Below are 288,358 nucleotides of genomic sequence, written 5' to 3'. Positions count from 1 at the left end.
CCTTCAGGCTGTTTTCAATGCTCCTCTTTACTCCTTTTCCCTGGAGGTTGAATCATGGGTTGCTTTGACACAAGAAAAGGAGGATGTGGAAGGGAATGCCTTTGCCAGAAGTGACCTCACAGCCCTTCTCCCCAGGGCCTGGAGGGGTGGCTGGAGCGTGCAGAGTACTCAGAGTGGAGACCTCGCCAGTGTGGCCGGGAGCACTGACCTTGACCCGGCATTGTTTCCGGGGCTCTGCTGCCCACAGGCTGGGAGGGGAGGGAGGGTCCCACAGCATCCCGCCCAAGGACAGCCCCTTGGGTGACTCCAGGTAGCACTTAGCGCTGATTACTGATAACAACAGCATGGTCCGAGGGCCCGTCACATGTCAGGTACAGGGCAAAGTGCGAAGATACTCATTTGTGTTTATTTCTGCTCCACGGAAGAATCGGGAAGATGCTATCTCCTTGGGTTTCTATTTTTCACATAGAGTTCTTTCCCAATCTGAGACCGAAGCTGGGCTTTGGGGAGCCCCTTCTTCAGAGATATTTGCAGGGACGAAAGAGGAGTGGATTTGAAACAATCTCCTTTTCAGGGTCTGAGAAAGCCTAAGCTTTCAGAGGAGATGGTGCCAGAAAAGAATACAAGCAGTCCCTGTGGGATGGGTAAGGGGGCAACAGATGGTGGAGATTCCCAGCTCTCGGGAAAGGAGTTGGAAGTCGATGGGTCTGTGGGTAGTGGGGTCCTGAGGTCCACTCCCTGAACTATGGGCCTAGGGAGATTCATGCATTTATTTATTAAATATTCACCAGCACCCACTGTGTGCACACACACATCTAGGTTCTAAGGATACCGTGGTAAATAAGACAGACTTTAAGAAAATAACAACACATTTCTCACACGCGTCTCTCCTCCAGCTGCTGGCTGTGGTTATTCTCTTGTCCCTGAATTCTCCCCTCTGGCCTCTGCTTACTCGTCCTGTCCCACAGCAGAGGGACACTCTCTTACTCAAAACCTTGATATTCAGTGCCTCCATTTTAGCAAAGGATAAAGTGCATGTTTCTTGTCAAGCTACAGGCCATTAGAATGGAATAAACAAGATCATGTGTGACTACCGCTGGCATACCCTCCTTGGCACCCATGTGTGCACAGCTGCCCTCACCCTCTGCATCCAGGCCAGCTCTCACCCCTCCAGCCTCATTCCCAGTGCATCCGTTTCATGCTCTGGCAACTCACAACCACTCCTTACAATTCACTTTCAGGTCTCTGCTCTCCCTTCCTTATACTCTTCCCTCTGCCACAAACGATTTTGGGATTTCCCATTCCTCAGCATATTGAAATGTTATTAACTGCCCAAGGTCCAGCTCACAGGCCACCTCCACTGGGAAGCCTTCTCTGATTACCATGGTCAGAATGAATGCTTGCTGCTCTCTGTTCCCAATGGCCTGACTCACACATACTCATTATAACCTCCCCACTCTCAGCCAACCCCTTCCGTTTCTTCGACAGAGCACGCTGCTTGGGCTACTCTCTGTTGGCCCGCACGCTCTGCCCCTACTATGCAGCGTGTGCTCACCAAGGAGTTGTTCTCAAACCTGTTTACCTGGCTTATTCTTGTTATTGCCCAGATGGCAGATCCACACAGGCTCAGCCATAACCAGATTGAAGCAAGAGGACAGGGGCCCAGACAGGGCTGGCCCCAGCAAAGGAGAACTGAGCTCACAGGGTGTATTGAATTTGATGGAGAAATGTCTATGGTTCTGACTGAAAGTTAGGGGCTGAATTAATCGTAGATTCATGAAAAGTAAACAATTGAAAAAAGAAAAGCAATTACTGACTCCTAAAAAAACCCCAAAAGCTCTTCAAAAGAAAGAAAAATGTAAACATAGTAGACTGTGTGCTATGTGTATTATTTACACACTTACAATCATGTCAATACTGAATAGAGATTAAGTAAAAATTGTGATACAACTATATTGAAGGGATGGGAGTTTGGGAAGCATGTGTATGCGTGCGTGCGTGTGTGTGTGTGTGTGTGTGCGCGTGTGTGTTAGGATTGGGACAGAGTGTTAGAGAGCTAAGTTGTCATTTGACAGTTAATGGCTAAATCTAAAGCTGAAAAATCAAGAATCAGAATTATAAGCTTATTATATAGAAGTATGCAGGTACATGCATTCCAAAAAGTACTGTAAGTGTTTGCCTCATTTTCAAAATCAGGACACTGCTGTTTTTGCTATAAATTTTACGGTACTATTTGATTTTTTAAAACTAAGAACGTATGTAGCTTTGGTTAGAATTTTAAAATGTTCAAGATAGGTAAGAGACCAGCTGACTCCTGTTACTGCCACACAGCAAAGCTCCTCCTGAGGAGACAGTGGTGCAGCGGGACTGGACAGAGCAGCCCTCGGCCCTCTGGGACCATTCGTTCCCTAGGGAAGGGTGTCGAGGAATCTGCTAGGGCACAGCTGCTGCATCTGGTCGTGTTTTACTTTCATGGCTCAGGAGCACACGGTGAAGTAGCTCCTCATTAAATGGTATGTCTCCTGTTAGGAGGGTGCACGGTGGAAGGCATTAGTTGGAAGGATGCTTGGGGAACAGGGGCAAGCCAGGATTAGGGTATTTGTTTTTCCTCTGAGACCCAGACACTTCTGGTAACTATTGTTCCCAAATGTGGTTTTTTGAAAACTTATTCTTTTCAAATTCCATGGGCAGCCCAGACTGATTCGTCCGTCTAGGAATTTGAGGGGCTGAGAGCACAAATAACATTTTATAAGAGAAGAGGGATCAAAGCCAGCAGGCTTTTTGCAGAATCCACTCAGGTCTCGCACTTTTGGGATCACACCTCATTAACAACCCCATCCCCAAGCCTCACCAGGTTGTGTTTTTTTGTTTTGTTTTGTTTTGTTTTGTTTTGTTTTGAACATCTTTATTGGAGTATAATTGCTTTACAATGGGTTGTTAGTTTCTGCTTTATAACAAAGTGAATCAGTTATACATATACATATATCCCCATATCTCTTCCCTCTTGCATCTCCCTCCCTCCCCGCCTCCCTATCCCACCCCTCTAGGTGGTCACAAAGCTGATCTCCCTGTGCTATGCAGCTGCTTCCCACTAGCTATCTATTTTACATTTGGTAGTGTATATATGTCCATGCCATTCTCTCACTTTGTCCCAGCTTACCCTTCCCCCTCCCCATATCCTCAAGTTCATTCTCTAGTAGGTCTGTGTCTTTATTCCCATCTTGCCCTTAGGTTCTTCATGACCTTTTTTTTAGATTCCATATATATGTGTTAGCATACGGTATTTGTTTTTCTCTTTCTGACTTACTTCACTCTGTATGACAGACTCTAGGTCCATCCACCTCACTACAAATAACTCAATTTCATTTCTTTTTATGGCTGAGTAATATTCCATTGTATATATGTGGTTTTTAACAAGCTGCCCTTCAACGTGCTCTGGTTTCTTGTCAATGTTTTCCAGGCAAACTGCTGTTTTCTCCTGGTGCTGGGACCAGTCCCCAGGGCCCAGACCCCAGCATACAAGGGGTCTTGTGCTTTGCTGACATACAGTGTCCCCTCAGTATCCAAGGGCATTGGGGGATTGATTCCAGGACCCCTGTGGTTACCAAAATCTGCAGGTACTCAAGTCCCTTATATAAAAGTTGGCATTGGCTGATGGGGCTATGGAGGGCCGACTGTATATAGGACTTCTTTCTCAGTGTTCTTTCCCCCAGCCTTAAAGCAATCGTTTTGATGTCTCTAATGCTTTACAGTTCATAAACCACCTCAGTTGATCTATGTAATATCAACATGAATGGGCAAGGATTACTGTTTCCATTTTACAGGTGGGTTAACAGGGTCAGAAAGGTTAAGGGACTCGCCTATGATCACACAGCTAGAAAGAGCAGAGTTGGGAATTGAACCCAAGTCTCCTGAGGCCTCGGTCAGAACTCTGCCCAGCATCAGTCACCTCTGAAGGTGCCAGCCCTCAGCCTCCATGCAGTAGCCCGTGTACCCTCACCCTGACATAGCACCTAGGCTAGCTTACCACCTGCCTTCCTCACACGGAGCCAGGTCTCCAGGCCTCTCAAGCTCCTGTCCTACTCCCTAACCTTGGCCTGTTTCCTAGAGCCTAGGTTTCAACTATGACCATCAGTTGGACAGTCTGAAGCTAATAAAGGGTGAAGGAATGCTACTCAGCCCCTCCCAGGTGAGAGTGGACAGAGCCCAGGATTTGATGTTAAGTACAAATCCCAGCTCTATAACTTGCCAATGAGGGCCTTGGGCAAAGCTTAAGACACTCTGGACCTTGGTATTTTCTTCTCTGAAATGAAGGCAGTAATTCCTATCTCAAAAGGGTTTTATAGATCAGACAATAAAAATGATTTATCAACTGTACAAAGGAAAGGAATGATCAATATCAGCAAATAATAACTGCCTGAGACCCTTTTCTCTGAAGGGTATTTCATTCTCCCCATTTCACAGACGGGAATACTAACACTCAGAGTCAGTATTTGACTTGTCCAAGTCACACAGTGAGTTGGTAGCAGGTTCAGGTCTAGATCTTAGCTCTGCTCATTCCAAGTTCAATGTTCTTCCACTTGCCAGAAGCCCAATAGTTACCTCCCCATGTAAATATCCATCTTGTGGCTGAGACAATCGCATCTCTCAGCTTTCTGAGAGTAGCTAGTGAATTCTTTCATTAAAAACTGTTATATGGGGGCTTCCCTGGTGGCGCAGTGGTTGAGAATCTGCCTGCCAATGCAGGGGACACAGGTTCGAGCCCTGGTCTGGGAAGATCCCACATGCCGCGGAGCAACTAGGCCCGTGAGCCACAACTACTGAGCCTGCGCGTCTAGAGCCTGTGCTCCGTAACGAGAGGCCGCGATAGTGAGAGGCCCGCGCACCGCGATGAAGAGTGGCCCCCGCTCGCCGCAACTAGAGAAAGCCCTCGCACAGAAACGAAGACCCAACACAGCCAAAAATAAAATAAATAAATAAATAAATAAAACAAAAACAAAAAAACCGTTATATGTTTTAGGATGCTTTTGGCTGTAAGTAAAAGTTCATAACTAAAACATGAGGAAAATGTATGACATCACACAACCAGCAGTCCAGTGACCCCAGAACTGGTGGATTCGGGGCTCATTGCCACTGCCAGTGAGTGGCTGGGTAGATGTGGCAGTTCTGGGGGATTAACACAGGCAGGATGGAGCTCAGGGAAGGAGCAGGCATTTCCTGCCAGTATCTCTAGTGAGGAAAATATTCTAGAAGCTACCCCCTCTCCCCTAGCAGAATTCCCCTTATGTCTCATTGGCCAGGGCTGCATCACAGGCCCAAACTAAACCCATCACTGGGCAGGGAATTACCAAGATTGGCTTAAGCTAATGAACACCGTCCCCCCCCCCCCGCCCCCGAGTGTGCCTGGGGCTCTGCATCACCTTCCAGAATATGTGGGAAGGTGAGCACCTAAGCACAGTCAGGGCTTTGGCAAGAACCTAGAGCAGTGCAGTCTAGTAGAACTTTCTGCAATGATGGAAGTATTCTATATCTGTTCTGTACAACACAGAGCAGCATGCCTACCATATTGGGCTTGGCAGGTCTACAGGGCTATGCAAGTGTGCATGTGTGCATGTCTGTCTGTCTATCTACTGGACAGGTAACCAACTGCCTCCCACAGTTAATGAGCTCTACTTTTCTGGGAATACTTATATTTTCTTTCCCCCAAAATGGAAAGAGAAGCTTTTTTTTTTTTTTTTTTTGGGCAGGTAATAAACTGGTGGGTAGAGGGAGAGATCAAAAGCCCCCAGCCCAGAACCTTGGAAGAGGAGCCCCCACTGAGAGGCACTGGCTGCCCCTGAGGGCCTACCACCAGGACACGCAGGACGGAGGGCAGGCCAGGTCCTGAAGACCTGCCCACCCCATGTTCTTTCTGCCTCCTCCTCTCCCTCCCCTGTTCCAGGTTCTCTTCTATCACTCTCACCCCTCTTTCCCTCCCCTCCCTCTCCCTCCTTTCTCCTTTCTGACCCCTGTCTCCTCGTTCTCATTCTTCTGTCTTTCCTTTCCTTCTCTCTCCTACTTCTCCATCCCTTCCTTCCTGCTCCCTTTTTACTTCCATTCCTCTCTTCTTTACTTTTCATCATCCTGCCAGATTTTAAATTCTGGTCAAAAACTTTCTCCAAACCCCTTTTCTTTCCTGAGTTTGCCAAATCCTCCCAAGTCCTGTCTCCTTTGCCTGGTTCCCTGCCCCTAATTCACTCCTCCCTTGCCTGGCCTGTGATGCCTACTTGGCAGGGGAGCCTTCTGGAGACACAGACCCTGAACCCCAAGTGATGATTCTGACCATGGAAATGCCTGATCATGGCAGGGGTTGAAGGAACAATTTGGGAAAGGAAAGAGGTTTCCTGGAGGCCCTCAATCACACAGTGCAGTAGGAAGTGGGGACAGCTTGGGGCATGCCCTGGTGAGGAGAGGGGTGCTAGAGATCACCCATCTCTCTGCATGGCCTGGGATCCTTGGGTAGCCCATGGAATGTGAGATGAGCTAAGGCCTTCAGTCTGGGCCTCAGGGTCAAAAGGACAGCCATGGTTCCCAGTAAGGAGAGTGGCAGCGGCTTGAAAATCTTCTCAATGCCCCACCCCTACTCCCAGCTTGCTGGCCTGAAGGGGCTTCAGAAGAGGTCACAGCATCACACAAGGGGAGCCCAGCTAGTCCCTCAGCCCCATCTCCTTCTGCAGGTGGAGCACCTGGAGAGGAGACAGGAGAGGGACGGGCCCCAGCACACCTGGGCAAGGGCCCAGGGGTCTTCTCCCCGCCTCCAGCAGGCTGGCCTGGTGCTAGGGCACCACGGGTCTCCCCTGTCCTGGAAGGCAGCTCTTCCTGACCAAAACCGCCATTCTCTGTGGGCTTCCCACATTTCTGAAATCTGGGAGTCCCACCAAGGCCTAAGTAGCTCTCTGGAAGGAAGAATGACTTCATCAGAATTCTTTCGTTTCTGGTCTTCACTGTATTTTTAAGAGCAAAATGCCATCACCCAGCCCCTTTCCAAAAGCCCAAATGGCTTTCAAATGGGACAGAAAGGGGCTTCTGCTCTCCAGGAAAATCCTCTATCCCAAGTCATAAACAGCCCGGGTAACCCTACCCTACAGCACCCGAGCTATAAATGCTGGCTTTGTTCAGGGACGGGGCCTGGAAGAGGAATCAAGTCTGAGCAGAGTGACTGCTTTCCCTCCTGGGGTCTGTGTGGGCGGGGGATGCCACTGATCCTGGGCAAAGCAGCACGGCCCACCCAGGTGGCCCAGGTGGCAGACGGGGTTGTGACCCCCATGGGTCCTAAACACAGAGACGAGGCGGCGGGGAGCATGGCCCGGGCTGCAGGACGTTATCATAAACACCTCTGTTCTGCTAGCAGGCAGACCTCCCCTCCGAGCCACACCTCCAAGTTCCCGCGGGACCCTGCTGGGCACTCTGGGCTCCTCCCCCATTTCCACCCCTCCCTCTATACCTCCCTCTTTCCTTGTCTTCCAGAACTGACCCTGCACTCCCATGCCAGGACTCCACACCCTCCTTACCTCCTTGCCTCTTTTTAAAATGTCTCCTCCTCATCTATCTACATGGTCTTGGGCTTCTATCAAGGTCCAAGTCAAAAGCTGCCTCTTCCTTGAAACTCTTCCAGATTTCCACCCAGAATTAAACAATTTCCTCTCTGTCTTTGAAAGGTATGTTAGAACAAATCACAGTCTGCTGTACTTTAGAGCTCACCGCACACATCTGTTTTTCCATCCATGTATCTCTGGGTCTATCCCTCCTTCCTGCACTCCCACCCAGTGCCAAGCGCCATGTCTCATTTGAACTGGTCCTCAGCCCCCTTCGTGAAGACTCACTCTCTTTCAGGATTTTGCATCAGCATAATACTAATAGCTAGCATTTACTGAGCACTTCCTTTGTTCCTGGCCAAAGTTGAAGTATTTTATGGGCACTAATGCTTGTACCCTCATAACAACCCTCTGAAGTAGGTATTAAAAGTCCACCCCCCCAACTGCCCCATTTTACAGATGAGAAGCTAAGGCACAGAGACATGGAGTAGCCTGCTCAGAGCCACTCAGCCAGTAAGTGGCAAAGCCTGGATTTATCTCCGGACAATGAGGGTCCAGAGTCTGTGCCCTTTAACTTCCTGCTCCCCCTCTCAAAGTGGTTGTGAACATGGCTTCTGACTGGTGGGTCTGAATCAGGGCTCCACCTTCCCTACCTGTGTGACCTTGATGAGGTCACTTATGAAACCTCACATGTGAAACAGGGGCAACAATTGTACTTGTATCCCAGTGTTGTTATGAGGGTTCAGTGAAAGAATGTGTGCAAAAAGGCTTTCCATAGCACTTGGCATATAGAGAATGTGCTCCAAAAAGTACACTATACTTATTATTCCTGCTGTGAGCACTTGCCTTACAGAATGATCCTGGCCACCAGCTTACAGGCCCAAGCATTGAAAGCCAGTCCCACGGAAGTGCCTGGCGAAGGACTCTTGTGGATGAGCCCAAGTGTAAGGGCCACCCCTGCCCAGGACCCTGACAAGGGCTGTCTGTGTGGCTTGTGGAGGGGGAGGTCAGGCTAGCACTGCCACTTGGTTCCTCCCCGTCTTACCCGTTCCAGCACCCCAGAAACAAGCCACTGTTGATCTCATGGAGCCACAAGGGCAAAATTCCAACATGAGAAAACAAACAAACCAAAAAAACACCCTGGAAACTATAAGCTTATGGTCAGAGGCCCACAGTGACAAGATTCCTTTATGTCTCGTATGAAAGGAAATTAGCCACACCATCCCCAGGCTAGCCATAGTCTCTAAAGATCTTCCCTGCAGACAGGAGAATTGTACTGTGGGCTATCACTGCCTAAAAGATGTATGTGTGGGGACAAGGCCTGGAGGAAATAAGCAAGAGTAAAAAGAGTTGTGTTTGGTGTGGCATAGAGGGGTGTGTGTGTGTGTTTCCAGAACATTCTTTAATGGTGTTGTTATATCCCCTCATCACCCATTAAAAAATACTGGAAGACAGTAATGTTGTTTCAGACACATTTGCTGTGTTTGTGCAGCACCTGCTCCCCTGTTTTCTGGGCAAATAAGACCCCTCTCCCCACTCTTAGGCCATGGGGTTCTGGGGTTCTGATTCCAGGCCTGGCTCTCAGGGCCTGTGACCCAACCTTGGCCTTTTAGAGCATCAAATGCCCTGGGCCACAGAAAGTGGCTCAGAGTTGAGCATATGACCCCAGGGAGCCCACTGAGACTAATTTCTGGTGCTGTTGTTTAAACAGTTGGGAGTGGGTGTAAGACTTAGGCTGCTGATGGCCACACGGAGAGCACAGAGACTAGATCAACACCAGGAACTTCCTGAGAACTGGTGAGGAGAGTGGGTTTGGTGAAATCATCTGAGCCTCTGGATGCAGGTAAACCTGAAGAGAGAGTTTTCCTCTCCATGGTGTTAACGACATGGGCTCTGGAGCCAGCCTGCCTACGCCAAATCTTGGCTCTATCACTTCCCAGCAGCGGGACCTGGGTCATTCTAACTCATATTCCTTATCTACAAAATGGGGATAAGAATATCCACCTTTATCCAATCCTCAGTGAGGATTCCCTGAGTTAATATACATAAAGGAAATGCAAGCACTAAGTAAGTATTGGTTATTATCAATATCGAGCTAGGTTTCTGCCACTTGCAGCTGAAAGAGTCCTCACTGCTTCATCAAGCCAGGGTTGGGGATGTTTTCTAAGGCTGGCACGGAGGAAAGCTGACACGTGGCCCTGCCACGACAGAACCATCCACAGGGCCACATACTACAGCTATCAATCCACCTCTGCTCAGCCACAGCCCCTCGGCCCCTTCACCCATAATGTGAGCCAGTTCTGATCAAGCAGCATGTCCTCTAGAATCCTCACACCCACTGGGCGAGGACTGCCACTAGCTGCCCTGGGTGTTCAGGGCCCCGATGAGCCTGGACGCAGATGTGTCTACTGACCAGGTCACAGCTTCTTTCTTCACTGACCCATTGGTCTCACTGGGAAGATGGGCCACTGCCTCACTGCCCTGGCTGGCCCTGCAGTGCCCTGTGCAACCAACACCTGCCCTGCTCAGCCCGTGGCAGCCTTGCCCCCAGCAATGAACTCTGTCCACGCACACTAAGCTTGCTCCAAACAGCTGGACCTTCTGGAACTTGCAAAAACCTAACACCTTCCTACCAAAGAAAATCCCCAGTAGGGTCCAAACTAAGAGCATGGCACAGTCAGTTACAGCAATAGCCGCTATTTATTGAACGTGGGACTTCCTTGACCACAGAAAGGCGATGCAAAGCTGTGCTCTGGCCAGGGACATGCTCCACCCACTCAGCCAGCACCCTCCATCTGCAGAGGCTGCTGCCATCACACAGAAACAAGCCCAGACCTGGGGCTCTTTTCTCCTGGCTGTGCCTCCAGTCCTGTGAGTAAATCTCCCCTCCCTGCTGCCCTGGTTGGCTGCTGGCAGGGGCTGCGCCTGAGGTCCCCTGCCTACCCAAGAGCCCTGGTTATTAGCTAGCCATTGCTGCATAACAAATTACCCCAAAGCTTAGCAGCTTAAAACAACAAACACTGATTGTCTCCCACAGTTTCCGACGGGCAGGAATCTGGGAGCAGCTTAGCTGGGTGGCTCTGCTCCGGCCTCTCATGAAGTTGCAGTCAAGCTGTCAGCCTGGGCTGCAGACATTGGAAGTCTTGTCTGGGGCTGGAGGACCAGCTTCTTATCTCACTCATGTTGCTGTTGGCAAGAGGCCTCAGCTCCGCAGAGCTGCTCATGACATGGCAGCTGGCTATCCCCAGAGTAAGTGATGGGAGAGAGAGAGACACCCCAAGCTGCAGTGTCTTTTAGAACCGAATCTTGTACGTGGCACACCTCACTTCTGCCATATTCCATTGTTCACACACCGTTGTTCACGAAACCCTGGCACCAAGTGGGAGGAGGCCACACAAGGTGTGAACAGCAGGAAGGTGGGTCCTCGGGGCCATGTTGGAGGGGGGCCACCACAGCACCCACTCCAAGAGGATTTGAAGTCAGAAAAGGGGGGCAGGGGAGGAGTGCGATTCAGAGTTAAAGAGAAGTTAGAACGGTGCATGGTGACAATAATACTTAAATGATCTAGACAATCACCCAAGAGACTTTGATTTTAGTAACCTGATTGGATCACAGAGCACTGGGCTAACATTTTGGCAGGAACAGGATGAAGAGCGTGATTCTGCTTGGAGCCGCTGGAGGGTGGCGGTGTTTGGGGACTAGCACAAACAACATCTGCAGCTTTGAGAACAAACGGAGCTCGTACCTGAGACTCCTCGGTGGGGCGGGGTCGGCCATCACTGGGCGGCACACGAAGCTGGGGGTTACTTGCTCACGCGGCGACCCACTCACAGTGGCTCCAGGGAGGGTCTGAGGAAAAGACAAGTCTCCTCGCCGAGGGGAAGCTTTTGAGCTCCGCCTTGAGGGAAGGGAAGGATTCTGTCAGAGACAGGACGTCAGCGCGGGAGGAACCGCGCAAGGAACCGCGGAAGGGAGGAACCGCGGAAGGGAGGAACCGCGGAAGGAAGGAACCGCGGGAGGAACCGCGGAAGGGAGGAACCGCGGAAGGGAGGAACCGCGGAAGGAAAGGATTGCAGAACCGGAAACAGCAGGGCGGCTTTCCGGAAGCCGTCCGCCGTCCTCGCGGCCGAACAGACCGCCTCTTGTCTTACCCCCTTAGTGCAATTTTCTCAATTTCACCCCCACCGGATTGCCAGCAGGGGATTTTATTTCTCTTTCCGGGTAGATGTTAATGTCTGCTCCGAGCCTCTGGAGCCGGTCCAGACGTCAGCGGTTCCGCCCGAACCCGCATCTAGCTCACTCTCCTGAACCCCGTCTCACCACCCGCTCCTCTTCATCTTCATTGACCCCACACCTGGCCTGCTTCTGCTGCAAACGCCATCCCCGAGGAAGCAGAGGGAGCCAGCCAGCAAATTCCTAAAGCTTTAACAGGTTGGTTTTCATCAACGACTGGAAAGTTCTGGACAGCCAGACACGTCTCATTGGGGTAATGATATTTGCAGGCCCCAAGGCCTGTGTTTCAGCTCCTGTGCACGGCAGCTCTCGGCCTTCCGACAGCCATTGCTTTGGGGTCCCAGAATCCCCCAGCATCCTCCTCTGCCTTCTGTGCTTGGGGCTCCCTGGGTACAATTCCTGCCCTCCTACCTCATAAGACGGCTGAGCAAATGAGTCCATAAGACTTTATAAGTGTAATGGTCAGACAGCACTGTCCCAACTGTTTGTAGGAGTTTGTGCTTCTTTGGTTCAAGGTTCCCCATAATCTGTTTTTTTCCTTTGTACAGAATTCATTTCAGGCCACCCCCTCAGCACCTCACACCAAGTAATTAAAAGGGGGTGGTGCTTTTAGACCTAGAGGAATAATCAGTTCCTGTCTGTGATTACTGTTCCTTTATTGACATTTGCGTGCCCTGGAGGAGTTCCAGATCCCCTTACGTAAACCCATGTAGCAAGTGAACATGGGGCCAGGTTAGCTTCTCCCTTGTTTTGAACTCCCACAGGTGACGTCAACAAGGGCAACTCATGGTTTCTAAATAACAGCCAGGGCAAAGGGTTTGCTTTTCACCACTTTTCCCTCCCACCTCATCCCGCGCACCCCACCTCTGACACTGGTGAGGAAGCTCTCAGATGAGGAGTCAGATGACTTTCAGGGTGCTGGGCGTGTGGCATTTCCCCTCCCCCCGAACAGTGAGTCTGTGCAGCTGGGATAATTGGAACCGGGCCTGCAGCATTGACTGCAGCCTCCAAGTGTGTTTGCAGGTGGGCCAATTTGGGGATAAGCGTACAGCACTCACCTTCACATCTGCTCCTGGATTATTGCCAGGCAGAACTGGTGTGAAGCCACAGGAGTGACTCTGACCACTGCTGTCCATTTCTTTCAAACTAAGACTCCCCTATGGTGCTAAACGGGAGTAATTGCCAGATACAGTCACATCCAGGCAGGCTACTAAGGCAAGAGGGAGCAAGCAGGTACAGTCGGAGCAGGGATCTACTTACTCATTACGGGGGCATTCGCTCATTCAAAAAATATTTTGTGTACTGTGTGCCAGGCCCTGGGGATGGAGTGGTGAGTATGACTGCTATGGTCTTGTTCTCACAGCACTTGCGGTCTGGTAGGGGAGTAGGGAGGTGGACCGGCAATCATCATACAGTGGACAAGTGCTGCTTGTGCAATGGGAGCCTGTGACATGGCACTGCTATGGGTTGAATTGTGTCCCCCACCAAAAGGTATGCTGAAGTCCTAACCCCCAGTACCTGTGAATGTGACCTTAGTTAGGAATAGAGTCTTTGTAGGTATAATCAAGTAAAGATGAAGTCATTAGGATGGGCCTTCATCCATTTTGACTGGTGTCCTTATAAGAAGAGAAGAGACACAGACACAGGGACACTCAGGGAGAAGGCCATGTGATGAGGAGGCAGAGATTGGAGTGATGCTTCTACAAATCAAGAATTGACAGCAACATCAGAAGTTGAGAGAAAGACATGGAACAGATTCTCCTCTAGAGCTTTCAGAGAGAGCATGGCCCTGGTGACACCTTGATCTTGAACTTCAAGCCTGCAGAGCTGTGAAAGAATAAATTTCTGTTCTTTAAAGCCACCCAGCTTGTGGTACTTTGTTACAACAGCCGTAAGAAACATATAGGCATCAAACCATCCCAAGCCTTCTAAGAGGGACATAGTACCAGTGACATACACTCTCTCAGCACTCCACACTTCTCCTTCAGAGTGCTTTTCTATAAAGCCTAAATTATAGAGACTTGAGAGAATTACTCTGATTCATGGAATTCCAACATCATCTGTCCATGCAAAGTCGCTGTAGTAGGCAAATTAGTGGTCCCTCAAAGATGCCCGAGTACTAGTCTCAGGGACCTTTGAATATGTTATCTTACATGGCAAAACAGACTTTGCAGATGTGATTAAGAAAAGGATCTTGAGCCGGAGGGACTGTCCTGGATTATCTGGGTGGGCTCCATGTTATCACAAGGGTCCACATAAAAGGGAAGCGGGAGGGTTAGCGTCAGAAAAAACAACGCGATGATGGAAGCAGAGAGAGTGAAGGAGATGAAAAGATGCTACACTGCTGGCTCCAAAGATAGAGGAAGGGGCCATGAGCCAAGGAGTGCAGGCAACCTCTAGAAGGAAAGGCAAAGGAAAGGACGTGGTGCTAGCCTGGAGCCTCCAGAAGGAACCAGCCCTCCTGACACCTTGACTTTAGCCCAGTGAGACTGATCCTGGACTTCTGACCTCCAGCACTGTAAGGTAACACATTTGTGTTGTTGTAAGCCACTGGGTTTGTAGAAATGTGTACCAGTAATAGAAACTAATACAACCCCTGTCTTGTTTTATTTTACTTTTTGCTTTCATCCCCCAACTGGTCTAGTTCCCTTCCTCACATTGGCCCCCACTCCAAAGTATGTAATGTATGTCTTTAGATGTGTGTGTATCTTGGGGAAATATGTAGTGCTCTTTATGTGTATTTGCTTTTAATTTACATAAGTGTTAATGTGGTTTAGCTGTCTACTTCCTTGCATTTTTTCTGTCAATACTACGTTTTTTAAGACCTACCCCTAATTGCTGTATGTACATGCGGTGTGGCTCCACCTGTGACACAGGTTCCACAGTGCATATCAGCAGCAGTGGACTTAGAATGCTAGGATTTCTGCTGATACTCTGCTGCCGCCAGCATTTCTGGGGTGTTATCCTTCCCTGTCTTCTCCATAGGCCTGTGGGAGAGTCTCTCTGGATTGTATACCTGTGGTGGGCTTGTACTGCACAAAATTCATTCACTAAGTATGACCAGGTCACTCTGCAGAATAGATGCTCCCACCTAAGTAAGTTCTGCTCCCCCACTTCTCCAACCTTCTAATTTTTGTCAGGATTATGGGTGATATTATACAGCTTTCTAATTTTTGTCAGGATTATGGGTATCAGGGGGCATGTCGTAGTTGTCTGAATTTGCATTTCTCTAAGGGCCATGAGCTTGTGTTTCCCTTCATATACTTCTTAGCCATTTGGCATTTTCCTTCTGCAAGTTGCTTTTTTATCTCCTTTGACAATTTATCGATTGGCATTGGGTTGTGTGTCTTAACTTGTTGATTTGCAAGAATTCCTTATGTATCTTTTACATCCATACTCCATTTTAGTCATTGAAAATATTTTCTCTCAGGTTATCACTTGTTTAACTTTGTACATTGTGTTTTTTATTGAACAAAAATTGTTAATGTTGATGTAGACATATCATCATTTTTCCCTTTTAAGGTTTGTACCATTGGGGCCACATAAGAAGCCCCAGACGAGGCTTTTCTTCTAGTATGTCTTCTATAAGTTGTTTAAATTTACCTTTTACATCCAGCTGGTGTTTACCTTTGTTATAAAGTTTTACAATTTGATTCACAAACATCTTATTTATTCACTTGGTTAATCCTCACATGATTTATAGATTTGTTGCTATGGTGAATAGAAGTTTATTTTCTAATTGTTGGTTGGTATTTTAGAGGAATGCTAATGAGTTTTGTAGGTTGATCTTATATCCAGCCATCTTGTGAAACTATGTATTTTAGTTCTATTAGTTTACCTGCTCGATGTTAGTTTTTGTTTGTAGATAATCATATTCTCTATCACTGATAGTTTCATCTCTTCCATTACAATAGTTATATTATAATCCTCATTTCTTTTTCTTATTATATTGCATTGACCAGGCCCTCCAGTACTATATTGAATAATGGTAGTCAGCACTGTCTTGTACCTTAACAAAAGAAGAATGTATGTAAACTTTTAAAAAAAATTATCGTAAAGTATATTTGCTGTAGGATTTTAGTAGAGAATCTTTTTAGAGTTAAAAAAATATCCTTCTATTTTTTAGGCTCTAAGACTTTTTATCGTAAAGAGACATGACCTTTTCAAACAATTTCTATGTGCCTGTTGAGACACATGTGATTTTTATCTCTTAGTTTATTAATGTGTGAGGTACATGGATAGATTTCCTGATACTGGACCATCCTTACATTCCTGGGATAAACCTTTCTCAGTCATGATGTGCTATTTTAAAAATAATATTACTTATGTTTTATGAAGAACTACAGCTATGGCAATGAGTGAAATAGTCTGTAATTTTCTTGTAATGTCCTTATAAAGTTTTGAAAGCAGGGTTACAGTGCCCTCATAAAAGAGTTAGGCAGGTTTCTCTCTTTCTGTTAGGATTTCTACTAGGGTGGGCTCAAGTGCTGCCCAGCATGGAGGAGGTAGCTGAGACCATCTCACCATGTGTCTTCCTCACATCAAGGTTCTTCCTCAGAGAATACGGGTTACATACGTGTTTGTAGAGATGACCATGCCCCCCGCTCCCCAACCTAATGGGGGGTCTAAGTGTTGTACAGTGAAGATTCACTTGCCCTCTTATTTGTATGTCCAGTGACACATGCTCTAGATTAGGCTATTGTAGGGTCAGGCTGGCCCAGGGTTAGGGGTTAGTAATCAGGGGTCAGTCTGTGATCAGTGAGTGGTTAGTTCATGGCAGTTAAGGGCGGCCCTTGAGGGCTGGGGTCAAGTATGGGTCATTCTCAGAGGCAGTCTGTAGTCGGTCTCTAGGTGGAGTAACACCATGGCTGGGTTCAAGGTCAGCCTGTGACTGAGGTTTGGAGCCAGTCTGTGCCTGGTTTAAGGGTCTGTGTGTGGCCAGGGTTGAGGTCAGTCCTGGCTAGGGTTAGACATCAGTGTGTGGCTGGACCATGGACCAGAGCACAGCTCATGTGGGGCGTGAGGCTGGCCTTGACCCCATGAGCAGCTCTCACTACCCTGTACACTGCAGAGAGGTCCAGGCTGGATGCCTTTGGCCAAACATCCTCTGTTCTGGGCATCTGTACAGCGTGTGCTCCAGCCAGATCCTCCTTAGCAACCTGGACCACGGCACATCTTGGCTCTGCCCCTTCACAGGGTCTCCACTCAGCCCTGGGGATGGTGTGTCACTCTGCTCCCAACATAGGTGGTGCCGCTGCAGGAGATGGCACTGCCCTGCTCCCCCAGGCCAGGTCTCCCCAGTCCACTGACCACAGAGAAGCTGGAGACTAACCTAGGTAGAGAGGAGTGGGCTGTGGAGGAAAACGTGGCTGCTTAAGGCAAGCCTGAAGGTGCCCCATCGTGCCACCCAGTAGCACTGCTATGTGGGGGAAAGGACCTGGGTTCAAGCCCTGCTCTCCCACCATGGAGTGAGCAATCCTGGGTAAGCCATCACTCTCTTTCTTGTTTGTACAATGGGAATCAGAATTTCTGTGAGGATGAAATGCGGTAGAATGTTAAAACTCATTGTGAAAACTGTAAAGTGCTATTACAAAGTAGGGGGTGCTGGTGGTGGTGATGATGGTGACAATGATGAGGAGTGATAGCTGCGATTCTCCTGGGGTCTCCTGATGGGGCACAGGGCGTTTACTCCTGCAAATACAGAGAGATGAGCACCAGCTCTGGAGTCACACTGTCTTCAGTTCCTGGCTCAACCTCTTACTAGACGTGTGTCCACGGGCAGGTCATGTTACTTCTCTGAGCCTCATCATCTGTAAAAGGGAACACTTGGAATAGCCAGCATTGTTAGAGTATTTATTATGTGCTAAGTGCTTTACGTGGAATAGCTCATTTAAACCCTCACAGCATTGTGCAGATGTGGTTGCTGAGGCACAGAAAGGTCAAGTAAGCTGTCCAAAGTCACACTGTAAATCCAGAGTCACACCCTGGCCAGAGGGCCCCTGTGTCCTCACTCAGAACTGCCACGCTCCGCTGACCCTCTAGGTGCACCCTATACCCTCCCTCCCAGGGCCATCCTGGGAGTGAGCGCTAACGCAGAGAAAGCTCCTCAGCCAGTGTCTGGCACAGAGTATAAGCTCACTAGATGGCAGCTTTTTGTGTATTAGTAGTATGTAAGCCTAAAGACCCCAGGGACCCAAGGGTTTCTAGTACCGTTTCTGTGCCCAAGCCCTCTGTCCTGAAACCGGCAGAGTAGCCGTCCACGTTTGGCTGAGCCCTGCCCCACGTGATTTCATTTGATCCTCATGCCCCCTGCCCCCCACCCCAGGAGGTGTGTTAACCAGGAGCTGGGATGTGCTGAGACACAAATAACCCCCTAATCTCAGTGACTCTTCACAGCAAAGGCTTTCTTCTCCCTCACAGCAGAATCCAGTGCAGGTTGGGTGGTTCGTTCTGTGTCATGACTCCTCCGTCCTGGAGCTACACCATCTCCGTCTCCTCTGAGGGAGAAAATCGGGCTGCAGGAACACATGGATGTTTTTAAGACTCAGGGCTGGGATACCTTGCGTCACTTCCACCTATATTCCATCAGGAAGAACTCAGTTCTAGGCCCTCAATCTAACAGCAAGGGAGCTGGGAAATATAGTTCTACTGTGAGCTCAGGAAGAAGACATGGTAGGGTGAACGTAGAGCATTGTCTCAGCCACAGAAGGTACTATTATCCCCATTATACAGATGAGGAGACTGAGACTTGAAGATGATGTAATTTATCCCAGGTCGCATGACTCAAGGATCTTTGACTCCTTGAGTTAGGACTTGTGCCTCAGTGTAGAAGGTGTGCCTCCCCCCTACCTTCTCCAGCATCATTCTCCTTTGTCTGCATCCCAGCATGATGACAAAGCTGATAGCAACAGTTGACCTAGTGCTTGCTATTCACCAGGCACGTGCTAAGTTTTCAGATACCTCCTTTCCTTTCATCATCATGACAACCTTTAAAAGTGTGTGTGTGGGGGGTCTATTCAGGCTAAATGCTCCCAGGAGATAATGTTCCCAGGAGAGAAGAGGAAGCTGAGGCTCCGAGTGTGGGAGTGACTTGCCGGTGAGTGGTTGGACTGAGCCTCACTCCCAGGCCTCCCTGGCTCCAAGCCTGCGCTCCTCACTGCTGTGCTGCACTGAAACTTGGCCAGCCTGGGGGTCATACATCTGACTCCTCACCTTATGTGGCCTGCCAGAAACACTTTTGCGTTACTTTGGACTCACCAAGCTTTCTCATTGGGAGAAAATGAAAACTCCCACCACGTCTACCTTTCTGGGGGGCAGTTGAGGATCAAATGAATGGAAGAATATATTTAAAAGGTCGAATTGTTCCGTAAGTGGAAGAGATCTTTAATATCCTCCAAACTCTGCTTTTCTCTACTTCTTCCTGATTTCCTCCGTCCTCCTCAGTAATAGAGTTGGGACAAAAGTGGTGATTATCTGAGGGACACAAGCAGGGTCTGTCTCTTGGCAAGGCCTTTCCTCCTAGGGCTTTTCCAGTTTTCAGGCTGTTCCCAACGACCCCGAGAAGACTGCCACCGTTTCCCTCGGCAGCAATGGAAATAATTCGCTCCTTTCTTCCTATTTGGACAGTCATGCTTCGTTGGGCTCTTAAATATGATCTTTGTTTGCAGTACATTTTCAACCCCTCACAGGTTCTATTTTTACTTCTCTTGCTAGAGGAACTCTGGGGAAGGGGATCCAGCACAAAGGGCCCTAATTAATTTCCCCCCCGCCTTTAAATAGTTTTTCAAAGTATGTGTTTGAAAAGGACATTAAAAAAAGAAAATTCCATGACTCTGGAGGCAGATTCCAACATATTTCTCACCGCTTTCCACTTGGAAAGCACCCTCCCCTGCCAGCGGTGGCCTGGCTCGCATGTTCTGTTTTGCAGCTGGTAGCGCTTCTCCTCCTCTCCGCAAAGGACGGACCGCCTTCTCCATCCATCTCTCAGACAGCTGAGGGCCAGTCTCTCAGGCCACAAGCCGCCTTCGGTTTCAGAGTCTGAGGGCCCAGGGAGGAGATGGGCCTGGCTAAGGGCCGGGCAGAGGTAAAGGGAGCCTCCAAGAGCCAGAATCACAGAACTGGGCCTTTGGAAAAACCATTAAGGCAGATTCCTTTGCCCTGAATCCCCATTCCCAGAAGGGCCATGCAGCCAAACCATACATGTTGGACAGTGATTTATTATCAATCTGGCTGTCCCGGCTTTGAAATGACATTCCTCATACTGCCTGGGTCTTCCCAAAGCCATGGGGAGCCTGAACACACAATCCCAGGGTGACAGAGAAGCTTCTGTGATCTAGAACACGGGCTTGGAGGGAGGCAGTTTTGTTCTTTAGAGTGATTCTGGTTTTCACTTTTCTCACTGAAATTTGTTTCCAAAGAGCAGATGCTTTTTGAAAACACAGGAAAAGTTTCTCCCATTTCCAGCTTTCAGTTGCCAGCGTTAGGCTGCAGTTTCCTGGGATGAATCCTAAACCTAGGCAGGGAAGCAAGGGGCCTCCGAGATCAAGGGCCATCTCCAGCATGTGAGACTCTTGTGCCTGAATCCCACCACTAGTGCTTCATGCTTTAGGATTTTAGGCTCTATCCTTGGTAAAATGCAGATCCTCTTAGCCATCACGTGAAAGGCGTGGATGGCAGTGACCTAGGGACACTCCTCTCTGCCCTCCTCCGTTTCCCCTCTGCCGCTTCTCTCCTCCCCTGGCCTTGTTCCCTCCCTTCTGTCTTGCCCATTCCCACCCACACTCCATTTGCTGCTCCCTCCCAATTTCCTTGTTGTTGTTGTTTTTCTCTTCTCCCTCATCTCTGGTCTCTCCTCCTGCCTTTGGCCTCTTCTCCCCTTGCTCCCAGGAAGCAGCGGCCAGGCCTTTATTTCTGTAGTGAGTTCAATCAGCAGCACCACAGTCTTGCTGCTAGAATTGGGACCATCTGGGCATGTGCTTCAGCTGCAGCTGGAGAAACACTTTGGGCTGCTCTCCACCCGAGGGCTTCCCAGGGCCTCCCTGGTAACCCTGTGATGACCTTTTCTGCTTCTTTCTGATGAAGTGGGGCGGGTGGGTGGCGATGCCCTGGCTGAAGGAAAGAAAGGGCTTCTCTTCATAGCTGTAAACACTGAGAGGTCAAGGGGCCTGTGTAGACACAGAGCAAGCCAGATGTGCGAGGTCCCTCATTCAGCGCCCTGGGATGACCTCCAGTCTAGCAGGAGCCTGGGCAGGGCCTCTGTTCTCTGGTCACTGATTTCAGATGGCACGCCCAGGCTGTCCAGCTCCAGCCCAATCCTGCATGTACAGGAGCAAAGGCAGAGAGAACACACAGGGCACCAGCGAGCCCCTCTCATTTGGGGAGCCCCTGACCGGGCCGTTCATCACGCATGTGCACAGGACCACTGCTGCAGGGCGACTTCTGCTGTGCCTGTCCCCTCCCCCACCTCACTCCAGGACAAAAGTATCCCGCAGAGGGCGCCCCAGGAGAACCCAGTCCCAGTAGCCTGCAGAGAATGTGTCCAGGACAGACAAGGGCCCAGGAGATCTGACTTCAGAAAGTGTGCAAATGCACAGAAGCACACATCCATAAACGTGTGTGGTTGGAGTCCCAGAAGGAGAAAAATGAGGAAATGGGGCAAAAGCCATATTTGAAAAGACAGTGGCCATGGATCTTCCAAAACCATCGGATGGGTTAATTCTACATTGTTAATTTAATTTAATTTAATTTAATTTAATTTTCTAGCTTCATTGAGATATATTTGACATATATTGTATAAGTTTAAGGTGTACAACTTGTTGATTTGATACATTTATATATTGCAAAATGATTACCAACATAGCTTAGCTAACACCTGCATCATACCACATAATTACCATTTCTTTTTTGTGGTGAAAACATTTGAGATCCACTCTCTTAGCAACTTTCAAGTATACAACACACTATTGTTAACTTTAGTCAGCATGCTGTACATTAGAGCCCCAGAACTTATTCCTCTTATAACGAGAAGTTTGTACATTTGATCACCATCTCCTATTTTCCCCTGCCACCTACCCCTAGTAACCATTCTAGTCTGTTTCTATGAGTTTGGCTTTTTCAGGTTCCACATGTAAGTGATGTCATACAGTATATATCATTCTCTGTGTCACTTATTTCACTTAGCATAATACCTTCAAGTTCCATCCACGTTGTTGCAAACGGTAAATAGGTTTCCAATGTTAGGTAGGTCCTTCTTCCTCATGGCTGAATAACATTCCATTGCGTGTATATATGTACCACATCTTTATTCATTCATCCATTTGATGGACACTTAGGTTGTTTCCATATCTTGGCTATTGTGAATAATATTAATTCTGTTTAAACCCCAAAGACCTAGGCAATCTGGTTTTACAGGCTGTACTCTTAATCACTCTGCAGTGTGGCCTATATTAATTCATTATGAATATTTACCCTTTCATTACTGATGTTGGTAATTTGTGCCCTCTCTCTTTGTTCCTTGATTAGTCTTTCTAGAGGTTTATCAATTTCATTAGTCTTTCCAACAACAAACTTTGTTGATTTTCTTTTATTGTTTATATTCTATTTCACTAATACCTGCTTTTATATCTATTATTTCCTTCTACTATTTCCTTTGGCTATAATTTGTTATTCATTTTCTAATTTCTTGAGATGGATACTTACATAAATGATTTTCAGCTCTTCTTCTAATATAGGCATTTAAGGTTATAAACTTTCCTCTAAGTACAGCTTTAGCTTTATAAGTTTTGATAGGTCATATTTATCATATTATTCAGTTCACACTGCTTTCTAATTTCTATTGTGATTTTTTTGGTCCATGTATTATATGAAGCATAATGATTAATTTTCAAACATCTGGGAGTTTTCCAGTTACCTTTTTTTAAATTTATTTTTTTATTTAGTCCACTACAGTCAAAGAATATACTTTGAATCATTTCTACCACCTGAAATTTGTTGAGATTTGCTTTATGGTCTAGCATGTGGTCAGTGTTGGTACATGTTTCAGGTACACTTGAAATTAATTTGTTTTCTGTTGGTGTTAGGTGCAGGTTCTGTGTATGCCAATTAGGTGAATTTAGTCAATTGCGTTGTTCAGATTTATATCCTTATAGATTTTTTGTTGTTGTTTGTTTCATCAGTTGCAAAGAGATATGTTAGAGCCTCTCCTTATAATTGTGATTTTGTCTATTTTTCCTGTGAGTTCTGTTAATTTTTGCTTTACATATTTTGAAGCTATGCCATTAGGTTCATAAGAATTTAGGATAATTGAGTCATCCTGATGGATTGGCACTTTAATCATTATAGAATATCTCTCTGATGCTAGAAATGCTTCTTATCTTAATCTCTACTTTCTCTTGGCCACTGTTTGCGTAGTATATTTTCTTCTGTCCCTTCAGCTTCACTGTGCCCTCGTTTTAGGTTGAACCATATGAAGCTGCCATTTTTGTAAGTCAAAAAATGGTTGAATATTGGCCTTTTCATATGTTTCAACTTAATATTTGAGATGAGTCTCTTGTAAGACACATATATTTTTAAAAAATCTAGTCCGAAAATCTATGTCTTTTAAATGGAGTATTTATTCCATGCCCCGTATGTCTCTGACTTCTTTTCAGTATTTTCCTTTTTTACATTTAATTGGAGTATTTCGTTGTTTGGCTGACACATTTGGTTGTATATTTTCCATCCTTACTATTTGTTTTCTATTTTTCCTACCTGTTTTATGTTCCTTTTTCTTTTGCAATAATAAAATACATTTCATTATTCCATTTACCCATTATCTTGTCAGTTTGACATTCTTTTACTATTACTTTAGAGATTGCCTTAGATTATTTAACTTATTAGAGTCTAACAGAAAGTAGTCCTTTTGTAAATTCTTAGGCAGTGCTAGATGCTTAGAACACAAACTCCTTTTACACAAACTCCATTTACTCCTTTTTGTGTTATTGTCATGCACTGCAAGTCTATATGTATGTGAAACTTCATATTACATTATCTTATGTCGATATTCATTTAGACTTACCCACACATTTACCCTTTCTGTTGTTCTTCATTCCTTCCTGCATGTCCTTTTTTCCCCATCTGGGATCATTTTACTTCTGCCTGAAGAACACACTTTAGTGGTTATTTTTAGTACTGGTCTACTGGTGCTGAATTCTCTTGGTTCTTGTCTGTGTAGAAGTAACTTTATTTTGCCTACACTTTTGGAAGATTTTTTCCACTGGGTATAGAATTCTAGGTTTTTTTAATTATTATTATTATTTTAGCAGTTTGAAGAAATCATTGTATTTTTTTCTGGCTTTCATCTTATTATTCTGCTTTTGAAGGTATGCATCTTTTTACTCCGAGCACTTTTAAGAATATTCTCTTTTTCTTTGGTGTTTAGAGATTCACTGTGATGTTCCTAGGTGAGATTTTCTTTGTATTTATCCTGCTTGGACTTTGTAGCACTTCCTGAATCTCTAGCTTGATGTCTTATCATTGTTGGAACATTCTTGGTCATTATTTCTTTAAATACCACTACTTCTCTATTCTTCTCTCTTCCCCCTTCCAGGGCTTCAATTATATGCATATTTGGATGTATATTTAAACATTCCACCATATCCCATATGTGTCTTATTTTCAGTATTTTTGTTTGTTTGTTTTGGACTTCAGACTGGATATTTTCTAATGACTTAAGTACAATTTAACTAATCCTCTTCAGCTGTTTCAATCTGCTATTGCATCATCTTTTGAACTCTTAATACCATGAATTACATAATTTTTCAGTTTTAGAATTTCTGTTTGATTTTTAAATATAGATTATGGTTCTCAACTAAAATTCTCCATCCTGTTCTTTCTTTTTCTGAACATTAATCAGAGTTATTTGAAAGTTAGGGTCTCATAACTCTAATATCTAGACTCTCTGTGGGTTTGTTTTTCCTGTCCGTTTTTCTTGTCTGTTTCTTCTCTTGGCCCTGTGACTTGGTACACCTAGTATTTTTGATTCAGTACTGGTAAGCTTATATTTAGATTTGTGGAGGCTTTGGATGATGTCACCTTCTTCTGTAGAGGATTCACCCTGTCCTCTGGCAAGCAGCTGGAGTAGGGGCCACTGGTCTACTTCAGTTCAATCGAAGGCTGAATGACCTGAGGCCTGGTTTCAGTCTTTGTAAGAGTCAGTCTTCCTCTGGTTAATCTTTCAGACAGTAGCCCTCCATGGGTCCCAGCTGAGAACCTGGGGTAATTCTTGGGTCCTTCATCCTTGGCAAACCCCTAAATTCAGATTTTTGTCTCCCAGGGACCATGGAACTTTTCAGCCACCTTTTGCTTGGCTTCTTAGCTCCTTACCCTACATAGCTAAGACTTGGCAAGTATCTCAAGGAGAAAAATGCCAACTGCCAGGCTCACTTCTCTGTGCCTCCGTTGTCTCTTAGATCTGACTCCTCAAATCCTGGCTGCCTTGGAAGCCCAGAACTGTGACTTTTATTTTTCTGCTCTGTGAGATAGCCTAAACTCTGCTGGCTTCTCTGCTTCTTTGTGGGTAACCTCTGCCAGGCCCCTCAGCTTCTCACCCTATACCAGACATCCCAAGGGGAAAAGTGATGAACAAATGGTCATATATTTCAAAGGACTTTCTTTTTTTCTCCAAAATCTTGGCTCCTTGAATAGTGACTGCCTTGGGAGTCCTACAACGGTTCAAAGAGACTTTTTAAAAAAATGTATCCAGCTTTTCCAGTTGATCTCAATGAAAACTGTAATCTGACACAAGCTATTCCATCATAGCCCAAAGTGGATCCCTACCTTTTCATCTTTTAAAATCTTGTTTTACTAATTTTCAAGTTAATTGAAACTATTGTTTACCCTGATCCCTTTTTGCTGTTCTGTGAGGGCATAAACAAATAAATCATACTTTCATACACTTTTTGCTGAGTTGTCTTAGGCTTATCTCCCCAATCACATTCTAATAAATGAACTTTACAATTTTATTGCATTTATATTTTATAAACTGACAACCAAAGCATTATTTTCTTTGAACCTCACCCCAATCCTATAAATAGAAAGAGTTTTTTTCCTATTTTGAAAATCATGATGTGGAATCCCATTAAAATTCATTTAGCAAAGAAGTTAAATGAATTCTTGAATGAATGTTGCTAATTAAACAGAGGAATCTTAAGTAAAATTTAGTTATCCTAGCTCGAAGCCTAGCAGCCATTCGTGCTTCTTTTTTGTTGTAGGCTCCCTGAAGCCAGAACTTCTTCTGAATATTCCATCAGGCTCACCAAAGGTCTGAGTGCACAGCAGATGCTCTGGGAATGCTTGCTGAATTGATTTATATTGTGTTGCAGCAGCTGATCAGAGGTGGAGGCTCCCAGCCTGACACTGGCCCTTAACTATTGCATCAGACTGTATTTTAAAAGGAACAGAGAATAATAAATTTTGGTGCCAAAAGAAACCCACAGGAATTTATGAGAAATACAGCATAAATTCACTGAAACTCTGACTCAGTATCTTGTTCTCCTCTGTCTTTTATTTAGGCACATCTGGGTGTAACTAAATCAGATAAATCTGCCGCTCTCAGGCAGCAAACCCAGCAAAAAATCCCCACTAAAACCAAAAAGTAAAGCAAACTGACATCATTTAACAGTTAATGGGGACTGTTATGGTCTAAAGTGATAGGCATATAAATTCAAGCCATTTCTGAAATAAGTCATTCAAAATTTAGGGAGTGGGGAAAATACAACCTTTATTTTCAAAGTCAATTCTGAAGCATTTGAAAAGAAAAGAGCAGTGAAACATTGCTGAAAAAGTCAGGAAGGACTACAGATGTTTTAAAACAGATTACTGGTGAGCTTGTCAAAATTTGGAAAAGGATAGCGTCCCCTCATTCTGAGTCACAGAAGGATTCAACAAAGCTTTGTGAGTTACCAAGCTGGGAGTAACTCAACTCTTCTTTTTTTAAAATTTATTTATTTATTTATTTATTTTTTGGCTGCGTTGAGTCTTCGTTGCTGCACACAGGCTTTCTCTAGTTGTGGCAAGCGGGGACTACTCTTCATCATGGTGTGCGGGCTTCTCATTGTGGTGGCTTCTCTTGTTGCAGAGCACGGGCTCTAGGCGTGTGGGCTTCAGTAGTTGTGGCATGAGGGCTCAGTAGTTGTGGCATGAGGGCTCGGTAGTTGTGGCTCACAGGCTCCAGAGCGCAGGCTCAGTAGTTGTGGCGCACGGGCTCAGTTGCTCCGCGGCATGTGGGATCTTCCCAGACCAGGGTTCGAACCCGTGTCCCCTACATTGGCAGGTGGACTCTTAACCACTGCGCCACCAGGGAAGTCCCAGTAACTCAACTCTTGGCAGAGTTTGGGGAAAATATTTTTCATTTGTTTAAAATTAGAAGTGTGATTTCTGTTACTTGTACACTCAATGAAAATCTCCAAACTCCTGTATCAAATTTAGCCTAATTTACATCTGTCCCTGGCACAGAAACTGCAATCTATGAAGACTGAAATTGTCAACATTGGTTATGTTGGACTGCTGGGTAGAGAGTCAAATTTGCTGGATTTTAAAAATTATTTTAATCAACTTTATTGAGGTATTTTTATATATACATGTATATATACATTTATATATACATGTGTATATGTGTGTATATAGTAAAATGAACCCATTTAAAGTGTACAGTGCAAAGAGTTTTAACAAATGTATACATCCATGTAAACAACATCAAAACAACACTTTGGCCTGACCTCCCTATCTGGCTCCCTCAGGCATGGTCCAGAGCAGCTCCCCAGTCATGCCCACAGCAGTGGGGCCCTGCACTGTACCCCAAGAAGAGCCTCCAGGCTCCAGTTTACCCAGTGACACTTCAGATGTGATCATGGACCTGCTGGTGCAGTCAGTGACCAAGAGCAGTCCTCGTGCCTTAGCTGTTCTGGAAGGCAAGCGTTCCCGTGGCAACCGCAAGTCTTTGAGACGGACGTTGAAGAGTGGGCTCGCAGAGGACCTGGTACAGGCACTAGGACTGAGCAAGGATCCTGGCCTGGAAGTGTGAAGGTGCTGCCTCCACGATACCTATCTGGACCCCAGCCTGCAGTGCAGGAGACTGTGGTGAGGAGGCACCAGAGCAGAATTCTGGGCCTCTTCCCAACTCGAGGGCCACTCTGTGCCCATGGCCAATGCCGTGAGCAGTATTAGCTGTGTGTGCCTGTGTGAGTGTGCGTGTGCATGTATGAGCTCCCTGGACACGTGGAGCATAATAAAGTTTTCCTAGTCAAAACAAAAAAGATACTTTCTTCACCCCCAAAAGTATGCTTGTGCCATCTTCCAATCAGAGTGATTGACAACCAGCCCCAGGCAACCACTGATCAGCTTTTTGTCACTATAGCATAGATTTGTTGTTTCTAGAATTTCTAGAGTTTCAAATGCGTGGAATCCTAAATATGTTTTCTTCTTTCACACAGCATAATTATTTTGAGATTCATCCATGTGGTTGCATGTATCAATAGCCATTCCCTTTTACTGTGAGTAATATTCCATTATATGTATGTCCCACAATTTATCCACTCACTAGTTTATGGACATTTTGGTTATATTTAGTTTTTGGCTTTTATTAAGCTGCTAACAAACATTTCTGTATGAGTCTTTCATGGACATATGTTTTCATATCTCTTGGGTAGATGCCTAGGAGCAGAATTGCTGGATCATATGACAAATGTCTGCTTAATAAAACTGTCAAAATTTTCTGAAAGGATTATATCATTTTACACTATCACCAACAATGCTCCACATCCTTCCAATTGTTAGAATTGTCAGTTTTTTAATGGGTAGGTGTGGGTATATAGTTATATCTCATTGTGGTTTTTAATTTTCATTTGCCTGGTGGCTAATGATGTTGGGCATCTTTTCATGTGCTTATTGGCCATTAATACATCATCTTTGGTGAAGTGTCTTTTCTAACCTACTGAACATTTTTAGTTGGTTTTTCTGTTATTGTAGAATTCTAAGGGTTCTTCACAGATTCAGGATATAAGTCCTTTGTCAGATGTATGTGAAGTGAATATTTTACCCCAGCCTGTGGCCTGTCTTTTCATTTATTTAAGAAATTTTCAAAGAGCAGAAGTTTTTAATTTTGATAAAGATCATTATGAACTGAATTGTGTTCCCCCTGAAATTCATATGCTGAAGCCCTAAGCCCCAAGTGGCTGTATTTGGAGATAGGACCTTTAAAGTGGTAATTAAGGTTAAATTATGTAATAAGGGTGGAGCCCTAATCCAATAGAACTGGTGTCCTTATAGGAAGAGGAAGAGACATAGAGATGCTCAGATATAGAGAGAAGGTCATGTGAGGACACAGTGAAAAGGCAGCCATCTGCAAGCCAAGGAGAGAGACCTCAGTAAAAACCAGCCTGCTGGCACCTTGATCTTAGACTCCTAGTCTTCAGAACTGTGAGAAAACCAATTCCTGATGTTTCAGCCACCCAGTCTGTGGTATTCTGCTGTGGAAAGCCTAGCAGACTAATACAAAGACCAAGTTATCAATTTTTTTTTTTTTTGGCTGTGTTGGGTCTTCATTGCTGTGCACAGGCTTTCTCTAGTTGTGGCGAGCGGGGGCTACTCTTCGTTGTGGTGTGCGGACTTCTCATTGCGGTGGCTTCTCTTGTTGTGGAGCATGGGCTCTAGGCGTGCGGTCTTCAGTAGTTGCAGTACGTGGGCTCAGTAGTTGAGGCATGCAGGCCCTAGAGCACGTAGGCTTCAATAGTTGCGGCGCATGGGCTCAGTAATTGTGGTGTGTGGGCTCTAGGGTGCGCAGGCTTCAGTAGTTGTGGCACACGGGCTCAGTAGTTATGGCTTGCGGGCTCTAGAGTGCAGGCTTAGTAGTTGTGGCACACGGGCTTAGTTGCTCTGTGACATGTGAAATCTTCCTGGACCAGGGATCGAACCCGTGTCCCCTGCATTGGCAGGCAGATTCTAACCACTGCACCACCAGGGAAGTCCCTATCAATTTTTTCTTTTGTGGTTTTTGCTTTTTCTTTCCTAGCTAAGAAATCCTTGCCTACCCCAAAGTCACAAAGATTTTCTCCCCTGTATTTTATGTAGGTTTTATAGTTTTATCTTTTACCATTAGGTATTTTACCTATTTTGAGTTAATTTTTATGTGTAATGTTCAGTAGGGATTGAGGATTTGTCTTCCCATATAGTCATCTAGATATTCCAGCACCATGTTTTAACAGACTGTCCTTTCCTTTTTTGAACTATGTCAAAAATAATTGACCATCTATCTGAGTTATTTTTGACTCTTTATTCTGTTCCATTGATCTATATGACTACCTTGATGCCATTATCACACTCTCTTGATAACTGTAGCTTTATAGTAAGTATTAAAATCAGGTAATATAGGTCCTCCAACTTTTTTTCCAGAATCGTTTCAGCCGTCCTAAGTCTTTTGCATTTTCATGTAAATTTTAGAATAAGCTTCTCAATCTCAAAAAAAGGCCTTCTGGGATTTCATTGGGATTGCCTTGAATCTGTCGGCCAAAGTGGAGTGGATTAACATCTTAACAGTATTCTAAACCATGAACATAATACAGCTCTCCATTTATTTTGGCCTTATTAAATTTCTTCCAGAGATGCTTCATAGGTTTTAAAGTATAGGTCTTGCATATATTTTTGTCAAATTTATCCTTAAGTATTTCCTAAATGTATCCCTAAGTATTACTAAAGTAATACTACTTTCCAAAAAAGTATTATTTGATACTGCTGTAAATGGTGTTTTGTTAAATTTTGATTTCTAGTTGTTGTTGCTAGTAGAGAAAAGCAGTTGATTTTTGTGTATTGGCCTCGTCACCTTGCAAAAGTCACTTAATTATTCTGGTAGTTTTTTAAAAAAAGATTGCTTAGAATTTTCTATGCACAGAATCATGTCATCTATGAGTGAGGACAGTTTTACTTCGTCCTTTCCAGTTCAGATGCCTTTTATTTCTTTTTCTCACCTTTTTGCCCTGAGTTGGATCTCTAGGACAATTTTGAGTAGAAGTGATAAAAGTAGACATTCATCTTGTTTCTCACATTAGAAGCAAAGCATAGTCTTCCATAATTAACTGATCCTCTCTATCAAGTCAAGGAAGTTCCTTTCTATTCCTAGTTTATTGAGAATTTTTATCATAAATCGAATTTTCTCAGATAGTTTCTCTGTGTCTATTAAGATGGTTATATGGTTTTCATCCTTCATTTTACTTACATTGTGAATTTCATTAATTAATTTTTGAATATTAAAGCAACCTTGCATTCCTGAGATAAGCCTTACTTTTACATTGTGTATATCCCTTAAAATATCACTAGTTCTATTTGCTTATATTTTTAAAGGATTTTTGAATATATGTTCATGAGTGATACTGGTCTGTAGTTTTTCTTTTTCTGTGATGTCTTTGTATAGTTTTAGTGTCAGTGTATGATGGTCTCGTAAAGAGTTGGGACATAAAGAGTTCTCTCCTCCTTTTTTATGAAAGAGTTTGTTTAGAATTGGTATGATTGCTTTCTTAAATGTTGGTTGGAATTCACCAGTGAAGTCATCTGGATCTGGAATGTTTTAATTTAGGGAAAAGCTTTTAAATTATTTATTCAATTTCTTTGATGAAATATGTGTTGTGCTTGAGTTTCTGATTTCAGTTTCAATTTCAATTTTACTACTCAGTTGTTAGCAAAACCTATATGCAGAAGCAGAACTAAGAAACCACACAAAGGACTTAATTAAACATTCATAAATTCAAGCAATTATTTCCTTTAAAATCTAAATGGCCAAAGCAAACTTAAAAGGTGGTACTGGGGTAGGAAACCTGAATTCCTGAATTAGTCAGCCTTTCTCTCTGCCTCAGTCACTATCAGATCCTCTGATCTGGCATTCCGGTGTTTTCTGGAGAGATGCAGTTAGCCCAGCACATGGGTTGCTCATTGGGAAGTGACAGATGATGATGGTGTGGTAGACTGGGGTTTTATTCCCTGACTCTCTGTGTGTGTCCTCATGGTGACTGATCAGGAGATACAGTATTTTTCCATATGCTTCCATATTTAATGTCTTGGTAAGCATAACTCTGTTCACTGCTTTTTGCTCTGTGTGTTTATCAATTTAGGAATACATAGCCAAAGCATTTTATTTTCTCACGTTCTTTCACATGTACAAGTCATATCAGTCAAAGTAGGTCACAATAGGTAACACAAACAATGCTAAGGATGAGGTATCATTCACAAGTTCAAGGAACATATTCTTCACATATATAAGATTATTTGGGTTTTTATTTCTTCTTGAGTAAGCTGTGTTTTTAAGCAATTGGCCATTTAATCCAAGTTGTTGATTTTATTAGCATAAAATTTTTCATTACATTCCCTTACTATGCTGTTATCCTCTCTAGAATCTGTAGTTATGCCTTCTCTTTCATTCATTATGTTAGTAATTTATATCCTTCCTCTCTCTCTCTCTCTCTCTCATGAATCTTGTCACAAGTTTCTCAATTTATTGATCTTTTCAAAAGTCAGCTCTTGGTTTTGTTGGATTTCTCAATTATTTTTCCGTTTCCTATTTCTCTTCCTTATTATCTTTTCACTTACTTTGGGTGTAATTTACTTGTTTTTTCCTAGTGTTTTTAAGAACGAAGCTTACAATATTGATAAAACACATTTCTAAAATAAACATTTAAAGCCAGAATTTTTTCATTAAGCAGTGTCCCAGAAATTTTATGTTGAGTTTTCATTTTCACTGAGTTAAAATATTTTTTAAAATATCCCTTGTGATTTACTCTCTGAATCAAGAGTTATTTCAAATGCCACGTATTTGGGATTTTAAGTACCTGTCTATTATTGATTGGTGGTTTAATTCCATTTTGATCAGAAAGCATACTTTGTTTTCAGTCCTTCAAAATACATTGAAACTTTTTTATGGTACAGAAAATGGTCTATCTGAATACATATTCTATGTGCACTTGAAAAAAAGAGTGCATTCTGTTGTCAAGTAGATGTTCAATAAATGTCAATTAGGTCAAATTGGCTGGAAGTTCTGTTCAAGTCTTTTCTATCCTTACTGATTTTCTGATTACTTCTTCTATTGAGAGAGGAGTATTGAAATCTCCAACAATAATTGTGGATCTGTCTATTTATCTTTGCAATTCTGCAAGTTTTACTTCACACATTTTAAAGCTGTATTAGTAGAAGTATGCATATTTGGGATTTTGTGTCCTCTTGATGAACTGTGTTTTATTATAATTACATATTCATTTTTTAACATCTTTATTGGAGCATAATTACTTTACAAGGGTGTGTTAGTTTCTGCTTTATAACAAGGTGAATCAGCTATACATATACATATATCCCCATATCTCCTCCCTCTTGCGTCTCCCTCCCACCTTCCCTATCCCACCCCTCTAGGTGGTCACAAAGCACCGAGCTGATCTCCCTATGCTATGCGGCTGCTTCCCACTAGCTATCTATTTTACATTTGGTAGTGTATATGTCCATGCCACTCTCTCACTTCGTTCCAGCTTACCCTTCCCCCTCCCCGTGTCCTCAAGTCCATTCTCTACATCTGTGTCTTTATTCCTGTCCTGCCCCTAGGTTCTTCAGAACCTTTTTTTTTTTTTTTTTAGATTCCATATATATGTGTTAGCATACGGTATTTGTTTTTCTCTTTCTGACTTACTTCACTCTGTATGACAGACTCTAGGTCCATCCATCTCACTACAAATAACTCAATTTCATTTCTTTTTATGGCTGAGTAATATTCCATTGTATTTATGTGCCACATCTTCTTTATCCATTCATCTGTCAGTGGACACTTAGGTTGCTTCCATGTCCTGGCTATTGTAAATAGTACTGCAATGAGCATTGTGGTACATGACTCTTTTGAATTATGGCCTTCTCAGGGTATATACCCAGTAGTGGGATTGCTGGATCGTATGGTGGTTCTATTTTTAGTTTTTTAAGGAACCTCCATACTCTTCTCCATAGTGGCTGTATCCATTTACATTCCCACCAACAGAGCAAGAGGGTTCCCTTTTCTCCACACCCTGTCCAGCATTTATTGTTTGTAGATATTTTGATAATGGCCATTCTGACTGGTGTGAGGTGATACCTCATTGTAGTTTTGATTTGCATTTCTCTAACAGTTAGTGATGTTGAGCATCCTTTCATGTGTTTGTTGGCAATCTGTATATCTTCTTGGGAGAAATGTCTATTTGGGTCTCCTGCCCATTTTTGGATTGGGTTGTTTGTTCTTTTGATATTGAGCTGCATGAGTTGCTTGTAAATTTTGGAGATTAATCCTTTGTCAGTTGCTTCATTTGCAAATATTTTCTCCCATTCTAAGGGTTGTGTTTTCGTCTTGTTGATGGTTTCCTTTGCTGTACAAAAGCTTTTAAGTTTCATTAGGTCCCATTTGTATATTTTTGTTTTTATTTCCATTTCTCTAGGAGGTGGGTTAAAAAGGATCTTGCTGTGATTTATGTCAAAGAGTGTTCTTCCTATGTTTTCTTCTAAGAGTTTGATACTGTCTGGCCTTACATTTAGGTCTTTAACCATTTTGAGTTTATTTTTGTCTATGGTGTTAGGGTGTGTTCTAATTTCATTCTTTTGCACGTAGCTATCCAGTTTTCCCAGCATCAATTATTGAAGAGGCTGTCTTTTCTCCGTTGTATATTCTTGCCTTCTTTATCAAAAATAAGGTGACCGTAGGTGCATGGGTTTATCTCTGGGCTTTCTATCCTGTTCCATTGATCTATATTTCTGTTTTTGTGCCAGTACCATACTGTCTTGATTACTGCAGCTTTGTTGTATAGTCTGAAGTCAGAGAGCCTGATTCCTCCAGCTCTGTTTTTCTTTCTCAAGATTGCTTTGGCTATTTGGGGTTTTTTGTGTTTCCATACAGTTGTGAAATTTTTTGTTCTAGTTCTGTGAAAAATGCCAGTGATAGTTTGATAGGGATTTCATTGAATCTGTAGATGGCTTTGGGTACTATAGTCATTTTCACATTGTTGATTCTTCCAATCCAGGAACATGGTATACCTCTCCATCTGTTTGTATCATCTTTAATTTCTTTCATCAGTGTCTTATAATTTTCCACATACAGGTCTTTTATCTCCTTAGATAGGTTAATTCCTAGGTATTTCATTCTTTTTGTTGCAATGGTAAATGGGAGTGTTTTCTTAATTTCTCTTTCAGATTTTTCATCATTAGTGTATTGGAATGTAAGAGATTTCTGTGCATTAATTTTGTATCCTGCTACTTTACCAAATTCATTGATTAACTCTAGTAGTTTTCTGGTAGCATCTTTAGGATTCTCTGTGTATAGTATCATGTCATCTGCAAACAGTGACAGCTTTACTTCTTCTTTTCCGATTTGGATTCCTTTTATTTCTTTTTCTTCTCTGATTGCTGTGGCTAAAACTTCCAAAACTATGTTGAATAATAGTGGTGAGAGGGGGCAACCTTGTCTTGTTCCTGATCTTAGTGGAAATGGTTTCAGTTTTAAACCATTGAGGACGATGTTGGCTGTGGGTTTGTCATACATGTCCTTTATTATGTTGAGGTAAGTTCCCTCTATGCCTACTTTCTGGAGGGTTTTTATCATAAATGGGTGTTGAATTTTGTCAAAAGCTTTTTCTGCATCTATTGAGATGATCATATGGTTTTTCTCCTTCAATTTGTTAATATGGTGTATCACATTGATTGATTTGCGTATATTGAAGAATCCTTGCATCCCTGGGATAAACCCCACTTGATCATGGTGTATGATCCTTTTAATGTGCTGTTGGATTCTGTTTGCTAGTATTTTGTTGAGGATTTTTGCATCTATGTTCATCACTGATATTGGCCTGTAGTTTTCTTTGTTTGTGACATCTTTGTCTGGTTTTGGTATCAGGGTGATGGTGGCCTCGTAGAATGAGTTTGGGAGTGTTCCTCCCTCTGCTATATTTTGGAAGAGTTTGAGAAGGATAGGTGTTAGCTCTTCTCTAAATGTTTGATAGAATTCGCCTGGGAAGCCATCTGTTCCTGGGCTTTTGCTTGTTGGAAGACTTTTAATCACAGTCACAATTTCAGTGCTTGTGATTGGTCTGTTTTTATTTTCTGTTTCTTCCTGGTTCAGTCTTGGAAGGTTGTGCCTTTCTAAGAATTTGTTCATTTCTTCCAGGTTGTCCATTTTATTGGCATAGAGTTGCTTGTAGTAATCTCTCATGATCCTTTGTATTTCTGCAGGGTCAGTTGTTACTTTTCTTTTTTCATTTCTAATTCTATTGATATGAGTCTTTTCCCTTTTTTTCTTGGTGAGTCTGGCTAATGGTTTATCAATTTTGTTTATCTTCTCAAAGAACCAGCTTTTAGTTTTATTGAAATTTGCTATTGTTTCCTTCATTTCATTTTCATTTATTTCAGATCTAATCTTTATGATTTCTTTCCTTCTGCTAACTTTGGGTTTTTTTTTTTTTTGTTCTTCTTTGTCTAATTGCTTTAGGTGTAAGGTTAGGTTGTTTATTTGAGATGTTTCTTGTTTCTTGAGAGAGGATTGTATTGCTATAAACTGCCCTCTTAGGACTGCTTTTGCTGCATCCCATAGGTTTTGGGTCATTGTGTTTTCATTGTCATGTGTTTCTAGGTATTTTTTGATTTCCTCTTTGATTTTTTCAGTGATCTCTTGGTTATTTAGGAGTGTATTGTTTAGCCTCCATGTGTTTGTAGTTTTTACAGATTTTTTCCTGTAATTGATATTTAGTCTCATAGCATTGTGGTCAGAAAAGATACTTGATACGATTTCAATTTTCTTAAATTTACCAAGGCTTGATATGTGACCCAGGATAAGATCTATCCTGGAGAATGTTCCATGAGCACTTGAGAAGAAAGTGTATTCTGTTGTTTTTTGGATGGAATGTCCTGTAAATATCAATTAAGTCTATTTTGTTTAATGTATCATTTAAAGCTTGTGTTTCCTTATTTATTTTCATTTTGGATGATCTGTCCTTTGGTGAAAATGGGGTGTTAAAGTCCCCTACTATGATTGTGTTACTGTCGATTTCCCCTTTTATGGCTGTTAGCATTTGCCTTATGTATTGAGGCGTTCCTATATTGGGTGCATAAATATTTACAGTTGTTATATCTTCTTCTTGGATTGATCCCTTGATCATCATGTAGTGTCCTTCTTTGTCTCTTGTAATAGTCTTTATTTTAAAGTCTATTTTGTCTGATATGAGAGTTGCTACTCCAGCTTTCTTTTGATTTCCATTTGCGTGGAATATCTTTTTTCATCCCCTCACTTTCAGTCTGTATGTGTCCCTAGGTCTGAAGTCAGTCTCTTGTAGACAGCATATATACAGGTCTTGTTTTTGTATCCATTCATCCAGTCTATGTCTTTTGGTTGGAGCATTTAGTCCATTTACATTTAAGGTAGTTATCGATATGTATGTTCCTATTACCATTTTCTTAATTGTTTTGGGTTTGTTATCGTAGGTCTTTTCCTTTCTTGTGTTTCCTGCCTAGAGAAGTTCCTTTAGCATTTGTTGTAAGGCTGCTTTGGTGGTGCTGAATTCTCTTCGCTTTTGCTTGTCTATAAAGGTTTTAATTTCTCTGTCGAATCTGAATGAGATCCTTGCTGGGTAGAGTAATCTCGGTTGTAGGTTTTTGCCTTTCATCACTTTAAATATGTCCTGCCACTCCCTTCTGGCTTGCAGAGTTTCTGCTGAAAGATCAGCTGTTACCCTTTTGGGGATTCCTTTATATGCTATTTGTTGCTTTTCCCTTGCTGGTTTTAATATTTTTTCTTGGTATTTAATTTTTGATAGTCTGTTCAATATGTGTCTTGGCCTGTTTCTCCTTGGATTTATCCTGTATGAGACTCTCTGTGCTTCCTGGTTTTGATGACTATTTCCTTTCCCATATTAGAGAAGTTTTCAACTATAATCTCTTCAAATATTTTCTGAGTCCCTTTTTCTCTTCTTCTTCTGGGACCCCTATAAATCGAACTTTGGTGCATTTAATGTCCCAGAGGTCTCAGACTGTCCTCAATTCTTCTAATTCCTTTTTCTTTATTCTGCTCTGCGGTAGTTATTTCCACTATTTTATCATCCAGGTCACTTATCCATTCTTCTGCCTCAGTTATTCTGCTATTGATTCCTTCTAGAGATTTTTTAATATCATTTATTGTGTTGTTCATCATTGTTTGTTTGCTCTTTAGTTCTTCTAGGTCCTTGTTAAACGTTTCTTGTATTTTCTCCATTCTAAGTTTTGGATCATCTTTACTATCATTACTCTGAATTCTTTTTCAGGTAGACTGCCTATTTCCTCTTCATTTGTTTGGTCTGATGGGTTTTTACTTTGCTCCTTCATCTGCTGTGTGTTTCCCTGTCTTCTCATTCTGCTTAACTTACTATGTTTGGGGTTTCCTTTTCGCAGGCTGCAGGTTCATAGTTCCTATTGTTTTGGTGTCTGCCCCCAGTGGCTAAGCTTGGTTCAGTGGGTGGTGTAGGCTTCCTGGTGGAGGGGACTGGTGCCTGTGTTCTGGTGGGTGAGGCTGGATCTTGTCTTTCTGGTAGGCAGGACTGCGTCCAGTGATGTGTTTTGGGGTGTCTGTGACCTTATTATGATTTTAGGCAGCCTCTCTGCTAATGGGTGGGGTTGTTTTCCTGCCTTGCTAGTTGTTTGGCATAGGGTGTCCAGCACTGCAGCTTGCTGGTCGTTGAGTGGAGCTGGGTCTTAGCGTTGAGATGGAGATCTCTGGGAGAGCTTTCGCCGTTTGATATTACATGGAGCTGGGAGATCTCTGGCGGACCAGTGTCCTGAACTCGGCTCTCCCACCTCAGAGGCATAGGCCTGACACCCGGCCAGAGCACAAAGACCCTGTCAGCCACACAGCTCAGAAGAAAAGGGAGAAAAAAAGAAAGAAAGAAAGAAAAAAATAAATAAAATAAAGTTATTAAAATAAAAAATTATTGAAAATAAAAATTAAAAAGTAATAAAAAAAGAAAAAAAAAAAAGAAAGGAAGAAGAGAACAACCAAACCAAAAACCAAATCCACCAATGATCACAAGCACTAAAAACTATAGTAAAAAAGAAAAAAGTGGACAGACAAAACCCTAGGACACTGGTAAAAGCAAAGCTATACAGACAAAATCACACAAAGAAGCATACACATACACACTCACAAAAAGAGAAAAAGGAAAAAAATGTATATATATCTATATATTAAAAAAAAAGGAAGAGAGCAACCAAATCAATAAACAAATCTACCAATGATAATAAACTCTAAATACTAAACCAAGATAAACATAAAACCAGAAACAAATTAGATGCAGAAAGCAAACCCCAAGTCTACAGTTGCTCCCAAAGTCCACCACCTGAATTTTGGGATGATTCATTGTCTATTCAGGTATTCTAGAGATGCAAGGTCCATCAAGTTGATTGTGGAGAATTAACCTGCTGCTCCTGAGGCTACTAGGAGAAATTTCCCTTTCTCTTCTTTGTTCACAGAGCTCCTGGGGTTCAGCTTTGAATTTGGCCCTGCCTCTGTGTATAGGTCCCCTGAGGGCATCTGTTCCTGCCCAGACAGCATGGGGTTAAAGTAGCAGCTGATTCGGGGGCTCTGGTTCACTCAGGCCGTGGGGAGGGAGGGGTACGGATGCAGGGCGAGCCTGCGGCGGCAGAGGCCAGTGTGACGTTGCAACAGCCTGAGGCACGCCGTGTGTTCTCTCGGGGAAGTTGTCCCTGGATCACGGGACCCTGGCAGTGGCGGGCTGCACAGACTCCCAGGAGGGGAAGTGTAGATAGTGACCTGTGCTTGTATACAGGCTCCTTGGTGGCTGCAGCAGCAGCCTTAGCATCTCATGCCCATCTCTGGTGTCCATGCTGGTAGTTGCGGCTTGCACCCGTCTCTGGAGCTTGTTTAGGTGGTGCTCTGAATCTCCTCTCCTCACGCACCCGGAAACAATGTTCTCTTGCCTCTTAGGCAGTTCCAGACTTTTTCCTGGTCTCCCTCCCAGCTAGCTGTGGCGCACTAGCCCCCTTCAGGCTGTGTTCTCGCAGCCAACCCCAGTCTTCTCCCTGGGGTCTGACCTCCGAAGAAGCCGGAGCCTCAGCTCCCAGCCCCCACCCGTCCCAGTGGGTGAGCAGACGAACCTCTCAGGCTGGTGAGTGCTGGTCGGCCCCGATCCTCTGTGCGGGAATATCTCTGCTTTGCCCTCTGCACCCCTATTGCTATTCTCGCCTCGGTGGCTCCGAAGCTTCCCCCCTGCCACCCCCGTCTCTGCCAGTGAAGGGGCTTCCTAGTGTGTGGAAACTTTTCCTCCTTCACAGATCCCTCCCAGAAGTGTAGGTCCCGTCCCTATTCTTTTGTCTCTGTTTTTTCTTTTTTCTTTTGCCCTACCCAGGTACGTGGGGAGTTTCTTGCCTTTTGGGAAGTCTGAGGTCTTCTGCCAGCATTCAGTAGTCGTTCTGTAGGAGTTGTTCCACATGTAGATGTATTTCTGATGTATTTGTGGGGAGGAGGGTGATCTCCATGTCTTACTCCTCCTCCATCTTGAAGGTCTCCATCCTACATATTCATTTTTATCTCTAGTAATATTCTTTTTTCTAAATACTACTTCTTCCAATACTAACACAATCACACAAGTTTTCTTATGCTTGTTGTTTTCATGGAATATCTGATTCCATCCTTTTACTTGCAAACTATCTGGACCTTTATCTTTATATTTAAAGACAGAATATAGCTGCATCTGCCTTTTTATTCTGGCAGTGATTTTTAAGTTGGGGTGTTTAGATCATTTACATTTAATATAACTTTTGGTATGAATCTACCATCTTGTTATTTGTTTCCTATTTGTCCCATCGGCTCTTTGCACCTTTTTTTTTTTCTTTCCTTGCCTTCCTTTGGATTAACTGAGTTTTGTTTTAATTTCATTCAGTCTTCACTATTGACTAATTAGGTATATATCCTTGTTTTATTTCTTGCTGGTTGTTCTACAGCTTGCAGTATATATCTTTTCCTACCAGTCTCCACACATGCTTGGGCATAGCCCCCGTCTTAGATCCTCATGTTCAGTAGCTTTGTATAGCCATTGATAGATCCAAACAAGGCTCAGTTTGGCCCTAATCTCCCTGCTCCCTAGGCTCCCCAACATGAGCGCTTTGTCCAACGCAGGCAGAGTTCCTCGTGGTTCTTCATGTACACATGTGGACTTTCCCCTGAGGAACCTGTGTGTCTGGTGGGGTCCTCTGTCTGGCAAGGCTTGCCACCACCTCTGCCAGTTCCACCCCCAGCAGACTTCTTCCTTCTTGTGTTTACAGAGCCAGCCCACCATCTCCATCTACATCTCCATCTCCATGAAGTCTTCTCCACTCACCTCTCTGTGCATGTATACGTGCACACACAAACACACACACACACGCGCGCGTGCATGTGGGCACCCCCGGAACTGTACTTAGGTTTGATCTTGGTTCACCTCTTCCTCCTGTTCAAGTGGAATTTCTTAAAGACAAAGATTTTGCCTTATACATTTTTATAGTATTTTGTCTCCAGACCCAGGAACATGATAGAAACTCAACAAATGACTGCTGAACGGTATACTCTCTTCTACCTTAGGAATTTATCTGGCCCAGAATACTCATGCCAGCCAGTGAAGGCATCCCCTTTTCCCCAATCACTGCTGATTAAAGACTGCTAAATTAACCTTTGAAAACATGCTGATGGTTACAGCCCCTTTGCCAATACATCTGATCTTTCCACATGTGCCAGAACAATGAGTCCTGGTACATGGTTCTTAGTTACGTGAGAGAACACTCCAGGCTTCATCTTGGTCACCTTATTTAGACTCTTGCCTCCCCATGTCTCCTTGGCTCCTCTCTTTCTATTCACTCCTAAGAAGGATCATTTCAGTAGATGGCTCCTTTTAATCATTTTGCTAATGAAAGATGGTAGTTTTGATCTCAAGGGTAAGACTATCTTTTCCTATGCTCTGCCCCCAAAGCTGGAGGCATCTCCCTGTGGCCCTGGAACCAAGAACAAGGCTTATAATTTTGAAACTACTACTTCATAGTTGCATGACCTTAGACAGGTTACCTAACTTTTCTGAGACTGAGTCTGATCATCTATGAAGTGAGGGTGTTGATGATAATTATCAATGATGTTAGTCATAATGATAATTCAATCACAGGGTTGCTGGGATGATTAAATGAGATAAAGTACATCATAAACTTAGTATGATGCACATAGTAGGCATTCAATAAATGTTGTTCTAATTATTATTACTATTAACCCTCAGTACACTAATGATGCTACCACTCTGGTCCTCCTGCCTCTCACACATACATAAACACTTCTGGAATCTGTTAGAGGTTATGCCACAGTTGGAGGCGCCTAGAAAGAGGAAGAGTGCCTGCCATCTGCATTGGAGGGGGTAATGTTTTGTGAATCCTAACTTGGGAGCAGACAGTCAACTTCAGACGGTGGCTCAGAGGGAGATTTAGGAACCAGAATCCAGGAATGTCATCTGTAAGAGTTATGTGGGATTCTAGAACTCAGGTAGTTTAAGGACACTGCATGATTCTGGAAACTTGGTCTATGAGAATTGTATAGGCTTATGGAACATTAGACTCTAGGAATGCTGTGTGTTTCTAGATCCAATGGTTTAAAAGAGTTTTGTGTGATTCTGGAACATTAGCCTGTGAAAATGTTATGTGATTTGCAATTTTGGCTAATAATGATGTTATGCCATTTCATAACTTTATGTGCTTCTGGAAACTTGACCTGTAATAAACTTGCATGATTCTAGAAACTTGATTTATTAAAACATTACATGATTCTGAAAACTTGGCTTGAAAGAAATATGCTTGATTCCAGGATCCTGCCTATCATAATATTGCTGTGTTAACACTGTGTTATTTCAGAAACTTGCTTACAAAAATATTATCTGATTCTAGAAGCCTAGTCCATAAGAAACTTGTGGTAATTCTGGAATCTTGATTTCTGTACCTTGGCCTATAGGAATCTTGCATGAGTCTGAAAGCTTGTTCTGTAGGAGTCTCATATAATTCTGGGTGCTCGATCAAAAGAATCTCATGCGATCTGGGAAGGTTGGTTTATTGGACTTTGTGATTCTGAATCTTGGCTTATGAGAATTTGATGTGAATCTGGAATTTTGGCCTGAAAGAATCTTGTCTAATTCTAGAACTTTGGCCAATGAGACTCTTATGTGATTCAGAATCCTGGCATATAATGGCACAACATTCAGAACTTTGGCCAGTAAGAATGTGGCGTGAGTATGTAACTGGCATGTAGCAACATGGTATGGTTTCAGAACCTTAGTCTTTATAAAGTGCCATCGTGAAACCTTGATATGTCAAAGATCACTGGTTGTCTTTTAATGTCTGTTCTTCCTTTCTTTCTTGGTTATAGACCCCCTGATTTTTAGCTGGGCACATGGCCACCTGAAATTAAAACTAAATTCTCATCCTTTGTTGCATCCAGGTTTGTCTTTGTGACTAAGCTCTGGCCAATGACATGTAAACAGAAGTGGCACACACACACACACATTCTAGAAAATGTCCATATATGGAGGTGCTATGCCCTTCTTCTCTCCAACCTCCTTTCTGTGGCTGGAATATGGACCTGGCTCCAGCAGCCAGCCCACTTGAATGATAAAGTGATTTTTGCAGGGAGACCATGAATGATGGAGCATTGAGACTGAAGGAGCCTGGGCTCCTGACACTGGGGTGTGCCATCCCAGCCCTATCTACATGATATGAGAGAGAATTCATTTAACTGCCTCATTTAAGCAAGCCAAATCCATTGTTTTAATCTAACGAATGATAGATGATTCTGAAGACTTGGTTTCTGTCATTCTGGCATCATGGTCTATAAATCTTCTTGATTTATAGATTATCTGTTGGCAACTAATCATCACTGGATTATCTGTTGCCAACTAATCATCACTGCCATGCTCTTGAAGAGGGAAAGCCAAGAACTACATTTCCCAGAATTCCCTTCAATGTGGTTCTGGATTAGTTTGCCTGTGAGGGGCACTCATGTGAGATTTGAAAGGCAGAAGAAGAGAGGCCATTAGTCTCCAGAGACAGTAATAGGCAACAGCATGGGCAGACTCTGGCTGCTATGCCTTAGAGCAGAGGTTAGCAAACTAGAACCCATGGGCCAAACTGGCCTACTGCTTGTTTTTGTAAATAAAGCTTTATTGGAACACAACCATGTTTACATATTTACATATGGCTGCTTTTACAGTACAACAGCAGAGTTGAGTAGTTGCTATAGGGAACATATGCAGCCTGCAAAATCTAAAATATTTACTATCTGGCCCTGTACAGAAAAACTTTGCCAACTCCTAGTATAGAGCACATGGTTGTAGTTCAGTAACTTCAATTTAATAAGTATATGTTGAATATCAGATGTCTGATGAGGGGTTGGGGAGAGTCTTGTTCATAGAGTGGGTATAATTTAAGGGGAACAATAAAGTATGCCCAGGTAGCAAGGTCTCATGCATACTTATGTCACCTTCAGATAATCAGATAAATTGATAATTTTATTTTTCTTCTCCAATAATTGATCTGATCTCCTTCAAGTCACTATTCATTGAGGAACAGAGGCAAAAAACACTACAATTTCATCTACCCCAATAATTTTTAGTTCATAAAATAATTTAGTCTTTTTAAAAACAATGCTTGGTTTCATTAGGTAAAAATGAACAGGTGTGGCATTTGGGGGAGAGATAGGTCTTCAGATTCATGCTGTATCCTCTGGAATTGCTGGTTTCAGCTGCAGAAAAGCTGGTCCTGAGTGCTCCCTTGACTGGTGACTGTGAGGAGGTCCTGGATGTGGCACCGGCATCGTTGCTGGGGTTTGTGGATGCTGTATCTCATGGACTGCACTCTCTTTTCCTTGGCATGGTCAGAGCCTGTATTGCCCCAGCTGATTTGGCCCCTCCTTGGTTCTTGCTGTCTGCTATTTTGATTAAAGCCTAGTCTTCAAGTTCATTCTAAGTGAATATATCTTTACCTAGAGAAAAGAATCTTACATGTTTATGAATATATAAACAAACAAACAAAAAAGCTGTGTTGTCTTCCAGCTCCCCTAGATCCAGTGGGAAAGAAGAGGAGGATTCCTGGAGGGGACTAGGTGTTGTCACAGATCTGGTTCGGCCTAGGGTCCTCATTTCTATGAGGTGAGCCAACTAAAGTCCTGAGGCATTAATGGTTTGAAAAACTATTAATCCTTTTAAAAAATTATATCACAGAATGGTAATCACACTCTTATGTTTCAGTTTTTGTGCCTATGTTGAAACATTTGCAATATATTTGAATTGTATTATACTACTTAACATCCATAAGTTTCTACAACATAGGAAACAGTTCAGTGACCAAAGAGAAAGTTTAGTCACAATATAACAGAGCTGGGTACTGCAGAAGCCCAGGCTTCAGAAGCCTACCAAGAAAGCACACTGGAACCAGAAAGGAAAACCCCTTCCTCCTGCAGTGTCTCTCTAGCACCCTCTACTGACAAAGCTTAACATTGTGCCAGCTGGCAAAGAAAAAATTGTTTGAAGGGCCTAGCTCCATTTTTGCAGAGCTAGCTGTGAAGGGCGAATTTAGAGCTGAGAGTCAAGTTGATAACTGGCACATATGGGCTATGTCTATCCACAATTACCATACTAAAAAAAAGGAGAAATTTTTGAAATATTTACTAATTAATTCTTTAAAATAACAATAAACCTGTTATATATTAACATAATGCATTTTAATGAAAATAACTGTATTTTCCAAGACAAATAAAATTAGTGGGAAAAGTAACATTGTTTTACATTTTTGGAAATATCTTTGATGTTTGATATGGTAGAAGACAGCTGGATTCTCCTATCTACTTCTGCAGTCAGTCTATGGTAATATGTTGTTTTGGTTGAAGTATATGAAGAAAGTCTGCATCTCACCACACATGCGTGTGCACGCACACACACACACACACACAGTGGTAGCTGTGTGAGGTGATGGATATGTTAATTAGGCTGATAGTGCTGATCTTTTCACAATGTATATCAAAAAATCAAGTTGTACTACTTAAATAATATCTTTATATGTCAATGATATTTCAATAAAGCTGTTTTTAAAAGTTAAAAAAAAAGAAAACTTTGCTTCACACAGATACGTAGTTGAAAAGGGGAGAGGAGTATTTTAATAGTTTTTAAAGGTGATTGTAAATATTCTTCTTTGACAGTGCACCAAAGATCAACAAGTGGTGGCTTCTTAAAGGTTAGTTGCAGTGAGGACTCTGAAACCATATCAGTGAACTCCCTATACTCTGTCACATTGAAATCCACTTGTCAACCTTGCACTTTAAATGGATATTTTGCCTGTGAATGATTTTGAAACATCTCGCATTGATCATTTGGAAAACATTAGTTCACTGAGTTATGTAGATCTTCCAAATGTTGATACATTTCATTATACAATATTAAAAAATAACATTCCTTAATACTGCAACCAAATGGGAAGCTGTCAACCTCACAGTGACAAATACACATTTTCCAAAATACTAATTTGCACTTGAAAGCTTGAATTTTGTAATTGACAGCAATTATTGTCAGTTATTTTTCTTGAAGTGGTAGGCTCACTTCATTCATTTTCAAGATTGTGTCTGCCAAATACCCAAGTCTGAATAGCTGTACCTTGTCTTTCAAATAAAAATGGTGTTCCATGAAAAAAGTACCTAGTTTATCTCACAACTCAACCAGTCACACAAGTCCTTGTCCTCTAGACAGCCCCCATACTTTTGCATACAGCAGAACTGCTTAATGCATCTTTCCCATTTTATCACACAGAGTCAGGATATTAAAAAGGCACGTAGTCAAGATTCAATGTTTAATAAAATGAATAATTTTTACTGCTTCATCAAGGCCATAAGTCAAACTGGCTTTTTTTTTTTTTCCTGCAAGTGCATGGTGGTGAAAAACACAATCAGAATCTACTAGTACACCCTGGGCCACTACCACAATTCATGCTAAAGCACCAGCAGTTATACTCACCTTTGCTTTTGCACCATCAGTGTAAATTTCAACAGAGTGAAAAGGGAAAATAATGTCTAAGTATTATTTTGAAAATAGTTTTGACTTTGTAGAACCTCTGAAAGGTCTCAGCAACCTCCAGGGTTCTGCAGCCCACACTTTGAAGATCAGGGATTTATTTAACATTTTATAAATAAGGATCATTATGTAATTTCAGGGCCCTAATTTTCATCTGAATTAAGAGTCCTATTGGCACCAAGTAGTACTGTTTTATTTTAAGGGGTAGTAAAACTAGAACAGAAGGAGGCACAGCACATAGATGATGAGCTCACACCAAGTGATGTCAAACCCGCTAAATGAACAAAGGTTTTATAGTAGTTTGGATAGAGGAAAAAGTGATGGGGGAGTTAGATCATCACACAGCACAAGATAATAATATGCTGAACCTAAAAGAATCTACATCATCGCAGTCAATACCATAATCATATTGCCATGGTGGTTTAGTTTCATCAAAATAACATCATGTAAAAAAAATGGTTTTTTGGCCATGCCACGTGGCATGTAGGATCTTAGTTCCCCAACCAGGGATCGAACCCGCACCCCCTGTAGTGCAAGTTCGGAGTCTTAACCACTGGACCACCAGGGAAGTCCCTAAATAACATCATTTAGAGCTAACTATCCCCCACCACTGAAGCAAGACCCTCTGAGTACTTTGCCCAATGCTCTGTGATTTGTGAGGTTGTTCAGTCTGACTGGATAACAAGTACTATTCCTGGCCCTATGTGAGCTTCTGCACCTCTAATCCTTTCCGGTGCTTCTTCCTCTGGCTCAGGTAGTCTCCTCGCATACAGTGTACTTCTCAGTACTCTGCTGAAGACTTGAGGGGGACTCTCTGCGGATCTTTGCAGTCCTTTCTCTGTGTGGCTCTCTCCTCTCCAGCACTGTGCCCTGCAAGTTCTAGCTGCCTTGGTCTCCCTAGATTCAGTTCTGTCTCCTCACCTCAGGGAGTCTGCCAGGATCTGCCTGTGTTCCTTCACCCTGCACTGTGGCTGGGAAACTCTCTCAAGGCAGCATGATGAGGCAGCCATCTTATTTGTTTGTTGTGTTTGGGGATCCCTGTCCTTTGTTGACTGAGGTCCAGTGTCTTGGAAACCATTGTTTCATATTTTTAGTTGTTTCAGGTAAGCCAGTAAATCCAGTCCTTTGCTTCCTCTTGGCTGGAAGTGGAAGACCCCAAATGTTCCAGATCCCATCCTACCATGTATTAGGCTGACCCATCCTTAACCACATAATATCTGAGCTTATCACTTTTTTGCAGTGCCTTGCCAAATGCAGCCAACGTTAAGCAAATTACGCTATTAGCTTTCTGTCTTCAAACTTCTTTCCCTAGACTACGTTCCAAGTAACCACAGGCAGTTGTTTTACCTGATGCTTCTCCACTGCATGGATCACCATCTTTCCAGCCTCCAACATCAGTTTTCTCACTGTCTGCCACGGAACTCTTAAGAGCATGCCACATCTTTTTGTTTTTTGTTTATTTCAACAGCACCCCACTTTCAAATACAAATTTCTGTCAGTCAGAATAGGATAGGCTAAACCATGCTAACAACAACCCCCAGACGAACAAGACTTTATTTCTGGCTCACACTTCATGTCCAGTAGGAAGGGGACCTCGCTCATGGTACTCACCCAGCAACCAGGCCACCCTAGGCTCCATCTCAACACTTGCTTTCACAGTTGCTGAGCAGGAAGAGGACATGGCCAAAATTGTACACTGGCTCTTCAAGAGTCCCAAGAGGGTCATACATTACTTCAGCTCACATTTTATAGGTCAGGGCAAGTCATATGGCTTCACTTAACTCCCACAGAGAGCAGAGACGTTCAGTCCTACCATGTGCCAAGAAGGAGGGAAATGGGAATATTTTCCGCCAACCCCAGTGCCCACTCACATATTGTGTAGCTCCTTCTTTGATAATCAGCAGTCAGTATAGATATGGGATTTGTTGAGTAATGCTCCACTACCCGGAATATTTAACAAGACATGCCTTGTTCCAGACTTCTGCTGGGTTGTCAGAGTTTATTGCAGAACAGAGGAAACTCTAAACTACCAGGGCAGTGCAGATCTGAAAAGCATCAGGCTGACCAGGTGGAGATAACTCAGGAAGGCTTGCAGTAGCGGAGGCGTTGTGAACCAGAAGCACCCACAATCACAGTAACCCTGGGCTTAGTTTCCATGGAGGCATTTTCCAGCCCTGGCTCTGCTGCTGCCATGTGACCTTGAACAAGTCATGTCCTTTCTGTAGCCCTCAGCTTTCTCGCCTCTAAAAGGGGAATGATGTGTGGAAATTTCCAGAAGAGTGGCTGGCTTGCTCCCTCCCCCCGGCAGGCAAACGTCTCTTGCTCCTGGACCCGAGCCTGGGGCTGATTTCACAGTCACTATCAGCATCATTCTCAGGCTGGGCCAGGTCAACAAGTTGTTTATCTTGGTGTCTGAGCCCATTCCTGACGTTGCAGAGACACAGACGCTAAAAGCATTCGGGAGGCTGGTGGGTCCCCACCCCCACCTTACCACCCTCTCCCCTCCCTTGTCTCTCACCCCAGGGGCTTGAGGGAATGACTAAAAATGCTACTAGAAGGCCAGCAAGGCCAGTTTCCCAGGGACAGAGTCAAACGGTTCCCATAGAAACCCTCCCGTTTGCTTCCAAGGATCCATCTCTTGTAATGGCTCTTGAATTTATGCCTCCTTTCCAGGCCCTGTGCCTGTCTCTGAGCTCAGGGCTTCCATTCCTCCCCGCGAGACAATTCTAGAAATCTCCCCTCTGTCCTCCTGCCCTGTTCCCTCCCCTCGTCCCCTCGTCCACCACTGCTTGTGATTGCCAGTCCTGTCTCCCCAGCTTCCCCTTTGCGGCCCCCTGCCCAGCAGCCTTCACTGGCTGCCCAGGTAAGGGGATGAAGCCCCCCTGCAACTCCAGATCCCCACCTCTCCTCTCCCCAGCCCTCGATTCAGAACAGTCTGCTGGACACGTGGCGTGTGTTCCTCCTGGAATATACCCCCATCCCTTTCTCTGGTTGTCTAAGGGGTATCTCAGACCCCACCCTGGTGTCCACACCAGCCCAACCCAAGCTCTCATGCCCCCTGCTGTAGACAGCTAGCTGTGTAGGGTGTTGGTTGAGAGCAGGGGCGCCGGCACCCCGACTGCAAATCCACACCCTGGCTCTCCTCCTCCTGAGAGAGTGGCTGTATCTCTGTGTGGCTCAGTTTGCCCATCTGTAAAAAAAAGGAGATCATGATGGTACTGATCTTGGGTGGCCTTGGCCTGCAACGGCTTGAAGCAAGATTTTGGTCTCTCAGCCAGAGACTGAAGTCAGGCCGTGGCAGTGAGAGCGTTGAACCTTGCCACTAGACCACCAGGGCCAGTGGCCAGTGACAAGGCCCTGGCCTGCTGGCCTGTTGGCATTCATTGAAATGAATTCCCACAAAGACGGAAAGTAGGGAAACAAGTGAAGTGTTTATTAGGAGGAAAGAGGGTACACATGGATAGACACACACGGGCGAGATCAGAGAGAGAGCCACATCCTCATGGTAGTTTGAATCACTTAAATGGGGCATTTTTTCCGTGTTTCCTCTGGCCAGTCATATTGCATTGCCTGGCTCTAGTCCGTGTTTGGTATATCTCGGGGTCCTCCCATGTATGCGCACGCATCTCTTAGCCAAGATGGATTCTAGCGAAGAGGCCTATGGGTAAGTTGACATCACATACTATGGGGTGGCCCCCCCTCCCTTTTTGACCCCCAAGGAGTCTTTCTGCACATGTGTAGTCAGGAAGGTCTCCCTGACCTCAAGAATGAGAAATATGTGGTCTCTTCATCTCCCATCTGGGCGGGGCTCAGCTCTTCTCTGCCCCTGCCACTGCTATTATCTTAAAGAGTCCACTGGAGGCAGAGTCCAGCTATTTACCCTGTTCCTGTTGTTTTTTTTTTTATTATTTATTTTTGGCTGTGTTGGGTCTTCGTTTCTGTGCAAGGGCTTTCTCTAGTTGTGGCAAGCGGGGGCCACTCTTCATTGCGCTGCGCGGGCCTCTCACTATCGCGGCCTCTCTTGTTGAGGAGCACAGGCTCCAGACGCACAGGCTCAGTAGTTGTGGCTCACGGGCCTAGCCGCTCCGTGGCATGTGGGATCTTCCCAGACCAGGGCTCGAACCCGCGTCCCCTGCATTAGCAGGCAGATTCTCAACCACTGCGCCACCAGGGAAACCCCCTGTTGTTATTTTTATCTGGAAGTGTAAACAGGAGGCTGGCTGTAAATGTCTAACCTGGAGCCCATCTATCTCCTGCCTCAGTACCTCCCTTAGAGGGTTACTGGGTGGAGCAATTGCAGGACAGCATGTAACAATATGCAGTGTGTGTGTGTGTGTGTGTGTGTGTGTGTGTCACCAGTGACCAATGGCACTAGGCATCATTTATTTCATCCATTGACCCACCTACCCAGCACCTGTGTGCTGAGCCCCTCATTTTTGCCAGGCTCTGAGCTAGTTGCTGGGGACGCAGAGAAGCCTAGGACTCAGTCCAGGCCCTGCAGTGGGAGCAGAGAACAAGGAATGACCCTCTGTCTGGGGGACAGCACCTGAGTGGAGCTCCCAAGGTGGCCCGGGGAAGGGCACCACACCCCAAGTTGACCCTAACTTCTTAATTAAGAGGATGGGGATGGCACAGTGACATCTCCGTGCTCCCTCTGGTGCCTGGCACCGGGCCCTGCCCCCTGCAGGAGTCGAGCAATGGAGTCAAGTCATTGACTAGTAGTGACCTTTCTGTGCCTCATTTTCTGCATCTATGAAATGGTGGAAATAATAGTTCCTCCTTCGTGGGACTCTAAGGTTTGAAGTAGTTATTATGATAAATAAAATCACGATGCCCAGCACATGCAGAGTATTCAGTCAATGAGGAAGGTACAAATAAATGAAGACCCTGAGCCTTCATGGATTTTCCCCTAACTTTTCAGTCTAGGGGCTTAGTTCATTTATTTTCACTTTTTCACTGCATTGATATATAAAGGCATTTGCTGCTATAAATGTTAGGTCTGGGGTTTATATGACTCCAAAGTCTGTGGCCTCCCTATTGCACCCAGCCCAGTCCCTGGCATCCATGAGGTAGTAAATTCAATCCTGTGAATTGAATTGCATTGCCTGTCTGGGTATGGTCACTCCCCACATTTTAAAGTTCGTGAGATACAGAATGGGGTTTCCCCACTGGCCTCTCCCACCAGCCCAGAAGCTCTCCGAGGCTGAGACCCAGTGCTCCCCACCCAGACTCTCTCCTTCCTCCCCTTGGAGCCCTGCCTGGAACAGGGTGGGAAGGGTGGTAATCCTGGGAAAGGGGACAGAGTAGCAGCCAGGGAAGCCCTTGAAGGAGCCAAAGAGGTTTCCCCTTCCTTTGGTCCTGGCAGAAACATTCCTTTTTCAGGAGAGAGAAATCCCATCGTCCAGGTCAGTAGGGTAAAGATCCAGCGTAAATGAGACCTGTCTGGGAGGCTGTGGGCCCCCCAGGGGGGTGGGCGGCAGGAGCCGAGGTCGCCTCCTGGGCTCAGGCCCAGACATCCCCAGCCCCCAGCCCAAGGTCGCGCTGGGGAAAGTGACGACAGCTGTGCCCGCACCCAGAAAGCCTGTCAGGACCAGCGGCCACTCAGAGACTTGGCGTTTCCTCCAGAAAGATCCCATTTCCTCAGCACAGGGTCTCCTAAACACCCAGACCTCACCCCACTCTGATGTCCCTCTCTTGCCAGCTTGTGTTACTCATTTTCCAGGGCAAAATTCCAACAGGAACTGTGTTGGCCACCCTCGGTTCTCCAGGTGAAAAATGGGCTCGAGGCCCTTTTCTGAATATAGAACCACTGTCCTGTTGATTGTCCATTATATTCCACTCCTCCCCCTTCACATTTCCTGCCTGGAGGTTGACCAGACAAAGAATTGTAGTGTTTGTCTTGCCAATGAAGAAACCCATCTAAAGGGCTTCCCTGTGGCGCAGTGGTTAAGAATCCGCCTGCCAATGCAGGGGACACGGGTTTGAGCCCTGGTCCGGGAAGATCCCACATGCCGCGAAGCAACTAAGCCCATGCGCCACAACTACTGAGCCTGTGCTCTAGAGCCCGTGAGCCACAACTACTGAGCCCGCGTGCCACAGCTACTCAAGCCCGCGTGCCTAGAGCCCGTGCTCTACAACAAGAGAAGCCACCGCAAGAAGCCCACACACCACAAGGAAGAGTAGCCCCCACTGGCCACAACTAGAGAAAGCCTGTGCACAGCAACGAAAACCCAACACAGCCAAAAATAAATAAAATTAAATCTTTAAGAAAAAGAAACACATCTAGAGATGAGTGATTTGCTCCTAGACTTCCCCGAACTCGGTGTAAGATTCTGTCATCTAATTGCAATGTGTGTGTGTGTGTGTGTAGAGTGACTTTCTGTAAATTGAATCCTGGCTCAGCTACCCCAAGGACCTCCAAGGTGTTCAGGGACCTGCATGGAGTCCTGTCGAAGTGGGAGCAGTCAGCCACCTCCAGCCCAGATCCTCTGCCACTCTGTGTTGGGTTTTGGTAATTCTAGAGCCTGGGGGTCTAGGTGGGCCACCAGCAGCTACTGCTAGCCTCCTACCTGGCCTGTCTTCACTGCCCAACACAGTGCATTTTTTTTCTTCTCTCGCAACCTGCCTGCCTCTGACCCAGTGCCTGGTGCTCAACAGTTACTTAGTGAATGAAAAAGAATGAATGAATGAATGAATGAACAAATGTTGCCTTGTTATGCTCTTGATCCTGCCTTGGTCCTGCCCCTTGCTGGTCTTATGCTGACCTTTTCCTCCGCTGACTTTAGCCTTGACCTTAGCTAGTATTTGCCCTCTGTCCACCCCATCCCTGGTCCTTTAGGCCAGGACAAAAAAAAAAAAAGCTACAAATACTAGCTAATATTTTAGGTAAGCAATCAGGATAGTTTCTCTCTCTCTCTCTGGTTGGATCACATCTTATATATCCGATGGATTTGAAAAATAAGAGAAATCACAACAAAGGGGAAGTAATGGTAAGAAAGAGAAGATAAAATAAGGAATGAGGTAAATGCAAACTGGGAGATCCAGTATAGTTGCTAGAGATAGGCCAAGTATCTGCTGCTGAGCTTCCTGGTAGCCAGTGCAAAGAGGACAACTTGATTAGTTACAGGATTGATAAAGACAATCAGCTAGAGGAGCCCAAGTACTCCTGGAATTATGCCTCCGCATAAAGCGAGTTCATGTGAATCAACTGCACTCAGTAACCACAAATAGAGCAAGAAAGTTCATAGCACTGCTCCCTTTATTTTAAAAATATAGAAAATAGAGACCATCACAAATATGTGCAACTCTACCATCTATAATGATAGTCATTAATATTTTGTCAGAATTATTTTAGTAAATAAAAGAAGTAAAACACCTCACATAAAGTCTCCTATCTCCTCCTTCTCACTTTCCTCTCCCCAAAGGCAACTACCACAATGAATCTGGTGTTTATTCTTCCAGTCAATTTAAAATACAGACATACGTTACATAAATAGTATTAATTATCATTTTTAATCTACATAGCATCCTACTAAATATTTCATTCAGTCACCTTTTTTTTAACAGTGTGATTTTTAGGTCAGTCCTTGTTGATATATAAATCTAATTCTTTTCTTTTAATGTCTGTACACTATTTTATAGAATAAGTATACCACATTTTATTCACCTCTTCTATTAATGGACATGTGGATTAGCCAATGTCTTTCTATTAAAATCAAAGCTGCAAAGAGCATATTTGCAGTGGTGTACTGGTAAATGTTTAACCATCAGCTTTCTGTAAAAAAGAGCCCTGGTCTGTAGTGTTCGTTAATTTCCAGGCTATAAATAATCTCACCATGACTGATTTCAAGCTACTGACCTGACGTCACTGAATGCAGAGTTGGGAAGAGTTGACACAATCCATCTCGTGAGCTAGTACAAGTCAGCTCCAGCACCACCACTGCATGTACATCTCCCTGCACATATATGTGAGCATTTCTCTAGGGATACATGTCAAAATGAAGCTGCTGTGGGTACTCTCAAATTTATCACTTATTGCCAAATTGCTCTCCAAGTTGGCCTAATTTACACTCCTTCTAGCAGCACACAAGAGTGTTCATGTGTCTGCCTCTTTACCAATACTCAATGCTTTTCAGACTTTGCCATTTTTGCCAGTATGATGAATGAGCAGTGGTACAACAAGTGAGGGTGAACACCTTTTCATGTGGTAATCAATGACTTGGATGTCCTCTTTTGCAAATTGCTTTTCATATTCTTAGCCCATTTTTATCTTGATTTATTTATCTTTTTCTTATGCTTGATAGGGGTTCTTCCTACATCATATCCTAATCCCTTGTCTGTTATATGAATGGCAAATATCTTTAGTCTAACTTACTAATCCTTATGCTTTTTATAGTTTAAGGAATTCTTCCTCCTCTTCCCCAAATCATAGATACCCTCCTTCTTTCTTTCTTTTTTTGCAGATAATTTTTTTTCTATTACAAGAGCAATACAGATTATTTGCAGAAAAATTAGAAAATACATATAAGCAAGGAGATGAAAAATCACTTATAGCCCTACTACCCAGAAATAACACTGTCAGTATGTTGGTATATTACCTTCTGTTGTGTATATATATGTCTACACTGTCCCTCGAGGTGGCCAGTGACATCAGTGACATCGCACCACTGAGGGCATCTTGCTGTGTAGTGTGCAGCTCTCTGAGAGTTTGGTTTAGCAGTTTTTAATCTGTCAATCTTCCTTCCTGGCATTTTAGAGCTGGACTTTACATGCTTGGTTTTTTTTTCCTTTTTACTGGCAGGTTGTTTAATGTGTCTGCTCTTGTGGCACCAAAACCTCCTGCTGTCTTGAGCAAAGACTTCCAGCTCCTTCCCTCCTGCTCCCACTTGGCTAGCCTCTGGCAGAACCAGCTCGAGCCTTCTGTGGGGCAGGGGGGAGGGGCCACAGGGAGGACGGAATGGGAAAGGCCCTGAGCTGGCAATTGGGTCACTCCACTGCAGCCCCAGCTCCTCCACGAAACTGCTGGTGACCACGGGCAAGTCACTTAGCTTCTCTCAGTCCTGCTAAGCTCCTTGCTTCCTGCTTCCTGGAGGGTGCAAACTACACTTGATAGGTTTTCCAGACCTGGAAGAAGGTAGAGCCGGCCAAGAGGTGGAGAGGAGAGATGCCAGGCCCCAGGTGTGCTTGAAGCTGAGCGTTCTCTATAGAGAAACCTCCTTGCCTGAGGCAGATTTGAAGCTACTTCATTTTGCCACATGAAAATGCACCGTTGCTCAGACGAGCCCCAGAAGCAAGCTTGGTGTAATGCTCCCTCTAGTTGATTTCGATTTTCTCCCAGCTTTGTCATTGACTTGCTGTGTGGCCTTGGCAAGTCACTCTGCCTGGGCTTCAGGATTCCTCTCAAACCCGCCCGTCATGGGGGCTACTTAGTGATGTGAGGGGCTATGGAGTCAGAATGGCAGCATTGAATTTCAGCCCCACCTCAGACCATCTTAGGCAAATTATTTCACCTCTCTGAAGTTCAGTTTCATAATCTATAAAATTGGAATACAATAGCACCTATCTAGTACAATTTCCTGTGAACTTTTAATGAAATGTTCCAGGTGCAAAGTAAGGCTCAACGGGTACATTTTTTTTTTTTTTCCAACGGGTACATTTTGACACCACTGAGTTCTGGGATTCTAGGGTCACCTGAGAAAGGATGGGCATCATTCCCAGAATGGCCAGCAGGTGGTGCTGTCTCAGAACAAATCTCCCAGTCGCTCCAGGGGAAGGTTTTCTCCAGCAGACAGGGGAGGACCCTCTGGAGCCAGAGGACATTTGAGATGGAAGGGGTTCTGGAGAGTCCAGCTTTTCCAGAGGGGGACCCTGAGACTAAAGAGGGCATGCTGCTTTCCTGCAGTCATGACAGAGCCAGGGATTGAACCCAGGCCACATGCATCCCAGAGGGAGACACTTTACTCTCCTTATACCTCCCATCTCTCTCCCACCTGCAGGCTGCCGCCTCCACCACAGGTGTGGGCTGTTCGGCGGGCAGAGCCTGCTCGAAGAGGTTGCGATGATCGGCTTCCCACAGCCGTGCTGGGTGTGTGTCTGGGTGGAGAGGAGGCTCCTGACTCTCCAGGGGAAGGGGGCCCAGGGTGTCCGCCCCTTCAGTGACCCTGAACGGGGTTCCCTACTCATCATCTGCCAAGGTGGGTGGGGAAGATACAGCTGGGAGAAGCTAAGGCATGACCCCAAAGAGAGGCAGCTCAAAGGGCGCAGGGCCAGGATGCTCTAGGGCCTCATTCAGTGTGAGCGCCCAACCCCCAGCCCAGTCCACCCCAGTCCTCACTCGCAGTGTGCTGGGCATCGGTAGACCCAGTGAATGACCCCTAGGCATCCTCGCTGCAGGCCCAAGGTGCAGCCTGGCACTAGGGGTGGCTTGTATCTTGGAGCTCCTTAGGCCCCAGATCCCCACGTGGACTGTGCGTAAGGTAGTATCGCTCCCAGCTTCGGGAGCAGAGGGAGCAGTGGGTGTCTGGGCAGCCCCTCCCCCAGCTCTGCCTTCTCCTCAACACTCAGCTCCCGTACTGACCCCCAAAGACCTGGCCCTTGACCAGCCACATCACTCCCTCTGAAGGTCCCACATCATCTCCAGGCCGCCCAGACCCCCAGATCCCCTGGAAGGGACACTGAGCAGCCAGCCCCCTGGAACTGGCGAGCTGGGACCCTTGCAGGTAGACGGACACCTGGGCTGTTTTCATTTCTTTAGACTGAGGTATATTTGAAAAATGAAAAATGGCAGCTAGAGTTACAAAGACTGCAGCTTATTTTAAATGCTTATGATTACTGGTGAATACTTTTCACTTATGAAACATGAGAGTGACTAGAACCTTCTTTGGTATGACATCTGAAGTCTGGATTTAGAGGCCTTCATCAATGTGATGCTCAGAGCCAAATGGTCCTCCTTCCCACTCTCCCCATAGACCAAGACCAGAGGCTGCAGGATTGGTGGGGTAGGGTGGGGCAGACCCCTGGCTGGAACCTGGGGTCTGGTGTCTTGTCCATCTCTGCCCCTGAGGTTCTGGAATCACAGAATGTCAGGCCCAGAAGGGGCCTTGGCGATCAGCTTGCCCAAACCCTCCCGTCACGGATGCAGAAACTGAGAAGCAGGGAAGAAATGTCATTTGCTCAAAACATTCAGCAAGCGAGAGGCAGATCCAGGCCACGGCACCAGTTCTCCTGACTCCCAGGCTGGTGCTCTTCCTGCTTCACTTTAGTAAAATGGAAAAGGAAAAACACCCAGGAAAGAGAGAGGCTGAAACACCTCCTTGTTCCCCTCCTCAGCTAGGCCACCTCGGTCCTCCTCTCTCCTGACGCTGAATCCACGGCCCTGACCCCAACCACCGCAAAACAGCCCTTTCATCTGTTACTCTTGGCATTTGGACACAGAGGGAATCTGGCCCCATCTAAACACTGGAGCAATCTAGAAAGGGCTCAAAGCTCCCAAGGGGCAGAAATGGCCACAGGAGGGATGGGGGAGGCAGGGTCTTGTTGCTGGGCAACCAGCTTCATCTGTTGCCTCGGTGACAGCCCCATCAGAGGGAGGCTGTGTGCAGAGTGTGTGTGCTCATGAGTCTCCAGTCTTTTTAGCACCAGCTGGCTGGAACCACCTCCTCCCCATGGAAGACTGCCTCCTGCACACATCTGAGGCACCCCAAACATGATAAGGACCCTTTCCGGCCTCATTTCTAGCCTCTTCCTCCATTCCTTATCGCAGAATCTCAGGCTTCAGCCACCCCAAATTGGCAGCCTCTCTGATTACAATATCCTTGATCTTACCTCCAGACTTTTGCTTAAGCAGTTCTCACAACTTGGTGGGCTGGCTGTGGTCGCTGCCCCTGAGCGGCAGAGAGCAGGGAAGAGGGACGCTTGCAGCCCAACTGTGATGCTGGGTGGTTACAGAGACTGCTCACGAGCTGGGCTTCCTGCCGCCAGCCTTTGGGTGACTGAAGAAGCAGAGAGGTTGCCATTCATTCACTTGACAAACATTCAGGGAGCACTGCTTACACGCCAGACACGGTGCCAGGCCCTGGAACATGGGGACACATAGGACAGCCCAGTCACTGCAGCTCAGCCTAGCAGGGCAGTCAGACAAGAAAAGGGAGAATTGCATAGAGAGAGACGTGCTCCAGTAAAGAGTAAATCTCAGCTGCGTAAGCACAGAAGAAATGCATCTCATCCATAACCGAGGGAGAGGGGGAGGTGTGGTAGGCTGAATAATGGCTCCTCCCGAAGATGTCTGTGTCCTAATCCCCAGAACCTGTGAACATTACCCTATGTTGCAAAAGAGACTTTACGGATGTGATTAAATTAAAGATCTTGAGATGGGAAGGTTATCCTGGATTATCTGGGTGGAACCAGTGTAATCACAAGGGTCCTTATAAGAGGGAGGCAGGAGGGTCAGAGAGAGAGAAGAGACAGATGATGGAAACAAGAGAGGCTGGAATGATGGGAGGAAGTGGCCACGAAGCAAGGGATGCAGGAGGCCTCAGAAGCTGAAAAAGGCAAAGATCAGATTCTCCCCTGAACCTTCCAGAAGGAGCGCACCCCTGCCAATACCTTGATTTGACCCCGTGAGACTCATTTTGGACTTCTGGTCCCCAGAACTGTAAGAGTAAATTTGAATCCTTTTAAGACACTCAGATTGTGATCATTTGCTACAGCAGCCACAAGAAACTAATAAGAGGATGAAGGCTTCTTGGAGGAGGTGATGTTTAGCAGAGTTTTGAAGTGTTAGTAGGAGTGAGTCCAGCAAAGGGGCAGAGGAAGCAGCCCGGGCAAAGGCCAAAAAGTGAGAGAGCTCCTGGCACTTTCATGCCCTATATGTTGTACAGTGAGGATTGCAGGTGAGGGGAGCTGTCAGAGATGAGGAGAGAGATCAGGGCAGGGCCCAGACCACTCAGGATCTTACAAGCCATGGAAAGAGGTTTGGATATTTCCTAAGAGGAACGGGGAGCCATTGAGGGTTATAAGCAGGGGATGGCTAGATCACATTGGAATCCTAGAAAGGTCCCTCTGATTTCCTAAGGGAGAAAGGATTACAGGGGACAAGAAGGATGTGGGGAGACCAAGTTGGTGGCTGTGCAGTTGTCCAGTGGGAAGGTGAGTGTGGCAGTGACAGGCTGGAGAGGCAGTGATGGTCAGAAGAAGCTCAGCAAGTGGACTGGTCAGGTCCTGGTACTACTGGGATATGGGGAGAAGAAGGGAGAAGAGGCAAGTAACACAGAGATTTTAGCTTTGCCAGTAGGTGGTGCCGTTGGTCCCATTTGGGGAACTGGGGTGAGCAGCTGGAGGTCAAGGGGACTGGACTCAGAGGCAACAGTTGGAAGGACCATCCAGGGATTCATGCGTCAGGACCAGGAGCAGGTGGGGGCAATCCTGAGCAGGAATCTCGGCTGGGTTCTGCTGAGGGCCCCAAGCAAAACCCTCGGGAGATGCCCACCTGGAAACCAGGGAGTTCCGCCCGGAGAATGTGGTTGCCAGGACTGAACAGATCTTTACCCTCCTCCCCGGCCCCTTCCTCTGCACAGTCCTAGCAGGAGAAGCGTTCCAGTTCTAAGACCCGTGACTGCCACTACTCAGGCTGGGACATTTGTCCAGGTTCCTGGAGAAACAACCCTGCCCTCTTATTCCAAACTCCCTGTTACAGCACACGCAGAGTCAGGCCTGGGCTTTGGGGGAGGCAAGGGCTGTAGAACTGTTGACTCACACTGGCAGATCCCCACAATGGAGGAAAGCTGGGGGTTAGAATGTCCCCTTCACACCCTGTGTGACCCTGGCCTCGGGTTAGAGGCTATGAAGTCTCCGTTAGCAAATGACAGGAAGCACATGGAGAAAGATGCTAACCTTCATGAGAAATCAGAGAAATAACTATTAAGCTGCAAAGCATCCTCATATTCAGCGATGCCCCGTGTGGGGTGGGACATTGGGGCGTGAATTGGTAAATCCGTCTGGAGAGCAACTTGAGAATCTGTAGCTTAGAAATGCTTGTTTCCTTTCACCCAGCAATTTCTCTTCTAGGAATGTGTCCTAAGGAAATAGGCACAGATGTGAAAGGAAAGACTTACGTTAAAAAATGTACCTCATGACAGTTCTTATAATTGGGAAAATGGAAACTGTTCCACGGCAGGGCAATAGTTATGACTCTAGGGCCCCTCAGAAGAAGGACTATTATGAGGCCTTAAAAAAAAGATGTTTGCAAAAAAAAATTTAATGATGTGAGAAAATACTCATAAATACTCATTATATAAATAAATATATATCATACAAAATTATCTTAATGATATAAACTCAAGTCTGCCAAGAAAATTGCAAAGAAAGAAGTTTAAAAGCAATATGCCTAAGCAAAAACTTGACTGACCGTATATTTGGTACTTCGGGTGTTTTGGTTTTGTTATTTTGTTTTTTCTTTTTCTTTCCTTCCTCCCTTCCTTCCTTCCTTCCTTCCTTCCTTCCTTCCTTTCTTTCTCTTCTCTATAGTTTTCTGAATTTTTTCCCCACATTTTCTACCGATATTCATAACAAAAAGAAAAAAGTTTAAAACGAAAAAGTCTATTTGGAAATCAGGAGCTGGTGTGTTTCATAAGCTCAGGGCTTTCCTCAAACAGATGAGGGTCTAGCCCTCCCCTTCCCACTCCCCAAAGTGGGCAAGTGAGTGACAGTGAGCTTCCAGGAGAAGGTGGCTCACAGACAAATCGATCACCTGGGTGCTCCCGGCCCTGATACAGTCACCAGTGCCCCAAGGGAGTGAGTTGACATCTCCGAGTCTCATTCTCCTTGTCTGCTGGATATCAAGTGAAAAAGGTGTTGCTCTCACTTTGTGGATGAGGAAGCTGAGGCTCAGAGAGGTTGAGTAAGGTGACAGGTAAGTTGCTCAAAGTACTAACAGCCAGGAAGGGGCCCCAGTGTTTGGAGCCAAGGTCAGACAAGGCCACCCTCCACAACTAGTAAATGGCAGAGCTGGGATTCGAACCCAGGCCTGTCTGACTCTGAAAGGTGTGATACCACACCCAGGGGTATCAACACCGAAAGTTGTAGATTGAAGGACGTGCTGCTTCTCAGTCCAGGTGCACAGAAAAGCCACCTGGGAAGCTTTTCAAAACTCCAGATGCTGAGGCCTTGTCCCCCCAAGCAAATTAAGCCAGACTTTCTGGGGTGGGGCACTGACATCTGCATTTTAAAGTCTCCATGTGGTTTCAATGTGCACCCAGGAATGAGAACCACTGAGCTAGATTCTCTCAGCAGTCCCTTCCCACCTGAACATTCCCGGGTGCTGTCTTGTCCAAGGTCACGCAGCTAATTAGAGGTGAAATAAGAAAGTGGGCCCAGACATCAGGCCTTCCCAGCAGGGCTCTGTCTGCTCCCTGCCCACCCTGGGGCTCAGGTTCGAGGAGCCAGAGCCCCTGTGCTGTTTCCTGTTTGGGTGTCTTCCAGCTCTTCCCAGCCAGGCCTCTGCTAGCCCCAGTCCTGCAGGGCTGTTGTTTCCATTCTGCTCCTCCACGGCCCCCTCCAGGGCCTGGCTCCCCCCGCACCTCACCGCCTACCCCTGCCCCACAGCAGGGGCTGAGGTGGGAGGCCCCCTCTCACACCGTCCAGCCTTGGGCAGGCCCAGCCGTCCCATCACAGGCACCAGCCCTCTCCCTGTCCTCATAGTCACTGAAGACGTCTCAGGAAGGGCCCCTGGCACTGCCTGTGGCTTCCCTGATGAGCTGGCAGGACAGATTGGCATTGTGGGCCCTGAGGGCTGGAGTGGGAAGAACCAGAGCCTCCGAGGGACAGCCTCAGTGAGCCCTGCCAGACAAACCACAAGCTGGGGGCCCTCGCAGCCTGGGCGGGGGGATCCCTGCAGTGGGACCACGCCTGAGGGGTGTCTCTGCTCTCTGCAGCCCCTGGCAGGGAGCAGCAGTGCCCAGTAGGGAGGCAGTGACCTTATGCAGCTGAAGTCATTTGTGAAGTGAGCAAACTAAGATGATTTCCGGTTCCTGTGTCAACCGAGAGACCAAGCAAAAATGACTTAAGTTACTTGCTCCAGGAATGTTAAGACTGTCTACAATGCTAAGACTGTCTGTTAAGACTGTCTGCTTGTGAACTGTCTACTCACAAGCAGATCATCAGGACTCACTTCAAGATCCTCACATCCCTGTGCTCTGCAATCCAAAACTCTGTAAATTTCCCCCAGTCCCAACCACTTCCCTGCCGGCTTTAAGCAAGCGCAGGCCTTAATGTCCTATCTGTGCTCTTCCGTGACTGCCCCATTTTGGACACAGCCTGTGAGGGTGGATTCTCCTTTACTGCCAGAGGCCTAGGAAACAGCTCTACTTAACAGTTCTCTTGTGTCTTTTGGGCAGTCCACGGTCAACTTCTTACTGACAACCTTGGCTGGTATGCCAGTGTTGTAAAAAAATATATATATGGTCTTTGTCCCCCATTTCTGGCACAGAGCTCCTAAAACCCTTGGAATTTCCTGAGTATTAGGAGTCTCTTGAGCACACCTGAGTGTAGGCTAATGAGATGACTTAGGGTGGGGCTCTAGACAGCCTCAGGATGGGGCTGGTCACCAGAAAAACCAAGTGATTAGAGGGTTGGAACCTTCAGACCCACCTACTGACCTCTGGGAAGTGGGGGAAGGGCTACCGATTAAGCTCTATAAAAACTCTTGAACAACCAGAGTGGATGGGCTTCTGGGTTGGTGAACACATGGAGATTTGGGGAGAGTGGCTTGCTGAGAGGGTATGGAAGCTCCGTGCCCTTCCCACATGCCTTGCCCTGTGCATCTCTTCCATCTGGCTGTTCCTAAATGACATCCTTTTATAATAAACTGGTGGATGTAAGTAAATTGTTTCTCTGAGTTCTGTGAGTTGCTCTAGCAAATTGATCAAACCTGCAGAGGGGCTGTAGATACCTCTGATCTATAGCCAGCCAGTCAGAAGCACAGGTGGTAACCTGGGACGTGTAATTGATGTCTGAAGTCAGGGGGAGGCAGTCTTGTAGGACTGAGCCCTTAACCTGTGGGATTTGATACCATCTCCAGGTAGATAGTGTCAGAATTGAGTTAAATTTGCTGGGCATCCCGTCAGTGTCCACTGAGAACTGGAGAATTACTTGGTGGTGTGGAAAAACAATACACGCTGGGGTACCTCGATAAAGGTCAATTAGGCTCAGGAAAATAAAGACCTTGTCCCCCTTCTTACGCTCTGAGAGCCTGGATTGAACCTCCCCTACTGAATAGTGGCCTGAATAGGTGGGCTAAATATGAGCCTCCAGAAGGAAGCAGCCCTGTGGACACCTTGATGTTAACCCAGCGAGACTGACTTTGGACTTCTGGCCTCCAGAGCTGTGTGAGAATAAACTTGTGCTGTTGTTAAGCCTCCGGGTTTGTGGCACTTTGTTACAGCAGCACTAAGAAATGACTGCACCTGCCGTGTCAGATAAAGGTCAGTGCGCAGGCTCAGGGAGAGGAGGGGAGAAGGATGTGAGCCAGCCTCTGAGACGGGCCATCGGGCGCAGGGGGCTCAGTATATGTGGAAGAAACAGCATCACTGGCTGGGGACACGGGGCTTTTGCAATTTCCGGGTGCTCGGTGACAACTGAGTGAGAGTGCGGAGTGAGGGAGGTGGGACCCAACTGCAGTGGACCTTGCAGGCGGGGTGCCATGGTGGGCTTTAGGCTGGAAAGGAATGGGGTTTGACTTGAGATCCAGGAAGGTCACCCTGGCTGCAGAGAGGTGGGTGGACCAAAAGCACCTATGGGGAGGCAGTCACAGGGGTCCTAGGAGTGGGGATGAAGGCCAGCGTGAGCAAGGATGCCCACCAAGGAAGGAAAAGAGGGCACAGCTGATGGTACCCACGCCAGCACCCACAAGAAGAGCTGAAGGGACAAGATGGGGGGCAGAGGAAACGACCTTGGTGGTGGCAGGATGTCCCCCACGGCCTTCTGTGTGTTTTATCCTTTACTCCTCTGGGCCTCAGTTTCCCTGTTGGTACAGTGATCCCTGAAGTTCTCACAGCAAACAGTCTCTGAGCCCGAGGCCTCAGCGAGACCACGCCATGCTCCCCACCGGCTGCAGTATGGAGGTGTAGTTCCACAGCGTGTCCAGCAGGGGGCGGGGCGGCCCACATCCTTCTTAACTCTAGGGCTCAAGAGGAGCTGTTCCCCCAAAAGTGTGGCGTGTGCGCGAGGGCCCACGAGTGTGGCTCTTGACATCTGTGTCAGTTTGGGCCCTCTGGTAAGCGGACATTGAGACGGAGTTAGGAGTGCAAGAGCTTGGCTGAGGCTTAAACTTGTGAAAGATGGGGAGGGAGGAAGCAGGATTGGCAGGAAGAGCCTCAGACAGAGATGCAGGTCTGACAACATCTCCACCAGCCCCTACTCACAGGGAGCTCTGGAGCCCAGACTGCCGTTCAAGGAGTCCTGCTGTGGGCTGAAACGGGCAGGCCCTTGAAACTTGCGGTGCTTAGTCATTGTCTGAGGGCTGCTTGGGAAGATAAGGCTTAATATTCTGTGGACCGAAGGTGCTGGAGGCTGTCAGCTAACTGCACTCTCTGCAGCCAATCTGCCCGTTCTTTCTTCAAGAGGGATCAGGGACCAAGCAGAACACACATCCTCCTGTCTCTCCAAGCACAGTCCTCCACGACCAACCCATGTTCTTCCTCTCTGCTCCTTGCTAGTGGGTCTCCTCTCTAGCTGCTCTCCCTAAACCCCTCGCTTTCAGGTCAGCTTTCCGGACCTCGAGGGCAGGGAGTCTGGCATAAGCAGGTCTTCGTATTAATGTGTCCAATATGAGGGAAGAGCCAGGACAACCCGAGGCGCCCGGAGGAACCAGAGCCCAGACCTCCTCACCCTGTTTGGGGTTTGCACAAATTAGCACCCACTCTTTATGGAATTCCTGTAGCAGAATCAGGGTAATCTTCCCTACCAGCCACCAAGGATAGGATCCAAAACAGAAATGTAGGAGGGGCCACACTCCCCCCAAAGGAATGGCACACAAAGAGCACAAGAGCCCTGGTGGTTTTAAGGGGTCTGTGCCTCTCCCACACCCCCAGCACAACTTCACCTCTCAGCATTCGTGGGGGCCCAGGAAAGGGAGCTTTGAAAGGGACTTTTCCGAACCAGATCTGAGGGTGCTCAAGGAGATCAGCGGTGGGTTGCGCTGGGGGAGTGGGGGGTTCTCCTGCATATGCCACACTGGGCTGCCCCTTCTTCCCAGTTCCTCTCAGGCACCGTGATGCCCATCTGCCACTTTGGAGGACTTGGGCAGGGCCTGCAGCTCCACTCTCCCAGGTCCAGATGGTCATCGCATCCCTTCCTCCCCCTACTCCCCCCACTGGCCTCACCCCCAGCCCCACTCAGAGCAAGGACCTGGGCAAAAGCCAACACTTCCTCCCAGCACCTTCTCTTCCAGAGAAGACGGTCTTTGGTTGTCATGGAGACCAGGCCCACCTGCCCATCATCCCTCAGCCTTCCTGCAGGGAGGGAGGCAGACGGCTGGGGTAGGAGAGTGGAAGATGGACAGTTATCCAGATAGAGATAGCAGGAAAAAAAGTCCCCCTCCCCCCTACACACACACACACACACACACACACACACACACACACACACATATCTAGAGCTTGAGAAAGGACGGGCAGAGAGTGCGAGGTTTGTTGTGACTGTGATCTATTATTGTGTACAGCACTGAGTGAGTGTCAACAGGGATGCACTCATGTGCAGGACCACGTGTCGGTGTGACTGGAACATGTTTCAGTGGGTCTGCATGTACGAGACCATGTTTATCCTGCTAGTGTGTTTGGCAGGCCTGTGTGTATGGTAGTGTGTGAAAATGTGTATATAGTAAAGGGTGTGCCTGTGAGCATGAGTGTGCTGTGGTGTGTGCGCACACACGTGAAAGTGGGTGATTTGGGGGTTGTGAGTGCCCTGTTATCCCACAGACCTTGTCCCTAATGTGGGCTAGCTGGGACTTCCCAGTTCTACAATGAAGTGAGTGGGGGGGAAACTTGGGAGACCCAGGAAGGAGCAGGCACCCTGAGGCAAAGGACTAGCCAACTCCCCTTACCTCATGGTAAGATTATGCAGCCTCTCCCCATCTCCATTCTCCTCCTTGAACTAGGAACCTTGCCAAGGTAGTTCCTAATTTTTCCCCTTAAATCAGAAGTTCTCAGAGGGTAGGGCCTATATCTTTAAATTCTTATTGAAATAGGATTCCCAAATAAAATACAGGATACCCAGTTAAATTTGAATTTCAGATTAAAAAATGAATAATATTTTTAGTATAAATGCACTCCAAATATTGCACAGAATATACTTATACTAAAAAATTACTGTATCTTAAAATTGAAACTTAACTGGGAATCCTATATTTTTATTTGCTATATCTAGCAACCCTATACTGGAAACCCCCCCAAAGACACAAATAGGCTGAAAATGAATGGATAGAAAAAGATATTCCATGCAAATAGTAACCAAAATAGAGCTGGGTGGCTATATATACTAACAGCAAACAAAATAGATTTTAGATAAAAAATTGTTACAAGACATTGGGATATATTCATAAAAGGGTCAATCCATCAAGAAGATATAATGATATAAACAAAAATGCTCCTAACAACAGAGTCCCAAAATATATGATGAAAACACTGACAGAACTGAAGGGAGAGATACACAGTTCTACAGTAATAGTTGGAGATTTCAATACCCCACTTTCAATAATGCATAGAACAACTAGAAAGAAGATCAATAAGGGAATAAAGGACCTGAACAGAGCTATAAACCAAATAGACCTGACAGGCACATACAGAACCCCCTACCCAACAGTAGCAGAATATACATTCTTCTCAATGCACATGGAACATTCTCCAGGATAGACCGCATGTTAGGTCACAAAACAAGTCTCAATAAATTTTTGAAATTTAAATCATCCAAAGGATCTTCTCTGACCACAATGGAATGAAACTAGAAACCAACAACAGAAGGAAAGCTGGAAAATTCACAAATATTTGGAAATTAAACAACACACTCTTAAACAACCAGTGGGTCAAAGAAGAAATCACAAGGGAGATGAGAAAGTTAGAAAACACTTTAACACAATGAGAATGAAAACACAACATACCAAAACTTCTGGGATTCAGCAATAGCAGTGCTTAGAGGGAAATTTTAGCTGTAAATGCCTACATTATAATAGAAGAAAGATCTCAAATCGATAACTTTATATCTTAAGAAACTAGAAGAAAAGAGCAAACTGAACCCAAAGCAAGCAGAAGGAAGAAAATAGTAAAGATTAGAGCAGAGATAAAGAAAATAGAGACTAGAAAAATAGAGAAAATCAATGAAACAAAAAGTTGGTTCTTTGAAAAGATCACAAAATTGACACACCATTAGCTAAGAAGAAAGAAATGACTCAAATTACTAAAATCAGATATGAAATTGGGGACATTACTACCAACTACACAGAAATGAAAAAAGATTATAAGAGAATATGAACAACTGTATGCCAAAAAACTGAATAACCTAGATGAAATAAACAAATTCCTAGAAAGAAACAAACTACCTAAATTGACTCAAGAAGAAATAGAAAATCTGAACAGATCTATACATGGTAAAGAGACTGAATCAATAATAAACAATTTCCCATCAAAGAGAAGCCCAGAGCCAGATGGCTTCACTGGTGAAGTCCATCAATCATTTAAAGAAGAATCAACACTAATCTTTCTCCAACTCTTCGAAAATAATAGAAGAGGAAGGAATACTTTTTAATTCATCCTATGAGGCCAGCATTACCCTCATACCAAATCCAGACAAAGATGTTACATGAAAAGAAAACTGCAAGCCAATAGCCCTGTGAACATTAGATGGTCTAAGTTCTAAATAATTTCTGTATTTATTGTTGAATGTGTGTGGGGAAGGGGTGCATTGTATGTTGGCACTTTTTATTATTTACCCTTTAAAAAACATTGTTTTCAACATGTAAATTCCCAATTATACAGTGGGCCTTGGCACACCTAAACCAAGCTTCTATATGGGATGGTTTGGAGATCAATTTAATTACAGTGAAATCCTTCAAACCATCTTCTGACATAGTTTGTATCTCAGTAGATTCAAAATTATAAATGATTACAGTCATTATAAAGATGAAGAAATAGAACTTGAGTTACTCAATTCTGTCATTCTTTTAAAGCCATGGGTCAAAAGTTCTCTGTCTTTCAGCCACTTTCCCTGATTTTTGGAGAAGGAAAACTTCAGAAATTTTTCCCAAATAGAGTGAAAAAAATTTCTGGTGAAGATGTTTTACTGGAAATTTTTGACTACAAAAAACATTTAAAAAACACTATTAAAAAAAACAACACTATAATCAATACCAAAGAAACAAAGATATAAACAGTATTACAATTTCTGGGATTTGTTGTGACACGGAATTTTTAGAATTTCTACCAAATCTATCCTTCTACTTTTCCTAACTGTTTATTTATCTATGGCTTCATGTAAAAGTAATTTTTTAAGTTAAAAATAATGGGATGCGCTGGTAGTAGAGGTAGAGGCTCTCCCGAGAGTCAGGTCCTCGACGCCCTCTAGACTAACCAAGGAGTTCCATGAGAGATCTAGAGATTTTAGACCTGTTAAATTCATCAAAGAATTTCCTAGGTTTTGGGATCATGGTGCAAGTCAGTAATACGGTTCCAAATTGCTTCTCTTTATATGGACCATTTAAGAGCTTCTAAATGAAGCTGATGTTGATGCGATAAGGATCTACTACATCTTGAATGAAGGCAGCAAGGCAACCAAGGACATCTTCTACTTCTCTGTTGAAGACAGTGCCGTGTGGGTGACAGGGTCTCAGTGCTCCGGCCAGGTGTCAGGCCTGAGCCTCTGAGGTGGGAGAGCCGAGTTCAGAACATTGGGCCACCAGAGACCTCCTGGCCCCCATGTAATATCAATCAGCGAGAGCTCTCCCAGAGATCTCTGTCTCAACGCTAAGACCCAGCTCCACTCAATGACCAGCAAGCTCCAGTGCTGGACACCCCATGCCAAACAACCAGCAAGACAGGAACAAAACCCTACCCATTAGCAGAGAGGCTGCCTAAAATCATAATAAGTTCACAGACACCCCAAAACACACCACCAGACGTGTTCCTGCCCACCAGAAAGACAAGATCCAGCCTCATCCACCAGAACACAGGCACCAGTCCCCTCCACCAGGAAGCCTACACAACCCATTGAACCAACCTTACCCAATGGGGGCAGACACCAAAAACAATGGGAACTACGAACCTGCAGCCTGCGAAAAGGAGACCCCGAACACAGTAAGTTAAGCAAAATGAGAAGACAGAGAAATACGCAGCACATGAAGGAGCAAAGTAAAAACCCACCAGACCAAACATATGAAGAGGAAATAGGCAGTCTACCTGAAAAAGAATTCAGAGTAATAATAGTAAAGATGATCCAAAATCATGGAAATAGAATGGAGAAAATACAAGAAACGTTTAACAAGGACCTAGAAGAACTAAAGAGCAAACAAACAATGATGAACAACACAATAAATGAAATTAAAAATTCTCTAGAAGGAATCAATAGCAGAATACCTGAGGCAGAAGAACGGATAAGTGACCTGGAAGATAAAATAGTGGAAATAACTACCACAGAGCAGAATAAAGTAAAAAGAATGAAAAGAATTGAGGACAGGCTCAGAGACCTCTGGAACAACATTAAATGCACCAACATTCGAATTATACGGGTCCCAGAAGAAGAAGAGAAAAAGAAAGGGACTGAGAAAATATTTGAAGAGATTATAGTTGAAAACTTCCCTAATATGGGAAAGGAAATAGTCAATCAAGTTCAGGAAGTGCAGAGAGTCCCATACAGGATATATCCAAGGAGAAACACTCCAAGACACGTATTAATCAAACTATCAAATATTAAATACAAAGAAAAAATATTAAAAGCAGCAAGGGAAAAGCAACAAATAACATACAAGGGAATCCCCATAGGTTAAAAGCTGATCTTTCAGCAGAAACTCTGCAAGCCAGAAGGTAGTGGCAGGACATATTTAAAGTGATGAAAGGGAAAAACCTACAACCAAGATTACTGTACCCAGCAAGGATCTCATTCAGATTCGACAGAGAAATTAAAACCTTTACAGACAAGCAAAAGCTAAGAGAATTCAGCACCACCAAACCAGCTTTACAACAAATGCTAAAGGAACTTCTCCAGGCAGGAAACACAAGAGAAGGAAAAGACCTAAAATAACAAACCCAAAACAATTAAGAAAATGGTAATAGGAACATACATATCGATAATTACCTTAAATGTAAGTGGACTAAATGCTCCAACTAAAAGACTGAATAAAATAAACAAATGGTATGAATGTTCCAACTAAAAGACTGAATAAAATAAACAAATGGTACGAAAAGACTGGCTGAATGGGTACGAAAACAAGACCTGTATATATGCTGTCTACAAGAGACTGACTTCAGACCTAGGGATACATACAGACTGAAAGTGAGGGGATGGAAAAAGATATTGCATGCAAATGGAAATCAAAAGAAAGCTGTAGTAGCAATTCTCATATCAGACAAAACAGACTTTAAAATAAAGACTATTACAAGAGACAAAGAAGGACACTACATGATGATCAAGGGATCAATCCAAGAAGAAGATATAACAATTATAAATATTTATGCACCCAACAGAGGAACACGTCAATACATAAGACAAATACTGACAGCCATAAAAGGGGAAATTGACAGTAACACAATCATAGTAGGGGACTTCAACACCCCACTTTCACCAATGGACAGATCATCCAAACTGAAAATAAATAAGGAAACACAAGCTTTAAATGACACATTAAACAAGATGGACTTAATTGATATTTACAGGACATTCCATTCAAGAACAACAAAATACACTTTCTTCTCACATGCTCATGGAACATTCTCCAGGATAGGTCATATCTTGGGTCACAAATCAAGCCTTGGTAAATTTAAGAAAATTGAAATCGTATCAAGGATAAATAAATAAATAAATTTATTTATTAAAAAAAATTTTTTTTATTGGCATGGATATATATGAAGTTCAAAAAAACATTTTCACCATCTGCATTTTTTTCCAGCCATTTTTATGATTTCTTTCGGTGCAAAATTATAACTCAGAGTGTTTGTTGTATGGAGGAAGGGATGATCCCCTCACTCTGGGTATCAGATGCACTAGGAGGGTGACTGACTGGGAGAGGCATTTATCTAAAGCCCCGAAGAACAGGCCCGCCCCAGGCTCCATGCCCACCTCACTTCCTTCTGGATCATTCCTGCATTCTAGGAATAATACCTGCCGGGGCTCCGCTGGCGCCCCCCAGCCTTAACCGATGGTTCCACAATATCCCCCCTCCTCCGGCCTGGCTGCTTCCTCTGCCACGTGGTTCCAGGCCCCCAGCCAGCAGGGAGGCAGACCAGGGTGAGAGCAGAAGGGAGCCTCACGGTGCTAACTGGTGTTAAAGAATTGCCGCAGCCCTATCTTTCCTCCACAGCCAACGGGAGGCAGCTGAGAACAATGCCAGCTTTGCACTTTGTAGCCTAAAGTCAAGCAGCCACCATCCCCATGGCCTAGGTGCCCTACTTGGATGGGGAGAAGGGGCAGGGAGAAGGAGGATGTTAATAATAAAAAGCCAGCCCTTTCTCTGTGCCAGGATCCTTCCTAAGCACTTTTTATGTGTGTTACACATTTAACCTTGATGACAAGGCAGGTACTATTAGGAATCCCATTTTATACCTGAAAGAGGCTAATATGTTCTAAGCCCCTGACCCAGGCCAGGTACAGACCAGACTTTGCCCTGTGAGGTGGCTTCTGTCCTTATCCCCATTAGATAGAGGAGGATACTGGGGCCCAGAGAGGCTAAGTAATTCTACCAAGGTCACACAGCCAGGGAGTAGCAGAGACAGGATTTGGACTCAGATCCGGGTGCTGCTAAAGCCTTTTGCTCCTGATCACCACACAGAACGTCTTCTCTGAGGGGTCCAGTTTAAGGGGTCCACTTAAAATCCAGTCTTGGATCCAGTGGATACCAAGAGGAGGTGCCCATAGGGATGCTGGCCCCTCCCCTCCCCTCCAGCCTCGGGCCACACCTGCTGGGAGTCAGGACGCTGAATGGACTTGCTGGCCCTGGATGCTTTGCTTCCCTGGGCTACTGGCTGCCCTGTCCTCCCACTGGGGCCCATTCCTGTTCCACAGGCCTCCTCTGTGATTAAGAGGCAAGTTAGGCTCCAAGCTCCTCACTTTCCTTCCCCGGCCTGGAATATGGGGACAAAAAATTGTTCTGGGTGGGGGAAGGGACCTGTACTGCCATGAGCTCCCGGGGTGAATGCAGCAGAGGGCAGGGCTCTGGAGGCCCAGGTGTGGCCTCTCTTGGCTATTGATTTGGTGGGTCCCAAATGGAAGTGTTGTAGCAACAACACAGCAAAGTGGGCATTATAGACACATACACACACACACACACACTCACACACACACACACACACTCATTCACTCACTCACACCTGACTCGACTGACCTTGCAGCAGCTGGAGGACCCAAGCTCACCTGGGGGAAGCAGAATGTCCAGTAAAGGACTCGGACCAATTGATCCCCATATTCCCTCTTGGGTCTGACATTTTCTGTTCTTTGAGTTGTCGGCTTCAGTTTGCTCATCTGTAAAATGGGCATAATGATAGTACCTACCTCGTGGAGTTACTCTAAGAACTAAGAGGAGCAGGGCATGTCACATGTTTAAGAATAGTCGTGGCTTATAGTAAGTCCTACAGAAATGTTGGACATGGCCATCATTTGTTATGAAGCCGGTCCCCAGTCATTAGGCAATGGGGCCACCACCTGGGGTGCCCTCCAGGGTCAGCCTGGGCGGCGTGGGGGCAAAGCTGACGGTTGAGTACAAGCACTGACTCTTCCAGAAACTACTTCGCCGCTGACCAGCTGTGTGACCCAGGGCAAGTTGCCTGTCCTCCACCCCCCAACCCTCTCCTCTTCCCCCAACCCCATGCTTCAGTTTCTCATCAGTAAAATCAGGACAATTGTAAGGATTAAATGAGATAATGTGTATAGAGGGCTTAACACAGTGCCTGGGCATAAATGGTGGCCACCACCACCACTCCCACCATCATCATCATTATCATCGTAACTTGCCACTTACAATCTGAGGGGTTGTCATGGGGATGGGAACGAAGAACAAGCATTATCGTCTTGGTTTGCAGCAAAGACCATTGGGATGCAAAAGTCAAAATGACTGACCTGAACTCCCACTGCAGAGCTCTGGCACAGCTGGGATTTAAACACATAACAGTATCAATCTCTTATATCAGCAAACCAATTTGCCGTCTGCAAACTGTTTCCACCGGCATTAGCTTCTTTATCCCAGCCTGAGACCTGGGTGGTTTTGCCCCACTTTTAAAAATAGATTTTTATTTTTTAGAGCAGTTTTAGGTTCACAGCGAAATTGAGCAGAAATTACAGAGCTTTCCCATATACCCCCTGCCCTCACACAGACCCAGCCCCCCACTATCAACATCGCCCCATTTGTTACAATCCACGAGCCTACCTTGATGCATGATGATCGCACAAAGTCCGTAGTTTGTATTATGGTTCACTCTTGGCGTTGTATGTTCTATGGGTTTTGACACATGTATAATGACATGTATCCACCATTACAGTATCATACAGGGTACTTTCACTGCCCTAAAAATCCTCTGTGCTCCACCTATTCATTCCTCCCTGCCCTTAACCCCAACTGCTGATTTTTTTACTGTCTCTATGGTTTTGCCTTTTCCAGAATGTCATATAGTTGAAATCATACAGTATATAACCTTTTCAGATTGGCTCCTTTCACTGTGTAATACGCATTTAAGGTTCCTCCATGTTTTTTTATGACTTGATAGCTTATTTCCTTAACGCTGAATAATATTCCATTGTCTGGATGCACCACAGTTTATTTATCCATCACCTGCTAAGAGATATCTTGGTGGCTTCCAAGTTTTGGCAGTTATGAATAAAGCTGCTTACTCCTATAGACATCCATGTGCAGGGTTTTGTGTGGATGTGTTTTCAACTCCTCTGCCTAAATACCAAAGAGTGCAGTTGTTGGGTTGTATGGTGAGGATGGGTTTAGTTTGATAAGAAACTGCCAAACTGTCTTCCAAAGTGACTGTACCATTTTGCATCCCACCAGCAATGAATGAGAGTCCCCATGGCCTCACATCCTCACCAGCATTCAGTGTTGTCAGTGTTTTGGAGTTTAGGCCCCATTTAGCAGATGAGGAGACTGAGGTACATAGAGGTTAAAGGCCTTGCCCAGGTAGTGACAGATTGCCTCCCACTCCACTGCATTCCTACACACATAACTCTCACAGAGTGCAGGCTGATGTGTGTTCTTTGGCTAAGGAGTCATCTTCCAGTGGGGCCTGTGCCCTTCATAGCAGGCTTGAGGAAGGGTCTCACCTGCAGGGAGAGGCTACTCTGGTGAGTCACCTGAGCAAGGAGTCTTGCAGAGGTGACACTGAAATGAAGGGACAAACCTGCAGGGTCAGCTGTTTCTATTTCCCTCTGTGGCTGGTTGGGTGGTGTGATAGAAGGAGCTGGAGTTGGAAACAAGTCTGAATCTTGGCTCAGCCACTCGAAGCTGTATGATTGCATGTAAGTCACTTAGCCTCCGCACCTTAGTTTTCCCACCTGAAAAATGGGTGCAACTTCATGGGGTTGTTGGAAGGATCAAAATGTCTGCATGAGTTGAGACACAGATGTAGAAAACAGACTTATGGACACCAAGGGGGGAAAACTGCAGTGGGGTGGGGATGGTGATGTGCTGAATTGGGCGATTGGGATTGACATGTATACACTGATGTGTATAAAATTGATGACTAATAAGAACCTGCAGTATAAAAAAAGAAACAAACAAAACAACTAATACTAAACTTTCATTGGGTTATTTGTACGGAAATATGTTAATATAAATGCTTCAGACATTAGATGAAATTTCTAAAAAAAAAAAAAAAGTCTGCATGTAACACAACAATTACTTAGAACTTAGACCATCTATATTCATAAGGGATATTGGTCTGTAGCTTCCTTTTCTTGTGATGTCTTTGTCTGGATTTGGTATCAGGGTAATTCTGGACCCATAGAATGTGTTAGGGGCTATTGTAGGTCTTGATCATGAAACTGTAAGACTTTAGGGGAAACTTCTGGGTGGTGATTCATAAACTGTTGTCCTCACTTTGAGACAAGGACAGGGGCTAAAATGTTGGGAATAAGCAAAGTGCCCACAAACTGGGCTGGTCAGAGGGACTGGGGAACCCCAAGTAGGAAGGTAGGGGTGCTTTCAAGCTCTCCTTTTGTTCTTCCCTGGGGTTCAGTGAAGTCTTGGAAGCTGAGGCTGCCCCAGCTTTGCTGAGGAGAACACAAGTACCTGGACCTGTTGGGGCCAACAGTGTCATCTAGGCGAGGTGCCTGAGAGCCTGGACTGGACCCTGCCTGGGGCCCCCATTTCTCTCCCTTGAGTATTCTCCGACCTTTCCCCCAGACATGGAGTTGGTGCAATAACCCTCCACCAGCACCCCCAGGATTCACACACAGCGGGGAGCTGTCCTAGAGCCCTTGGGGCCAAGCTCCAGGTCTAAGAGGGTGGTCTGGTGAGCTGGTTGTTCCCACAGCCTGGCTGGTGCCATATTGCTCTTGCAGGATTGAGATTCTGCGAGATTGGGCCACTGGAATGGTGCTGATGTGCTGATTTTGAGTGATCCTCACATCAGACTCAGGACAAGTTCCGGCTTCTGGGCTACCATTAGTCCACTGCTGACCCTTGGGCTTGAGCCCCGTGTGTGGGTCTGTGCGGTGGCTCTTGCCCATCTGTGCTTTGATCATGGTGTCACCTCCGGCCTATACAGCACCAAGAGTGGCAGGGGTGGCAGCAAGCATCCTTTACCCTGGTGCTAATTTCCAAGAGCGCCCAGGGCATCCCCCACCCCATTGCAGTCTTCTATGGCCTAAAGCGTTTGTTATTTACACCCGAACATTCTGAATGGTCAATTTATGACTAGAAAACAACTGATCCTTCTCATTCTCCGGCACACTGGGTAAGACTTGCATTTATGGTCATCACCAGTGAAGCTGACCCTTTGAGAGAGTCACTGGAAACCAGGATTCATGGCAATACAATGGATGATGCAGGGTCAGGAGTAAGGCTGCAACCAGCATTAAGTAAAGGGTAGCAGGAAACTGCAGAGGCAAAAACATCCACGTTGTTTCCATACAAACAGGTTCCTGTGAGCCATGGCATTGTGCATAATAACAGCATTCTCACTTCTTTTTTTTTCATGATGGAAGAAAGGAAATTAACCAGGAATGACATATTTGACAATAAAGAACATGAAGAGATGGTTCCTGGACCTGAACAGGAAAAGCCGGTTCTTGGATCCTACAAAGGATCTTCACGTGCACTGATTGGACAATAAACAAATATGTTAAGACCTTTTCTCTACCCATTTGTTGATAAATCACAATACCTCATAAGGGCCAAGAATTTTGTATTATATTTAAAAATCAAATTGTTGGTCTAGACAGGGGTGTTAAAGAGAAAAACCGCATGCCCCAAATGGCGTCGCTTGTGCTAAAGCCCATGATACCAAACCTAGATTGAATACCTAAGCTAATTGCAGCTTCAGTCTTCACCAGAAATGTAATCATAATAAACCAGTCTGGAATTTTCTGGTCACCAACAATGAGGTAATCTGTCACGTAGGCCCTCTCCAGGCCCCAGAGGAAAAAGAGGCAATCTGCATGATAAAACCCTTGCCAGTCCCTTCCCTACAAAAAGAGGATGTCCTGACCTAAAAATAATCCCCTCTTTTCTTTTGTGAATTGCCTCGCCTGTCTTTCTATAAAAACCTTCCATTTTGTACAACCCCTCGGAGCACCCTTCTAGTTGCAAGATAGGATGCTGCCGATTCATGAATCACCTAATAAAGCCAATTAGATCTTCAAGTTTACTCAGTTGAATTTTGTTTTTTAACAAGGGTCCCGCAGACACAAGGCCCTGCACATGCTAAGGGCAGATTTGACTGAGAGAGGTAAGAGTTGTTCTTGTGCACTAGAGTTCAGAACAGCTTGGAGCAGGCAGAGAAGGCCTTGGCGACCATCTGGTCCAAAGCCTGTTCTTTACAAAGAATGAGGGACTGAGATGCAGCAATGGCAGAGGCCTCGGGGTATTTAACATGGAAGAGCTGCTAAGTGCTGGGAGCGCAGTGGAGGGAGGGGACAGAGTATCCCTGCGGCTTTCTGCTGAGCCCTGAAGTGTAGCCAGATCTGGCCAGCCCGGAGGAGAATGGAGGAGAGCCGTCCTGGGGGCAGGCACAGAGGGCTAGGGGTGAGCAGGACCAGGGGGGCCCTGCTCGGGGCTGGTCTGGCTGAGGGGCATCTGGGGAGAGGCTGCTGGACTCTAAGTGGATCTCCAAGACCTTGCTTCCAGGCTCTGAGACCCCACCCTTGTTCTCCCATGAGCCTGTCAGGATACTTGCTATTTCCACTCCTGGGTGTAACTTCAGGTTCAACCTCAGAGAAGCAAGCGGGGCTAAACCAGGACAGTACCTGGAGCCACTAAGTTTGCACACAATTTCAAGCCAAAGCAGGAAACGTCAAAGCTACAGTCCCTTGCTGGAGCTGTTTCAGGCACCTGCTGTCACCTTTCTGCCCCCTGCCATACTTGTAATCTTGTCCTCAGAGGAAAGATTTTGAAAGCCGCTGGTTAAGATATTGAAGGCCAAGTTAAAATTCAACTATATTACCTGGGACATAGAATTTATCTGATGGGGTGCTCACCATACCTTATGATGTAAATCAGTGATTCTCAGAATCCCCTGGAGGGCCTATTTAAACATACTGCTGGACCCTGAGTCAGTAAACTTGGTGCAGGGCTCACAATTCTGCATTTATTTATTTATTTTTAATTTGTTTTATTTATTTATTTATTTTTGGCTGTGTTGGGTCTTCGTTTCTGTGCGAGGGCTTTTTTTCTCTAGTTGCGGCAAGCGGGGGCCACTCTTCATCGCGGTGGGCGGGCCTCTCACTATCGCGGCCTCTCTTGTTGCGGAGCACAGGCTCCAGACGTGCAGGCTCAGTAGTTGTGGCTCACGGGCCCAGTTGCTCCGCGGCATGTGGGATCCTCCCAGACCAGGGCTCGAACCCGTGTCCCCTGCATTGGCAGGCAGACTCTCAACCACTGCGCCACCAGGGAAGCCCCACAAATCTGCATTTATAACAAGCCCGCGTGTGAAACTGATGCTGGTTTGAGACCCACACTTTGAGAACCACTGATGTGGGTGTTATCAAAGTTTAGATCCAAAGGATCTAAAGGCTGGAAATTCCCAGGGCCCAAGTGGCTCTATACAAGGGACTGCTTTCGCCTTCTGTTGGTTATTGGTGGCATGGCAGGCTTTTTTTCCTTTTTTCTTTCCTTTTTTTTTTTTCCCCAAACATTTTTCATGTTAAATATAATGTTTGCCAATTTCTAGTTCTTAAGTAGATGGGTTTTTGTAATCCGATTCTATAAATGAGTGAACCATGGCTTGGCTGGGAGATGGGGCTTTGGTAAACCACATGCTTACAGGCAGCAACACTTGAGCAAGAACTCAGATTCCTGACTCCCACCTTGGAGGGACCCTAATACACAAGATGCTCAGGCAGATACTTGGGGTTGTGGAAAGTGCAGCAAAGATGGAGTCAGGCCTGGGCCCTGGGCGCACTCTGCTACACGTTAGCTGTGAGCCTGGGCAACCTGCATCGTCTCTCCCAGCCTCAGTTTCCTTTCCTGAGAAATGGGGAAGATAATAGTTGTTTAGTCCAACACATACACATATGTTATATTTATATTAGTATTAATAGTTCTTGGCACATAATAAGCACTGTATAGATTAACAGAATGATGATGATGATAGTGATGGTGATGGTGATGAAGACAGTGATGCTGATAATGATTGGCAAGATGTTCTTCCCTATAACGCATATTCTCACATTAAAAATTAATTACAAATTTTAAAAAATAGTTGTTTAGTCCACCCTGACTTAAAAATTATGAGGACTGAAGGATTGAACACCGTTCAAGGAACACTGTTGATTTCTCATAGTAATAACAGGATTTATGGACTGGATACACTGCCCCAAGTGCTTTCTCTCATTTACACCTCATAACAGCTCTGTGAGGCCAGAGTTATTCTTACCTTCATGATGAAGAAAAGGAGATGGAGTACAAGGAGGTCAAACAACTGTCCTGATGACACTGTGCAGGAGCTGGGGTTTGAACCCACATATTACGGCTCCGGAGCCAGGTACTTGGCCACTGCACTATGTGAGAGTGCACAGTGTTTCTGGAGCACAGCTGTCTCTGGGCTGCACGCACGTGCAGGCTCTGCCAGGGAGCCCTACCAGGGTGAGCCATCTGTCCTCCCTGTGAGTGAATGTGTCTGCTTGCCATCATGGCCCCAGGGAGAGCGGGGAGAGCAGAGCTCTGGGGAGGCTGACCCCGAGCTTCCCTCACTGAGCCCACTTACGAGGCTCCTCCCTCCATCATCCATTTCCATACCCCCCACCTATGCGCAGTACACATATGGATCCATCCAGTCCCACACACAGGCGCACAAGCTCCTACAGTGGATTGAGAGCAAAGAGCCTGCTGCCCAGGTGAAGGTAACCCCAGTGAGGGATGCAGCTCTCAGAGGCCCCAGACCTGCCTGCTTCCAGGTGGCTCACCGGTCATCCCCTGTCAGATATGGGGTGAGAGAGGACACCCCGAGAGCAGCCCAGCATTTCTCCCACACCAGAGTCAGCCTGTGTGTGTTGTACAGAGGCCACGGAGAAAGGGGGTGAGGGACAAAGAAAGAGAGCGAGGGGGACAGAGAAGAGAGACAGAGCCACAGGGACAGGGAGAGGGAAACACACAGAGATGAGAAGGGCTGTAGGACAAAAACAAGCAGATGTGGTGGGAGGATAGAGCTGGAGGAGAGACAGGAGGAAGAGAGAAACCATGAAAGTCAAGGGGAGGTGGAGAGGGGAGAACCCCACACCCAGACATGAAGAACAGCAGAGGGGGTGCCGGGAGGGGAGGGGGCAGAGTGGGAAAGGTAGGCACTAGAGGTTTAGTGAAGAGGTGTGGGGAGGTCACAGACATACAGACTTGAAGCATGGAAAAGTAGATGCACCAGTGGAGACAGGTAAGGGGGAGAGAGCATGGGGAGACAATAAAAAAGAAAGAAAGAAGGAAATGAAGACCAGAAGAATTATATGCAGGGAAAGGTATTGAATAAGGCACTTGCTGTGTGCTGGAATTACCAAGAGAAAGAGCCAATCCCTGTCCTCAAGCAGCTTGTTCTCCAGCAGGAAGTCAAACACACAACCAGGAAATGATAAAAACAAAAAACAAAAAACAAAAAAACAATTCAGAAGTACAGAAAAGAAGGAGGCTCAGGGAGTTATGGAAAGTAGCACAGAGGCTGGGCATCTAAACCATCCCAGTCACAGTGCAGGAGGGCTTCCTGGAGGAGGCAACATCTGAGGAAAGAATGAGGAAGAGTCTGGAAGGTGCTCAGGTGGAGAGAAAGACAAGAGTGTGATGAGAGTGACAACACAGAGATGCAGGGGTTGGGAAAGGTCTTGGAGGACCCGGTTTGGACCTCATCCCAGAGGCAGCTGGGAACCCCTGATGGGTTTCAACGAGGCAGATGTGTGTGCGTTTGGTCAGGGGTGCATGAGCTGCTGGGTGGAGAATGGATTGTTCGGCACAAGGCAGGAGGCAGAAGGACCAGTCAGGGTGGCCCAAGCAAAACACACTGCTGTGCTAGGGTAGTAACAGTAGAGACGGAGAGGAAGGAAAGGAATTGAGGGACAGTAAGATCTGCAGGGCGTGACACTGAGTGCCTGAGGGCAGGTGCTATATGGATGTGTGTCGGGGGGTGGCATGAACGAGGCAGCCAGTGAGGACTGGAGGAGAACCTCCCTCCGATGGGCTCCACAGCTTTGAGAACCTCCCTCCCTCTGGCCCCATGCTACAGTGCAGCTCCCACCCATGGTCTGGGATGTGTGCTCACAGCTGCGGGTCTTTCCTAGGAGACTACAAGCTTCTGGCAGGCAAGGACCAAGACCTCCTCACTCTGCCCAGTGGCACCCAATACGGGGCCTGGGAAAAGCTAGGCAAACAAACATACTGAATGGGTCAGAGCCTGATGTCGAGATGCCTCCCTATGGCATGCTGAGATTTGAGCCAAGGGGTTATTAAGGCTGAAGCTACAGGTGCCCATGGCAGCCCTATTGGATTGGTTGAGCAGTTAATCCAGCATCTCCTATGTGTCAACTGCTTTTTGTGATTAAAAAAAGAAAGAGACAGAACACATGGTCACAGCCCCATCAAAAGAGACAGTACAAATATATTTAATTATGATAATTATACTACAGTGTGAATCAGGCAACCGTGGAGGTAGTATCAGGACAGCTACCTAGAGGTAGTGCCTTCTGAGCTGGGATTTGAAAGATGAATAGGAGTTTGCCATGCAGAGAAAGAGGTGTAAAGGCATTCAAGGCTGAGGATAGAGCATGGTTTACAGCACTGAGGCATGAAAGAGTCTAAAGGAGACCAGAGCTTCCACTGCAAACTCTCATTTATTCCACAATTTTTAACACATCCCCTCGGCCTCCCTCCGGTTTCACCTGCAGCTCAGTGCATTGTCCAAGAGAGCTCAGACTTGAACTAACAGCATCCCACCTCAAGTAAGAGCTGGTGGGGAGGGGGTGTCTTTCTACTTTCTGCCCCAGGGCATTCTCCAAGCTAAAGTAATGCCATAAGGGGCAGCCCTCAAACAGTGGGGAAGAGGAGCCCATGGATGAATGTCCACTGAATGACTCTTGGCAGGCAATCTGGACACATCCCAGATGCCTCCAGGGAAGTGGGCCCCCTTGGCTCCAGCAGTGACCTTGAGAACACACAATATAAAGCCAATTTTTACGTTGGCTTTTCCTCCTTCCCAGTCTCACTAATTACCCCATTCACTCTTGCTTCCTGGGATCGCCTTCCAATTAAGCCACCTGCATCCAATTCCTTTCTCAGGCTCTGCTTTGGGGAGAATTCAAACTAAGATGGGCCAGGTCGCAGGGGACCAGGAGGCGGGAGGTATTGTGGTATAGACAGTCACACCACAGAAAATGCACACATTTCTGCGTATCTCCTAGGGGCCAAGCCCTTGACTTGCAGAGGGAATGCCAAGTTCTTTGAGAGGGGCCTAGCTCTTCCAGACCTCTGTTCTGATTGGGGAGAGTGACAGAAGGGGCGAGCCAGCAGCACGTGAGGAATCAGAAACATTTTCTTTCTGCTTTGGGAGTGTGTCATGTGGGTTGTGGGCAGCAGATTGATGTTCCTAATTACATTTGGCTTAAGCTGATATTAAGTATTTGTCTCGTTCCCAGAGCCCACAGTGCTGGTGGATGGTGGGGAAGGTGCCAAGAGGCATGCTGGGTAGCCGAGGATGACAATCTGGGATTTTAAATATCCATGAGAGAGAAAAATGGATGAGTCACAGTCATGGGGGCAGGGTGACTAGTGTTCCTGAGTTGCCCTTTAACGGTTTCCAGGGGCTGGAGGGGCCTTGGAAAGGTTTTGAGGTCCATCCTCCTGTCTTGAGGCTGACCTGCCCAAGACAGCCCAGACAGGGAATGTGACCACTTCTGATGCTGGAGAGCTCTCTAAGGGCAAATGCTTTCATGTATCCTATTTAAATTTCTTCTGCTGCAGGTCGAAGGTCTATTTTGCTTAATTTGTTCTTGGTGGCATTAAATAGTCACTGAGCACCTACTGGCATTAAATATTCACTGAGGGGTACACGGTAAGAGAAGGCATGCCTTGGTGCTCAGAACGCCTGTGGGCTCACAGTCTATATTGACCAGAAGCTCATGAAAACAAGACCAGACACTTGGACCCAAATGCAACACGGGCAACCAGGGGGTTGTAGTTGTCAGGGGTTTGGCAAGGAGGTGGGGCCATGAGAGGCAGGGAGGGTTTGGATCAGTGCAGAATAATGAGGAGGGCATTCCTGGCAGGCGAGCAATGTGGTCAAAAGCATGAGGTCCAACATGGGAACACAACTAGGAAGGGTCTGCACAAAGGAGATGCCTGAGGCTTGCGACAACATCTGCTACCCAAGAGATCGAGTAAGTCATTCAAGCTCCTCATGGGTGAAAACAGGACTACTAGCTGTCCATCCACCTCCCAAGACAAGTGTGAAGCTCAAATAAAGCAGCAGGTATGAGTGGCCCTGGAATTCACAGATCCAAAGCACAGTGCTGTGCTTGACTGAAAAAGACTCTGTTCAAGTCTTGGGTCTGTCACTGTATCATCTGGGGGAGGTCCTCGCCCCTCTCTTTTGTCTGTTCACTCATCAGCAAACTGAGAATGGTAATTCCTTCCTCATACTGTTGCACTAATTTAGGATTACAGGAGAAAATGTAAATATAAGTAGTGTGATGATCCACAAAGAGCTCTACAGCTGCTGATTACTTTATTATTGTTGCTCTAAACAGTGGGCTCCTTGAAGGCAGCCATCCGATCTCCTCTCTGTTCTTCCGGCACCTTCCACAGAGCAGGTGTGCGCACCACAGCGACAACGTCGTCTAGTTAATTGAATTGCATGATCATCAGGAGCAGGAATCCAGCACTTCAGGGCGTGGAGGGAGACTGTGATGCGTAGCCTATCCCTCCGCCTCCACCTCCGCTAACCCCGCCCCTCCGCAGTCTCAGCGGTTCAGGATCTGCCGAAACCGGTTCTGCTGAGGTACTCGGGAGGAGGACTGATTTCAGAAGACTTGCGGGGACACTTTCAGGTGATTGTCCCTCAAGTCCCTGAAGCATCTCCAGGATATGGTGTGACCCAGGTCAGGATTAGTTCGCCACAGAGGACGCACCTGTGTTCCCCCAAAGCCGCGCCGCACCCAGGGGTCGTACAGACACACCTGGGGCAGGGCCTGTCCTTTCTCTAGAACGCAGCTTTTATCACAGGGGGTTCGGTACAGAGATTGCGGCGACGAGGAAAGAGCGGGCTCCTGGAGAAACGCCCGCCCGGCTGCGTGCCGTTGTCTAAGTCACTTCCCACCCTGCCCCTCAGTTTCCTCCTCTGTAAAACTGGCTACGAGCCCCTCTGGGCCACCGCCTCGCTGCGGGAATGAGACTCAGACCAGTGCTGGCGCCGCCCCATCCCACGCCCTTCGGGTCGAGGTCTGCGCGAGGCAGGGGTGCGGGCCGAGCTCGGGGCGGGCGGCTGCCACGCCCCTCGCCGCCAGCAGCGCGGCACTCCTGGCCGACTTTGCGAACCTCCAGGGGGCGAGCCCGGCGGTCTTCTCAGCCCAAGCGGCGCCTCGGCCGTCTAGGGTGTGACTTCACCAGCGTCCCGGGGCCAACAGGGCACCGAGAGCCCGGGTCGCTGCCCACCCCCCACCCAGCAGGTGCCAGGACCCAGCCTTGCCCAGCCGCGTGGCGGCCGTGGGCCTGAAGGGGTTAAGGCCGCGGGCCTGGGCGCCGGCCCCCGGCTTCGCGAGCAGCGGTGCCCGGCGGCCGGCGACCGAGCCCGGAGGCGCGGGGCACGGCGGCGGGCGGGCGTGCGCTTCCTCCTCCTCCTCCTTCCGCCTCCTCCTTTGTAGCGAGTTCCCGGCCCCTCTTCCTCCCCCCGCCCCCCAGCCCGGGCCCTCTCCCTCGCTCCCTTTCTTCCTGCCTCGCCTTCCTGCGGCGAAGGAGGCTCATCTATTATAAATGCACATTCGGGGCTGACATCAGCGACGAGCGGCGGGCGAGCGCCGACGAGCGGTCCCTGCGCGCTGCCCGCCCGAAGTGCTGCCCCCAGGCTCGGCTGAGCCTCCCGCGGGGCGCGGGGAGCGCTCGAGCCGCGCCGGACCCCCTTCCCGCCGCCTCCCGGGGCCCGCCGCCGACCCCGGCCGCCGCCCCCGCACGCCGCGCCCGCGCCCCCGCACCGCCCCGGAGTTTCTGCATGACTGTCACAAAGGTAAGCGCCCCTCGCCCGCCGCGCCCGGGACCCGCAGGCGCTTGCAGCCCCCGGCCTGGGCTGCGGGGGGCGCGGGGGTGTGGGCGTGGGGAGGGGGCACTGGTGTCGGGAAGGTGCTGCGTGCGCTTCTCTTGCTCCCCTAGTCGCCCGAGTCGCTCCGGCCCCCGAGGACCGCGGAGGGAAGGGGGAGGATGCCGCTTTGGCAGCTGCTGTGCTTTGGACAGGATCCCTCGCACCGGCTCAACCTCAGGACTGCATTTTTAACCCTTGTTTAGGATGCTGCATTTTTAACCCCTGGAGAGCAGTGTGGGGCAGCTCCGTGGGGTCCCCGTTGGTGCGGGCGGCGGGGAGCGTCGCTGGCAGGGACTGGAGCTGGGCAGTGGGTGTGGGAATGGGCTTGCCGCCCTGAGGCCAGCCGAGGTGAAAGCCCACCCCACCTGCCGGCTTCTGCCGCCCATCCCAGGAACTCTGGCCCCACTCCAAAGGCAGCCTGTGGAGAAGGTGCTCCCCAGTCCCGGGAGTTGCTACCCGGGATGGGAAAGGTTCTGCGGTGGCCGGCTTGAAGATATGGGGAGGGACCGTGGCGAGGAAGGGAGCAGCGCACAGTGGCAGCTCCCATGTTGGAGGAGAGTTCTTGGACCTTGTCATAGGTGCCCAGGTTTACTGGAGAGACTTTGGGAGCTTCCCGGCTGTGGGGAAGAAAGAGTTAAGTGGGAAGCAGCCCTGGAGAGTGGAAAGTGTCCAGGGTTTAGGAGACCCGAGTTCACTCTCCAGCACTATCCCAAATCCCCTGGGTGACCTTGGCTGGGCCCTTCTGCTTTGGCCCTCAGTTTCCTCCTGTGGAATGTGAGGATTAGGATGATAATATGGACCCTGGGGGTGGTGACGGGCAGTTGAAGAACCAATAAAATCAAGGGTGTGAACCCACACTTTTCAGAGAGCTCTGTCAGGGTAAGGAGATCACAGCCTGGGCTTGGTCTTGGGTTTGTCGAGCCATGTATCCAAGGCCAGACTCCACCAGCTGCCCCGCTGGCTCTCGGAATTGGAGAGGTGGAGGCCAAAGTGGGAAGGGCAGCTTGTTTGTGGTCAGAGCAGTGGGCCAGATGGTGGGTCAGCCATGGAAGTGATGGGAGAGGTGATTCTGGCTCCGTCTGATAAGCCAGGGGCTACCCATGCCCCCCTGAGATCTGCCATAAGACAGCGTGTTCATTCAGGGTCTTTGGGCTCAATTCCGAAATCAGGACTTGGAAACATTGTGGGAAGATGACCTTGGGGGCTGAGGGTCTACGTTAGCTCTGGCTACTACTGGCAGGGCTGCTGTGACCCACAGGGGGCAGGATGCTTAGTGGTTTGAAATGATACAAATGCTGTTTGGCTGGGAAGGATTATTGTCATTAAGGTTATTAATGTCAAAGACGTAAGCAGGTTGGAGTAGAAGAGTAATGGATGGGCCTGGATGAGGGAGAAAGGATGTGAGATTTGTAATAATAGCACCGAGATTTGACTCAATGCCTCCCCTGTGTCTCTTTATGTATGTGAGCTCAGGCAGCCTTCCTTCCCAGGAGGCCTGCAAGGAAGGTGTGTTCAGGCCCCTTTAACAGAGGAAGAAGCTGAGGCTCAGAGAGGTAAAGTAACTTGCCTGAGGTCACACAGTGAGTAAGTGGCAGAGCTGGGGTTTGCCCTCAGGCCTATCTTGATTTATGGCCTGTGATCTTTCCATTGCCCTGCACCTTGGAGACTGGGTGATTCAAGTGGTAGAGGGGCACTGCTTGGAGGCCTGGGCCCTGGGCTGGGGAGTCTATGAAGGTGAGTACCTATCTGTTAAACCCATTGGCAGGCCTGGCCTCTTGGTATCCAGTGATTATTCACTAAGGCACCCCCTTCCGCCCCATCCCCCACCAAATCCCTCTGTCTCTCTCTTCCTGTTCTAAACAATGTGGCATCAGTTTAAGCCAGCTCAGAGGATTAAATAAAACCCCCACCTTAACCCTGTCTTCTCTTCCTTTGCCAGCCCTTCACAGACTAGTGGAGAGGGCTGGAGGAGCAAGAGGGCTGCAGGGGAGGGGCCTGGGGGCAGGCCTAAAAGCCTGCTGGTAGAGGCTCCTCTCTGAGTTTGAGAAGAAACCATAGTTCTCTGGGAGTCTGAAGGCCTGGCCTCTAGTCCTAAATCAGCCACTAACAGGCCGTGTGACCTTGGACCAGTCACTTCCATCTCTAGGCCTCTGTTTTCCCATCTGTGAAATGCAGGAATTGGTTCCACCTTCTGCGGGGCTTTGGGACAGCTTCAACTTTGGCAAGGAAGTCAGCTCTGATGGAGACCAGGAAGCTCTTTTTTCTCTGGAGTTGGTCTGCTTACAAGAAGAACCCTAATGGGAGTCTGGGAGGTGGGATCACTGCTTAGGGGGGTGGTAGGCTGGGGAGGGAATGGATTAGAGGGTGAGGCCCCGGCTCTTGCTGCCTCTAGGCAGAGTCACCCCTTTTGGGCAAGCCCCAGCTTCCTGCCCCTTGGACCCTTGCTTTGAGCCTTTGTGTCAGACCCCCCGCAGGGCAGATCCTCAGGGCCAGGGTTAGGTGTGGATTGGATTGTAGGAGACAATCTTGTTAGCTCAGAGAGCCTGGAAAGTGGAGAAGAGGAAACCAGATGGTCAGTTGCTAGATCCTCAGTAGCACTTCCTTGGGGCGGAGGGGCTCTGTTTTCCGTTTGCCACCCTCCCTCTGATACATACCCCTAGCCCCCTTCATTGCGGGGTACAGCTGGTGAGGCTGCATATAAAACCTGGGGGTTTTCTGGGGGGGCTCCTGCCCTAACACACTGGAGACTTGGAGCCATGCAGATTTTGAACTGTGACCTTCTAGCCTGATGGCATTTTTCCTGGTTATGATGTTTTAAACTCTATTTTATTGTGTGTATTAGTAAGCTGCCTTAGTTTCTTTATGTAATGAGGAGGAGAAGAAAGGAAGAAAAACGAGAGAGGAGAGGGAAGGACCAGATGCAGCTTCCCAGCCTGCAGATATCCACAGGAGGTCAAGGCCCAGCCTCCTCCCAGTTTTGGTCCAGTGTCCTTCCGTAGGGCAAGTCAAGGGTGAGGGAGTGAAGGCGGCCCTCCCAGTAACAAGATGATTTTATTCCAGATGATTTTATTCTTCGAATCCTTGTGCCTGATTTTTATAATTTTTCTGTCTCTATTCCATTTCAGTCATATACCTGACTTAGCACTTAGCAGTGCTTCTCTGTGTCTAAATAGCTGTTTCTAAATTGCCCTCACCTGGAAAAACAGAACAAAATATATTAGAAATGTGTGTAGGGTACTAGTCAATAGGCTATAAGAAAAGCCTGTGAGCTGTAACGTAGGCCTTACCACCTCCTTTTCGCTGCTCAGGGGTCCTTTGGAGTGATTTCTTGGCTTTTGTCTGTGATGTGACCAGAGATGCGGCTTCTAGGTAAGGAAGGTGATGGCTTCTAGTGACTGGGTAGCCTTGTTCCCAGGTGTGCCTTGTTAAGTTAGGTGCTACTGAGCTCAGTGCTTTCCAAGTTCCCCAGGCTAGCTCAGGGGGCCAGGGGTCCAAGAACAAAGTACCCTGGGCAGCAGGAATGCCTGCTGCACCTAGGAAGGACTTAGGAGAAGGAATGTGGGCAAAGAGAGGACACCGGATGCCAGCATCCCCCTCTAAGCAGTCGATTCCAGGTCCACAAGCAGTATCGTCAGCCGCGCCCTGGCCCTTCTTTCTGCAGGTCAGCCTTCCTCTCCTGCCCCTGTTCCAGCAGAGCTCAGCTCGCTGGTGGGAGCCCCTGGCTCCTGCTGAATGTGATAGGACGGTGTTGTCCTGCCCAGGTAGCTAATAACAGTTAATTGTTTGGCAAAGATCACATGTCTCTAGGGCCCCCGTGGAGCAGCTTATAGGAGAACAGAATGTTCAAGCAGTTAAATCATCCAATTCTCTCCCCTGACAAATGAGGGAACTGAGGCTCAGGGAGCAGAACCGTGATTTGCCTAAAGCCACTCAGCAAGTTTGAGGCTGGAGGGGCTGGAACCTGGGTCCTCCTGACTCCTGGTCAGTGCTCTTTCCTCCCGGCTGCCCGGTGAGGGGGTACTTCAGGCAGCCCGAGCAGGGGCAGGTGTTTTTGCCCCCCTGCATCGCCCCAGCCTGGACTGCTAGTGTCTGGGTTTCCCTCTGCTGGGCAGCCTCTCCCTTTTTTGGGTCCAGGTGTGAGGGAGCCCAGGGTCAGGATAGGGAAGAGGGGGTTACAAGCCCTTCTGCTTCAACTCATGGACCCAGATCCAGTCTACCTAGGATGCCTGGACCCCCAGATATCCCACTTCCCAGCACGTTTTTCCTGTCTGGCTCTTACTGCGAGAAGAGATGAGAGAGCCTCAGTTAAAAGGCCGAGAGGTACCAGCACAGACCCAGCTCCCAGACACGTAGGGGTAGTGTGGGGATTCTGCCTTCTGTACACTCCATGCACTCACTATACCTCCTCCTTCCTCGCAGTGCTTTTTCCAGATCGCTAGCATCCTCGTGCAGAAGGTATCTAGCTAACATACACTCATTCGTTCAGCCGGCACCCTCTGAGCTCCTGCTCTGGACCAGGCCCTGTGTTAGGCATTAGGGTCACAGAATGCATAGCCACAGCCCCTGCTGTCCAGGACCTTTGAGGAGGTGGATGTGGAAGGAGGTATCTCAGCATCCTGGGTTAGGAGTGTCAAGGTCCAGTGGACACAAGCTGGGAGACGCCAGTCTTGGCTGCATGCTATAAGTGCTTAGTAAATACAGGCTCTTTCCTTCCTTGCTGTCTCTCCCTCACTCTCCAGAAAAGCTCTGGTGAGTTACTCCCTTCCTCAGTGTGCCCGGAGGCCCTGTGTTCTCTTGGCTGGGGGTGTTGCCACCTTGGCATCTATGGCAGCGCCTAGAGGCATCTGGGAAAGGTTGTGAGGCTCCCCAGGGCACCAGAATCACCCCACAGCCAGCCAAGCCTGTGGAGTCAGCACAGACATGGGCTCGGCCAGTTTGAGCCTACGGACGCTGGCTGGACCAATGGCCTGGCAGCATCAGACCCTGGCAGCTCAGCGATGGAGTGAGTTTTTCCACTTCTCTCCCGGGTTGGCCAGCCTGGAGCAGACATGGCCTCAGCTGCCGCCGGCTCCTGGCACCGGGGCAGCCCAGATTCTGATTTGGATACGCCGGCCACAGAATTTGTCTGGTGTCCAGGAGATGAGGGAATGTGCAAATTCCCTCTGTGCCCAGCCCCCTCTCCTTCCCTCTTCTGATCAGCTCGTTCTGTTCCCTTCCTCTCCCTGCCCGTGTACCCCGCAGGCTCAGGCCCCAGCCCCGAGCTGCCTGCAGCCTGGGAAGCTCGGAGCAGCTGGCTGGGAGCGGGCCCTGCCAGGGAAGGACAGATGCAAATCCGGTGGCTTCCACATGAAAAGAAGCTGTTGAGAATGAGCCTCTCCTTTGTGGGCCTGGAGTGTGGGACCAGCTGCGAAGGAGGCACAAGTAGGGTGGGAGGTGAGGGGGGGATTAGGGGTGGAGCTGCCACTCACCCTTCCTCTCTCCCTCCCCCCTGCCCCCCGCAGAGGCCCCTGGAGGGACTTGGTAATTGGTTTCTGGCTGGTACCCTCCTTCCAATTAATTAACACAGCGATGGGAGGGGCCCAGGTTTGCTCACGACTGTCCTGTTTACAGAACACAAACATGGGTTACTGCAGTGAATCCCTTCGCCCGGTCCCATGGTGGGGAGGGTTCCCCCTATTTACAGATGAATAAACAGAGTCTCTGAGTAGAGAGATGACCACACCCTAGTCACAGAGCTAATGTGGGTCAGAGCCGGGATGCACACCCAGATCTTCTGACTTTGAGCCAGAACCTTCTCAATCTGATCACATAATGGTCCACATCCTGTGAAGATGAGAATAGCAGTTATTAAGCAGGCATTGGGCGGGCATGATTGCATTTACTCTGTTCACCATGAGATTGATTCTATTATTGGATGATCCCATTTTCCAGAGGAGGAAACTGAGGCTCAGTAAGAGTAGGTGAATTGCTCAAGGTTGCAGGTTTAGTGGGTGGGGGAGCAGGGATCTATACCTGGGCTGTCTGACTCCAGAGCACACATTCCTCTGACTTCCAGGCCTCTCCTGATTGGGCTCTGTCATATTCTGCAGCCCCTACCCCCAAAGTGTAGGGCTCCTGTCTGTGTGTCTGTGGCCCTGCCATGGAGGTGTGCTCACCTTGAGGGTGACACTTGTGGGTGTATCATGCTCAGACTTTCCTGTGGCCTTTGCTGGAGCTGGGAGCAATGTGAGTGACTGGGGGAATGGTGCTGGGAAGGAAGACATCCTGCACGTGGTATCTGGCATTAGATAAGGCTGCTTATAGGTAGGGTGGCCAGCACAGCAGCAGAACAAGGTGGGGCAGAGGCAGGGCCTTCTTCATTTCCGTGAAGCTAGCTTTGTGTAGGGAACGCAGGTCTGTGGTCCAGGCCTGCAGCCCTTACCAGAAGCAGCCTTCTCTTGAGATGGCCCTTGATTCCCAAGGGGTGCTTAAGAATGCCAGCTTTCGAGTCAGACAGATGGCACTGTATCATTTACTTGCAGTGTGTTCTTGGGCAGGTTGCCTAACCTCTCTGAACATCTGTTTCCCCATCCTTTAATTGGGATTGATAATAGTAGTACTTAAAAGGATTATTATAAAGATTAAATGAGCTGATCTGTGTGAAGCACTTACCACATGCCTGGCAGTTAGTGTTAGCTATTAACATCGGGAAGACAGAAAATTAAACAAATGCTGACAGTGAGTGTCCTGGGGGTTATGAAATGAGCAGTACAGGGAACTCTGGGAATAATAGCAGGGGGCCTGACCTAATCAGGGGGCTCAGAAGTGACTGTTAGCTGAATCATGAAGGATGAGTAGGAGGTAGCAGGTGAAATGGGGGGAGCTGAGGAGAGGATAACAGGCAGAGGGAACAGGGCAGCATGAGCAGACATCTGGAGTCAAAAACAACTCTCCAGGATCTCTTCCTGCATGCCAGGCATTGGTGAGGGCTCAGCCCAGGTATTGGCTCATTTAATCATCAGAGAGACTTCATGGCGCAGATTACTGTTGTTATTTCCACTTTACAGATGAGGAATCAGGCACAGAGAGGCCAAGTAAGCTGCAAAAGCTCGCCCAGTGAGGCAGAACAGAGATGGGTCCAGACCTGGGCCTCCTGACTCTGGCACTCTTTCCTTCCTCCTCCCTGCAGCTTGAAAATGGCTTGTCACTGGGCCACTTCTTAAACTGACCTGAGGGGTGTGGAAGTGCCACATGCCATTGCCCAGCCTTCTGCTGCCCTCCCAGGGCCTCCCCGGGCTGTGTAAGGGAGGGCAGGGGCCCTCCTGGCTCGCAGGCAGCTCTGGGGAGGGGTCATTTTTTTTTTTTTTTCCAAAAGGAAACTTTGCTCTGGCAGGAAAATTTCCACCTTCCATTTTTACTGGGCCCAATTATGACCGATTTTGTTTTTTAAACCTTTCTGATTATCTGGATTAGGCCTTGGTCTTTACAGTAAAACCATAGGGACAGATGCAGAATTTTTAATGTTAGAAGTCTGTTGGGTATCTGCATTTTGGTTTCTGCCCTGCCTGAGCACAGAGAAGGTAACATTTTTCACAGGCTTAAACTTACTGGCCCCTGAGTGAGACAGATGGTGACACTGTGGGAGGCTCTGGCTGCCCGCAGATGGGAATGTGGGGAGGCTCATTCTGGGTGGTGATCACGCTAATCCCTGGGAAGAAGCCCCCATACTCAGGGTTTAACTCTAGAGCCGTCTGAGGTCGTCTGGTCCAGCCCTCTGCCTTGGGAACTCCACACTTTCTAGGAATATGAGACTGACTCCTAATCGTAATAAATACTAATTTCTTAGTAGGCTGTTTGGAGCCTTTCACCAGGTGTTAAGTCCCTGCTTTCAAGGAGGTGACAGTGAAATAAACAACAACAACAAATGTAGCTAACCCTTCGAGGGTGCTTAGTTTATGCCAGGCACATACAAATTGTTTCATATGTATTTACTCATTTAATCTTCCTGATTACCTCTGAGGTCTGTGCTATTATTGTTCCTATTTCCACAGTAGCAGAAACAGGCCCAGAGAGGGCAGTGAGGTAACTTACTAGGGTCACAAAGCTGGGGAGGACCTGAGCCTACCTCCCAGGCCTTCTGGCTTGCCATTCCATCAGGCTGGAATGACCCCAAAACATGGGACCAGAGCAGGGGGCCTGGAGGCAGAAGATCCAAGCCTTGCTCTTGCCTCTTTTTCTTACCTTGTGACCTTGGGCTAGTCCCTCAACATCTCTGAGCCTCTGTTTTCTCATCTTTGAAAATGGAATTAGGACTCAACCTTACTAGGGTGCTGTAATGTGTAAGTTAAGGCGCTCATAGATGTCATGGAAGGGGATGGTTATTGTCATGTCTAGTTCGCGCTCCCTCCCGCCCCCTCCCATCACCAGCGTTTCATGGCCTTCAGAGTTTGGCAGTTCCATCCAATAGCTAACCCACTTCTCCTGCGCTGTAGTCCTGACTTCAGAATTGATTCATACTCTGTTGGTATGAAGAAGAGGAGTTCATCTCTTCCAAACAGCCTCTATCTGTTTTTACTCCGTCAGGCTAGTTGGGTGCAGATAAAAAGTTGTTTTTCTCTCTTCCTATTCTATTTTGGATGTTTTAATACGCTTGGGATAAATAATCTGGCAGTAAAAATTGGGCATCCTGCTTTCATTTGAAAAGTGAGCCAAATAAAGCATCCGAACCTTGATCTGTATCATCCTGGCTACCTGCAAGCCCCAGCTCCCTGTGGAAGGCTGGGGAGGATGGGTCCCAGAGCACAGTCCTGCCTGGGTCTCTGGGCAGAGAGATCCCATCCTGTCCCCAGTGGCAAGTGACCTTGACCTTTGCTCCAGACGCGTCCTTATGCCTTTGGGGCTCAGACTTGCTTTTCCTTTAGGTTTATGGAAAGGAATATGCTCTAGTAGCTTGAAGCATTGCCAGCGAACCGTTTAAACACCTTAAGTGTGATTTCAGAACTAACAGCTTTATGATCTGGGATCTGGCGGAATTTCTAAGACATGGAACAGCTGATGAAAAGAAAGGTGTTGGTGGATGGGGACAAAATGATTTAATTCTTGAGGTTTTTTGTTGAACTTCATAAAGATAATGCTGTTTCTGCCTGCCCTGCCAACCTCCAGGTGAAAGATCAGTTTGCAGGAATGCATGGGGAAATTTGGGATTCCGAGAAATTTGGAATTCTGGGAAAGGGGATTTCTGTGTACCTGAGGAGCCATCTGTTAACTTTTTATTATCACACATCTGTCCTCTAAAGCCCAGGGGTCTACCTTCCTGCCTTAATCATTATTATATCTGAGGACAAACTCAAGTTGTTATGCACTGAGGCTATTTCAGGGCCTGAGTTGTCCTGTTAAACTGGCCTTTTCAGGGTCTGCATCCGTGTTAATTTCTCTGTCCCAAGAGCTCCTGTAGCACCCAGTCTCCACTACACCAGATACAAATAAAAGCCCAAGGTGTTATGTTGTTTGCTGATTGCTTTATGAGCATGAACCTTGACTCCTTAATTATGAGCTTGCTGAGGCCAGGGATTACATCTGATTCTTTTTAGTACCTTTCACAGTGTTCATCAAAGGGCTATGCACGGTAGAAAAGGTGTGATATAGACCATGGGGTACCTGGTGTAAAGGTGCGAGATTGGGCAGAATTTGAAACAAGCCTAGACTATTCCCTGGATGTTGCTGCTTGGGCTAAGTCGTTACTCCTATAGATCCACGGACTGCTAGAGCTGGAAGGGACTCTAAAGAGATGTAATGGGCTCCCCCATTTTGCAGAGGAGAAAACTGAGGCCCCAGAAGGTTTACCCAAAGGGGCACCAGTGGCTGAGCAGGAACTGGGGCTCCCTCCTGCCTAGTGACAGGTTTGGGTTGGATGAACTTCAGTTTAGTGGGTTTTTCTAGTCTTCTACTAGAAATCAGGCCAACGACTGATTCAGAAGTGGGGGTGGGAGAAAGTTCCAGAAAGTAGACTTTCAGAACTCAGTCTAGCTGACAGTGGGCACCCAAATGAAGAGGACTGGCTCCCCAAGTGACCAGCCAGGAGCAGCCTGCCCCAGGGCCTGGTGAGGCCGTGGCAAAGGCAGAAGGAACGACTTCTGAGGCTCTTTCTGCTCAGCCGTGGGGCTATGATTACCCAGATCTGGTGGCCCATGTGTCCTACATGCCAGCCCGCCACCTTGGCCTCCACAGTGGCCCGTGAACCTCACTCTCCCTCCTGGAAGCCGGCCCACCTGGCACGCAGAGCTGCAGGCAATCTTTCCCTCCTTTGTTTCTCTGAAACCATTAGAAGGGCCTCTGGGTTGGGAGTCTGGGTTGCTAAGAGCTTTTCTCTGGCCAGGCCTTATCACTGGCTTGAGAAGTCTCCAGACAAAGTTTTCCCTGGAACTCTGGCTTGGAAGAATGGAGGGAGGGAGGAAGGGAGAGTGGGCGGAGGGGAGGAGAGGGGGGCTCAGGAGCCACAAACAAAGCCGTGCCTCTGCAGGCCCCGGGAGAGGACCAGAGTGCTGGGGCTGGCCGTGGGAGCTGCAAGCTCTGTGGGCCTTTGCTTTAGAAAAGCAGCAGGAATGACACTGCTCTGCTGAGCCTGCCCCCGACACCGGCCAGTGCACATCCATTATCCCACGGTCCCCCGGTCCCCCGTGCTCTGCTGTCATTCCCGCCTTACAGGTGGGGGGACTGAGCCTCCGAGAGGGCAGCACTCACCCTGGCGCACACAGTGGGGAAGGATGAGCTGGGACCTGAGCTTGGTACGTCTGATTACATAGCCCCATGGACGTGCAGAAACTTAGTGGCGTGCTGGCCTGGCAGTGGACGGCTGATCTTGCTGTGTGGTTGCTTTTTAAAGAATACCCTCCCAGTCACCAGGCCCAGAAGCCACTATAGAATTCAGTTCCTTTGGGCCTTCTAGATGTTATTAAAATATAAATTCCCCTGGGAGGGATGATGCCTTAGCTTGCTGATAGCAAGACCCAAAGCAGTGAGACTCAGGAGAGGCTCCTGAGGGGGAAGGTGAGACAGGGGGGGAGAGCTGTTTACCACCAGCCAGTTTTGCCCAGGGAACGGAAGTGGAGAGGATGACCAGCCTTATTCTGTGCACCTCTCCACCCTGGCCGCCCTGCTCCCTGACCACCGACCACCCTCCCCACCCCTCACCCTTATGAAAATAAAATGAGGCCTTAGATTCATTCAGAAGACATTTGCTGAGCACTTGTGTGCCAGGCCCAAAGCACGTGGCACTGAGCACGCAGGGATGAACCCAGGCTGTCCCCTCCTTGGGGGAGCGCAGTCTCGTGGAGGAGATGGTGGCTCAGAAGGACACACGGCCGCAGGGATGTGGGGAAGGGAGGCCGGTGAGCGGGGGAGTGGAGATGTGAGCACAGAACTCTGAAGCCATGGGGACGGGGTGGCGGGCCAAGGACGCTTTCTGGAGGAAGAGATCTCATCTCAGCTGTCACGGATGAGTAGGCAGAGGTGGATGAAGGGAGGGGAAGGCATTCCAGGTAGGGGGCTGGCATAAACAAAGGCATGGAGGGGGACGCAGGTTTGGCTTATTCCAGGAGAGAGGCGAGTTGGATGCTGCTGGGTGGAAAGGGTAGGACGGCAAGTGACGAACAGGCTGGGAGGCAGGCAGGAGCTGGGGAGCCAGGGCTGCCCAACCAAGGAACGTGAACTTCACCCCTGGTGGTGCCGGGAGCCCCCAAGGGGTTTTAAGCAGAAGAGTGATGTGGTCCGACTTGCACTTTATTTTTTATTTTTTTAATAAATTTATTTATTTATTTTTGGCTGCGTCGGGTCTTTGTTGCTGCACGCAGGCTTTCTCTATTTGTGGCGAGCAGGGGTACTCTTTGTTGTGGTGCGGTGGCTTCTCTTGTTGAGGAGCACGGGCTCTAGGCGCATGAGCTTCAGTAGTTGTGGCTCATGGGCTCTAGAGCACAGGCTCAGTAGTTGTGGCACACGGGCTTAGTTGCTCCGCGGCATGTGGGATCTTCCCGGACCAGGGCTCGAACCCGGGTCCCCTGCGTTAGCAGGCGGATTCTTAACACTGCGCCACCAGGGAAGCCCTGACTTGCACTTTAGATGGTCCACCCCAACCCATGTTGCCCTGGAGGCAGAGCGGTGAGTGGACATTGACAAAGCCCGTGTATCATGAGGTAGGAGTGCAGGTTCTGGGCCCCCAGCCCAGATTTCCTGCTGGCATCTTCCCGTGCCTGGGTGAGCGCAGCACGTGCCCCTCTCTCCCCCAAGGAGATACCCCTGGCTGGGACCACTGCATGGCACTGGCCTTTCTCATCTGCCTCAGGCTGCCAGAAAGGTTGAATCTGGGCTTGAGAAGACAGGGTGCAGGGGGGAGGGGGCAGAGAGGCCCTAAGTCTCCTTCTAGGAAGACTTGCTTATGGCCTGGTGAGACTTGCTTATGGCCTGGTGAGAATTCCTCCTGGAATGGGATTTTGGAGCCCCCTGCTTAAACTCCAGCTCTGACACTGTGTGGCTGTGTGATCTTGAGTTGATCCCCTCTGGTTGGGACTCAGTTTTCCCAACTAGCTTAGGATAGTATCACCTGGTTCGAGGCTGGGTGCAGGAGTGAGCTTATGGATGTGCTTATGCCCTGTTGCTGCCCAGCTACCCTTCCCCAGCTCTTCCAGACCGTACAGCCAGAGTCTCCTTCTGAGCTGTGTCCTCCAGCACACACACACACACACACACACACACACACACGCATGCACACACACACACGCACGCACACACACACACATGTTCACTCCAGACTGCCAAGGGTTTATGGAACTTGGAGGTTGAGGACCAGAGTTCGAGTCCCAGCTCTGCCCCTGGCTTGCCCTGTGCCTTGGAGCAAGTTGCTCAGTCTATCTGAACCTTTGTGCCTACCCCCTCCCATTTGGTGTAAACATCAGCCCTCCACACACAAGAAGGGAATTTTATGAGTCAGCCTCTTCCACATCTCTTCAATACACCCTCCCCTGTGCTGATTCTGCCCCCTTCAGCCAGAGTCCTTCTTTGATGAAAATTCTTTCCAGTTTTCAGTGGTGACCTGGTTGGGGGTTGGGGGTGTAGTATTCACTGGGATAGGGCACGAGAGAACCTTCTGGAATGATGGTGGTTAGGTGCATGTGTACATGTGTAAAAAGTTTGCAAGCTGAACACTTAAGACTTGTGCGCTATAGGCATGTTGGATCTATTTTAATATGGGAATATTAAAACATTAATGTTTGGTTTTATATAAAGGAATAATTATTCTATTTATTTATTAATAATAAATATTAATAATTTAATACATTTTTAATGGAAAAAAGATTCTTCTCAGCTTTCTGGTTCCAGCTCCATATCTCTCCATTCATTCACATATTCATTCATTCTACAAATATTTGCTTGTGCCCCAGGCAGCCCAGGCTTGCAGAGGTGAAGGAGACGCAGATGCGTGCACTGTCTTGGGAGCTCAGAGGTGCAGAATCTTCAGTGGCTCCTCGTTGCCATTAGCGGTGATTCTAATGCTGGCTGCAGACCACCTGGGGAGGTTTATATGCTTGTGCTCAGGGTCAGTGTCACAGGTGTGTGACCTGTGCGATGCTTGGTTTAGTATTCTGCTGACACTGTCTTGAAATTCTTCATAATTTTTGATCAAGCGGCCCTGCAGATTATGTAGTTGGTCCTCCCTGCACCCACCCCCCGTGGAACAACAGAATCAGAATCTCTGGGAGGTAGGGCCTGGGCATCAAAATTTCTTCAGAGCTGAGTTTCCTTCTGGAGCAGCCCTGTCCAGACGCAGCCCTCATCCTCAGACACTCGGCTGAAATAAGAGCTAGAGCCTGGCTCTCTAGACGCTTGTAACTGAGTTGGAACGATAAGCCCTCACACATGAGAGTGTCACAGGAGCAGTCCCCGGGGAAGCAGTGGTGGCAGTGAACCACGAAGGAGCTCAGGGGAGAGGCAGGATCACTGTGGGGTGGGATGGTCAAGGAAGGCTTCATGGAGGAGGTGGCACATGCACCATCCTGAGAAGGGCAAGAGAAAAGAAAGAGAGGAGAAAAGGCAAAGATAGAACAGCATTTAGGAGAGGGAAAGACTCGTGGGGGAAAGGGAGGAACCAGGCTAACTGGAGTGCGGAGCATGACTTGGGCAGGGAGAGATGTGGTTGGGAGGCTGGGGTGGGGCAAGGTTGGGAGGCACAGGAGGTGACAGTCTGAGAAGTCAGAGTCCTGTCTGCAGTGGGGAGCCGCTGAATGTTCTGGGTCCAAGAATAATGTGCTCCATGAGCGTTTGAATGGATAAATAAGAGGATTGTTTGAGGAGGCTTGGGGGAACTGGCCCGATAAGTTGCCGAGGTCTCCAGCCAGACTGTGGTCCACCTGTTCTGGGAGGCTCTGCACCCCCTTCCCCGTAGGCAGTGCCTGCCTGTGCGGAACCCCCGTCCCCTACCGTGTGCTCTTGGGCAGCAGCGACTGAAGCGTCCCCAAGAACAACAGACTCTTGGCAGACCATGTTCTCCATTCCTAGGAATGGCAAATGGTGAGGGGAGGGGCACTTCTGGTAAAACTGGGCTCTGCTCTCCGGCTCCCACCAGGTTCCCCAACTCAGGTGAGGAGCCGCTGTAGGAAAGCGGCTCTCCCTGCTGTCTTGTATTTCCCACGGCCTGGTGGACACTGCAGTGCCTGGGGAGGGGGCGGGGGTCCTGCCTGGGATAGAGGAGCCCTCCTTTCTGAGTGGCCAGCAGATCAAACACAGATCTGTTTGTTTCTTAGTCTCCTGAAATATTTATGCAGGAAGATGAGAAAGGAGCTCTGTTTATTGAATGCATCTTCCAGGAAAGAAGCCACAGGGAATGGGCTGCTTCCTGAGTCTGAGAGCCAGTGAGCAGAGATTTCTTTGGGTTTGAAGCCAGACAGAGCCTGTGTACTTGCAGAATAAAGGGGAGTAGGATTTCTGGAGGCGACAAAGCCCTCTCAACCTCCTGCCTCCAGCCCCAGGAAAGCCTTTCAGCGCATGCTTTCCTGGTGACTCCAAATGACAACTGAAATCTCAGTCTAGTTTCTATTCTGGGCTTTGTTTCTAACATGCTCTGTGACCTTGGGCAAGTTGCTTAACCTCTCTGGGGTATCAATCCAGTTCTGTTTGCCCCTTGATAGTGTTTGGAGAGTCAGATGAGCTGTGGAGTGGGCTTGCTCTGAAGCAGTGAATGGGTGTAGGGAGCATTGTACCATGCAAAAGTCCCAGCCGTGCAGTGTTCAAGGCCAGAGAACTGACCAGGAGAAGGACTGAGCGGCCAGTGCCGCTGGCGGCCTCAGCTGTGGCGTGTGGGGTCAGGCCAGAGGGGGTGCTCTGGGACCCAGGCCCACCCTGTGGCCTCTTCCCTCCTTCCTCCTTCAGCTGAGCCCTGCTGTCCCATGTCCCTGAGAATCCTGGCCGGATTTCCTCCCAGGAAGGGGACGGGGGTGTCGGTTTCCATCCCCTGGGAGTTGCAGGCAGCACTTCTCCCTGACAGTGGGATCAGCCTTGTGTTCAGATGTGGAAGTCTGGCTCCATGCCCAAGCCTCATGGCCGGCCTCAGATCATCTGCTGTCCACACTCAGGGAACCTGGATCCCTGCCCTCAGTTTGGCCCCTGGGGCTGGGCTTCTGTTCTCAGCTCCAGGGCTGGCTTGCTGTTCCGTCTCCTGTGGTGGACCTTGTAAGAGGTAACAGTTAATAACAGGTCTTAGCATTAGAACAATCTGAATCTTAATACAAACTACCATCCACTAAGCACCTGCTCCATGCCAGGCACTGTGCAGCCTCGGGGGACACACAGAAGGGACCAGTCTCCCTGACCTTTAAGGAAGTTGAATTCTGCCTGGGAGGCAGACACAGATACTGATGGAGTATTTGAAGTAGCGCTGAACACAGGTCCTGAAGGCCACAGAGCTCTGGGAGACTGGACAAGGCTTCCGAGGGGAGGTGGTGTTTGAGTCTGACTTTGAAGGGTGAGTAGGATTTGGGAAAGAGTGGAGGAAGGAAGGCACAGATGAATAAAGACAAGGGCAGGGTCACTCCTGAAATGTTCTGCAGCTTCCAGGTTGTCCGGGGAGGTCTGAGCATAGAGGGTCAGGAGCTGGGAAGGTGGGGAGTGCGCTTGGGGAGTAGCCAGAGGGGAGGTAAAGGTGGAGGCCAGGGTGAGTTATGCATGAGTTGTACGTGGGAAATGGATGTGATCCAGTCATTAGATTCCACGACAGTACACATCATTAAGCACGTACTGTGCCAGCCACCGTTCTAGATGATGGGACACATCCACACAGGTGAACAAAACAGAAAAAGTCCCTGCCCTCAGGGGACTGGCCCTGGAGGGTGGGGAGACAGGACAGAACACAAATACATAAATATTAGATGTCAGGTGGTGGTAAATGCTATGAAGAAAAATGCAGTGGGGTCAGAGGGCAGAGCGATGGGAGGGGCTGCTTTAGACAGAGCAGCTCTGAAAAGGGGATGTCGGGGCCCAGGGTGGAACGAGGGGAGGGAGGAGCCACGTGGAATCTGGGAAGATCTTTCTGGCTGAGAGAGCAGAGAGCTCCCAGGCTCCGAGGAGGGGGCTGCCTCCCGCTCAGGGCACAGCTGTGAGGCTTTTGTCTGGGGGAGCACGAGGGGAGAGGTCAGAAAGGAGGGGGAAGCTGGGCCTGGGTCCCTCGGAGTCCTCCTGCCTCCCCCAGGCTTTCACGGGCTTCCTGCTCGCTCATGTTTGCCAACTGACTGAGCGAGAGTGACCCCTCAGGGGAGGACGGGCAGGAGAGGGAAAGGCTGGAGGCTGGGAGCTGGTGAGTGTCTGAACCAGGGCCGAGACAGTGGGCCCGGGAAGGGGAATCTCCAGGCCTTGGTGACTGAATAGGAGGAGAGGAAGATGACAGCCCGGGTGGTCCCGGAGCTCCCCGGAGAAGAGCTGGATCATGAATCTGTGGGCATCCCCGCAGTGGGCTTCCCACACCCCATTCTGTGGGTTACCTGAGCCAGCCTGGCCCTGATCTGGGGCCTGTGGAGCGCAGCCAGAGCCTCCCATCCCTCCTGCCCTCTGGAGGATGGGCCGCACCCTTCTGCATGGCCGGCGGAAGTCCTCAGGGGCTGCCCTCCCCTGCCAGCCTCCCTCGTCTCCAGCCTCATTAGTATTGTGAGCAGAAGCATATTTATTTTTTCCTGTGGGGAACTGGTGTCCTGCTCATTTCAAATTGAGTAAAGCCAAAGAGCAATTAAGAGGCCCAGCCTTCCTGGGTCAAGGAGAAACGACAGAGGGAAATGGTGTTGCCGCTTTGCTGGCTGCTGAGCACATCTGTTCTGGGCTGGTCTGGGTTTGAGCGGCAAGGAGGGCGGCGCTGTAGGACTGGAACTCACCAGTAACAAAACACTAATGATAAATGTTTACTTAGTGCTGACCATGTTCCAGGGACTGTGCTAACTGTTTTACATGCATCTTATATCATCCTTTCAGCAGCCTGTGAGCCACAGGGATGGGGGAGGGAAGGTGCTGCTGTTATGTCCATTTTGTGGATGGGGATACTGAGGCTCAAAGGAGTTAAGTAACATGCCCACGGTCACACAACTGGTAAACTGAGATGGAGCCAAGTTTCTGTCCCATCCTTGAGGCACCCCAGGGCCCATGCCCTTAACTGCCTGGCTCATTAGTGCCTCAAAAGCATTTCATTTAACCAATGGCTTCTCCCTAAATTGTTTCCCTCCCATAAAAAAAAAACAACAAAAAAAAACAACCAAACAAAAAGCCCTTCCGTTGCTATGGAACGCAGAGGCTTCTCCAGAGTTACTGGGGTGAACCAGGGCAGAGAGTGGGCACGGGCCAACACTCCGTCTGGGCTCTTGCTCTGTCCCTGTTCCTCTCCTGGGGGACCGCACAGTTAGACCCATTGCGCTTGGTGGGCTGAAGGGCAGCAGACCCGTTGGGGGCCATTGTGATGGTCCAAGCACAGCCTGAGCTGGCCGAAAGAAACAGTGAGGGCTGGAGAGGAAACAGGACTCGGGGTGATGTTTTGGAGGTTGATGAACCTGTGGAGGTGCCTGAGAGGTAGAAGTCAGCGGGGGTACAGGGGCTCCTGGGAAACCCAGGAGGAGTCTTCTCTGGTCAGCAGTTCTGTGTCCCAGATCCAGCCCCCCTCAAACCAGACCATCTCCCTTGTTCCACAGACTTGGCTCTGAGAGCATTTTTGGATTTAGAAAATCAGATCCCACAGAGGCTGAAGGTCAGTGCCTCAGGCTCTGTCGGCAACCCCAGGAGAAGAGGGGCAGCAGCCGGCTGGAATTGGGGTATCCTGGTTTCCGGGGAACTGAGCTGGGTTCCTGGCCAGAGAGAGACTGGGGGTGGGGATGGGAGGAGGAGAAAGTGAGAGAGAACAAACAAGAAGTTTTGCCATCTCTGCTTCTTTATCATGCAGGGTCAGTGATTTTTGCTAATAGCAAACTTCTGGGAGAAAAAATTGATCCAAAGATGGTAATCCAGTTTTCTCAAGAGAGTAGGCCTGCCTTCTAAAAAAGCACGGACCTTCAAGAAGCCAGGAGGAGCTTAGTGCCCTAGAGAGGCAAGTCCCTGCTAAGCGTTCCTCCCCAGAGCCCGCCAGGCCCAAGTTGCCCCTCTTTGCTGCTGTCTTCTCTCCCCAACTCCTTCCTCCCTACTTTTAATCCTACAGCAAACCTTAACTCTCCCCTCTCCCTGACCCTCTCTCTGCTGGGCACCAAGGGGCTGGCCTGTGTTTAGAACACTGAGGGCTTTGTGCAGGAGCCTGTCAGAGGAGAGTTTCGATTCTGACCGGAGCTCCTGGAGGCTTGGAAGGGTGACACTGATTGAGAGAAGCTGGTGGGGATGGGAGCTGGGGCTGCCGCACTGGGAGCCTGTCCTGGGTTCAGGCCCAAACTGGGCTTGGGACTGCCCTGGATTAGGGGAGCGTGAGGTTGGGGTCTTATCAGCCTGGACTCCACTGCCCACCTGGGTGGCAGTATTCTTTGGCTTCCCCCTGCCCGGGCCACTTAGCTGAGCATTCAATGCCTTCCCTCTAGAGCCACCATTTACCTCCTTGGCCCCTGCTCAGACTCTGCCCTCCAGCCACACTGGTCTGCTGGCTCCCCCCAAACTCAACTTGTGCTTTTCTGCTCCCTCTCTGCTCAAAAGGTCTCTTGATCCCTGCTTTCAAGGCCCAGCCAAAATGCCACCTCCTCCAGGGAGCCTTCTCTGATCTCTCCTCACTCCTAACTCCATCCTTCTCATGTCACTGCCATGTTGAGATGGTTCTAGTTGAACATGCCCTGTCTCCCCTGCCAGAGGGCAAGCCCCATGCCCTGAGTGGGAAGGAGCGTGTGATGCTGCAAATCCCATGGCGTGTTTCTTGTGTCTGGCCCTGTGTATGTTCAAGTAGAGATTTTTGAATGGCATATTTGTGTTTTTGCATGGATAGGAGGATCTGTTCTGTGCGTGAAGCATAGCTTCAGCCATGTGAGATGCATTTGTTGGCAAATTTATCAGAGGATGCAGAATAAAGTCTCCCAACCCTCTCCCTAGAAGGGCCTGGGACAGATATGGAGAGCTTATTTTTCCTTTCTCCCATCCCCCAGCGCTGCTCAGACAGAGGCTGTGCTGCTGAAGAATTCTAAAGGAGGGGAAGTGCTCCCCAGTGCCTCCCAGACCTCCCGCCCAAGAGAGGCGGTGGCCTGGTGACCTTGTGGCAGCAGTGTGCTCTCCCGGGGCTCTGCTGTCCCCTTGGTAGGCTGCCATATGCTTTCCGGACGTCCGGGTCTCATTATGCTCCAACTCGAAAATTCATCTTGTCTAATTGTGCTCGAGGCCTGAGTGAATTTAGGAACTATTAGCCAGGCTCTGTGGGCCGGGAATCTCCATGGCAACAGAGGATGCGTCCTAATGAACTGCGTCCTTGGAGACTGGCTCAGGGGTCCCCCACCCACCCCTCTGTATGGATTGCTACTACCCCTGTTGCTTGGCAGGGACGGTAGAGGACCTGGACTGGGGAGAGGTGACGGAAACAGCCTCTGCAGCAGCCACCCAGGCCCCTGTGGTGTAGTCCACTCTTCCTCCCAGCGCTGCAGGGATAGAAGATACTCACAGATGATCCCACAGCCTCATTGCTGGCCAGGGGGTTTCCCTTCCTCCACAGAGAAAGAAACACACACCCCTTCATCTAAAATACACACACAGACGCACACACACAATTCCAGTGGTTTGAGTGCTGTTTGTTTTCCAAATCTTTCTAAAATGTGGAAGTTGCAGTCCCCTCCAGGAGGCCTTCCTGGAATGTTTGCGTCTCTCCCAGCCCTGTTTTGCCACTCTGCTTGGTTTGTGCATCTGGGATGTTTTTCATCACAGTCTGCCCAGAATTGGACTTAGGCAAGTACATACCAGGTTTGCTTCCCGCCAGGTGACAAGCTCCTCCAACACAGTCAACCCCCACCTTCCTCTTCGGAGGAAGCTCAGCCTGAAGGAGAAAGGGGTCTTTGCTAGCAGCCTCTCTCTACCCTCAGTCCCACCCCAGGGACCAGGCCCGGGAGCTTCTCTTTTTTTTTTTTTTTTTTAAAGACTTAACCCATCCCGATTCTTTTTTTTTTTTTTTTTTAAACAGGAAAGCACTTTATTTATTTATTTATTATTTTTTTGGCTGTGCCGGGTCTTCGGTTCGTGCGAGGGCTTTCTCTAGTTGCGGCAAGTGGGGGCCACTCTTCGTCGCGGTGCGGGGACCGCTCTTCATCGCGGTGCGCGGGCCTCCCACCATCGCGGCCCCTCCCGCCGCGGGGCACAGGCTCCAGACGCGCAGGCTCAGCAGTTGTGGCTCACGGGCCCAGCCGCTCCGCGGCATGTGGGATCCCCCCAGACCAGGGCTCGAACCCGTGTCCCCTGCACTAGCAGGCAGACTCCCAACCACTGCGCCACCAGGGAAGCCCCGGGAGCTTCTCTTTTGACGTGGCTCCCAGGACCTTCAGAGACCTTCCTGCCTCTGTGACTGTGGGTGATGGCCCTGCGCCAGGCGCTTTGCCTTCTCCACCTGAGGAGGAAGGGGATCCCCTAAAACTGGGCCTTTGGTGAAGGAGTGGAAAAGAAAAGGAGACTTGAGGAAGTAAAAACAGTAAGCCAGGAACAGCCCTGGCCCCAGCCCCCAGCCTCCTGGTTGCGAGACCTCCAGGCCCCTGGCCCTACTGCCCCTGGGCCTGGTCACCTACAGGAAGACTGTGTAATGTGGGAGGAGGGTTGGAAGGCAGAGGTGCAAACCCAGCGATTTCTTCACATCCACAACTCCTTCTCAGCTGTCCTGCTGATTCTCAGTCTTCAGAAATGACCTGGAGAGAGAGGAATGAGTAGGGAGGAGGCCACCTGTCTGAGTTTTAATTAAAAGGGACAGGGCACCTCCCAGTGGCACTCATGACGCGTGTGGGTCTCCATTGAGGAGGGTGGGGTGGTATGCAGGTGTGGGTGTGTGAACAGTTGACAGAGTAGAGATCTGAAGATCTATCCAGAAAGCTGAGTTTTCTCCCCTCTCCTCTATATCCACTCCCCTTAGCGCAGCAAACATTTCTTGAGCATTTGCTGTGTGCCAACCCCTGTGCCGGGCCCTGGAGATGTAGGAATGGATAAGATACAGCTCCTGGCCTCCATGAGTGGGCAGAGAGTGGGCACTGAGATGTTGAGGGGCCCGCCTCTCACTGGACCCCTTCGTTCAGCCAACATCCCCTGAGCTCTGCCTGTGTGCTGCCTTTTAGATGGTCCTGAGGATGAAGTGGTGAATGCGGCGGTGGGGAGCACAGGGCCTGACCAGGCAACTGTTACAGGATTATGCGGGTTGGGGGGTCAGGCACCCAGAGGAGGAGCAGCTAATGCAGCCTAGGGCACTAGGAAGGCACTAAAGCAGAGAACAGAAGGAGGAGGAGGATTTGGCCAGGTGGACAGTTGAGAAGAGTGACCAAGGTAGAGGAAACAGTGGCATGTGCCAAGGCCCGGAAGAGAGAGACAAAGGTTTTGAGGAACAGAAAGAAATTGAACACAGTGAGGGCATAAATGTGCCATGGTGAGGCTAAAGCCAAGAGAGCCATCAAAATCCAAGATGTAAGGACCGTGGACTTGATTAGGAGGGCAGAGGAGGGAGCTGTGCGCTGTGCAGGGGAATGGCACCAGATTTAGATTTTTAAAAGGCCACTCTGGCGAGTATTTTTTTGTGATTAAAAAATTAAAGTATGGGCTTCCCTGGTGGCGCAGTGGTTGAGAATCTGCCTGCCGATGCAGGGGACACGGGTTCGAGCCCTGGTCTGGGAAGATCCCACATGCCGCGGAGCAACTAAGCCCGTGCGCCACAGCTACTGAGCCTGCGCGTCTGGAGCCTGTGCTCCGCAACAAGAGAGGCCGCGATAGTGAGAGGCCCACGCACCACGATAAAGAGTGGCCCCCGCTTGCTGCAACTAGAGAAAGCCCTTGCACAGAAACGAAGACCCAACACAGCCAAAAATAAATAAATAAATAAAGTAAAAAAAAAATTAAAAAAAAAAAAATTAAAGTATTCTTAGTTTTTCCTTTAAGGCCACTCGGTGCTGTGGAAGGGAACAAGGGAGGGGAAGGGGAGAGTGTTGGAGTGATTGGGATATTTGGCCCAAATGAGGGTCTGACCCCAGGCATACACACGTACATTGTACGTAGGTCGTTTCCTTTTTAATTGGAGTACAGTTGATTTACAGTGTTTCAGGTGTACAGCAAAGTGACTCACTTATACGTATATATATGTATATGTATCTATTTCAGATTCTTTTCCATTATAGGTTATTAACAGATACTGAATATAGTTCCCTATGCTCTACAGTAGGTCCTTGTTGTTTACCTATTTTATACATTGTACCTAGATGTTTTAATTCAGTTTGATATGGGAATTTCAGGCCACTAAGAGAAAGAAGAGCAAAAAGGGCTCCCACTGCCCTTTGTAATATGTGTCTTTAACCCCTGCCCATCCCTCTCATGTACCAAGTTAAATAGGATCCAGCTGTCATCGCCATGGTTTTGCCTACTGAGGTTTCTCCTCATTTTGTCGCCCCTCCTGGGGTAAGGATGGTCGCTGTGAGTTTCATGGTTCTCTACTTCAGTGAAGTTCAGTGAGATAAGCAACGCCCACCTTCTCCCTATCTGAGAACACCAAGAGGCAATTCCTTTCTGTTTTCTAATAGAAATATTTCATGGAAACAAACCTGTTTCCTGGGCAAGAGGGACTGCTTGTACAAGTCTTGCAAGCACACATTTATTTCCCTGGTTGGGACATGTATAATTTTATTTACAGGGAGGGGACAGACAGCTTTGCAGTCCCTTGCTTAGAAATGGCTGCCCCTTTGGATTAATACCATCTGTTTCCTCTGAGTGGGAAGGTGTTAAAGAGCCCCCTGCCCAATCTGGGTTTGGGACAGGAGGTGAGAGCTGTCAGGTGGCCTGGGGTTAGGGAGTACAGAAGAGAGAAGTGGGCAGGTTGACTGCGTTAGGATGCAGAGTTATCGCTGTATCCTGTGCACCATTGAAGTCCCAGGGCTAACACAGGGCCTGGCTCCTAGTAGGTGATTCCTAAACTAGTTTGTGGACAGCAGAGTGAATGAATGAGTTGGATGAATGAATGGGGTGGTATGCACAGATGAGTGAAAATTGGCCTGTAACCTCCAAATAATCATAATCTAGTAAGAAAAAGCTAATACTAGGCATGATGACAGCAGAGCCTTCATGGAGGATGAGCTATGGGGACAGTGCAGGGTCATCTGGCAGATGTCAGGAGTCTGTGTTTCTCAGGTCAGTAAGGTGTTATGAACTGATTGTGCCCCGCCATTCATATGTTAAAGCCATAACCCCTAGTGTGTCTGAATTTGGAGATAGTGCCTTGAAGGAGGTAATTAAGGTTAAACCAGGTAGTAAGGATGGGATCCTAATCTTACAGGACTGATGTCCTTATAAGAAGAGGAGGAGACACCAGGAGTGTGTGGCACACAGAGGGAAGGTGGCCGTCTGCAAGCCAGGAAGAGAGCTCTCGCCAGAAACCAACCCTGCTGGCACCTTGATCTTGGACTTCCAACCTCCAGAACTGGGAGGCTGTTTAAGCCATCCGGTCTGTGGCCTTCTGTTATGGCAGCCCTAGCACACTAATACACATGGGGACGCTGTGTCTGAGTTGGGTGGTCGAGGTGAACAGAACAGGGGGAGGAGTGCTGCCTCACAGAATTCAGAAGGGCAGCTGGTCTCCTTTGGAGGCTCATCCTGGAACACGTGCACCAGGAGATTCAGAGTAAGAGCCCGGGCTGCGGAGCCAGACTGCTGGGGTCCTGAACAAGTTCTAATCCCTCAGTGTCTTGTCTGTAAATGGGTATAATAATAGCAGTTAATAGTTGTAACTCCTTGTTGTACAAGTAGCATCGTGAGCATTACATTTATTTTACGTGTATAAAGCGCTTAACCCTCAGCCCAGCACACAGTAAATCCTCAACAGATCTGTCCCTCTTCCTCTTTACTGTTTGCTTATCAGTGTTGTCACTCCGGGTGCTCCCTTCTCTTAACATGTGTTCCAGGGGCTCCAGCCATTGTTAAGAACGTTCTGGGACCACCTTGAGAGCAGCTTTCAGTACCAGCTCCTAAGGTCGGAAATCAGTTTGTCACTTCATGGCCAGCCTCCTCCCCCACCCCCAAGCCATCTTCCCCACCTGGAAAGGACCAAGCTTGTGTCTGAATGACTGTGGCTGTGACTAAGGAGATGAACCCTATCACTGAAGGGCAACGATATGCCCTGAGGATATCCCTAGCCAGTCCTAAGTGGGATTTCACACCAGGAGTTTAAAAAGTGATTTTTTTGTTTGTTTGTGCAAGAATATGTATATGTCCTTCCCAGGGGACTAGTCCAGAAAGGCCAGGGTCTCTCTGTGTAAAGCCGTGATTAAAACAACCACCTCGGGACTTCCCTGGCCATCCAGTGGTCCCGTGCTCCCAATGCAGAGGGCCCGGGTTCAATCCCTGGTCAGGGAACTAGATCCCGCATGCCGCCACTAAAGATCCCGCATGCCGCCACTAAAGATCCCGCATGCCGCCACTAAAGATCCCGCATGCCGCAACTAAAGATCCCGCATGCTGCAACCAAAAGATCCTGTATGCGGCAACGAAGATCCCATGTGCCGCAAGTAAGACCCGGTGCACCCAAATAAATAAATTAAAAACAAAACAAACAAACAAAAACAACACCTCCCTTCTGTGTAAATTCAGTCTGAGTTCCTCATTTTAGCATTCCGATAATGAGTCATGTCTTCTGAGAACCTATGGGAAGGTGGGATTATAGGTGCTTTTGTTTATTTGGTTGTACATTTCTGGGTTTGCCTTTCTGTATTGTGTATTTATCACTTTGATAATTAGGAGAGAATTAAGCAAATTTTTAAGAAGTTTTTAAAATAAAAGAAGAAAAACTCCAGACTCTCAGCTGCCAGGACTGTCCTAGGTCTGTGGTGGCATATTCCAACCTGTATATGCCATCAAAAAGACACATAAAAGTAAAGTAGTTTCACCCTTTTGGAGAGCAATTTGGCAACGTGCCTCGCAAGCCATAAAAATGTCCACAATCCTGTGACCTAGTAATCCCACTTCGGGGACTCTGTCCAAAGGAAATAATCCAAGGGTGGGGAAAGGCTCTCTGCATCAAGACGCTCATCACAGCATTATTTATAACTAAAAATTGGAAGCAAAGTAAAGGCTTTACAATATGAGGCTGGCTAAGTAAATTAAGCAGCATTTGTTCGATGGAGCATTCTGCAGCCATTAAAAAGTATAATACCAAATGCTGTGCGTGTGGGAAACTTCCTGCGAAGTGAAAAGGGCTGGATGCAAAGTTTTATGCATACCGGGATTATAAGTGTGTAAAAAGTTCTTTGGAAAATGCAGATGCTCTGGGATTGAAAAGTGAAGGGAGAATTGACAGGACCTCCACGTGGGCTGAGGGAGAGAAAAAGGGGGAATTCATAGATGACTCTCAGGTTTGTGGAATGGAAGTCCCATTTACTGGGAGTCATGGTGGCCGAGGAGGAGCAGCCTGGGGTGGGGAGATCAGTAGTTGGTTCCCGATGTGTTTGGTTAGTGTCTGCGAGAATCTAAAGGGATAGGTCTGAAGCTCAGGAAAGAGGTCCAGGTGTCAGGTGGAAATTTCAGAGCCATCAGCTTGTAGAGGGTGTTTAAATCTCTGAGTGTGGGTGATCTCAGGCAGGGAAGAGTAGAGGCAGTGGGTCTCATCCATGGATGCCTTCAGAGTCCCTTGCAGGTCCCTCCAGGTCAGTGAATCAGAATCTCTGGGGTGGTGGCCCATCAGCATTTATTCAGAGCTGCCCAGGTAATTCCCATGGAGGCTAGGGGCTAGTTAAAATGAAAGAGAAGTGGCAGGTGTGAGCCCCAAACTCTCTGTGGCTGAGACTGAGGAGGGGAAAATGCTTCAGAGGTGACTGAGAAGGTGTGGCCAAGGGAAAGTCAAGGAGGAGGGAGAGGTCACCTGCACCAGCTGCCGTCTGGAGGGCAAGCGTGAGGGGCTTCGGGCTCTGCCTTGGTCAGTGTGGATGAGGCCCATTCAGCTCTGGGATTCCTGAGTCTAGAACTGCATAGATGGGCCCTGCAGTGCCCAGCACAGGATCTCACAGGCTGTCAGCGTCTGTTCTGTTGAACTGAACAAAGCATTTTTTGGTCAGTTGCTTTCCTTAAAGTAAACGTTTTCCATACTGCAAATTCTGGCCCATGGTCTGCAAGATTTTTGAGCTGCTTCTGGGTGGAAGAGGTCATGTAGAAAATGCAGCTTTGGATATAGAAACGTTGAAATGACGCAAATGTTTTGATAGCTCATGGATACAGTGGGTCAGAATATTTGAAACTGGGACAGAGAAAAATCCAGAGCATAGCTGAACACTGACTTACACTTCCCCCGATATCTTTGGTCAGCCTCTGATGGCTCCAGATAGAGGACAAGTTACTTGAGCCCAGGGGGTGGGCATGGAAGATGCTTTCAGCATCTCCTGGAGCTGCGGGCATGGGGCAGGCGCTTTGCAGGTACTCGGTACATCCTCCATTCACTTGATTGATTCGGAGCTGTGGAAAGGGCATCCTGCAACGGAGGGTGCTACAAAAAGGAGCCTTCCCCAAGTGTCCCGAGTCTCCCTGGCTCACCGGGGTGGAGACAGACATTGGGCTTTTGGAGTGGGTGGAGGGGTTAGCAAGGGGCTGCATGGGTTCTGTCGGTCAGACATCCAGACGGGGCACAGAGGGGACAGCAGCGCGTCCATGTTCCACAACGTCTGGGGGTCTCAGCTAGGAAAACACAAATGACTAGGTGTGACTTGAACACCGTGGGGGGAGGGCTGGAATCATCTGAAAGTTTCTTCACTCTCATGTCTGGTGCCTGGACTGGGGTGACTTAAAGGCTGGGCCCAGCTGTAACTGTGGACGGGAGCATCTACACAGGACATCTCCATGTGGCTTGGGCTTCCTCGTGGCATGGCAGCCTCAGAGGAGTCAGATTTCTTACATAATCACTCAGGGCTCCAAGAACAAGTGTTCAAGCAAACAAGGCAGAAGATCATGACCTCTTAGGACCTAGCCTCAGAAGTCACATAGTGTCACTTCCATACCAGATTCAAGGGGAGGGGACATGGAACCCACCTCAGAGTCCTTTTCAAAAAGTGATTTTTTGGCTAGTCACTTCCAGCCCCTGTCTAAGGGGGGTCAGACTAGGTCTCCAGGAACACATGCCGTCCCATGTTCATGTCCCTGACCTTCCCGAGACCCCAGGGTGTGTATCATCTTTCAGTCAAAATCAGATGCCCTCAGGCATAGAACCCCATGAAGTAGGGTCTTTGGACTGAGGACTCCTGTGTGCCTGGCTGCCGGCCTCCGGCTCAGCTGCCGCTACTAGACTAACTTCAAAAAGAGGTTTATAGACTGTGAGATGCCGCCCTTGGGAGGGGGCTTTACCACACTTTTCCTGCAGCGTGCCTCTGGGCAAGTGTTTCCTTTCCCGTGGACCTAGGCAACTGAAACCAGACCCAGGGGCCTCAGCAGGGCCATTGCAGTCTGAGGGCTGGAAGTCAGAGGCTGTGCAGTGCCCAGGGTTCGGTGATCAAGATCTGGCTTCCTATGGCTGGCTACCCATGGCCAGACCCGCAGGTGGTGGTTAGAGGGTCCAGGCCTTCTGGGAAAAGGGCCAGCAAGGCAGGTGCTCCCTCCCCCACGCTCTGGTTCCCTGGAAGACTGTGGCCTTGGGGACAACTCCCTTGCCAGGCCAATCTGTGCAGCCGGGAGCCCATCTCCCTCTACCTTTGTGTGTGTGTGTGTGTTGGAGGGCGTACATTTCTGTTTTTCAAGAATTTGGCTCTTTGTGCACCTCAGGGATTTGTTGCAGGCAGATGTGAGAACCAAGGGTCAGGGAACGCACTCTCCTCTTCTTCCCGGCTCCTCCTCTCCTAAGGAGGGACTGCCCCCAGGAACCCGGACTCTTGAATCCTGAGTGGTTGGAGCCTCAAGGCTTTGTTCTCTGCCCCTCCCCAGCCAGGCTCCTAAACGCCTTTTCTCAGGCTTCCCACCAAGGGAGTGATGGGGCTCCAGGAGGGGACTTGGAATTCTTTATCATCGTCGTCATCATCATCGTCATCTGCCTCCTGCTGTGTCCACTATTCCAGCCCTCCATCCATCCTTTCAACAGATATTGCAACAAGTATTTACTAAAATCCACCATGTATTTACTACAACTCGATGCCAGGCACAGAGGGAGAACTCAGACTCAGACCCTGTCCTCCAGGGGCAGCAGAGAGGAAGCTGACTTGGGATGGCAGCCAGTGCAGTGGGAAGTCCCGAGGGCCCTGGGTGAGAGCACAGTGGGCCGGGGAAGCAGGGCAGGGCTCGAGGAGAAGCAGCATTTGAACTGGGCCTTGGGGATGGCTGGGATTTGGCCTGGCGGACGGGACAAGGGAACTATTGGTAACAAGAACAGCATGAGTGTGGGGCCTTGTCGGGACCAGGGGTGGAGCTGCCCTGCAGGGGCATATTTGCTACGTCAAGAGAATCTGTGCTCGTCCTCTGGTGCGCCGTCTTCAACCCTTTCTGGCAGAAGGGAAAGAAGTTCTGGTGGAGTGGGTCACACCCGCCCATTAGGAACAGTCTTCCTTCTTTCTCCCAGCAGGGTCCATATTTAAGAAGAGGGCCCTGGCTATGTGGGTCAATTTGTGGTCCACACCAAGCACCTAGGCACGAGGTAACGAGAGACTGAACCAGAGGAGGGTCAACGGAGAGGAAAAGGAAGGGGGATCTCTGAACCCTGGGGCTGAGCCTTACCTCCCACTAGTGGCTGGTGACACAGGAAGTGCTGTGTTGTCTTTGATGGAAGGTTTTCCTGAGCTGGGGAGTAGATGTGTATTTGGGAGGTCACTGGGGTCTCTGTCTTCTCTTTGCCACTGACCTCCCAGCTCCTTCCATTGCCAGGCCTGTTCTCCTGGTCCTTGGCCCCCTCACTGTTGTTCTTTCCCAGAGCCTCCTGTGTGACTTAACCAAAGGCACACAAGCTACTGATGGCAGGCTGCTGCGCTGGCTGCCCAGGGGTGAGCTGGGGTCAGCTGGTGAGGACGTGGGATCTGAGAGCCGATTTTCACCGCACGCCTGTGGCTGGGCCTTTTGGGACTCGTCACTGGCAGTGATGGCAGACAGGCTGGAATGGGGCGGGGGAGTGCAAAGAGGTCCCGTTCAGTACACTGGCTGGACCTGGAATCCGCGTGAGTCATCCAGATTGGCCAGCTAGCGCATCCCTAGGGGGCCTGTAATTGTGTAACCAACCTCTCCCCTCCACCCTCTTAGTTCTCTTGGTGGAAACCTGGCCAGAGACTCAGACACAGAGAGAAAAAGGATGTGGTGATAATTCTACTTGTTATTCAGAATTAACTGGGTGAGTATTTCTGGAGCACCTCTCACAGGGTAGGCATTGAAGATCTCTCAGAAATGGGCCCTGTCCTCAGGGAGTTTGCAGTCCTGTGGCCCGGCACCAGCGGCCCTCAGTAAATGTGGATGGATGCGGCCTAGAAGAGGAGCCCCGGCTCCGCAGGGTGAATGGGGTCTCTGGTGCTTCCACTGGTTTAGGAAGCAAGTGGTGAGCCACTCCCTGCCCTGAGGTTCTGCGTTTTCCTCCTGACCTTGTGGAGGAAGGGCTGGGGGCTGGCTTAGGTCCAGGGGTGCACCCCTTCACTACGGACCCTTAACTTGACATCCAAGACCCCTGCTGCCTGGCCCCACCTGTCTTCCGAGGCTTGTCTCCAGACTCCTTTGTTCTAGCAGCAGCAGACTCCTTGCCCTTTCCCGATGGCCCATGAACTTCACCCTCTCTGCATTCACGCCTTGTGCCGTATCCTCTACCCGAAATGCCAGTGCCATTCCTCCCCTCCCTTACCCCTGGTTCCGCACTGCAAATCTGGAATCTGAGTCAAGCTTCAGGCAGACTCCATGCCAGCTTTTCCTCTACTCCTTCATCTCTCTGTTGGGTCAGTCAGGCATTGTTCTGCCTCCCGCTTAGTATTGCTGTTCTGTTGGTTGGCTAACTCAGACACTCACCGGACTGTGAGTTCTTTGATGGCAAAAGTGGAGCTCTTTTTCTTAGCAGGAAGATGAGGCATAGTGGGTTAACTTAGGTTAGGCTCTCAACTCAACCGCTTACCACTCTGTGACCTTGGGCAGATAACCTAACAGGTCTGAGCCTCAGTTTTACTGTCTGTAGAATGGAAAAAATAATACCTGCCCCTTAGGATTGTCACTGATACAGGGTAGCTTGGTGCCTGACAAGTATTAAATGTTCCATGAGTGTGGCCTCCCGTTCTGCTTTGCATTTTCTCCTGTGGTCCTAACGCTGTGCCTTGCACAGATGATATATGTTTAGTAATTGTTTGATGAACAAAATGAGTGACTTGAGCTCAGAAATAAACCCGAGCATATACAGTCAACTAATTTTCTACAAGGGTGCCAAGAAAACACAATGGGGAAAGGATTAGTCTCTTCAATAAATGGTGTTGGGAAAACTGGCTATCCACACGCAAAGGAAAGAAATTGGATCCTTATCTTAACAGCATACACAAAAATCAACTTAAAATGGATTAAAGACTTAAATGTAAGGCATGAAACCATAAATCTCCTAGAAGAAAACATAGGGGAAAATCTCCTTGACATTAACCTTGGCAATGATTTTTTGGATATGACACCAAAAGCTCAGGCAACAAAAACAAAGATAAACAAGTGGGACTATATCAAACTAAAATGTTCTGCACAGCGAAGGAAACCATTAACAAAAAGAAAAGGCAGCCTATGGATTGAGAGAACATATTTTCAAACCATATATCCACTAAGGAACTAATATCCAAAATATAAAAGGAACTCATACAACTCAATAGCAAAAAACAAAAACCAAATCAACAACAACAACAAAAAACAACCCAGTTAGAACAGCGGGCAAAGGATCTGACCAGACATTTTTCCAAAGAAGGCATACAAATGGCCAACAGGTATATGAAAAGGTGCTCAACATCACAAATCACTGGGGAAATGCAAATCAAAACCACAGTGAGATATTTCCTCATTCCTGTTGGGATGGATATTATTAAAAAATAAATGAAAGATAATAAGGGTTGGTGAGGATGTGGAGAAAAGGAAACCCTGGTACACCGTTGGTGGGAATGTAAATTGGTACAGCCATTATGGAAAACAGTATGGAGGTTCCTCAAAAAATTAAAAATAGAACTACCATATGATCCAGCAATTCCTCTTCTGGGTATATATCCAGAGGAAATGAATTCAGTATCTCAGAGAGCTGTCTGCACCCCCCCATGTTCATTGTAGCATTATTCACAATAGCCAAGATATGGAAGTAACCTAAGTGTCCATCGACAGATGAACGGATAAAGAAGATGTGATGTAGATATACAGTGGAATATTATTCAACCTTAGAAAAGGATTTCCTGCCATTTGCAACAACATGGATGAAACTGGAGGACATTATGCTCAGTGAAATAAGTCAGGCACAGAAAGAAAAAAAAAAAACTGCATGATCTCACTTAGATGTGGAATTTAAAAAGCCAAATAAATACGTATAAGCAGAGAGCAGAATGGTGGTTACCAGGGGCAGGAAGGTGGGGAAATGAGGAGGTCATGGTAAAAGGGTACAGAGTTGCAGTTAATAGGATGAACAAGTCTAGAGATCTAATGCACAGTATGATGACTATAGTTAATAATACTATATTGAATACTGGATGTTTACTAAGAGAGTAGATTTCAGGCGCTCTCACCACACATATACAAAATGGCAACTATTCAAGGAGATGAATGTATTAATTAGCTTGACCATAGTAATCGTTTCACTGTGTATAGATATATACCAAATCATCATGTTGTACACCTTAAGTATATACTATTATTATTAAAAAATAAAATAAAAAATTTTTTAAATGAGTGAGTTCCCTGAGTTGCACCTGTTTTGGAACCATAGATGTCCAAATCAGAAAGGACCTTAAAGATCACTTGATTTATGCCCTCCATTTTTACATTTCCTGACACTGAGTACTGGAGGGCACGTGATGTACTGAAGGTCACTTGAAAGAGTCACAATTCAAACCTTCGTCTCCAGGTCCCAGTTCAATGTTCTGACCATTCCTGACGTGTTGGCTGGTCCCTTGGGGCTGCTGGGCATGGGCACAGCCGGGGGACATCCTGATGGGGATATGGATCCTGTGTGAGATTCCTGCATCTTCACACCCCTCTGCTTACCTCCACCCCCTCCCTTTTTTCCTACTGATCCAGGTACCTCTTGGGAGTTTGGCATGGCATCCAAAGATGGTAGAGATCTGGCGTTTCCCTGGCCCTGCAGGGAGGCGGGCATGGACTCTGGCTTGCTGCTTTCCTTGGAGAAGTTTGTCTCCCAGGCACCAGGTCTCCTTTTTCGTGCCCTTTCCTTTGGTGTCGTCTCCCTTCTGCATTTTCCCTCACGTCCCCTCCTCTCATTCATCCCTCCCCTCACTCTCCCATCCCTCCCTCGTCCTCCCCAAGGCCCTTGTGCCTTTAAGTTCTGTTTGTGGAAACCTGGCCTCAGACTAGATCCTACATCCATCTTCAGTACCTGAGGGTACATCTCTCCCAGGGTCCCATCTCTCGAGGAATGGATGTTTTCATTTCACTTACTGAAATGACTTATCACCTTGCAGAGTATGATACTCTGCTCCCCAGTTGAAGAATTTCAACCTCTGTGAGGTGGGTTAGGGAGGCCAGTACGGCCTCAGGCCAGTCCAGAATGTTCACATATAGAGACATAGGATCTGAGTGAAAATGGACCTCACACACCAGCCTGTCCCTTAACTCCAGCTCACAGCGCTGCCAGCTGACACCTTCCACGCCACACCCTGCAGGTGGCCAGGCAGATAACCCAAGAGGGAAAATGAAAGAAGCACTTTAAAGCTTCTGTTAGCAAAACATTGGGAACCATCCCATGTACTGAGCAACAACTAACCTAAGCCATCTGCAGTTCTTCAGCATGAGGGAGTGCGATGGTGGGAACTAGCTCTCTGGACGTGCACGTGCTTGCCATGATTTTACCCATTCCAGTGGATTTATTTTTATGATTATTTTAAAAAATGATATCTTTTTCAGATTATAAAGACGATGTGTGTTCATTCTGGACCATCCTTTGCGTTTTTCTGCTTTTCCTTTCACTTTTTTTTTTTCCCCTATGAGTGTATTGAAGTATATCCTACATTTTGCATTTATTATTATAACATTGTATCAGGAGCATTTTCTCATGGTATTATTTATACTATATTTCATTGATTGCAATATTGCACATTTTGTGATTTCTGAAATTGGGATATATTTTCAATAGACAGCATGTCCTAGTTTATCACTACATGTTTTTCTTTCTCGGAAGAACGTGAAATAATGGTCAGTCCTACAATCAGTTGTGTTAGATTTGATGAAATATGGTATATGCTTCAAAAACACACTTTTCATGCTTGTATTATAATAGTCTGTCATATGAACATAAATATACTTGAGTTTATCAGCCTGTTACTATTGAACAGTTAGGTGGGTCCAACTTTCTACTTTTCAGAAACATCCTGATATGTAAAATGTGTCCACATTGCTCATTTTTTATTAGGGTGGACTCCAGAAATAGATAAAATTAATGAAGGTCTTAAAGGCTCTTGTTGTAGACACATGTGCGTGTTGACAAGAACCAAAAGTGAATAAAGAGGGACCAGTCTCTTCCTGAAGGGTTGAGAACAGATTTGGAATTGCAAGCCCTTCCTTGGAGTCTTAACAGCCAATGAAGCATAATTCCATAAATTTTTATTTTACACCGACTTAGAGAATGAACTTACGGTTACTGGGGGTGGGGAGGAAGGGTGGGGGGGATAGTTAGGGAGTTTGGGATTGACATGTACACACTGCTATATTTAAAATGGATAACCAACAAGGACCTACTGTATAGCCCAGGGAACTCTGCTCAATATTATGTAACAACCTACATGGGAAAATAATTTGAAAAAGAATAGATACATGTATATGTATAACTGAATCACTTTGCTGTACACCTGAAACTAACACAACATTGTAAATCAACTATACTCCAATATAAAATAAAAAGTTAAAAAAGAAAAACAAGGATTATCAAAGCATATTTGGTATTTGGAAACCCAAATTAGTACATCTCTAGAGTTTATTGGGGCCTTAAAATTTACAAAGATGACTGGTGCCTTGCAGTCTTTGGCAAAGCTCCTACTGTGTACCAGAAATCCAGAAGTTCTCAGTAAGCATTCTTTGCCCTCGCTGTCATCTTGAGTTGGCTCCAATGTCCAGTTGCTGCTCTTTCTGCTTTTTAACTGAAAATTGCTGTGAGTTTAACTCTATCATTATTGATTTAGTTTGTTGTGGATTGTTTAGTGAACCACCAGTGTGTAGTACTTATTTGCGTATTTGAAACCTATAATTTTTCATTAACCCATACATCTTAAAGCATCATCTGTGCCCACCTGCATTGGAATCTCTTAGGTGCTTATTCAAATGCAGATTCCTGGACTCTCATCCAGACCTTCTGAATCAGAATTTCTGGGAGCGGACCTCAGAGTAAGGGTCTCTGTGCTAGCGAGACCCTCTGAACACATCTTCAGTGTGTTTGCATGGTGGTTCAAAAAGGAATCTTCCAGATCCTTATTGCTAAAGCAGCTGTACCTGTAATTCCCCAATTCTGCTTATATAGAGATGACTGCACGTGGATTTATTCTACTTAAATACCCTGCAAGACAAAGGGTGCTGTTTTATGACATAAAATTGTGCATGGCCTCTTCTAGGAAGTACGTAGTAGGTGATGATTCATTATGTCTCTCTCTTATCCTCTGTTGTCTCCATGTTGTTTTCCCACTGATGTGTGGGTGTGGGTAGGTGAGGGGCCTCTGGGGTAGCCAAGATCAGGGAGCCCAAGACCCCAAGGAGCAAAATAGACCCTGACGGTGGCAGTGCCTGCTAGAGAAACTCATTTAAGGAAGGAACATGGCGACCAAGACAAGGAGGGGTCCTGGATGACTGTCCACGGGCCGCGGGGAGAAACAGCCAAGCCCAGGAGTCGAGGATGTGGCTGGAGGCCGCCCTGGAAAGTGGCTGGGAGGATTTCGGGACAACCCCGGGGCCCTCTGAGGACAGCCTTCTTCTCCACCCCTGCACCGTGCGCTGGGGGAGGGGCTGGTTCCAGGGCCCCAGTGAGCCCTTTATCCACTGCCCTCAGCTCTGACTGGAGCACATTGTGTCCTGGCTGCGCCCCTCACAGCCTCTTAGTGACGGGCCTGTTGTCCAAGATGGGCCCGCGTCTGGTCCAGGCCTGTGCCCATGTATTATGCATCAGCAGCTCAGACAAAGCTTCTGTGTGTGGGGGCCGGGTGGGATGGGGGCTTCCCCCCTGCAGAGTCCTGTTTACCAGGCACTGCATGCCCAGAGGATGGGATGGTGGGCGTGCTGCGTGCAGGAGATGGGCTCTGCAGCGGGGCCTCTGAGCGGAGAGGGAGGTGAGGCGTCGTGGACACCACGGCCGGCCTTCCTGGCTGAAGCAGGATCGGTGGCTCACTGAAAGTTCAGGGCAGTCAGGGAAACGGTCCCCCCCTCCCTCCACCTCCCAGGGCTCCCAGACCTGCTCAGAACGCACTGTTTGATCATTAACAGAGGCTCTCTGGCTAACCCTGGCTCCAGTCAGCCAGTAATTCCCTGGGGCACCTGTGGTGTGGCCTGAGCGCCTCAGGCACCCAAGAGACGGGACTAATGGGGACCTTCCTAATCAGGGTGGACAGAAAGTCAGTCATCCCCCCACATGGGGAGCCTCTTGAGGGGTGCAGGCGGGTCTTGCTCCGCTGGAGCCCCTAACTGGGGCACCTGGTATGGGGCAACCATACACTAGATGTTTGTGGAATGAGAAAGGGTCACAAAGTAGATGTTTGTGGAATGAGAAAGGGTTTTCGAGCCTTTGTAATGGACCCATTCCTGAGCCAGAGGCTGTGGTCAGGCTCAGAGGAGCAGGAGAAGGAAGATGGATAGCCTCCCCTCCTAGATGCTTCCTGCCTGATGGAAGACAGACTTCCCCCAGAGGAGGAGGGCGGAGGAGGCTGCCATTTATAGAGCCCCTTCTGCAGGCCAGACCTGCCGGTGGTTGACACGCAGGCTCGCTCCCTCCACCCAGCAGCCCTGGCCAGCAAACCCTTTTCTCCCTTCTGTGCTGGAAGAACCCTTTTTCCACAGCCCTGCACTCTGCCTGGAGTGCATTGTGTCCTGCCTTGGGTTGGTTGAGCATCGTGCCCTGGTGTAGATTGCCCAAGGACTGACTCTACAGCTTGTGCTTCGGTACCCAACAGTATAATTGTGAGCCTAACTGAGTTGCTGTTGGGGACGTGACTAATCAGAATTATCTCAGGGACCTTTCAAAATAATATTCATGCCTCTTCTCTACCATCCCAGATTCTGATATACATTTATTAGGAGGAGGAGAGTTAAGAATCTTGGGCAGGATGCATGTAGCTTGAAAAAGCTCTCGGTTGTCCTAGTTCCTTCTCAGACAGGCATGTAGCCTTATTTTCAGTGTTATTCATAGGTTTCAGAATTTTACTGTGACTCCTACAGAAGGGAAGTCTTTGTTCAAGGTCACCCAGCTCCCACCAGGGTCTCTTGCTGCCTAGCCTGCTGGCCTTTCTGCCATGCCACACTCCCTTGAAAGCCAGTGGCTGCCCTGGATCCAGATTCAAATGCCTGCTGGGTGCTGTGAGCAATTGTGCAAATCTTCCAGGCCACAGCCCGAGTGATTCTGACAGGCTGGGAGTGCAGCTGTTGGCACGTGGGCCCCAACATGCACAGGGAGTCCCGCACCGCAGTCTTCAGTGAGAGCCCTGGGTGCCTGGACCCAGTGTCACCCAGCGGCCCAAGATTGGGGTCTTACCTCCTGGGCGCTTGTGGTCTCGGGGGAAAGACAGGCTGGCACGCAAGGAGTGATGACACGGCGTGCTGAAGTGCGCTCAGTTCTGGAACTAAACTCACACAGGCAGACTAATTCCAACCGCGTGGATCTGAGAAGACTTTGGAATTGGGGTTTTGAAAGGAGGAGGTGGGGAAGGCAAGTCTGAGGGGAGAGCGCTGTGTGCGTGTGTGCGTGTGTGCACACACACACATGTATACATGAAAGTGTGTGCTTACGTGTGTGTGTGTGTGTTCATTCTCAGCAAACCCTGTGATCCCAGGTGACAGGGGATGGACAAAACGGATGGCTCCGTTGATGGACAAAAGGTTAAACCTAGGTAAAGAAAAAAAACAGAATCCAATCCATGAAGGATTTTGAGTGTTTTGCGGGGCTTGGACTTTCTTCTCTTGGTGTAGGACATTGAATGTGTTAGAGCAGGAGAAGATATGGTCAGAGGTGTTTTGTTTTTGTTTGGAAGAAATCTCTGAGGATGGAATAAAGGGTTTCGAGGAAGAGGGAAGAAGGGCAGGAACTAAAGTTTATACACACTTACCAGGTTCTTAACTTACCTCGTCTCCTTTCATTCTCCCAAGAATCATGGAAGTGGAGCAGTAATTGTGGTTACCAGATGAGAATCCACAGCCCTGAGGGGTTAATAAAATGGCCCAGGAATTGTTGGGATTGAGTAACAGCCGGGTCTATTTGCCTCCAAGTCCATGCTTTCCAAAGACATCGGCTCCCTCTGGCTCTACAGAGCAGGACAGGGTGCTGTCCTGGCACAGGTGGCCCGAGGGGACTGGCAGCTGGGGATGGGCTGGAACACAGGGGCAGCGCGGGAGGAGAGGGACATGTCGGCCACCGCAGCCTCTTGCCTCTGCAGATCGTGCAGTTGGGCCTGACATCGCCTCTCACTCTTGAAAGGGACCTTCTGTGTTTTTCCAAACATCTTTCTGTTGAATACATCATTTGTCCTCTCTTCGTTCTTGGTCTGGGAACCAAGGGACTTGTCTAGTCCCAGCTCTGCCCCTGGTCTGCTGTGTGACTTTGAGAAAGTCACTTGCCCTCACTGAGCCTCCATGCTCTCACCTGTGAAATGTATGTGTATGTGCATGTCTGTAACTATGTGTGTGTGTGCGTGTGAGTGTGAGTATGTGCATGCATGTGTATGTGGATAAGCATGTGCTTGTGTGTGTTCTTTCTCAGCAAACTTGATGTGAAGAGCAGGACCAGATCAACCCTAGGCCTTTCCTCACTGCGTTCTCTCCCTGGGGGATGGGTGCTGCTGGCATCATCACTGCCATCTTATAGAAGATGAAAATGGAGTCTTGTGAGGGGGTCCTGGGTAAGCAGGGACTAAGCCACACTGTTCTTTTCCCAGCATCCTCGATTTTGAAATCCCCACTGGGTAACTGCAATCCTGCTGGAGGGACCCTGTGCCTGAACGGGGCCCCCAGAAATTGTGGCTGAACATGGGGGTTTACAGTTGAATCTCGGGCACCTGGAATGCCCCAGTAAACGCACTGTTCTGGATTACTAGATTTTCAGTTCACTTCAGTTGGTGTTTACTGAGTACCTACTATGTGCCAGGCTCTGTGCTAACTGCTGGGGACACAGAGGTGAACCTGACTTGGTCTCTGCCCTCCACGAACCCACAGATAGTGCTGCGGCTTCCAGACATTTTTTGGCTGTGACTTCTAGTAAGAAAATCAATTTGTGTTGTGACCAAGCACATATACACACATGTATGTTATATATACAAAACTAAATACAAAGTCATGCCATGCATGCTGATATTTTCTAGTCTTCTCTTCTCTTTTTTTTTTTTGTGACAGTAGCAATCTACCACTTGGATTCTATAACCTACTAGTAGGAGGTAACCCTCCAGGGTGAGAAACGCAGCTGAGTGTTGCACATAATGCATGTATTGTATTGCATATAAATTATGTGCTGTGGGAAAAGAGAGCAAGGAATGGGTTCTTTTGATTGGGAAAATCAGGGGAAGCCCCTGGTTCAAGTGGCACTTGAGCTGCATCTGGATGAATGATAGGATTTCAGTCAACAAAGAAAGGGGAAAGGCAGCCAGAGTGAAGCCACAGCAAGAGCACAGGCCAGGAGATACGAGAGGGCCCAACGGCATGTGAGCAGTGCCTTTCCAGGGTCATCACATTCAGTTCTCAGAATTACCCCATGAGACAGAGCTCTTTATGTCTTCATGTTAAGGATGAGGAAATTGAGGCTGAGGGAATTTATGTATCTTGCCTGGGGTTACATGGCTTCTAAGTGGTAGAGCCAAGATTTGACTCAGGCAGTTTCACTGAGATCCAAATATGAGGTTCCCAGAGATTTGACCCTAAAAGTACTTTGGGACTAGTTCATGGGGATGCATGAATACAAGCCTGAAATTTTAAAATTTCATTCTGGAGGTAAGAGGAAAACATACATTTTTGAGAAAGGGAAGTGATCTGATCAAAGTTGTATTTGGGGGAAGAGCACAGTGGCATCAGTACAGGAGATGGGCTCAAAGAGAGGCAAGGACACCTGTCAGGAGAAGGGAGCAGCATCTTTCTGCCTAGGTCAGCAGCCTCAGAGACCAGCACATCATATTTATCTCAGGGATGCAGATGAGGACATTGCTTATATATACCATGCTGATGAGAATGAAAGGAGAATGAATCATGTTTCCATTTTTACTTTGGCTTCTAGGAAGCTCAGAGCTCCAATCTGTGGTACTCTTCCAGGGAGCATCCAAGAATTCCAGTAAGCCTTTTATGTATTCATTTTGCCTTGCCTTAGTTCTCCTACCCTGACTTTCCTATAATCTGAATTTTGTCACCTACTTAATTTTTCATCCCACTATAATATATACATTTAGGTGTAATGCCTTAGAGCATACTTTAAACAAAATACAAGTAAAGCACACAGAAGCAACTGGAAAACAGTTTTTCACAAACAAGATTGGAATCTTCTGGAAAGTAGGGATTATCTTACCATCTCCTAGGGCTTCTGTTCCAGGGCTGGGTGCCAGGTGGGTGCATCACACAGATGTAAACCTTGGGCTGTTGGAGCTGGAAAGAGCCTGAAGGATCCTCTCTCTGTGTTTCTTAAAGAATGGACATGGACCACTAGTGGTGCACAAAATGGTTTCAGTGGGACCTGGATGAACATGGTTTGTTTTAATTGTCACATATTTATGTAATGTGTATTAGAAACAAATGTAGTTAACACATCAAACCAGTTTTGTCATGTATAAAGTTGCTTAGAATGAGGCTCAAGCAGATGCTCAAATTTTAGAAAGAGTCAATTTAAACAAAATTTTAAAATAAATATGGTTCAGGTGATTTGTAGAGATGGTGAAAACGTGTTGCCAGGGGTACACAAATTATGAAGTTTGGAAAACACTGATTCAGCTGAACCCCCCATCTGACAAGTGATGAAGCCGAGGCCCAGAGAGGACCTTGCCTGTGGATCTTATAGGAGATTTGAAGCCACAGGAGTGAAGAGAGCCTTCCCCTTCCAACCTCATCTGGCCCCGCATCTTGGTTTTGAATCATTTTTATATTTCCAAAGTGCCTTCCGTCTTTTGCTCACTCATCCCCTTTTACCCCAGCCCTATAGGGCAGATGTACCAGGGGTGGTTTCTCCCGTTTTGCAGATGAGCAAACTGAGGCCCAGAGATGGGGTGGGCCTGCCATCACCCAGCCAGCTGTGGCAGGACCAGGGTTAGAGGATTTCCAGGTCATCCTGCCGTGTGTGTCAGGCAAGGTCGGGTGGGGAGCCAGTTTCTGTGATGAAATCCCCCAGCAAATGGTAGAAAGTCAGCTGGGTGAAAGCAAGGCAGCCTACTGGCCGGGCTCCACTTAGGAGCAGTGTGAACGGTACATCCCGATGCCACGCCGTCCACTTCTGGGAAGTTACTGCTTTCTGAACGAGCCGCAGATGTTCTTCTCGCCTGCTTACTAATGGGCTTGTTACTCAGCTCCATGTGGATGGATTATATCAGCAGTGAAAAGTCTCCACTATATGACCACTGCTAACCCTGCCGGTGCCCTGTGTGGGGACCTTCCTGGCCGTTAGTAATGAAACCACAGTGTTGACTGAGCATCTTTGCAGTGCCAGGCCCTGCGCTCACAGATGGACTTGCGCATTGAATCAGCCACTGCCCCGGCCCCAAGGGACTCACAGTCTGGCAAGGGAGGCAGACACGTAAACAACGAGGCAGAGAACACTGCAGTAAGTACTGGAATGGAGGACTGGAGCAAGTGTTATAGAGGGAGCACAGAGGAGGGATGATCAGAGAGGGATCAAAGAGGCTTTGCCGAGCAGGAGAATAAGGTTTGCCAGGAGAAGAGAAGGCATTCCTGATAAGGCAGAGGCCCAGAGGTGACCAGGAAGGGTCCAGTTTGTGATGTATGGTTGAGGAAGGCAGTAATAGAGATGAATTACAAAGGTGGGTTGGAACCATTTGCAGGCTGGGGTCCATGTGCTGCTCATGCCCCAGCAGGAGTCCACTGCTGGCTGGGGTTCCACACTTGCATGAACCTGGAGACCAGTGCACGTGCACTTGAGGTGAAAATGTGCCTTTGGCTTCATGACCTACCTTCCCAATGGGCAGGTTGCTCAGTTGGCCCTGCCATCAAGGTCGGGATGTCAGCTGCGCTGGAATCAGCCTTGTGAGAACCAGTTGAATTTGCTTTGGTTTGGTTGTTGGTTTGTGTTAGGAAGGCAGTGTGGCTCAAGAGGACAGGCTTTGGAGCGAGACAGAGCTGAGCTTTGCACCCAGCTCCCGCCAACCATGTGACCTTGGGCAAGTCATTTTACTTTCTGATTCTTGGTTTTTCATCTTTAAAATGGGGATAATGAGTCCTTCCTCTTAGGAGTGAGAATTGAATGAGACCAGGTCGGCGGCAGACTTGGCCAAAGCCTGGTTTTCAGTGAGTGCTTAGTACTTCAGCTGCTGCCGTTGTTAGTGATGATGGTGACAACTGCTCGGTGAGTGGCTGTGTGTGCCAAGTGGAGTAAGTGTGTGTGGACGTGAGTGTGGTTTGAGGCCATGCATCTGGGTGGAGTCTGTGACCACAGCATGAGGATGCCAGGGCTGGTTTTACATTCACTTGAATGTGAATTGGCTAGAGAAGGTAGTTGGTGGCTGAAGGATTTGGGATGGAATGCATGAGCATAAGTTGGAAGGACTCTCGAGGTGTCATCCAGTTCAACCTGAACCTGATGTGTGAGTCCCATCTCTGACACCTGTGCCAAGTGACCTTCCAGTTTAATTGCCTCCAGTGATGGGGAACTCAGCACTTCCCAACATGACCCATTCTGTCATTGGACATCACCGACTACTCATTAGAAACAAAAGCAGCTCGTCCCTATGGAGTACCTTCAGAGTCACAGGATACACCCCCATACTTCATTCATTCATTCATTCATTCATTCATATTTGCTAAGCACCTAATATTTCCAGGCACTATTCTAAATCCTGGGGATGCATCAGGGGAACAAAGCAGACTCAGGCTCTGTCCTCATGGAATTTTCAGTTTTACCTCACCTCATAATACCCCTGTGAGGTTGGCAGGGCAGGGTTTAGAATTATTCCCATTTCACAGACTGAGAAACTGAGGATGGTGGTGGTAATGGTGACAGTTAAAATTTATAGAGGCCTAGAACGTGTCAGATGCTTTTTATATTTTATGGAATCTAATCTTCACATCAACTCTACGAGGTAAACACTATTAATGACATCCCCATTTTATAGATGAGGAAACTGAGGCTCAGAGAAGTGATGTTACTTGCTTAGGGTCATGCAGCAAGGATATGGCTCAATTCTTTTCACCTTCACCCTGTGCCTCTGGAATTGAAGCCCCAAGACTTTCCAGAGTGGCAGAGCTGGGGTGAGAACTGAAGCAGCTAGACAGAGACTATGGGCCCTTTGCAGCACTGTTGGAAGGTCACGTGGGAATGCTGGCAGTATCCAACATGTGCAAGCTGCCAGGAATGACCTCCAGCCTTTCCCACTCATTGCCCTGTTTATCCCGCCTCCTCAGTTCCACCCCGTCCCCTCCTAAAGAAACAGAAGTGGGTGAGGCCATCTTGGACAATGTCCAGGAGTCATCTTGGGCATCCTGGTGGGAGAGGCCAAGGGCAGCCTTCAGCTTCCTTTGCTCTGGAGATCCTGCAGGGCTTCTCCATGCCAGCACCCAGGCTCCTGATGCTCCCGGGAGCGGCAGATACAGGCAGCTAGGGCCGGGTGCGATCACTGCTTGCTGGATCACAGCTCCTGGGTAACTCCGGTTTGTGCCACTTGCTAGGAATGAGATTGGAGACGGGCACCTTGAGCGGTCCACCCCCTCAGCATGATTTCAGCAGCCGCTCTGAGCCTGGGCACAGGGAACACAGACAGGTTTATTGACAGCTGGATTGAGAGGAAACCCTTTCTGATTCCTCCCTCTCTGCTCAGCTCTCCTCAGTTCATCCTCCAGTGGGAAGGAGGATTTCGAGCCAGAGGGACAGAGGGATGGAAAGAGAGGAGAGCTGGACTCAAAGCACCAGGGTTACAGGTCCTGCCCCTGCCCCATCTTGGCAGGCAACCTAACCTCTCTGTTTCCTCATCTAATAAATGGGGATAAATCAAGCCAGCCAGCTGCCTGGATTAGATGAGGTCATCCATGTCAGGGCGTTCTGTAAGCTTGAAGCATCCTGCCGAGGTTGGATATTAGCATCAGCAGTGAACACAATTACTAACACAAATAATAATAATGATGCGCAGAGCATCAGTGTCTTTGAAAGGTACCATTCATTGTTTTCCCCAGCCTGGAACTCATACTGGGAACTACTGTCTGTAGGGCCTAAAACCAATATACGATGTATCTCAAATATTATATGCTGAACTCACATGAGGGACTTTGTAAACATCAGAGTGGCAGGTTCCTGGGGTCTAACTTCAGAGATTCTAATTCAGTGGCTCTTAGTTTGGACCAAGAGTCTCTTGTTTTTAGCTCCAGTGCCAGTGGCGGAAAGCTACACCTGTCCAAAGTGGGGACATTACAGGACAAGTGGGGACAAGCGGCAGCATTCCCAGGGACCCTTTCTCCATGCTACACTACAAGGCTCCTTGCAGCGGGTATGCAGAGAGCGTCACCACAGGGGCAAAGGGACCTAGGTCTGCTCGGTCAACCAAACAGGGCTTAGGAATCTCTCACTGGAAACTTTCTTTTATGCAAGTTTCTGTATTGAGACAGAACAAAAATTCTAGGACAAAAATTCCTTTCGGTAATTTTTTTAAAGGCCAGGTTTATTGAGGTATAATTTACAGCAGTAATAGTCATCCTTTTTAGTGTACAGTTCTGTGCGTTTCAACAGCTGCATACAGCGTGTAACCACCATCAAAATCATGATATAGCATGTTGCCGTCACCCCCCTACAAAATTCCCTTCTGCCCTTTTGTAGTCGTCTCCTCCTAGGACCCAGCGCCTGGCCATGCCACCAATCTGTTTTCTGTCTTTATAGTTTTGTCTTTTCCAGAATATCATATACGTGCATACCTTGGAGATATTGCTGTTCTAGACCACTGCAATAAAGCAAATATCACAGTAAAGCGAGCCACACAAAGTTTTGGGTTTCTCAGTGCATACAAAAGTTATGTCTACACTATAATGTAGTCTATACACACTTAATAGTGTGTAATATAGCATTATGTCTAAAAAACATTGTACGTATCTTAATTGAAAAATACAAAACAAAAAAAATTACAATAGTAACATCAAAGATCACTGATCACAGGGACTTCCCTTGTGGTCCAGTGGTTAAGACTCTGCACTTCCAATGCAGGGAGCAAGGGTTCGATCTCTGGTCGGGGAACTAGGGTCCCACATGCTGCACAGCCCAGCCAAAAAATAAAAAATTTTAAAAAAGGGTCACTGATCACAGACCACCAAATACAATAATAATGAAAGAGTTTGAAATACTGCGAGAATTACCAAAATGGGACACAGAGACACAAAGTGGGCAAAGGCTGTTGGAAAACTGGTGCCGATAGACCTGCTTGATGCAGGGTTGCCACAGCCCTTCAATTTGGAAAAAATGCAACATCTGCAAAGCGCAGTAAAACGAGGTCTGCCTGCAAGTGGAATCACTCAGGCAGCCTTGTGTCTGGCTTGTTTCATACAACATAATGTATTTGAGATTCATCCATGGCTTTGGGGGTGTCAGTAGTTTGCTCCTTTTTATTGCTGAGTAGTAGTCCATTGTGTGGAGGTGCCACAGTGTATCCTCTTGGGGTAATTTAATTGTCCCCAGCTGTCGTCCAGAAATGCTGTCTAACAAGAAATGCAGTTTGTTTGATTCACGCATAGATCTTTCTGAACTGGCTGCTTCGAAAGTCAAAGTAGACTCATTCTTCAGCAGTTTTCTTTTAACTTTATTTATTTATTTTTTGACTGCACCGGCTAGCATGCGGGATCCCAGTTCCCCGACCAGGGATCGAACCCATGTCCCCCACAGTGGAAGCATGGAGTCCTAACCTCTGGACCGCCAGGGAATTCCCAGCAATATTTTTTTAATTACCTACAGCATGCCTCTACCAGGGCTCAGCGTTCAAGTGTCTACAAGACGCAGACAAGAACCATGATGGAGGAGGTGGCTTGGGCAGGACTGGGACAACCCACTTAGCCCCTGAAGGAGCAACAGTGGACATGTGGGCCCAGAGGGGCCAGATCTTCTGATTTCTGGTGTTTCAAGAAAAGCAAGAAATCCAGATTTTTTATGGGACATATCCTGATTTTTTTAATGTTGGCAACCAATTCAGAACATTTTGAATCACTGCGCTGGCCCTTGAGCCATACATCTGTGGGCCAGCTTGAGTCTGTGGATCTTGTGGCTTGTGCTGGCTAAGTGCTGGGGTTGCAGAGAGGAAGGATTCTTGCCCCAAGGTCATATACTAGTGGGAGAAACCAGACTTGTAGACCTACAAATGTGGAAACTACACACTGGGCTAAGGGCTCCATGAGCCGTGTGAAAAGATGTTTTGAGAATACAGTACTGTACCTAGTCTCTAGGACTATGAGGAAAGGCTCCCCAGATGAGATGACCTTGAATGAGTAAGAGTTTGCCCACCAGGAGGGCCAGACCATTCGGAAGGCTGAGCATGGGCAGGGGGTGTGGCATGGAAGAGGCTGGACCCTGCAGAGAATGGCTGGTCAGCGGGTCTGGGCAGGCACTTTGGGCACAGGGGTTGATTCATGATCCATTCCTTTCAAGGACTTGACCCTGAGATGCTGTATTTTCAAACCAGGAAGTTGGCACTGCCCCTGGATTGTTTTGCTCTTGGAACATACTCTACCAAAGGCCTAACTGGCCATTGTCCTGGAAGTCTGGCTGCACCCTTTGGAGGACAAGCTGTGGCCTCATTTCTGGCAGCTCACCCCTTTCCCTGGGAGGTCCAGGGCTCTAGGGCCCTCCGCCCTTCCCCACCAGATATGCTCGGCAGATCAAAGGTACACAAGGGCCCTGCAAGTAATACCATCAAAGCCCGTTCCTAGGAAGGGTGAAGACCAAATTGTACAAACATGTAAATAATGGGAAAAATAGCACCAATCCCCAGGGGGTTGGAATTATGTCATTACGCCTTAAGGATGGAAACACTGAGGGGGGAAGGTTCAGTGCCCCAGAGAAAGTCGAAAAACCTCTCGAGACTACTCCAGACTCATTCATATCCCAGCGCCTTCTCTGGCTGCAGGTAGGGGGCCTGGTGCCATGACTGGGTTGAGTTTTGCTCTTTTGCTTCCCCTGGGCCCTTTGCCGGGGAGTGATGTGGACAAAAAGAAGACAGCAACCTGGATGATACAGATGCAGGACTGCCGGCCTTTGAGTGAGAGGACGAGGTAGCGAGATCTAGCCAGGGCCCCCGTGAGAATCACCGCCTTTAGAGCAGCGGCTCTTAGTTCTCACTGAGGGGGCCTCTTAAAAATACAGATGCCCAGATCCCATCATCAACATTCCATCTCCTTGGCTGGGGTGGCACAGGCATCAATACTTATGAAAACAAGACCTCCCCAGGTGAATTTAAGGTGCTGCAAGGGCTGAGAACCACTGCTTCAGAGAGTGGCCCAGAGGTCTGATCAGAGGCTGGGGCCGTAACCCTAGCTTCCCAGCTGCCAGTCTCACTGTGGAAATTACAGATTTGAAGAGCAGGTAAGAGGTGCGTATCATCGAGCCCCTCAGCAATTACTCATGAGAGTGGTGGGGGCTCTGAGCACCGGCCCTGGAGCCAGACTCCTGGGTCTAACCTCCAGTCCCACCACTGCTGACTGTGGGACCTTAGCAAGCTACTTGCCTTCTCTCTGCCTCCATTCCTGCATCTGCAAAATGGGTACAATAACGTCAGCCTAAGAAGGATAATACTAAGTTAATTCACGTAAATTTCTTCTAACAGTGCCTGGCACATAATAAGCACTCAATAAATGTTATTTGTTAAGTTACTTATTAATTTTTATTTTTGCTTGCTTATTTGTTTTGCTTTCATTTTGTATATTCATTATTATTTTTGCCCTGTGTGGGTTTCATATGGGAGATCTGGAGTTGACTAAGGCACCATCCTAACCCTCAGGGAATTTAGAGGCAAGATCTGAACACAGGAAAAGCAGTGCACCAGGGTGGAACACCTTACTCTAAGTGCCTGCAAGCGCTCTGAAGGGACCCGCAGTGTGGACGGACACTAAGAAGAAAGAGCATGTTGGTGGGAAGGGCACAGGAACTGTGTGGGAGAGATGGGTGGGACTCCAGGACACAGAGAGAAGAGGCCAGGAGTCCCCTTGGGCCTTTTTGGGGTTGGGAGGGGGAGGTAACCACGTGCCTGGGACGCGATGAGTCTGGCTGTAGCAGTTAGTGGGAGGGGAGACCCAGAGTGATGGTTTGGTGAGAGGCACCGGGGCAGGTCTGGTCATTGTTTTCAGGGCCGGATGGGATGACGTGAGCAGGAAGTGTGCAGGAGGTAGAGGGGCCTGGACAGACCCCCAGCCCGAGGGGATGACTGGGTGCTGGCTGAAGCCAGGGCGGGGAAAGAAAGGCGGCCCAGGGTGACACTGCCCTCCTCCTGGTGAGGCCGAGCCCTTGTTGTTGGGAACAGAGGCCGTCATCCCCCATGTCCCCCCCACATTCCCCCAGGCCCTCATGTTTTTCACCTCTCAGGCCAACTCGGGGTCTCACCAACCACACAGTCAGTTGCTCTGCAATGATGAGGCCACAGGAGAGAAAGGCCCCAAGCGGGCAGGAGCTGTGTCTTATTCATTCACTATTCAATTAACAAGCATTCATTAAGCCTCTACTGTACAAAAGGCCCTGCGGGGGATACAGATATTACAGACCTGGTCCCTGCTCCCCAGAAGCCTATAGTCAAAGAGACATTTGGCCTCTTTGTGCTGTGAATCTAAAACAGTAGGCAAAATATGGGTGGGGCTGGGCTAGAAATATAAAGTGTTATAGGAGCAGAGGGGAAAGGGGTTGATCCGACTGGGAGATCTAGAAAGGCTTCCTGGAGGAAGGGGCATTTGCACTGGGCCTCAGAGATGGTCTTAGGCATCTTAGTTATCATTTGCTGAGTTGGATCTTGCAGGGGCAGCTTGGTCTCCCTCCATCTGCTTCCCTATCCCACAGGCCCCTGGGCGCCCCCTGCTTACCCACACCGCCCAGCCTCCCCCTGTTGGAGCCAACTTGATTTGCTGTGTGTCTGAGGTACCACCAGTTGGATGAGGCTTGGTGCCGAGGGAGTTTATTCATCCTCTCCTTTGTACCCCAAATCTTCTCTCCCTGCCCCCATACTGGAAACCCAGCAGGAAGCCTTCTCCAAAGAGTGCCAAGAATCCCACCCACCACCAAAACACAGCAACATCAGTGCTGGAGGGAGGGAGAAGAAGAAAGGGCAGCTTGATTTCGGTGGGCACTTTGCATATATTAGTAATAATGATGATGAACATTCAACAATAATGCTACATTAGCATAATGACCGTATATTGAGTGCCTTCTGTGTGCCAAGCACTCTGCATGTGTTTTCTCATTTAGTTCCCACAATAGGCGTCGATGCCCCACAGCCTACTTGTTAAGCACACTCCCAGTGGAGCTGGAAGACCTGGGTTTGAATCCCTGCTGTACCTCTTCCCGAGGTGACCTTGGGCAAGTTACTGAACCCCTGTACCTCAGTTTCCTCTCCTGCAATCAGGGGAAGATAATAGTACCTACCTCACTGGGGTGCTGTGAGGATGAATTAATATTGTGATATGCTTAGAACTACAGTACCTGGCACACAGCAAGTCCTACACATTGTCAAAAACATTAAAACCTGCGACATATCGCTTTACCCATGTTATAGACAAAGAAACAGGAACTGCTGAGTCAAAGGATTTTACAGTAGCTGCATGTATTGATCACATAGTATGTGTCAGGTGATGATGTAAGCATTTTACATGCATTTGCTCAGTTAATCCTCACATCAAACCCATGAGGAAGCACCACTATTATCTCCACTTGACCTGCAGACAAGGCCCTGAGAAGTAAAGCAACTTATCCGTGACAGTAGCTTGTTAATGGTAGAGAAGGGCCTCTAACCATGGTGGGATGCTAACACAAGGACCCCTGTGTCTCCAGCGACAGCTGTGTGATTCACCTCCAGGCAGGACAGGGAGGAATGAATTGGAACTGGGTGGCAGAGGTGCTATGACTTTAACTTGTGTTAGCAGAGGGGAGCCCTGCAGGGAGTGCTGAGTGAGCCATGGGATTGTGCTGGGGAGTACTGCACAATCTTGGTCTTGGTGTTCTGCAAAGTTGTTGCCCCCGGAACTGGGACGCTCCATAACGAAAAGTTCTAGAATGGTCAGTGTCCGAGAATAGCACTTAGGTCAGAAACACAGGAGGATGATTGGAGAGGCTCCATGCATGGCCGCCACAGACAGTTGTGTGTGTTGTGCCCTGCACAAGGGCACCCGGCAAAGGAGCACCTGGGGCTGCAGTCCAGCCCGTGTTCCACTTATCAAGCTGTGGGCTCTAGCCTGGAGCTGTGTCTGCCCAGAAGAAGAGGCACCTTTGTCTATTCTCACCAAAGCGCCATACAGACTGGGGTGGTCCTGACTCCGTGGATTTTGTCAGTAGAGAAACTGTATCTGCAGAGGTGAGACTGCAGAGGCCAGATGCTGCCAGTGGGTTGGCACTCAGGGAACCGGAGTGACCTGGGAGGCCTGAAGCAAAGAACCCATCCTGGGCCAGGACTGGGATGCAGTGATGTGTGTGAAAAGGTTGAGCACCCAGCAACTTCAAGGGCTTTGTGATGTGCTCATGAAGTGGACGGGGGACCAGCAGAAGGGTCAGTGACGGGAGCAGCCTCGGTGGGGATCGGATCAGGCACGTTGGGATGGGGCTGAAGAAGATGCTAATTGAGAACCCTGACCCTGTGACCGTGACCCCAACTCACAGTGGAATCAAGGAGCTTGGGCTCTTGAACCAGCTGTGTGTGTGTGTGTGTGTGTTTGTGTGTGTGTGTAACATGAGAGAAAGGAGAAGATACTTCAGAAACCAAGAACCCCATAAGGACAATGGGAGGGTCCCCTGCCGAAGGCACCCCCGCCCTTTAGGAGCTGCTTGGCGTCTTTGTTTTGTCACCGCATTGCCATCATGTTGGAAGGGAAAGGCAGGGTGCTGGTGTTTGCTCATTACCCCCCAGGCACTGTGCCAGATGTTTAACATACATAACCTCATTTTCATCTTCACCCCTCTTCCTCATGGTTTCTGTAGTAATGACAGCATTCAGTGGAATAAAGAAAAAGAGGGGGGATGGGGGAAACCTCTTTTCAAGCCTTAACAGTGTTGCTGGGGAGGTGCCGTGTGGGGTGGTTGTGTAGCAACGGGCAGTGTGAATCTGATTATCGCTTTTTTCCCCCAACGGTCGTCATTATTAACCCCTGAGCTGTGCAACTTTTCCCACAAGTGCACAGAAGACAGAGGGGGCTGCATCAGCCCACCCAGAGGAACTCCACTGGGAGAGGAGAGAAAACCTGGAAAGGGAATGGAGGGACCTTGGTTTCCTTTGCCTTCTGGCAGGGGTGGGCGTGCCAGGCATGAGTGGGGCTGTGTGGTATCCAGGTCTCCTCATAATCTCTAGGTTCTTGGCTGTGGGAGCAGAGCCTCTGAGACATGGAGACCTCATGGAGGCCGGTCACTGGCAATGGCCAAAGACCGAGACATCTGCTACCCCTGCCCTTTCTGCTTCATCTGTATCAGTTGGGATGCTTTTGGCTGTAAGTAACAAAAGTCAATCAAGAATGACTCAAGCTGTAGGCATATTTACGATTTATTGAACAAGAGGCCTGGAGGGAGGAGGTCTAGGGTTGGTTTTGTGGCTCAGCAGTGTCATTAAGAACTCAGGCTTTTTCTGTTCTTCTGGTCTGCCTCTTCATCATGTTAGCTTTTGATCATGGGCTTGTCACCTCATGGGTCCAAGATGGCTGCCACAGCTCCAGGCTTTACATTCTCAAATGCAAACAAAGGCTGGAAGCTGTGTATCAGCCAGTTTGTCAAGAAAGAGTTTTTCTTATGTCTCTCTTCTTTTATTAATGAGAAAAAAACTTTCCCAGAAGTCCCCCACAAAACTGGGTCATAGGGTCTCTCCTAAGTGTGAGGGATGCTGGGACAGTGAGTATCCCTCCTGTAGTGGAGGTGGGTGGAAAGGGGTGGGGATGGCTGGTATGTAGCCAGTCAGGAGCATCTGCCACACCTCCCTTTTCCAAGCACTTGTCTCATTGCTCCCAGGGAACACCCAGATGGCAGAGTCACGGAACGGTTAAAGTTGTGCTTGGCTCCCTCCCTCCAACCCCTCAAAAGCCAGTCACTTACCCGACAATTGGCTATTGACTGTATGTGCAGGACTCTCTGAAAGAGACCAAGAGGCTGGAAACTGCCCAGAGAAGTAGGTATTGTTTTTCTCCATTTTTACAGTTGAGAATGCAAGTTCTGAAAAGCTAATGAACTTGTCCAAAGTATGGTACGTCCCTAGTAAGCGGTGGTACTAGGATTTAAACCCAGGTCTGTCTGATTTTAGAGTTCCTCCTCTTTCCAGCCTTCAAAGCTGGCATGGGGGCCCAGCTTACAGCCTTCTTTTTGCATGTAAAGAGAACAGATCAGACCATGAAGTGTACACCGAGTGCCCACTGGGAGCTGCAGCTAGGAAATGCTGCAGGTGCTGAGGAAGGGTGAGTCCCCGGGAGACAGGGTGGTCAGAGACCCACTGGAGTCAATTCATTAGCCTCTTGACACCACCAACCACACCAGAGAAAGTCCTGACGCACCCTTGCAAGGGGAGTCGCTTCTCTTGAGCTGCCAGGGACGAGACGCTTCCACTTGCCAGTGTAGACACTTGTCAGTGTAAACTGGTGTCTGGAATGGCTGATGGCAGCTGCCCTAGGAGGGCCCCATGTTGTCCCTCTGCATTGCTGGAGTGAGATCTCTGTTGGTTGCTAGAAACAGACTCTCTCTGTTGACCGTTACTAATGGAAGACAAGAGAGTGACCAGCAGGCAGGCTCCCCAGCTCCCAGGGCAGCCACAAGACCTGGCATCAGAAGCCTGGGATGACGTTTCAGAGCTGCAAGTGCACGGGATCCCCCTGGTTATCTTGTTGTCTGCTCAAGCCTGGCCTCTGTGGTTGTGACGGGAGCGCTCTCACTCTGCCTCCTGCTTCTGAGGCCACTTCTTCATTGTGAAGGGACTCGCAGGCAACCCCGCCGCTGCACTGCATAACTCCAGGGGGCGCCATCCACTTGGTCAAGCTGCGCAGTGCACAGCCTTCATGGCTTTACGTGGCGGCCCTGACAACTTGGGTGTGCAAAGGAGATACAGAGTCTTTTTTTTTTTAAATTGAGGCATGGTTGATTTACAGTGTGTTAGTTTCAGGTGTACAGCAAAGTGATTCAGTTACACACATGCACACACATATATTCTTTTTCAGATTCTTTTCCATTATAGGTTATTATAAGATACTGAATATAGTTCCCTGTGCTATATAGTAGGTCCTCGTTGTTTATTTTATATATAGTAGTGTGTAAGAAGATACAGCTTCTTTATTTTCTCTAAAGCTGATCTGATCTCATTTAGGAGCCCTACCTCGAAGGGTCACAGTGATAAAACACATTCATTCCTGTCCAGTGGAGTTGATCTGATTCAGTGATTTACACAGTCTTGTGATGTAAAGACTCAGCCTCTTTGGGCTAATTTGGCTTCTGCTTGAGTGACTCCAAAGGCTCATCTTTCAGAGCTCCTCCTCTTCCAGCTCTTTTGTAAAATGGCATCTGGGGATGTAGACAGCCGGGGTGTCAGGGGGAGGGAGACCTCTGGCTCTGCGCCGCTCCTCAGACATGTCCTAGCTGATGTCCACTGAGGTGTGGCTGGTCTGTCCCATCCCAGGGCGTTCTTTGGGTGTCTGCCACCGAAGTCTGCTGTGGACAAACTCATGGTCCATTTTCCCTTGGCCCTGTTGGCAGGGTCCATCCCCCACTGGGCCTTTGTCTCACTATCCATCTTGCCCCAGACCTGTCTTCCCCACAGCCTCTGCTGCAGTGCGCTTGCCTCTCACCGTGGCAAACTCCTGGTGGCCTGCGGCTCTTAGATCTTCCAGGTCCTCCTCTGGGATGTGTCGGGCATGACTGCTGGGTTCTCTCCACCAGCCAAGGGCTGAAGAAGGCTCAAGAGTGCGTGCCCGGTCCTCTCTGTCTGACCATTCCCCTTGGCCATCTTAATTCTGAGAGGCCACCTCTTATTTGGCCCAGGGCCATCCTGAGTAGTGGTCTCTCTCCTTCTAGAATCCCAGTCAAGAAGTTGGAGAGAAATGCCTCTACGTTCTGCCCTCGGCACCACCCTCATCCTACTGAACACCACCCCGCTGAGATTCTGGCCCAGAGTACGGAAAATCAGGGCACACGTCTGAACCTGCACTTCCCTCTCTGTCTCCTTCCCATTCTCAGTCTTTCCGTCTGCAAGGAGTGGGCTTTCCCCTCCCTCTGGTGTGTGACCAGGACTTCTCTGCTATCTGGTCAGCCAGGTGACATCCTTCATTTGCTATCAGGGGGAGATGGGAGTCAAGAAAAGCCTCTCAAGTCTGACTCTTAAGACTGTTGTGTAGCTGCAAATCCCATACTGGATGTCAGAAAACCTGAATTGTTCAGATTCCTGCTTGAACAGTCCTAACCCTTTCTGGGTGAACAGGTGCCGTTAAGAGGAAGAGAGGGAAGGTCCATGGTTAGAAAGTGCTAAAGAGTAAAAAGCACAGCGACACATCTAGAAAGTAAAAATGATCCTCTTCACACTTCTATCTGCCCTCCTCTCCATGCCCTTCTCTCTGTTACCAACCACTGCCTCACATAGCTCACATTTAAACCCCAAGCCAGTCACCACTGAGTGTGGGTCCCTTCTACTGGGCAGAGCTCTGGAGCTGAGCTGGAGGTCCCCTGGGGACACAACACAGCCACCTAGAAGGAGGCTGTGTCCCTTGTGAGTTTGGGGAACAGAGGCTGTGCTTAGGGGAATTGGCCAAAGATCCAGGAAGAGTCCCCTTTCCTTGCCGGGTCCTAAATTAACTAGTAGATTCTTTTCATAATGCAGTTGGTGAAAGGTAGAACATCATGAGACAGTCATCGGTCAGAGGGTTTTTCAAACAAAAGCCACACACACACACACACACACACACACACACACACACACACACACACACACACACATATCCCCTGGGGACAGTGCAGAGTAATCAATGCAGAGTTGGTCCCTGAATAAGCTCTGTGCATGTGGCCTGGTGTCTGCTCACTGCCCCCTCTTGTACCCAAGATGACTGACAGTAATGTAAAGGTTTTCAACCTTTCCTTTCTCATTTGAGCACTGAGAGATGGGCTGGCTGCCTCTGTTCTCTACAGAGATACTGCAGCCCTCCCCTGTTACAATTTAGATAAGTTATCTCTTGGGAAGGAGAAGGCCCAAGCCACATTACACATTCCCCCAGGGACTGTTTAGCAGCCCATCTTTCCTGCATTTCCAGGCAACAGGGAGCCAAGGTCCTGGTCCATGAGGTGGATGGTCTGAGGTTCCCCTGCGTACAGGGACCAACAAGTAGAAGGGCTCCTCTGCAGTGCCCTGGGGAGGCCCGTGGGATTCCACCTGTGAGCAGCTCCGATCGCCCCCTTTCCCGGGGAGCACGCTTGGCACATCATTTTAGGAGATTTCGTTGCCAGGGAGCCGCATCAGCCCATGCTAGGCCTGACCTTAAACGTACGAGCCCTGCAGTGCCCCAGCTCGGGGACGCCCAGGTGATCAGATCCCGTCGTGGGAAGGACCCCTGAATGGAGGGTGCACCCACCATGTGCCAGGGGCTGGGCCGGGCGCTCTCAGTATGGGATCCCAACTCATCCTGAGAGTCAGGCAGGGCGTTTCACGGGGGAGGAGCCTGAGGGGTGGCAGCTGGGGCTGGTGTGTCCCCAGCTCGCCCTTTAGCTGCAACTATCAAACAACCTTTTTTAAAAAAAAGTTGCTTAGCTTCGCCTACCAAGGGACCAGAGGGCCTTGAAGGAGGATGTGAGAAGTAGAGACTGCAGTGGAAAGGGAGAGGGCCTGGGAATCAGCTATCTTGGGCTGAATTCCGCCAGCCCTTATTGAGCAGTTACTCCATGCCTGGTCTTGTGCCGGACAGTCCAGGAACGCAGAATAAAGCCCTCGAGGAATGCATAGCTCTTTGACTGACTTGCTGTATGGCAGGGCGGCTGTCAAGGGCCAATGACAGGGCCTATACCACCTTGTAAGGTACAAATTGATTTATATAATAATTTTTATAATAACAATAGTAGTTCACAAAGCACTTTCACACACGTTATTATTTCATTGGCGCCTCACAACTGCCCTAGGAAAAAGGTGTGAATTATATCCATTTTACAGATGGACAAACTGAAACTCGGAGAGGTAAAGGGACTTCTGAAAGGTGAGAGCACTAGGGCTTCAGAGGGTACAGTGCCCCTGGTAGTACAGCTCGGGGACTTAGTTAGCTTCACCTCACCTGGCGACTTGTTAGAAATGCATGTTCCCAGGCCCGCGGACTTCCTGAATCAGAAACTCTGGAGGTGAGGGCTAGCGATCTGTGTTTTAACAAGCCCAAGGGGTGATTCTGATGCACGCAGATTCTGCAGGTTCTGCTTCAGTCCTGGGTGGGGCCTGGGATTCTGCATTTCTAACCAGCTCCCAGATGATGCCAGTGCTACGGTCCACAGACAGTACACTGAATAACAGGGATCACCTGAGGAGCTCGGTTCAAATGCAGAGTCCCCAGCCCACTCCCAGAGAGTGTGATCCTGCAGGGCTGAAGTGGGGCCCAGGAACCTGAATTTCCACAAACACCCGAGATGATGCCTGGGGGTCACACTCTGAGGATCCCTGCTCTGGAGTTCAAGCCTGCAGGCATCCACCCCAGCCTCATTTTCAAAGGTTTTCCTCCTCCACTCCCCACCTCCACTGGCCCTGAACCACCCATCTGATCTCCTGCCAAACTGTGGGTTAAGGGGTGCGAGTGGGAGGCCATCCCTGAGCCAGTGGGGCCCTCAGTTCCTCAAAATAGGTCAGGAGTCTGGCACAGACCAGGCGCTGTGGCTGCAAATAGAAACCATCTGTTGGGCCTGTGCTTTGGGCTCCACCGCCCCCTCCCTCCCTGGGCCGAGGCATACAGAACTCAGAATCCCAGTAGAAGGCGGGTGCTTCCCTGGGTGGGGCCTGCCCACCCCAGACAGTCCCCCCAGGTCTACCTGCAGAGGAGAGGTGGCAGCACCATGTCCTATCCCCTCACCCCCCATCCCTTTTTCCCCCACCCTCCCATAAGGAGGCTTGCAGGGTGGATTGGTCATCAGGTGACCTTGCTGTGTGACCTTGGACAAATCACTTCCTCTTTCTGGGCCTAAGTCTGTGAAATGAAAGGCTAGATTTTAGTGGACCCAAGGGTCCTCTTCTGCGCTGGCAGGCTATGGTTCTATGAAAGCCTTTTTGTGTTAGGACCACATGTAAGAAAAGTTGGGCCCATAGGGAGGCAGATACTTCCTTCTCCTTGCTTTCTGCCCAGGTGGGATCTTACAAGTTGGGATCTGGTCCCGCAGATCCCTATAAGGGGATGGGCAAGGTTTATGATGTGGGAGGACTAAGGGAGTTTTTAGAGGCTTTAAGGGGAAGTGACAGGGTCACTCTTCCTTCTTGCTGTCCTCTGATTCCTTTACTCATTCACATATTTAGTAAACATTCATCAATACTATATTAAGCCTAATGGTAAGGCCTGGAAAAATGGAGAAGAATGAGACATAGCTGCTGCCCTCACTAACATCCAGTGTGATTGGGGAGCAAACATGTAAAGTAAGAGACCCTGGTGTCAGGTCGGAGTTCAGATCCCAGTTACTCCACTTAAGTGACTTTGAACAAGCCCAGTTGCATCTGTAAATGGGGATAATAGTTGTATCTTTACCTTGGGGTTATTATAAGGATTACAAGATGTAATGAATGTAAAATATTTGGGTCACAGTAAGTGCTTAATAAATGTAGGCTATTGTTATTAGTGTGATGAGCCAGAAAAAGGGAACACAGGACAGAATCTGGGGACTTCAGAATCTGGCAACTGCCCAGCTCAGGAGCCATCTCGGGGGAGATGGGAAGCTCTCCTGAAGAGCTTGGAGCAGAGGAGGCTGGCAGCCTTCTCCTCACGTGTCCAGTCCTGCCCAGCAGCACAGGAAAGGCTGCAGGGATTCAGGGCAGAAGCCTGCTCCAGGAATAGACTCCATACCTGGCTGGACTTGCGTCGGGTGATGGGCAGAGTGTGGCATCCATGGGTGCCAGATCTGAATCCTCCATCTGCAGTCTGTTGAGAAGGTGCCATCCCAACCGTGTTCATCCGCACTTGACTTTGATCTACACCCTGATGGTGTAAGGGAGGCAAGATGGAACATGACAAAGGGGAGGAGTCCCCGTTTCATGGTTGAGAAGACTGAGGGGCTTGCCCAAGAGGCTCTGTGAGTTGGCATGGAACCTAAGAATTCCACATCTGCTAAGGATGGAGAGAAAGTCAGTGGGGTGACTCCAGATCCTGACCTTCTGTGGTCCCTGTGCATCCCAGCCAGGAGCTCCCAGGTGTGGACGTTCAGTTGGATTCTTTTCCTCTAGGATGTGACTTTGGGGGGCTAATTGATATTCTACCAGCGCCATGCAACAGAACTGTTTGCAGTGATGGAAATGATTTGTAATCTGTGCTGTTCAATATGGTAGTGGGTCAGTGGGCCAGCTTCCTCCATCCTGCATCCCTGCTGAGATCAGCTGTGCCACGGGGTATGGGGACTTCAGAGGCAGACCCTCGAGGGACTCCTGGATCCCTGGAGGCCCAAACCCAGCAGATACTGCAGTCAGAGAGCACTTAAGCAAGAACACTTGCGGTCCAGCTTCTTCATACTGGGTATTTCTTGAATGGCTACAAGATCTTCTCAGAAGTCCTGGTAGCCAGTGAGAAAGAACCCAGTAAGACCAATTACATGGCAGAGCTAGAGGGTGGGCCATCTGGCCCAAATACCTCCTGTGAGAGAAGAAGGAGGGATCTGCCTGAGGGTCCCTAGTGAGTTAGTGGCTGAGCCAGCTGGAACATGGGTTTCTGGCCCCTTTCCTCACACCAGAGGTTCTCAGATTGGGTTCCACGGTTCAGTCCCAGGACCATTGCTTGAAGGTACTCCCAGTTTCCTGCTAGATTTGAATGCAAACGTCTCCAACTTTGCCCATTTTACATTTTGGAGTTCTGAGTAATATTTTATTTAGAGAAAGTGTTCTGCTAAAAAGATCCTAGCCTTTCATTTCACAGAGGAGGAAACTGAAGTGAAGAGTCCGTCAGTAATTACTGCCTGACCTGACACGCTTCTCAAGACCCCGGGCTGATCCACTTCTGCTCCCTTCAGTTTGGGAACATGCGCTGTATCCCTCCCATGTGTCCAACCCTGGGCTCTGGAAAGCAGGGCTGACTCAGAGTTGGAGGAGGACTAGTTGACCAGTGATCGCTCGTGAACCCAGAATGTTGTGGGAGAATTCAGAGGAGATATTGATGATAGTATCTGTTGTTCGGCACACCTTTTGCAAAGCCCCGTCCCCAGTGTTCTCATGTCCCATCCTGATAGCGATTCCAAGGCGTAGGTGTGGCTCATACCCGCATTTTACCAAAAAGGACACCAAGCCTGGAGAAAGAAGATGCCTTATCCCAGGTCACACAGGTAGTGACCCAAACAAGACTAAAAATGTCAGCCTTTCTCTGATAGCCCGTGGACAGGGAGTGGCTCTCCCACAGATCCTGACGGGCTGCCCCATGACAACAAGTGTCCAGTATCCACCAGGGCAGATCCTGAGGCCTCCTGGGCTCCCCAGCTGACAGCTCTCCCCAAGGATGTAACCATGAGCTCCACCCCCGTCACCTGAGTCAGAGACGGAAACAAAAACTGCCCTCGTACATTTTTTTGTGTTCCGGTTACAGGACTGAGTTTTAGCCATCGTCATCTAGAAAGTGCACCCGCTGGCCACAATAAATCATTTTTAGGATTGGCGGACAGGATACAATTTGTCTCCACCTGGAGTGTACACAGAGATTGTCTCAGAGGAGAAAAAAGCCTGATTCCATTTCTTAAGAGGCTATAAGGGCCGTTCAGCTGCAAAACGAACACTTCCTCCTTCCGGGCCCTCCCCCTCTCAGAGGGAGACCAGGATGGCCCTGGGCCCAGGGAGCAGGCCCAGCAGCCACGCACATCTGGAGGCCAGAGCCTTTCCCTCCCTCTTCCTGACCCTCGGCCCAGCTCAGCCCCCTCCTTCTCCTGCCAGAGCTTGGCCCTCCCCACGTAAACACTTAACTGAGGTCAGAGTCTCTCCCTTACAGGAGAAGAGGGGAGGGTAGAACTAGTGTGTGATGAGCACACCCTCCCCACCCCACCTCCGTGCCAGACACCTTGCCAGGCATTTAGCATTTGGTCACTTCATTGCATCCAGTGAGCTGGATAACGTTATTCGAATTTTACGGATAAAGAAACTGATGCTCAGAGAAGTTGAGTAACTCGTCTAAAGTCACACAGCTAGCAAATAACAGCCAAGATCGAAACCTTTGGATTCTTTCTGACTCCTCCAAACCCTGCTTCCTATACAGTTTCTTTACACTTTTGTGTAGTGCCCTGTACTGTATGGAACAAGTAGGGAGGAGTAAGAGCTTGGGTGGAGAGGCTGAAAGAGGAGAGATGTGTTTTTATGTTGGAAAGAACAGTAAACTAAGAGTCAGAATTTCCTTTTTTTTTTTTTTCTTTTAGACTTCTACCCAAATATCTCATTTAATTCTTATTACAACTTATTGGGCAGGTAACATAATTGTTTCCATCTTATAGCTACAGAAGCAGAGATTTAGATCAGTTTAGAAACTTGACCAGAGGGACTTTGCCATTAAGTGGTAGAACAAGGACCTGAGGCCACCCAAGTCTTTTTTTGTTTGGTTTGGTTTTTCAACATTATTTTATTTATTTATTATTTACTTTTTACTTTTTTATTTTTTAATTTTCATTTATTTATTTATTTAATAGAGCAGGTTCTTGTTAGTTATCTATTTTATAAATATTAGTATATGTATGTCAATCCCAATCTCCCAATTCATCCCCCCCTTCGCCCCCCGCCACTTTCCCCACTTGGTGTCCATACGTTTGTTCTCTACATCTGTGTCTCTATTTCTGCCTTGCAAACCAGTTCATCTGTACCATTTTTCTAGATTCCACATATGTGAGTTAATATACGATATTTATTTTTCTCTTTCTGACTTACTTCACTCTGTGTGACAGTCTCTAGGTCTTTCCACGTCTCTACAAGTGACCCAATTTTGTTCTTTTTTATGGCTGAGTAATATTCCATTGTATATATGTACCGTATCTTCTTATCCATTCATCTGTCGATGGACATTTAGGTTGCTTCCATGACCTGGTTATTGTAAATAGTGCTACAGTGAACATGGGGCTGCATGTGTCTTTTTGAATTATGGTTTTCTCTGGATATATGCACAGTAGTGGGATTGCTGGGTCATATGGTAATTCTATTTTTAGTTTTTTAAGGAACCTCCATACTGTTCTCCATAGTGGCTGTGTCAGTTTACATTCCCACCAGCAGTACAAGAGGGTTCCCTTTTCTCCACACCCTCTCCAGCATTTGTTGTTTGTAGATTTTCTGATGATGCCCATTCTAACTGGTGTGAAGTGATACCTCATTGTAGTTTTGATTTGCATTTCTCTAATAATTAGTAATATTGAGCAGATGTTCATGTGCTTCTTGGCCATCTGTATGTCTTCTTTAGAGAAATGTCTATTTAGGTCTTCTGCCCATTTTTGGATTGGGTTGTTTGTTTTTTTGATATTGAGCTGCATGAGCTGTTTGTATATTTTGGAGATTAATCCTTTGTTAGTTCCTTCATTTGCAGATATTTTCTCCCATTCTGAGGGTTGTCTTTTCATCTTTATAGTTTCCTTTGCTGTGCAAAAGCTTTTAAGTTTCATTAGGTCCCATTTGTTTATTTTTGTTTTTATTTCCATTTCTCTAGGAGGTGGGTCAAAAAAGATCTTGCTGTGATTTATGTCAAAGAGTGTTCTTCCTATGTTTTCCTCTGTGAGTTTTATAGTGTCTGGTCTTACATTTAGGTCTTTAATTTTGAGTTTGTTTTTGTGTATGGTGTTAGGGAGTGTTCTAATTTCATTCTTTTACATGTAGCTGTCCAGTTTTCCCAGCACCACTTATTGAAGAGACTGTCTTTTCTCCATTCTGTACCCTTGCCTCCTTTGTCATAGATTAGTTGACCATATGTGCATGGGTTTATCTCTGGGCTTTCTATCCTGTTCCATTGATCTATATTTGTTTTTGTGCCGGTACCATATTGTCTTGATTACTGTAGCTTTGTAGTATAGTCTGAAGTCAGGGAGCCTGATTCCTCCAGCTCCATTTTTTTTCCCTCAAGGTTGCTTTGGCTATTCGGGGTCTTTTGTGTCTCCATACAAATTTTAAGATTTTTTTGTTCTAGTTCTGTAAAAAATGCCAGTGGTAATTTGATAGGGATTGCATTGAATCTGTAGATTGCTTTCACCCAAGTCTTTTTAAGAGTCAGAACGTCTTGACTGAAGTCTTGTCTCTGCCACTTTCACAGCTTGTGACTTTGAGCCAGTCTCTCAACCTCTCTGAGCCTCAAATTAGTCACATATGTACCAGGTATTTTCAATGGTATTGTAGTATCTGTCCAGCTCTGCCCATTGGACAGCTGCGGCTGGGGGAGAATGAGGTGATGTTGAGGTGGCAGCTGGGGAGCGTCATGGAATTGGTCGCCTTGCTGATACTGTGTTGTCAGTGGTAAGGGACTCATTAAGCCCCAGCCTGAAGGGTGTACTGAGTTCAAGAGGCCAGAGGAGATGAGGCTACATGACTGGAAGTACAAACACTACAAGGAAGGGCTTGGGCCCAGAAGCCCTAATGGGGTGAGAGTAAGGACCAGGCCCTCATCCTGTGGCCAGGGGTGGGGTATCAGCTCAAAACTCAAAACTTCAGTAAACTGAAGTCACAGCCCTGGGGTGAGGTACCCTGTCACCTCCAAGGAACTGGGCAGTTGTGCCTGAACTTGGCCCTTGCCCTCCCACCATGCCAAGAGATTATTCAACCAGGGTCACTGGGAGGCTCCTATAGACAGGAATCCAGCACCAGGCCTGGGGTGGAGGGCGGCTGTGCAGGGGCCAGAAGGAGTTGGATGATCGCCTAACTTACAATCTAGTAACGGGAGAGAGAATACATACGTACCTTGAAATAAGTGACTGTGCAGTAATCAGCAATGTGGGAAGGCCTACGGGGAGATGGCAATTGCCATGGGAGCCGTTGTCCTTCCTTGTCACAGCAACCCAGCTGGGGAGGCATTACAATCCCTGTTTTGCAGAGAAGAAATGCCGCTGGCCAGGGTGTCCAGTTTGTTGCTCTCTGACCCTAGCACTCCTCTCATTGCAACACAATGTTTTTAATAAAGTAGAGGAACTCTATTATTTGGGGGCTGGAAGGCCATCTAGTCTCATCTGTTGTTCCACGCTGCCCTTAACCCAGAGATCATCCACCTCAATCTTGAACCCTTCCAGGGATGGAAAGCTCATTACCTATCATGATAACTTCCTTTTCCATCTCAGGCAGCTCTAACCATTAAGAAAGTCCTTCCTTTTAGGGAGCTCAAATGTGTCTCAATCGTGTGCTGATTGCTCCTGTAAGGTTCATAGAGAGTGTCCTACCCTCACTAGAACTAGCAGGGAGGAATCCACCAGGATCTGGGCTGAGCTTGAGGGCAAGGGGCAAAGGGCCAGATTTTCAGGTGACCTCTTGGCTGCCACACTGATTTCCCTGTGAGGTCTGGGTGGCTCTTTCAGTCCCAGCCTCAACGTGGCCTCCTCCCTCTGCAGAATAGGGAGGAGGCTTTTCTGTTCCCTGCCTGCACACCCGTGCATCTGACCTCAGAATGAAGTCAGCCCCTTGGTAAGCACAGGAGGAAAGGTCAGAACTCTGTGGCCTCCAGATGCTCCACTTTGGCCCACAGTGTGTGCCGGTTCCTGATCTGGTCTCCCAGGTCCTCCAGCTGTCTGTCCACCACCCTCCAGAGCAAATATGCGGCACTGGCCAGCTGTCCCCCTCACTGCCGCCAGCCAGGCCAGGTACATGTTCCCAAGTTCCCTCTGTCCCCTCCTCCCTATCCTCACCCCGCCCAAGCCAGGGATTACTAACAGGGGCATCTTTAATGTGAATAGAATCAAAGCTTTACATCTGACTCCTAAAGTTTATAGGGAATCCAGGAATGACTTTGAAGAGACCACAAAGCAACATGAGACAAATCGCTAGAACATTTTCTTTTTTTATTTTATTTTTGGCTGCGTTGGGTCTTCGTTGCTGCACGCGGGCTTTCTCTAGTTGCAGCAAGCTGGGGCTACTCTTCGTTGCGGTGCGCAGGCTTCTCATTGCAGTGGCTTCTCTTGTTGCGGAGCACGGGCTCTAGGCGCGCGGTCTTCAGTAGTTGTGGCGCGTGGGCTCAGTAGTTGTGGCTCACGGGCTCTAGAGCGCAGGCTCAGTAGTTGTGGCACACGGGCTTAGCTGCTCCACGGCATGTGGGATCTTCCCGGACCAGGGCTCGAACCCGTGTCCCCTGCATTGGCAGGCAGATTCTTAACCACTGTGCCACCAGGGAAGCCCCTAGAACATTTTCTAAGACAACTGATTTGATGTCTTTAAGAAGTCAGTGTCACTAAAAAAAAAAAGTGATGGGAGTGCTCTAGATTTAAAGGAGTCCAAAGAGAGATCCCAACCAAATGAAATACATGGGAGCAGCACAGCTCCCAGGCCTGGTTCAAAATATGGAACAGCTATAAAAGGCATTTTGAAGAATTTTGAATATTGGCTGGGTATTAGACGGTACTGAAGAATTGTTGTTAATTTTCTTAGAGGGGGTAAGAGTGATGTGCTCACGTAGGAAATCGTCCTCCTTTGTAGGAAATGTGTGCCGACATAATAAATGGGCAGGAGTCATCACGTTGGCAGCTTCCTTTCAAACGATTCCACAAAACTAAAAAATCCGAAAGAGGTAGGTACATAAAGGAATGTGGCAACATGTTAATGATGATGAACCCAGGTGGTGGGTGATTATTGTACCATGCTCTCAACTATTTTTGCATTTTGAAGTATTTTATAATAAGAAGTTGGAGAAAGCATAATATGGTCTGCAGAGTCAGAACAGGTTCCAGTGAATCCTGTGCTTACTCACTGTCTGAACTTGGGCTGGGTCTGTTTCCCACCCTGTGCAACAAGGACAGTCATAGTTCCCACCTCGCAGGGGATCGTGCACAGTGCCCGGCGCTCTCTCAGTGTCCCGTGCTGGCAGATGGCCCCTCCTCCGTGAAGCCCACCCTGACGCCCCCTCTTCCCTGACCTCTCACTACCGTAAACTTGTCAAGCATCCATTTCATCTCCTCCGTTGGCTTGTAAGATATTTGAAAGTGGAGTCCGTGTCTGATGCTTTCCAGACACCTCTCAGTAGACTGGGCCCACAGGAGCAGCAGTGATATCTTATCTTGAATGAGACCTTGTACCTGCATATTTCATTTTGACTCTTTTTTTTTAAAATTAATTAATTAATTAATTTATGGCTGTGTTGGGTCTTCGTTTCTGTGCAAGGGCCTTCTCTAGTTGTGGCAAGCGGGGGCCACTCTTCATCACGGTATGCTGGCCTCTCACTATCGCGGCCTCTCCTGTTGCGGAGCACAGGCTCCAGACGCGCAGGCTCAGTAATTGTGGCTCACGGGCCCAGCCGCTCCACGGCATGTGGGATCTTCCCAGACCAGGGCTCAAACCCATGCCCCCTGCACTGGCAGGCAGACTCTCAACCACTGCGCCACCAGGGAAGCCCCTCATTTTGACTCTTAAAGTAACCAGATAAAGTCAGGAATTATGGGTCCATTTTAGAACATCTCAGGGAGGCAAAGTGTCTTTCCAAGGCTGGTAGGAGTTAGAATGGGGAGTGAAAACCCAGGACTGCAGACTCCCGGTCCAGCACTCTGCCAGGCATGCTCACTGTGGCTTCATGAGGGGTGAAGGTGCAAGCCCAGTGATAAGGGCCCCATGGCCTCCTTCCCCCAGCCCTTCCAAAGGTCCAGCGGAGAGGTCAGCCCCAGCCTACCAGCCAATGGGGAGAGGCCAGCGGGCTTGCTGAGAGATGCTCTCTGTTTTTCCTAGGATGCAGGCTGGGGCTGATCCCCACAGAGTTCTCTCTGCTGGATTTTTGGGAGGGCAGTCAGATTCAAGTCAGGCCCTGAAGGCTAAGGTTGGGCTGGACAGAGAAGAGAGCGAAGGCATTCCAGGCCAGAACTGCACCAACAAGGAACGAGAGGTTGGAAAGAGCAGGCTCACCACCTCCTTTCTCTTCAGGGGCAACTGTGGCATCTAGAATGTTCTACCTGAAAGAGACAGAGTGATTTCCAGTACTCCCATATCAGACAGAATTTCTGCCGGTGCCATGTACCACCCAGACTATATTTTTCATGCTGTATTTTTCTTTGAATTAATTCATTATTTTTAAACTTAGCTTTCTTAGCACTGATACCTGTGAAATCATGGACTTGGCATGCAAGTTATATTTTTTCTAATGCAAATTAAAAATAAATATGTAACTACTAAAATTTAAAACTTCATCTCTGTACCGTGTAAAGGAACCATGAGTGACCACCTGGGACTACACTCGGGGCATCACTGATGTAATCCTGATGAGGAATCGGTCAGAAGAGGACTGTCTGAGGTCACACAGCCAGAAATGACCAGCCAGGCTCCCGTCCAGTGCACTTGCCTCTCCAGCTGGACTTTGTTCTGAACAGTCTTGGGCAGAACTTGCCAGAGAGGGGAGAAGGCAGGAGGGAAAGGGGTACCGTGTGGGCAGAGGCTGGGAGGTGGGGAGGAGTGGAGAGTAGGGCGGCTGGCCCTGCGGCGTGGAGAGTGGCCTGGGGGAGTGGAGAAGGCGGGTGGAGGCCCAGAGAGCTGGCCAGAAGAGGGCTTGCCTGAAGAATCCCTGGGATTCTCCTCATTGGATCTGAACTTCTTCCTTCAATAAAGAGGCCTTTGTGGCTGAGCTCCTGGCTGTATTTAAATCAGATGCAAAGTTTTGTTTTCAGTCAAATTCCCAGGGTTGGTTTCCTGATTCTGTGGTGGTATTTCCTTTTGTTTTCCTCCCCTTGGAAATTTCATCTGAAGAAATTTCTGTCCTGAGATGGGGTGGGAGACTCAAGGCATATCAGGAGATTTGGCAGGAAGGGGAGAGGATGGATAATGGCAAAGTCGGGCCAGAAGGATGTTCATTTAATAAAGCGCTTATTGAGCTCCTGCTGAATGCCAGGCCCCGGCTGGGAACTTGCCATTGCTCATTGAGCTTGGATGCATGTCTGCCAGGAGAGCACCTACTTGGGCTCCATCTACCATGGCGCCCATTCGTAGGGCTTCCCCATAGGAGGCGCCATCCTACAGCAAAGCTGAACTCCACGGTGGGCTGCCCATCCTGTCCTCCACACACCCACACATGCACTTCTGTGTATCTGTGTTCTCCACTGTGCACAGCACGGGACACTCATGCAGTAGGGGCCAGTTGGTCAGTCGGTTGGACCCTGTGTCATGGTTGGTGGGTGGTGAGGGGTAGGGAGGGGTACCATTCCATTCTCTAGAACAGGGGCTCTCAAACTTTGGTGTATTTCTGTCTCACTGGGGCAGGGAAGCTGGATTAAAATGCCTCTTTCTGGGCCCCATACCCAAAATATTGGATTTAGTAGGTCTGGATTGGGACCCAGGAATTAACATTTCTAACAAATGATGTGGGAGGCTGAGAAACCTCCCCCATCCCGGATGATTTTGATACAGGTGATCTGTGGGCCACACACTGAGAAACCTTGCTCCAAAGGGTAATCTGGCATAAGAAAGAGTCTCAGATTTCCAATCAGGAGACTTGTGTTCATGACCCTACTCATTAGCTGTGTGGCCTTGGACAAGTCACTTTACCTCTCTGGGCCTGGTGGTGATGATGATGATGATGATGATGCTTATAATGATGATGGTGATGATGTATAGGACTAAGAGATTTCTGAGGGTGCACTTATGGGTTAGAAGCCCTAGAGAGAATCAGAGGAGCGTATGATAATGGGTGGTCATTTGCCTTGCTGCACGTAAAGGGGCTGTCTTCCTCCCCCGCCCCTCATCATTAGAAGTGTTCTCTCTCTTTGTGAACACCCAGCCTCCTCTGTCTGCACGTCCCATACTAAATTAAGCACAGTTTCTGACACGCAAGAGGCAGCCCAGACATGTTATTGGATGGATGGTCTGCTCTATCACGTGGCACGTCCCTTGAGAGTGAAAGGATCCTCCATCCTTTCAGCAAGGTGGTGTGGATGTGTATACCGAAAGCAGGAAGTGTGTGGATGCCCTCATGCCAGTCTTTGCTCTTGCGGGACTTTATTGAAAGAGTAAGTCCTCCAGCAGAGGGCCGGGCACCCGATTCTTGGAGGTTCCTTCCCCTCTCCCCGCATCCTGAGGGCAGATACTGGGCCTTCCTCACCTCCTGCATCCCTGAGACCTCCCGCACGTGCCCTTTGGGAAGCAGTCCCCGGCTTGACCCTTGTCTCTTCTGGCCCCTCACAGATGTCCTGGCGTCCGCAATACCGCAGCTCCAAGTTCCGGAACGTCTATGGGAAGGTGGCCAACCGGGAGCACTGCTTCGACGGGATCCCCATCACCAAGAATGTGCATGATAACCATTTTTGCGCCGTCAATGCCCGCTTCCTGGCCATCGTCACTGAGAGCGCGGGAGGTGGCTCCTTCCTCGTCATCCCCCTGGAACAGGTAGGCACCCGTACCTCCGTAGGCCTGATTGCAGCCCCAGGGTGGAGAGAAGCCCTGCTTGGTCACTGTTGGGCCTGTTGCCCCTGTTTCTCTCTGGCCCCCACCTTTTACTTTCTCATTGTGTGTCCAGTGGCTGTGCCTTCCCCAAGGCTTTCCCCAAGAGTCACCAGAGCAAGTGTAGGTGGGGGACCTGAGGAATATCCAAGGAGAGAACAAGTACATCCAGGAGACCTGAGATCTGTTCCCAGAACTTCCGCAACTTGGACAAGTCACTTGCTTTGGGGTACATGGGGTTCCCATTAACCCCAAGGGATTGGATCATCTGATCTCCAAGGCCAGACCCAGCTCTACAATTCTGCGTCCTGGGTGTCCCTTTGGTTTGGAGCTGGAGGGGATAAAGACCCAGCATAGTCACATTGGGTGTCTGCAAAAATGACACACTCATTAAAAACAACATTTCAAACTCTTCATTGAGGGACTAGAAATAATTTACCTTCTCCCTCATCCCCCACCTCCTCTCTAAAAGCTTCTTCCCTTCTGTGGCTGCCTTCGAGAATATAGCAAATTAAATGTGCAGAGCCTAGATCATGAAAATTTGAAGCTTTGCCATTCAGGCAGAGTCCCCGGAGGCCCGTGGGAGGTCACGTGCCTCAAGGAAAGTGCTCGCTGTCAGTCCCGCTTGTTTATGGCTGAGCTCTCCCTCCCCGGCCTGACTCATCACTCCCACCCTCCACCAAACACTCGGGGAGAGGAGGAGGTACATGCCCAAGGAAGCCTCGAAACCCTCTGTCAGCTGCTGGTGGAGGATGGATTTTTCCAGTCTCACCTGCCCACAGTGGGGGAGCACAGTTTTGGGAAAGCCTTAGGCCAGATCCTCCCTTCCACTAAAGGGGGCAGCTGCGGTGACAGGGACTCAGAGCCTGATGCACAGAGAGGTCGGAGGAGCTGTGGACTTGGGAGCAGGAAGTCTAGGTTCTATTTGGGCTCTGCCACTCACCGGGAGCGTGACCTCGGGCATGTCACTTAACCCCTCTGCACCTTATTTTCTGTAATGGTAAAATGGGCATCTTAAATCCCCTTCCACCTACATAGCGATGTTGGCATCAAGGAGGGTAATGGACAGAAAGCTCTCTGAGAACCAAACTACATGGTAAAGATGTTTTGGTGCTTTCTTGGAGTGTCATCAGCTCTGCTTGTCAACTTTGCAGATGCCCACAACAGCTCTATCTCATTGGGAAGGATTCTGAAATGTAGCTTGCCTCCCCTCCTGAACCAGGTGGGCTCAGATATCTGTCCACTTGGGAACCAGCTTAGCTCCAGCTGCAGCAGGCAGGCCTACAGGTCCCCAGCAATGCATGGGCTGGTTCTTACTGGGGCTCAAGCCCATTGCCGGCACCCTGCCATACTCCACTACATGGATTACAAAGGTCAACAGTCAATGCCTCACACCATAACAAAAATTAATTCCAGATGGATTGAAGATCTAAATATTAAGAAATAAAAAGAAAAGCTGCAAGTGTATTAGAGGGAAATGGAGAGTATTTTTAAAATCATGCAACAAGGAAAGGCTTCCTAAGCCAGATGAGAATCCATAAAACCATAAAGGAAATGATTAATAGATTAGAATAAATTTAGAATAAAAGTTTTAAAGGCAGTTTTTGTACTCTAGTGAGACATGTAAGCAAAATTAAAAGGCAAGCCATATAATTGAGGCAAGCCAATATTTGCAATACATGACAGACAAAAGAAGCTTGTCCAGAATATATAAAGATTTAAGAAAAATCAATAAGAAAAAGGACCCAATAGAAAATGGGCAAGGGATATGAATAAGCAATTCATAGAAGACAAAATATAACTTTTAGCCTACTAAGTAGAAAAAGATTTAAAAGAATCATAATCTTTGGTTTTGCCAAAGATGTCAGAGGGCAGGCACTCACATACACTCTCAGGACATTTGGTGTATTTACATCTTACTCTTGGTGAGGTGTAAATGGAGGTAACCTGTCAATATCTATTAACATTTAAAGATGCATGTCCATTGACCCAGCAATTCCACTTCTAGGAATCCATTCCAGAAATACTCTCAAGTATATATTTTTTAAAGTCTGCAGCATTTTTGTGCTCAACATTTTTAACAAACAATTTTTTATTGTTTCCTACCTACAGAAATAAAATTTCTCTCTCAAATTGCTTAAAGTTTCTAAACTCCTCTCAGTTTCTGTAATGGTACCAAAGAGTTTCATACCATCTGTAGCACTGCTCTAGAATATGATCAGCTTTTGTAACCACTTCATAGACAGCAGGAAAAAAAGGACTCTTTACAGAGCATAAGTCTTGCTCTCTATGGAAACATAAGTATCTGTACACATACATATATATTCAACATGCACATAGCCTTTCAACTTTACTTGTTCACATCCTGTGATACATTTTGTTTAATTTGATTAATAATGGACTAATAGTGATGGCTCACCCTTCCAGTTGGTTTCTGTTGTTTTCTCTCATTCCAGGAAGTTTTCACTTTACGTAGGTACTCGATGATTTGTGTGGCACTTTTATAGTAGTGAAAATTGGAAGCAACCCATTTCAATAAGGAAATGGATGAACAAATTAGGGGCCATCCACAGAAAGGGGTGCTATGCAGTCACCAGAGGTGATGATGTAGAGTAGTTGTTCTCAGGTGTTCAGCCTCAGAATCACTTTACGCTCTCAAACATTTTTGAGAACCCCAAAGAGCTTTTGCTTATATGGCTGTATCTATTAATATTTAGCATATTCAAAATAAAAATGAAGGAATTTCAGGGAATTCCCTGGCAGTCCAGTGGTTAGGATTCTGCACTTTCACTGCCAAGGGTCCGTATTCAATCCCTGGTTGGGGAAATAAGATCCCACAAGCCGCAAAAAAAAAAAAAAAGGAATTTCAAAAATATGCATTTGTTAATTCACCTAACAATAAACCCATTTTACGTACTCCCGAAAAACATATTTTTATGAAAAATAATTATATTTTCTAAAAAAAATTAATGAGAAGAATGACATTTGCAAATCTCTTTAAATTAGTCTGGCTTAATAAAAGATGGCTGGATTTGCATATCTGCTTCTACATTCAGCCTGTTGCAATATCACACATCATACAGCCTCTGGAAAACTCCACTGTACAGTCCTGAGAGAGTGAGTGAAAAGGCCAATAACGTCTTGTATTATTATGAAAATAGTTTTAACCCAACGGACTCCCTGAAAAAGTCTTGGGGATCTCCAAGGGTTCCCAGACAATACTTTTAGAACCACTGATGCAGGGGAATATTTAATGAGAGAAAAATTTATCACCCACTGTTAACGGAGGGAAAAAAAAGGTAAAATCTGATTAATCCCGTTGAAAAATATCTATCTAGCCATCCACCTATTTGGAAAAGACACCTAATGTTGTTTTTTTTTTTTGGCTGTGTTGGGTCTTGGTTGCTGCACGCAGGCTTTCTCTAGTTGTGGCGAGCGGGGGCTACACTTTGTTGCGGTGTGCGAGCTTCTCATTGCAGTTGCTTGTCTTGTTGCAGAGCATGGGCTCTAGGTGCACGGGCTTCAGTAGTTGCAGCACACGGGCTCAGTAGTTGTGGCACACGGGCCCAGTTGCTCCGCAGCATGTGCGATCTTCCCAGACCAGGTATCGAACCCGTGACCACTGCATTGGCAGGCGGATTCTTTTTTTTTTAATGCTTATTTTATTTATTTATTTATTTTTAAAAACATCTTTATTGGAGTATAATTGCTTTACAATGGTGTGTTAGTTTCTGCTTTATAACAAAGTGAATCAGTTATACATATACATATGACCCCATATCTCTTCCCTCTTGCATCTCCCTCCCTATCCCACCACTCTAGGTGGTCACAAAGCACCGAGCTGATCTCCCTGTGCTATGCGGCTACTTCCCACTAGCTATCTATTTTACGTTTGATAGTGTATATATGTCCATGCCACTCTCTCACTTTGTCCCAGCTTACCTTTCCTCCTCCCCGTATCCTCAAGTCCATTCTCTAGTAGGTCTGTGTCTTTATTCTCGTCTTACCCCTAGGTTCTTCATAATCATTTCTTTTTCTAGATTCCATATATATGTGTTAGCATACAGTGTTTGTTTTTGTCTTTGTGACTTACTTCACTCTGTATGACAGACTCTAGATCCATCCACCTCACTACAAATAACTCAATTTCATTTCTTTTTATGGCTGAGTAATATTCCATTGTATATATGTGCCACATCTTCTTTATCCATTCATCTGTCGATGGACACTTTGATTGCTTCCGTGTCCTGGCTATTGTAAATAGAGCTGCAATGAACATTTTGGTACATGACTCTCTTTGAATTATGGTTTTCTCAGGGTATGTGCCCAGTAGTGGGATTGCTGGGTCATATGGTAGTTCTATTTTTAGTTTTTTAAGGAACCTCCATACTGTTCTCCATAGTGGCTGTATCAATTTACATTCCCACCAACAGTGCAAGAGGGTTCCCTTTTCTCCACACCCTCTCCAGCATTTATTGTTTGTAGATTTTTTGATGACGGCCATTCTGACTGGTGTGAGATGATATCTCATTGTAGTTTTGATTTGCATTTCTCTAATGATTAATGATGTTGAGCATTCTTTCATGTGTTTGTTGGCAATCTGTATATCTTCTTTGGAGAAATGTCTATTTAGGTCTTCTGCCCATTTTTGGATTGGGTTGTTTGTTTTTTTGATATTGAGCTGCATGAGCTGCTTGTAAATTTTGGAGATTAATCCTTTGTCAGTTGCTTCATTTGCAAATATTTTCTCCCATTCTGAGGGTTGTGTTTTCGTCTTGTTTATGGTTTCCTTTGCTGTGCAAAAGCTTTTAAGTTTCATTAGGTCTCATTTGTTTATTTTTGTTTTTATTTCCATTTCCCTAGGAGGTGGGTCAAAAAGGATCTTGCTGTGATTTATGTCATAGAGTGTTCTGCCTATGTTTTCCTCTAAGAGTTTGATAGTGTCTGGCCTTACATTTAGGTCTTTAATCCATTTTGAGTTTATTTTTGTGTATGGTGTTAAGGAGTGTTCTAATTTCATTCTTTTACATGTAGCTGTCCAGTTTTCCTAACACCACTTATTGAAGAGGCTGTCTTTTCTCCACTGTATATTCTTGCCTCCTTTATCAAAGATAAGGTGACCATATGTGTGTGGGATTATCTCTGGGCTTTCTATCCTGTTCCATGGATCTATATTTCTGTTTTTGTGCCAGTACCATACTATCTTGATTACTGTAGCTTTATAGTATAGTCTGAAGTCAGGGAGCCTGATTCCTCCAGCTCTGTTTTTCTTTCTTAAGATTGCTTTGGCTATTCGGGGTCTTTTGTGTTTCTATACAAATTGTGAAATTGTTTTGTTCTAGTTCTGTGAAAAATGCCAGTGATAGTTTGATAGGGATTGCACTGAATATGTAGATTGCTTTGGGTAGTATAGTCATTTTCACAATGTTGATTCTTCCAATCCAGGAACATGGTATATCTCTCCATCTATTTGTATCATCTTTAATTTCTTTCATCAGTGTCGTATAATTTTCTGCATACAGGTCTTTTGTCTCCTTAGGTAGGTTTATTCCTAGATATTTTATTCTTTTTGTTGCAGTGGTAAATGGGAGTATTTTCTTAATTTCACTTTCAGATTTTTCATCATTAGTGTATAGGAATGCAAGAGATTTCTGTGCATTAATTTTGTATCCTGCTACTTTACCAAATTCATTGATTAGTTCTAGTAGTTTTCTGGTAGCATCTTTAGGATTCTCTATGTATAGTATCATGTCATCTGCAGACAGTGACAGCTTTACTTCTTCTTTTCTGGTTTGGATTCCTTTTATTTCTTTTTCTTCTCTGATTGCTGTGGCTAAAACTTCCAAAACTATGTTGAATAATAGTGGTGAGAGTGGGCAACCTTGTCTTGTTCCTGATCTTAGTGGAAATGGTTTCAGTTTTTCACCATTGAGGATGATGTTGGCTGTGGGTTTGTCATATATGGCCTTTATTATGTTGAGGTAAGTTCCCCCTATGCCTACTTTCTGGAGGATTTTTATCATAAATGGGTGTTGAATTTTGTCAAAAGCTTTTTCTGCATCTATTGAGATGATCATATGGTTTTTCTCCTTCAATTTGTTAATATGGTGTATCACATTGATTGATTTGCGTATATTGAAGAATCCTTGCCTTCCTGGGATAAACCCCACTTGATCATGGTGTATGATCCTTTTAATGTGCTGTTGGATTCTGTTTGCTAGTATTTTGTTGAGGATTTTTGCATCTATGTTCATCAGTGATACTGGCCTGTAGTTTTCTTTGTTTGTGACATCTTTGTCTGGTTTTGGTATCAGGGTGATGGTGGCCTTGTAGAATGAGTTTGGGAGTGTTCCTCCCTCTGCTATATTTTGGAAGAGTTTGAGAAGGATAGGTGTTAGCTCTTCTCTAAATGTTTGATAGAATTCGGCAGGTGGATTCTTAACCACTGCGCCACCAGGGAAGTCCCACACTTAACGTTAAAAGTGGTCATCTCTGAGTATTGGGATCATGAGTGCTCTTTCATTTTCTTCTTTTTCCTTAACTATATTATCTAAATTTTTTTTAGATGAACACTTAATGTTTTATACTTTAGGAAAAAAAAAGAAAGAAAAGCAATTTGTTGACATGAAGAGGGAACCTGTGAGGTTTCAGAGAACAAATAACCCAGAGTAGGAGCTCAGCACTCATTTGATGTATGTGACAAATGTTTTCTTCCAGAGGAACACGTGCTTCTGAGCTGGCTGGAGAAAATGCTAGCAAGATACAAGTACCCAGAGTGAGGGTGAAGGGCTGGAGGGTAGGGGCAAGGCAGCTCCTGGATCTGAACAGTTCCTTTAGTCTGAGGCAGGACCCTGATGTCTGAGACTCTGCGGAACAGGGTACTGCCCCCAGAGAGGGGCTGCTTAGGAATCAGGCCGACTCTTGCCTTCCCCTGCTGCCTGGGCCAAGGCTGTCAGTCTCCTGCCCCCTGTGGTCAGGGCTGAGCACAGTGCTGTGGGCCGGCCAGTCTTGGGGATAGAGGGGGGGCAGCAACAAACAGCAATAACAATAATGCCAAGTTCAGGACCCTCATTGTCTGTCAGCAGGAGACATGAGCTGTTCCACTGTTGGTCGGTTTTCTAGGAAGAAGGTTATATTATTTTAGCTCCAGTTTTTTTCTCCCTCCGTTTAGATAGAAATCTCTCTAAAAACAGTTTCCTGTATTATTCAACACAAACACAGGAAAGATTTTGGCCGTATCTTGGTGAGTCCTAATCATTGCTTAGAGCGTTACTCGTGAGCCGTGAACTCACGGTGGCACACTTTTGTCCCTGCACTGCTTGGGTCCAGACACTTTTCCTGAGCAACCAGAAGGCCACAGGACACTGTCTGCTTTTGTAGTTCTTTTCTGAATTTTTGGCCGTCTACTGTCAAATGTCCTTCCCATTCCTTTCTTGCTTCTCTGAGAGGTTTGGGGCAGAGGAGAATAGCAAGCCTGGCACCCCCAAATTCCTGCCCTGAGGCCGAGCCCGAGGCTGACTCTTCCAAGAGCTTTTCTTCCTTTGTTCAGTTTCCCTTAAAGCCAGCTTGCCTGAGACTTCAATATTTGTGATTAAAAACTTTTCCCCAGGGTAGGAATCATGCCCACAACACCTACAAGCAATGATGATGCCTTGCCTTTGTACAGCACTCCAGTCCAAGAAACTCCGTCTTCATCAATCCTCTTGGGGGGTTTGGTAGAGCCATCCCTATGTTACAACTGGGGAAACAGGCTGCAGAGCCGGACCAGAAACCAGCTCACTTGTTTCTGAACCCGCGACTCTTTCCACTGCCCGTGACGCTGGAGGATGGATAAGTTCGGGCCGGGCCGGCAGATCTCGAAGGAGTGGATTTGTCTTTCCTGGGGCTCTTGTTCAGGCTGCTGTTGTGAAGGCCAGAGCCGATTTTTTCCCTGGTTAATGTTCAGCCACCAGCTCTCTCCTCTCTGGAGTGGAATGTTAAGCTGCAGATGGGGGAGCAGTCAGCACCCTGATTGCCTGGCACAGCTGGAGGGGCCTTATGAATATTCCAGAGACCAGGCACGGTGCCCAGAGGCCTGATTAACCACTTGGGCCTCCCCAGGTACACGGCCCCTTTCCTGCTGCACTCCGTCAGGGCCACCTGCCTGCCCCGTCCACATCCAGGCCGCAAGAAGGCCAAAGCTGGAAGCCGAGCCTGGCATGCCTGAGCTTTAGCCAGCTACCTACTACCTCCCTGGCACCTGGGAGAAAGGAAAGAAACCTGGCGTGGACATCAGGGGTCTGGGTTTTCCCCGTAACCCAGCAGTCCTCAGCCCTGGTTGTCCACTAGAATCACCTGGGGAGCTTTTGAGGGTCTAACATACCAGCTCTTTTTGAATCTTACCTCAAGTCCCATGATGAAAGTACAGTTATTCTTCCCATTTTATAGATGACAAAACAGAGCCTTGGAGAAGTCAAGTGACTCCTTGGAGACTGTACAGCACACAAGTGGCAGAATTTAAGGCCAGGGCTCCCCCAGCCACATGCCAGCCCGCTTTACAGAGGGTTAGGGAGAGGCGTGTCTCCAGATGTACCTTGTATTATTATTACTGTCATTTGAATGTCTCCACATGTCCAAGGATTTCCTTGAACATTAATTCAGCCAGTACTTTATGAGCTCCTGTGATGTGCTGATGCCTCATGTGTCCATCTTTTCTGGAAGCCATGAGAGCAGATATTTCCTAGACGGTGGGGAAGCTTCCTCTCTGAAGGAGAAGCAACAATTTTAGTCAGCAAGGAGAGGTGAGGGAAGGCGTCCTGGAACAGCGGACCACACAAGAGAGCGTTACTCCTTCAGTCATGGGGCGTGCACTGGGCACCCAGCCCCGTGCCAGGCACTGGGGACCCAAGTAGCATCAGACCTTGTCTCTGAAATGTGCAGGGGGCATCCCATTGGTGGGCCAGGCAGGTGGGAGTTCCCTATAGGGTCCTGCCCATGTCTTGTTCAAGGAACCAACTCCATGGTGCGTGGAGGGAGCTATGGAACAGGTCCATCTTAACTGCTTCCTGCCAGCAGTTCAAAATGATGGGCATTATTACATTCTCCAGAAACTGGAGTCCCTGGTTAATTTACGTTCAGATTTAGCTTCATATAATGCAAATAACCCAATTCTGGGATTGGGATGCTGGACTTGGTCTCCAGAGAGGGGTCACTCCTCCTCCCTGTGTAAGCCTTATGGCCTCCACTTTCCCCCTTCATGTCTGCTTAGTCTCAACAACCTGGTGGTGGAACATCTACCCCTGGGTCTTGGGGCTGGGATGCTGTATTGTCCTCTCCCAACCCAATCAGTGTGGCCTCCTCTTGCTTCTTCCCCTGTCTGTGGTATTCAAGGGTAGAGGCCTAACCAGGGCTGAGCAGTTGCTCCTGGTCTCCCCACCCCTGCAGGGGTGGGTGGTGGAGCCGAGCTGCAGCAGAAATGGTAGCAAAACTCCACCAGGCTTCTCAGTGAGGGGAGCAGAGCCCTGGAGCAGGAGAGCAGCACAGGACGGGGCTAAGAGCAAACAGACCTCGCTGGAATCTCTCTGCCTTGCCACTTAGTTACTGTGTGACCTTAGGTGAGTCACTTAGCCTTCCCGTGCCCTAGTTTTCCTATCTGCAAAATGACGGGGTTGGACCACATGATCTCTAGAGTTCAATTTAGCTCTCACAATTCTGTTCCCTTCTGACATCATCTTATGCAAACAGGTCCTCGTTCGTGTGCTGGTAGGCACTGTGAAGAATATAAGAATGGCTCCTTCTCATCCCTCAAGGCCCAACTCAGATGAGGCCAGCTCCATGAAGCTTTCCCCATCCCAGTACCCATCGGAGGCATTTTGTGTCTATCGCTTAGAGTGCTGTCTACATGCTTACTTCTTTTCTAGATGGTTAGTCCATCCATCTGTCCATCCACCCACCCACTCATCCATCCATCTATCCAGCTATCCATCCACTCACCTATCCATCCATCTACCCACCCACCCATCCATCCGCCCACCAACCCACTCACTCACGCATCCATCTTATAAATGTTTATTGAGTACCTGCTCTTTCAATCGCAGTTCTAGAATTGGGGATGCTACAGTAAATAAGACCAATCTCCATCTGCATGGAACTTGCAGTCCAGTTAGCTGCCTTGATTAGACTGAGAGCCCCTGAGAGTGGGGACATGTCTGATTTGTACAGGGCCTGCACACAGTAGGTGCTTAGCAACTGGGCACTGGGCTGACCTGAGGCCAGGTCCCAGAGGCACCGTGCCACATCTCCCCAGCCAGGGTTTTCTCTTTGCTGGTCCTGGGAGCCCCTCCCCTCCAGGCTCCAGGGACAATGTGGTGCCCTACAGGGGCTTCCCGGACTGAAGGGGGGCTGCATCCTCCCCTTAAAGCCCTTAGAACAGTATTGCCCTACCTAGCTGCTGCTCTGGAACGAACCCGGATGTTGGCAGACCTGTTAGCTCCGTGACTCACAGTACGTTTGAGGCCTAATGTTAAAAGGACGAGGGGAAAAGTGCCTAGCTCAGTGCTGAAGACTGTAATCAAACCAGACTTCTTTGCTCACCCAGAGCCTTGGCTTCCATTCTGGATTTCTGTAACACTCCCTCCCCATCACTCCCCACAGTCAGCACTGGGCCTCTCAATCCTCTCTCCCATAAAAAAGTCCCAAATCGTCATCCCTGCTCCCCTCTGCAGAGAGGTCGCCCCTCTCCCGAGGAATTCAGAGAGCCTTTTCCAAATCCATCTTTCAGATCTTCCCTCAATCGTTCTTTGTTCTTCAAGCTGCCTTCTGCTTGCTGCAATTTGCATCTCAAAGCCTGTGACAGCATGCGTGTGTGTATATATATACAGTAAGTGACTTTGGGAAAGGGGGAGAAGGCACTGGAAAGAGAGAGAGGTCTCAACTGCATTGCATTTGTCTGAGGCCTGAGATTGACAGCCTTGCTTGATGTTTTTCCCTTTTTTGGAAGAACAATTTCTTATTTTTGAGAAAACGAAGGCAAGCTTTTCAGCAGAAGGGGAAGTGTCGCTCCCTTGTTTTATTCCTCGGTTATGGGATGAGGTGCTGTCTCTGGATTGGAGGTACATGGGCCAGGGATACAGCCTGGCTGGTGGGAATCCTGGGGAGTCAAAGAGTCCATCCCTCTGCCTCAGGGCCCGGGCCTCTGCTAGCTTCATTCTTCTCTTTCCTAGCAGAGCCAGTGAAGCTGGAAGTGATAGGGCCTGGTCCCCTAGAACTGTGAACTCCGGCCATGCGCCCTCACTCTGACCGCAGGTACCATCCTGGATTCCAAACCAGCTTGACAGTTAGCTTGCTCTGCTCTCCATTTTCCTTCTAATGGAGACCCCGGTACCTTTAGAAATCATAGCTCCATCCCTTAGCTGGAAACCCCTGCGCATGTAACCTCTCTGTCCCTCACTTTCTCTGTTTGTGAAATAATAATGGTACTTGTTTCCCAGTTGCTGCGATGATTAAATAAGGTGCTGTATCAAGCACTTAGCACATAACCTGGCATGGAGTGTGTGCTCAGTAACTAGAAACTATCGTGATGCCGAGGGCTTCGCCCATCCCCTCCCCTTCCTCAGTCCACTCAGGCCCAGAAATAGCCCTTGGGTACCTGCGCCCACAGTCAGCAAGAGGGGAGGCTTGTCTTTGGCCTTCCTACCAGACAACCCCCTGAGCATTCCTAGCAGTGAGCCCTCACCCTGCTCTAGGAAGGCACCCAGAGCCCTCCAGAGGGGCACACGGATGTAATGTACCAGGCTGAGTGCCCGGAGGAAGGGAATTAGGGGAGGGGACTCGCCCGCTTTGGGGCCCAATCATGTACCTCTAAGTCAGCCTGCCTGCTTGTCTGGAGTCCTCCTCTCCGCCAGGGTTAAAAGAGATAAGGCATGCATATCGTGTCTGGTATACAGCCAGTGCTCAATAAACCTGCGCTGTACTGCTTCTATTATTACAACTACTATAATAAGCTCCAGGTTGGTGGTGGGGAAGGGAACTGGGAACAGGGGCTCTCTGGAATCCAGCTGGCTCGGATGCGAGGCACAGGCCTGTTGGGTGGGCATGGGTGTGAGATTCTGTGTCCTGAGCCTGAGGCCACACGATCCTCACAGCCCACGCCCACCTCTCCAATGCCCCAATTCCAGTCTTACATGGTCACTATTCCCAGCACCTTGTTGTACCCAGGAGAAATCCTGGCCCCAAGGAGAAGGGTCTTATCCAACTCTCTACAGCATGCGTGAACGCCCTCAGTGCCCTTACCCAGGAATCCTTGCACTCAGCTGCTCCTGAGTCCAAAATCAGACCTACTAAGGTGTTGGTGATGACAGTGGCTTCCTTTACCAGGGGATTTTTCACTTGGTTAAGGTTACGATGAGTTTTAAGGAGACCAAACGCTTGAGACCCAAAGGAATGTGTTGCTAACAGTGGAATTTCATAGACAGCAGGGGGAGCTGTCCACACAGGGCAGCCATCCCCGTGCCCTGTCCCGTCAGGCCTGAGGCCATGGTTTCAGAAGCTCCCTCCTCGTAGGTCCATGGACTCCCACACTTCAGGGAGCAGAAGTGGTATAGGGTTCAGGAGGGGCACAGGAAGTGGAACTAAGGTGGACTGGCTTGAAGCAGAGCATCCACCTGGGGCCAGTGGGGCCCTGAGGCCTTGGCCAAGACCACTACTATTTGGTCACCTTTTGGCAGCTTCCAGAACAATGAGTATGTGTTAGCCTCAGAAACTCCAGGTCTGATTTAGTCCTTAGGCAGTTTCCTTTTCAGGATGGCCTTCCTAAAGTCCCTCCCCAACCTCCATCCCCATCCCAAGGCTCTTAAAGGGCCAGGCCACCTTGATTGGGGGGTAGGATGGGGTGGGATAGGTCACAGCACTCAGCCTCTTAAGACAAGAGACTGCTGTGTGGCATCAGCTAGCATGATGCTAGCCTGTCCTCCCCACTTTCCATTCTATTCAGCCAAGACCTTGATTTTAGTTACTAAGCAACCGATGCCTAAGTTTCCAAGTGGGTCATCCCTCAAGTGAACACCAGAGGGGGAAGGTATGGGTGGCAGTGCTTAGAACTCTGTATTTTATAGATGGAGACACTGAGGCCCAGAGAGGTCAATGGACTTGGTCAAGGTTGCACAGCTAGTTACAGCCCCATGCGTCAGATGATCAGTTCAGGCAGCAGACCCTCAGGATCCCATTCCCCCACCCCCACCACCACCAAGAGAAGCACCCAGGCAGCAGCAGCAACACCTTAGGGACTTTTCATGAGAGGCTCCCATCTACCCAGACAGGGAAGCCATATGCCCAATGAGGAGGCACGAAGGCTCTGGCCTTGGTCTATCTGGACTCAAGTCCCAGCTGTACCATTTACTAGCCATGTACTTTGGGCAAGTGACCTAACTCTTCTGTGCCTCTGTTTCCTCATCTGCAAAATGGGAGAAATACTAGTCTCAACCCCAAGGGTGTTCTGAGGATTCAGTGAGGTGTTACATAAAGCCTGGGAGGATGCCTGGCACAGAGCAAGCCTCTCTCTGCGTGTGGGCTTACCCACTTGGGACGCCAGCCAGCCCTGCCCCCCCCCCCAGGCTTACTCCTTTATCTCAAGGGAGTTCAGCCTCAATTTTATCAGTCTTATGAGGTTATAGATCTAGTACAAAAGTTTTCAAACTTTAATTTTCAACCCTGGAACATTTTGTTCAACTAAAACAGGTTCTTAACTTCTGAGGGCAGTAGGCGTAGTTTAGAAAAGCCTATGGACGCATTCACATAACAAAGTTTTTAAGTACATGAAATAAAATATACAGGATTACAAAGGAAACCAATTACACTGAAATTTAGTTATCAAAATATATACCAGAATTGTGATATAGTAGCCAGTGTGCTTTTATATTAATGCATTAAATAACATGATCAAGTAGACAGCATAATCAGTACTGTAATTTCAAAGGAGTGATGAGTATAAACAATATTTGAGGTAGCAGTAACAGGGTAAGGAGATCTGAAAATATCTATGATGTCTACTGATGAAAACGTTACAGGTTCAGCTAATGCTTCTGGGGTCTGCTACTTCATTTATAAACAAAGGACATACTAAATTTCATTTACAAGCTAGTGAAAATATAGATGTGATTTTCCTCCTAGCCAAGCTGATAGACCTCTTAAAGGGTCTATGGACCCAGGTTGAAGACCCCTGAAATAAAATTGCAGGCAGATTATAATTGTCTGAAATCAAGACAAGCAGAAGTGCTCTGGTGGAGGCTTGGTGGGGAGGGGGCAATGCAACCTGCCTGAGCACCCCTGTGAGGCACCCCAGATCCTAAGCTCTGCTGGCAGTGGGGATGCCTGACTTCTCTGCCTGGTTCTTTGTAACCTTGGGCAAGTCCCATTGCCTTTCTGGGCCTCAGTTTCCCCATCTGTGAAATGAGATGTCGAACCCATTGTCGTTTGAGGTCTTTCTTGTCCAGCTCTCACGTTCTGGTAGTCTGTGCTTCTCCTTCCCTGGAGACAAAGGCCTCAGAAGCATGTGTCTGCGGGAGCCCTGGACCAGGGAGAGGGAACAGCTGGGGCCAGGCTGGCCAGCTCCCAATTGTTCAAGAGAGGAGGAGGAGGAGATGCATGGTTCTCTCCAAAGTGACAGCTGGGTGAGCCTGGCTGGGGGCTTCATCCTCGCCTGCCATCTGTGCCTCCTTCCTGCAGTCGGTGGAGGGGTGGGGGTGGTGGGGGGGCGGCAGTTGGGAGTTGTGGATGGGGCCCCAGGCCAAATAGCAACCTGGGTGGGAGGGGGAGGGGCTGCCTGAGAAGGAGCCAGGGAAGAGCCCGGTTGCTTGCTCTTGGGTGCTTAACTCTTTCCATCCTCCCTTTTCCCACCGTCTCTTCCAGAGTTCTGGAGAGGGGAAGATACACAGCCGTGGGTCCAGTTAGGCTACTTCATGGCTGTGTGACCTTGGACAAGTTACTTAACCTTTCTGAGCTTTAGTTTCCTCCTCTGTCCAATAGACATAATTCCTAAGACTCCTCATTGGGATGGGAACAAGGTTTAAATAACACAGGGTAGATCAAGTACCCCAACACAGTCCTGACAGTGGTAGGCACTTCCCTGTGGGCTCAGTGCTACCAGCCATCCCAGAGGGCTTGCACCTGAGACGGTGAAAACCCCTGCTGATTGGAATGCAACACTGAGGCTGTGGTGAGGCTGGACATAAAGGTCTATAAGTGCTGTCACCTCCCCAGGCATGGGGGACTTGACTTTCTCTCCTCCACACCTTTGCTCTAGCTCTTCCCCACTCTGGGCGGCCCTTTCTCACCAATGTCCACATATAGAAAATCTTACCTACTTAGAATAACGTCTATTTACAAGTATTTCTTTTCAGATAGGTAAAAATCTTCATGTAGTTTAAACTTCAAAAGCAAAGGACATACAGTGAAAAGTGTGCCTCTCATACTTAGCTTCCACTTACTCAGTTTGTCTACCAGGAGGCAACCAGTGTTCAGTTTCTCAAATGTCTTTCCTGAAATAAGTATATATATTCACACACACACATATTCCTTTTTACACAATGATAGCATGGTACTTATGTTGTTCTCTGTGTATCTTGCTTTCTTGTGTGTAATTATATATATTGGAGATCTTTCCACATCAAATACAGAAAGTTTCCTCATCCATTTTTACAGCTACACAGTGTTCCCTTGTTTGGACGCACCATCATTTGTTAAGCCACATATTGCCTGCTGATGAGTATCTAGATTGTTTCCAAACTTCACTATCACAAACAGTGCTGCAGAGAAGAATTGTGGACATGCCTTGTTTCATATATCTGTAGAATAAATTCCTAGAAGTTGAACTCATAGTTCTAGAGGTATGTACTTTCTCCCAGGAAACACACACACACACACACACACACACACACACACACAGAATTTCTTCCTGACATTGTAGTGGGCAAAGATTGTTCAATAGGACACAAAAAACAATAATTATAAAAACAACTGATAAATTGGACCTTATCAAAATTAAAAAACGTTTGCTCATCAAAAGATACCATGAAGAAAGTGAAAAGGCAAACCACAGACATAGGGGCAACATTTGCAAGGCATATACCTGAGGAATTTAAAAATGGTAAAAAAAAAAGGGGCGGGTGCAAGACTTAAATGGGCATTGCATGAAAGTGGACCTCCAAATGGCCAATAAGCCTATGAAAAGGTGCTACTTTCTCAGAGTAGTTTTAATTAGCATATTTTTATCAAGACTGAGGCTGAAACTCTCTTTATTTGTTTAACACCTATCTGCACTTCATTTTTGTGTAAATTGTTTATCTCCATGCAGTGCCCATTGTTACTCACTAGGAAAATGCAAATCAAAACCATGAGTTATATTACTATACACCCACCAGAACGGCCAAAATTTGAAAGACTGACAATGTTAAGTGTTGATGAGGAGCAACTGGAACTCTCATACTTTGCTGGTGGGAGCGTAAAATGTTACAGCCGCTTCGGAAAACTGTTCTGCATTGTCTGATAAAGTTAAACAAATGTCCATCCTATGACCAAGCAATCCCATTCATAGGCTTATACCCAAGAAAAATGAGTACACATATCCACAAAAAAAAAAGACTTGTAGAAGGATGTCCGTAGCAGCTTTTTTCATAATAGCCCTAAACTAGAAACAACCCAAACTTCCCTCAGCCGCATAAACAAATTGTGAAAGATTTATAAAATAGAACAACACACAGCAGTAAAAAAGAATAACTCCTAATACCCACAGCAGCAATGATGGATCTTTAAAACATGTTGAGCAGAAGAAACCAGACACAAAACAATACACACTGTATGATTTCATTTATGCGAAGTTCAGAAATAGGCAAAATTGATCTGTGGTGTTGGAAGTCAGGATAGTGGTTGCATTTTGAGTTGGCATGAGGAAACTTTTAGGGTGATAGAAATCTTGATTTCAGTAGTAGTTACGTGAGTATGTACTTCTGTACAAATTTAAGAAGTTATATAGCTGAGATCTCAGTATTTTATTGGATATAAATATACCATAGTTAAAATTTTCAAGTTAGGGGGGAAAAGGTATGTGCTTTTGAAATTTTGATGGACATTGACAAAATTATCTTTCACTGAGGTTGTAACAATTTATATTCTCACCAGCAAAGTATACATTTCCCTACCCCCTTGAAAATGGAATATTACCATACTTTAAAAAATTTTGCCAAGATGGTGAGTGGGAAACTTTCTCAGAGTAGCTTCAATGAATATCTTATCAAAAACGAGGTTGATATATCTTTATATGTTTAAAATCTATTTGCATTTCCTCTTTGTGTGAATTGTCTATCCATATCCTTTACCCATTTTTTCTATAGGATGACTGATTCCTTTCTTACTGATTTTAAAAGTTCTTTATATATTAGGGAAATTAGCCTCCTTTTTTAGGATATGAGTTGCAAATATACCTTACACATGGTGCTTTTTGCACTGGAGATTTCCTCTTTGAAATTTCAAGAAGTCTCATTTACCAGTCTTTTGTCTTTTCTGGATCTTGGACCATGGTTAGAAAGTCCTTTCCTTCTCTGAGGTTATAAAGTAGTCTTCCTACCAGGCCTTCCAATACTTTGATAATTTCATTTTTATGTTTAAATCTTTGCTTCATTTGAAGTTTATCTTTGTGTAAAGTATGAGGTATAGATTCAACTTAATTTTTTTCCAGGTGGTTATCCAGTTGTCTTAGTAACGCTTAATGAAAAATCCGTCTTTCCTCTGCTGATTTGAAATGCAGTTTTTACTACACTCTACGTTTCTGCATGTATTTGGGTTTATTTATGGACTGTCCATTCTTTTCTACAGATCTGTCTCTCTATTCATGTACCAGTACCACAATGCTGTGTTACTAAGGCTTTATAATGTGTTTTAATATCAGTAAGGCTAGTCATCATTCATCATGATCTTTTCTCAAATGTTAGCTGACCCTTCTTGCCTGTTTATTTTAGCATTTAATTTTGGCATCTGCTTATATAGATACAAAAAACCCTCTTATTTTTACCAGGACTATGTTCAATTCACAGAATAAATTAAAGAGAGTGGACAGCCTTATAATGTTGAGTTTATCTATGAACGTAGTTTACTTGTTCTAGTCTCTTGTGGCCTTTTGTAGTGTGTTAAAATTTTTCCTAGATCTTATACATTAGGTCTTATACATAGATCTTATACATTTCTTGTTACACATATTTAGCTTTTCTCCTTGCTATGGTAAATTTTTTATCCCACCATGTTCCTAAATTCGCTGATTGTTTACAGTAGTTTCTCAGTGGGTCTCTTGGGTTGTCTAAGGGTGCTATCTTATCATTTGTGAGTAGTGATAATTTTACCTATTTATTTATAATTTTTATAACTCTAGTATCTTTTTCTTTTCTAATTACTTTGGCTAGTACCTCCAGGAAAGTGTTAAATAATAGTAGTATCTTATTCCTAACTTTGATGGCAAAATGTCAAATGTTTATCCATTAAATACTTCGGGTTGGGAAAGATAGCTTTTTTTCTGCCAACATTTTATTATGCAACTTTTCAAACATACATCAAAGTTTAAATAGTTCTGCAGTGAACACCACCTAGGTTCTACCATTAGCAGCTTACTCTACTTGCCAAAACTGGGTGCCCCATTTGTTTGTGGTAGGGAAGGGGCTTCAGACAGAGAATTCCTTGGGGATATTCTGTGCCGCTGGCACAAGACTTGGCATATGCCAAGTCATCAGACGATGCTCAGACGTACTGAAAGTGAAGTAGAAGGGAGCTGAGATTTTAGGACATGAGTTGGGTGGGGTGATGCTCATGTGAAAGGCAAAGGATGACAGCCTCCCCTATCCCCCAGTGTTCGAACTTACAGGACCCAGGGAGGGGGTGATAGCATTTCCAAGAGACAGTCTCTTTCCTGACAGCTGGTGGGAATTTCCTTTCTTCCTTTCTTTCTCCAACTCCTGCTCCTGCCCAGCTAACCCCTCCTGTCTGAGCCGCAGACAAAGAAAGGGAAATGGCCTGAGAAGGTGCCTCCCTTCTCCCTGAGTGAGCTCTTCCTGGACAGCTGGAGTGGTCAGCAAGGCAGGGGTGGGCGGGGGGGGTGGCGCTGAGGATTGGGGGATGGGTAAGGAAGGGGCCAAAGGAGCTTTGTGTCTCTCTTAGTTCCATGGTGGAGCTCTGCATTGTCATTTTAAATTTATACTATTGCAGTCACCTCCTTGAGATAAATATATATATTTATAAAAGTAGTACACAGCTTTATGGTCAAAAGATTCGGCTCCAAATCTTGGCACTGCCAGAAACTAGCTGTGTGACCTTGGGCGAGTTACAACTCTCAGCTTCTCCTCAGGGTCATGAGAGGCTCCACAGTCACAATGAAGTGCCAGTCTGCACGGCAAACAGGCACCGCAGTCCCCCTCTCCAGCCTCGCCCCTCCTGGATCTCCCCTCACTCTCTCGGGGCCACCCCAACTCTGAAAGTTCCCAAGCCTTCCTCTCCCTTTCCGGATTAAGTTCACACCTACCTGGCTCCACCGAATGTCCCACCCCTCCTTCGGGATTCACCCAATCCTCCATACCAACCCTGAGGCGTCCTGGTCTTTCCCACCTCCATGCCCTTCCCCCTCCTCTTCACGTGGACGACCCCTGCCTATCCTTTCCGCACAGCTCCAGGGCACCGCCTTGGGGAAAGCTCTCAGAGCTGCCTTGCTTCTCCCTCTGATTTACCAGCTGGTTTTGCTCACACCCGTCCCTGCCACTCGGAGGGTCTCCGTCTGTTTTCACACCTGTTCCCTGCTACTACCTGCTGGGCTCCTTGAGGCTGGGGACGATTTCCACTCAACCTTCTATTCCCAACAGCCAGGGTTCCACCAGGATACTAGACCGAGATCTTTTTGGATGAGGAAACCTCTTGAGGCTCAGAGTGGTGACAAGTCTTAGCCAAAGCCCCAAGTCTGCCTGACTACAGATCTTTGAAATTAAACCCCTGGACAAGGGATGTGATGGGTCAGGCCCTATGGACAAGACAGAGGCTTCCGGCAGATCCCAGCCCAGCTGCCCACAGCCATCCCCCCATGTGGAGAATCAGACAGCTTGGGTGTCTGGAAGCAGTATCCGGTGAACCAGCTTTGCTCTGGGCTTCTCTGCTCACCCATGTACTCCTTCTCAGCCTCAGTTTGCCTCATCTGTGAGATGGGAGAGTACACTGAAGCCTGGGGTAATGTGGCATTGACTCCCGCTGCAAGAATGCAGAAAGAGCTAGTTCTATATTTGTGGGGGGGCAGTTGCTAAAAAGGGAGAGACTTCAGACCGGTTAGGTCTGTCTCTATAAAAAGAATTAGAATATGTGGCCATGAAGTTATAGGCTTTGGGGCTAGAGTCCTGGCTCAGCTACTTCCCAGCTGAGCTATAGACCCTAAAACCTTGGTCTTCTTATTTATAAACTAGAAGTAATAAATCCTACCTGAGGGAGGGTGGGAGGGAGACACAAGAAGGAGGGGATATGGGGATGTACGTATATGTATAGATGATTCACTTTGTTATACAGCAGAAACTAACACAACAATGTAAAACAATTATACTCCAATAAAGATGTTAAAATAAATAAATAAATAAATCCTACCTGGCAGGGTTGTTATGAGAACAATAATCACTCACACCTATTGAGCACGTGCAGTGGGCCAGGGACTGTTCCTTGTCTTACTGAATGCTCACAGCAACCCTGTGAAACAAAGGCTGCCCCATTTTACAGATGAGGAAACTGAGGCACAGGAAAGTTACGTAACATATCTAAAGTCACTCAGCTGGAAAATGATAGAACCAGAAGAGAACAAGATGATGTAGGCCAGGAGGTTGGCAGGTTAGCAGTACCTGGCACATAGGAAGCCTCAGTCAGCGAGATGGCCTGGGTCGTCTGCCCCCCCAACCCCCAAATGCCCAGACTTGGCAATCTGCAGGCATGGCTGGGGGTGGGAGGAGAGAGCAACAAGGGGAGCTACAGGAGATCAGAGAACCTTCTGGATCATGCATACAGTGCAGACAGGGTGCACAGACAAGGTCCCTGTTCTCAGGAGCTGTGTGGGCCAGTCACAGACAATACAAGGACACAAACTATAAACAAGAAAACATTCCAGTCTGTAAGATTATTTCAGATAGGGATAAGTGCTGTGAAAACAACAGCAACTCAGTAATGCAGTAGAGACTTAGGAGGAATATGTAAGATAAGATGGTTAAGAAAGATCTCTCTGAAAACTTGGATGGGAAGGAGCCAGTCATGTAAAGACCACAGGGAAAAGTGTCTTAGCCAGAGGGAACAGCATGTGCTAAGGCCCAAGATAGAAAAGAAGGCTGATGTAGGGGGAGCATCGTACATGAGCAGGAGAGCAGTGGGAGATGCAGGTGGAGAGATAGGCAGGGCTAGATTACCCAGAACTCTAGAGACCTTACGAAGGAGTTAGAATTTTCACCTAAGTGCGGAGGGAAGCCTTTGGAGGATTTCAAGCTCAAGGTTGCCTCTTACTTGAGCTGGCAAAGAAATACACATAATAATAGATCCCTTAGGAAGCCTGAGACAGGACTCTGACCTTGAGAAGCGAGACACCTTGTTTACACTTGGACAATAGCTTATTTGCATCTGAATGTTTGAAATCTATACAGGTACCTTTGCCAACCTACAGATGGGTGGACTCCCTAATGGGAATCTTGACAGGGCCTCTCTCTGGCCAGGACAAAGTGGGTTTAGGGGTGAGGAATGTGTTAGATTATTCTGGCCTAGTGGGTGGAACATATTCTCTGAAAGCAATTGCAGTGCTTTGCATAAACACAGGAGTGGGCCGGGACCAGGAGAGCTAACAAGAGGAACCCATTCCCGTGACTGCCCCTGACTTCTGGTGTATCACTGGGTGGCCCCACTTTGAGAGCTATGAGCAAAGCTATCTCTGAGCTAACTATGATTCTGTGCCCCTGGGCCAGGAATAAATCCGAACTTACTGGAAAGATCATCCCAAGGGTGGTTCTTTGGGTTCAACAAAGAAATCCCTAACAGTTTCCTGCTAATAAAAAGATTATTTATAGGTAACCAACTAGATTTGGAACTGGATAGGGACCAAAAGACAAAGTAAAAATATTTAGAATCATTCGTTTTTGTAGATGGATCAACAGTGAAAAGGGACACTAAATGTAAAGAAGGATTAATACAAAGAGCTCTTATTAAGAAAAAGATAAACGTCCCATGAGAAAAAATTTGCATACCTCATATAATGAGGTAATTCACAAGCAAAGAAATGCAGATGTCCAATAAGCAAATGGAGACATAATCAACCCTGCTAGACATCAAAGATTTGCAAATAAAAACAATGAGATCTTATTTTCTTCATCTAAAAATAAGCAAATTAAAGATATTACAACATCCTGTGCTATCAGAGGTTCGAGGAATGGTCTTGAGTTGTTGATGGGAATATAAATTAGTACAGCTTTTTTGAAGGGCATTTAAAAATCCATAAGAAAAGCGTTTTTTTTTAGTGTAGTCTCATTAACCCAGCATTTTCACATACAGGAATTTATCCTTATAAAAATATTACAAATGTGTGCAAAGATTCCACTGCGTGGACCATAACCTTTTTAAAGTGTTGGAAATTATGAACCTCTTGTTGATCCAAAAGTAGGGGATTGCTTTATGTACTGTGGTACAGCCATACTACGAAATAAAATACAGCCAATAAAAATGGTGATGTCAAAGAATATTTAATGGCACAGGAAAAAACAAAACTCTCCAGCTGGGTATAAAATGGAGCTGATATTCACCAGGTCATAATAGTAGTTATCCCTCATCTGTATTCCCCAACTTTCCTTTTTCTTTTTTTTTTTTTTTAACTACTTTTTTTTTTTAAGTGAGGAGGGGGCCTCTGAAAAGTCAGGGATTGGAGTTCATACTGGGTACCCAAGAAAGGTCACACATCACGTTCACTCCTCATTGGCTGTGGACCCACATGTAGGTGAACGTCTCACCCACATGGCTTAGCTCTTCTGTGCCTCAGTTTCTCATGTCAAAATCTGAGATGATAATGCCTGTTCTGCCTGTCTCATGACAAGTGGAACCTATGTCTGTATTAGTTTCTACTATTGCATAGCAAATTACCCCCAAACTTGGCTGGGAAGTTCTGGCTCAGGATCTCTCATGAGGTATGCAGTTAAGCTGTCGGCTGGGGCCACAGTCATCTGAAGGCTCAGTTGGGGGAACTTGTTTCCAAGCTCAGTCACGTGGCTGATGGTAGGAGGCCTTACTGCCTCGCCACCCAGGCCTCTCCACAGGCTAAGTGTCCTCACTCATGGCAGCTGGCCTCCCCTGACTGGTGATCCAAGAGAGGAGCCCAAGGCAGAAACCACAAGCTTTTGTAGCTCTCACTGCATTCTTTAGCATCACACACAATGACGCTGGTGCAGCGTGGGAGGGTACAGTGTGTACACCAGGAGGTGGAGATTGCAGGGGGCCATCCTGGAGGCTGCCTCTCACCACATCCCAGGGTTAAAGTGCTTCACAGGAAGACGCAGTGTTCCAAGGCTGTGGGGGGCTGTGCATCAACTCACAAAATTCTGATTATGCCCGACTTTTGGGGGAGCCCTGGAGAGCCTGAGGGGGCGCCCACAGGGATAGTGAACAGGAACGAAAGGCCCCGATTCCACTTGTTCACTGAGTGCAGCTTGGGGAAGACTCACACCAAAAATCATAGTGATTATCCCTGAGGATAGTAGAATAACTGGGTGATTTGGAGTTGGGGTATGCGTGTGGATGTGTGTGCTTTTGGGGTGTTTTCAAGTTGTCTTCTTTGAGTATGGATAACTTTTGAAATTAAAACAAAAACGTCTTAAGGACAGTGAGTCCATCTGACTCTCAAAAGAAACCACAAATCATGCAGTGGCTGAGCTTTGGAAGTGAGAAGAAAAGGCACCGTGAGGAAGAATCCTGGTCCAGGATGAGAGGCCTGGGGAGAGGTGGAAAGGGAACGAGAAAAATGGAGGCACTTCCGGATTATGAGGTGGGGACCTGCCACCCTTGAACCTGTCCTCTCCCCTCCCCACCAAATGTCCAGGCGTTACAGGTGGACTGGTGAGAGCCAGGGGTATGAGCTCAGTGACTCGCAAGCAGCCCCCTGCATGGCAGTTGGGTCAGTGCACTTAGTGGAAGGTGTCAGGTGTGGCCGGGGCTGAAGATGAGCTCAGGTGGAAGTGGGTGAGTTTGCAGCAGCCAAGACAACCCAAATCCTAAGGAAAAGGTCTAAGAATAGGTTGTAGCTTGGAGGGTGGTAAAGCAGTGCCATGAGTACTGGAAACCCCCCCAGGAGTGGGGTGCACACTTCTGCCCTTCAGCGGTCACTGTGAAAGGGATGTCGTTTGGAATGTCAGAATTGGAAGGAGTCTTAGATTGGTCAGAATCCACCCCATTAAGCAACCTAAGTGTCCATCGACAGATGAATGGATAAAGAAGATGTGGCACATATATACAATGGAATATTACTCAGCCATAAAAAGGAACGAAATTGAGTTCTTTGTAGTGAGGTGGATGGACCTAGAGTCTGGCATACAGAGTGAAGTAAGTCAGAAAGAGAAAAACAAATACTATATGCTAACACATATATATGGAATCTAAAAAAAAAGAAAGTTCTGAAGAACCTAGGGGCAGGACAGGAATAAAGATGCAGACGTAGAGAATGGACTTGAGGACACGGGGAGGGGGAAGGGTAAGCTGGGACGAAGTGAGAGTGTGGCATGGACATATATACACTACCAAATGTAAAATCGATAGCTAGTGGGAAGCAGCCGCATAGCACAGGGAGACCAGCTCCGTGCTTTGTGACCACCTAGAGGGGTGGGTTAGGGAGGGTGGGAGGGAGACCCAAGAGGGAGGAGATATGGGGATGTATGTATATGTATAGCTGATTCACTTTGTTATAAGGCAGAAACTAACACCATTGTAAAGCAATTATACTCCAATAAAGATGTTAAAAGAAAGAAAGAAAGAATCCGCCCCATTGTCTCATAGGTAAGAAGTAAAAACCCAGAGAAGGAAAGTGTCTTGCCAAAAGTCACACAGCACTGCAGGTGGCCAGCTAGGAACAGGACTCCAACTCCCAAGAACTGGCAGATTAAAAAAGTGCTTGACTTTTTCTGTGTGGCCTGGAAGCAAAGCTAGGTGCTCATAGTGAGAGTTACAAGAAGGCAGATTTTCATCGCAATATAAAGAAGAATGTTCTAGTGAGTATATCACAGTAGTAAGCTACAGTTGCCTGGAAGCATTCAAGCCAAGGCAGGAGTGTGTCTCAGGAACCAGAGCCTTAGGAAGAGAGAGCTGGCGTGCTAAATTTCCTCTCACAGTCTAGAATTCTGGATGCAGCTGAGAGCAGCGCAGCCACCGCCCTCTGCTGGTGGAATGGCAGTAGCACAGCTTCCCCTGATTGTCCACTATGCCATTCCTCTGGTGCAGGGAGGCTTTCCAGATAGGAAGCAACCATTTGGGGTCTGAGAGCTCCCTGCTGAGGAGACTTCAGGAAGACAGTAGAGGTATAGCCCCTGCACATATGTACCAGAAAGGCGGGTAAGGTCAGCAGAATGCCCCACCAGTCTCTGTGACGTGGAGGGAAGCCAGTAAACCGCACTCAAGTAACTGATGTGTGCCCTGTGTCTTCTCGGGGTGACCTTACTGCCCCCTTCTGGAGCAGGGCCTCCAAAACTGACAGGGCCAGGACTGGGGACTGACCTGGGTGTCTGGAAACCTGGGTGTGGCCCTGGGCATAGCATCACCTACTGTTCCCTGGGTGACCTTGAGTAAGTGGCCTCGCCTCTCTGGGCCTCACACTGATGGTGGGTGGAGAGGCAGAGGCTCTGACTGCCAGAGAGAAGCTCATGGATAGGGGCGCCTCTGTGAGACACAGCATGAACAACACCAAACTCAGTGGTGCCCAATGACCTCATCAGACAAGGTCTGAGGTTAAGAGTTCATAATAATAATAATATGATAATTGAACCAGCCACCTTATTCTTTCTCTTTTTCTCCCCCTCTCCACCCTTTCCACTAGTGCCCTCATGCTCTTTCCCCTGAGTTCTGCCTCTAGGAAAGTTCCCAAAGCTCATTCAGAATGTGTTGGCAGTGACCAACAACATCTCCCACCCCTGTGCCCTGCTCAGTTGTGTCTAAATGTTAAGAGCAGCAAGGTGTAGACCCAAAGGAATGAATCCCTAATGGTGGAATTTCAGATCTGAGTCAACTGGAGAATCAGAGTTCTTTTTATAAGGCAGCAAGATCTTACAGTCAAGAAAAAAGAAGGAAATCTTTCCCCCTCCCTTTTGTGCTGGTCAGACCACAAGCTGGAAGAACAGTATTGTTCTCAGCTCCATGAGCCGTACTTTAATTGGGAAATAGAGCAGAAGGTAATCTGAAGAAGGCAGCCATCATGGCGAAAATACTTCTGATCCAGAATGAATTGGAGTGTTTGTATCCCCCTTCAGTCTGCTCTGGCGTTCCCTTTCCAGCGTCTGCTTTTTTGCGTTGCTGTCAGTCCTTTGTGAGGATTTCACAGTAACTGAAGGGAAACAAGCTTGTGTTAATTCCTCTTCCTCAGTGAGTTCAACCTCTGCTTGGGCCTGCAGATCTGTCCCTTCCTCTAGCTTATCTTCCCAGGGAAAGCATAAGCTTCTGAGGGCAGGAACAGCATCTTCTAGACACAGGCAGGGGTGCCTTGGTGTCTGGAAAGAGCTGGGGACTTGGGGGAAGGGTGTGTAATCCTAGGTTGTAGTTTCAGCTCTGGCACTTTTTTGCTGACTCACCTTGAGCAAGTCAGTTAACCTTTCTGAGCCTCAGTTCTCTCATCTCTAAAATTAGGGGAGTGGTGAGACTCAAGTAAGATGTTAATAAACATGTTTGTAAACCATAAAACCAAGGTCAGCGATAGAATAATACACACACACATATACCCAGCACCTGTTGGCATCTGTAAAATGTCATCTGTAAAATGAAGGTTATAACAAGTTAATATATATTTAAAGTGTGTAGAAAACAGGAATAAATAGCAGGTGTTCAGTAAATGTTAGCCATTATTACATCACCTGGAAAGAATTCACTCACTCATCCAAGTTTGACTGAGCTCCTACTATGTGCCAGGCACTGTTGGAAGCAGTGGGGACCCAGCAGAGAACAAAACAGACAAAATTCTGACCTTTGTGGAACCTACATTGTAGTGGAGGAGACAGACAATTAAGTACATCATAGAGTGTAATAGAAGGTAACTAATGCTAGGGAGAAAAATTAATTAGGGAAGCTGACAGAGGTATGGGAGGATGGAGGGTAGTTACAACTTTAAATAGGGTGGTCAGGGAATTTGACTGGCTCGACACTCGAATTAGATGTTCATCCTGGTCCAATCAGCTGAACGTATGTGTGTATTGGGAAGGTGGGGGCGGCGGGCAGATCAGGGAATCTGATTGGCTCAGCTTGAATTAGACGTTCATTCTGATCCAGTCAGCTGTGTGTGTGTGTGTGTTGGGGATGGTTAACACGACTTTGAGCCTCAGCATCTGTGAAGGCCGTAGTGAGGGAGTTGTTATGAGCTGTGTAGATACTCCAAGAGAGGACGCTGAATTCAAGTGGAACCTCTTCTTCCTCCTCCTGGCCCACCTTGGCCTTCAGCTAGCTGAAGATCATTGTCTTCAGTTGTCAGGACTGAGATGACAGAGGGTGACCACCTCTCCCCTCTCCTCCTCCTGAGCCTTCCTCCTGCTTCTGTGGCTGGGTGGCTAGGTCTCCTCTACTGTCATGTCAAGAACAGATCCTGATCCTCTGGCTCAGCTGGCCACAGGGTCTCTGCAACTGTATAAAGACGTGAGGCTGGATGGCGCCAGGGCCTCCTCCCCTTCCCAAGTAGAGTTCAGGCTCCATGAAAAGCCCTTGCCTCCTGGGGCCCAGCGAGGCCCAGATCCTTGGCCAAGGAGGCTGATCGTGGCCTTCTGTAACGGACAAGGGCCCCCCTTTGCACCCCAAGTGCCACTGTCCCTTCCTGACTAAGGCTTAACATGCACTCGACATCCCCAGGAGAGTCGCTCAGCACCCATGCCGCTGCCGCTAGCTCATTCTGCAACACGGGTGGGTTAGCCCCTCGCCACCCAATCTGGGGAGACCACCAAGCCAGTCATGGCCTAGGGCTCCACAGTGCGGAGTGTGGACTCTGGAGGACCAGGAAGCCCCAATTTCTATGCCGATGGGAGCCCTCTCTGCCCCTTCCCCACACAGAGCCCCCAGGAGGTGGCCATGGGGCCACCGGGCAAGCTGAGTGTGCCAGGGATCGGCAGGTGGGGCAGCCAGGGCCAGGCTCAGAGGAGCGGCCCACACCGTCTCCCGTAGGGAGCCTCCAGACACACAGGCACTATGCACCCCACCCCCGGCCTTCATGGCTGTGTCCCCTAGTGCCCAACGCAGGCCAAGCCTCACGTCCCATTTATGTTTTGAGACTTAGAGTAGCCCCAGGTCACTGGAAACATAATGGATCTGGCTAGAGGCCAGGTGGCAGGCGTACCAGGGGATGTGTTCCCCTCCCTGCCCCCCTGACAGCCCATCTCTGCTTGACAGTAGGAGCTAATCCGTGCCCTGGCCCTCCAGGTGAGTGAGGGAGGGTGTGGGCCTTCCTGGAAATGTCACCTGCTTCTCACTCATGCATTCATTCAATAAATATTTATCAGTAGAGTCTACTATGTGCCTGGCACTGTGCTAGGTGTTGGGGATACAGCAGTAAGAAAAACACATATTGTCATGGAGCCGGCATTCAGAGGAGGGATTTCATCTGTAGGTGGCCAGTGCCAAACCCAGGAAGGGTCCTTGTCTGTGTTTGATGAGCATATGGGTGGAGGTTCAACTTATAACCATAGACCATCAGAGCCGGAAGGGCCCTGATATTTCAGTTCTGTTCACCAGCCACTTCTGGGCATGTGTGCAGGGGCTGTGCTAGGTCTGGGGTGTGAAGATGGCTTACACACACGCCCACCCTTGGAGAGCTCACCGTCTGGTGGGGGGACAGAGCCGTGAGACACTGAGCACAGGGCAGGGGAGGGTGTGGTCCTGGGGGAGGTTGCTGTGCAGAACACAGGGGTGGAGGGGGCACTCAGACCCTCATTTTGCAGATGATAACGATAGCTAATATTGATTGAATGCTTATTTGGTGCCAGGCGCTGTACCAAGTGAGCTTACGTTTATTGGGTCATGAGGAAACTGAAGCCCAGGAGGAAGGAACTTGCTCAGTCACTCATCAGTGAGAGCAGAGCTGAAACTGGACCCTGGAGCTTCAGAGCCTGAAGTGCTGCAGTAGGTTCCTTCTCCCACCAGCCCCAGCCCCAGCCCCTGAGGATCACCAGCCTCTGCAGATTCAGCAGGGAGAGGGCTTGGGAGAGGAAGGGGCATTTAAGGATTAGGCTGCTCACTTGCTATTTAAAGGGCATTTTCAAGGCCATTGAGGTCCCAGGGCCATTGCCTTGGAGGTGGTACAGCTCTTTCTCTGGCCTCTTAGATGTCCCTGATGGAGCAAGGCTGAGGGTCTGAGCCAGAGGGCCCCTGCTCTGCCCATGCATTTCACAGCTTCCATGGGGCAGTGGCAGCCCAGGGCTGAGTCTTCGTGGGGTCTAAGCAAGGAAGACGGTGGGTGTTGGGCCTTGACAGAGTCAGCATGCTCTTGATGGATGGTGGGTTCGCTCAATCGATAATCCCAAAGATGTAAGGCAGAGGAGTGGCCCAGCTCAGGAGAATGTGGATGATACCCTGTGACCACTCCCACTGCTGACAAAAGTAGCATCTGTGCAACTGGCAGCATGTGATTGAGGAATCATTTGATCTTGAATATAAACTTGACATTGTATTTGTGGTCAGAGGGCGTAAGAAGCATGTCTTATACTTCTTAGGTTTCACTTGTATCCCACACTCTGCTGAGAACCCTCCGTGATTATCTCATTTAAGATGAAGTTACTGATAATCTCTTGGGAAAGACAAACCACAACCATGAAACAAAGCAAACTACACAAGGCAGTGCTAAATGAAGAAGCAGGGCAGCATCATGGCTAAGCCCAGAGCACCACAGAAGGCTGCACACTGTGTGAATGGGACCCCCTTGAATTGTGCAGTGTACAACCCATGCAACTGTACAGGGGACCTGATTAGGTCCACAGTTTATGGCATCATTAATTCATTCAAGAAAAATTTACTGAGAGCCTGCCATCATTCAGGCATGATTCCAGATGCTGGGGTTACAGCAGAGAACTAGACCAAGCACCACACCTCATGTAGCTTACATTCTAATTCAAAAGTCACACAGACTGAAGCTTGAATCCTGGCCTTGCACTGTGTTAATTAATTTCACTGAGCTTCAGTTTCTTCATCTGTAAAATAGACACAATGATATGTACTTCATACAGTTATCATGGTAAATAATTGAAGTAACGCTTGGTTTCAGGCCTGACATGTAGAAGACCCTCAGTGAATGATTGTCAGTATTATCACAAATGGTGGGTTATGGGGAGAAAGGCTTGTGAAAGCAAAGGAAAAGGGAAATCACAAAATGTGGAGAAGTCAGATGAGACATCTTAGCAGGAGCAGGAGTCAGGGTGCCTCTGGAAAGATGATTAATGTTTGCAGAGGCCCAGGTCCTTCCAAGGATGGGTGTCGTGAGGAAGGTGGTGAGGCTCTCATGGGACAGTTTGGGGACCATGTTTTCCCAATCCAAGGGTTAGGACACACATGATCTGGCAAAGAAGTTCTGTGTTTCTTCTAGATGTGAGAAGCAGTCTGAGAAAAAAAAACATGGTCATCAAAATATTGGGATTTAGGGAGATTTCAGTATTTTATAAGGACCTGAGACACAGCATTTAAAATTGAGAAGTATGACCCAAATAGAGTTGAGCAAACTGGCTGCTAAGGTTGGGGGAGGGTGGGGAACAGGGCGTGTGGGTCCCTCAAAGGCCAAGCAGACGAGCTGGATCTGATGAGGTAGGGATAAGGGCGCCGACCCAGGCAAGATCTCTGACTAGCCACAGAATTCGCCCCTGGACTTTCTGAGCAGAAGGGGATTTGGGGCCTTCACAGATTCAAGGAGCTGGGGGCAGTGGAGAATTGGACTTGGAACACAGGTGAGCACCAAGTCAGCTCCTGAGGGCCCAGAGGAAGTTAAATCAGTCCTTGGCCATCCCGGGTGGAAGGTCTGATTGGCCAAGCCAGGCTACGTGTCCCTCCTTGGCCAGCAGAGGACCCCGGGTAGGAGGAGCCCCATTTCAGCTCTCACGATGGGAGGTAAGGCACTGCATCCCATCAGTACAGCACACAGTGGGAGAGTTCCCCCAAATCAGGAAGGGGGCTTGGATACCCAACTGCCAAAATTCCTACAAATGGTTCCAACCCTGGAAGGTTCTGGAGGAGTTGCATAATGCAAGTGATCATTATAGAGCGCTGAAGTCACACTGGGGTTTGGGAAGAGGCCAGCGTGAAGGAGAGCAGTTGGGAGAGTGCTGGAGTGCCCCCGGGGGGCGTGAGCATGGTGGGCCTGGAGAAGAAGGGACAAATGTGTAGGCATTTGTGAGGATTAATTTATCAGAGACCTCTGGGAATCTACTCTGAATGCAGAGAGGTACCGCGATCTCAGAGGCTTAGCAAACAGCTGTCAGAGCTCTAGGGGGTCATGTGGCCCTAGGCAGACATTCAGACTTCATCTCATTTCCCACTCTGATCACCAAGGATGGCGGGGCTCAGGAGGGATGCAGTGGCAGTGAGCTATTAGCAATGCCTGCTGTAGAGCCTGAAGCCTGAGGGGTGGCAAGTGTACCCCGTGTTTGTTCTCGCTAGCCCTCCAGAATGTCTCCACTTTTCAGAGGGAGAAACTGAGACACAGAGACTTGTCCCAGGCCACCCAGGAAGTGAGCAGCAGAGCTGAGATGAGCCCAGGTCCCCTGACTCCTGGGCTGCTGACCTGTCCGCTGGGAGCAGAGCTTTAGTGATGCTCCCCGAACCCCAGGTTGGCTGGCCGAAAATAATGGACCCAAATGAGTTTCCTTTCATCCTGCAGGAGAAGTAAGTATGTGAGGAGGTTGCAGGAAGGGCTTCAGGCGGGAGGGTCCACCTTTCTCTCCTTTTCCCTGGGCCAGATGGCAAATGGAAAGAGGGATTTTTATCCTCTTGACTCTGTGGCAGGGGAGAAGGGCAGGGCTGGTGTTGACAGCCTGGAGATGGTGCGAGCCCTCTTTTGCTTTTGCTTCTCTGCCACAGCCAGAAATTTGCTTTTCTACCCATTGTAAAACAAAAAAAAACGTTGGCTTCCCTCACAATTTGCATAGATGCTGTTATGTATTTTTTGCCAATTCTTTCACATTTCCAACAGCTATGGATTTTGGCTCACTCCCCTCCTTCCCCACTGTGGGACACTGGGACATGATGGGGTGACTTGGTTGTGAGGGACTCTCCTTCTCTCTGTGGTCACCAGCCCCATTATACTTAGGCCCATGGGGTAGAGTCCAGACTCCTTCATGAGACCAGCAAGTTCCTGAACCCTCTGATCTGGGCCTTTCTCTGTGGCCTTTCTCTCTACTTATTTGGCTTTCCCAAATATTCCTCAGCCTTTGCAGGGGCTGGCCCTTCTGGGTCCTAAGCATCCCCCACGCCGTCCCTGGCTGTGTGCTATCAATCCTTTGGGCCTTCCACACCTCCTCTGGGAAGGCTTTCTGGATTTCAGACCCTCAAGTACTTGCCCCTCTCCTGTGCTCTGGCATTTCCCCCACCAAAGCACAGCCCACCCTGCACTTTGTCCAGCTCTTTGTCTGTCTCCCCAGGAGACTGTAAGCAGCCAGGGCTAGAAATCCACACCCCCAGGACACCCCATCAAAAACCACCCCCCATGCAGATTCATCAGGCACACTGAGTTTGGAATTTTCTTATTTTCTTCATGTGTTTTAGCACAGAGTTTTTTGTTTTTTGTTTTTTTTTTAATTATTTTATTTATTTATTTATTTTTGGCTGTGTTGGGTTTTCGTTTCTGTGCGAGGGCTTTCTCTAGTTGTGGCAAGCGGGGGCCACTCTTCATCGCGGTGCGCGGGCCTCTCACTGTCGCGGCCTCTCTTGTTGCAGAGCACAGGCTCCAGACGCGCAGGCTCAGTAGTTGTAGCACAGAGTTTTATAAGAAGGGGCCAGTAATCAGGAAACCACAGGGGCCAGCATGAGCTCTGAGGTCCCAGGAAGGCCTCTCCCCAACACACACACACACACACACACACACACTCACACACACTCACTCACTCACTCACTCACTCATGCATCCACTGTTACTCAACTTCTTCCTATCCCAGCCTCAAGGAGTCTCTTATCTCTTCTGCTGGGGTCTGCAATAGGACACTGCCCAGGACCAAGGACAAAGGTGGCCCCATCACCTCTTCTTCCTGGAGCCTGGGAAAACAGAGTTCATCTCCAAGTGCTCAGATACCAGGAGAAACAGAATTCCTTCCATCTCTTCCCCAAACAAACTCCCCCACCCCCGGGGACCCGCTCCCACACTCTCCCCCAGTACATACGCACGCACACACGCACATACACACTAGGGATTTCGACTGGAAAAACCAGCAAACCCTTTCCAGCTTGAAAAACACAAAGATAAAAGACTGGGGGGAAAAATCAAAACAGGAAGTCATGAAGTTGGGAGGCTTCCTGAGGTCTCGCCGTGAACTTCTGTCTGACGGGGTGACTGACTTTAGAGCATCACAACCTTTGTTGCACATGCTGCCGCTTGACTGTGAACCTACCCCGAAGCTCAGCCCCAGATCTAGAATTTCTCAAGGTCAGAAGAGCAGGATCCAGAATTGTCTCCCGGCATGAGGAAGGTGGAGAGATGTGTCTGGTCCCTGGGTGATATTTTCTGGGTGACGAGAATGGACGTGCACAAGAAGGGAAGGGAGTGTGGTCTCAGGGAACAGCGTGAGTAAAGACCCAGAGGTAGGAAACAGGGTGACAGTCATTCACCCAGCTTGAGTTCTTGCTATGAGCTGGCACTGAAGGATGTTCTGAAGATGCCTGGGCCAAGGTCCCTGTCTTCGTGGTGCTCACAGCCTGGTGGCAGGGATGAACCAGGAACCAAAGGTCATCTAGGCGGCGGGAGCGTTGGAGGTTAGGGTGTGTGTATAGTCATGTGTGTGTCGTGCAGTGGGGTGGGCTGTTATGTCAAAGCGGGGTCAGGCTGGGAGCACAGTAGCTCTGATGTCTCATAAGGAGTTTGGCTTTTAAAGGCAAGATAGTAGGGAGCCATTGAAAATTTCAGAGTGGAATAGTTATTGCAGCAGAGCTGTACTCTAGAAGAATTAGGCAACAGTAAGTAAGATGGATTGGAGAGAACTGCAGAGGGCAGACACTAGAGGCAAGGGGACAAATCGGTGGACCCACTTCAGAAATCCTGCAAGACAGTCCTGGGAGCTCAAGCATGAATAAAGCCCTCTACCCAAAATAGATCTCCTAGAGGACTGCCCAGGAGTCTGAAAACCCAGGAGAGTCCACTTCTGGGCCAAATGGCTTTCTCTAAAGGCTCCTGTGAACATGCACATAGATGACCCACAAGGAGAAATGAACTGACCCATTACCCCCCCCCCCAGTGTCCTCCTTAGAAGGCTCCCGTTTATTATATACATTATTTCAGATTAATGGGCTGAAGACAGCAGGGTGCTAAAGTGTGGGACATGAGCCCAGTAAGTTCTGATTGGGACGGAGGGAGGGAAGGAGTGCAGTCAGAGGCCTGGGCAGAAGTGGCGTGGAGAGAAGCTTGTATGGAGGGGGGCGGTGTATAAATGTGTGAGCGTGCGTGCCTGTGTGTGCAGCTGTGTTGGGGACCGTCGCTGGCAGATTGGGCACACCCTGGGGTGACAGCAACCCACACCTTGGATGAAGGGCACCCAGTGTTTAGGAACATGAATCACCCCTCTCACCCCTGCTGAGAAGGCCACAGTGGCACTCAGAGTTCTGAAGCTGCACAAACTCGTTCTAGTGTCACTGCGACGTGGGGTGACCGGAAACTCAAGTTTCCTCGAGTCACCCCTTCCCTGGGCAGTAATAATTAGATAATGCATGTGTAAGTGCTTTGTGAAGTGTCAAGGGCTGTGAGCTGGAGGGTGAAACCTCCTTCACACGCCGGAGGCTTGGACACAGGGGGCCTGACTTTGCCCAGAGCTTTGGAGAGAAGGACTGCAATGCCCATTTTATAATACCGCTCTCATTTAATGTCAACTTCCATCCAGTGGAGAGGAGACGGCAGGCAGCCTACCTGGATGGTCTGGGATGCGTGGGGCAGCACGTGGAGGAGGGAGTGTGATGACGGAGGCAGACGGGTGGGGATCCCCAAACATCTGTCACGCGGAAGCTTGGGGTTCCACCGTTAGCTCACGCATCTCCTGTGTCAGGGTTGTCCATTGCCCTGGGGCTTCCTTTAAATTGTACAGCACCTGACGTGACCGTTTATCTTCCTGTTCGCTTTATCTGGGCCTGCATTAAACACACAATACTGTTTTTTGATTTCTCACCCCACCCCCTGCACCTACATCGAGTAACACTGACAGTATCCGCCCCTGTCCTAGAATGAATGAGTGCAGGTGCTTCCCTGAGGCCCCCGCAGAATATGGAGCCTTTAGGGTAGTGGTTCCCAAACTTCACTGCCCAATGGAATCACTTGAAAATCTTTAAAAAAAAATACTGATGCCCGGCTGCCCACTCCCAGACACTGTGATTAAATTGATATGGGGTACCCATCCGGGCACTGGGGTTTTTAAAACTTCCCAGGTGATCCTAAAACAAAAGCAAAGTTTGAGAACCACTAGGGGGAGGGGGGAGACGGAGTGGGGAAAGTGAGGGTCTTCAGGAGCAAGTGTAAGGGTCTTCACAACTGAGTTGCCTGCCAGCCCCTTCTGAGGACCTTATGAGAAATTCTGAGGCCCTACTTCTGATGTATGACTTTTCCCCCTAATTTATCAAGTCTCTCACCTACATTCTGAAATAGGAGGGCAGCATAGCCAGACAAGAGCCGGTGCAAACTGCAACTCCTCCCGGCCCAGCTGCATCACCTTTAGCAAATCATGGCCCAGAGCTTGGTTTTCTCATCCATATAAAATGGATTGTTACAGGAGGGTTGTAAGGATTTACTAAAGCTTTTTTTAAATTTCTATTTTATATTGGAGCGTAGTTGATTAACACTGTTGTGTTAGTTTCAGGTGAGAGCAAAGTGATTCAGTTATACATATCCACGTATCTATTCTTTTTCAAATTCTTTTCCCATTTAGGTTATTACAGAATATTGAGCAGAGTTCCCTGTGCTATACAGTAGGTCCTTGTTGGATTTAATAAAACTTTGTTTCAGACTTAAATACAATGATGTATACAAATTGCTGAGCACAGGGCACTTTTGAAGCACTTGTCAAACGGTCCTTTATCACCCTCGTCTTTTTTGTTATCATTAGTATTTCCATCCCGTGACTTGATGTGCATCCCTAACTTCTGTCCTGGTATGCCAGAAGCAAGGCCCTCCAGTTGCAGGTGTGCCTGGCTTCATACAGTAAAAAGGGCAGCCACGAAGAAGCAGAGAGGGCATTAGCCCAGGGTCGAGGAATCTGGGAAGCCCAGAGAGGCCAAAGGCCATGTTCATGGTCATTCAGCTGGTGAGGTGAATTGGGACTGGGCCTAGAAACCCTACCTCTTGCTCAGTCTGTTCTTTCTGCCTCACTAAGCTGATTCCCCAGGTAAGAAAACATTTTGCTTCTGTTTACAGAATTCATCTTTGCAGCCATGGGAAGTTCTAGGAAGCTGAAGCTGCAGTGCAGGTTGTTTTGAAAATATCTCGTCCTCAGTCAGTTCACTGGGTTCAGATAAAGCCTGGACTGAGGCCCAGGGCACACGCCGTTCCCCTGGCAGCCTGCTGGGTGAGCCATGCCTACCAACCCGCCAAGGCAGGGCCTGGCCTGCCCTGCCCACACGCACGCCACACACACGCACTCTGAAACCTATTTTCAGTTAGTTATATAATTTTATTCAGTTGCAAGGATCTTATTTTCCCCTAAACTATCTGCATCGTAATAAGGGAGTAAAGAAGCCTATACAAGCAGATACATCTGTGTTCCACAGAAGCTTCTGGAACATAAATCTGGTCGACCCCAGTCTGCACCTCATTTCTTTAAAACCTGTTTGACCAAAACCGGAGAGGAATAGTTTTCAATCAAAACTATGGTGATCACCTCCCACGTGGGGTACCAAAAACAAAAACAAAACAAAAAACTATGGTGAGTGTGTATGTGTGTGTTTTAAATAACATCTATATCTTTAATAGAAATTGTAAATGTTCATTGGGGAAGAATTAGAAACCACGTATATCCAACTAGCCAGAGATTGCCACTCTTAACTTTTTTTTTTAATTAATTTTTTTTTTTAATTTGGTTTGACCAGGTCTTAGTTGTGGCAGGCGGGCTCCCCAGTTGTGGCATGCGAACTCCCAGTTGCAACATGCATGCAGGACCCAGTTCCCCCACCAGGAATCAAATCTGGGCCCCCTGCATTGGGAGCACAGAGTCTCAACCACTGCGCCACCAGGGAAGTCCTGCCACTATTAACTTTTTTTTTTTTTTTTTTTTTAAATAATTATTTATTTATTTTTGGCTGTGTTGGGTCTTCGTTTCTGTGCGAGGGCTTCCTCCAGTTGCGGCGAGCGGGGGCCACTCTTCATCGCGGTGCGCGGGCCTCTCACTATTGCGGCCTCTCTTGTTGCGGAGCACAGGCTCCAGACGCGCAGGCTCAGCTGTTGTGGCTCACGGGCCTAGTTGCTCCGCGGCATGCGGGATCTTCCCAGACCAGGGATCGAACCCGTGTCCCCTGCATTAGCAGGCAGACTCTCAACCACTGCGCCACCAGGGAAGCCCCCACTATTAACTTTTGATATATTTTTCTTTTAATAGCTAAGGATCATTTTGCATATATAACTTGATTCTGACTATTTCACTTACCATTAGAGCTTGAGCAATTCCCATGTCATTAAATATTTTTTGAAAATATGATTTAAATTACCTCATAGTATTCCATTATGTTGGTGTCCTATAATTCGTTTTGGCAATGCCCCATTGTTGAGCATTTATTATTGATCCCTATTATAAATAACACGGCACTGAGTGTCTTAGTATGCTTCCCTGTTGATTTCTCCGAGATAAATTCCCAAAGTGGAGTTATTGGTCAAAGGCTATGAACCTTTTAAAAGTCTTTGAGACCCTGTCAAATGGATCTGTGGGAAAGTTGCCATGCTTCGCACTCCCCTGCACCCTGTTGAGAGGCCATGTCCCAGCACCCCTCAACTCTGTCTTTGGCAGCTCAGCTGTGTTTGACATGCACCCTGATCCCCAGCACTGGGCTCCTCCTTGAGAAGACTCGGGGTACATAACAGCTGCCATCCAACATTTGACATTGAAAGTCTGTCCCAGCGAAGGGGGATTGGATTTGTCCTGTGAGGCCTCCAGGATAAGGCCCATCCTAACAGCATGAAGATCTCCCTAATGATTATAGATGCTGTGTAACGGGCATCCCGACCCCACCCCATGCAGCAAGGTCTCTGCCCCAGCTCTGTTGAGACTCAAGGTCTCTTTGAGGTTCAAGCACCAGATGGCAGGTTAGACCCCAGGACCCCTGAGAAGCCTCCCACTGGGACAATTCTGTGAGCTCACCATCTCAACAGTGATTCTAAAGTTATAAAACAGTGCAAAAGGGCTTCCCTGGTGGCGCAGTGGTTGAGAATCTGCCTGCCAATGCAGGCAGATAATTTAATTTTTTTTTAATTTAATTTTTTAATTTAAAAAATTAAAAAATGCAGGGGACACAGGTTCGAGCCCTGGTCTGAGAAGATCCCACATGCTGCGGAGCAACTGGGCCCGTGAGCCACAACTACTGAGCCTGCGCGTCTGGAGCCTGTGCTCCGCAACAAGAGAGGCCGCGATAGTGAGAGGCCCGTGCACCGCGATGAAGAGTGGCCCCCGCTCGCCGCAACTAGAGAAAGCCCTCGCACAGAAACGAAGACCCAACACAGCCAAAAATAAATAAATAAATAAATATATTTGTTTATTTAAAAAAAAAAACAGTGCAAAACCTTGACTTCGCTCCTGAGAAGCTCTTTACACATCTGTTTTCTCAGATGTAAGGTGGGGTTGTTATGAGGATTAAATTTGATGATATCTGTAAATCAATATAAATTTGATTGTATTAATATATTAATAATAGCTATTAGTGTTGGCGTGAGCCCAAGTATGAGAAGGCAGTATTGGGTAGCAGTTAAGAACCAGATTCAGATTTGGTCTCTAGTCACACCCCTATCCAGAAAGTAGAACAGAAAACAGAGGCACTTGGAGGGTCTGGGGAGAGGATTTTTCACATTTATTTAAATTCAGAAAAAAAAATTTCAGAACAAGCTTCCTTTAGAACACCTATACATGCACTTTATTGGTTTGTTCTTTAATTTTTATGTCTATCAGAGTAATAACTGTGCAGAGTTCATGAAGTCTAATAGTACTGCAAGGCCTATAGCACTACAAGGGAGGTGCTGAGGTTGGCTTATACCAGCTCATGAGAGCTTACTGTTAACTTTTTAGGAGTTTTGCAAGCCAGTTTTTAAACATGACCTTTATTAAAAATTAAATTATGCAACTTTCAATTAAATGAATGATGTTAAAAACAGAGGTACTAATGTTAAAAACTTATTCCTTACTATTTTACTACTATCTGGTGTGCTACTGTGAGTCTCTTTTAACTCTACTTTTGGTGATAACACCTTGGTAGCTTGAAGTCAGGCATAGTGGGCATTTGCCACTGAAATTGGCAAATGTTCCAAACCATGGTCCTTTTTTTCCTGGAAGACCAGCTGTTAAACATTTACCAGCACACCAGGGCCTGTACCCTCGATCCCTATCCTACTTTGCTACACCCCTCGTTTCCCACTCCCTAAAGGTAGCTGCTTCCAATGTTTTGAGCTGTTTCTTTTTGTACTTCTCCTCGTATTTCTTAATTACATGCTCTCACGGCTATGTCTGGTTTTTTAAATCTTAGACATTGTCTATTGACTTCCTATTATGGAAGATGGGATCTGGCTCTCTACCAGCTCTGTCTCCCCTCTTTTTTTTTTTTTTTTAAACTTTGGGTTTATTTATTTATTTATTTATTTATTTATTTATTTATTTATGGCTGTGTTGGGTCTTCGTTTCTGTGTGAGGGCTTTCTCTAGTTGCGGCAAGTGGGGGCCACTCCTCATTGCGGTGCGCGGGCCTCTCATCATTGCGGCCCCTCTTGTTGCGGAGCACAGGCTCCAGACGCGCAGGCTCAGTAGTTGTGGCTCACGGGCCTCGTTGCTCCGCGGCATGTGGGATCCTCCCAGACCAGGGCTCGAACCCGTGTCCCCTGCATTGGCAGGCAGACTCTCAACCACTGCGCCACCAGGGAAGCCCCTCTGTCTCCCCTCTTAACTGTACACACACACATTTTTCCTCCCTCTGCCTTCCCAGTATATTATAGCACAACTCGTGTTTAAATAAATATTCAGGATTTACATTATTACCGTGATGTAAGCATTGTACACAAGTCATTATCACTATGATTGTATTAGCTTTCTGATACAGCTCTTTTCCTGGAGTTAATAATTGCATTTTAAAAGTTGCACGATTTCTCTATAAAACTATGGCTTTCATACTTTTCTTCTTAGCAATGAAACTTGTCTTTCAAACAAAATTTTGGGAACTTCTTGGCAGTCCAGTTGTTAGGACTCAGTGCTTTCACTGCCATGGGCCCAGGTTCAATCCCTGGTCAGGAAACTAAGATCCCGCAAAGCTGCACGGCACGGCGAAAAGAAAAATTTTTTTTATGTGAACTCTACTATATAAAATGGGAAAATCAAAGCTGCCAGGTTGAAAGGAGGTCCCTCCCCTTGAGGGCGCTGCATATAGCAGAGCAGGTTGTGCACTGCACAACTCTGGGGGTCACCATGCACATGAGCAGCAGTATGATTCAGTCATGAAAATCATCATTACCCACCCCTTTGGGGAAGGCATTCACAGAGGTCCGCCTGGAAGGATACATTACGTCGGGATCGTCCGCTACTAATTCCCTTCCTGATGCAGGGCCCTGACCTCTCCCCATTCTGAATACATTCCAGTGATGTGGCTTCACCTGTCCCCCCAGGACATCACCTGCAGGCTGCTGACAGAAGCTGCTGACAGCTGATGGCCACCTATTGACTGATTCAGATCTGCCTGGTTGCCAAAAGCTTAATGCAGACAGCTTGACTCAGGGACCACTCAGGGCAGCCTTTGGGACCAGATAGAAGGAGAGGAGGCTCTGTCAGAGAGCTAGTGAGCTGTGGAAGCAGACAATGCAGGGCCTGTCTGCCTGTGGACGTCAGAGCTGGAGGGAGGGGAGCTGGCTAGCAATAAGCAGTGGGATTCAGCTCAGCTTTGAGGGTCATACCTGTGTGGGAATCCTAGCTTTGCTTTCAGCTGGGTAACCTTGGGCAAGTGGCTTAACCTTTCTGGGCCTTAATTTCCTCATGCCTAATTCCCAGGGTTTTGTGAGAGTTAAAGAAGCTACTGTGTAACCCTAATAAATCCCAGGGCCACATGTGGCTCGGTCTCTGCTCAGAGTCTCAATTAAAGAAACATAGTCCAACAGCCTAAAAGTCATTGAAAAAGATATTCCAATTCGAATTGCATCCCTCACGGAATGTCAAAGGGGATCCCATTCTTAACTGAGAGCAATACACCCCCAATCCTTTTCCTCCATTCTCTGATTTCTGCCAGTGTACAGTGTCAGTGAAGTTCTTCTGAGTACAATCTCCAAGGCCTTTTCCCTCTCTCTTTCTCTGCCTCATTCCTCACCCTCCATACCACTGCCATTTTCTCTAGGTTTTTTTCTTTCTCTACGCACCTTGCCATTGCGGTGTCACAAAAAATCAAATGATCTGGAGATGAGCTGATAGACATGCAGGCAAGAAGTGGCTGGGGAAGAGGTTACGGCAGAATGCACACTCTCAAAGAACTCTTGCCCATCACACTGGTGAAGTAGTGATATAAGGCACGTGTAGCAGGGGCTTGGCAAAAACTGGTTGTCTTCCTCCTTATTCAGTTGAGGAACCTAAAGGACGGTGAGGTTTGACCTGCCTAAGGTGCCTCTGGCCACCTAACCACTGTTAGCAGATGGGCAGTGACTGGAAAAACCCTCCCTATTTCCTCCACACCCCAAAAAGCTAATATTAAAAAGACCTGGGGGCTTCCCTGGTGGCGCAGTGGTTGAGAATCTGCCTGCTAATGCAGGGGACACGGGTTCAAGCCCTGGTCTGGGAAGATCCCACATACCGCGGAGCAACTAGGCCTGTGAGCCGCAACTACTGAGCCTGCGCGTCTGGAGCTTGTGCTCTGCAACAAGAGAGGCTGCGACAATGAGAGGCCCGCGCACCGCGATGAAGAGTGGCCCCCGCTTGCCGCAACTAGAGAAAGCTCTCGCACAGAAACGAAGACCCAACACAGCCAAAATTAAATAGATAAATTAACTAAAAAAAAAAAAAGACCTGGGAATGGAGACACAGCCTCTGCCTGCAATTTCCCCTCCCTTCCCTGCTGCCTTTATAGACAACTAAGCATGGAACTACCCCTCACCCCCACACCCTTTGTTCCATCTTTTGTGGACTTCATCCCCCCTGCAGGATGTCTTTCAAGTCATGTACTGAGCACCCACTGTGTGCCAGGCTTGTAAGGAGCTGGAGATTCAGAGACAAGGAAGCCTGTCCTCAGTTGCTCATAGACAGATAGAAACAGACTGCAATTCTGTGTGATGGTGCCTATAATACAGGGAAGCACAGAATGCCCTGAGCTCGCAGAGGAGTTCTTAATCCACTGAGGGATCAGGGGAGACTTCCTGGAGGAAGTGCCGTCTAACCTGTATGATAATAACTAGTATCGTATATTGAGCATTCACTATGATGACAACCTCCACACTAAGTACTTTGCTAAGCACATTAGCTCATTTAATCTTTACAATACTAATGAGGAACCTCTCTCATGACAGCTGCACTCTCAAGCTTTCCAGCTGATTTTATATCCATGTGTCTGAAAATAAAGTTGCTGAAGCCTTAAAAAAAAAAAGAAAGAAAGAAAGAAAAAGAAATGAGGAAACCGAGGCTTATTGACTTTCCAAAGGCCACCGAGCTAAAAAGTGGCAGAGCTGTGATTCAAACACAGGCCTGTGTGGCTCCAAAGACTATGCTTTCAGCCACAGGGCACTATGTACAGGTGTTTTAAGATGCACACTGAACAAGCATGCCGCATCTGGGAATGTCACCGCTTATATCCCAGGCAGGGTAACATATGAGAGTGTATGGGTGGACCCCGAGATTCAGGCCTCTCCGCTCATTCCTGGAGCAGCAGGAAAGAGCCTCCTCTTGATCCAAACCTGGCTGTGTCACCCCCCTGAGAGGCAGCGGGGAGTACAGGCACATGGCCCAGTAACTGCCAGGGCTGCTGCCCACCAGGCTTTGGTCGTTCAGGTGGATAGTTACCCCTTAACTTTAAACATTTTTACTTGAGGAAGGGGCACTTTTCTCTAAGTTACACACAGGTGTCGTGTGGGCACGCACAGCCCCACCCACCACCCTGCTGTGGGACCCTCCCCACCACCATTCGGTGTTGGGAGATTGCAGCCACAGAGCAATAGGGCTCAGCCGGATGCAGGGACCCAAAGACATTCGGGGGCCCTCAAGGACCTTATGGTCCAGTATAGAAGCCCAGGATAAAGGCTCTTCTTTCAAGTTACCCCAGGGCCATCAAACTAATGCCCTTTTCTCCCTCTCTCTCTCTCTCTCTCTCTCCTCTGCAGACGGGCAGGATTGAACCCAACTACCCCAAGGTCTGTGGTCACCAGGGCAACGTGCTGGACATCAAGTGGAACCCCTTCATCGACAACATCATTGCCTCGTGCTCGGAGGACACGTCGGTGAGCAGGAGGGGTGCTCCCTGGGGAGGGTGGGTGCACGGGGGCACCTCCCTGCTTCTTCCTGGAGGCCTTCCTCCCTAAAATCCCTCCTTCTCCCTTCTTTGCCCTTCTTCTGTTCTCTTGGTCATCCCTCCAGCTAGCCCCAGGATGGGGAGTTAGGAAGAGGACAGAGGGAGCGAATCCATGGACTATTTGTTCCTTTAGCATGATTTCATTTGGAGGTGTTGACTTTGTAGGTGAGAATCAGAAGAAAAAGATTAAGGGTGTGATTTGGCACTCATCTGTAGTCTCAAAAGGAGAAGGATAGAAAGAGGAATATGGACAAGGAGGAAGGGGGAAAAGGGAAGAAAGGGATGAGCCATGAGGAAAAGAGGCCCTGTTCTTGCAGGCTGGGCAAGTGTACCATCTAGTTTTGTCCTCTGTGAGCCACGGTTTTAGGGAAGGACACTGGGCTGAGAATTGTCATGACTTATCCAAGGACCCAAAATGGTGGCCCAGGATTGGAACACCATGTGTTCCACCACTTAATGGGGAGAGAGAAGAAATAGGAGAAGGGAAATGAAGAGGAGGGAACAGAGAGGAGATGGAGGGAAAGGGAAGAGGGAACAGGTGGGAAGGATGAGATAGAGGGAAGAAAGGCGGCAGAGAGTTTGGAGAGGGGAGTTGAAGAATTCAGGGAGAGTAAAATGTGAAGCCGCTGTCTGGCCACCCTTTCCCCAGGCTCTGCTGACTTTCATACGTGGAGGTAGAGTCAGGTGTTGGCAGCAGGCTCCGTGTTTCTGGAGAGGGGCCCCATGCCTTTCCTCAGTTGCCCTTAAGCAATGTCAACACCCCAGCCTGGAAGCAAGAGGGGATTTCAGAGCCTCAGCTGAGCTGGTGAGGAGGGGCTGCTCCAGCCCCTGCTGTTCCTGGGTGAAGGAAGATCAGACCACAAGCATCTCTGTAGTGCCCACTGGCATAGCCTGGGTGCAGGTCATAGACTCCCAGGATATTGGAACTAGAAGGAACTTTGGAGCTCATGTCTCCTGTCTTTCCAGACCAGCCTGAGAGCTCCTGAGAGTAGAGGCCATGGCCTTTTTGGTTCTGAATCCCAAGCATCCAGCACAGAGCCTAGTACATGGTAAATACATAGTAGGTATTCGATGGAATGGATACCTGGATGGATGGATGGATGGATGGATGGATGGATGGATGGATGGATGGCTGGATGGATGGATGGACAGACGGATGGACAGATGGCTAGTTGAGTGACTAGATGAATGGATTTTTGGATGGATGACTACATGGATGGATAGAAGACTGAATGGATGGATAATGGATAGATAGTTGAATGGAAGGGGGAAGGATGATTGGATGAATGGATGACTGGATGAAGGTGAATGGATAGATAGATAGAATGGAAAGATAAATGAATGCATGAGAGAATGAATATAGCCCAACTAATGAATGAGATTCACAGTAAATAGTCTCCATTGGTTAATAAATTAGGGGGTATGGAGGAGGTCAGCTGGCACAGTACCTAATAAAAGGGAGCGGTGGGGAGGGGCTAAGAGAATGGGCTTGACCAACTCCTGAAGGTCAAAGCCCTGAGTCAACCCAAGAGGATTCCTGAGAGCAGCAGCATCAAGGGCAGGGCCCATGTGTGCAGGGGGGGCAAGAACTTGTGATGGGCACGATCCATCAGGTTTGGCTACTTCCTTCAACGAGACGGAGACAGTGACCAGGGGTCAGAGAACCGACAGGCCAGAGGATGAGCACAAGGTGATGGAGCCCAGGACAGATGAGGAAACCCAGAGGGCAACGAGGACACTGGTTGCTTCCTGGGCTGAGAAGGAGGCAGCTGGAGTTGGTGGGGGCTGGAGAGCTCAGTGGTCAGTGTAGGTTAGGACTGGGCTCAGTGGGAGAGAGGGCACTTGGAGGTGCTGTCCATTGTTCACTTCTGGGTGCAGGGAGTCCAAGGAGTGTCAGCAACCGCAGCCCACTCCGTCCCTGCCTGTGCTGAAGTGTTGAGCCACTGTCACTAGTCATTGAAGAGCAAACACCCCTGAAACTCAGGGCTGCCTTACACTGACTTTTCCAGCCACTCTGGGCTGGACACTCTATACGCCATTAGCCCTCATTGCCACCCTGTGCGACAGGCATTGCCACCCCAAGCCGAGGGCTGGGGTCAGGTCACAGAACTAGAGAGTAGAGGAGGACTGCTGGACCCAGAGCCCATGCTCTTCCTGATCTATGAAGTCTTGTGATGACACGAATCCACAGAGTCCGTGTTGGAAGCCTCAGGCCCCTCGCGGTGTCTCGTATTGAACCGGGGAGCCAGCTGGGAAGGAGAAGGGCAGTGTCCATCTGGGTGTTGGGGGACAGGTTAGGCTGAGCTCTCAGAGTTGCTGGCTGTCCTGGCTCCATCTCAGGTCTGAACTTCCTGAATCAGGGCGAGGGTGGGAGGGGTCACTGGCCCTGATGGCCCTGCCGGGTTCTAGCTCAGCACCTTATTTCACCTGAGTCAGGCGCCACGTGCTCCAGGACCCCAGCTAATAAACCAGACGCCCATGCTCTGTGCTCAAGAAAAGCATAGGGCCCAGCCCTGACTGCACGAGCTAAGCGTCTCTCTTCAGCTTCACACACACTGGACCACAGTGTGCCTGCCTAGGATGCTGGGCTTCAATGACAGCTTGACTGTGGACTCTGCTGGACCTGGGATTGAATCTCAGCTTCACCATTTACTAGCTGGGTGACCAAGGGCATGTTATGTACCCTCTCTGAGCCTCAGTGTTGCTCCTGTTTTTAATAGCAATAATACTGGTACGTCCCTTAGGCAGTTGCTATGAGGATGCGAGGAGGTCTGTGCCTAGCACTATGCCTGCTGGTCTCGGGATGCAGAGTGAAGTCGTTGCATCCACGGAAGGTCAAACAGGGCTATGTGCACGGGGAGGACAGAGGAATTACTTTTGGCCGAGGTACAGGCAGGGTAGAGGGGTTAGAGGGCTGAATAGACCCTGGAGAAGCAGGAATTTGACAGCAGAGAAAATGTTCTAGAAGGCCCAGGAAAAGGACATAGGCAAAGGCCTGGAGGGAGTATGTGTTAGTCCACTTGGGCTGCTATAGCAAAGTACCACAGACTGAGTGGCTTTTAAACAACAGAAATGTATTGCTCGTGGTTCTGGAGGCTGGAAGTCTGAGATCAGTGTACACCATGGTCAGGTAAGGGCTCTCTTCTCATTGTGTCCTCATATAGTGGAAGGGGTGGAGCTCTGTGGGGTCTCTTTTATAAGGTCACTAATCCCATTCATGAGGGCCCCACCCTCATGACCTATCGCCCACCCCCAAAGGCCCCACCTCCTAATACCATCAGCTTTGGGGGTTTGGATTTCAACATACGAATTTGGGGGCAAGACAAACATTCAGACCATAGCAGAGTTCATATGGTGTGCTTGGAAGACAGGGTCATCTAGTGTGGCTGGGGTCCTGGGGTGGTGACCAGGGAGGGGAGTGGGCAGGAGGGGCGGCTGCAAAGGGAGGTTGGGAGCAGAGAGAGAAGGCTTGGGACACCAGGGTGAGCAGCTGAACTTTGAAATTTATTTATTTTTATTTATTTTTGAGTGTGTTGGGTCTTCGTTTCTGTGCGAGGGCTTTCTCTAGTTGCGGCGAGTGGGGGCCACTCTTCATTGCGGTGCGCGGGCCTCTCACTGTCGCGGCCTCTCTTGTTGCGGAGCACAGGCTCCAGACGCGCAGGCTCAGTAGTTGTGGCTCACGGGCCTAGTTGCTCCGTGGCATGTGGGATCTTCCCAGACCAGGGCATGAACCCGTGTCCCCTGCATTGGCAGGCAGATTCTCAACCACTGCGCCACTAGGGAAGCCCTGAACTTTGAAGTGAAACTTGTGCTTCTCAAGCCATCCGAACATGAGCCAGGACACCACGTATGCAGTGTGGAGACACTGCACGCTCTGGGGGTCAGGGAAGGGGCTGGGGGGTGGTCACAGGGGCTTTGTGGAGGAAGTGGAGCCCAGGCAAGCTGGGCAAATGCTGGAATATGGCTCAGCAGAGAGAAGGGGAGCGCCCAAGAGAAGGGTATGGCTTGGGTACATGCCAGGGTGTAAAGAGAAAGGACACCGGGCTTAGGGGCACAGGGAGAGAGAGGCTGGCCCGGAGCCACTGATCCAGAGAGAAGGGGATAACGTCACAGATCAGCGAGGAGCTAAGCTCTTGCTCTGGCTGCCAGTCCAGCTGCCCAGAAGCAGCCGCTCACAGCCCTCGCTTTGCCCCTCAGGTCTCCGTCCCTCCCCAGCCTCAGGGCCAAGGATCTTGGCATTGGAGTCAGCACCCCCTGACACCCCGAGGCTGGAACCATGCCCCTCCTGGAGAAGGGCACACTGGGCCCAGGGGAAGCCCCTGCCCAGGGTCACACAGGGAGTCACATCCCAGACAGGGCTGGAACCCAGGTCTCCTAACTCCCAGCCAGCACCCTGAGCACCTACCCACAGACCTAGTTTTAAGTGAGGAAACTGAGGCTCAGAGTCTGGAAGGGCTGACAGTTCAGATCCGTCCAACGCTCAGTGTTTCGATCTCAGCGTGCTCTCTGTGCAAAGCCCTTGTGGGGCACCAAGAGCACATGGAACCAGGCATCCTCACCCAGGTCCTGGGAGGGGGGCTGTAAAGGCAGAGGACCAGCAGCCCCCAAGGTGGGGGGAGGAGGCCAGTCAGCGCTGCCAGGACCACTCTGACTGACCTTCCCGCCTCTGCCAAAGCCCCCTCCACGGGCAGGCCTCCCTCGAGCCTCTCCAGACCACATGGTCAACTTACTGTGCATCAGACATGACACCCAGAACCGAGGTTAAGAGGTCAGTCAGCACACCTACTATGTGCCAGGCACTGTGATACACACCAGGGCTAGGGAGGGAATCAGACCGAAGGGGCCCAGAGAGATGCCGTTCGCAGCACGCCAGGCCCACGTCCCGGCAGGCCCTGCACACCCACTGCCACCCCTCCCCCGCCCTCTACTTGTGTCACAACATTCAGAGGACACTGAAGGGATCTAGCCAGACTCCACCCCCTCCCAGCTCCTTTCCCATATCCCCATTCCTTGAAAAGTCTCCAGTGATGTCCATCCCCCATGTCCCTCAGGATGAGCCTCCCCTCCCCCCAGCCTCCCCTCCCCGACAGCGTGAGGAGGTCCTCAGGAGTCCAACCCCATCCTTCCAGGGAGCCAACGGGACGTACCCAAGCCCTTTCCCAAGGGGCTCCCATCCTGAGGGAGAGATGGGGGCTGTAACTCTCCCTGGCATCTGGCAGAATCCAGTTCTTTCCGCCGCTGGGTGATGTCACCTATTGTTGAAGGGCTGTGCTTTTTATAGCTTCTGCCGCAGCTAGGGAGGGCGGCTGGCAGGCGGCAGGGAAGGGCGCTATGGGTTTCCAAGCCTCGTGCTCCCAGCCCTTCTCAGGCAGCCACAGAGAGAGGTTTCTGACATCTCAAGGAGAGGAGAGAGTGATCCCAGAGGGAGGAGGAGGAGGGAGGCAGGCCCCTCTCCCAGGCTCAGCATCTTTCCTTTCCCTTGTATTCCTCTGCTTCTCCATCCAGCAGCTGCCCTCACCCCCCAGGAGAGGCAATGCTCCTCCCCGAAGAACCTGGGGGTGGGCTGGGGCAGGATGTGAACCCTGCTGGAAGCAACCGGAAGCCACCCACCACCCTGCTCCTACACACACACACACGCACACACGCACACGCACTCACGAGCTTGAGAACCAGTACCTCTCTGAGGTGAAAGGGAGCGACACACTCCTTTTGGAGATGGAAGGACTGCAGCCCCACGAGGCCTTACCAATGCACTTGGCAGCTGCAGAGACACTACCAGTGTGCAAGTGTGGCTCAGTCGTTAGGCAGCCAGGCTCAGGAGGCCATAGGCCTAGGTTCAAATCCTGGCCCTGCCACTTCCCATGTCTGTGATCTTGAAACAGTCCTGCTATAAAATGGGGACCCTGTTGGGCTTATCATGAGAACAAAATGAATATAGTGTTTCTTGGCTACTAAGAACTCCATAACCATTAATGTGGGGACCAAAGAGTTCAGATAACCTGCCCCGGTGAGGGCTGGCCAGGGGGTTGGAAGAGGGAGACACAGTGCTCTTTCCACTGTATCTCACTGTTTGCTTCTTGAGGCCCCAAATAGGCCTTCCATCACTGGTTTCCAAAAAAAACTAAGCTGAATGCTAAGCCTTAAAATCTAGGAAAGAAATCCCCACCAGGTCTGCCTTCCCATTCAGAACTGAAGGGGTGATCTACCATCTATCTAGCTCGCCACCAGCCAGAGCAAGGGCTAGCCTGCTTCCTTACACGTGACTCATTGCTGAATCTGCTAATGGTCGGAAGGTTTCTGGGCTTCTCAGCTTCTTCCGTTGGTTCGTTCATTTAGCAAGTATGTCTTAGGTGCCTGTTATATTCCAGGCACTGTTCCTCACCCTAGAGACAGGGCAGTGAATTTAAAGACCCCACCCCTGTATGGAGGAGTTGACCATCAGTGGGAGGCCTTGAAGGTTGTCTGTGCCCCAAATGGGGTAATTTTTAGATTCTTGAGGCCAGGGAGTGGCACCTCTTTTTTGGAATAGATGAGCAGAAAGACAGATCATGCCCTCTCCATGTTGTCAGAGTCTATCCAGGGAAGAAGGAAGGGATAGGGCAGGGGCAGGGGTTCAGAAGAGAGAAACAGGGCAGTTTGCCTGATTCAAATCCTGAGTTTGAATCCCAGCTCCCCACTTCCTGGCTGTGCAACCTGGGCAGGTTTCCTAACCTCTCTGTGCCTCATTTCCTTACCTGTGTAAGAATAGTCATTAATAATAATAATAATAGTAATAATAATAGGTAGCACATATCCTTTCATGTGTCCAGCCTCACATTTACCATTTCATTTAATCTGCTGGCGGCTACCTCACAAGACTCTCGGCAGTAGATGCTCAATCGTGCTTCCTTCTGGGCCCTCAGGTGGCCTCTCTCACCTCCCTCTCTTAGGAGTGATTTGTTTGCCATGTTGGGAAACAGTTAAGTGGTCAGAAGATATCAACATTAAGGTAGACTTTGAGGTTCTACCTCTTGTTTAGCTGAGTGACGATAAACTCAGTTTCTAGTAGTAAACAGAATAGTTGGCAAGAAATGAGGAGGTGGGAGTTCCAAGACCCTCTGGGCAAGACCCTCACGGTTTCTTTCTTCTCGCTGCAGAAGAGACATGAGAGTTGCTCTGATATCAGCCCCAGGCAGTGTTTCTGTGGATTTGTTGGATGGAAATCCTAGGGCCAATGGCTGTGTAATGTAGTACAGCTAAATTGGATGCCATCAGAGGGCAGTAACCATATCTTATACTTGCGTGTTCCTCCCTGCACTACTCTAAACAGGGTTGTTTTTGAAGTAAATACTAAGGAGTTGGAATCCATATCTTCTCCAAGCTACTTAGGACCACTGTGAATGCCAACTCCTTCTCTTAGCTCCTATACCCCAGATACAGACAATAAGTACTGTTTGTTTGCTGTAGCTGTGTAACAAGCAATTCCCCTAACCATAGCATCCTTTCCCTTAGAACAGTGTTGTCAAAGGGGCTGAATAGGCCCTCACTAGGCCCTGGCCCTAAGTCACTAGCAGCCACAATCCTCAATGTATCAGAAAGCAGAGAGACCCAGCCAGACACCTGCCTAATCACAATAATTTTAAAGAGGAAACGTATTTGCATTCCATAAAATGGAGACAGACTTCATACCACATTCATTGACTACACAGGGGGCCACAAAACACAGATGAAAAATAGAAATCACATCTAAAATCTGACCTATCTAAAACTTGTATATAATCCTTAATATTAAGCAAGCATTGTTAAGTATTACTAAGAGTGCTTAGTAATCTGCTTCGTAGGGTATATATTTAGTCTTCATAACAACTATAATGTAGGTGTAATTATTCTTACAGTTGGGAAGACTGACGTTCAGAGAGGCTAATAAGTTGGCTGAAGTCTCACAGCCGATAAGGTCAGAGCCTGGATTCGAATGGAGCTTGTGAGGCCACAAAACTCTCACTTTCTTGGCCCAGCTGCTCCCTCACCCATGCACAGGGACACTTGGTTTTGCAGCATTATAAACTGTCCCTTTCAGCCGCCTTGGCTTAGCCTTGTCTGCACGTGTCTGCTGTCAACCCCACAAGACTGTGAGCTACTTGAGACCAAGGACTGGCCCCCGGTGGCCAACACTGTGACCCAGGGAGGGGGTAGGCATATTTCGTTGGATTGATTGGAACTGAATTTAACTAAACAGGGCTCTGACCCAGGGACCTTTGAAAGGGACAGTCCCAGGCACAGCTGGCTTGCTGGAGAAAGCGCTTTTGCCACTTCTCCCCTCCCCTTCCTTCCAGAAATCCCGTTTGGCAGACTCTATTTGGTTTCCTGTTGAATTGAAGTAACCTCTCTGAGAGCAACCTCTGAACAGATCTATAGCGCTCCTCCCACACCCATCCACTCTTTGTTCCCAGCAAATCCCTTGAATATTTAGGGACTGGAATTCCTTTTCCAGCTACTTAGACCCACTGTGAACTCCAGCTCCTCCTCTGAGCTCCTGTCGTTCGTGCTGCCAACTGTTAGCTGTAGTGGTGGATCAAACGGAGCTAGTCTCTTCCCCCCGGTGATAACATTCAGTGATGTCAAAAGCAGAGAAGTTTGGAAGATTAATCACTGTCTCAGTGTGCAGAAGAGAAAACTGGGGCCCAGGGAGAGAAGTGGCTGGAATCAAATGGAGTTATGAGGCAAGACGCCTCTCTCCTTCTCTGTGGGACATTTTCCATTTGAGACCCAACTCTAGCAGTTATTGGTGAAAACAGCTCTTGGCCTTCCCCCCTGCAGCCCTTCATTCCTCTGGACTTGGCGCCAGTCCGGGGGCTGAGCCTGGTCACAGACAGTGCCTGCCCTCTTCATCCGCTTGGCTTAGCCCCTCGGTTCCTAGGCAGAGCTGTCACGCCAACAAATCAGCTCCTACGACTAGAAAGCCTCAGACTCACAAGGACCCCTGAAGCTCAGTTTAGTTCAACCCACACACCTCTAAAAGGTACGTACCTCTCAATTCATCATCTGGTTGAGGAGCCTGAACCTCAGAGAGGTTAACTGGCTTGTCCGAGGTCATTCAGCTGGTCAGTGGGTTTAGAGCCTGAGTGGACCCGCCCTTCACAGCTTCCCCCGTGTCTCTACCTTACCCTGCACATGATGCCATCCAGGGATGCCTCCGTTAGCTGGCTCCTCGGGAATTAGGCTGTTCTGGAAAAAGGCTTCCTTCTGAGACTCAGCCCGAGCAGGATTCCTTCGGACGTCGATAACCAGGGACGACACACACGGCCTCTGGCCTCCTCTGCCACCCGCCAGCCTGCCCCACCCCAGCCGGGCTGACCCTCCTGCGGTTTCTCCGCCCACTGTGCCTGAACCCACACACGGGGTCATTTTTCTGTCTCCTCATCCTTCCCCACATTCCCAGCCTGTCTTTTCAAATGTGGGTCACATCCCCTCTTCTCATAACCCTGTGCCTCCCGACCCTCCCACCCCGTCACCCCCAAGACTGGATTCAGGGCCCCCAGCTCTGTGCTCCTGTAGGTCCTCTGCCATGTGCGCTCAAGAGCAGGCATGGGGCAAGCTCAGTGCCCCTCCCATTGGCTCATTATCCCACGGCCTGGCTCATAAGAGGTGTGAGTGGAATGAATGAGACTCAACTTACGGTTTCAAAGATTTTCTCAAAGGCCAGATTTTCTCCCCTTCCTAATCAACACTTATACACTGAATGACATGGGTTCGCGTGTGTATGTACTTGTCTGGCCATAGACAAGATCCTTTGCCCCCAAATGCCTCCACGCTGGCCTGCCTTTCTGCTCCTTAAAGTTTCGTCCCCTTGACTCTGAAAACATCTCAAGCTTCCTGCTCAAGTGTAAACAAGGGTAGCCTATCAACACGGAAAAAGATGCCTGGTATTTCTAAGAATCAAAGACATGCAAATCCAAGCAACAGGGAGATGGCATTTTTTTTTTTTTTAATAAGGTTTTAATTTATTTATTTATGGCTGTGTTGGGTCTTCGTTTCTGTGCGAGGGCTTTTTCTAGTTGTGGCAAGTGGGGGCCACTCTTCATCACGGTGCGCGGGCCTCTCACTATCGCAGCCTCTCTTGTTGCGAAGCACAGGCTCCAGAAGCGCAGGCTCAGTAATTGTGGCTCACGAGCCCAGTTGCTCCGCGGCATGTGGGATCTTCCCAGACCAGGGCTCGAACCCGTGTCCCCTGCATTGGCAGGCAGACTCTCAACCACTGCGCCACCAGGGAAGCCCGGAGATGGCATTTTTGATCTGATGTGCAAAAACCTGTTTTCGAAGGTATAGTTTTAGAGACATGGATAAAGAAACAGTCTCAGACTCTGCTGGTAAAAACTGGGACAGTTTTTTTTTTTTTTAAGTTTTTTTTTAAATTAAATTAAATTTTTTATTTTTGGCTGCGTTGGGTCTTTGTTGCTGCGCGCAGGCTTTCTCTAGTTGCGGTGAGCAGGGGCTACTCTTCTTTGCAGTGCGCGGGCTTCTCATTGCAGTGGCTTCTCTTGTTGCAGAGCATGGGCTCTAGGCGCTCTAGCCGCATGGGCTCCGTAGTTGTGCGCATGGGCTTAGTTGCTCCGCGGCATGTGGGATCTTTCCGGACCAGGGCTCGAACCCGTGTCCCCTGCATTGGCAAGGGGATTCTTAACCACTGCGCCACCAGAGAAGTCCCTGGGACAGCTTTTGAGGACAATTTTACAGTAACCAAAAAAGTGAAACACTTCTAGGCATGTGTCCTACAGGAATACTCACAGCCATGCACAAACTTGTATGACAGTCCTGATCATCATAGAATGAATTGTAACAGTGAAAAAAGTGGGCAGAGCCCAGGTGTCCGTTAACAGAAGTTGATTAAATCCATCACGGCATGACCACATAACAGGCGTCCCTCTGGCCTCAAAAAGATAAGGTAGAGCCATGTGTAGTGGTGTGGAAAAATGCCCACTAGCTCTTGTTACATGAGAAAAGCAAGTTGCAGAAATACATGTGTCATTAGCATACCTTTGGGTAGAAAAGAAAGACATGCGGAGGATGGGGGAGGTATTGTATGTATGATGTGTATGTGTGTGTGTGTGTGTGTAACACAAGCATTAGTCTCCGCTCTTCAAGGGTCACCTTCCTCTGGAACATTTGGGGACAAGAAGAATGTGTGTCTTATTGGTGACTACTGAGTCATCTACCTTGGTCCCCACTCCACCCTCCCTGCCATTTCCAGACGACACCTCATCTCAGAAGGCCCTTGCACAGGGCTGTCGGGGAAAGACCATAGGGCATGCTGGGCCCCCTTTCCATCACCTCCCTCCCCCAGGCTCCTGCCACCATGCAGGCTTATGTAAGTGTTGGGCTTTCCTGGAGAGCTGGAGCAACCACAGGAGACGATTCAATGAGGACAGGAAAACCTCAAACTGTCCCCTAATTATAAACTTTTTCTCAAGTATGTTTTTGAAACTGAGAATGGTGCTCCTAAGGGTGACCCCTAATCCTTGACTGGACCTGGAGCCTCCCGTGGTCTACATGTGCCGAGCTGGGTCTTTGGGGGAACATACATGTGGGACATACTCATTTCTACAGTCTGAGGGTAAAGCACCAAGAAGGGAAACCCACAAGGGAATTCCCTTAGAGGTACCCCTGGTTCCCAGCCTTGCTCCCCTGTCTTCGGGACTGCCTTTGGCTTTCTTTAACATTCATAGCCTTCAGAATTATCATCAAATGGCTAATATTCCATATTGCTATGACATATTAAATTGTTTCCCTAATGTTGGTCACTTGGAGTATTTCTGAATTTTCTGTATTGCAATGAACATCTTCATGCATGGAGATTTGGGCTTATTTTGAATTTTAAGAGTGAAGTTACTAGATCAAGGAATATAATACAAATGTCTCTGTTGTTCCTACTAAAGATTGCCGAATTGCTTCCAAAACAGAGTTACTCTGATTTGTAATACTACCAACACCAACTGAATCTATAAGTTCCAGTATAATCTTGTCAACACTGTTTTTTTTTTTCTTTCAGTTGGCTATGTTAGAAGATTATAAATGGTATCTCAAAGCTGTCTTCCCTGTTTTTCTCCTTACTAGCAAGGGTGGAGTTCAGATTTTCAAAACGTTTGTGTTAAACATGTCCTAAGCTATAGTCACATGTGCTTTTTCTTCTCCACCCAGTTAGATCATAATAAATAGCATTAATGATGATGATAACAATTATAACAAGAACTATAATTCCATAGGTCTTTAGAGCACTTTATAGTTTACAGACTTTTACAACCAGTATCTTATTTTATTCTGCCAGTAGGCAAGGCAAGGCAAAGACTCCCCCCGCCCCCTCCATTTATAGATGAAACAGTTGAAACTTGCAGGGTATGCTTGGCTTGAGAAATAGAAGCCTACCAGCGTTAACTTAAATCATCAGGGGGTTATTCAAAGATCGCAGAGAAATTGCTCAGTTTCTCTCTCTCCGGGACCACATGATTGCTTCTCTCTGCTTCTCTCCATGAGTTGCACCCTCCTCTCTCTTCTTTGCTTCTTTATCAGCATCCATAAGACTGATAATAGCTGCATCCAGGCTCTGCATCCTTTCGGCTCAGGCTCCAGCATCTCATCGGTCTCTGCCCCTCGGTTCATCATCTTTCAGGAGAGACTCTGGGCCTCCCAGTCTCCCAGATGGGTTTCCCTCTGCTCAGGTGTCCATCCCGGGTGGGGAACAGAGTGAGGGACAGGCCATGTGGTACAGACAGAGGCGCTGGGGCTGAAGGCACTATTAGAAGGGTGTGGAAGGGAAGCAGAGATAGGCTTTGAATACAGCACTTGCTAAAAGCTGCTCCATGTGTGATCCTCTGGGCCTGGCTAGACAATAACAATAACGATATGCCAGTAAGAACAGTCGCCAAGGTCTGCAGAGACTTCTTGGAGAAAACCCTCCCAAAGGCACAGAGGAGATGGTCTCTTTTCTCTCTAGCCACACCCTGCAACCTCCCCCCAGGCCTCAGTCGGGCTCTGCCCACCACCCTGGCCAGGAGATACCTTACTAGGCAGATCTCTGAAAGCCTGGTGTCTGAGGAAGAGGGCAGCAGGGGCTTCTCCTGGCCCTGCCCAGCCAGCCGAGGCCCTCCTTCCCCTCTGCAGGTGCGGATCTGGGAGATCCCCGAGGGCGGGCTGAAGCGGAACATGACGGAGGCTCTTCTGGAACTGCATGGGCACAGCCGGCGCGTGGGGCTGGTCGAGTGGCACCCTACCACCAACAACATCCTGTTCAGTGCTGGCTATGACTACAAGGTGGGCAGCCGGTGGGCACTGTGGCCAGAGCCGACTCAGCGGGGAAGTGGAGGGAGAGAGAAGGGCACTCTGGGGGGCCTGTAGGGAGCACTGTTACTTTCCCGAGCCTGTTAACCAGTACTGTCACATCCATTCATTCGCTCATTCAGCAACACAGCTGAGCATCTTCTGTGCGCCCGTCATTCCTGGGGTTCACAGAGGCTGGAGGCATCTTTACTGCCTTCTCCGGCACTGATACATTGGAGAAGAATGCCCACTCCGTGCCCGCACTCTCTACCTGGCCACTTCTTAACCAAGAAGTGGCTGCTGCCCTCCTAGTAGGAAAAAGAAGCATCCAAAGCTGCTGGTGGGGAGAATGGAGCCCCAGCCCCTACCCCCAGGCATGCCCTCAAAAGAGGTGTGCCAGCCAGTGGAACCTGGCCAGGAACACTCACCCTTCTTGCTAGAAGCAGAAACTGAGCCCAGGCTGGGGCTGGGCTCTGCCCAAGGATAGTTGTGGATTTGTGTGACAGGGACACATCAGCCTTTGATATAGAACCCACCGACACCATCCCGCATCCCAGCACATCCAACCCTGCATGGGGCGTCTCTCCCAGGGCCATCGGGGAGATGGGGACAGACTGGGGACAGCCACCCCGTGCCAGCAGCAGCAGGGCTGAGCCCGCCTCCTGTGTATCCGCCCTCCCAGGTCCTCATCTGGAACCTGGACGTGGGCGAACCGGTGAAGATGATAGACTGCCACTCGGACGTGATCCTCTGCATGTCCTTCAACACTGACGGCAGCCTGCTTACCACCACGTGCAAGGACAAGAAACTGCGTGTGATCGAGCCCCGCTCCGGCCGCGTTCTGCAGGTGAAGCCCCGCATCTTTCTTGAGGGGAAGGAAAGGTATTGGGACCCGGGGCTCTGCCTTCAGCCAGCCCTGGAGAGAAAGGCTGTGCCAGCTCCCCTCTCCCGAGCACCTGGCCTGCACCTCTGGGGACCACCCCATCTGTTCTGGGCCCTTCTCCGCTCATAGGAGCCCTGCCTTGTTCTGGAAGCGGAGGGACCTCAGTAGCCTTCCCACAGACTCCACCCCTCTCCCCAGATGGGATTCTTCTGCCTGCTCTGGGGGCCAAACTGGTAACCCCCTTCAGCGCATGAATCCCTGGGTGTTGGCCATCGTAGGCACAGGAGGAGGGGACTTTGGACTCACTGCCCAGCCACCTGCATGGGACGAGCCTGGAGAAAGGGGCTCGGGGTGCCAGTCCCAGGAACAGCTCCAAGAGGAGAGGTGGATGGTGAACTTCGCTCCAGTTTTGGTCTTTGACTCTGGGTCTTAACTCTGAGGAAGGGATTAGATGTCATTTGGGAGTAAGAAATTTACATTTCTTGAGCACCTACTGCGTGCCAGTCATGGAGCTAGATGGGATGGAAAATTTGGATGAAATCTGAGGTTTACCTCCTAACACAAGAAAGATTGGTGCGTGACCTGGTTGCGTTTATCTTGGAAAAAGCCAATATTGCAGGACCAGAATGTCATCTACTACTACTACTACAAACAATAATCACCATAGTTATTAGTGTCATTAGTATTAGCCACCATTTACTCAGAGCTCATTGTGTGGCATGCAGCGTGCCAGGGGCTCCCCATCGTCCCTTCACTTAATCCTCTGAGGTGGGTACTGTTACTCTTCCCATTTCCCACATGGAAACGCTGCCCCTTGGAGAGGGGCTGACCTGAATCTCACAGTTACAGGAGGAGCTAGAATGCAAACCCTGACAGTTGGACCCCAGAGCCCATGGCAAGCAGAAAAGATGTAAGAGAGCAGAGACCCCCAACCTCCTTCTCACAGCTGTGGACACATGCCCAGAGAGGGTGAGGGACTCCTCCAGGGTTACACTTTTTCGGCAGAACTTGGAACTAAAATCCAGAGCAAGTGACGCCAGCCTGGGTCTCTGCACTGCTCCACCAGCCTCTGGCTCCTGCCTCACGCTGACTCATCCTGGCAAAGGGCCGCCATGTGTTAGGAGGAAAAGGAGGTGTCGTGAGTCCAGAGGCAGGAGAGAAGGCAGAGGACGGCCCAGTTAGAAGGAGCCCCCGGTGAAGTGAGTCACCCCGCAGTGAACCGGCCTGAGTCCCCGGCCTCCTGAGCCTCGAGCGCCCCATCCTCAGAGAGTCCTTGCAGTAGAACTGTCCTTGTGACAGTTCAGAGATGCCTTGGAGAGAGCACCTGGCACCCAGCCCAGCTCAGGCCCTGCCTGGGACTTGGTCCAGTTAGTTCCCTCCTTCCCCATCCCCCACCCGCTCTGGGACCCAGCAGTGAGGCCTGGTTTCTTGGTCCCCGGCCTCCATTTCTCCACAGCACCTGTAGTCGTTTCCTGCGGCTGCTGTGACAAACTACCACAAGCGGGGTGCCTTACAACAACGGAAATTGATCCTCTCACAGTTCTGGAGGCCGGAAGTCTGGCTCCCTCCGGCGGCTCTAGGGGAGAAGCCTTCCTGGTCTCTTCCGGCTTCTGGTGGCTTCCTTGGCTTGTGGCCTCACCTCTCCAATCTCTGCCTCCGTGGTCACACTGCCTTCTCCTTTCTGCGTCTGTGGAATCTCCCTTTGCCTCTCTCTTCTAAATAAGGACCCTTGCGATGGCATTTAGGGCCCCCGTGGATGACCCAGAGGTTCCGGGGATTAGGACATGGACGTATGTTTGGGGGCCACCAGGCAGCCCAGTCCAGTACCCTAGTGTCTGGGGCCTGACTCACCAGCTCTCTGTCCCTGCCAGGAGGCGAACTGCAAAAACCACAGAGTGAACCGGGTGGTCTTCCTGGGAAACATGAAGCGGCTTCTCACGACGGGGGTCTCCAGGTGGAACACGAGACAGATCGCCCTCTGGGACCAGGTCAGCCGCAGGGAGGCCAGAGCGGGTGGGGCAACATCAAAGCGTTGTTACTCCGGGGGCTTTGCTGGGATTGGGGAAGGTGAGGTGCCATCCTGCCTGGATACGGGCTGATACTGGCCCCCGGCCCGCAGGAGGACCTGTCCATGCCCCTGATCGAGGAGGAAATTGATGGGCTCTCCGGCCTCCTGTTCCCCTTCTACGACGCTGACACACACATGCTCTACCTGGCTGGAAAGGTAGGAGAAGGTGGGGGAGGGACAGGGACAGCCTGGGGGAGACCCCTGCCCCCACTGGGCCCCCGCTCCTGCCCTACCTCCCAAGAAGAGCCTGACCTCTCTGCCCTTCCCCTGACCCAACATGGGTCTTACCCTCCTCCATCAAAACCCACCCTCAAGTCGGACACTCATTCTGCTGAGGTGTCAGTGACTGAGAATTCCTTCAGGGGTGGATTGGAGTGGGGTTTTACTTGGGAATAAAGATCAGAGCCTGACGTGAATCATCCCTAATGATGGGATTGGAGGCACCTGCCAGGAGATCTTGTTAGAAAGTCTGTCTATAGGCCCGTGACCGTGCACACACACACACAGCACCCGACCTCCACCTCACCACCCCCAGCAAGTCTCCTACGGCAGCCCCACTGGGGGCCTAGAGGCCAGGCCTCCCTGGTCTTTTGACCACCTCGGAGTCATGGCAGAGGCTCTTTTCAGCAGCCCGCTGGACCAGGACCTGCTGAGCCCGCCCCTTCCTCTCTTCCTTCCTCACCTCCCTCCCCACACCCGGCCCCTAGGGAGATGGAAACATCAGGTACTACGAGATCAGCACCGAGAAGCCCTACCTGAGTTACCTCATGGAGTTCCGCTCCCCAGCCCCGCAGAAAGGCCTCGGTAAGGGGGTCCGGGGGCTCTCGCGGTTGTTAGGCTGTAGAAGGAGAGACTGGAATTTGGCTCTTGGGTCACCCTGCCCTCAAAATGAAAAGTCAGACTCAGAAGGCCACGGTTCATGGGCAGGTCAGAATAGAACCTCTGGTGCTGCCCTGTGAAGGTCAGCCTGCCCATCTTCAGCCAGCCTGAAGACCGGCTCCGTCAGCCCGTGGTGCTTGGTGTTTCCCGCCATCTCTAGCCATCAGCAGCCTGCAGGGGTGTGCGCAGCGGTACCTTCATTCCCATTTGCAGATGGGGAGGCCGAAGCCCGTCGTTGTTCTGACATGGTGGGAGGAGGTTCAGTAACTAAAGGTCAGAATGGGGTCCAGGAGCAGGTCCCTTCCTGAAGCCTCTGGGAAGTCAGGACCCTCAGTCCCCCAGAGCAGCTCTGTCCCTGCCTGAGAAGACAGGAGGAATTCCAGGGTGTCCCCCTCACTGCATCCCCAGGTTCTCAGGCAAATCCCATAGAGGGCTCCAGGATTGACGAGTGTAGTGAGTCCGTCCTTCACGCCCCACACTCTCCCACCGCTACAGCCTTACAATGAAATCTTCATGCCTAGTGACTCACACTGGCCATGCGTCCGATTCAGCAGTCCCCCATTTGGGGTCCAAATCACCCAGGGGAAGAAATCTCTTCAGGGGCTCTGTTCCCTCCTCTCCTTAGAATTTGAGTCTGGCTTTGTCCCTCTGAGGATCTGGGATTATGGACACGGCCTGAGGGCCAGCTTCAGAGACATCAGGGCTGGAGGGGCCCAAGGACCCTTCTCAGGGACCAACAGCAAAATGGAGGCCCAGAGATATGCCTGAGGTCCAAATGACCATTCCACTGACTTCACCCTTCCCCAGGGCTCTGTCATCCCCACCTCCCTCACTGTCACCCCATCATCAAATAGTATAACAAGCAGCCTGGACTTTGGAGTCCAAGCTAGGTTTATATTCTGATTCAACTGTGTCCTTAACCCCTCTGAGTCTCAGTTTCCTTGTCTGTAAAATGGGGATAATTAAACCTACCTTGAAGGGCTGTTGTAAAGCTTAGAGATCATGTATACAAAACACCTGGCAGAGTACCTGGCTCCTCCTGCTCCTACTATAGATTTGGGGCCTTTGAGAACTGGAAGGGGCTGCAGAACTATTTGAATCTAATCCATTCTTTTTACAGATGAGACTATTGAGGGTCAGAGGGGAAGGGGCTTTTGCCCGAGGTCACACAGTGTTGTCACTGTTATCAGCCACAGAGACCATCACCATGGTCATTCATGGTGACGTAGTTGAATGTCATTTGTTGAATGACTACATGTATTCATGTAGTCATTCAACAAACATGTACTGGGTGCCAGCTGTGTGCCAGACCCTGGATGAGTCCAGGGGTAAAGTGATAAATAAAACAGAACACAGCTTCACTCACATCCCACTGAGGGACAGACAGACAGTAAACAAATAAGTAAGAAAAATATTGGATGGTAGTAGGTTCAAAGCAGAGAATCAAATGGGGTAATAGAACAGAGAGTGACGGGGGCTGTTTTAGACCAGGTGGTCAGGGGAAGCCTTGCTGTGGAGGTGACATTTTAAACTGAGATCCGAAAGGCAGGAAAGGGGAAGAGTAGTGCCAGCAGAAAGAACAGTTAGTGCAAAGGCCCTGAGGCCAGAAAGAGCCTGGCATGTTCTAGGAGCAGAAGGGAGGTCAGTGTGGCTAAGCACAAACATGCAGAAGATGGGTAAGTGTTAGGGGATTAAGCTGGAGAGGTGTGCTGGGGCCAGATCCCATGGGATGCATTAGACAGGGTATATTAGAGTTCTCCAGAGAAACAACCAAGTATATTTATAAAAGGGGAATTGCAAGGATTTGGTTCACGTGATTATGGAGGCTGAGAAGTCTCACGATCTTCCCTCTGCAAGTTGGAGGCCCAGGAAAGCCGGTGGTGTAATCCAGCTCAAGTCTGAAGGCCTGAGACCCGAGGGAGCCGATGGTGTGAATCCCAGTCCAAGGGCAGGGGATGAGACGAGATGTCCCAGCTCAAGCAGCGAGGCAGGGAAAAAAGGGCAAATTCCTCCTTCCTCTGGCCTTTGTTCTATTCAGTCCTGCGATGGATTGGAAGATGCCCACCCACATTGGGGAGGGCCCTGTACTTTACTGAGCCCACTGACATTAACCATCACCCAGGGGAAGGAGTTGGGGTTTCACCGGGAACTCGTAGAATTTTCTTTTTCTTGGGTGGATGGGTAGGTGGGAGTGGGACAGTGTGATGTGATCTGAAAGGTTGGTTTAAGATTGCTCTGGCTTCTGTAGGGAGAATGGATCTTGAAAGGGCAGGAGGGAGGCAGAGAGACCAGTTAGGAGGCCACTGTGGACTTCTAGGCAAGAGAGGATGGTAACTAGGGGGATGGCATGGGGGTGAGGAGATGAGGATGGATCCAGGAGATGTTTAGAAAGTTGGGTCAGCAGGACGTGGGGAGGAGAGGAGGGAGGGGGGACTGAGGATAGCTATTTCTCCTTGTCCTCCTCACCTGTGGCCACTGTTGAGCATTTGCCACGAACCAGGCACTTTTCGTAGGTTCCAAGCGGCTTTGTCACTCACCCCGGGCAGGTCACATAGCTCCTAGGTGGCAGAGCCAGGATTCAAACCCAAGTCTGCTGGCTTCACTTGGTACCATGATGCCACTTCCCTCCAGCTCCTGGAATTCCCTTCTCTGGAAGAGTGGCCTTCTGTTCCAGCCGAGGAGAGGTAGAACCTTAACTCACATTCACATCATGGAGAAAGAAACTAATGTCATCTGTGCTCATCACTGCCAGGCAGTTAACAAGCATCTTCGCACTCAGTCCCCCGACCATCTCATGAGGGGCCACTACTGGACTCCTCTAGGCAACCAGGGAAGCTGGAGCTCAGAGAGCAGTGATTTGCCCAAGGACTCCCGGCCAGAAAGAGGGGAGAGTCGGGATTCAGACCCAGGATTCTGTCCCACCCCAAAGCTTGTGTTCCTAACCCCACACTGCACTGCTGCCCCAGCCGGTGTTCAGCTGATGCAGCTGTTAGGGATGTTGTATCTGGTGCCCACGCAGACATACATGCACACACGCATCCCTGTCGATCCTATAAGACACATGACGGAACGGCAGTCTTGGGCTGCGTTTAAACCTCCGGGGTGCATGGGGAAAGCTTTCTCCCTCCTTCTTTCTCTCTGAAGACTGGGGGCACAGAGACTTCGGGAAACCAGTTCATTTCAGAAGGTGATAGTCTCTGTGGCTTATACAGTGACAACACTGTGTGACCTCGGGCAGAAGCCCCTTCCCCTCTGACCCTCAAGAGTCTCATCTGTAAAAAGAATGGATTAGATTCAAATAGTTCTGCAGCCCCTTCCAGTTCTCAAAGGCCCCAAATCTATAGCGTGCCCCTTGGTGAGGCAGGTCCGGCCCACGGGGCTTATTTGAGAAGTTACCACCCAGAGACAGAGCCTGACTCAGGAAGCCCCCAGCCCCCTCCTGTCTACTGTATGGGTCATTGCCTCCAAACCTAGTGCCCTCCACCTGTGCCTTTCCCCTGGCCAAGGTCATCAGGAAGGAGGGGCGCTGAGGGGGGATTCCCGGGACCCCATGTAGCCGTATGTATGCCTGTCCACAGGGGTTATGCCCAAGCACGGGCTGGATGTGTCTGCCTGCGAGGTGTTCCGATTCTACAAGCTGGTGACTCTCAAGGGCCTGATTGAGCCTATCTCCATGATCGTGCCCCGGAGGGTGAGTGGGGCTGGGCTGGCTCCAAAGGGCCCCTGGCATTGAAGCCTAGCTTTCTCGCCACTGACTGTAAGCCTGGCGGAGCCCGGAAGAAGGAGCCCTTTTCCTGTGGATTGGGGTGGGGGATGGAGGCCGCTCCAAGGTGAGGACAGTTTGGCTGGCTACGGAAGGCAAGGTGGGAATTCCAAATGGGAGACACTGTGAGTACAAAGGCCGGGGGCAGGGCAGCAGGTATGCGGTTGGGTGTCAGCAAAGAAGAGAATCTGACTGGAGAGCAGGGGCTTTCTCAGCAGCCCCCCATCTGTCCACTCTTCTGCTTCCCCCGCTGCAGTCGGATTCCTACCAGGAAGACATTTACCCCATGACGCCGGGCACAGAGCCAGCTCTGACCCCCGATGAGTGGCTGGGAGGCATCAACCGAGGTACCGCAAGGGGTGGGCTTCCCAGAAGAGGCTAGGAGACTGCAACCTCGGCATTCGGTCTAGCCCACCCCCTTCCCCTTGCATATCCTCCTCATTGAACTTGCCCTCACACTCAGCCGACTGTCGGGCGTGGTGTTAAGTGAGAGCCACCATCGCTTGACAGTCCATGGAATTGTCAGTGAGAACACGTCCCTTGCCTTTCTTAGATCCTGTGCTGATGTCTTTGAAAGAAGGCTATAAGAAGTCCCCCAAAATGGTATTCAAGGCTCCCATCAAAGAAAAGAAGAGCGTTGTGGTCAACGGAATAGATTTATTAGAAAATGTCCCACCCAGGACAGAGAATGAGGTAAGGAATATAAGTTATTGCTGCCACACATCCTGGCAGAGCGAGACCTTTGCATTTCAATTATGGGCTTCAGGCCTTTAAGCTAGCTCCGTTCTGAGGCATTTTTCTTTCTCTGACAAATACCATAAGTAGACTGCTGTTGGCTTCCATTGCCTCTGACCCCAATAACTAGAGGCTGGGCTATGGTAGGGATATTGATGCCCCTCAAACCCACAAACCCAGAGTTACGTGTCCCCTCGTGAATCCATTTCAGAATGTCGCTGTCATCTGGAGTTATAAATTCCTGGCTCATGGGGAAAGCCAGCCTCATGCATTACAGCACTGCTTTCCTCCCTGGCATGGCAGCAGCAGCGGGGTCTGATGATTTCCTGTTTTTGTGGAAGAGGCTGTGTGTTGATGAAAGTACTCTTTGTACCATTTGGAAAGGGAGCAGCTCATCAGGGATAACCGGAGCTGGGCCTTGTCCACGCCCCCCAGAGGCCTCTCCTTCCAGCCACACCCTCGGTCCCTGGCACCAGCGTAGTTCAGCTCAGCCAGGATACACGGAATGCCCACCATGTGCCAGGCACTGGGCTTGATGCAGCTGCAGTGGAGATGGCTGCAGGGACCCACCTGCATTTGGATCCTGGCTCTCTCATTTCCTGGCTGTGCCTGAACATGTTTCCTGACTTTCCTAAGTCCATTTCCTCACAGTAAAATGGGGATATGAAATGCTGTGAGCATTAAAGAGACCATTGCTAAGTATCTAGCACTCTTCCTGCTCACATTAAATGCATAAAGAGGCTAACTGTATTTGCTCTCGATTACCATGTAACAAATTACCCCAAGACTTAGGGACTTAAACCCCAAACATTTATTATCTCATAGTATCTGTGGGTGCCCGCGGCTTGAGGTCTCTCATGAGGGTGTGAACCATCAGCCAGGGCTGCAGTCACATCTGAAGACTCACCTGTGGAAGGATCTGCTTCCAGGTTCACTCACTTGGTTGCTGGCAAGACTTATTTCCTCACAGGTCATTGGACTAAGGGTCTCAGTCCCTCAAGGGCTGTCGGCCAGATGCCTCCCTCAGGTCCTTGCCATGTGGACCTCTCCACAGGGCTGCTCACAGCATGGCAGTGAGGAAGAGAGGGTGTCCAAGATGGAAGCCACAGTCTTTTTGTCAACTCCCCTTGCAAATGACATACCATCATGTCTGCCATATTCTATTCATTTGAAGCAAGTTACTAGGTCCCGTCTACCCATGAAAGGAGAGGATAACATGGGTCCATCTTACAGGCTCTCTTGTCACACCAACTTATAATTATCGCTGTTATTCATAAAAGTAAGACCATTCCTAACCTCTGGGACCTCACAGTCTTAAAGGTGAAATTGGCAGGTAAATTGATAATTGCTATAAAATATGTTTATGTGCCATTACAGAGGGATGTTCAAATTTCTAAGGCTGGATGAGACCGTGTGATCAATGGGATTTGCTTCAAAATAATCACGAGGAGGGTGGTACAGGGGAAGTAGGTAAGAGTAAAGCCGAAGCAAGAGTGGTCACATGGGGACTTCCCTGGTGGTCCAGCGGTTAAGACTCCGTGCTTCCAGTGCAGGGGGTGCAGGTTCGATTCCTGGTCAGGGAACTAAGATCCCTCATGCGATGTGAAACGGCCAAAAAGTAAAAAAAAAGAAGAGTGGTCACATGTTATTTGCTGAAGTTGGATGATGGGTACTTGTTTTTGTTTTCCATTTAAAAAAAAATTTTTTTTTTCTTTAAGTACCTTGAAAAGGTAGACATAGTTGAATTGCTGCGATAGCCCAGGGCCATAACAAGAACCTGAAGTTGGTTCTAGTACTGGATGTGGAGAAGGCAGGGTGAATAGCAGTTACAGTGAGTAACCTTTAGCTATGGACTTGTCTATATCAATCAGAATGGAGGACCTGGAGAAATATTTTAAAGGGTCTCTGAGCAGACAACACAGATGCCACAATCTCTCTACACTACAGCCTGGATACTTTGCTTGTTGGGAAAAAAAATTTGCTCAGAGCCTGTTACTCTGGTTTTGCCCACAATTTTAATCATCACAGAAGACTGGAAGCAACCAATGAGATAATGGGGCTGTGAACAGTAGACACATTGGTCTAAGTGTGAAGAGACAACAGGTAGCTTGACACAGGGGAGAAGACATCATTGTACGGCTCTGTAATTTTACTAAAACTCACTGAATTGACTTAAAATAAGTGAAATTTATGGTACATGAATTACACTTCAGTAAATCTGTTTTTTAAACAAAAGCGGATCCAAAAAATTATACAGAGAAACTTCGAGAACTTGGAAGGCACAGGAGTGTGTAGAATCACTTAGTGCAGGGCAAACACCATAGCATCCCTCTGAACAGATGTAACCAGGACTGGTTTGTTGGTTAATAAAAAGAAAAAGTCAGTTAAAGGAGAGAATCACAAAAATGATATATATATATTCTTTAAACAATTTATTTTCATTTAAAATATAAAACATATACATTCATTCCACACGTTTTGATGTAGGACCAAGACCTTTTCTTTGAGGACGTCCCAGTTGGGATCTGCCATGTCTTTGTCAAATAAATCACACTTTAACTCCAGTTTCCAGTTTCAGTTTCTTTTAGGTGGAACTTAAAATCAATCGGAAAACAAAGCCCTTGTTTTTTCAAAGTTTTCCCCAGTTTTTGTTTTTGTTTTTTAATATTTATTTATTTATTTGGCTGCTCCGGGTCTTGGTTATGGCATGTGGGATCTTCGTTGCAGCATGCGAACTCTTAGTTGCGGCATGCATGTGGGATCTAGCTCCCTGACCAGGGATTGAACCCAGGCCCCCTGCATTGGGAGCATGGAGTCTTAGCCACTGGACCACCAGGGAAGTCCCCCGGGTTTTTTTTTTAAGACAGGTTTATTGAGGTGTAATTGACCTACGGTAAAATTCATCCTTTGTAGTATACAGTTCCATGAGTTTTGACATATGCCTACAGCTGTGTAACCACTACCATACAATCAAGATATAGAATATTCCCCAATCTTTTATGTGTTTATCATCCACACCTAATTCAGTAACAACTTTCTTAGCACCCCCTTCTTCAGGATTCTCGAATGCATTCAACTTAGTTTTTATAGAAACAGCAACTCTCTTTTTGTATTCCTATTGCATCAGTTTATGTCATATTTAATTAAACTATGCAATCATTATACAAGAACAGATGCAACTCACACTAGGCAGTTTGAGGACCAGCACGACTGCTTGTTGGTAACTTTCAGCTCAAGTGTGTGGGGTCCTCCAGGAACCTGTGGAGGCTGTGTTTTGCGGGCGTCAGTCGGTCTGTTTTATGGAAGAAATGGAGAGGCTGGCTAATCCAGGGAGACATCTAAGCGAGGGTCTGTCAGATTCCCATGCTTTGCTCATGGCCACTCCAGCGATGGCTGGTGCAGACTTTGGTGCCCTGTGCTACTCCCCTGTCAGCAGGAAAAAGCTGGATTCCATTCTGTATCCTGAGCTTCGTTAAGAAGAGAAGAATGCAAAACATTTTAGAAAGCTTTCTATTCCGAGTGGTAGGTAAATGAAGTATTCGGTTTGAAGCCCTAAAAGGGTGAGCTTGGGTTATTTGGAAAACTGGCCTGTGTGGACTCATCCGTTTCTCAGTGACCCTGGATCAGTGCCCGAGGCGGGTCTGCATATGCCAGAGCTTTTCTTCTCTGCCTCATGGTGCGGACTGGGGGTGGACGTGGGTGGGAGCCATGAGCTGAATCTGGAGAAAGGAGAGCGGCAGTGACCTGAGTCACCTGGGACACCGGAACGGGGGAGAGGTGGGAGGCCTGGGCCAGGAGGACAGCGGCTGCAAGGGGCATGGGGGTGGAGTTGGGGGTCTGGATGCTCCCTCGAAATGCCACCTTCTCACCTGCTCTCTTCGGCTCACCGGCCCCCTCTCTCACCCACCCCAGCTCCTGCGGATGTTCTTCCGGCAGCAGGATGAGATTCGGAGGTTGAAAGAGGAGCTGGCCCAGAAGGACATCCGCATTCGGCAGCTACAGCTGGAACTGAAAAACTTGCGCAACAGCCCCAAGAACTGTTAGCTCCCCGGCTGAGCTGCTTTCTAAGCTGAACTCTCCGTTGTTTCTACTCGTCCCTTAACTTCCCCTTCTCCGGTGACCCCAGAGACAGAGCCAGGACTGGAGCTGGGGGAGCGCCTGAGGACCCCACCTGCCACCTCAAGAACTGGAAGCTGACCTTTGACCTCTCGACCTCATGCTAATAAAAGCCCCCAGCCTCTCCCGGAGACCCAGGCTGGCAGCCCCTTCCCCTGCCACCCCAGGAGCCTCGGCTTCCCCTTGGCTGGCAAAGACCTCGGACCCCCCCGAGGGGTGCCCTCAATGGACCAGGGAGCGGAGGGGGAAGCCAGGACCCCAGGAGACTTAGAGGTTGAACTTTTCCCCTGCAAAGGGGGCTGCCAGGACATCTCCGTGCTCCCTGCTGGGGCTCACAGCGGCCCTGATGGACGCACAGTAAGGGCTGGATTGCCGACATCTGCTGTTCTCCCTCCCGTCCACCACCTCCCTCTCCCCCGGCAGCCCTGGAAGCCCACTCACCTGACAAGGGTTGCGAGCAGCCCAGCTCCTTCCTGGCTCTTGCCCCCTCTCTCTTATCTTCAGGGAATTAAGAGGATCGCTCGCCAAGGCCAGAATGCCCCCTTGCTTTCCCCTGATGCTCTTCAAAGCTCTGGCAACACCCTTCTCCCATTGACTTTGTGAAGCATGCAGGGTAGGGAATCGTGTCTCCATTTTACAAGTGACAGAACTGAGGGTTGCAGTGGGGTAGTGACTTCACTAAGTCACCCAGCAGATGAACAGTGGACCCAGGACTAGGACCAGTGGTGTGCAGACCGCAGGCCCGGACCCTTCCCACTGCATCAAGATGCCAATCCCACGGGGGCATCACCAGGGCCCAAGTCTCCGTGGAGGAAGAGGACTGGGAGCCTCCCAACACCAGTAGTGCCAATGTGTCTCACTGCCCGGTCGAGGCTCCTCACACTCGGTGCCCCCACGTCCTCCTGGCCCCCACCCTCTGCTCCCACCCCCTAGGGGACGCCCTCTGAGATGAGGCCTTTTCCTCCTGGAGGCTGAGGCTGAGAAGGGTGGAGCTGGCCCTGGGGAGGCCGAGCAGGGGCCTGATGGCTCCGAGGGCTGCTCCGCGTGCATGTCTCGGCCCTGCTCTCTCAGTCATGGTCAGCCTCACAGTTGTAGGATGACCACAGCCCCTCACGTGGGTGTAGCACTTTAAAGTTTACACAGCCCTTCGACACTTAGGATCCCATCTGAGCCTCACCTCGGCTCCCAGAGGAAGGGAGCATTCTCCCCAGTTTGCAGATAAAGAAACTGAAAAGCAGCCCAAGGTCACAGGACCCTGGGAGATGCCACATTTCACTTGGTCTTCTACAGTTTTCTTTTTTTCCTCTTTTTCTCCCTTCATTTGTCACTACCTACAGAGTCCATGAACACTGTTCTTAGAAAAGTCACAGTTTAGGGGTGAGATCTGGCCCGGGCATCAAGAACTGGGTGTCCACCCTTCTCTCTCATTAGCTAGGACCTACTAGATGCATTGTGCTTCGCACCGCTTGTCCCATGGCCGCCCTGCAGAGCATCCATCCACGGAGGCGGGGCTCCCTAAGCCCCCCCAGTGACCTGGGCAGGGAAAGCCCCCCCCGACCCCTCGGGCTTTTCCACCCTCTCGGCCAGCTAAAGCAGGGTCTCCTCACCCCCCAGACCCCGCAGCTAGACTGTGTAAGCTCACATCTCCTCTTCCCCACACTTCTGAAGCTTTTTTTTTCTTCCCCACTGACCTTTGTGGTCTTCTGTGATTATTTATGCTGCCTCCTGAGGATAGAATTGAAATAAAATGTTTTCAACTTATCAGACCCGGGCACGGCCGGCTCATTTAACCTGGGAGGTTCCTGCTCTTGGTCACCATGGTATCTTGATGGTCAGCTCGCCGGCCACAGATCCTTTGCTTTAGTGGAACAGCAAATCACATGTGTGTCTACAGATACAATTTCACACTTTCGTCCACCTACAGCAAGGCTTCTGAACCTCAGCACTGTTGACGTACGGCGCCAGATAACTCTTTGCTGTGAGGGCTGTCCTGTGCCCTGTAAGCCGTTTAACAGCATCCCTGGCCTCCCAGTCAGATGCCACAGCACCCCGAACCCAGTTGTGATAAACAAAAATGTCTCCAGGTATCACCCAGTGGCCGCTGGGGTGTCAGAATCGCCCCCAGTTGAGAACCACTGTTCCACAGTTATTCAGTAGGCATCTGCTGTATGTCCAGCCCTGTGTAGGGGTCTGAAGGACACCAGTGTTTCACACTGGAATGGTGCTTCGCAGTTTACAAAGCACTGTTTCACGTATTTGACTCCTTTGATCTTCCCAGCTCTAGGTGGTATGTTCTAACTGTTCCCGTTTTCCAGAAGAGCAGTCAGGTCCAGAGTGTGACATGCTCAAGGTCATTTAGCGGGTGTAACAGAGAAGACACAGGGACGAGGATCTTCTGAGCCCAGAGCCAGAGGAGGCACGTGCTCCCGGTCCTCAGCCAGGCTCAGTGCTGGGCAGGGTGTCTTCTGGGCGGAGGGCTGGGGCCCATCGTGAGACAAGGGGCTGCCAGGCTGCTGGGACACCCTCGCTCTCTCACCCAGCCAGAGTTGTCACGGAGCAGAGTTGACAGGCTGCAAAGTGGACAGACATGTGGCAGTGTGGACAGCACAGGAAACTCAAAAGAGCCAGAGGAAAGCAATGAAAGTCTTAGAAAAAAGGGCAGGAGAGGAAATGATAAAAGGCAGTGGAAGACCAGTGGGTAGAACACTGGGACAGGGAGGGCATGGTCCAGGCCCAGCTCTGCCTCTGACGGGCTGTGTGACAGGAAGAAATTCACTTCTCCTCTCTGGGCTTCACTTTCTCCATCTATAAAATGAGGGGATAGGGACTACCCTAGCGGTCCAGTGGTTAAGACTCCGTGCTTCCAATGCAGAGGGCATGGGTTCGATCCCTGGTCAGGGAACTAAGATCCCACGTGCCACGCAAAGCAGCAAAAAAAAAAAGAGGGGATAGGAAAATTGGAGGGTCCATTCCTGGTGTAACACTTGAGTTTCCACTATACTAGTACTTGGAAAAATGGGACAGATCCCCAAGACCACCCATTGTCTAGCACGAGTGATACAAACAAGAAGTATATCAGGAGAAGGGAAGCAGCAGGGTGGCTTCCTACAGGACTTGGGTGCAGAAAAGTACTTTAGCTAAACATGAATTTGAAAAAGACACTCCTGGAGTTTCTGCTGTAGATCAATTCACAGTCCTGGGCTTGAAAGAAATGCTAAGGTCATTGAGAGTTTGGCCTTCGTAAGCTCCTTCTCCGGGGATGCCAAGGAAGGTGGGTGGAGCTGGGTCCTTGACTGAGGCTTCCTTCCACCTGGGCCCAGGGGAGCAGGTGAATGCACAAGGTGATCTGTCTCATGTGTGCCTCTGTCTCACGGGACCCCCAATTCTGAGCCCAACTGGGCAGCTCTTTAATCATCACTTATTATGGCAGATTGTCCAAGGTCAGAGTCGAACGTGGTTTCTCTCCAGGCAGCCCATTTCCCCTCTGCATTTGTTGGTGAACCCATCAGTTGCTTGTTGGTTGTCCACGTGTCCTTTAGTTCTTCACATACCAGGACGTACTCCATGCCTCGTCTGTTACGCTGATCCTGCTGACATTTACGGCCTTGCCCACCGCGTTGCTTTGATTATTGTGACCATATAGGAGAACAAGGCCCTCTAGCTCTTTGTACCCCTTCCCACTGCCATGTTCCCCACCAGGTGCTTGCTCCCTTCTTTTCTCCAGGTGAGAACATCTTAGGCTAAACTCCAGACCCTTCTCTTGTATGGAGAGGTCCCTCTGGGGCATGCCTAGAATTCTTGTCTCCCAACCCTCCACATACCAACACCTACCTGGGTTTTCACCTGAGCCTAACACACCCTGAGTGGCTGGATCTACTCAGTACTGGGCGCTGGAAACCCAGAGATGGGAAAGAACCAGGCCTGAGGGGCTGCAACCAGTGGTCCATCTATGGGTATTGTGTCACCCAGCAGGACACGGAGCCCCTGGAGGCTGGGGTGAGTTCCATCCTCTGCCAGGTTCTGTGTGGAACAGGCAGCTGTTACAGATTTGCTGACTCCCAGATTCCCTTCAGCCCTCCTCCCGAGAGCCCAAGATGGGCTTGGGCATTTTTAAACTCTCTCCTGGCACTGGGCAGACATCCCAGACTGCCAGTGGACCGTGCAGAACGTGGCTGCTTCTTCACTGGAAAATGCCTTCATATTGCAAACACCTCCACCACAAGGGCCCTGTCCCTTAGCCTTCCTGCTTGGAAGGGCTGCGCTGACAGGGCTGTCTGGAGCAGAAACAGACACTCACCTTCACCACAGGAAGCGTCACCAGGTCCCTGTCCTCTACCCCTGCCCTCCACCCCTGCCCCTCCAGGCCACCAGCCCAGGGACGGGGGGATGCAGGCCCTTGGAGCAGGGAGGGGAAGAGGGCGATGCTGACAGAAGCTCCTCATTCTCTGTGCATGTGTGTTTCTATTTGGGAACAACCTGCAGACTGCCTTCCCTTAGAATTTTAATTCAGTAACAAACACGAATGGATCAGCCTTACTTTGCGAGAGAAGGTGAGCATCTACAGGGTCGGGTCTGCAGAGTTCTACGAAGCTCCTGTCCCAGAGCCCCTCCCTTATAGCTGGCTGTCCCATTGCCTGGAATCCCCCCATGAGCACAGTCCTTTTGGGTTAAGCGTTGCCCTTATTGCCAGAGCCCTCTACCTATACACATCCCCCTGGGATTGGGATGCTGACGTGAACAGGGTTGAAGGATCGAGGAAAGGAAACAAGGGGGCAATGAAAAAGGGCGGGCTCAAGTGGGAGGAGGGAGATGGCGACACTGAAGACAAAGATCTTGGATTTCAAGGTCACAGTGACTAAGGCAAGATTCAATGACCAGGAAGTTTGCTAGGAGCTTGAATCCAGCCAGCAGGTGGCAGATTATGGCCTTCTTATCAAGCCCATTTTTTTGGAGCTGGGTCCCTTCTGTCACCTCCCACCTCACCCCAGAATGAATAACCCAACCATAGGCACGAGGGCCTCGTGGCAAAGCAGGCACACAGAAGAGCCAGGATCTGAAACGCCCCAAGTATCAAAGGTGGGAGGCTCAGAAGGGGGCAGCAGGACCCTCGCTGCCCCAGGTCCGCTCTCTCCAAGGAACGGCCAGAGGAGGGCGCTCACCTCACCTTCCTCTGAGGCTGCCTGTTCTGAATAACTGGAAAGAGGCTGGATCGGGGTTCCTGTCCCAGCCCAGCCCCTGACCTGCTCTGTGACCTTGACCGGCTCCCCCCTCCCTGCCCTGCCCAAGGGACAATGGCGGGGAGGGGCCTGGTGAGTCTGCAATTCGAAGAGGCTGGGAGCTGAGGAGGTGGCAGAAGGAAGAGCCGGGAACATGAAGGGAGGGAAGAAAAGGCAGGGAAGGAGGAGCAAGGCTCTGAGCCAGACCTCTGCAGCCCGGTGGTCGCAGCCTAGCCCAGGCCTGGTGCTCACCAGCTCTAGCCCCTCGTGGTCTCCAGGAAGTTGCCGATGAGAGAAACGGGAGCTGCGTCCCAGGCAGGGATACAGCCCGGGGCAGAGGAAGAGGGGTCTCGGCCAGACCACGGAAGCCCTGAATCCTTGCCCCCGGAGGCTGGACGCCACTCAGCTGAAGCAGGAATGAACCCCTCCCTCTGGCTGATGCAAAGGGAAGGGATCAGGGGCGGCCCTGAAACAGGGAGCCAGGCGGGGGTGGTGGTTTAGTGGTGGGTGGGGGAGGAGATGGGGAAGGGGTGGCTAGGGCACTGGTCGGGGCAGACTTCAGGGTGTTCATCTTAGGCGAGGGTGGAGGGGGAGGGGAGGAGGGGAGGAAGGGGATGGGGAGAAGAGGGAGAGGAAAGGGGTCTCGCGCGGAGACCTCCCAGGAACGGATCCAGAGCTGGGATGGGAGATGAGTCACCCCCTGCCAACAGACCTAGGCACCTTGCTTTACACCTCTCTTAAACCGGCACCATCCCCAGCGAGGGACCTAGGACAGAGCTGGCTGCACCCTGCTTAACAAGTGACCTTCAGAGGAATGGCTCACAGAGGAATGGCCGTTCTTAACTCCGTTGGGTTCTTTTTATCACTAAAAGAACTGTCCACCCCTTGGGGCTGCTTGGCACTGTCCTGTGAAAGTCCCCCACCCACCCTAGGGTCTCCCACCCTAACCTGTCCCCCACCTGCCTCTCAGGATGCCTGACATTCACACATTTGTCCATCCTTTGGTGAAGTCATTTGTAATGATAATGAAAGTAGCTAACTTGTCTCTCTTTGCCTACTGGGAGGCAAATAGACAGTTTTCATTCAAAAAACTATTTTATGAAATATTTATCAAGCACCTTTTCTACATCAAGTATTATCCTATGTGCTGGGACAAAAGAGATGAACAGGATATAGCTCTTGTTCTCAAAGAGACTCCACTCTAATTTATAATTAAAATTCACATGCAATGCAGAGAGGAATGCCTGGGAGGACCTAGAGGACTAACAGTGATTTTCTCAGGGTGATGGGATAACAGGTTAAGTCTATCCTTTTTGAATATCTGCATTTTTCTACAATAAACAAATTTTTTCAGTAAGAGAGGAAGGTTTTTTTGGGGTGTTTTTTTAAGATTTTAAACACATGTAATAGCATAGGATTGGCCACTAACTGTTTCCCTTGGGATGAAACCTCAGGCTTCTTCTGCTCAGTTCACCAGGAATGGGAACTGGGGCTTTTCCTCCCATGTCGCCATGGCCCCTCTGGACCAGAAGAGATTGCCCACGTGGGTAGTTGGACGGGGTGAGCAACTCAGGTATGGCCACGTGTCACTTCTGTTGGACACTTGACGGGAGGGAGCCTGATAGGAGACCTCTCCCCACCCACCCAGCTCCCTGCCACCAAGATGCACAGCTCACGTGGATTCCTGCACAAGCAAAGGTGACAACAGATTCTCACTGGGCTTTGGCTCAGCCTTCTCTGGATCTTCTTGATGGTGACCTGGCCTTCCCTGATCCTTCTAGGTCTGGTGCCACCCACTGACCTCCTCCTACCCCCCCCCCCAGGTGTCCCCAGTCCCTAATCTTGCCTAAGGAGGAGCAGGGTGCACTGGCTCTTCACCCATCCTCTTCCCAATCTACTGTTTGTGGCATAAAATCCATGACCTGCTTCCTCTGGCTTTGAGCCCTATCTCCTCTTCAAATCAAAACCCTAGGCTGTCAAAACTATTTATTGTCTCAGCCATGAATTTTTGAAAATATGTTTGGAAACTCAAAAGCTGAGTATTGATTGTTTGTTATATATTCCTGCTATCAGAATCCTAGTTTTCCCTCGGGCAGTGAATATCTCTGGCTGGGATGGGGAGAAGGTACATCAGGCACTACAAGATCAACAACTGTTGTTTACAAAATCCATCCGTTCACCCACCTCCCACCCCACCAACATGCATGTATGCGTGCACGCACACACACACACAGACACACACACACAACTGGATCATTAAAATGGCCAGAGATTAAGATAATCTAGAACTGGAGAAATTTAATTAATGACATGGAACTGGAGAACATAGTTCTTTTGCTAATTTTCAGTTAACATTTGCTGGACAATGACATTACATTAGGTGCCAGTGATATAAAACCAATGGAGATACACAAATTGCTGGCCTTGGGTTTATTGAGAGATGTAGATATGTGAATGAGTAATTACAGTTTAGTGTAGTAAATGAAACAAGAGGGAAGGGGACAGGGCACAACCTTTGAAAGAATGACATAGCCCAAGGACATGACATAGCCCAAGGACATGACATAAACTGATTAGAACCAAATGGGTCCAAGATGGCGGACAAGTCAACTTTTTCCACTAGACCTTGAGCCTCAGTATATGCTCACATCAGCAAGCTAAATGACACACCCACAGGCGCCATGACAGTTCCAAGACTGACCATAAGGATCAAAAAGTGGGCGGTGGCCCAATTCCTGGAAATCCCCACCCCTTCCTAAAATAGCTGGAATACTCCTCCCCCTCATTAGCCTATGAAATTACCCACTCCTATAAAAACTGACAACCCCATACCCTGGTGCCTTTTCTCTCCTTCTGAGATGGCCCACACTCTGTCTGTGGAGTGTGTCTCTCTAAATAAATCCACTTCTTACCTATCACTTTGTCTGTCACTGAATTCTTTCTGCGATGAGACGTCAAGAACCTGACCTTCATGAAGTCCTGGAACCAGGTGTGTGATCTCAGTTGGAAGACTGTGGGTTTTGGCCGGTTTCGAGTCCCAGCTGCATGGGTTTGAGTCCCAACCAGGGTTTTGGCCGAGTTTGAGTCCCGGCCGTGTGGGTTCAAGTCCCAGTCAGGGCTTAGGCTGGGTTCAAGTCCCAGCATGTGAGTTCAAGTCCCAATCTGAGGTGCACGGTTTCAGCTGGCGACCACAAAGGGACAGTGGTAAGGTAAGAAAATGTTGAGAGTTAGGTCTTGGTCCTAAAGAGGCCAGTAGGATGCCACGAGCCAGGCATATGGGGGAAGATGCTCTGCCGACGTCTGCTCATTTTTGACTGGCGGGTCAACCCCGTATACTTACGCACATCCAACAGCAGGTCCAAGACAAAATTGTTCATCTCTATACTCTTCTCCTTGACTCTGAGGTTTTTCTTCTATATTCTTGTATTCTTGTTCATTCCTGCTCTATTTCTTTCTTTCTTCTGTTAAACCCAGAAGACCTGTGTGACCACCAAGTATTGCTTTTACTCCCCTCCCTCTGACCCTTACAAGTGCTGACCCTTTATTCCCAACTTACAGCTAGACCAACTCCCACTCATCGTCAACACAATTGGGGACGTCTTCTGTGCCATTTCTTTGCGACTTTTTGGGCACTAACACCTGGTTGGGAGACTACCTTGGAAGGGATAGCATCTAAAATTGTAAGTGCAAATCTTGACTAAATTGCACGGTGGATTTTGACTTAAGAGTGGAATTTTGGATAGCTCAGGAGTTAGAGACGTCACCTCAGGCTTGTCTGAAATGGGTCAGGCTGCATCAATCCCAACCAGTACCCCTCTGGGCCATATACTCCAGGATTAGGAAAGATATGGACAACAGGAATTAAAAGGAAAAAACTTAGTAGGTTATGTAATCAGGTTTGGCCACAATATGAGTTAGGACATTTAAAATGGAGTGAAGTACCCTATGTTCAAATTTTCATGGCGTCGTATCTAGGCAATGGAACCCAAAAGGAATTTGAGGCGTGTGTAGCTCGGGAGGGATAACTCTAGGAAGGACACAGAGGACTTTTTACCTGACCCACCCTACAGGTCCATGGATCCCGAACGAACATGGATCCCTCCTCCTCCGAGGTACAGACCCTTTTGCCTATGCATTTCATAGCCTAGTCTGCCCCAGACATCAGGCACAAAATTCAGAAAGCAACTCCTGGTCCTCAGACTCCAATGAATGATTTGTTCCAATTGGCTTATTTCGTTTTCAGTAATAGAGATATGGCCGAAAAGGCTGAATGCACCCAGAGGAATATGCAAAAGGCCCAAATGATTGCAGTGGCTTTGTCCACTCAGAGACCACTAAAGGGGAAGCTGGCTTTTCTGGGTCAATCTGGCCCTGGCAGACCACAAGGCCCATGGGTACCCATACAAGGCCAGTATATGCTATGTGGACAAAAGGGGCACTGGAGGGAAGATTATGATTGATGTGCCCTTTACAAACAGCCAGGGCATGGACGAGGGAATGCCCCAGATGCCAGAGAGTGACAGGGACCCCTCAGCCATTGATGGTTTTGAAATCAGAAAACTAAAGGAGCCCAAGGCCGAAAGTGGCTCTGCCTAGAGATACATCTACATAACTAATTCTTGGGTGGTCATTGATGTGGTGGGCCACTTCATAGAATTTCTTATAGACACTGGTGCAAACTTCTCGGTCTTAACCCAAAGGATTGGAAACCTTAGCAGTCATAAGGAATACGTAATGGGGTCGCCAGGGAAGAGACAGGGGCACACTTTCCTGGAACTCCTTTTGTGCAAGATCAATGGCCAGCTGTTTTTACATTCCTTTCTGTTTGTGCCTGACTGTCCCATCCCTTTAATGGGAAGAGATTTATTAACTGAATTAGGGGTCACTCTGTTTCTCGAGGGGCAAGGGAACCACCCTCATCACCAAATGGTTCTAACAAAAAGCAAAAAGGAACAGATAAAATCTGAAGCTAAAATAAAAGCCTTAGTAAACCCTGGAATATGGAATATCGAGGTTCCGGGCTTGGCCAAATATATCCAGCCAGTGATTATTAAGTAAAAAGGGTTATACAGTATCTAAATATAAGGTACAAATTTCTTAATCTAGGGAATATCCTCAAAAATGTTTGTAAGTAGATCACCAAAATAGCAGGCCACTGGTCTGACTAAACTGACCATAGCTGATATTCAGAGCCTGATAAGAATTTTGGAAGAGGCCTTCTCCCCTAAGCTAAATGAGGAAAAGTAAAACTTTCCAACATAGGTGAATGGGTATGTCAGTCCTTCAATATCATTGAGGTAACCACCCAATTCTTTGAAAAAGAAAACAAAACTGTCTTTGTTTCACAAATGTTTTCTTTAGGGGACCAGAGGTGTGGCTCCAAAAATAATCCAAAGCCCACCAATCCTTTTACTACTCCCCAAACCTTCCCTATTTATCTTAAGAGGCTTGTAAGTATTAAACAAAGAGAAAGCAAAGTCATCCTAGGAGGAACTTGCCTGTACCTTTGAGATACAAATGTCCTATCTGGTCTTCTCAGGAACCCTTATCTTTGCTATCTTTTTAAACAAACAAATGTTTAAAAAGTAATTTAGAACTTGACTTGTCAAGGATAAATAGAAATCTTAAGTGTCTTTTCTGTAAACACTAATAAAAGGGGTTTAGCCATCTAGGTAGGTGACGTTGATTTGTTCCATCTGCTAGAAGCCCAATTTGAATCCAACCCCTTGTAACTGATGGCTTTTATGTTGTTCCTGACTCAGGGCTGAAATTTTGAAATGGGAACTATGAGGCCTCCGTGTTTGTGTGTTCATATGTATCTATACGTGTGTTGTAGGTGTATGATATTGCCAAAAATGGATTCGTAAAAGAACTCTACTTAATTGGCTTTAAAAAAAATTAAGTGCTTATATAAATACTCAGAAATAGAAAATAATCTGGCCAGAATGAATTTCAGGTTCATGTCATCTAGAAAATATTCAGTACTAAACTGCTATCTGGTATTGAAGGTGGCTTAAGCTTATTGGTTTTATTAACATAGACATGTAAGAGTCATCAATGTTAAGCGTAATACTTCTAATAAAACTAAGTTTATTAGAGGCCAGATAAGACCTTATTCTATGTTACAAGTTTGTCAACAAGAAAAGTAACTCGATGTGAAAAAAACGTTTTTTCAAATTTATTTATTTATATATATTTGGCTGCATTGGGTCTTTGTTGCTGCGTGCAGGCTTTCTCTAGTTGCAGTGAGCGGGGGCTACTCTTCATTGTGGTGCGCGGGCTTCTCATTACGGTGGCTTCTCTTGTTGCTGAGCACAGGCTCTAGGTGGTTGGGCTTCAGTAGTTGTAGCACGCTGGCTCAGTAGTTGTGGCTCACAGGTTCTAGCGCACAGGCTCAGTAGTTGTGGCGCACGGGCTTAGCTGCTCCGCGACCTGTGGGAGCTGCTCCACGGCTCGAACCCGTGTCCCCTGCATTGGCAGGAGGATTCTCAAACACTAAGCCACCAGGGAAGCCCGAAAAAAACTTTTAAGAAGAGTAAGATATGTATTTTTAGTAAAAGAAGGTGTGAAGAATGAAAAATACTGAAAAGAGTTATACATGATCAGGATTTTCTAAGATTGGATTAAATTTAGTTGGGTAAATGGATTTTGTTGGGAGTGGGCTGGGACAAGACTGGATTTGGTTTCTCCCTCCAAAGTTTTCTTGAAGTGCTGCTTTTAATAACAGATAGTATGAGTTTTTTGCCTTTAAGTCATCTGTATTTGTTTTTGAGATCTTTTGTAACTTTAGTTAAGTATTGTCTCACAGTGACCTATGATCTTATTTGACCAAGTGTTTTAAAACTTTTTGACAAACTTCCCAAATGTCAAATTTTAATTAAGTTTGTTTTGATTTCCAGCTAACTTTGGAGTACTTTAGAGGGCCCCTAGGTATCTTAAAAGAGAAATATTTAACTAGGATTATTTGGTATGTTAAATTAAATGTAATCATTCGTAATTCTGGTTATTGTAACCGAGTTTCTTTATCGATTACATTGTAATCAGATGTTTAACCATGGCTTTTAAGTCTTTTGTCATTTACAGATATTTTTGTACTCTGATGCTGTTACAAAAAGTGCTTCATCATCAGGGAGAGTCATAGAAAGGCTATGGAAGCAGTTACAACAGTTCCACACCAAGATGATGGCTATGCGAGGATTCCAGCCCGTACTGACTTAGAACAAGGAGCTGTCCTGCCCCAGGGGCCCCTAGATCTGGCATCCAGAGATGTTCACTCCCTGACAGGCAGGGTCGACGCCCCTACTCAGCCCTGAAGCAGTTACAGAAGACGGACCATCACCCTTCTGCTTCCCATAAGAATATGGGAGTAAAATCTCTGAGGGGGGAATGAAATAGGCGGGAAGGGGTTAGGGTACAACCTTTGAAAGAATGACATAGCCCAAGGACATGACATAGCCCAAGGACATGACATAAACTGATTAGAACCAAATGGGTCCAAGATGGCGGACAAGTCAACTTTTTCCACTAGACCTTGAGCCTCAATATATGCTCACATCAGCAAGCTAAATGACACACCCACAGGCGCCATGACAGTTCCAAGACTGACCATAAGGATCAAAAAGTGGGCGGTGGCCCAATTCCTGGAAATCCCCACCCCTTCCTAAAATAGCTGGAATACTCCTCCCACTCATTAGCCTATGAAATTACCCACCCCTATAAAAACTGACAACCCTATACCCTGGTGCCTTTCTCACCTTCTGAGATGGCCCACACTCTGTCTGGGGAGTGTGTTTCTCTCTAAATAAATCCACTTCTTACCTACCACTTTGTCTGTCACTGACTTCTTTCTGCGATGAGACGTCAAGAACCTGACCTTCATTAAGGCCTGAAACCAGGTGTGTGATCTCAGTTGGAAGACTGGGTTTTGGCCAGGTTCGAGTCCCAGCCGCGTGGGTTCGAGTCCCAATCAGGGTTTTGGCCGGGTTCAAGTCCCAGCCGCATGTATTCGAGTCCCAATCTGGTTTTAGGCCAGGTTCGAGTCCCAATCTGAGGTGCACGGTTTCATAAGTACTAGGTAGGAGCAATCAAAACACCACTTCATGGTGATAGGTAGTCTGAGTTTTATTTTTTATTTATTGAGATATAATTGACATATAGGATTGTGTAAGTTTAAGGTGCACAAGGAGTTGATTTGATACATTCGTGTATTGCAGTATGATTACCACCATAGTGTTAGCTAACACTTCTATTACTTCACATACTTACCATTTCTTTTTTGTGGTGAGAACATTTAAGATCTACTCTTTTAGCAGTTTTAAAGTATACGATACTATATTTTTGACTATAATTACTAGGCAATGCCTTATCTTCCCATCTTCTAGTTACAACTTTGTACCCTTTGACCAGCATCTCCCCAAACCCGTGGTCCCCCCCATTCTCTGGTAATCACCATTCTACTCTCTGTTTCTATGAGTTTGGCTTTTTTTGATTCCACATACAACTGATATACAATATTTGCCTTTGTCTGGCTTATCTCATCTAGCACAATGCGCTCAAGGTCCATCCACATTGTCACAAATGGCAGGATTTCCTTCTTTCTAGTAATCCGAGTTCTTAAAGTGAAAGTAGTTTTCCACCAGAGAAGAGAGAGAGGCCTTCCAGTCGGGGAACAGCGTGTGCGAATTCACAGAGGAAGGAAACAGCTGACTCTGACTCGGGTGAGTGATGAGGGGAGCCCAAAGGGCCTCGACTTGCTGAAGATAAGGAGAAGGCTGGTGAGCAGACAGTCTGCAAAGGGCCTTTTCCTCAGGCAATTTTCTGGAATGCACTATGGAAAGCCTCAGGAGGTTTTTATGCATCAGAATGATCAGATGAAATTTGCATTTGAGAGAAATGAGTGGGGGGGGGATGCAAAAGAGAGAGAGACACTTAGGGCAAGAGGCTGGTGAGGATCTTCTGGGAGTACCCAGGTGAGACATGAAGGGAACTGACCTCGAGGATCAGGAGCAGTGGGGGGGGGGGGGGGGGGGGTGGAGGCTGCAGTATGATAAAGTATCACACTGCGTTGCGGAGAGATCAGAGGAATGATTATTCTTAGTGGGTCATGAAATCAATTTAATGCGTTCCAACCAGCATTTTTTGGTAGAAGAGAAAAGAATTAAGTAGAATAGAAAAGATATATTAGTGTGTATCATATGAAATAAGAGTAACTGTGCATGATACTTTGTTCAGTGCTATATATGCGTGTATTGCTCTGTGTGTGTGCGAGAGGGGGAGCTGTGTACTGAGATGCAAGATAAAATATGTGTTTTTCACTGTGGGTCGCAATCAAACAAGTTTGGAAGCCACTGATCTAGAACGCACTAATGGTGCAAAGCAGAGAGTAATTGCCATTGGGATTCCCAGAAGAGAAAGATTCAATCCACGTGTGGCTGTCAGGGATGGATTCCCAGAGAATTTTGGAGAGTGGGAAGTGGGCCTTGAAGGAGGATAGCGTATGGATGGGAGAGAAGTGGGAAAGGCAACCACGGCAGGGAGAAGGGGGTAATCTGGCTGGATTCCTCCTTAGCCTTAGCCTTTCCTAACAGCCTCGAGATAGTTATCTCGAGGAGGCTAACATTTCAGTCTCAGCACAGAAAAGCATCTGCTGACAGCGTATCTTTTCCTCCAGCACTAATGTAAAACCTATCTGTCAAATAACCCATGTCTCTTTTGACCTTCTACACGGGGACACTAAGTTCATTCTCAAAACAGCTTACTTGACTAACAAACAAGGGATGTTTTCAATTTTCATGAAAACTCTCAAGGGAAAGAGAATTGAATGAGCTGAGATCTGGGTTCAAGGTCTAGCCTAGAAGCTCATTCATCCAGTCACTTGTCATTTCTAAACCCTGTTTTTGCCCATCATAAAATGGGCTAATCAGAACTACCCAGCCTTTCTCCCAAACTTGTGAGCATCAAATCAGATGACATAAGGGGTGCAAACCTAAATTACCAGGGATGCAGACAGGTTACTTTTCCCATTTGCCAAAAGACCCAGCTAATGTCAGATCCTCTGAAAAATAAACACGATCCGGCAACCTTGTCATTGTTGTAGCGGATACAAGACGCTGTTGTTTTATCAGCTGGCACCAGAGTTCCTTTTTAGGGAAGGAAGTGTCTTTGTTTAGGAAACTACCTTGATAGGCCCCTTGGGGATAGAAGGTGAGGCCCTAAGGACATGGGTGGGGAGGAAACAACAAAGATAGCTAAATATTCAATAGCTCTGCCTAAGAATTGAACAAGAATTTGGTGGGAATTCCCTGGCGGACCAGTGGTTAGGATTCCACGCTTCCACTGCAGGGGGCTGGGGTTCAATCCCTGGTCGGGGAACTAATATCCCACATGCCACGCTGTGCGGCCAAAAAAAAAAAAAGAAGAAGAATTTGGGGATGAGGAAGAACAAAGGAGAGATGAAAAAGGAAGACTAAGCAATCTGGTCAGATACTAATGCCCTAGTCTGTGAAAAATTGGGGAAGATTTTTAAGAACAGAGAGATCTCTGGACTGCAATTCTGCAAACCAACCCTCTCTCCAGTGTAACCTATTCTCCAAATCTCCAATAAATGTCTATTACAAAGCTGCCTTTGTGGGAGCAGGGCTAGTGGGCAGCAAAGAGTAGGGGCTGTGTTCAACTTTGGGGGCAATTCTGGGATAGAGATAAAGGTGTGTCCACAAGACAGCAAAGAAAGAAATTTAGTCAGGTGACACTGAAAAACATAGGTCCAGGGAATTCACAGAAATCTTGGAGAAGGCCTGGGTTTTCCCTACCTTGTGAGATGGGGTTCAAACCAATCACATGTACAGTTGAGGTGTTAGGATTACCCCAGTAGGTATATGAAACCATTGACCATCCAACTCAATTATCACAATAAACATTTTTCCAGGCTTCTCTCTGGCTGAAGTCAGTATTATGTGGCCATTATTGATTGAACTTCAGTCATAATTTAAGAATCAATCACACAAGAGAGACCACACTAGCTTTTTTCTTCTCTTTTTCTGACTGCATCCTGACCAATATACACTCTGGGCAGTACTAATCTAATGCAGATAGGTAATCCCTTTCTGAGAATCATCTATTACAGCTGCATGCTATTTAAAGCATTTCACCATCATCTCATTGAATACCAGGTCTTCAAAATAACTTTATGAAGCAGGAAAAGCCTGGGTTATCACGTTAACAATAAGGAAACTGAGGCCCAAAGAATTAAAAAAAAAAAAAAAGGAAAAAATTACATTTGTATTAGCTATGAGCGATAATCTCAGATTTTAAGGAATGTTGGAGTCATAGATATAAATGCATGAAAAGTCAAACAACGACATTAAAGAAGTACGAATAAATGTAAAAATAAATGTTGTAAGGGAGAGCACAATTAATTTCTGGAAGAATGATAGAGATCACAAGGCATCCAACATCAAAGTCAGGCCAGCTCAACCTTCTCATGACCCCACCCACTTCTTTCCATCTTCTTGGCCTCTCAAAGCCATCATTGTCTCCACCAGGATTACCATAATATCTTCCTTACTAGTCTCTCTGACTCTAGGTTTGTCCCTATAATCATTTCCCCAAAAGGCATCTTTATAACATGCAAATCTCACCCTATCACTCCCCTACTTAAACCCTTAGGGGCACCCCACTGCCCTAAAGTAGAAACTGTTTAACCTCATCTATACACAAATCTTTCTTGATCTGGTCCTCTTATCTCTCAGGCCTCAGCTCTTGCCATTTGCTGCCTGAAACTCTGCTCCTTATAGACTGCTATATAATTAAATAAGTACTTGTTCTCTGTGCTTTTTCCTGGCACAGAGCTCCTGAAATCCTTGGGATTTCCTGAGTGATAGGAGTGTCTTTTGTTATTCATAAGGAATCCCTTTCCATCCTAAATTTATGCTAAAGAAGTGATTTAGGGCAGGGCCCCTAGATAGCCTCCAGATGGGGCTGGTTACCAGAAGGACCAAGTGATTAAAGCGTGAGAATTTCCCGCTGGGAGTTGGTGAGGAAACGCTGAAGGTTGAGGTCTATAAAAACCCTTGAACAGCAAGAGAGAAAGAGCATTTTGGAGTTGGTGAGCATGTCCACATGCTGGGAGGGTGGTGCACCGCAATTTCACAGACAGAAGTTCCTCTGCTCAGGACCCTTCCTGATCTCTGTGTACTTCTTTATTATCAGCTGGTAAGTGTAAGTAAAGTGACTTCCTGAGTTTGGTGAGCTGATCTAGCAAATTATCAAACCCAAGGAGGGGGTCCAGGGAGCCCCTTATTTATAGCCAGTAGGTCAGAGGTTTGGGTGGCCTGAGACTTACAACTGGCATCTGAAGTGGAGGTGGTCTTGTGGGACTGAGCCTTAAGCTGTAGGGTCTGCGCTAACTCTGGGTAGTTAGTTTCAGAATGAATTGAATTGTTGAACACCCAACTGGTGTTGGAGAGTAGGTTGTTGTCCAAAAATGTGTCAGGTGGACACTTTTTGTTTTGCTTTTGTTACTGAACTGAAGTTCATGTGCTCAACACACAGTGAGGCCAAACAAACTGAAACGTCAGAGTTTGGAGCAGAGAAAGATTTCTTGCAGGGCCAAGCAAGAGACCGGGAGGCTTCTGCTCAAAAAGCCCAAACTCCCTGATGGTTTTTGGGGAGAAGTTTTTATAGGCAAAATTTGAGGTGAGGGCTGCAGGGTGTGTGACTGTCTTCTGATTGGTTGGTGGTGAGGTAACAGGGTGGTGTTCCAGGAATCTTGTGCCCAGCCTGAAGTTACTACCCTTCACCTGGGTGGGGGGCCTGCAAAAGAACTCAAAGATATTGTTATGTATATTCTTTCTGGAGGAACCGGGACCCTGCGCCATTGCTGCACTATTGTTTTTTGTTTTTTTTATAAATTTTTATTTATTTATTTATTTATGGCTGTGTTGGGTCTTCGTTTCTGTGCGAGGGCTTTCTCCAGTTGCGGCAAGCGGGGACCACTCTTCATCGCGGTGGGCGGGCCTCTCACCATCGCGGCCTCTCCTGCCGCAGAGCACAGGCTCCAGACGCGCAGGCTCAGCAATCGTGGCTCACGGTCCTACCTGCTCCGCGGCACGTGGGATCTTCCCAGACCAGGGCCCAAACCCGTGTCCCCCTCACTGGCAGGCAGACGCTCAACCACTGCGCCACCAGGGAAGCCCCTCCACTATTGTTTCTTGGCTGATCCTCCCTTGTTTCTGCGTTCTCTTACCTCCCTGATTAGTTAACTGTTTGAATCTGGTCTTTGGAACTTAGGAAAGGTCCAGGAGGCTGAATGAAACCTATTTCCTACAAACAAGAAACAGGTGGCACGGAAAGGATTTGTACCCAGGAGGGTCCCCACAGGGTGCTGCTTGGTTTCACTTTGTTTTCCTGATTTCATGAACTATTTTTCCAGGCACTCTTGCCTCCTGGCCTTTGTATGCCATGTCCCTTCTGCTTGCATCACTTTTTTTTTTTTTTAATATTTATTTACTTATTTATTTACTTAGGCTGTGCGGGATCTTTAGTCACGGCACGTGGACTTCTTCTTAGTCGCAGCATGAATGAGGGATCTAGTTCCCTGACCAGGGATCAAACCCGGGCCCCCTGCTTTGGGAGAGTGGAGCCTTACCCACTGGACCACCAGGGAAGTCCCTGCTTGCATCACTCTTGCCCACTCTCCTGGTCTAGCTAATTTCATCTTATCCTTCAGGACTTGACTTTGAGATCCCCTCCAAGAGGTTCTCTTATCACTAGAATAGGTTAGAACCTACACCCTGCTATTTCATAGCATCCTTGATATCTCCATCCTAATGCTCGTCACACTTCACCATTGTTACTTGTATAATTGTCTTCTCCAAGAGTGAAGGCAGCTCTGTAAGCTCATTGATGGGTGGACCGGATGGTCTGTCTTGCTTGCCTTCATTTCCAGCACCCAGCATAGTGCCTAGTGTGTCATAAATACTTAAGTGTATTGAGTTCAGAATGAATGAATGGATGTCGTAGGAACTTGGAGGGGAAAAAAAAATTGAGGTGGTCAGGAAAGAGGTAGGCTAGGACTTGAATGACAAGTGGAGACGCTTCCATAGTCACCCAGTACATCAGTGACAAACCATGGCTCCTTGCCTCCCCAGGGAGTGCCTGCAGAATGGAGGAAAGGGGCTGAACTATGAGAGAAGAGCAGGCTCTAGTGCTGCCTCTGTGCCTCACCGAGGCACAGAGCGTGTCATTTACCCTCTCAGAGCCTGAGTTTCCTTATCTGTAAAATGGGGCCCCTACAGCCTACTGGTGGGTTTCTGTGAGGTTCGAGGAGGTCCAGAATGTGTAAGTCCCCAGCACAAAATGTACCTGACCAAATGCATGTGAATTTGTTTTCACACAACCTCCCCATCCAAGATTTCCCAAGCCACTGGCTGAAAGCCAGCCTGGGAAAAGCCAGCATCTCTAAGCCCAGATCCCTGGCCCTGAGCAAACCCACTCTGCCCAGTCTGATCAACAACAGGAGCTGGGCCATCTGCTCTGTCCACCCCAGAAACAGCAGACGGTACCCAGAGGCTTCCTCACACCAAGCTTTAGGAGCACCACCAGCCAGAGCCACTGACTTTAAGGGATTTACCTCCCACAAGGAGGCAGTATCTCTTCCCCTATTAATTTGAGTAAAGAACTTTTTAAAAACTAAATTCTCAGGAACTGTAACCCTCTATTTAACCTTCTTTGTTAGACAAAAGGACCCCCCAAATCCTCGGAGAAACAGACTTATTAGGTGCCTGCAGTGTCAGGGTTGTGCAGTATCCCCACTCTGCAAGGAGATTCCAAACTAATTAGGGGTGTGGTAGACCAAGTCATGCTCCCCCAAAGATAACCATGCCATTATCCCTGAAACCTATGAGTATGTTTTGTTACATGGTAAGGAACTTTGCAGATATAATCAAAGTTTTGGATCTTATGGTGATTATAGGGAGATATCCTGTATTACCTGGGTGGGGCCAATCCAGTCACGTGAGCCCTTAAAGGTAGAGCACTTTATCTTGCGGGAATCAGAGATGAGGAAGGAAGAGGAAGGTGGAGATTCAAAGCATGAGAGGGCAACCGACTATTGCTGGAGGGGTGGAGGCGGCACATGGAAAGCATGAGAAGAAATAAGGAAGCATGTAGAAGCAAAGACCAGCCCCCGGCTGACAGCAAGGAAACAGGGACCTCAGTCTTACAACCGCAACCAACAGAATTCTATCAACAACCTGAAAGAGTGTGGAAGTGGATTCTCCCCCAGAGCCTTCAGACAAGAGCCCAGTCCTGACACTTTAATTTCAGCCTTATGAAAACCATAAGCAGAGAACTCAACCAAGCCTGCTTGGACTTCTGACCTACAGAAATGTGAGATAATAAGTGTGCTGTTTTAAGCCACTACATTTGTGGTGATTTGTTACCATAGCAACAGAAAACTAATACAGGGAGACAGGGCTTATGTCTTTGGGTCCTTCAACCTAGAGCTTAGCCTTAAGCTGCCACAGCTGTGAATTCCTGTGCATCTGAGCATGTCTGGAAAGTTGGAGGTTGTGGGTAGGCCATAGACAGGAAGACTGAAGCAGGGAGAATCATTTTCCATAAAGGTCAGGTCAGAGAGCCTCTCTCAGGAGAGATACCCAACCCACAGACTTGGTACAGGGATCCAGTTCTGAGAGCAGGGAACAAAAAAAGAGCCCCACCACACATGGAGGGTATTTAGAGCAGATGGAAGGAGGATGAGAGATCCTCCCTGTGGAAATTCTGGTCAGTGGACCTTCGGCCTGCAGAAGGACAAATGGGAGAAAGGCAACCTACTGAGTTAAGGGCCTGGTGGACTAATTGGGAAGCGCATATGAGACCCACCTGGATATTCCCTAAGCTGGTTGAGAGAGATTTGAGAGCCTCTGGGATTCCTGCAATTCTGCGGGTAGAGACTGGGTCATAGAAACATTGTTTTATTCATGTTAATTATGATGCAGTTATACTTGCTGCCCTCCAAGCTGGTGTGGCCTGGGGAAACAGAGTGTCCCAAGATCTATTAACCTCCAAGGGCAAAATAAGAGGCTTTACAGTGTCAAAGATGGAGCAGGGTGGAATGAGCAGGGGCATGGAGAGGGGATGGCTTGGTTGGACACAGCTGGGTGCAAACTCTTCCTCCAATTACTTGTGAAGCTTACTTTACCTTTCTGAGGTTGAGTTTCCAAACCTAAAAAATAGAGACGATAAGATGACCTTCATCACAAAGGATTATGAAGAAACAATAGACAGGTTACGGATCACTACAGCACATGATGAAAAATACATTCCATGCTATACTTCAATTCAAAGACCCTCATTTTTCCCATCTTAATTCTCCAATATTGGGGTGTGACTCATAATCATATTGGCCAGGCAGCAGTCCTGAGGCAGTTTTATTGCCTGCACTTGCAAAATTAGTGTCAGTGGTTGGAAAGAAAATTCCAAAGACTACTGACTAGTGAAGTGTCCTTTTAAGAAGGGCTACCTCTTCAACCCACAGAGCACAGAGGATAACCTCATACAGAAAAACACAGACAGTGATGATGCTGAACCATGGTGATTCAGCAGGGCTAGACTCTAAATGTGGACAAGTTTTAGGGATGCCAAAACCAATTTACTTTTCTTCTTTTTTTTGATGTGTAAAAGAGAGATGAATGATAAAAACATAACTCTAAAAGAGCACTTTCAATAACTATAAAATTGAAAAAAATTCTAAGTGATTAAAAAAAAGCACTGATAAAATATGGGAATTATTTATTATGCCCAACTAACTTACACAGAAATCAAGGCTGAGAGAACACTTACAGCAAACAGCAAGACTAAGAAGTAAAGGAAATACTCTCAGGCCTATGGCAGATGCTTCTTTGGTATGACTAGCATCTATCAACTATCCCCTAAATCCTTCACAGGAGTCCAAGAGGTGCAGCCTTTGGCCCACCAAAGATATTACCCTTCAGTTTTGTCCACTGAGCATGTGTGTGCACACAAAATTCAAAAAATAGGAGTTGGGATGGGTGGAGTCAAGATGGCGGACTAGGAGGACACAGAATTTGCGTCTCCTCACAACTAGGGCACCTGCCAGGCACCGGTGGGGGACCACAGACACCTAAGGGGACGGGAGGAACCCCCAGTGACCGGGTAGGACGTGGGGCGTGAGGGGAGTGAAGGGGGAGGAGAAGTGGAGGTGGGATGGGACTGGCGCCCCTGAGGGGCGGCTGGGGGAGGAGAAGGGATCCCATGCCTGAAGGGGGAAATTGGGGAACCACATGGAGGGCAGAGGATCAAAAGGGAGTGTGGCCACGTTTCCCCTGCCCACTTGGGCCCCCGGAGCCTGCTGAGATCCCAGGCCTGATCCTCTGCCCACCGAGGCCCCCTCCAGCCGTGCAGGTCCTCAGGGAGTGGGAGGGAGGGAAGGGGGAACAAAAGTAAAGGCTGGACCTCCGGGACCAGCACCCCTGAGGGGCACCTGGGGGAGGGAAGGAATTCCTACAGCCAGCAGGACCCACCCATGGTTAGGGTTCCAGCGGTGATGGGGGAGACTCTGGGGGAGACGGTGGTGGGGGGTATGAAGGAATGGAAGGGAATGTGGCCAGCGCTTTCCCTGTCCACTTAGGCACCAGGAAGCCTGTTGGGCTCTGGGGCCTAATGCTCTGCCCTCGGATCCTCCCTCCTGCTGCACAGAGCCCAAGCCCCGCCCCTACACACCCAACCAGGGCCCCATCTCTACACGTGGAGACCCCCTCCCTCCAACTGTGCTGGGCCTGAACCCCACCCACACACCCTCACTCAGGGCCCTACTGCCAAACTCCAGAACTCCACACTCCAGAGGCCAGAGGCCCTCCTTTCCACATGCTGCCTTTCCCCTTCTGCGCAGGTCCTAAGCAGAGGCCCCACCCCCACATTCAACTGTCACTCCACCTCACCCTAAACCCCGCCCCTGCCTAAGTTCCACACCCCTGCCTAAGTTCCACCCCCCGCCTAAACTCCGCTCCCGTAGCCAAGTCTCTTTTTTCTCCTGTTTTCCTCTTGTAGATTGGGGTTCTGTTTTACCTTGTTGATTCACTGTTGTTGTATATTTTTATTTTTCCTAATAAATCTTTTATTTTTCTAATTTTATTTTATTCTTTATACTTTGTTAGTGTTCTTTCCTTTTAGCTTGTTCCCACCCCCACCCCCCCTTTTTTTTTCTTTTTTCTGTTGTGGTTTTATTTTACCTTGTTGCAGTTGTTTCAATTATAGTTTTATTTTTCCTAATATATTTTTTATCTTTCTAATTTTATTTTTTTAATTTTTATTTATTTATTTATTTATTTATGGCTGTGTTGGGTCTTCGTTTCTGTGCGAGGGCTTTCTCTAGTTGCGGCAAGCGGGGGCCACTCTTCATCATGGTGCACGGGCCTCTCACTATCGCGGCCTCTCTTGTTGCGGAGAACAGGCTCCAGGCGTGCAGGCTCAGTAATGGTGGCTCACGGGCCTAGTTGCTCCGCGGCATGTGGGATCTTCCTGGACCAGGGCTCAAACCCGTGTCCCCTGCATTGGCAGGCAGATTCTCAACCCCTGCGCCACCATGGAAGCCCCTTTATTTTGTTTTTTATTCTTTGATATTGTACTGCTCATTTTTTCCTTTCGTTTTTTTTTTTTTTTTTTTTTTTCCTCGCCACAAAGCTTGAGAGATCTTGGTTCCCAGGCCAGAGGTCAGGCCCGAGCTCCTGTGGTGGGAGTTCTGAGTCCAAACCGTTGGACTAACACAGAACCTCAGACCCCAGGGAATATTTATTGGAGTTAGGCCTCCCAGAGGTCCTCATCTCAGCACCAAGACCCAGCTCTATCCAACTGCCTGCAAACTCCAGTGCTGGACGTCTCAGGCGAAACAACCAGTAAGACAGGAATATAGCACCACCCACCAAAAAAAAGAAAAAAATGGAACAACAAAATTATATGTTACAGACAAAGGAGAAAGGTAAAAACCTACAAGGCCAAATAAATGTAGATGAAATAGGTAACCTACCTGAAAAAGAATTCAGAGTAATGATAGTAAAGATGACCCAAAATCTCGGAAACAGAATGAAGAAAATACAAGAAACATTTAACGAGGATCTAGAAGAACAAAAGAGCAAACAGTGATGAACAACACAGTTACTGAAATTAAAAATACTCTAGAAGGAATCAATAGCAGAATAACTGAGGCAGAAGAACGGATAAGTGAGCTGGAAGATAAAATGGTGGAAATAACTGCCAGGGAGCAGAATAAAGAAAAAAGAATGAAAAGAATTGAGGACAGTCTCAGAGACCTCTGGGACAACATTAAATGCACCAACATTAGAATTGTAGGGGTTCCAAAGAAGAAAAAAAAAAAGGGTCTGAGAAAATATTTGAAGAAATTATAGTCGAAAACGTACCTAACATGGGAAAAGAAAGAGTCAATCAAGTCCAGGAAGCACAGAGAGTACCATCCAGGAAGCACAGAAAGTACCATACAGGATAAACCCAAAGAGAAACAGGCTGAGACACATATTAATCGAACTATCAAAACTTAAATACAAACAAAAGATATTAAAAGCAGCAAGGTAAAAGCAACAAATGACATAAAACGGAATCCCCATAAGGTTAATAGCTGATCTTTCAGCAGAAACTCTTCAAGCCAGAAGGGAGTGGCAGGACATATTTAAAGTGATGAAAGGGAAAAACCTACACCCAAGATGACTCTACCCAGCAAGGATCTCATTCAGATTTGACAGAGAAATTAAAACCTTTACAGACAAGCAAAAGCTAAGAGAATTCAGCACCACCAAACCAGCTTTACAACAAATGTTAAAGGAACTTCTCTAGGCAGGAGACACAGGAGAAGGAAAAGACCTACAATAACAAACCCAAAACAATTAAGAAAATGGTAATAGGAACATACATATCAATAACTACCTTAAATGTAAATGTATTAAATGCGCCAACCAAAAGACATAGACTGGCTGAATGGATAAAAAAACAAGACCCATATATATGCTGTCTACAAGAGACCAATTCAGACCTAGGGACACATACAGACTGAAAGTGAGGGGATGGAAAAAGATATTCCATGCAAATGGAAATCAAAAGAAAGCTGGAGTAGCAATTCTCATATCAGACAAAATAGACTTTAAAATAAAGACTATTACAAGAGACAAAGAAGGACACTACATAATGATCAAAGGATCGTTCCAAGAAGAAGATATAACAATTGTAAATATTTATGTACCCAACATAGGAGCACCTCAATACATAAGGCAAATGATAACAGCCATAAAAGAGGAAATCGACGGTAACACAATCATAGTAGGGGACTTTAACATCCCACTTTCACCAATGGACAGATCATCCAAAATGAAAATAAATAAGGAAACACAGGCTTTAAATAACAAATTAAACAAGATGGGCTTAATTGATATTTTTAGGACATTCCTCCAAAAAACAACAGAATACACTTTTTTCTCAAGTGCTCATGGAACATTCTCCAGGATAGACCATATCTTGGGTCACAAATCAAGCCTTGGTAAATTTAAGAAAATTGAAATCGTATCAAGTATCTTTTCCAGCCACAATGCTATGAGACTAGATTTCAATTACAGGAAAACAAAAACTGTAAAAAATACAAACACATGGAGGCTAAACAATACACTACTAAATAACCAAGAGATCACTGAAGAAATCAAAGAGGAAATCAAAAAATACTTAGAAACAAATGACAATGAAAACACAATGACCCAAAACCTATGAGATGCAGCAAAAGCAGTTCTAAGAGGGATGTTTATAGCAATACAATCCTACCTCAAGAAACAAGAAACATCTCAAATAAACAACCTAACCTTACACCTAAAGCAATTAGAGAAAGAAGAACAAAACCCCCCAAAGTTAGCAAAAGGAAAGAAATCATAAAAATCAGATCAGAAATAAATGAAAAAGAAAAGAAGGACACAATAGCAAAGATCAATAAAACTAAAAGCTGGTTCTTTGAGAAGATAAACAAAGTTTATAAACCATTAGCCAGACTCATTAAGAAAAAGAGGGAGAGGACTCAAATCAATAAAATTAGAAATGAAAAAGGAGAAGTTACAATGGACACCGCAGAAATACAAAGCATCCTAAGAGACTACTACAAGCAACTCTATGCAATAAAATGGACAACCTGGAAGAAATGGACAAATTCTTAGAAAGCTATAACCTTCCAAGACTGAACCAGGAAGAAATAGAAAATATGAACAGACCAATCACAAGTAGTGAATGAAACTGTGATTAAAAATCTTCCAACAAACAAAAGCCCAGGACCAGATGGCTTCACAGGCGAATTCTAGCAAACATTCAGAGAAGAGCTAACACCTTCCCTTCTCAAACTCTTCCAAAATATAGCAGAGGAAGGAACACTCCCAAACTCATTCTACAGGGCCACCATCACCCTGATACCAAAAGCAGACAAAGATGTCACAAAGAAAGAAAACTACAGGCCAATATCACTGATGAACACAGATGCAAAAATCCTCAACAAAATACTAGAAAACAGAATCCAACAGCACATTAAAAGGATCATGCACTATGCTCAAGTGGGGTTTATCCCAGGAATGCAAGTATTCTTCAATATACGCAAATCATTCAATGTGATACACCATATTAACAAATTGAAGGATAAAAACCATATGATCATCTCAATAGATGCAGAAAGAGCTTTTGACAAAATTCAACACCCATTTATGATAAAGACTCTCCAGAAAGTGGGCACAGAGGGAACCTACCTCAACATAATAAAGGCCATATATGACAAACCCACAGCCAACATCATTCTCAATGGTGAAAAACTGAAACCATTTCCACTAAGATCAGGAACAAGACAACGTTGCCCACTCTCACCACTATTATTCAACATAGTTTTGGAAGTTTTAGCCACAGCAATCAGAGAAGAAAAAGAAATAAAAGGAATACAAATCAGAAAATAAGAAGTAAAACTGTCACTGTTTGCAGATGACATGATACTATACATAGAGAATCCTAAAGATGCTACCAGAAAACTAGTAGAGCTCATCAATGAATTTGGTAGAGTAGCAGGATACAAAATTAATGGACAGAAATCTCTTGCATTCCTATACACTAATGACGAAAAATCTGAGAGAAATTAAGGAAACACTCCTATTTACCATTGCAACAAAAAGAATAAAATACCTAGGAATAAACTTACATAAGGAGACAAAAAGATCTGTATGCAGAAAACTATGACACTGATGAAAGAAATTAAAGATGATACAAGCAGATGGAGAGATATACCATGTCCTTGTATTGGAAGAATCAACATTGTGAAAATGACTATACTACCCAAAGCAATCTACAGATTCAGTGCAATCCCTATCAAACTACCAATGGCATTTTTCAAAGAACTAGAACAAAAAATTTCACAGTTTGTATGGAAACAGAAAAGACCCCGAATAGCCAAAGCAATACCGAGAAAGAAAAACAGAGCTGGAGGAATCAGGCTCCCTGACTTCAGGCTATACTATAAAGCTATAGTAATCAAGACAGTATGGTACTGGCACCAAAACAGAAATATAGATCCATGGAACAGGAGAGAAAGCTCAGAGATAAACCCACACACATATGATCGCCTTATCTTTGATAAAGCAGGCAAGAGTATACAGTGGAGAAAAACCAGCCTCTTCAATAAATGGTGCAGGGAAAACTGGACAGCTACATGTAAAAGCATGAAACTAGAACACTTCCTAACACCATACGCAAAAATAAACTCAAAATGGATTAAAGACCTAAATGTAAGGCCAGACACTATAAAACTCTTAGAGGAAACCATAGGCAGAACACTCTATGACATAAATCACAGCAAGATCTTTTTTGATCCACCTCCTAGAGAAATGGAAATGAAAACAAAAATAAACAAATGGGATCTAATGAAACTTAAAAGCTTTTGCACAGCAAAGGAAACCATAAATAATACGAAAAGACAACACTCAGAATGGGAGAAAGCATTTGCAAATGAAGCAACTGACAAAGGATTAATCTCTAAAATATACAAGCAGCTCATGCAGCTCAATATCAAAAAAACAAACAACCCAATCCAAAAACAGGCAGAAGACTTAAACAGTCATTTCTCCAAAGAAGATATACAGATTGCCAACAGACACATGCAAAGATGCTCAGCATCACTATTCATTAGAGAAATGCAAATCAAAACTACAATGTGGTATCGCCTCACACTGGTCAGTATGGCCATCATCAAAAAATCTACAAACAATAAATGCTGGAGAGGGTGTGGAGAAAAGGGAACCCTCTTGCACTGTTGGTGGGAATGTTAATGGATACAGCCACTATGGAGAACAGTATGGAGGTTCCTTAAAAAACTAAAAATAGAACTACCATATGACCCAGCAATCCCACTACTGGGCATATACCCTGAGAAAACCATAATTCAAAAAGAGTCATGTATCACAATGTTCATTGCAGCACTATTTACAATAGCCAGGACATGGAAGCAACCTAAGTGTCCACTGACAGATGAATGGATAAAGAAGATGTGGCACATATATACAATGGAATATTACTCAGCCATAAAAAGAAACGAAACTGAGTTATTTGTAGTGAGGTGGATGGACCTAGAGTTGGTCATACAGAGTGAAGTAAGTCAGAAAGAGAAAAACAAATACCATATGCTAACACATATATATGGAATCTAAAAAAAAAAAAAAAAGGTTCTGATGAACCTAGGGGCAGGACAGGAATAAAGACACAGACGTAGCCAATGGACTTGTGGACGTGGGGAGAGGGAAGGGTAAGTTGGGACGAAGTGAGAGAGTAGCATTGACATATATACACTACCAAATGTAAAATAGATAGCTAGTGGGAAGCAGCCGCATAGCACATGGATATCAGCTCAGTGCTTTGTGACCACCTAGAGGGCTGGGATAAGGAGGGTGGGAGGGAGACACAAGAGGGAAGGGATATGGAGATATATGTATGCATATAGCTGATTCACTTTATTAAACAGCAGAAACGAACACAACATTGTAAAGCAATTATATGCCAATAAAGATGTTTAAAAAAGAGTTGGTTGAAAAATACAGAAAAAACCCTAGATGTTGCAGAGCATTACAAAAGATTGGAGTTATCTTAAAGCAGGTCTCTTGTGGCCTAACTGATAAACCAAGAATGACACAGATTTAATGTGTGCAATTTTATGAGTTTGGACACATGCCCACACTTGTGAGATCTTTACCGCAACCAAGGTAATAGACATACACATCACCTCCCAAAGTTTCCTTATGTCCCTTTGTTTGTTTGTGATAAGAACACTTAACACCCTCTTTTTTTTTTTTAATTAATTAATTTATTTATTTTTGGCTGAGTTGGGTCTTCGTTGCTGCGTGCAGGCTTTCTCTAGTTGCCGTGAGCGGTGGCTACTCTTCGTTGCAGTGTGCGGGCTTCTCATTGTGGTGGCTTCTCTTGTTGTGGAGCATGGGCTCTAGGCCCGCGGGCTTCAGTAGTTGTGGCACATGGTCTCAGTAGTTGTGGCGCACGGGCTTTTTTTTTTTTTTTTTTTTTAATTGTATTTATTTATTGATTGATTTTTGGCTGCGTTGGGTCTTCGTTGCTTTGCGTGGGCTTTCTCTAGTTGCAGTGAGCGGGGGCTATTCCTCGTTGCGGTGCACGGGCTTCTCACTGTTGTGGCTTCTCTCATTGCAGAGCACGGGCTCTAGGCGCCTGGGCTTCAGTAGTTGCGGCACGTGGGCTCAGTAGTTGTGGCTCTCAGGCTCTAGAGCACAGGCTCAGTAGTTGTGGCGCATGGGCTTAGTTGCTCCGAGACATGTGGGATCTTCCCGGGCCAGGGCTTGAACCCGTGTCCCCTGCATTGGCAGGCGGATTCTTAACCACTGTGCCACCAGGGAAGTCCCGGCGCACGGGCTTAATTGCTCCGCTGCATGTGGGATCTTCCCGGACCAGGGCTCGAATCTGTGTCCCCTGCATTGGCAGGTGGATTCTTAACCACTGCGCCACCAGAGAAGTCCCACTTAACACCCTCTTAACAAATTTTGAACGAGAGACTGAAGTCAGGCGTCGACTTCCAAGTACAGTGTAGGTGACAAGGACAAATTTGAATAGGGAAGTTGTTGGTTCAGTGGGATGCTGGCCTCCAGGAAATGATGCAATCCAGGAAGTTATATATTTCACATAAAGACACAACAACCAGGAAGTGGTGCTTTAGTTCCAGTGGAAAGCACGGGAGGCATTGTGGCTGAGGCTGCACAGGGAGCTTCCTGAGCCAATGGCTTGGGGTTGGATGCTGAGCTTTGCAGGAGAATCGAGGGCAGGTGCATAAAGGAGAAGAAAGGCAGGGAGGGATGGACCACCCCTTGGAGAGGAGGCATGCCCTGAGGGGGGCTCCCCATCAGCAAGCGTATTCTTGAAATGACACAGGATGAGGAAGCAGGCTTCTTCCAGTATCCATAGTTGACCCCTTTCATCATGAAGGAAGAACAGCTAAAAAGAATAGATGTTTTGAATACTACCATGAAGCAGAAGAAAACCAAGACAATGTTTTAGTTAAATAAGTAAAGTAAAGAAAAGGAAAGGAAGTACAAACCTCAAAGCACCAGTAGCAAATATCCACCAGGAAGATGAGCAGTTATGGGGAAGATCTCAAAGAAGACAGCAAATTCTGTCCCTTTTTGTTGTAAAGCATCAAATATGACTTCTAGTTTTAGGGCTCCAACCATGGCCATAGAGTGTGGATCCCTCTGACCTCGGGACACAAAGAGAGTTTACGAATTCAGGAACCATATCAGTTCCAGAAACCCCTTCCAGTCACCTCCAAGATACCAGCGCAGAATAATAATGGGACAGTAAAACAGGGTTCCCAGGATACAGTGAACATCACATCTTTAGATCAACGAGAAAGGAGGGAGAACATTTTTCTCCTAAAGTTTTCCAAATGCCCCATACTCCAAAAAACTCTCAGCAGAAGTATGAAAGAGAAAAAAAGCTAACAATGAAAGAAAAGCTAAGATGAAGTTGGAAGGAGAGCTGACCACTTTAAGAAGTATGAAAAGGGTGACAAAAAGAAGAGAGGCATGAAAAATTCGAATCCCCTGATGGGAACTTTATCCAGAGCCTGAAGTGAGTGGAACAGCTTGGACCTCAGAGGGTCGGGTGGACCGGAAGAAATGCTTCCTGCTGAGAACCTCAGCAGCCCAGTTCTTTACAGGAAGATGAAACTTTAGTCCTCTTCTTGGCTTTCCTGGTAGAGAGCTGATTCCTTAAAAATTGCCTTTAGGGACTTCCCTCGTGGCACAGTGGTTAAGAATCTGCCTGCCAATGCAGAGGACACGGGTTTGATCCCTGGTCTGGGATGATCCCCCATGTCGCGGAGCAACTAAGCCCGTGCGCTGCAACTACTGAGCCTGTGCTCTAGAGCCCATGACCTACAGCTACTGAAGCCTGCGTGCCTAGAGTCCGTGGTCTGCAACAAGAGAAGCCACTGCAATGAGAAGCCCACGCAACCGCAATGAAGAGTAGCCCCTACTGTGGAAACGCAGAGTCCTACCCACTGGACCACCAGGGAATTCCCTCTCCTGAAATCATCAATGACTTTGTTCTGTGTGCTCAGACCTACTCCACCACCTCAGCGTAGACTGGACCTTTCAAAAAAAAAGGATTCCCTTTAGGATCATTCATAGACAGCCCCCCCACCCCCACACATCCTGGTGTAAAAGATCTTAAATTTTACTTTAATTGGTATCTGGTGAAAGAGAAATTCAAGTCAGCTCGGGAAGATTCCAGGGGGTCAAAAGAACTTAGAAATGGAGGAAACAATACGAAAAGTGCTAAAGGAAACTGAACTGTCTTGTAGTCATTGAAATACTATTAGTATTTGATAAGTGACTTTAGTAGATGATTGTGCTGAATCATTTCCCAAGTAATACAGTAGTACAGGTCAGCGCTATATTTCTCTGAATCTGGGTTGGTTCTTCTTTTTTTTTTTTTTAAAACTCACAAGGTCCATAGTGTCCTTTTATACCCAATCATTTCTTGGTGTTTCTGATGACATTGGTGCAGGGATGAAGTAAAATTTTGTCTAGAATTAAATGACCTCCTAACAACAACAACAGGCTCAGTAAAAAGAATCAAATAATTTGGAAGTATACAAAGTGAAGTCCCTATTGCTCGCTCACAATCAGGGGGATTTGGAGTAAATATCCTTAATTGTTTAATTATCCTTCTAGACATTTTATTATCTATTTGTCAGATTGAAACATGACTACTGACATCTATTGGAATGTCCTCAGCCTGTGCTAACTGCCCTGCAACCTCCTTTTAAATATTTTTAATAAGACAATACATTGTGGACATGTGTTAAGGTTGCCATATGAAGATTTACTTCATTCTTTATCATGGTTACACTGTTTCCCACAGTGTAGATTTATAATAATACATATATATATTTTATTGATGTATAGTTGATTTACAATGTCATGTTAGTTTTAAGTGTACAGCAAAGTGCTTCAGATATGTATATATATATTCTTTTTCAGATTCTTTTCACTTGTAGGCTATTATAAAATACTGAATATAGTTCCCTGTGCTATACAGTAGTCCTGTATATGTGCAGTAGTGTTTTATGTGCAGTAGTGTGTATATGTTAATCCCAAACTCCTAATTTATCCCCCCCCCCCCGATAATAATATTAACTAACTCACTTTGGAACATTCAGGCTTCTCAATTTTTTTTTTTTTTACTATTTCAAAAGAGTATATTTGTATCATGCTAAGAGCACAGACTAGGAGCAGCCTGCTTGGATGCAATCCTCTTTCTGCAGCTTTCCCCTCTGTCTCCAGGCTCCGTAACTGTAAAACGGGGACAATTAGCCCTGCCTCATAGGATTGTGAGGCTTAGATGAGTTTATATTGTAGAGCACTTTGCACTATGTCTCCACGTCACCCATTCTTGCTATAGTTATTCCATATGTCTTTGCAACTTGTGCTAGAATTTCTGTAAGATGGCTTTCTAGAGTGAGAATTTGCGAGATTAGACTGACCAGTTAAACTGGAGCTTAGAATACCTGCCAAAATTTCAAATACGTGTACTCTTTGACCCAGCAATGCCAGTTCTGGAAATTTATCCTACAGATAGACTAGCAGGCTTGCAAAATGACACGTCTGCAAGGTTATTCATTGCGGTATTGTTTGTAACAGCAATAGACTGGAAACTAATAGGAGACCAGTTAAATAATTTATGGCTCAACCACACAATGGATTACTATATAGCCACTTAAAAAAAAAAAAAGAAAAAAAGGAGAGACTGTCTTTGTACCAATACAGAATGATATCCAAGATGTATTTTTAAGTGAAAATAAGAGTGTAATAGCTAACACTTGTATCCCATATTTCATCAATTCTAAGATGTGCATTTTTTCACTTTGTGACGTACTTGAAATGAGGATGTGTTATAGTCAAAGGCATGTCATAATTTAATTGGATTTTTTTTTCTTTCCTAGTCCATAAAATAATGATGTGTCTTACATACATGGCATTTTGGACCTGAGGAAATACAGCCATGCTTACCCAGTGTGAGGCACTGTCCATTTCAATCTCACAACAACCCTGTGAGGGTAAGTACTATTATTTTCTACATTTCACATGTAAGGAAGTAAGATTTGATCTTGCGCCGTCTCACTCCAGAGCCCACGCACTTAGACTTCTGATACCACACCTCCCTATGGTGACAGTACCACATGTCACATATAGGTGGCTTACTGTGTGCCAGGCCCTGTCCTAAGTGCTTCATACATATATTTGCTCATCTAATCCTCAAATAACCATATGAGACAACCTTATTATACAAATGAGGAAACTGAGGCACTAAGAGGTTATGAAACTCGCTTAAAGTCACAGCTAATTTGTGGAAGAACTGGGGTTTAAACATGGGCAATCTGGCTTCAGAGATCATGCTCTTAATGCTACCTTTTGTGTAAAGAAGGGAGGGAGTTATGATATATTCCTTTTTGCAAAATATCTTAGAAGTAATTTAAAAAGTGATGCAAGTGTATCATCAGTAGGGTAGCACATAGGAACTGAGTAATTGGAGGATGCCAAAGTTTTTATTGCACACCTTTTTAAATTTTTTATTTTTTATTTATTTTATTTATTTATTTTTGGCTGTGTTGGGTCTTCGTTTCTGTGCAAGGACTTTCTCTAGTTGCGGTGAGCGGGGGCCACTCTTCATCGCCGTGCGCGGACCTCTCACTGTCGCGACCTCTCTTGTTCCAGAGCACAAGCCCCAGATGCGCAGGCTCAGTAGTTGTGGCTCACGGGCCCAGTTGCTCCACAGCATGTGGGATCTTCCCAGACCAGGGCTCGAACCCGTGTCCCCTGCATTGGCAGGCAGATTCTCAACCACTGCGCCACCAGGGAAGCCCGCCCTTAAATTTTTAAATTTTATTTTATTTACTTATTTTATTGAGGTATAGTTGATTTATAATGTGTTTGTTTCAGGTATAAAACAAAGTGATTCAGTTATATGTATATATATATATATTGTGTTGGCCAAAATGTTCATACGGTTTTTTCTGTAAGATGGCTCTAGTAGCACTTAGTTGTCTTTAACTTCATTCGAAACAATTTTGTTAGATTGTATGTGACAGCTGTCATATCAGTGTGCATTTAAAAAAAGACATCAAAATTGGTGAATTTTTGTGTAGCCATTTAAATATTGAAGATGGAAGAAAACAACATTTTCAGCATATTATGGTTTATTATTTCAAGAAAGGTAAAAACACAACTGAAACGCAAAAAAATTTGTGCAGCATATGGAGAAGGTGCTGTGACTGACCGAACATGTCAAAAGCGGTTTGCAAAGTTCATGCTGGAGATTTTGCGCTGGATGATTCTCCACGGTTGGGTAGACCAGTTGAAGTTGATAGTGATCAAATTGAGATGTTAATTGAGAACAATCAATATTGCACCACGCAGGAGATAGCCAACATACTCAAAATATCCAAATCAAGCACCGAAAATCATTTGCAACAGCTTGGTTATGTGAATCAATTTGATGTTTGGTTTCCACATAAGTTAAGTGAAAAAAACCTTCTTGACCATATTTCTGCATGCGATTCTCTACTAAAATGTAATGAAACCGTTCTGTTTTTAAAACAAATTGTGATGTGCGATGAAAAGTGGATACTGTACAATAATGTGGAATGGAAGAGATCATGGGGCAAGTGAGATGAACCACCACCAACCACACCAAAGGCCAGTCTTCATCCAAAGAAGGTGATGTTGTGTGTATGGTGGGATTGGAAGGGAGTCCTCTATTATGGGCTTCTTCCAGAAAACCAAATGATTAATTCCAACAAGTACTGCTCCCAGTTAAACCAACTGAAAGCAACACTCGATGAAAATGTCCAGAATTAGTCAACAGAAAATGCAGGATCTTGCATCAGGATAACCCAAGACTGCATGTTTCTTTGACAACGAGGCAAAAACTGTTACAGCTTGGCTGGGAAGTTCTGATTCATCTGCTATATTCACCAGACATTGCACCTTCAGATTTCCATGTATTTAGGTCTTTACAAAATTCTCTTAATGGAAAAAATTGCAATTCCCTGGAAGACTGTAAAGGGCATTTGGAACAGTTCTTTGCTCAAAAAGATTAAAAGTTTTGGGAAGATGGAATTATGAAGTTGCCTGAAAAAATGGAGAAGGTAGTGGAACAAAAGGGTGAATACGTTGTTCAATAAAGTTCTCGGTGAAAATGAAAAATGTGTCTTTTATTTTTAGTTAAAAACTGAAGGTACTTTTTGGCCAGCCCAATACATATTTTTTTCAGATTCTTTTCCATTATAGGTTATTACAAGATATTGAATACAGTTCCCTGTACTATACAGCAAGTCCTTGTTGTTCATCTATTTTATATATAGCAGTTTGTGTCTGTTAATCTCAAACTCCCAATTTATTCCTTCTCCTCTTTCCCCTTTGGTAACCATAAATTTGTTTTCTATGTCTGTGAGTCTATTTCTGTATTGTAAATGAGTTCATTTGTATCATTTTTTTAGAGTCCACATATAAATGATATTGTATGATATTTGTCTTTCTCTTCTGACTTACTTCACTTAGTATGGTAATCTCTAGGTTCATCCATGTTGCTGCAAATAGGATTATTTCATTCTGTTTTTATGGCTGAGTAATATTTCATTGTACATGTATGCCACATCTTCTTTATCCATGTAGCTGTTGATGGACATTTAGGTTGCTTCCATGTGTTGGCTATTGTAAATAGTGCTGCTATGAACATTGGGGTGTATGTGTCTTTTTCTTTTTTAAAATTTTTATTGGAGTATAGTTGATTTACAATGTCATGTTAGTTTCAGGTGTACAGCAAACTGAATCAGTTATACATATGTCCACTCTTTTTAGATTCTTTTCCGTAAAAGCCATTACAGAGTATTGAGTAGAGTTCTCTGTGCTATACAGTAGGTCCTTATTAGTTATCTATTATATATATGCATATGTCTTTTCAAATTAGAGTTTTTGTCTTTTCCAGATATATGCCCAGGAATGGGATTGCTGGATCACATGGTAACTCTATTTTTAGTTTTTTAAGGAACCTCTGTGCTGGTCTCCATAGTGGCTATACCAATTTACATTCTCACTAACAATGTAGGAGGGTTTCCTTTTCTTCACACCCTCTCCAGCATTTATTATTTGTAGCCTTTTTGATGATGGCCATTCTGACTGGTGTGAGGTGATACCTCACTGTAGTTTTGATTTCCACTTCTCTAATAATTAGCGATATTGAGCATCTTTTCACATGCCTGTTGGCCATGTGTATATCCTCTTTGGAGAAATGTCTACTTAGGTTCTGCCCATTTTTTTTTTTTTTTTTATTGAGCTGTATGAGCTGTTTGGATACTTTGGAAATTAATCCCTCCCTTGTCAGTCTCATCATTTGCAAATATTTTCTCCCATTCTATAGGTTTTCTTTTCATTTTGGTGATCGTTCCCTTTGCTGTGCAAAACTTTTAAGTCTAATTAGGCCCCATTTGTTTATTCTTGCTTTTACTCTAGGAGACAGATCCAAAAAACTATTGCTGCAATTTAGGTCAAAGAGTGTTCTGCCTATGTTTTCCCCTAGGAATTTTATAGTATCCTGTCTTACATTTAGGTCTTTAATCTGTTTTGAGTTTATTTTTGTATATAGTGTTAGAGAATGTTCTAATTTCATTCTTTTACATGTAGCTGTCCAGTTTCCCCAGCACCACTTATCGAAGAGACTGTCTTTTCTCCATTGTATATTCTTGCCTCCTTTGTTGTAGATTAATTGACCATAGGTGTGTGGGTTTATTTCTGGGCTTTCTATCCTGTTCCATTGATCTATGTGTCTGTTTTTGTGCCAGTACCATACTCTTTAATGACTGTAGCTTTGTAGTATAGTCTGAAGTCCCAGAGTGTGATTCCTCCAGCTCTGTTCTTTTTTCTCAGGATTGTTTTGGCTATTCAGAGTCTTTTGTGTTTCCTCACAAATTTTAAAATTATTCTAGTTCTGTGAAAAATGCCATTGGTAATTTGATAGGGATTGCATTAAATCTGTAGATTGCTTTAGGTTATATGGTCATTTTAACAAGATTGATTCTTCCAATCCAAGAACATGGTATATCTTTCCATCTGTCTGTGTCATCTTCAGTTTCTTTCATCAGTGTCTTATAGTTTTCGGAGTACAGGTCATTTGTCTCCTTAGGTAGGTTTGTTCCTAGGTATTTTATTCTTATTGCAGAACTCTTTGTTTGATTTTTGACCCATGTGAGTGTATTACTTATTTAAACCATAACAAAACAATTTAAACTTTGCTTCAAATTAATATGTCAGTGGTTTGAGAGAAGTGATCCCAAGTAATCAGTTAATGAGATTTCTGTACCCATTTGCTCTTTTAATATTTATCTTTTAAGCCTCAGAAGGATTCTGTTTTATTGTTTTTAAAGTAGCAATGGATAACGATGAAAACCTCCATTAATCCTGATTACAAATACCATGATTTCAAGGCTTGAATCCCATCATAACACCTATATATGGCTCTGCCCAGACCATGCCATATGAAGATGGTAACATATAACCCACACGTAATTCCACCCTTTCTCTTTTTTTTTTAAAGTGAAGGGTGGGGTAGTAGCTTGAAATACTGATGAAACAGAAATGGCAGATAATTAGTAGTCACTGAAGCTGGGTGACAGGTCTCTTTTTTTTTTAATATATTTTTTTTCTTAACCATATTTGCTTATTTATTTATTTATTTATTTTATGGCTGTGTTGGTCTTCATTTCTGTGTGAGGGCTTTCTCTAGTTGTGGCAAGTGGGGGCCACTCTTCATTGCGGTGCGTGGGCCTCTCACCATCTTGGCCTCTCTTTTTTTTTTTTTTTTTTTTTATAAATTTATTTATTTATTTTATTTGACTGTGTTGGGTCTTCGTTTCTGTGCGAGGGCTTTCTCCAGTTGCGGCAAGTGGGGGCCACTCTTCATCGCGGTGTGCGGGCCTCTCACGTCCGTCCACGGCCTCTCTTGTTGCGGAGCACAGCCTCCAGATGCGCAGGCTCAGCAACTGTGGCTCACGGGGCCTAGTTGCTCCGCGGCATGTGGGATCTTCCCAGACCAGGGCTCGAACCCGTGTCCCTGCATTGGCAGGCAGATTCTCAACCACTGCGCCACCAGGGAAGCCCCCCACCTTTCTCTTTGATCAGCAGTGCTGCCTCAGGCTGTCACGCTCCAGTGAGTGAACAGTAGAGGGCCATGAACGTCAGTTGTGTTGTGGACTGATTTTTTTTTTGTCTTTTAACTCATGATAGTGTTCAATTTAGTAAGGCCGATGAACTCTCCTGACATTTTCCTCTATCCTCCATAATCTGGAGGATATGAATTTTTAAATATCTAGATTCACCAAAAAAATCCCATCTTGAAGGACTGGAACTTGGTCCTTGGCCTGTATTTATATTACACAGTAATGGCATCAGCTTTCAAGTGGATTTTGAGAAAGCTTTTGGCTTTCCAGAAAGGTGATAAAGTGTCTCCTTTGTATTTGTATTTAGTTTGGGAATCTGCCTGCTATTACAGACATAAAGGACAAGATGTGATACATTTTAGTTTTGTTAAATGGTTTATTTGAATTGGTAGATCAGCATCCCAGCCTGATGTTTCATGAGGGTGGGTAGAAAGCAACCCTTCTAGTGTTGATTCTTCCAGGGTGCTGTTCCAACACAAGGGGAAAATACCTGGGCTCTGTTTCTTTCTAGATAAAAACCTAAATAATCAGCTAATATGAATCCAGTCATCCTAGATCAGGGCATACTATACTCAAAGGACTCAGGACTCACCAGAGCCATCAAAAGAGAACTCTGTTAATGCCATTTTTTAGGATTCCTGGTAAGTTATAAAATGAAGAAATGTCTGAATGGGGCCACAAAAATTAAAGCATATTTTAAATATCTACATTTTAAAAATTGGCCATTTTAATACAAAAAAATCAGAAATAATAAAATTTACTATAATTGTGCTAATTAGAAGATAATTACAGAATTCATAAAAATATTAATTCACAACACACAATCATCAATGTGGTCCAGTAATGGACCACAAGTTTAAACTTCCTGGATAAGCCTCTTTCAATTTTGTTTGCATGCCTCTGAGGTTATATGTATGGTTTCATTTGGAAAAAATATTAAAATTCTATATTTAAGATCTTTTGTGAATGTGAGGCCTGGGGGAATCCAGCAAAATTCTAGAGGTTGGGAGAATCATCCCCATAAAATACTAATTAGGAGAAGACCTCTGACTGTAGTTCTGTTCTTTGGCATAAATTCTACAAGGATTGGTATAAGTCAGCTTTGAATCAGGCATATCAAAGTTACTAGGATTCATTTCTTTTTTTTAATTAATTTGTTCACCCACAAGAGAGCACATAGGGAGTAAAATAAGTAAATTCAGCAATGCTGCTTGGTCTTTGCAATTTTAGATTCTTTTCATTATGGAAAACTAAAAGTTTACTCTATTTTTTAAAAGTATTTAACTAGAATTCTCATCATCTATTTTCCATTTTAAAGAAGCTCTTTAGAAAATATAACTCCTATGCAGATAGCAATCAAAAGAAAGTAGGAGTGGCTATATTAATATCAGATAAAGTAGACTTCAGAGCAAACAATTTTTCCAGGGACAAAGAGGGACATTACACAGTGATAATGGGACCTATCTACCAAGAAAGTGTAGCAATCCTAAATGTATATATACCAACAACAAAGCTGCAAAATATATGAAGCAGAAACTGATAGAGCTGAGAGGAGAAATAGACAAATCCACACTTGGAGTTGAAGACTTCAATACTCCTTTCTCAACAAGTGATAGAGCTAGACAGAAAATCAGCGAGGATAAAGAGGAAAACAACAACTGACAGGATTTCATTGGCATTTTTAGGACATTCCACCCAACAACAGCAAAATTACACATTCCTTTCAAGCCCTAACAGAATATACCAAGATATGCGAAGATAGACCATATCCTGGGCCATAAAACAAGCCTCAACAAATTTAAGAATTAAAATCATAAAGAGTTTCTTCTTTGAACACAGTGGAATCAAACTAGATATCAATAACAAAAAGATAACAGTGAGATTTTTAAACAATTAGAAGCTAAACAGCACACTACTAAAAAAAAATTCATGGATCAAAGAAGATGTCACAAGAGAAATAAAAAATACATTGTACAGCACAGGTGTAGAAAACTAACTTATGGTTACCAAAGGGGAAAGAAGGGGGTGGTAGGGATAAATTAGGATTATGGGATTAACAGATACAAACTACTATATATAAAACAGATAAGCAACAAGGATTTATTGTATAGCACAGGGAACGATATTCAATATCTTGTAATAACCTATAATGGAAAATAATCTGAAAAAATAAATATAACTGAATCACTTTGCTGTACACCTGAAACTAACATAATATTGTAAATTGACTTTACCTAGATAAAAATTTTTAAAAATACATTGAACTGAATTCAAATAAAAATAAAATATATAGAAATTTGTGGAATGCAGTTAGAGCAGTGCTGAGAGGGAAATTTTAGCACTAAATGCATACATTAGGAAAGAGGGAAAAATCCCAAATCAACAATCTAAGCTCTCAAGAACCTCAAGAACCTAGAAAGAGAGTAAAATAAACTCAATGCAAGAAGAAAGGAAATAATACAGACAAGAAGAGAAATCAATGAAATTGAAAACAGAAAAATCTATAGAAAAAAATCAATGAAACAAAGAGCTGGTTCTTTGAAAAGATTGATAAAATTGACAAAACAAGGAAGACAAAGCAAAAATGAGAGAAAGCATGAATTACCAATATCAGGAATGAAATTGAGATTATCACTATAGACCCTGTAGAGATCAAAATAAAAATAAGGAAATACTAAGAACAACTCTACACACATACACTTGACAACTTAGATGAAAAAGATCAATTCCTAAAAAAACACAAACTGTCACAACTTACTTAAGATGAAACAGATAACTTGAGTAGCTAGCCCTATAACTATTAAGGAAACTGATAAAAACTCCTGCAAAAAGAAAGCTTCAGGCCCAGGTGGTTTCACTGGAAAAGTCTACAAAATATTTAAAGAATTAACACCAATTCTACACAATCTCTTCCAGAAAATAAAATAAGAGAGAATACTTACCAATTCATTTTATGAAACTAGTATTCCCCTGATACCAAAGCCAAATAAAAATAGTACAAAGAAGAAAACTACAAACCAATATTCATCATGAATATACATGCAAAGTCCTTAACAAAATATTAGAAAATAGAATTCAGCACTATATAAAAAGAATTATACACTACAACAAAGTAGAGATTATTCCCTGGTTGCAAGGTTGATTCAACATTTGAAAATCAATTACTGTAATCCACTTTAACAGTTTAAAGGAGAAAAATCACTCAGTCATATCAATCATTTCAGGAAAATCATTTGACAGAATTCAACATCCATTCTTGATAAAGACTCTTAGAAAAAAAGGAAGAGAAGGGAACTTCCTCAATTTGATAGAAAAAATCTACAGCTAACATTTTACTTACTGGAGAAAGACCAAATGCTTTCTCCCAAATTTCAGGAACAAGGCAAGTATTTCCATTTTCATCACTCTTAGTCAACATACTGCAGGAAGTTCTAGTCAGAGCATTAAGGCAGGAAAAGGAAATTAAAGGAATAAAGATTTTAGGAAAGAAACAAAAATGGCACTATTTGCAAATGATATGATTGTCTGCCTAAAATTCCAAAGAATCTACCCAAAAAACCCTTCTAAAACTAATAAGTGAGTTCAGCAAGTTTGCAGGATACAAGATCCACATAACAAAATCAATTATATTTCTATATTCTAGTAATGACCATGTGAACACTGAAATTAAAATAAAATACCATTTTAAATTGTTCAAAAAATGAAATACTTAAGCATAAATCTAACAAAACATGAGAGGGCTTGTGTGCCGAAAGCTCAAAGCACTAATGAAAGAAATCAAAGAAGATCTAAATAAATGGAGAGACAGATTGTGTGAATGGATTGGAAGGCTCCGCACAGTAAGGATGCCACTCATCTCTAAACTGATATATAAGTTTAATGCAGTTTCTATCAAAATCACACAAAGATTTTTTTGTAGACATGGGCAAGGTTTTTATAAAATTTATATGGAAAGGCAAAGAAGCTAGAATAACTAAAACAATTTTAAATAAGAAAAAATGGAAGGAATTTGTCTACTTAATTTCAAGATTTATTAAGTAGCTACAGTAATCAAGACTGTGTGCTATTGGCAGAAGGATAAACACTAGATCAATAGAATAGAGTATCCAGAAATAGATAGATAGATAGATAGTTAGGTAGATAGGTATAGATCTCCACATATATGCCTAATTGATTTTTTTTACAAAGGTGCAAAAGCAATTCAATGGAGGAAAGACAGACTTCTCAAAATATAGTGCTGGAGTAATTGGACATTCATAGGTTAAAAACAAACAAACCCTCAACCTTAGCCTCACACCTTATATAAAAATGAACTCAAAATGGATTATGGATTTAAAAGTAAAATGTAAAACTATAAAACTTTTAGATAAAAACATAGGAGAAAATCTTCCAGATATAGTGCTAAACACAGAGTTCTTAGTCTTGACACCAAAGGCATCATCCGTAAAAGGATTAACTGGACTTCATTAAAATTAAAAACTTGTGCTCTGCAAAAGAGCATGTTAAGAGGATGAAAAGAGGATGTTAAGAGGGGCAGAAAGTATTTGCAAACCACATATGTGACAAAAGACTAGTAACTAGTATGCATAAAGAACTCTCAAAATTCAACACTTAAAAAAAAAGAAGAAAGAAAGACAGGAAAAGAAAAAGGAAATAAGAAGAAAGAATCTAACGAGAAAACAGAAAAAATACATGAAGTGACATTTCACCAAAAAAAGGATGTAGTGATGGCAGATAGGCACATGGAAATTTTTTTTTTTTTTTAATTGTGGCTATGCTGGGTCTCCATTGCGGCACGTAAGCTCTTCATTGTGGTGCGCGGGCTCAGTAGTTGTGGCAGGCGGGCTTAGTTGCAGTATGTGGGATCTTAGTTCCCAACCAGGGATCGAACCTGGGCCCCCTGCATTGGGAGCGCAGAGTCTTTACCGCTGGACCACCAGGGAAGTCCCTGGAAAGATGTTTAACATCATTAACCATCAGGGAAATGCAAATTAAATCCACCATAAGCTACCACTACACAACCAGCAGAATTTCTAAAATTAAAAAAAAAAAATTGTGACAACACCAATGCTGGCAAGGATGAGGAGAAACGATCATTTACATATTACTGGTGGGAATGTAAAATGGAATGGCCTCTCTAGAAAAGAGAGAGTTTCTTTGAAAACTAAACATGCAATTTCCCTACAATCTAGTTATTGCACTCCTGGGTGTTTATCCCAGAGAAATTAAGACTTATGTTTACATAGAAACCTATACAGGAATTCTTATACAGTTTTATCATAATAGCCTAAACCTAGAAACTGCCCACATGTCCTAGAATGGGTGGAATGGTTAAGCTCTGGTACATCTGTATCATGAAATACTACTCAGCAATGAAAAGGAGGGAGCTATTGATACAACAACTGGTATGAGTCTACAGAGAATTATGCTGAGTGAAATTAGACAATCCCAAACATTTACATATTGTATGATTACACTTATACAAAATTCCTAAAAGATGAAATTTTAGAAATGGAGAACACAATCATGGTTGTCAGGGGTTAGGGAGGGTTTGGAGGCAGGAGGAAAGCATGACTATAAAAAAGACAACGTGAAGGATCTTTGTGGTGACAGAAATGTTCTGCATATTGACCATATCAATGTTAATATCCTAGTTATGATATTTTACTATAATTTTGCAAGATCTTACCATTGGGGGAACTGGGTGAAGAGTGTGCAGAATTTCTCTGCATTATTTCTGACAACTACATGTGAATCTACAAGTATCTCAAACTAAAAATTTCAGTTAAAAAAAGAAGCAATAAATTGGGGAAAATATCTGTAGCAAGCACATAAGTCATGGGATAGTAAACTCATTTTATAAAAAGCTTTAATATAAATATTTTTTTAAGTTTTAGTTAATCAATAATTAAAATAGTAAAAATCCCCCAGAATGATAGGGAAATAGATGTGGATAGATAATTCACAAAAGAAATACAAATCACTATTAGAATTTGGAAAAAGAAATGCTTGGTAGCAAAGGAATACAAATTAAAACTATAATAAGATACAATCTTCCATCTATGAAATTGACCAAAAAACTGAATTAAAAAATATATATATCCAAAGGTGACTAAGTTGCATGAAAAAAAACCACTCTCATACACTCCTTGCAGTATGTAAATTTGCTAGTGTTAAATGTAAAAAATGTGTCTAACTTTTGACCTAGTAACCCAACTTCAAGGAATCCATCCTAAGAAAAATCAAAATGTGGTAAAAAATGTATGCACAGAAATGTTCACCCCAACTTTGTTTGCAGCAGAAAAACTTGGAAACAGGCCAGTGCTTAACAATAGGGAATGATTTTTATAATTTATATATAGTATATACATACAATGGAATATACGATCTAAAAATCATGCTTTTAAGAACATTTAATGACAAGAAAATGTTCAAGATATATTAAGTAAAAAAATAAACTAATATGTCACTAAGTGGTTCTCTATGGGTCATGGGTTTACAGATTTAAAAATTTTTGTTTCTACTTTTCTGCATATTCCAAAATTTCTAAAATAAACTTTTTTTTTTTACTTTGGTAATGCAAGAATGATGTTAAAGTATTTAAATTGAATATAAAACACAATTTAATGTTTTAGGTGATTTTAAAAAGTCCTCCATAATCTTAATTCCACAATATCTTTGTTTTTGCATGTTATCTTCTACATCATTATTTCACCCTGAAATTTTTCATACATACAGACAACCTGAAAAAATTGTACATTAATCACTCACATATTTGCCATTTAGATTCTATAATTAACATTTTGCTTATTTACTTGATCACATATCCATCAATCCATCTTATCTTTTTAGGTGTTTAAAAATAAGTTTCAGAAATCAGTGCCTTTCACTCCTAAATACTTCAGCAGGCATATCCTTAGCTAAAGTTCAATATTTATTTATGGTTCTAATTTTTTTTAGTTAAAATTTACACCCAGTGAAATGCACCAATCTTGTGTTTGATGCATTTTGACAAATGTGTACACATGTGTAACACACACCCTAATCAAGATATAGAATGATTCCATCACCCTGATAGTTCCCTCATGCCTTTTCCAATCAATCCCCAATCTCATGCTCCCAGAGGCAAATCAGTATTTGACTTCTTTAACTATAGATTAGTTTTGCTTATTATTAAATTTTATGTAAGTGGAGTCATACAGTATGTACTCTTTTGTGTCTGGCTTGGTTGCAGCATGTGGGCTCAGTAGTTGTGGCTCACAGGCTCTAGAGCACAGGCTCAGTAGTTGTGGTACACAGGCTTAGTTGCTCTGCGGCATGTGGGATCTTCCCAGACCAGAGCTCGAACCCATGTCCCCTGCATTGGCTGGCAGATTCTTAACCACTGCACCACCACGGAAGTCCAGTGCATGAGATTATTTCTGGACTTTCTATCCTGTTCCCTTGATCTATGTGTCAGTTTTAGTGTTTTGATTACTATAGCTTTGTAGTATAGACTTAAGTCAGGGAATGTGATTCCTTCAACTCCATTCTTCTTTCTCATGATTCTTTTGGCTATTTGGGGTCTTTTGTGTTTCCACGCAAATTAAAAAATTTTTTGTTCTAGTTCTGTGAAAAATGCCATTGGTGATTTGATAGGGATTGCATTAAATCTGTAGATTGCCTTGCGTATGGTCATTTTAACAAGATTGTTTCTTCCAATCCAAGAACATGGTATATCTTTCCATCTGTTTGTGTCATCTTCAGTTTCTTTCATCAGCATCTTATAGTTTTCGGAGTACAGGTCTTTTGCTTCCTTAGGTAGGTTTATTCCTAGGTATTGTATTCTTTTTGATGTGATGGTAAATGGGATTGTTTCCTTAATTTCTCTTTTTGATATTTCATTGTTAGTGTATAGGAATGCAACAGATTTCTGTATATTTATTTTGTATCTTAATTTTGCAGAATTCATTGATTAGCTCTAGTAGTTTTCTGGCAGCATCTCTAGGATTTTCTATGTATAGGATCATGTCATCTGCCAACAGTGACAGTTTTACTTCTTCTTTTCCAATTTGGATTCCTTCTATTTCTTTTTTTTCTCTGATTGCTGTGGCTAGGACTTACAAAACTATGTTGAATAAAAGTGGTGAGAGTGAGCATCCTTGTCTTGTTCCTGATCTTAGAGGGAATGCTTTCAGCTTTTCACCGCTAAGTATGATGTTAGCTGTGGGTTTGTCATATATGGCCTTTATTATGTTGAGGTATGTTCTCTCTATGCCCACTTTTTTTTTTTTTTTTTGGCTGCATTTAGTCTTCATTGGTGCGTGTGGGCTTTCTCTAGTTGCAGCGAGCAGGGGCTACTCTTCGTTGCAGTGCATGGGCTTCTCATTGCAGTGGCTTCTCTTGTTGCGGAGCACAGGTTCTAGGCGTGCGGGCTTCAGTAGTTGCAGCATGCAGGCACAGTAGTTGTGGCTCGTGGGCTCTAGGGTGCATGGGCTTCAGTAGTTGTGTCGCGTGGGCTTCGTTGCTCCACGGCATGTGGGATCTTACTGCACCAGGGATCGAACCCGTGTCCCCTGCATTGGCAGACGGATTCTTAACCACTGTGCCACCAGGGAAGTCCCTCTATGCCCACTTTTTGAAGAATTTTTATCATAAATGGACGTTGAATTTTATCAAAAGCTTTTTCTACATTTATTGAGAGGATCATATTTTTTTATTCTTCAATTTGTTAATGTGGAGTACCACACTGATCGATTTGTGGATATTGAAAACTCCTTGAATCACTGGGATAAATCCCACTTGATCATGGTGTATGATCCTTTTTTTTTTTATTGCAGTATAATTGCTTTACAATGGTGTGTTAGTTTCTGCTTTATAACAAAGTGAATCAGTTATACATATACATATACATATACTGATATGTTCACATATCTCTTCCCTCTTGCATCTCCCTCCCTCCCACCCTCCCTATCCCACCCCTCTAGGTGGTCACAAAGCACAGAGCTGATCTCCCTGTGCTATGCGGTTGCTTCCCACTAGCTATCTATTTTACGTTTGGTAGTGTATATATGTCCATGCCACTCTCTCACTTTATCACATCTTATCCTTCCCCCTCCCCATATCCTCAAGTCCCTTCTCTAGTAGGTCTGTGTCTTTATTCCTGTCTTGCCACTAGGTTCTTCATGACCGTTTTTCTTTTTCCTTAGATTCCATATATATGTGTTAGCATACGGTATTTGTTTTCTCTTTCTGACTTACTTCACTCTGTATGACAGACTCTAGGTCCATCCAACTCACTACAAATAACTCAATTTCGTTTCTTTTTATGGCTGAGTAATAGTCCATTGTATATATGTGCCACATCTTCTTTATCCATTCATCCGATGATGGACATTTAGGTTGCTTCCATGGCCTGGCTATTGTAAATAGAGCTGCAATGAACATTTTGGTACATGACTCTTTTTGAATTATGGTTATCTCAGGGTATATGCCCAGTAGTGGGATTGCTGGGTCGTATGGTAGTTCTATTTTTAGTTTTTTAAGGAACCTCCATACTGTTCTCCATAGTGGCTGTATCCATTAACATTCCCACCAACAGTGCAAGAGGGTTCCCTTTTCTCCACACCCTCTCCAGCATTTATTGTTTGTAAATTTTTGGATGATGGCCATTCTGACCGGTGTGAGATGATATCTCATTGTAGTTTTGATTTGCATTTCTCTAATGATTAATGATGTTGAGCATTCTTTCATGTGTTAGTTGGCAATCTGTATATCTTCTTTGGAGAAATGTCTATTTAGGTCTTCTGCCCATTTTTGGATTGGGCTGTTTGTTTTATTGTTATTGAGCTGCATGAGCTGCTTGTAAATTTTGGAGATTAATCCTTTGTCAGTTGCTTCATTGGCAAATATTTTCTCCCATTCTGAGTGTTGTCTTTTGGTCTTGTTTATGGTTTCCTTTGCTGTGCAAAAGCTTTTAAGTTTCATTAGGTCCCATTTGTTTATTTTTGTTTTTATTTCCATTTCTCTGGGAGCTGGGTCAAAAAGGATCTTGCTGTGATTTATGTCATAGAGTGTTCTGCCTATGTTTTTCTCTAAGAGTTTGATAGTGTCTGGCCTTACATTTAGGTCTTTAATCCATTTTGAGTTTATTTTTGTGTATGGTGTTAGGGAGTCTTCTAATTTCATATTTTTACATGTAGCTGTCCCATTTTCCCAGCACCACTTATTGAAGAGGCTGTCTTTTCTCCACTGTATATGCTTGCCTCCTTTATCAAAGATAAGGTGACCATATGTGCATGGGTTTATCTCTGGGTTTTCTCTCCTGTTCCATTGATCTATATTTCTGTTTTTGTGCCAGTACCATACTGTCTTGATTACTGTAGCTTTGTAATATAGTCTGAAGTCAGGGAGCCTGATTCCTCCAGCTCCATTTTTCGTTCTCAAGACTGCTTTGGCTATTTGGGGTTTTTTGTGTTTCCATACAAATTGTGAAATTTTTTGTTCTAGTTCTGTGAAAAATGCCAATGGTAGTCTGATGGGGATTGCGTTGAATCTGTAGATTGCTTTGAGTAGTAGGGTCATTTTCACAATGTTGATTTTTCCAATCCAAGAACATGGTATATCTCTCCATCTATTTGTATCATCTTTAATTTCTTTCATCAGTGTCTTATAATTTTCTGCATACAGGTCTTTTGTCTCCTTAGGTAGGTTTATTCCTAAATATTTTATTCTTTTTATTGCAATGGTAAATGGGAGTGTTTTCTTAATTTCACTTTCAGATTTTTCATCATTAGTGTATAGGAATGCAAGAGATTTCTGTGCATTACTTTTGTATCCTGCTACTTTACCAAATTCATTGATTAGCTCTAGTAGTTTTCTGGTAGCATCTTTAGGATTCTCTATGTCTAGTATCATGTCATCTGCAAACAGTGACAGCTTTACTTCTTATTTTCTGATTTGGATTCCTTTTATTTCTTTTTCTTCTCTGATTGCTGTGGTTAAAACTTCCAAAACTATGTTGAATAATAGTGGTGAGAGTGGGCAACCTTGTCTTGTTCCTGGTCTTAGTGGAAATGGTTTCAGTTTTTCACCATTGAGGACAACGTTGGTTGTGGGTTTGTCATATATGGCCTTTATTATGTTGAGGAAAGTTCCCTCTATGCCTACTTTCTGCAGGGCTTTTATCATAAATGGGTGTTGAATTTTGTCGAAAGTTTTCTCTGCATCTATTGAGATGATCATATGGTTTTTCTCCTTCAGTTTGTTAATATGGTGTATCACGTTGATTGATTTGCGTATATTGAAGAATCCTTGCATTCCTGGAATAAACCCCACTTGATCATGGTGTATGATCCTTTTAATGTGCTGTTGGATTCTGTTTGCTAGTATTTTGTTGAGGATTTTTGCATCTATGTTCATCAGTGATATTGGCTTGTAGTTTTCTTTGTTTGTGACATCTTTGTCTGGTTTTGGTATCAGGGTGATGGTGGCCTCGTAGAATGAGTTGGGGGGTGTTCCTCCCTCTGCAATATTTTGGAAGAGTTTGAGAAGGATAGGTGTTAGCTCTTCTCTAAATGTTTGATAGAATTCACCTGTGAAGCCATCTGGTCCTGGGCTTTTGTTTGTTGGAAGATTTTTAATCACAGTTTCAATTTCAGTGCTTGTGATTGGTCTGTTCATATTTTCTATTTCTTCCTGGTTCAGACTCGGCAGGTTGTGCATTTCTAAGAATTTGTCCATTTCTTCCAGGTTGTCCACTTTATTGGCATAGAGTTGCTTGTAGTAATCTCTCATGATCGTTTGTATTTCTGCAGTGTCAGTTGTTACTTCTCCTTTTTCATTTCTAATTCTATTGATTTGAGTCTTCTCCTTTTTTTTCTTGATGAGTCTGGCTAATGGTTTATCAATTTTGTTTATCTTCTCAAAGAACCAGCTGTTAGTTTTATTGATCTTTGCTATTGTTTCCTTCATTTCTTTTTCATTTATTTCTGATCTGATCTTTATGATTTCTTTCCTTCTGCTAACTTTGGGTTTTTTTTTGTTCTTCTTGCTCTAATTGCTTTAGGTGCAAGGTTAGGTTGTTTATTCAAGATGTTTCCTGTTTCTTGAGGTAGGCTTGTATTGCTATAAACTTCCCTCTTAGAACTGCTTTTGCTGCATCCCATAGGTTTTGGGTCGTTGTGTCTCCTTTGTCATTTGTTTCTAGGTATTTTTTGATTTCCCCTTTGATTTCTTCAGTGATCACTTCGTTATTAAGTAGTGTATTGTGTAGCGTCCATGTGTTTGTATTTTTTACAGATCTTTTCCTGTAATTGATATCTAGTCTCATAGCGTTGTGGTCAGAAAAGATACTTGTTAAAATTTCAATTTTATTAAATTTACTAAGGCTTGATTTGTGACCCACGATATGATCTATCCTGGAGAATGTTCCATGAGCACTTTAGAAAAATGTGTATTCTGTTGTTTTTGGGTGGAATGTCCTATAAATATCAATTAAGTTCATCTTGTTTAATGTATCACTTAAAGTTTGTGTTTCCTTATTTATTTTCATTTTGGATGATCTGTCCATTGGTGAAAGTGGGGTGTTAAAGTCCCCTACTATGATTGTGTTACTGTCGATTTCCCCTTTTATGGCTGTTAGTATTTGCCTTATGTATTGAGGTGCTCCTATATTTGGTGCATAAATATTTACAATTCTTATATCTTCTTCTTGGAATGATCCTTTGATCATTATATAGTGTCCTTCTTTGTCTCTTGTAATAGTCTTTATTTTAAAGTCTATTTTGTCTGATATGAGAATTGCTACTCCAGCTTTCTTTTGATTTCCATTTGCATGGAATATCTTTTTCCATCCCCTCACTTTCAGTCTGTATGTGTCCCTAGGTCTGAATTGGTCTCTTGTAGACAGCATATATATGGGTCTTGTTTTTGTATCCATTCAGCCAGTCTGTGTCTTTTGGTGCGAGCATTTAATCCACTTACATTTAAGGTAATTATTGATATGTATGTTCCTATTACCATTTTCTTAATTGTTTTGGGTTTATTATTGTAGGTGTTTTCCTTCTCTTGTGTTTCTTGCCTAGAGAAGTTCCTTCAACATTTGTTGTAAAGCTGGTTTGGTGGTGCTGAACTCTTTCAGCTTTTGCTTGTCTGCAAAGGTTTTAATTTCTCCATCAAATCTGAATGATATCCTTGCTGGGTAGAGTAATCTTGGTTGTAGGTTTTTCTCCTTCATCACTTTAAATATGTCCTGCCACTCCCTTCTGGCTTGCAGAATTTCTGCTGAAAGATCAGCTGTTAACCTTATGGGGATTCCCTTATGTGTTACTTGTTGTTTTTCCCTTGCTGCTTTTAATATTTGTTCTTTGTATTTAATTTTTGATAGTTTGATTAATATGTGTCTTGGCGTGTTTCTCCTTGGATTTATCCTGTATGGGACTCTCTGTGCTTTCTGGACTTGACTAACTATTTCCTTTCCCATATTAGGGAAGTTTTCAACTATAATCTCTTCAAATATTTTCTCAGTCCCTTTCTTTTTCTCTTCTTCTTCTGGGACCCCTATAATTCGAATGTTGGTGCTTTTAATGTTGTCCCAGAGGTCTCTGAGACTGTCCTCAATTCTTTTCATTCTTTTTGCTTTATTCTACTCTGCAGTAGTTATTTCCACTATTTTATCTTCCAGGTCACTTATCTGTTCTTCTGCCTCAGTTATTCTGCTATTGATTCCTTCTACAGTATTTTTAATTTAATTTATTGCATTGTTCATCATTGTTTGTTTGCTCTTTAGTTCTTCTAGGTCCTTGTTAAACGTTGTATTTTCTCCATTCTATTTCCAAGATTTTGGATCATCTTTACCATCATTACTCTGAATTTTTTTTCAGGTAGACTGCCTATTTCCTCTTCATTTTTTAGGTCTGGTGGGGTTTTGCCTTGCTCCTTCATCTGCTGTGTGTTTCTCTGTCTTCTCATTTTGCTTAACTTACTGTGTTTGGGGTCTCCTTTTCGCAGGCTGCAGGTTCGTAGTTCCCGTTGTTTTTGGTGTCTGTCCCCAGTGGCTAAGTTTTGTTCAGCGGGTTGTGTAGGCTTCCTGGTGGAGGGGACTAGTGCCTGTGCTCTGGTGGATGAGGCTGGATCTTGTCTTTCTCATGGGCAGTTCCACGTCTGGTGGTGTGTTTTGGGGTGTCTGCGGCCTTATTATGATTTTAGGCAACCTCTCTGCTAATGGATGGGGCTGTGTTCCTGTCTTGCTAGTTGTTTGGCATAGGGTGTCCTGCACTGTAGCTTGCTTGTCGTTGAGTGAACCTGTGTCTTGGTGTTGAGATGGAGATCTCTGGGAGATTTTTGTCGTTTGGTATTACGTGGAGCTGTGAGGTCTCTTGTGGACCAGTGTCCTGAAGTTGGCTCTCCCACCTCAGAGGCACATCCCTGATGCCTGGCTGGAGCACCAAGAGCCTTTCATCCACATGACTCAGAATAAAAGGGAGAAAAAATAGAAAGAAAAAAAGGAGGATAAAATAAAATAAAGTAAGATAAAATAAAATAAAGTTATTAAAATATAAAATAAAAAATAATTGTTAAGAAAAAAAGAAAAAAATTTTTAAGTAAAAAAACAAAAACAAAAATAAACAAACAAAACAAAACAAAACAAAACAAAAATAAAACAGACGGACAGAACCCTAGGACAAATGGTGAAAGCAAAGCTATACAGACAAAATCCTACACAGAAGCATACACATACACACTCACAAAAAGAGGAAAAGGGGAAAAAATAATATATCTTGCTCCCAAAGTCCACCTCCTCAATTTGGGATGATTCGTTGTCTATTCAGGTATTCCACAGATGCAGGTACATCAAGTTGTTTGTGGAGCTTTAATCTGCTGCTCCTGAGGCTGCTGGGAGAAATTTCCCTTTCTCTTCTTTGTTCGCACAGCTCCTGGGTTTCAGCTTTGGATTTGGACCCGCCTCTGTGTGTAGGTTGCCTGAGGGCGTCTGTTCTTCGCTCATACAGGACGGGGTTAAAGGAGCAGCTGCTTTGGGGGCTCTGGCTCACTCAGGCCGGGGGGAGGGAGGGGTATGGATGTGGGGTGAGCCTGCGGCGGCAGAACCCGGCGTGACGTTGCAGCAGCCTGAGGCGTGCCGTGAGTTCTCCCGGGGGAGTTGTCCCTGGATCACGGGAGCCTGGCAGTGGCGGGCTGTACAGGCTCCCGGGAGGGGCAGTGTGGATAGTGACCTGTGCTTACACACAGGCTTCTTGGTGGCGGCAGCAGCAGGCTTAGCATCCCATGCCCCTCTCTGGGGTCCGCGCTGATAGCCGCGGCTCGCGCCCGTCTCTGGAGCTCGTTTAGGCGGCGCTCTTAATCCCCTCTCCTCGCGCACCAGGAAACAAAGAGGCAAGAAAAAGTCTCTTGCCTCTTTGGCAGCTCCAGACCTTTTCCTGGACTCCCTCCCGGCTAGCTGTGGTGCACTAGCCGCCTTCAGGCCGTGTTCATGCCGCCAACCCCAGTCCTCTCCCTGCAATCCGACTGCAGCCCAAGCCTCAGCTCCCAGCCCCCGCCCACCCTGGCGGGTGAGCAGACAAGCCTCTCGGGCTGGTGAGTGCTGGTCGGCACCGACCCTCTGTGCGGGAATCTCTCCACTTTGCCCTCCGCACCCCTGTGGCTGCGCTCTCCTCCGTGGCTCCGAAGCTTCCCCCCTCTGCCACCCGCAGTCTCCACCCGCGAAGGGCCTTCCTAGTGTGTGGAAACCTTTCCTCCTTCACAGGTCCCTCCCACTGGTGCAGGTCCCGTCCCTATTCTTTTGTCTCTGTTGTTTCTTTTTTCTTTTGCCCTACCTAGGTACACGGCGAGTTTCTTGCCTTTTGGGAGGTCTGAGGTCTTCTGCCAGCGTTCAGTGGGTGTTCTATAGGAGCAGTTCCACGTGTAGATGTATTTCTGATGTATCTGTGGGGAGGAAGGTGATCTCTGCATCTTACTCTTCTGCCATCTTCTCCTCTCTTTTCTGATTCTTTAAATATATTGTTGGATTTGGTTTGCTAGTATTTGGTTGAGGATTTTTGCATCTATGTTCATCAGTGATATTGGCCTGTAATTTTCTTTTTTTGTGTGTGATACTGTTGTCTGGTTTTGGTATCAGGGTAATGGTGGCCTGATAGAATGAGTTCAGAAATGTTCCTTCCTCTGTAATTTTTGGAATAGTTTCAGAAGGATATTAACTCTATTAAGGCACTAACTCTTCTCTAAATGTTCGTTAGAATTTACCTGTAAAGCCGTCTGGTCCTGGACTTTGGTTGTTTGGAATTTTTAAATTTCTGATTCAATTTCAGAATGGTAATTGGTCTGTTCATATTTTCTATTTCTTCCTGGTTCAGTCTTAGGAGATTGTACCTTTCTAAAAATTTGTCCATTTCTTCTAGGTTGTCCATTTTATTGGCATATAGTTGCTCATAGTAGTCTCGTATGATCTTTGTATTTCTGTGGTGTTGGTTGTAACTTCTCCTTTTTCATTTCTGATTTTATTGATTTGGGCCCTCTCCCTTTTTTTTCTTGGTGAGTTTGGCTAGGTTTATCGATTTTATTTATCTTTTCAAAGAACCACCTTAATTTCATTTATCTTTTCTATTTTTTTTTTTTAGTGTCTATTTCATTTATTTCTGGTCTGATCTTTATGATTTCTTTCCTTCTACTAACTTTGGGTTTTGTTTGTTCTTTCTCTAGTTGCTTAGGGTGTAAGGTTAGGTTGTTTGAGATTTTTCTTTTTTTCCTGAGGTAAGCTTGTATTGCTATAAACTTTTCTCTTAGAACTGCTTTTGCTGTGTCCCATAGGTTTTAGATCATCATGTTTTCATTTTCATTTGTCTTTAGATATTTTCTTGATTTCCTTTCTGATTTCTTCAGTGATCCATTGGTTGTTTAGTAGCATATTGTTTAGCCTCCACGTGTTTGTGCTTTCTGCAGTTTTTTCTTGCAGTTGATTTCTAGCCTCATAGTGTTGTGGTTGGAAAAGATGCTTGATATGATTTCAGTTTTCTTAAATTTACCAAGGCTTGTTTTGTGACCCAGCATGTTCTCTATCCTGGAGAATGTTTCACGTGCACTTGAAAAGAATGTGTATTCTGCTGCTTTCAGATGGAATGCTATAAAAATCAATTACGTTCATTTGGTCTAATGTGTCATTTAAGGCCTATGTTTCCTTATTGATTTTCTGTGTGGATGATCTGTCCATTGATCTGTCCCTTGATGTAAGCGGGGTTTTAAAGTCCCCTACTATTAGTGTGTTTCTCCTCTTATGTCTGTTAATATTTGCCTTATATATTGAGGTGCTCCTGTGTTGGGAGCATATATATTTATAATTGTTGTATCTTCTTTTTGGATTGATCCTGTGATCATTATGTAGTGTTCTTTGTCTCTTGTAACAGTCTTTATTTTAAAGTCTATTTTGTCTGATACAAGTATTGCTACTCTGGCTTTCTTTTGATTTCCATTTTTGTAGAATACCTTTTTCCATCCCTTCACTTTCAGTCTGTATGTGTCTCTAGATCTGAAGTGAGGCTCTTGTAGGCAGCATATATATGGGTCTTTGTTTTGTATCCATTTAACCAGTCTGTGTCTTTTGGTTGGAGCATTTAGTCCATTTACATTTAAGGTAATTATCAATATATATGTTCTTATTGCCATTTTGTTAATTGTTTTTGATTTGTTTTTGTAGGCTTTTTTTTTTTTTCCTTTTTCTTTTGTTCTCCTCTCTTGTGATTTGATGAGTTTCTTTAGTGTGGTGTTTGGGTTCCTTTTTCTTTTCTGTGTGTCTATCTATTATAGGTTTTTGGTTTGCAGTTACCATGAGGTTTCTGTGTAGTAGTCTCTATATATACGTGATTGTTTTAAGTTGCTGACCTCTTAATTTCAAATGCATTTTAAATACCCTGCTTTTGTACTACCTTCCCCTCATGATTACTGTTTTTGATATCATATTTTACAACTCACTGTTTTGTGTATCGCTTAACTGCTTATTGTGGATACAAATGATTTTACTACTTTTGTCTTTTAATCTCCCTGCTAGCTTTGTTTTGAATGATTTCCTATCTTTTTTTTTTAAAATAGATTTGCCTATTCTGAACATTTCATATAAATGGCATCTTATAATAGGTGATCTTTTGTAACTGGCTTTTTGTCACTTAGCATGATTGATTGATTGATTGATTGATTGATTGATTGATTGATTTATGGCTGTGTTGGGTCTTCGTTTCTGTGCGAGGGCTTTCTCTAGTTGCGGCAAGTGGGGGCCACTCTTCATCGCGGTGCGCGGGCCTTTCACTATCGTGGCCTCTCTTGTTGCGGAGCACAGACTCCAGACGTGCAGGCTCAGCAATTGTGGCTCACGGGCCTAGTCGCTCCACGGCATATGGGATCTTCCCAGACCAGGGCTCGAACCCGTGTCCCCTGCATTGGCAGGCAGATTCTCAACTACTGTGCCACCAGGGAAGCCCCTGATTTCCTATATTTACTGCATGTTTGTCTTTACTGGTAAGCTTTTCTATTTTGTAATCTTCTTGTTTCTAATGTGGCCTTTTCTTTTTTGCCTAGAGAAGTTCCTTTAACATTTGTTGGAAACCTGGCTTGGTGGTGCTGAATTCTTTTAGCTTCTGCTTGTCTGTAAAGCTTATGATTTCTCCATCAAATCTGACTGAGAGCCTTGCTGGGTAGAGTATTCTTGGTTGTAGGCTTTTTTCTTTCATAATTTTAAATATATCATGGCATTCCCTTTTGGCCTGCAGAGTTTCTGATGAAAAATCAGCTGATAGCCTTATGGGAGTTCCCTTGTATGTTATTTGTTGCTTTTCCCTTGTTGTTTTTAGTATTCTCTCTTTGTCTTTAATTTTTCTCATTTTGATTATGGTGTGTCTTTGTGTGTTCCTCTTTCAGTTAATCCTGTATGGGACTCTCTGTGCCCAGGCAGCTCTTTCTACACAGTCCTTAGGGATTATAAATTACAGCTGGAGCCCCCACAGCCAGACGAATGAAGCAGGGGTTGGTGTCCAGGCCAGAACCTGACCAATAAGTGAGGTTTCCTACTGCCCATGACTAAGCAGCTCAGGCAGCTTATTTTTGCCTGGGGAGGGGAAGGTGGGGTGTGCAGAGAGCAGCAGAATCCACTGAATGGCTGAGGCCCCAGAGCTGCCATTATATCTGAGTGACAAAGGAGCCTTTGCTGCAATTCTCCAACATGCCTGTTGTATAGTCTGTGAGGGGCTAGGACCCAGAGGGGCTAGGCAATGGTGGTGTTTCCTGCTTTCCTCCCTGCCATCTGAATCCCACTGATAAAGTTAGAACACTGGCCAAAGGTGTGCAAGTAAGAGGGGACATCTGGCTTAGACATTTGGCCAATGGATGCATATCTGGATGCTCAATCAGCCAGCGTCTTGCCAGGGTGGGTGGGTCTAAGTCGACAGGCAGAGACCACCACCTCTATCCAGCTAGAACAGAGATGTCAGGGGTATGGGTTCACAAGGAGTTGGCAGCCCCTGAGAGGAGAAACCAGCAAGCTCCAAAGAATCTGAGACAACAAATGACACAAGACAGCCCGCTCCTCTGTGGATTCCCACAACCACCAGAATGGAAAAGACCCAGCCTTCTCTTCTGCCTTAGCCCTGCCCCACCACCAACCTGAAAGTACGTGGAAGTTGTATTAAGGGGAACAAGGGCTGTTTCCCACACTCTTCACCTCCTCAGTCTTTCTGGAAGCATGTATGGTCCATCAGTAAGCAGCTGATGGACCTCCTCTCTTATCCTAACTCAAACCTAATGATGCCACTTCCCCTGCAGTCTTCTCATGAGGAGGCCACAGGGGAGGCTGGCCCCCTCCTTCATGGAACTGGAGAATTGTTCTTGTTCCCCATCACTGCTTCCATTTCTCTTCCTGCCTCTTTTACAGTCACGTCTACCTCTTTGTTGCTGTCATCTGCCTCCTCATTAGTGAGGGCTCTAGCAGTTGGTTCATTATCTTTTTTCCTATTATTGTTCCTGTTATCATTCTTGGCAACTTCAATAACCTCATGGATGAGCCATCCAGGGGACTTCCCTGGCGGTCCAGTGGTTAGGACTCCATGCTTCCACTGCAGGGGGCACAGGTTTGATCCCCAGTCAGGGAACTAAGATCCTGCATGCCTCGTGGTGTGGCAGAAAAAACAAAAAACAGAAAAAAAGCTAACAGTTAAAAAAAAAATGAGCCATCCAATACCTTGGCCTCTCAGTTCTGCAAACTCCTCACTTCTACACCTCCAATGAAGATATGCTTCTCCATCCTACCTACATGGTCATTTCCTTGACCTTCTCACCAATAAGTGCACCACCTTGGACACCTCCACTCTCTGACCACTGCCTCTTCTTCTTGCCGCTCACCTACCTTGGTGCTCCCGTCCCAACAATCCTTCAGCTCCAGCCATTCTCCAATCTACTGACCGTCTCCTGCTTCCTCACTCTCAGTCATGACTCACTTCCCTCTTTAGCCAATTTAGGACACACGGTCCCCTCTTACAACTTTCTAAACACCCTGTCTTCCTTGCCCCACGCTCTGTGCATTACAATCGTCCGGCTAGTTAAACCCAACTGTCTGCCACCTTGATGCCTGCACTCTAGCAGCTAAGCCATGCTGACAGGTCCTCCTTTAAAGTCGTGGTCATCTGTTGCAGGTAAATAGGCGTTCACCACCCCCCAGGCTTCCCAGGGGTGGTGGTTTACCTAACCTCCAGAACAACGTCTCATACCTTCTTCTCTCTCTTCAAACCACTACTCCCATTCTGTCCCTCTCTGACTCCATACCCCACTGGTGACCTTGGCTCATATGTCCTTCAAAAGCCGATGGAACTCTACCTTCTTCCCTCCACCAAAGCTACCCACCCACCTGTACCCGTAACCTTTCTCTCCCTTCTTTCCTGTCACAAAGGAAGAAGTGTCCTTTCCTCTACCAAAGGCTAAGCTTCTATTACAGGATCCCAGGCCTCTGATTTTCTCCCAGATTCTGTCTCTTCTACATCATTGATGCCTCCCTCTCCACTGGACCAGTTCTATCATCTCTGTATCTCCTGACACTTCTGGGAGGTACACACTTCAGAGAGGTGGCTCTTCCCCAGTCACACAGGCCTCCCAGCTCTAGCCCAGGATGGTACCACCAGCCTTTCTGTCTCTTCTATTTTTCAAGCATTAGAAGGAGCTGCTGTTGATCCTTCAAAACATCTAGGGTCCCTCTCTCCAGAGGTAGCGATCCATCCTCCTTGTTCCTGAGGTTCAGATCATTTTTGTCGTAAGACATCTGTTCCCAGGGACCATGGAGAGGCTGATTTTGTCAGATGTAGAAGTCTGGAGAACTGCAGAGATGAGTGGGAGGAGTGTGCTAGGCCTGACAGCTAGATTCTCGAGAAAAGCTATGAAATTAGTCCACCAAGATCTGGAGGAGATGAATCTCCCTGCAGTTCATTGTAGGCTTCACAGGACCTGAGAATTGAGGAAACACTTCCGTATTTTGGGCCAGGGAGCTATGGGTTCTGATACCAGCTCATGCCTTCCTGGGCTGTATGATGTTGAGCAGATGACGTAATGTCTCTGAACCTCAGCGTATTCATCTGGAAAGTGGGGAGAATAATAAATACCTCAAAGGAGATTCTACAACAAGAATGAAATGAGAGCACCCGTGTCGAGCTCTGGGCACCCAGTGAGCACTCAGTTCAGATTAGTTTTCTCTCTGCTTCCTTATTGGCCCAGCTAGATGACCCAGGCAATTGTGGGTGTGTATAGACTGGGCTGTCTGTCTATTCGTTGGGACCTCAGGAAGTCATCGGAGAGCTCCTGCCTCAGCAGAAAGGCTGTTTCTCCCACATGAACCCTTCTGTCACCTCGAAGTTTTTACCAGGGAATACCTTTCCTAAACTTCACATTCAACAAAGCCCTAACTAGAGCCTCAGGGCAGGGAGGGAAAGAACGTAACAAACTATAGACTGAGGCTGTCAGTAGTCATGCAGTCTGCATCACTCTTCTCATAGGACGTAAAGGTGACCTGTCTGCAATTACCCAGCTATTAGTCTCAGAGCGAAGATGAGAGTCTAGGTCTTCTGAACCTTGGCCAAAACTTGTAACACCTTCAAAAGGCCATCAGCAAGACTTAGGATACCCCCCGGAGTGCAAATCCTTTTCTGTTTACAACTAAGATCTTCTGCAAACTAAGATGACTGTGGTGGTTGATACAAAGAGTGAATCTCATTACATGTAAATTTTAAAGGGAGGAAAAAAAAAACTTCCACGTAGATTATCTTAATTACCAAGTGGCTTTTAGGACTTCTGTTTTTCCCTGGTTAGAGAAAATATTTGAGTTGCTTGGGCTTCTTTTTCATAAACAGCCATTTCTCTCTCTCTCCGTAGTGGTTTTCACTTTCCACGTTGCGATGTTCTTTCCATCTTTTGCATCATCTCACAATCTGTGAGATACACAGGCAGTCATTATCATCCCTTTTCCCCAAGGAGTGTGAACGTCACGTAGACCCAGGTTCAAACCCCAGCTCTGTCACTCACCACCTGTGTCAGCTTGGGCAGGTTATATAACCTCTCTTGAGCCTCACTTTCCTCAACTTTAAATAAAAATGGCTGTAATACCTTCCTCAGTAGGCTGTGGTGGGGATTGAGTTGACTGCTTTTCCCGAATGTCCTCGATGATGAGAATCCTCTGGGCACTTGTTAAAACACAGATTCCTGGGCCCCGCTCCAGAGCCACTGAACCAGAATTCCCAGGGGTGAAACCTGGCAGTCTGACAAGCCCCAGGGATTCTTATCAGGGAAATTTGGGAAACACCAGGCTGATTTTTATAAAGTATTTATTGTGTGCCGGTCACTAAGCAGCTAATATTTATCAAGTGGTTATATGTGCTCAATCTCCGACATGGGGATAATAATGACTACCAGATAGGACATTATGAGAAACGAGCAAAATAATGTACAATGCCCAGGAAACAATAAGTTCTAAATGTATGCTGGTGTCCTCACTTCACTGTGTTAGTCAGGACTCTCTCAGGCTGAAATGGAAACATCTAGAGGTTCTCTCTGAGGGATGTGCCTCCATCCTCCCAGCCCAGTACCCCCAGTAGGAGGTTTCTCCTTTTCCAAATCCCACGGACCAAACCTCATTTAACCAGTTTGGGTTCCAGGCTCTTCCTTGTACCAGTCACCATGGTCAAAGTTCGGAATATGCTGATTGGCCAGGACAGTGTCACCTGCTCACCCCAGGAACCAGAGCGGTGGGTAAGCCCCATCTGAGCTTCAGGAATGGGAGTGGTCCATAGCCATGTGAGTCCTTCCAGTGGTCCCTTGTAGTGTTGTTGCCAGACCAAGAGCAACTGATGCTTGGCCGGCAACTGCACTGATGTCTCCTTCATCAGCTCCTAAAGTCAGAGACAGTTAGCAGTCTACGGATGCCCCATCAGGTTTGAATCTTTCTCCAGTCTCTCCCCTTGCTGGCATATTCGTGGCTATCTTGAGGGCCTCAGTCAGGCCGATTCAGCCTCAGACCTGCCCTCATCTGTCCCACCAGCTCCAGCCCTCTCCTTGGCCCCGCTCACCCCTGGGTCCAGCCGGCCACAGGGGCCTGTCCAAGGGCTGGTCCGGGGACTCAGGGCAGCCATTGTCCAAAGCCGTTTTATTAGGGACCCACTGGGAATCCTTCCAACCAAGAACAATGAGTTTCTGAATCAGGATAAAAACAGCCTTTCCAAGTCAGCAAATGAGACAAACTGAATTGCTCATCCCCTCTTCCCTCATCTGCCTGGCTCTTTCAACACAGTGGATGAGAACAAGGTCTCTTGCATCAGGAAGACATAGGTTTGAGGCTAGTTCTCTCACCTCTCTGAGCCTTGGTTACATCTATGACATCTGTATGAGGACTGAGGGAGGCAATGGATATAGCACATGACACAGAGTAGGAGCTCATGATCAAGAATCATCACATTGCCAAGAAATGCACACCCTTTTCAGGGATGATCAATCTCAGACACTACCGGGAAGGCAAACCCACTGTGAATATTTAAAAACATAGGATGCACTCCAAAGCCACATGAAACAGAGATGTGCCATGCATTCACTACCTCCTGTCCCCCCAAGGCTTGGCTGTGTTCTGGAAGACACTACACTGTGTACCTTCTGCATCTCATGACAGCTGGCTTCCCTGCAACCGCACGGTGCAGCTGCGAGAGATGTGGTGCTTCAGAAGCCCAGGAATGGGAGTCCTGGACTCCAGCTGGGCTCTGGCACTGCCTTGCAGGGTGACCTTGGGCACATCACTTACGCCCCCTGGGTTTTGGTTTCCTCTTTCAT

At 46.9% G+C, this 288,358-nt stretch overlaps 1 protein-coding gene across 2 annotated transcripts; it reads left to right on the top strand.

The window, feature by feature from the left end:
- Window positions 1-85,583: 85,583 nt before the first annotated feature.
- Window positions 85,584-226,753, top strand: CORO2B (coronin 2B). Of its 2 annotated transcripts, none has more exons than XM_036843239.1 (12): window positions 85,584-86,016; window positions 154,884-155,084; window positions 199,068-199,184; window positions 212,390-212,539; window positions 213,228-213,392; window positions 215,300-215,416; window positions 215,548-215,652; window positions 216,204-216,300; window positions 219,954-220,066; window positions 220,395-220,485; window positions 220,692-220,831; window positions 224,786-224,923. In XM_036843239.1, exons 1-12 carry the CDS (start codon window positions 86,002-86,004, stop codon window positions 224,915-224,917), a joined length of 1,443 nt encoding a protein of 480 aa, XP_036699134.1. In that variant the 5' UTR covers window positions 85,584-86,001; the 3' UTR covers window positions 224,918-224,923. The 2 variants fall into 2 exon arrangements, with proteins under 2 accessions (XP_036699134.1, XP_036699133.1); XM_036843238.1 differs by lacking the exon at window positions 85,584-86,016 and adding an exon at window positions 151,274-151,296 and having other exon boundaries at window positions 224,786-226,753.
- Window positions 226,754-288,358: the final 61,605 nt, after the last annotated feature.

This window comes from Balaenoptera musculus, chromosome 2 (genome assembly GCF_009873245.2).
Source record: "Balaenoptera musculus isolate JJ_BM4_2016_0621 chromosome 2, mBalMus1.pri.v3, whole genome shotgun sequence".
NCBI lineage: Eukaryota > Metazoa > Chordata > Mammalia > Artiodactyla > Balaenopteridae > Balaenoptera > Balaenoptera musculus.
Note: the sequence above shows the minus strand (reverse complement) of the source record. Positions and strands in the feature narration are given on the sequence as shown.

Coding starts and splice junctions, on each gene's coding strand:
- CORO2B (XM_036843239.1), top strand. Junction 215,417..215,547: donor AGATCGCCCTCTGGGACCAG/GTCAGCCGCAGG, acceptor CCCGGCCCGCAG/GAGGACCTGTCCATGCCCCT. Junction 220,486..220,691: donor GCTGGGAGGCATCAACCGAG/GTACCGCAAGGG, acceptor TGCCTTTCTTAG/ATCCTGTGCTGATGTCTTTG.